Raw genomic sequence first — 288,358 nt, 5'->3', positions numbered from 1 at the left:
GAAACTTGCCTCGCCATTAAGAATACGAACTGCTGACTTTACATGATGCATTGGGGCATCTATTTTACGACCATTGCCACTAGAGTGACCCAAATCGGCAGGCTCGTCAACTCTGTTCAAATCAAGATCAAGCCAACCAGAGGAGTGATAAGGTGCAGAACCCACCAATTCACATTTCAAATCACGGTTGTTTGAAAGGTCTGGTGCAGAGTCTGTACCAGGAAGATCCTCAAGGACTTTCTCATCAGATACATTCAAATCAATATCCAAGGGGGGACGACTCTGTTTGCCAATAGTAGCATCAGGAATGGAAGTGTTACTTGTACCCAGAGGCATATCTAGACTTTTTCTGGGTTCAGCTGGCCGAAATGCACTCGTAGCTGCAGATCCCTTCCAACCAAGTGCCCCTTTAGTCCTTAGAAGGTCATTTGGGGGAACAAAGGGCACTTAGCAGCAGCAGCAACAGTAATTGAAGCAGGAAGGCTGCTTGAAACAGAAGAAACAGGGAAAGCCAACGAGCTAATTAATTCGACAGGAGCTGAGCATCCAACCACTTTCAATTTATTTGGTTCCATAGATTTCCCCTCCTCTGCATTAAAATCTTTATTCAAGTCAAATTCTACTTTTGCATCTGTATCTGCAACACCTATACGAGGAGTTTCAGTAGTAACTGATGTGTCTTCCGCTTCATCTGTTTCTACACCAGTCACCTTAGATCCCCTTGGCCTCTTAGGTTGCTCTGTTTCCGGAGATGCCTTACAAGGAGATGGTCCACCAGGTGGTTCGTGACACTCACTACATTCCTTCTTGTCCTGCATGTGCTCACCTTTCTGGGCAGTGACAACTGAAACCAACACATATTCAATTTCATTACCAGTTTAACGAGGAAAAAAATTAAAAATGCAAAATGTATGTTTAAAAAAAAATAAACAAATGCATAGGTGCCTATTTATATGTAAATTTAAGCCTCTAAAATGAAAAGTACTAAGACAAATAAACAAAGAAGAATTACCTTCCGACTCAGGTTTTTTACTGGCATGACTCAATGCATCAATCTCAACATCCATCTCGGGCTTGGCTTCATCAACATTTTCCAAAGTGATATCTTTAGTAGGACAAGGAGGCAATGTTTCTTTGTATGTCTCTTTGACCGACAACTTCTGATGAGCCTGTGAACCTCTCTCCAAACCTTTGGTTGCAATTTTCTTGTTATCAACACCAACTTCAATTGAAGGTACAGATGAAGATCCTTCAACCACTTTCTCCACTTCTACAACTGGATCAATGACCTCTTCATTCACCACAGAAGCACTCCCTTTTGTTTAGCATCCACACTGCAATCATCATCCACTCCGACAGACTTTTTCTCCATATGCTCTTTGGAATCTCTAATATCAGTAGTTTTCTCCATACTGTGTGCAGAGGGCATACTGACTAAAGCCACCATTATAACTTCCTTTAATTTACCATTTTCAAGGCATTGGTCCGCAATCTGTGGCAAAGCAATACTTGATGAAGTTAAATGCTCTTTCAGTTCTCCAAAACTTTCCAGAGCAGAACCAGTCTTGCTGTCAGCATTTTTTGCCCAAGAATTACCAGCAGCAACACCCTGCTTTTGATATTGATCATCTGCACCCTCAGCAGGCTGATTTTGATTTTGAACAATCTCATCCCCTGAATGAGGTTTTAATTTTGTATTATTTCCCGTGGAAGAATGCTCAATAAGAGGGGTATTTCTTAGCGGAGAATCAATAGTCAAAGCAAAATTTGACTTAGAGAAGTCCCCAGTGGCCACACTAGCAAGCAAATTCATTCCAGAATCATCTCCAACTGGTATGCACTCGCTTGCTTTGGAGTACTTGACACTATCAATTAAAGCATTTATGGAGCTAAAAGAAGCCTCTTGCACTTTCCCTGATTTAAGATCATTTCCAGATGAAGAGGAAGCAGTTTTTGTGACATCAGCTGCTTTCCTAGAATCTTCTCCATTCCTACAGTCCTCTTCAGCAGGAAAAGCTGCAGGTGAACCATTTCCCTCGTCAGACCCAGTCAGCACATCTTTGAAGTCATTGCTCTGCCAAGATTCAGTATTCACATCGCTGATAACATTTGCTCGATAACTGTCACTTTTCTCTTTCATATTATGATCTAATTGCTCATGTTTCTCTGAAAGCACAGGAGAAGAAGCTCGACTATTCATGACTGAATGATCTTCAAGAGATCCTCCACTGGCACTTTGTGCAGGACTTCTACCTCTATTTAGGATCTTAAGAGTAAACCTATGACTATTACTCTCAACCATAGGTGGCTCCAACGCCTTTTCACATGTTAAACCTGACTGTGATATTTTTTCTGAAGCAGGATTTCTGTGCAAATGAGAATTTTTGCTTGATCCAGCTTCCCTTTGAACCCCTGGTGTCCCTAGGAAACCATTAATGGATTTCCGGTGACGCGAAGAACTACCTGAGATCTTAGCCACTGTTCCTGAACCAGCTGGAGAACTTCTTGCATCCTCCTTTCCAGAAACCCCCCCAGTCTTCCCATGATCACTAGAACAAGACTGACTATTATTGTGGGACTGACTTGAACTGCTGCTTTTCTCATCCCTTGTGATTGCATGAGGGTCAGTGGTGCCACCAACAGTAGCATTTCGTGCCTCCGCATCTTTTAAGTTTGTACTGGCAGAAGCAGGAGATGTTGCTGCCTTCATAGGTCCTGGTGATGCAGAAGCAGGCTTAGTTGTGGTCTCCCCTTGAGCAATCTTAACTGAACAAGTTTTGGAGGCAGAAAGTTGGATTACTGAAGTCTTCATGGCAACCTCAGATGGTCCACAGTGCTTGCTTCCACCATGAGAAACCTCAGAAAGACGAGCTCTAGCGGACCAGGGAACAGCCTGATTTGAACCAGACTTAGCATCCATCTCAGCCTCAACTCGTTTTTTCCATGTATCAACTAAACTCCTTGCTTTCTTCTGTATTTCTATATTCTTATGACTTCGTAAATGATTCACAGATTTGCCAATGTTACACATTTGCAGAGCTGTAAGATTTACAGGGAGCTTATCAAGAGCTCGGAGTAAGGTTAAAAGAAATCATCGACTGATTTCTCATCCTTGGATCCGCTACCATCACCAATCTTCCCTTTTTGGACCTCCTGAAGCCATTCATCAAAAACAGGTAACCCTTGAAGCTGAACAAAATGACTAAGGCAGTCAAACTTATCTGTAGCTGCTATCACACAAGCAAGCATTGACCGGCTGACCAAATCTATTTTCTTCTCATTTCTCTCACATAACATGAGCTGAACCAACTTCTCAACTCCCAAGAAATCTTCTAGTCCCCCCTTTTCAGTAATTTTTCCAATCTCAGATTTTAAATTAACTTCTGGTCTACTATGACCAGAATCCCCATCATCCATTTTACTAGTGTGTTCCCTTTTGACGGGCTCAAAGCCTTGATCACCTTGCTCCCTCTTTTTCCCTTACCATGAGAGGGAAATGAGGAAGCACTATTTTTTTATACTATCTGAAACAGGTTTTAACTGTAATGTTGATGAAGGACCATTTATCGGCTTTGGAGAACGGCCACCCTGCTGCACTGTTGTGTGCATCTCTAAATGCGTCTTATACAATAGTTGATCTACTTCTTGTCGTTCCTAATAATAATAAATAAATAAAAATGAAAATATCGACTAAAGAATTTGACAGTAACCTTGATCAGTTGGCCACCATAAACACTTGTTTGTAATGCCATAAACTCGCCGACACACAAATGAGCAAATCCTTGTTTACAAGGATGGAGTAACGAGGCAGCGGGAATCTCATCCTCGTGAAAGGAATAAAAGTTTTCGTTTGGCACAGCTTCCAAGAGGATGCCTTTGCCAAGCTTTACTTCAGCAGGTCGATAAAGCCAATTCACGCACAAATTTAATTTGTTTTCTTTATCAGAAGTTAGACAACGAATTATTCCAATGAAGGGTGGAGAATCTCGGGGTGGTTTGAAGAGAGCACAGTCACCAACACTGATCCTGCGTCCATCCTATCAGAAGCAAAACAGGCAATGTCTGTAAAGTACTGAATTATCCATGTTTGCAAATTTTATCAGTGAGAAACAAAAGGAATTTAAAATGAAAAAGAAATGCAAGTCATTCCACCACTCAGATATGTTGTGATTCCAATAACATAGCTTTATTAGATAAGAACGACTTCTGAGATTCATATGTATGGAAAAAGATGCATATAACACCCATAGAGCATTAACGGTCAACTTCTAAACAAATTCGTTTCTTAGCAGTAAATTTACAATCAGATGGTGCAAAGCTTCAACAGATTTTAAACCATAATTTCAGTACCATTACATAAAATTGATCAATTAATAAAATAGATTAGATCTATGAGGTACATGTATTAATCAAATCAAATAAAAGAATTTTGTTCTGTTCTGATGAGCCAATTACCTTGAAACAATTCATTGCATTGATATTTATCAAATCCAATATCGATAAGCCCTTTTACCCTCTACACGTTAAGTAAATTAGAATTATCATTCCTGAGAGCTACTAGCCACTATGAGTCTACTGCATATACTTATATATATAAATAGTATATAAATAGATCTTATCCGGCTACTAATTCAATCAGTAATTGAATCGAACACCCTTTTAACTCAGTGGTAGAGTAAAGCCATGGTAAGGCGTAAGTCATCGGTTCATATCCGATAAGGGACCTTTGACTATAAGCAGAAAGGAGTTACAGCAATTCATGTATGCTCCAAGCTTACCATACTTGTATTTAGAACCATAAAGGAAAATTTGACTATTCTCATATTGGGTGTTCAATATTATATCATACTCACCTCAGTGATTTCTGGGTTATTTTAAGATGCTCCTTAACTGGTTCCATTGACAAAATGCTAATACATTTCTATAGACCAATTTTTCGTCCTATCATATGCTAGAAATAAGATATGACTCTTAATTACATACATTTCCTCATGATTTTACCAAGAAAACACCAGGCATAACAAAAATCATATATCTTCTCACTCGTATGCATGTAGGTTAACACCATGAGTATGAAACAGGACTTGCATATTTCAAGTTAAGAATCACATATTGCATTTATTGCATCCAAAACCATAAATAGAAGCATGACATAAAATGCTTATAGTATGCTTCAAGATAAAGATTTTGAAGTATTTATTGTTACTTGTAGTATTTAAGAAAGTAAAACTCATTGCATAGGTTGATCCACCACATTAACACTAAACACTTTCTTCTTTGCATACTAATAATTTCCCAATTCTCCATCACTGATAAATGACAAACTATTTCCTAATGGACAAAATTACTTCATGATCAAAGATGTTTAAAATATGGGCAACATTTCACATATTTTGAATAATAACCTCGTAATTATTTCTCTGCCTCCAAATGATGAACCAGAACTAGTTCCTTACTGACAAGTTCAAGATTCAAGCTGTTCTAACTTCAGAATTTTTCCCTATGTTATGAAGAACAGTAACGCTGGTGATTACTTCTCCTTATCACTCCGGCAAACTCCCATAATTCAGCACATATACATTGATCTATGGCGTATTTAATATATCTATCATCTCCCAAACACTTCTTCTGTCCGGAAATTCCTTCAGATTGGATAAAGAAGAAACACCCCATTGCATGCTAAGCAACTACTCCTGAAGTCCACGATTATAAATTTCAGCCAAATCAATGGAAGCACCATATCATCTGTAGAATAGTTTGTAGTGTATGGAAAGATAACTAAACCATTCTGGTATTACACGCAAAGATTTTTTTTAAATGTAAATTGGCCCAAGGAAACATACTCTTCTCAATCATTATTCAAATTATAATGTAGTGCACCGCTTCCCACAACTGGAACACTTTGTGGACGAAGAAAAATTAAACCAAAAGTTCTTACGCTTTCACCTCAGCCAATCAATCCACTCAAAGATGAAAAGTTAAATGCCTTCCTACTAATCAATGGTCCAGCTAATCCAAAGCAAAGGCAACAAAATCCAAGAAAATCAGGAGTAAATCGACACTTTCCACCATCTGTTAAACCGCCATCTAAAAATTCCCAAAAGGGCAAAAGTGAACCACTTACTTCATTTCCTCCAAATCAATTAAACAAAGCATCTCTTATCAGATCACCCGACGGAACAAAACAACAAGCAAACAAAGAGAAAAACCTAGAAAATAAAGAAACCATGATAGAATCAAATGAAATTAATCAAAGCTTAAGAAAATGTTTTAAAAATGTATACCTTTGAAAAGAAATCAACGGTAGATGAAGAAGAAGAAGAAGAGAGAAGCACCACCATCACCACTCAGAACAGCCGTTGCAAGTGTAGGGATTGTCCACATGTGCCGTACCTTTTTCCTCTCCTCACCTCCTCCCTGTCCATGCATAGCCGTGCATTTTCCCCTTCAAGTGCCATCAACCCCCCTCCTTACTTCTATCTTCAATTTCCTCCCCTTTCTTTCACCAATTCCGAACCCTAGATCCGCCCAAAAACCTACCTTTCACCGTGTCCTAAAAATCCCTCTAAATCAAACCCTAATTTTTCTGCATATCAAATCCAAAACCCTAATTCCCTTCGATCACGATTCTCCTGTTGACCTTATCTAATTCAATCTCAGATCCATCCACCACGTTCGATTTCGTAAGCCACCTTTCCATCTATAGAAGAATAAAAAAGATGACTAAAAATTAAAGAGATGAAATTGAAAGAAAAAATGATCGATTTTTAGAGGGGATAGATTAAAAAAAGGGACAGAGACAGGCAGACAGAGACAGGCAGATTGAGAGAGAGAGAGGGAGGGAGCAAAAGGAATGTGTACTTGGATACATGGTAGGACAGAGCGGGACAATGGAGGCGGGCAGTTCGGGCAAGAACTTAACACGGGGCAAGGTAGAGTCACAGTGCTGTGAGAGAAATGAAATGATACAATTTAAGACTATGAAAATTCGTAATTGAAAATGCCAAAAAAAAATTAATATTTTCCGTTGAATGAACTTAAAATATTAATATTTTAAATTTTTTTTGTTGAAATAAAAAATGTAATATTTTTTTTGTTACTAACCAAAAATATTAATTACATTTTAGGTTACACAAATGTTAAAAAATTAACATTTTATATTACGATTAATTGAAAATGTTAAGATTTTTTTAATATTTTTGGGTGTGCATTTTTTTAGTCTTAAATTAGTTTGTCGTTTTTTAAACATTCCTAATAAAATGGCCTATATAAGATTCTGAATATGAAAATTGCAAGCATTTTAATATCACTTCAATAGATTTTAAATTTGAGGCCTTATAAATATAGATAATAAGATTATCTATCAAAATCATGTAAGCAACAAAAATCGACCCAAATTAATAATAACAAATTTTAGAAGAACTAGATGGACAATCAAAAAGATTTTAGAAGTGTGTGCAAACCCTTTGACTTTTTCTCGTGTTTTTGTAAAGATTTTTAACAAAAGATAATATTAAAGTTTGAATTATTATCTCATGCACGGATTAGTGGTGAAAATTATTTTATAAATGAGATTTTAATATTAATATATATTTTATTTAAGAATTAATTTTATAAATTTTAAATTTTAAAATATAGTATTTAAATTTATCATTTAAATTTAAAGAACATTATTTGAATTATTTAAATATTAAATGATATTCAAATAGATGTATCTATAAAATATTTTTAAAAGAATTATGTTAATATTAGAAAGATTGATCTTCAAAATAATAAATAAATTATTTAAGGAGAATTTTGTCTATTTGTAGGATAAACAAATAAAGAAAGTAAGATTCAAATAAAAATAAATTATTTTATGGACAATATAATCTAAAATATTAGGAATTATTTATTACCAATAAAATAAATACGAATAATATTATTATCAATTTTTACAAATGTATCATTATAGTAAGAAAATATTTGCAAATGAAACATGAGAAGTTGAAAAAGAATATTACCCAACAAAGAACAATCCCTTCACATAAGAGCACCATTAGTATGTTAATTTGGCTTCTAAAGCAACCCATGTGGGTATGGAGGGTGACGTTTAGATGAATTTACGAAAGGATATGCAGGTTTTCACTTGATGGAGAGTAAGGTTGTCTCCTGGATTGTTCCAACCCACAAATATATTACCCAAAAAAAAAACAAGGAAGTGATGTAAATGGGTTATGTTATGTTTCTAACAAACAAACAAAACTGATTTTTTGGGGTAAAATTGGTAGCAAAGGTAGTGGTTCTTTGCAGTGTCGAGCAATACCGGGAGGAGAGTTGAATGGCATTTTTAATGGGAACAATAGAGGTGATTCGTCTCTTTCTAAATAAAGTAACAGCTCAGTTTCTGAATCAATTTAATTGGTCTGTTGTAAATTTCCCTTTCTTGTCCTTTTTCATAGCAGTTTGTGAACAATTCATAGCTTCGGTACAGCTTTTATAGCAGGATGTTTGATGATGTACAGGATCTGATTAGATAAGTTTGTTGTTGTTGCGCCCCCCTGTCCTACGTAATATTGAGTTTTCTTCACCTTTTTCTTCTCTTTTCTATCAGTAGATTGTGTAATTACACAGGAAATCAGAATCATCATCAAGTAGGAATTTGATAACATGCATGGTGGATCAGTGAAATATGTATTTTAAATCGATCATGTTTGATCTTTAAAGATTGAGGCACAACTGCTTTGTGTTTAAGTGTAGCATTGGGCCAAGGAATGAGACACGAGTGCATTAAAGATTGAACAGAGTTTGATTTCGGCAATAAGAGAGAAACTCACCAGATAACTGTCAGCATAATTCTTTCGTATCCAACTATCCACAAACTAGCGAGGCCGGCTACTTTGCTGCCGGATCTAGCTCTAGTGCCTGATCATAGTACCGGTTGGCAGGGGAGGAACATAGGCTGGACTAGAGGGGGTCATGGCTCCTCCAAAATTTTAAAAATTTAAATTTTGACCCTTAAATTTTTAAAAAATTTCAATTTGACTCCTTCAAAATTTTTAGAAATTCAAATTAAATTTTATTTTTTAAAATGTTCTGAATTAAATCCTCTCACATAGTTTTTAAAAATTCTCATTAAGCCTCTAAAATTTTCAAAAATTATAGTTAGACCCAATTTTTTAGAAAAAAATTTAAACAAAACCCTTCAAAAAATTAAAAATCTTAATTTAAACCTCTAATTTTTAAAGATTTTAAGTTACCCCAAACTCTATCACCAAATTTCGCCCCTGCCGCTTGTCAAGATGGAGGTCAAATAGAAGTCCTCGGCCATGCTCATGCATGTATCCCAAGTTGAACATGGCTTGAGCGTTTGATTGGGATTTTGCAATTATGTTCGCTTCAGATGCACGCTCATAATTCCTCACAGTTCCCTGAGAGAAAAAAATAATAGTTACAGAAAACCTCAGCCGTGTAATAAGAAAGCAACATACTCAAAAAAAAGATTATGCCAAAACTAGACAAAGCCTTCTTCTATTGAGACTAAAGATACATACTCGGCCATAGTAATATGCATCCCCAATAAGTAATGCAGCATGTTCGATACCCTGCTCGGAAGCTTGCCATCACAAAGACTGAGCACAAGAGGAATGCTTTGCCCACGTCGCCTTTTAGGTATGATTCAAGTGCCCACCTAGAGAGGGAACTCCATTGTCCACGTTCGGCAACTAGTTTGAATAAAGCAGTAGCCTGGGAAAGGGGAAAAACTTTAATTATGTACACTGATTTATCTCTCTAGACATCAGTATCATTCATAATTACAAAGTGATTCACGTTACGATTCACAGAATAAACATAAGTACAGGCGAGTTAAAATTATTGCAACTTATTTTCTACAAAAATTATAATTTCAGATTTTTTTCTACAGTGGTCAGAGATCTGTTTTCTTTTTCCCTTTAGGACTGAGAAAAGAGGAGCATGGGTAGAAATGAAAGAAGAAGTCCGAATATTTCATTAAGTGGTTTAGAAGATATCAAGATCTAATCCTATGTGTAGGGATGCAAGCAAATACAAGTCAACAACAGCCAATTAGCTGATGGAACGAAAAAATTAACGTCACCTATTACAGGATAAAGGTACCATTATTCAGCTTAAGCGATTAAATAATTGTCTGCTATGTATGACATTTCTTGGCATGACATGTAACTACATGTTAGGCAGCAAAAACAAAGTTCTAAGAGAATGGAACTGTAAGTATAAAACATAATATTTACCATAGGAAGATCTTTTCAAGCCCAGCACTAGTATGAAACATCTTAGCCAACTAATAAAACACCTTTGGTTGACCTGCATTAGCTGCCTCGATAAAACATTTACAAGTAATCTTCACATCCTTCTTCACTTCAATCCCTTTAAGGTACATTACTCCCAAGTTATAGTACCCACCAGCATCATCATTATCAGCAGCCTTCTCAAAGTACCCTTTCGCCTGCACAAAGGAAAGAATCGGTTTCTCAAACAACTCTGCCCTTAAAAATACAAAGCACAACCATACAACATCCAGATAGAGTTTTTCCTTCTTTTTTTGGGGGGAGGGTTCTTAAAGGTTTTTTTTTTTAAGAAGGAAAAAGATAAATCCATTAAATTGCCAGTAACCTCGATCTTACTAAAAGAATAGACCACACCTAGCAGCAGCCATGGAAATGACAAATTGGTCTTACATTCAAAATCATGTATATCCAATCCTTGAATAACTAACTATCCTCAATCTTAGTTACAACAACTTAAAAACCTGAAGCATGCAACTTTCAACCAACAGATAATGATCCCTCCAGATTACTAATAGATGAAAGAGCAACATAAAATAGAAAGAATCGAGTAAAAAGATAAAATGAAAAACTTCAAAACATTCAATAAAGTGAAAAACTAAAAACCAGAGCCACCATAGAGCTAAACAGCTTTGAGTAGAAAGATAATTCTATTGAACTAAAACTTTCAAAAATGTGAAGACTGGTGCTGAAACATAGGTCAGGAACCTGTAATCTGAAAGCAATGCCTATATCAAAGCACCAGAACAAGTAAAAAGACAAAGCGAGGTGATATAGCAACATACGAGATAACAAGACAAATGGAAAAATTAGTGGAAGTCAAGAGAAAATGAACATACATTGGTGTAGTTCTTCTCCACACCGTGCCCTTTAACATATAAATAACCCATCCCATTGATCAGATGCAAGTGGAAGCCACTCAAGAGCCTTGGTGTAATTCCATTCCACTCCAGCTCCTCTAGCATAAATCTCACGAAGAAGTTCAAGAGACCTTTGTCCACAGCTTTCGAAAACCACATCAAAGCCTTAACATGATCATGGCACAACCCTCTCAACCCAAAATAGTAGAAAAGACCCATTTTGTACATAGCACCACCATTCCCATTCTGTGCTTGATATTCCAGTATCTGAAAATCTTCAGTCTTCCCCTCGACTTCTTTAAGCTTCCTCGTTCTCCTCTGCCCCAGTGTGTGTCCTAATGGGTTCCGTTACCTGTGAATCTTTAGATATCAACTGTTAACCGCTATTTCTGCCAATTCAGCATATAGATTAACAGATTTTTCATGCATCGGAAAATAAAAAAAATAAAATCAAATGTTTATTATTATTATTTTACTATTTTATTTCTCAGATTACATTTTGTCTAACAAGCGAAATAAGCTACGATTGGTAATATTCTTTTTCCATCGTACAAAAAATATTAATATTTTTTTGTATTAATTTTTTTGCAAACCAAAAGCATTAAATTCTATATAAGACAAAGCATTAAAATAAATAAAATTGTGTAAACAAAGTTTATACCGTTTATGTATTAGATAAATTTTATTTTCTAAACTAATAAACAAGTAATTATTATTTTTTTTAAATAAAGGTTTTCTTTTTTATGATTTCATATTTATTATTAATGTCTTTGATAATAATACTTATTGAACTAGTAAATTCATAGAATTTTACATTGACTAAACCAAGCAACCGAAAAATTCACGTGCAACTTATGAATTAATTACAAAATTCTTCAAGTTTTTTTAGATAAACCTGTCGCACACCTTATTTTGGTGGATAATTCTCTTAGTAAAAATTTTATGTACATACAAAATCTTAAACTCAAATCATAATTAAACGATATCAAACTATTTACTATTCGACCCACCGCCCTAAATTCCAACCCCAACTATATTTAGGTCCAGCATTCAATCCTTGAGGAAGTGTAAAGTTGAAATCATTTATCTTGGTGCCTTCGATACAAAGCAAAGTTTCATTCATATGTCTTTCGCTTTCAGATTTTTATCTTTATAAACCCCTCCATCCCACCCACTCTCCTACGCAAACTAAGACACCCAATGAATGTTCAAACCAGCAAAATGCTGCACTTCAAGCACTTGTTCACATCCGTTCTTCTTTTCGTCTTGATTTTTGCATCCTCGTCAACCACCGGGGTTGTTGGTTCAGTTACTCAACGCGATCACGGTGAAAAATCACATCGGATGAATCATGGAAGCTTTCGAGGCCCTAGGAAACACCTTCTCAACCCAGCTGTTGAGCATCCACTTCAGCTTCCCAAGTTGACCGTATAGTTACTTTCTCTTATGTATTATAACTTTGATCACTATAAGTGAGTGTTTATCTGCTTATGTTTGTATGTCTCCGTTACTATAATTATGATAGAATTTAATTCAAAGAGGGTTCTTTCTATTCATCAATCTGTTCAGGTTTTTTCATTGCCGCTTTGAATAAATTGGGAAAGTTCTCATTTATATCTTGATGTAGATATAAGAAATTATAGTGGATATGCCTTTACATGGCAGTTGAAGACTATTGAAACCAGGCCAGGTTGCTTTAGTTTCTATCTGTAAATTGCTACATATTTCCCTCTTTTCTATATATTTCGTTTTCGAATTTCACTTGATGGCATTACCTCAGCATCATTACTCCTCCCCTTGGTGCATCAAACTCGTTCATCTTCAACATCAACTTGAATCTACAGCAAAAGATGCACAAGTTCTTTCCACAATTTAACATAAACATGGTTTATGTGAAACATTAAAGAATTCATAGGGATCCTTCCCCCCAGCTGTAATGAATAAATTCTCTTGATGTAAAAACCATCACTAACCATTAGTAGACCCTTGGGGCAGGATATATACGAAGCATCCCCCAGCTATTGGAAGCTTTAGTGCAAAAGGAAGGAAGCTACAAGTAGCTCCTAGTCTTAATTTTGTCCCAATTAATTTTTAAAAAATACTCATAAATCTTTCTTAAAAAATAATTAATATTATTATAAAAAAATTATTTTTATGAAATAAAATAATAAAAATGTCTTTATTTAAAAATTAAACACTGTCATTTAATTTATATACAAATATTTTACCACTACAATCATTGAATAAACTTTTCTAAATATTCTTTTTATGTTTCCTTCCGCCAATATCATTAATGTAACAAAATCTATTACAATTATTTATTCTCGACAACAAGAAAAGCAATAATCTATTACATATGCTTTGATAAACTGAGAAAAAAACTCAAAAATATGAAAGATTCAGTACTCATAATGATACATTTTGATTTCAGGTTCACAAAATTTAAGGAAAATATCAAAATCATCTTCGAAATGAATTCTGATTTTTATTCATCCTACATTTTTTATAATATAAAATATAAATATTATGTATATAGAGTAGTAAATGTAACTTTAAACCAATATATAGAAAATATTTTTGTAAAAAAACTCTAAGAACCAATAAAAACAATCAAGTCGAAGTGATCGTAAAAAATTAGAACACTGCTGTATTTTTTTTTCTATACTATTTTGCAATATATAGTAGATCCATTGAAAATCTTGAGATTGGGTTTTTCAAGTTTACTGAAGCAAATGATTCAAAAACCCATTATTTTACTTTGCTTTCAAAATGAGAAGTGGAAAGAATATGCAATAAAATAATACCCTCTCTAATCTCTCTATCTCTCTAAATCTGTTCTTTATTTATTATTTAAAATTTATTATTGATAAAAATATATACTTTTTATAAAATTTAATTATTTAAAATAATTATGATTAAAGTTCAATTTTTTTACTTTTAAAAAATTAATAAAAGATAAATTTAATGAGACGGAGATAGTAATAAAAGAGAGAGCAGCAGAATTAATCCATGATGCATGAGGTAAAAGTGGGTCAAAATTTATTACGTAAGAGAGCAGTTTTCCCTTGTTGCCAACACAATGGATCATGGCAGTGTAACACTAAGTAGTAATGCTATAAGAATAGAAACAATATTGTTATCTCCTTTGGGAAGTGTTGGCTCCCTCGTGTTATATGATGCTGTATTTGAGTAATTTTTTGGATACACCATGCTCTCAGTCTATCAACTAACACATTGCAGATGTTTCCATTTCAAAAATTCCATGGTTCACCACTCGCCTCAAACCATGTTTTGCTGCTTTCCCCTGCCGTTTCTCACTTCTTATCCCTTTATACAAGGCGGGTTCTTTGCCTGCTGCAAAATGTAAGACAAATGGAAGATAAGCCAAATTACACAATTATATGTAAATGTGAAAAGAAAATTAGCACCAACAATATCGAAAAAGATGGCTACTACCTAAATATGCTTGTAGTGGTAAAAAATGGGACCCCTTGAGCCATATGTTTAACATTACTTGTCAATTACGGAAGGGATATCAGCCTTGCCCAAGTAAACCAACTGCATCTCCTCTTTCCAGATCTATATAAGCATAACATGTTATGGAGTTAAGGAAAATATGTTTTCACATACATCTCTATTCAAGTTATTCTGCCTAGCAAATTACAGTTAAGCCCCTACCGTGTCACGAAATTCCAGCCGGATATGAGGTACATTTGTCTTGTGTATATCATTTCCATCAGGACCTCTCTTGTAATACTCCTTTCCGATCCAGTGCGACTGAAAAACAAATTTATACAACTAATTTTAGTTCACGTCAATCATTTCAAAGCAAGGTCTATCGAAGTGGAAACCTGGAACAATTCCCTAATCAAAGCCAAATACTAGCAAAAATATACGAAATAATTAAAGAGAAGGTAGTGACACTATATCACTGCCCTTCCCAACCATCAGATTCTCTTCCATACAATAAAAGAGCATTTTACCTTCAAAGCATGAGAAAAACCTGACTGGTAGACTGAATTACGGGCAATCTCACATAGATCACATGAACTCAGCTTCCACACCTGCAAGTCAATGGTTTTTAATTTCATTTAACCATAGATAAAAGTATATTGTGTAGATGATTGCGTAGAGATAGAGATTACAGAAGCAGCTATGCTATACTCTTCCACCAAAGGTTCCTTTGTTAAGTGTATTTGAAGTGGATCATCCGTAGAAAGGGAAATGTTTAGACCCCGTAAGAAAAACATTGGAAAAGGGTTCCGATGGTAGTCTAAAAATAAGGAATTGTTGCTCAGAGGAGACATAGCCAATCCAATCTGGTGACCAATATGTCATGAAAACAAATTAGAAATCTGTGATTATTGATTTACTACATTATTTTTTTAAGTTTCCTTTTGCTCTTACCTGTGCCAAATAATAAAGATACTGTAGCACAGGAGATTTTTTCAAATTGATTCCATGTGCAATATTATCAGCAGTTAGAAATGTTGCCGCAAGGTGGTCAATATCACCAGCCTGAAAACACAATAAATATGAGAAGTACATAAAAATGAAACTTTCATGATAAGTTAACATATAACTTCCATTACGTACCTCCCCAGAATGTGGACGGAATTTGATGGTTGGCATGCCCTTGGACTCACGAAGCTGTACAAATCATGCCACAAAAGTAAGCGCATTTATAAACCAAAGCAAAGTGGTTGCACCTAGAGCTGATTTAAAGGAGAAAGCAGGTACTAAAAACAAAAGTTCATTTATTTTATTTATTCGAGATTGATAATTTGAAAATATTTCAAATCTAGTGGAGATGAACCAGTATCAACTTATATAATGCCTACCTTGTTTAAGGTGTAGAGGTTTGCATAGCAATAATATGCATAGTAGGAGAATGCAGGATTAAATACATTAGTCCATTGATCTGGTGTTGGCATGTGTTTTGTGGGGCGTCTTTCAGGCTTGCTTTCGTCATCTACCAAATCCAACCCTACAACCTAAATTGCAAACAAGAAGAATATGTCACCTCACACCACAAACTAAGAACGAAATCCAAACAAAACCGTTGTAAACCCCCACCCCACTCCCAAATAGGAGTGAATCTAACCTGTTTCAAGAAAACATGTAATTGAGGATGTGAATCTGGATCCACAGTAGCCTCAAATAGGGGAATAAAGATGTTGTCAAGGAGGGTCTGGAAGGATGTAACGATCCCCATCTCCTTGTACACATTGTAAAGTCGAGGAATCTGAAGCAAAAATAGCAAATGTCACATAATCAAGGAATAAGTACTTTCTAGCCAACATTCAGCAATTTTCTTTTGTCCAACCAGCAGCATCATATTCTATGAAGGTTACAATTCCCATATATAACTGACCTTTTTACATAAGATTCACAAGGTATATCACAAAAGAAGCTAGTAACCATGTATTGAGACATCAAAGAGATTATTAGCACCTGAATTAACCAAACAACGTTCTCACTGTACAATTCATTGTTAACAATCCAACTAGCCAGTTGATCCCACTCACTTTGCTTCCTTCCGTATATTGATATCCTGTATTCAGCCATCTGCAACAAAAAATTGAACATCATCAAAACAAAAAAAATCCAGGGAGCATTTTTTTGGTTCATTGAATACCAATAACTCCTCAAAGAATGAAATAAAACATATTAAGAAAACTTATAAAAGAATAACCGTCCTTATAATGGTATTACTCAAGTGCTCTGAACTTCTATAACCAAGTATGAAAAGGCAAAGCAGAACTTATCTCAGGGGAAAAAATGTATTTGTCAACTGGAATTATGGTATACCTGGTATTTGCTTGCAGCAAGATCAGAAAACACCTGCTTTGTCAGCTCACCAAGGAATCGACCTGCAAAGTTGCGCAGTAATTTCACAATAAAAATCACCAGGAAGAAAACATTCTTTCAGATCAATAATCAATTAGAAACACAAACATGGAGTCAAGATTATAACAAAGAATCGCAGAAGCACCTTATAGTGTATAATGCACAGATATGACGAAAAGACACTGATGATTTATTCAAATAAATAATGGCAGGACTGATTCAGAACCACATCTGAATTTTAGTACATGGGAACACAATTTCCAAGGCAAGCAATTCCATAGAGAACTTGACATGGTACTGTTATGTCCTTGACTTCTTCACCCGGCAGTAATTGCTCAACTGAATCAGTTGAGCAAGGTCCTACCGTATATAAGAGAGGCTGCTTTTGGGTATGAAATAGGTAGATGATCTTAACTATTAATTTCATAACAGAAGCAAGAGAGGTAGATGAAAGGTATGCCAGTTTCATTCTAGCTTTTGCTTATCGGGGGTATTGGCAGAATTGGATTCGAATCCCATAGGTGGATCAGAGTCTCATAATTTCTAACTCCTCTGTCTACCCCTACCTGTAGGTATCCTGAGTTTCGGTGCAAGAGTGCACAAGTAGCATAACATGGCCAGGGCTGTCCATGCTACAACAAACTCTAGTTGTTTCATCGATCACTTATGATATTTTGAAATAGATAATTCCTGGAGTTATAAATAAAATCAAGGAAATAAACAAGATATACCTTGGATAAGATTATCCTGCTTGAGGAAAATTTCCCTGAGCCTACTTTGACCACAAGGATTATACTTGAGGTTAAATTTATCAAAACGATGGAAGGTACTCTTGTCTGCATGAACATCAAGCAGATCCACATTTAAATCATACCTGCTCAAACAAAAGTAAAATATATATATATATATAATTAGTTGCATATTCTCTTCCTTTTTTGAGCATTAAAATGGGTGAAAGAAGGTCATTACCCAGTTAAATCCAAGCTCTCAAAAACTTCTTTCAGGGTTAAATACGTCCCATCTCGAAATATTACAACCTGAACAAAAGAGAACAAAGTAAACACTATTTTTGGCCAAAAAAATGCTTCTTCACATGCACCACTTTCATAAATCTTTTCCACAATTTCAGGCTATTCCTGATTTATGTAGTTATAGTTGGTTGATCACACGATTAACTTGCATTTGATTTTCATATAAGAGAGAGAATAAAAAAGGGTCACATTTTTCAAGAAGAGTGGCACAACACACAAGCACATTTACATAACACCAAAGGAGCCCTTGGTAAGTATAGAGGCTAACTTATAGTGTAAATGCATTAACTTGAAAAGAACTCAGTTTTAAAAAGACATTTAGCAATTAAGGATCCCAATCAAAACCCGCCAGAGGAAATCAACAAGGATGAAAGTTACCTCATCTGGTTCCTTCCTCAACTTGGACTTTATAAACCTCAAAAGGTGTTTCTGGTTCATGCACGCTGAGTGATGAACATGAGTATCAACTTTCCTAACATTATAGAAGTCCCTATGAGGAGCACTTTTCTGAGCAAGAAATTCTCTATCCGAATTAAGCATCAAATGAAGATTGAATTTCTGAATGAAATCAAAATGAAAAAGAATTTTAATGATCAAAATGGGAAATTACAAAATTAGCATGCACTTCATAAGCAGGGAGAAACATTTACTTGTTCTAGAAGATTTAGTCGGTGATGACATAAAGTTCTAATATTCCCAGCCGCTATAACTCTAAGTATGTGATGCAAATCGGTGAAAAAGGCTGTCGCATCAGCTACAGGAAAGAGCTCTTCTTTTGCTGAAATAAGACAGATGAAAAATGCTTAAGGGAGTAGCTCAGATCATACAAGTAAGAAATTTCATATCGGGTATCTTGATACTTACAGTCTTTATTTGCGTAAACATGTATCACTCCATCTTGCATCTCAAAATAATGCTGCAAAAAACGATATGCATCTTTACAACCCTAAGGAAGAATGAGGTCAAATGCAAGTAACTTGTGGTGCAGAATTAGGGATTGCAAGTATAAACTTACTTCAGATTTTCCCTCAGAAGCATAAAAAAAGGGTGCTGGATTAGGTCTTGGTGTACTTGGGTCTGATATAATTTCTTTCTCCCAAGGAGCAACAGCCTCCTTGAATACATATCTTTTACGCATTTCAAGGCATTCTTGCAGAACTACATAGACCTCAACTTCATCCGGTGACGGTACCTCTGGTTTAAGTAAAAGATGAAAAAAAATATTTAAAAGAAATCAGCAAATTGTGCTTATAGAATCTAATGTCAGAACCTTAAAATAGGAACTTGCAACCTTTTTAAAACAAGGGAATGGCATATATACCATCTTAGACTATTATCAAGCACACTAAAGAACCTTTTTAGTAGCTTGTATCTTAATTCTTATAAAAGAAAGATAATCACGTTTGATTAAATTGTACAGGAATGGATTTTAGGAATACTTTGAATATAAGAAATTTTCTTCAAATAAATCGATAAAGATAGAAGGTGTTGAAAACTTTGAATGCACACACAATTTAAGTATTAGGACACATAAAATGGTAAAAGTTGTATATGAAGAAAAGTTAAAAATTATATCACCTAAAAACATAATGTTGCACACATTAGAGAGTCAATACCAGAAGGGGAAATTCTAAGTCGTTGAAAAGTCTCGTGCTCTGGCTCTTTTCTTAGGATATCAGCTACAATAGGATCAGGCTGAACACCATGGAGGTCACCTGATACACTATGAGATCGAATCATGCTTGAAGGAGCTATCTGAATTGTCTCTCCATTGGTATTAATGTGGTCTGACACATTTGGGCCCTGCATGAGAATTTTCCATTACTCAAGAGTTTGATCAAGTTTCCAACAAACCATAAAAGCATAGCAGAAGCAAGCACAACAAAAAAAGGAAACAAATATATATATACTCACAGCATTTCCATTAGTATGCAGATAGGTAATGTCAATCTTAGAATTGTCAGTCATATTATCTTCATCCTCTGAACCTTCCATGCTCTCAAGGGCACTTGCACTGACAGCAGGGGACTTGGGAGAAGTAGGTTGGATAACACTTCCAGGCCTCTTAGGTGTAGTTGCATGGCCACCAGACTTCCCTGAAGCCAAAACAATTATTGCATCTAATCAAAAAACACGATGACACAGGGAAACATAAAAAAAGGTTTGAAAGAAAAAAGAACCCAAGACAATCATTTTCTTTTCAGCATCTTTCTCCTGAGAGGAAGTCGGTTAAAATTGCCAGGAGAGGCAACCAACAATCTCAAATAAAAAAAATTAAAAGAACTCGATAGTTTTTATACCATTTTCTACAAAAGATAACGGCCTTCAAATATCTTGATTGCAGTTTTGTCAGGTTCCAGCAGGTCAGAAAATTTTGGAGTAAGATTCTCTAGAGAACAAGGCTAACCTTCCTCGTAACTAGTTCCGTACAAAAAAGCACCACTAAAGCTAGCCTTTTCAAGTTGTTATCTTTTCTTTTCATTTTAAACTGTAACCTGATTGCCCATTTTCTCTTCACTTAAGCTAACAAAAACAGCAACTTGTTTTCCAATTGATATCATAATAAGTTCCGTCTCTTTTCATAAAACAATAATTAAAGAGAAATATATAAAGAAAACACGTCTCCAATAATTTAATTCTGTAATGCGCAAAATTTTATTTAACAAAGTAACAAGATATTTACTTCCATACATATTATTCAATAAATTATCAAATCTCCATTTCAAATCCCACGTTTACCTTCCGGAAGCATATGGGGTTTCGGAAACCCGGGGGGAATCCCGTCAGCATGGATAGTGCCGTTGCGTTTCTCTTCTCCGTCAATCCCGCCGGATATCATCGAAACATCAGGCAAAGACGATGAACCAAGGCAGTAATATCCGCCCCCCTTCTGGCGCGAGTTGCGGTGGCCCCGCCGTTTCTTGGAGTGCAGCGGCGACTCACCCTCCGAGGCATCCTCCGTCTCCCTCTCAACCGTCTTTGCAAACTCCAGAAACTGGTTTAGGGTTTTCCTGTGCATATAATACGCCGACACGGCCACCAGAGAAGCTCCAACCAGAGCCGCCATCGCAAGATGGACTGTGTACGTTTCCATTTAGAACTCTCTATAAATCTTTCTCTCACACACGCTCGTTTTTTCTGTTTGTTCAAACTTTCTAAATCCACGGCCAAAGAGAGGAAAGAAAACAGAGGGAAATATGAAATAAGAAACCGAAAAGCCCTAGTGAAACTCCCAACACTCAGGTGCATGAGGAGAACGGAGAGAGAAGCTTTGGTTTATGGGGGACAGATGTTAGGCTTATTCCACTATTTATAGGGCAAAACTAGGAAAAGAAGAAAAGAGATACCCACGATAAAAGTAAAGGGTTAAATAATTGATTGGTACAATAACTATAATCCATTTCTGAATGTTAATACATTTTCTTAATTTCGTTTACATGGTTCTGTTAGTAGATTTGTTTAGTTCCATGATAGAATTATAACTCCAAAAAATTACTCATAAACGTTTTTAAAAGAATGATATTTGTATAAACATAATAATAAAGTCAAGATTTGATATGATGAGATGCTTGGAGGATACTCGGGATAGTGCAATGGGTGTAAGAGAAGATCGATACGTGGGAGAGGAATTTTGGCCTAATGGGAATAACACGTAGTTTAAATAAAATTATGAAAATAGCACCAAAAGATTATTAATTTCAAAAATAATATTCTTTTATTATGTAGGACAAAGACATGCTTAACCGGTAACGTCTTTATATTATGTGACAAAATATGTTAGAGTTTTGGTTTTTGATCGGTTGTTGAAGGAAGACACGGATTACTATTCACGCTCTCATTTAAATTTCTATCTAATATTTTCTATATTATTTTAATTATATTATAATAATTTAATTAATTTATATTAATTTTATTGAATAGATTGGTATTTAAGTGTTATTTTTATTTTTATTTTGTATTTGAATGAATTCATTTATTTCGTAACCTTTTTTTTGTAAGTGAAAGTTTAGATTTGAATTTGACCTTACAAGTTTAAATTTCTGAATCTCAACCACTATACCAACGCTTATTGGCATCTATTTCATAACTTTAATTCATTTAAATAATTTTTGTGTACATAATTCATATTTAAATCATTAATATTTTAAACAATTAGTTGCAAAATAATTGATAACTAAATTAATTTGTATCTATAAGTATCTACAAATTTATTTGGTAAATACCTGAAAGTACTATGTTATATAATATAGAAATATATTTTTTAAATTAAAATAGTTGAGATCGATATTTACAAAGAAAGTGAAAAAAATAAATCATCTCACTCACGGATGACCTCTACATGAATGGTTCTACAATACGTTCGTCGTCGATTATGCATCAGATGTCTTCATATCAGATGGTGTTCAACATGATCATCATTATCATCGTCGTCGATAATTTGGAAGATTGATTCATTGACGTGTCTGAATTGTAGGATGATGGATGATTATCTGTGAAGAATAATGATTGTGAAAGTAACCGGTCAACAATCTTATCGTCTAATGAAATCGGCAAAAATTCAAAAGATTGCATCGATGAATAGGAGATTAGTAACCGGAATGGATACGGTGAAGGAGCAATCCCAGTCAATATAGACCCACATGCAACATATGTCGGGTCTGATAATATAGGTGTACCAAACTCTTGGATTACACTCGACGAGGTTAAAACATCATGCATCAATGGGGCCAATGACAACAATTATGTAGACTAGGGGGTTCGGATGGTTCTGACGAGGATGAGTCGGAAGGGTTCTCTCTCCTCGAATTCCTTCTTCCTGATTAATTTAGGGTTGATGATTTGCATCGGTAGACATTTTTTCCTTTATTGATCTCTTGGGATCGGTTCGGTTTGGACAATAGATACTCCTTGCTATAACTCATAAATCATGACATATAATCTTCGAAAGCTGACATATTAGCTCTCTGAATTAGTTGTCGATCAAGTATAAAGGCATCTCATGATTCGCACATCACTAATCATTACGCGTATTTTTTTAGCCCAATTTGTGTTTGATTTACCTTAACTGTCGATTTCGCATATTTTGTCGAAGTTCATAATTCGTCTGCGTACTCAATAATCGTGTAAAAAGGACACAGTCACATACCATACGTACGATGTAGTAAAAAAATGGTGGGATACATGTCATACATTCTTGATTACAGTATGATATCTACTCAAACTACCAAAAAATAGATTTTCTTAGTATTCATAAATTAATAAAAGAATTTGTATTTATTATGATATTGATATGAAATTTATAAACATGTTCCTTTGTTTATGCTTTTTGCTCCATTGTTATTCGAATAAATTTAAATTCATTCAGAATATACTTATATCTCATATTAGTGAACTATATGTTGAAGAGAATAATTTTTTTGCATCGACACAAATGAAATTAAATTATTTAAGGACGAGAGAAAATAAAATTGAAATATTATTACGTGGAAGAAAAAAATGTTTGATACTACGCACATGATTGTAGAAGTATCGGGCACCTCTCAATAGTATTTTTGGTTGGATTGGTCTATTATACATTTCTCTAAAAAGAAATACTAAGACAATAGATCTCTAACTCTATGTGTCAGTTTCTTTGAAATCTTCTAAAGTGTTGCAACCATATTAGATGCACTTGATTCCGAGACTTATCACTTTTAGGATCTCGGTGAATTTTAAAATATGTGCTTGAGTGAATATATTTGTCTTCTTTTCTGAGTAGACATCCTCTAGTGTATAAAAAATTTGGTTTAACCATATCAAATGAGTTCGACCACCATTGTACTCTTCACGGGCCTTCTCAAACAAATTTTGACACATATCATGCCATTTTCCAGCACTCATATTTGTCAAAATATGACCATCAGTCGCGAGACCTAAATGTAGTGCAACATCTTTAAAATTGATTGTGCACTCCTCAAACAAAAAATGAGAGGTGTGCATCTCCAATCTCCATTTCTCTATGAGTGCCATTAATTAAATTATTGTTGAGTCTAGGTTGAAACCACTAATCAAATGGATATGTATAAAAAGCAATTTGGTCTAAGTATTCAATAACATCATCGAGGGAGGTCTTCTGTAACATCCCAAATCAGGGTCAGTGACTAAATTGCAAATTTTGTAAACTAGGTGCTCGATTTCGAAATAAGTTAAAAGTTCATGGATTTAATTGAAGAAAGTTGATGTTGGATTTAATGATTAAGTTTGGAAATATTAAGGGTACTATGGTAATTTTTCAGGGAAGATTTTTATTTCCCTTTATAAAGGGTAATAAGCACGTAGGAAGAAAAGTCCAGAGCATTCTTCAGTCTTCTTCTTCCTCCTCTCAACCGTGAAGCCTGGTACAAGGTAAGTGGTCTTTAGTTGGTTAATTATTTCGTTTTAAAGCTTGTTTTGATTCTTGGGATATTAAGAAAGATTAAGGAAAGCTTTAGGTGGCTTAAACCTCAAAGATTAACAAGTTATGAGAAATTAAGAAAAATGAGTTTTTAAGTGAATTTTTGATATGGAAAGAGATAATAGATTATGAAGTTGAATTTGACTTGTCAAGGGTTAAATTAAGAAGTATGAAGTGTTAGAATTGGAATTAGAACACATTGAAAATTTGGTATGATTTTTGAATCTCATATGAAAGATAGGATTTTGAGGTTTAAGATGAAATAAATGAATATAGATTGGTTTAAGTATGTGTACTAGAGTTAAGAATGAAAAGGGGATGATATATGAAGTGTTTAAGTGGAAATGAAGTAATTTTCGGGTTGAAAATATGATTTCTGGGCAAGGGGAATCGGTACCCATTCAAGGGGAACCGATACCCCTTCAAACGACAAAATTTCCAGAATGTCATGAGGGAATCGATACCCCTCAGTAGGGAACCGATTCCCCCTAAAGGAAAATGGGAATATTGGTTTAATAAGTTCGTTTAAGTTGCTAATGTCTAATTAAAAGGTGTAGGTATCTAATGATTACCTCGAAATGTACATTTATGTAGATTCTACGCATAAAGAAATTCCGGAACGTTTGGCAAGTAAGATCGATCAAGGGAAAGATAAGAGATTGGAATTGACTAGTGAGGCCATGTGAGTGCATATTCAATAGTATACGATGTGCGATGGGAATAAGACTTGCGATGAGTCTATTTCCTAAAGTGTTACACATGAATTCATGATTAAAGGCATGAGTGGAATATGCATGTATGTATGCTTGATTATATGGATTGATCTGTTCTTTTATGTGTTAGATGATAAAGTATAAGTAATTACATAAGAAAGATTATGAATTATATGAGATATAAACTATGTGATCATAGTAAAATATAATTATTACTATATGATAAGTGAAATAAGCTGGATAATATTGATCTATAGGATGAAGTGAGAATAGTACACTAACTAGGAGATTTGAACATAAATGATAAGATGAACATATAAGATAAGCTAGATGGGAAAGATTTATATGTTTAAATAAAACTATAACACATGGGTTGTATGATAGAAAATTATGAAGTTATATGAGAAGATTATAGGAGTTATATGAAATTGAATTAAGTAAACAGATTAGATCATATATAGAGAAATAATAGAAGTGAGATATGTTTATAAGTCTGCCCTAGATGAATATGAATACGAAACATAAGAGTGCTATATGATTTATATTAGGATAATCTTGAGGATATATATATATATATAGATAGATATGAAATGAAATGAAATGAGTTATATGAATACACAATTATGTGATGAAATGGTGGATTACCTGAACATGTGAATATATATATATATATGTCTAAGAGAATGCATAAGATTAAGATATAAGCAATGTGACTATAAGTGTATGTGCTCTAAGTGATATGACTTATAGATATTTCTATTATAATGTTACATGATATGTTATGTATGTTAAAGGAATTATGTGATGGTATAAGAATTGATATGAAATATATATGTGAAAACAAGTATATGTTATGAGACAAAACCTATGATTATAAGCTACGTGAAAGTGTTCCTATCTGTTATATGAAGTATATGATCATATGTGAACAAGATATGATGAGTATGTGTACATGAATAAATGTGGTTGGGTGAGAAATGATAGAAATTATATGAAAATATATATAGGTGAATTAGCTTTATAATTAGGTAACTATAGGAAATCATAACTATGAATTATGTGATGTGAAAGTAATCTATGTGATTATATGTTATATGAATACAAGAACATGAGATATGTGACATGTGAATTATATGGAAATGATCTACGTGTAAGTGAACTACGTGACTATGTGATAATATGAAAAGAAGCTATGTGATAAGTGATATGTGAAAGTGAATTACAAGTTATGTGAATATTTGAAATGAAATAAATGATAACGCCCATGTTATGTGTCATGAGAGCTAGGGGTATAGTTGGTATGCCAAGAGTCGAGGGTCTACGCGGTTCTTCGAGACATATGTATATTCTTTGGAACATGTGTGAAGTCTAGAAAGACACATACTTGATCCCTAGCATATGTATATGATTCTTAAAGAATTCTATGTGGTCCTTATGGACATTATTATATGGCACTACGGTGCAATTCTACGCGGTTCTTCGGGACATATGTATATTCTTTGGAACATGTGTGAAGTCTGGAAAGACACATACTTGATCCCTAGCATATGCATATGATTCTTAAAGAATTCTACGTGGTCCTTATGGACATCATTATATGGCACTACGGTGCAATTCTACGGGGCACTTCAGTGCATTTATACGAGCTGTGGTGACAGCATAGTGCACAACCTCTATAGACTCACATATCGATAGTTCTCACATATGTACATGGGCTAATCCAGAGATATGAACAAATATAAGTTAGTGGTATGATAAATGCTATAGAAATGATATGATGTGTGTATAGTGTTTGATTGAAAAAGTATGTGATTATATGATAAACTGTTAATGATGAATTATGTGTATGTATGTATTTACTGCAATTAATCTGATATGATTTTATACGATATGAAAAATGCATGGAATTGCTATAACATGATAGAACAGAACATGCATGTATCAATATATGTTTTAAAGTGCATTATAAGTTGTTATGCCTCACTAAGTCTTCGATTTAGCATGTGATTGTTTCACACGTAGGTTTCGAGAAGAGTAAGGAGTGATGCGGAGCAAGACAGGTCAGCTTTCCTTACCAAAAGATCAGATCAGAAATATTTGACAAAGTATGTAATTGGGTTATGTATAAAGTGTTGGCATGTAATAAGTCATTAAGTACGAGCACTCTGATAAAGTCTTTATTTTGATTTAAATAAAGTTTTAAATTTCCCGGGATTTTTCTTAAGAGTCAAGGTTTGAAAAGTCAATGTGACACTTCGAACTCGTATCCGGGTCGGATACGGGTTGGGGGTGTTACATTTAATGGTATCTGAGCTAAGGTTTAGCCGATTCTCGGCATAAACCAAAGTCCAAAGTGTCATAAAAGGTGTACATGCCAACATAGATTGAAAAATTTCTGATCTGATAGTGTAAGGAATACGTTGTCTTGCTAATAAAATAAGAATAGTTTAATACAGTAGAAATACGATCGTGATAATTTCGAAGTAAGTGAAAGGTGATATTCCTGATTGTGATAGTTATTCACTTGCCCTGGCCAGGCAGGATGAAGAGCGGACACCTCAGGAAATGCCTAGTAAGATCAAAAGTTGATTTCAGAAAGCTGAAATCATATCTGATTAATGATAGAAAATTTTCATCGTTTGGAATCGGAAAAACGATGTAGAGTAGTTTTGCTATTATGTGAATAAGATAGAAGATGGTGAACGGGTGTCACCATAAGAATGTTAAAAAGATCTAATGACGTGATGATTACGTATAGAAGAACTCAATGATAAGTGCATCAGTGACAAGCGTATAAGATGTATAAGTCAGAGCTTATGAGTTTGAAATGAAGTGATAATATTGCGCATAAACAAGAGTATGTTTATGATAAGGGTTTGTAGTTAAGATGGAAAGAGTTAGCATTGGCTAACTAGAGTATGTGATAAAAATGTACTAGAATTATAAGATTATAAGATATTGTCAGGATATGATAACTAGATCTGCAATGGATCTGGATACAGTTGCATAATTGGATCATAGTAATGTGGTATAGTAAAGGAAAAGGAAGTAAGAATTTGTATATTTAAATAAAGCTGAGGATTGATAAGAAGAGTTTGAGAATATGTATATCGATGATCAGATTATAAGACACAGGAAGTCAGAATGTTGAGTTTGAGCAAAAGAAATTTCAGGATATATGAGAATAGAGGTGAAATTGATAAGTTGAGTAAGTGAATTTTTAAGATAATTTCGATTTGAAAGGATGTATGTGTTTGGTTGATTAGGGTTTGTACCCTAGATTGAACATATATTATTGACTAGCTGTCAGAGTAAAAGTGATAGAGTTATAAGATTGAAGGAAAAGATAAAGTTGAGTTAATTGATTATGATGTGAATTTGAATATGGTTGTATATTCTGAGCAGATAGCTATGATGTAGAAACTGAGATAAGTATTTGCATGGAACCTTCAGAAAGAAAAATACAAGTATAAGAATGAAGTTATGTATAAGAAATGGGTTATTAAAGTAATGAGGATGCAATGAAGATTGGTACATAAAGATGAGTATAAGTAATAAGACAAGAGTATGTGAACATGAAAGGAAATATATGATTTATGTATAAGGAATAAGGAATAAAGAAATGAAAGGGATTGATTTAAAGGATCAGATACGATAAATATGGAAGTACAGAGGACAATTTTGATATAGAAATAAGACAAGTGTGCAAGGTGATGTGAAAATATTGTTTGACTCCTTAAAGTATATGTTTAATCACATTGAAGAAGATTTAAAGTTGTGTTTTGGTCAAATGATGACGAAATACAAGTTTGGTATGGTTATAAGGTAATTAAAGATTGATAAAGAATTTGATTGATTAAGGATTTTGAGTGATAAGAACTGATGCTATTGGTTATATGATAAGTAACATGATAAGGATGTATAAAGGAAAAAGGTAGTTGAAGAACTAAGAGAAAGAAAGATTAAGTAAAGGAAACAACATGAGAACATTAACAGACATGTTTTATCAATGTGTGTAGTGGAAATTCGAGGACGAATTTTCTTTAAAGGAGGGGAGATTTGTAACATCCCAAATCAGGGTCAGTGACTAAATTGCAAATTTTGTAAACTAGGTGCTCGATTTCGAAATAAGTTAAAAGTTCATGGATTTAATTGAAGAAAGTTGATGTTGGATTTAATGATTAAGTTTGGAAATATTAAGGGTACTATGGTAATTTTTCAGGGAAGATTTTTATTTCCCTTTATAAAGGGTAATAAGCACGTAGGAAGAAAAGTCCAGAGCATTCTTCAGTCTTCTTCTTCCTCCTCTCAACCGTGAAGCCTGGTACAAGGTAAGTGGGTCTTTAGTTGGTTAATTCTTTCGTTTTAAAACTTGTTTTGATTCTTGGGATATTAAGAAAGATTAAGGAAAGCTTTAGGTGGCTTAAACCTCAAAGATTAACAAGTTATGAGAAATTAAGAAAAATGAGTTTTTAAGTGAATTTTTGATATGGAAGGAGATAATAGATTATGAAGTTGAATTTGACTTGTCAAGGGTTAAATTAAGAAGTATGAAGTGTTAGAATTGGAATTAGAACACATTGAAAATTTGGTATGATTTTTGAATCTCATATGGAAGATAGGATTTGAGGTTTAAGATGAAATAAATGAATATAGATTGGTTTAAGTATGTGTACTAGAGTTAAGAATGAAAAGGGGATGATATATGAAGTGTTTAAGTGGAAATGAAGTAATTTTCGGGTTGAAAATATGATTTCTGGGCAAGGGGAATCGGTACCCATTCAAGGGGAACTGATACCCCTTCAAACGACAAAATTTCCAGAATGTCATGAGGGAATCGATACCCCTCAGTAGGGAACCGATTCCCCCTAAAGGAAAATGGGAATATTGGTTTAATAAGTTCGTTTAAGTTGCTAATATCTAATTAAAAGGTGTAGGTATCTAATGATTACCTCGAAATGTACATTTATGTAGATTCTACGCATAAAGAAATTCCGGAACGTTTGGCAAGTAAGATCGATCAAGGGAAAGATAAGAGATTGGAATTGACTAGTGAGGCCAGGTGAGTGCATATTCAATAGTATACGATGTGCGATGGGAATAAGACTTGCGATGAGTCTATTTCCTAAAGTGTTACACATGAATTCATGATTAAAGGCATGAGTGGAATATGCATGTATGTATGCTTGATTATATGGATTGATCTGTTCTTTTATGTGTTAGATGATAAAGTATAAGTAATTACATAAGAAAGGTTATGAATTATATGAGATATAAACTATGTGATCATAATAAAATATAATTATTACTATATGATAAGTGAAATAAGCTGGATAATATTGATCTATAGGATGAAGTGAGAATAGTACACTAACTAGGAGATTTGAACATAAATGATAAGATGAACATATAAGATAAGCTAGATGGGAAAGATTTATATGTTTAAATAAAACTATAACACATAGGTTGTATGATAGAAAATTATGAAGTTATATGAGAAGATTATAGGAGTTATATGAAATTGAATTAAGTAAACAGATTAGATCATATATAGAGAAATAATAGAAGTGAGATATGTTTATAAGTCTGCCCTAGATGAATATGAATACGAAACATAAGAGTGCTATATGATTTATATTAGGATAATCTTGAGGATATATATATATATATATATATATATGAAATGAAATGAAATGAGTTATATGAATACACAATTATGTGATGAAATGGTGGATTACCTGAACATGTGAATATATATATATATGTCTAAGAGAAGGCATAAGATTAAGATATAAGCAATGTGACTATAAGTGTATGTGCTCTAAGTGATATGACTTATAGATATTTCTATTATAATGTTACATGATATGTTATGTATGTTAAAGGAATTATGTGATGGTATAAGAATTGATATGAAATATATGTGAAAACAAGTATATGTTATGAGACAAAACCTATGATTATAAGCTACGTGAAAGTGTTCCTATCTGTTATATGAAGTATATGATCATATGTGAACAAGATATGATGAGTATGTGTACATGAATAAATGTGGTTGGGTGAGAAATGATAGAAATTATATGAAAACATGTATAGGTGAATTAGCTTTATAATTAGGTAACTATAGGAAATCATAACTATGAATTATGTGATGTGAAAGTAATCTATGTGATTATATGTTATATGAATACAAGAACATGAGATATGTGACATGTGAATTATATGGAAATGATCTACGTGTAAGTGAACTACGTGACTATGTGATAATATGAAAAGAAGCTATGTGATAAGTGATATGTGAAAGTGAATTACAAGTTATGTGAATATTTGAAATGAAATAAATGATAACGCCCATGTTATGTGTCATGAGAGCTAGGGGTATAGTTGGCATGCCAAGAGTCGAGGGTCTACGCGGTTCTTCGAGACATATGTATATTCTTTGGAACATGTGTGAAGTCTAGAAAGACACATACTTGATCCCTAGCATATGTATATGATTCTTAAAGAATTCTATGTGGTCCTTATGGACATTATTATATGGCACTACGGTGCAATTCTACGCGGTTCTTCGGGACATATGTATATTCTTTGGAACATGTGTGAAGTCTGGAAAGACACATACTTGATCCCTAGCATATGTATATGATTCTTAAAGAATTCTACGTGGTCCTTATGGACATCATTATATGGCACTGCGGTGCAATTCTACGGGGCACTTCGGTGCATTTATACGAGCTGTGGTGACAGCATAGTGCACAACCTCTATAGACTCACATATCGATAGTTCTCACATATGTACATGGGCTAATCCAGAGATATGAACAAATATAAGTTAGTGGTATGATAAATGCTATAGAAATGATATGATGTTGTGTGTGTATAGTGTTTGATTGAAAAAGTATGTGATTATATGATAAACTGTTAATGATGAATTATGTGTATGTATGTATTTACTGCAATTAATCTGATATGATTTTATACGATATGAAAAATGCATGGAATTGCTATAACATGATAGAACAGAACATGCATGTATCAATATATGTTTTAAAGTGCATTATAAGTTGTTATGCCTCACTAAGTCTTCGACTTAGCATGTGATTGTTTCACACGTAGGTTTCGAGAAGAGTAAGGAGTGATGCGGAGCAAGACAGGTCAGTTTTCCTTACCAAAAGATCAGATCAGAAATATTTGACAAAGTATGTAATTGGGTTATGTATAAAGTGTTGGCATGTAATAAGTCATTAAGTACGAGCACTCTGATAAAGTCTTTATTTTGATTTAAATAAAGTTTTAAATTTCCCGGGATTTTTCTTAAGAGTCAAGGTTTGAAAAGTCAATGTGACACTTCGGACTCGTATCCGGGTCGGATACGGGTTGGGGGTGTTACATCTTCTCACATGATGAATAAATGAATCGATGATATGAATATTTTCCTATGAAATTTAAATGATTATATAAACTAGCCATTAAAAATATATTAAAAAATATAGTAATTGACAAAAACTGACAATAAAATTAATTTGTTTACAAATTGTGATAAATATGTTGAAATGTGTGTTGCATTTAATCGTTCATCTTCGTTTTTGTACTGTCAAATAATAATTAAAATAAATAATACGGTACACTATGCATTCATTACCTAAACTATCAGTTTGATCCGTTTTAGTACATAAACTTTTAATTATTTTCAAAATCATACCTAAAGTTTACTTTTTTGTTTCATTTTAGTACCCGTCGTTAAGTTTTGAAAAAAAATGAACGGATACTAAAATGAAACAAAAAGTAAATTTTAGGTATGATTTTGAAAAAAATTAAAAATTTAGGTACTAAAATAAATCAAAACTAATAATTTAAGTACTAAATTTGTAATTTCCCCTAAATAATATATTAATTTGACTAATATAATGAATAAATTAAAAATAATTAAATAATTCTAAAAAAGTAATAATTAAAAACTTATGGTTTTTGATGCATTAAGATCTATATTAAATAGCAAGTGTAGAGCATACACTAAAAGATTAATCAGAGTAAAATATTTATTTTTAGAATAAAAATATATTAATATTATAATAACTAAAACAAACAATATATTAACTATACGAATGTGATAAAATAAATGGAACATTATAAAATAATTGTACCAAAAAATAATTAAAAATTCATAATTTTATGCACCAATATCTATATTAAATGTCAAGTACATACCCCATATCAAAAAATTATTAGAACTAAAATAATAATAATTAAAATTAAAAATACGAAAAAAATAAAAAAAATATACCAATAAGAAAATAGTGCTATGGTACACCTTGCCATGTAGGGTAAAGAGGTTATCACCTTGAATGGCCTTTGATAAGATATGACCAACTAAATGCGATTTTATCTTATGTGATCGAAAAGTGTGTCATTTTTAAGTCAATGTTGTTTAGTATTATTTTCGTAATTTTATTTAAAATGAGTATTATTCTTATTAATTAATTAAAATTTTAATAAAAATAAGAAAAATTAAATTTAAAAAATAACTCAAAACTAATTTTATTATTATATTTTTTAATAGAATTTTATTATTATAATTTTTAGTCAGAAATTTTATTATTATACTTAAATAAATAACGATTTAAAATATATTAAACATCAATGTCAAGTATCGACTTATCGTAACGAGAACTAATAAACACATTAAAAACGATAAATTATATATTTATATATATATATATATATATAATTGAGAGGAAACAAATATATGATATTGAATAAATGTGTATAATTTATATGCTATCCAGATATTTAACACAGAAAAAAGAACAGCAACAATTGCCAATGGCCAATAAGGGCAGAATCACATTATCTGTTTTTCTTGATCTTTTCGTACCCAACGTTTGTGGGGCAGTTATTTTTTTAGGGTAAACTATGTATTTAGTCATCTAACTATTATTTTAATTCCGTTTTAATCACCAAACTATTTTAAAAAATCATTCATAAAGTTACATTTTGGTCACCTACCATTAAACAATAAATGATGATGCTAATGTGTCACCATAAGTTAAAGATATTTCACTATTAAAAAAATAAAAATATCACATCAGTAGTTCTGTTTAATTTTTAATAGCATGTGACCAAAACGGAAGCAAAACGTAACGCTAGGTATGATTTTGAAAAAATAATAATTAAGTGACCAAAACGGAATCGAAGTGATAGTTGGGTGACTAAATACTTAGTTTACCCTTATTGTTAAAGTATTAATCCATGTTGATGGCCACAAATTATTATTATCGTCAATCTAATCCGAAACCAACTTTAATTTATTTTAATAAAATAACAAGTTTAACGTTTTTAATTTAATTCTTACTTAAAATGCATTGCTAATAAAAAGAGTTAATAATTGAAAAACAAAAATTATATGTTTGATTCAATAACAGTGATGGTGGTGGTAAAATAAATTATGATGATAAAATAATTATAATTATTATGGTGTGTTTATATGAAAATTTTTAGTAAAAATGGTTGTTTTGTTTGAATAAATAATTATTTTTAAAATATTTAGATTATTACATTTTTTAATTTAAAAAATAATTATAAAAATCAATAACACTAAAAGCAAATAATATAAAAATATATAATATGGATCTTTTTTGTTGTTGATAAAAATATCAAGTTACACAGTTCGTAAAATTTTACTCTTTCTGCAACTCAGGCAATAGCTCCTGGCATCTGGGTGAAGAAATGCAGCCCTGGTGTAAGTTCCCATGCGTGCTTAATCAAGCAGTTGCACATTACAGTCTCTGGGTTATATGTTCCAACTTTACCGTCCAATCCTTGTCCAGAAGGTTGTCAATGTGTGGCAGCAGAGTGAGGTGTCTCCCTTCCCTCGAGTCAGCTTGTATGATGTCTACAGCTTCTCTGCAGTCCCATTTTAGCATCACTTTCCTTATTCTGATCGCCCAAGCATGTCGGAGTCCTTTAGCCCTACAACTCAACTTCAACGGTGGAGCATATTCCTATCCTCTTCGCAAAGCCTAGCTTCCGATCAACCCAAGATCCCTATAACTCTTTAAAAAAATTCGCTTAATACATTTTTTAGTGCCTATTATACCTAAAAATATGATTTGGTGCATAAATAATTTTTTTTATATATAAAAATATGTGTTTAACGTTTTTTACATTATAATTTTAAGTGTCTATCATTATATTTTTTTATTTTTTTAATAATAAAAAAATATTTAAAATCAACCCCGCGTCGTCCCTCCACCTTCGACGGTGAAGGGTCACCACTGGACGAATTTTGTTCGGAGTAGGATGAGGAACTTAATGGTGGTAACCATGTAACGTACGGACGATTGTAGCCGTCGAAATCGCCAAAAAACAACAACGAAAAACCTAGAAATCCGACGACACTTCGCGGTGTTTTTCATTACGATTGACAGTTTCACGGTGGGTGGGGGATAGGTTTTGTCCAAGACAGCAAGGCGGTTTTGATGATGTCAACAGTGACGACCACATACCAACGATAACCGATCGGCAATGAAAGATATAAATTTTGAGATTTTTTTTGGGGGGGTTTCAATAAAAATTATAATATTATTTTTTAAATAAAATAAATTTTGAAATTTTATATACGTGACACATATCAATAACGGTAAAATTTAATGATTGTTGCGGTCTATATACCTAAAAGTATAACGATAAAAATGTTAGTCACCTATTTTTAGTGAAAAAATTTTTATACACTAAATCGTATTTTAAGGTATATTTTAGGCACTAAAATGTGTATTAAGTCTTTAATTTTTTTGTAGAGTACACTAAATATCATTGAAATATACTGAAATTACTATTTAATTAATAAACTTTCAAAATTTATAAAATAATCTTAAAATATATCAAATAGTCACTAAAATATTATAATAATTGTAACATTTTAATAAATACTAATTTTCTTTTTATATTAATTTGATAAAATTTAACGATTATTTTATAATAATTTGATAGATTTAATAATTGTTTTATAATAATTTTAATAATTTTAATTACTATTTTATAATTTAGAAAATTCAATGGTCAAAACAATTAATTGAGGATGGTTTAGTGATATTTTGTAATTTTTGTCTTTTAAACTAAAACTTTCGGATCTCCGCCACATCACTGCCAGAGGGTCGTACCTGTCAACTAAAACAGCATTTCCGGCACACACGACTTCACTTTCGATTTCTTTGTAGTCTTGAAACTAGGGCACCCTCATTTCTATACAGCTCCCGATTCAAGTAAACGACGTTACGCAGCTTTTCTGGTTTGCTAATTTTAATTGCTTGTTTAATCTCTTTGCGAAATTGTTTACTCGGGTTTTTTTTCCTTTCTTAGTGAATTAGATATTTTGATGGATTGTTTCTCTTTTTTATTTTACCTTTAGGGCACTTTAATGTTGAACAATGTTCCTGAAGAAATTGTCTTGAACTGTGATGCTGTTCCGGTTGACATAGAAAACGAGAGAAATGATGTTAATGTCGGGGAGCCTGCCTCTGGGGCGGCCACCACTTGTTTAACCCAAACTTTAACTGAAGGAGTGGTTGATGGAAGGGTTAGGGAATTTGGGAAGGATATTGTGTTGACTGATGGGGTTGATGAGTTTGGGAAAGAAAGCAAAATTGAGAGTGTGAAAAGTAAAGGATGATTTGGAAGCTGATATTGGGTCTTGTGGTGAAGAGTTCGATGACAGAGGTAGTGCTGGGTTGTGTTCGGCTGGGATTTCTTTGTTGGAGGTTCATGGAGGATTGAGCGGCAAGAAATTAGTGGAAGCTGAGCAAATGGCTGTCGGGTCTTCTGGGGGGGTAACCAAAGACCTTAATGTTAACGCCTCTCCTTGCGAGGACTCATTGATAGAGGGGACTAGTGTCCGCTCGAACTCAGTTTCTGATAAGATTTTTCAATCTGGTGATGGGAAGCCTCTTTCTTCAGCTGATCAAAACTCTTTGCCTTGTGATGACCAGAAAATGAGTTCAAAGGAAGGATCTTCCGATGGATTAGAAAGTTTTGATGTGGAAATTGGAACACCCGATGATACCAAAAAAAATCAAACTACCGTGATCCAAGGTGAAAGGGATTTGCAGAATGCAGAAAACTTGAATCAATCTACAAGCTCCTCTGAGGATGGATCATCTGATGTCAATGTAAAATCTGAATTTTGCGTCTCTGATTTAGTCTCGGGTAAAGTACAGAGTCATCCATGGTGGCCGGGTCAGATATTTGATAGTTCAGCTGCTACAGTGAAGGCAAAGAAGTATTTGAAAAAGGAAAGTTATTTGATTGCATACTATGGTGATCAGACATTTGCTTGAAATGAGGCATCTTGGATCAAGCCCTTTAGGTCGCATTTTTCACATATGGAAAAGCAGAACAATATGAAAGAGTTTCACCATGCTGTGGATTGCGCTTTGGATGAGGTTTCTAGACGGGTAGAGTTTGGTCTGGTCTGTTCATGCATTTCCAAGGAAGCTTATTCCCAGATTAAAACTGAGAATTGTTAATGCTGGGATCCGGGAGGAATCTAGCAGTCGAGATGGTGGGGATAGGTTTTCAAGTGCTTCTTCCGTTGACCCCTTGGAACTTTTTGAAAATATGAAAACATTGGCTCTTTCACCTTCTTATACCGACATTGATAGACTGCAATTCACAATATCACAGGCACAATTGTTAGCATTCCATCGCTGGAAGGGTTACTCTAAGCTACCCGAGTTTCAAAATCTTTGTGGATTGTTGGAGACTGATGCTGAAATCTTTCTGTCCGAGGAAGTGAAGGAATATAGCAAGCTGATTGAAAATGTTCCTAGTGTCAAAGTTGACAAAAGGGTGTACTCTGAAGAAGAGAAGCCAGAGAACCACGATGGCTCTTCTTGTAAACAAAAGAAAAACCATGCAGTTTCTGGGGAAAAAGAAGAAGAGAAAAGTTGTCAGAGTTTATAGCCGAAAGGCGCTTGAGTTTGCAAAATGTTAAAAGGAAATTGAATAAAAAAGGCGATGATATGTTAATGCCTTCATCCCCTGTTAAAAAGCTAAAGGCTGTTGACCCTGTGCGTGATGACATGGCAGTGAAACAGAACAAGAGTAATGTTCCAGCAGCGTCTGTTGATGAGCCTCCACAGTCTAAGCAAACTTTCAGAGTTGGAGCTAGCATTCTTAGGGTTGCAATTCAACTGAATTGTTAAATCTTTTCGTCGCCATTACTAAAGCATTCGGTTGGGAAATCTCCAAAGGCTGCAGTTGATAATAAAAGTAGAGGAAAATCTTCTTCTGCTAAATTAAGAGGAAAGAAGGTTTCTCAAACAGGTATTTCCTCTCCTGATGATATGCTCTAACAGCTTCGCTTGGCTGCCACAGATCCCTTGAAAGGGTACAATTTCTTATCCTCCATAGTTTTTTTCTTTACTGAGTTGAGGAATTCACTTGCTATGGATCTTAACAACTCTGAAATGTCTGAACAATCTTTGGAACAAGGAACTGATGCCATAATGGAGGAGAAATCAACCAAATTCACCTCAATCAAAGACTCGTCTTCTTCTGAAAGGATAATCCAACGCCTTCCTGAAGAGCTGTTAACAGTTGACAAGAAGGACCAAACCACAGAGAAGGGTCTTTTGGTTGTTGAATCACAGTTAGGTGCTAAAGCATCTGCCAATGTGAATTCTGAACATAAACATGCGGCCGTAGATGAAAATCTTGGAATGGAAGCTGAGAAGCAGATAGCAGAGGATCAATCTCCAACTTCTCTGATTCTGAAATTTTCAGACATAGATTCATCTCCATCAGTGGAAGAACTGAATAAGGTATTTAGCCTCTATGGTCCTTTGGTTACACAAGGGACTGAAGTGTTCAAAAAGAGCATCCAGGCCAAGGTAGTTTTTAAAAGACGAACAGATGCAGGAACAGCTTTCAGCAGTTTTGGAAAATACAGCATATTCAGACCATCACTCGATAGTTACCGCCTCAAGCGATTGGCTTCTGCACCAACTAAAGCTTTGCAAGGTGGTCGTAAGAAGAGGAAAGTGTTGGATGAAACATGTGGAGATTAAAACGCTACTTTTGATGCCCAGAGGTTAGGTTAGGTATTCACAGAGATATGTTTGAACTTGTAAATGCTTTTGTTTTATGAGGTTATTATACATGCAGGTTGTATTAGGTGAAAATGAAGGGGGTCAAACAGTGGGCATAGCTATCAAATTCCTAGTGAAAGTGGGTTAATTTATATGACTGACTGTGCACTTTCCTCATTTTTATTTGCAGATTCAAGTTTCGATAGTTATACATTCTTCTTTTCAGATTTGGAACGAGATTAGTCAGCTCAACCCACCATGAAATAACTTCAGCTGTATAAAGCCCAATCCTTTGTGAAATTAATCAAACTTTTTACACTCTTTAATCAAATTATTGTCTCTTGAAACTTCAAGAGCTTTTGAAAATACGAAACAAAAACATGGCGAATTTCGGTATATAATTTTGAGGGGGTCAACTGCTAAATCTATATATAATTTTGGCACATAGAAGAAGTATAAACCCCAAAAAAACGTATAAAAGAAAGAGAAATCTTTAACTTATAATTTCTTGGAAAAATAAAAATATCATAAGAAAATTAAAACGTATTGTCACCATAACACTGTTATCGGGAATAAGTTTGAACATTGCTTAGAATTGGTCGATGCATTGCTGAAGATTATTCTTTAGAGGGGTGTTTTGGAAGAGGTGGAGAATCTGTTTGACGAGAAATCGTGTTAAGGTGGAGATTGTTAGAGTTGTGATCTAATTTCTTTTTGGATCAGGCCATGAATTTATTGTAGTTCGGATCAATTTAAATCCGTTTGTTACTATAATTCTTCTTCCGTTCCGTCTTTATGTTTATCAAAATAAATAAATTCAATTAGAATAAAGTTTCTTCCTATACAAGTTTCCTTTTGTTTTATATCCATATAAGTAGGAAGTAGGGAATAGAGTTTTTTATACGAGAGTGTAAACAGTTGTAAAAAAACCTCGTTTTTAGTGAAATTTTCTTCTACTCTACCAATAGTTTTTATCTTTTGAATTTTTCACATAAATCTTAATGTTCTTTGTTTTTCTTTTAGATCGTGATTGTTTAATTGTCATTAATTGTTTCAATAATTACAACAAAAACTTTAAAGAATATCAGAACAAATTCAATACGGTCATTAGAAATTCAAAATATTCATCATTTAACTTTGTTACAGGTTACATTGGAGGGTGAGAGTGTAAGTAATGAGAAATATGAAGGATTTTATTAAAATTTTATTATTTGCAATTTTTTAAAAATATAATTTTAAAAATAAATTATAAATTTTCATATGTTTTTTTAAAAATATTATGATTTATAAAAAATAAATTACTTTTAAAATATTAAAAAAAGTATTAAAATAAAATTTTAATTATAATTGATGGACCAAATAAAATTAAAAGCTAAAGATGTTACTATCAACTATTGGATTGATTTAATATCAAATTAGGTTAATCTTTTAATAAAATGGAGTCTTCTTGTCATCGAATTAGTTTGAAATGGAGTTGAAGTGGACAATGAGGAACCGAATATAGTTAGTAGGGATTTAATTGATAAAATATTAAAATGTTAAAGGTTGATTTTTAAAAATTAGGATCATATTAAAATAAAATGTAAAAATTAAAGGTTAAATCTAATATTTTATATATTTTATCGACATCATTTATAATTAATTTTTAAATAAAAATGATCAATTTTTTTAAGTTACGTGATTATTTTATAATTTTTTATAAAAATTAAAAAAGATATTGCGTACATAATTTTAGGGGTAAGCAAAACTTGATTCGAAAAATTGATTTTTTTTATTTCGAGTCAGCCCAAATTATCGATTTAATTTTCGAGTTCGAGTTGAGTTGAAATTTGTAAATTTTGAGTTACTTGAAAAATAAAAAAATTGGCTGACTATTTTGATAGTTTTGCGATTTAGTTTTTAATTTCCTTATTCTTTCAATTCTTCTTTCATTTTAAGTTCATTTTTCACCAAATTTAAACCAAATGCTTCTAAACCATAGTAGAATACCTATGTAATTTCAATTCCTCTTTTTTAATAATAATTTTTAATTTTTCAATTTAGTCCCTCAACTTTTCATGATTTTCTTATTTCTTCAATTCATTTTTCATTTTAAGTTCATTTTTATCAAATTTGAACTACATGCTCCTATTGACTATAGTTTTTTTTCAAATTTTTTCTTCCCATCAATTTTTTGACTCTTTTATACTCTTATCAATATTTTACCCTCGAAATATATTCTTGCAATAAACTATTGTAAATATATTTTATAATTTTAGATTGTATTTAATATATTAAATAACATTATAATATGAAAATAATATAATATTATGGTCAGAGAAAATCGAAAAATTAAAATCAATCCTTATAATAATACTATAAATAATTATAATAAAATTTGTATAAAAACTCGAATAACTCGACTCGACTTAAAAAATTGCAAGTTAAGTTCGAGTCACAAAATATGACTCGTCAACTCAAATAACTCAAAAATTTTTTACTCGACTTGACTCGATCGAATGCTCACCTTTACACATCTCATCCTACGTTTGTCCATCTAATTCAACAACGTAAACACAAAAATATAATTTGTTATTACTTGAACCCAGATCACAAATTAAAAACGAACATCTTGATTCAATTTTCAGCTATTTAGATCTCAACCAAGATCTAAATAGTGGTCTGATCCGTAATAGTGTTCATTATATATCAATAGCGGTGACATCCGAAATTGTTATTATATGATCGTGATACGTATAATCACTGTAAAAATATATATTATGTCTGTAATCGCGATAAACCTAAAATAATCAAAAACGTGATCGTACTCACAATCACAATTTAAATATCTTATCCCAATGTTTACGCAGAAGAAAAAAATATAAGAATTTTATCTTAATGCACAAAATAAAAGGATCTGGACCCTCCAGCAAATCAAAATGTCATTATCCGTTGGATGATATCTGAGTGGGTGTAACGAACGAGTAACCGAATCGTAATCCCAAAAATAGGCAAGAAAACAAAACGGAAAATCCAATGTCTAAATCACCTGATCACCCCCACTATAACGGTCCCTTTTTTCGCCTCGGAATTATTTTTTCTTTTCATTTCCTTTTATTTAATTTCTTCTTCAAATTCAAACACATTTCACTTCTCTTTTTGTTTTTCTCAATTCAATTCAACTATTTTACATAACAAACACATTTAGCTTCATTCCCCCTCCCCCGATTTGGTGTTATTTTGGGTCCTAAATGGATGATTTCGGGATGCCAAGCGATTTCGATTTCAAGGGGCTGAGCCTCATCGACGTCTCTTCCGAAGATGACTGCCTCATCGGTTTTCCTTTCTTCGATTCTATAAGCCCTCATTCTTCAGGTTTCTCATTATTTTATGATTCCATTCACATTTCATCGGAAAAGTACACTGTTCGTTGTTCTAATAATCATGTTTTAGAATTACAGTGATCGCAGGTTTCTTCCTTCAATTTACGAATAATTAGCTCCAGAAAATCATTGATGTTAAGCTCATTTTCATGTTCCGTTGGCTTCTCTAACTGTTCTTTTATACCAATTGTTTCCAATAATGCTTCAAATTAAACAATTTGATCATTTTTATTTTTATTTTCTGAAAGCAATTTCTCATTGGAATTTGCTGTTTTTTCGCAAATTTCTCATTAACATACATAATACGGGGACTATTTTTCGAATTTCAACTAACAAAAGATGATAATCCTCGTTTGTTTTTGCATGTTAAATATGAAAATCCCGTTTTGTTGTTGCAAAACCTTTTTTGTCCTGTCTCTTAACAAATTGGATTTTGTGTGCTGTTCAGGGAAGGGAACTGAAAACAAAACTACTAGGTTTAGTTTGGATCCCGGCAATGTAGAAATCTCATCAGGCTTTCTTGAAGAAGCTGGAGAGTTAGAGGAACCACCAGGTTCTTTGGAACATGACAAGAGAAAAAATAGAAAAAATAATTTACGCAAAAATTTTACATGGGATAACGCTTTCTTTGCTAGTGCAGGTACAATGCTATCAATTTTATATACACTTAGCAAGTTATGGTTTCAAATTATTTGTTTTGATATGTTTTTGCATGATGTTTTTAGATTTTTTTTCTATGTATTTTCTATTGAAAATCCATTTTCGTTCTCCTAGAATTTTATAAATCCATCATTTTCTAAAATTTTAGAGGCTCTCCCCGTACCATAAAATTTTCGTTCCTGTTTTTAGGTTTTCTCGAGTCAGAGGACTGGTCTAGCATGGTAGGAGGCAATGAGAATGGTGAAATACATATATTGCCTGGGATTCAAGAGGACGTAAACGGATATTTTGAATCATTAATGACTTTGGAATTGTTGGATGGTGAAACTCTGACATTGGAAGATCCCGGAGCTGATTTGTTTGAGGATATAAGAGCTTCAATCCAGGAATTTAGCAAAACTCCCAACACTGCAAATTCTAGTGTCAGAAAGGTATTAACACTCAAAATAAGTAAATCGACAAATGTCTGCCACTAGAAATTCATTACTGGTAACTTTGTTGTGTTTGTCTGCTGACATATTTTCTCGAGTTATTTCTGTTGAAGCACAAAGCGGCCCCAAAAAAGCTAAACATTGGTCTGCAAGAAGCTGGGAAAACATCAAAGCAGGTTTCTGTCTGACCGCAAAAATTAACTTTTCTAGTTGAGATAGAAATAATTTTATTGAACAGAATGTTCTAAATTCTAAGAGGTTAGGCTGGATTGTGTTGTTAGATTCACTGCAAAATCTTATTTGTTTTTTCCTCTAACTGGCCTGTATAGTCTGTTACTAGAAGTGGAGAACCAACTTCATCTCTTCATAACCTGCCAAAGGGACTAATAAGCCGGGTAGGTTCCATTCCCACTATACCAACCAGGTCCAGAAGGCTTTCCTTGGGTGATAAGATTGTTAAAATGGGAAAGGATGCAAGAAGTGTGACTGGTAATTCAAACAACTAAATGTTTAGATCAGCTTGGTCGAAGTAGGAGTTCTTGCCATGTTTTCTGTTTCATTAACACTGTTTATTTTAATTGTTAGGTAGAGGGACCACTTTGTCAAAGACTCCTGCTTTGGGCAGTTCAAGATTTATTGTGCCTAGGTCACTATCTTCCAAATCTTCTTGCTCGTCCCCAGCCTCCAGCGCAACGGAGCTGATAAATTATTGTACCTTGCTTGAAAGTTGTGCCAGTATTTTATCGGAGAGAATTGAAAAGCCTTCATTGAATTCGATTAAACAAAAAAATGACCCCAGAAAAGTTCACCCTTCCTCTGGCTACAGTATCAGCAAGCCCTACAAAAATGTACCGAAAGGTAAAAATCAAGCAGGCAGCTCGAAGCTCTCTTCCAGTATATCTCCTGCTAACTCTACCACTGTAGAGTCCTCAGAGTCCGTAGCATCAATCTCTGCTGCTAATCAAAGGTCTAACAGCGTAAAAGCTAGCATGGTACTGGCTTCCACAAGGGACTCGCTACAAATTGTGATGCCTACCAAGATCTGGATTCTAAGAACCATCCTATAGGCCAGTGTTCAGTGGAAGCTGGTGTTGAGGTTACTGGTGTGCTTGATGGAAGTGTAAAAAAAGTTTCAGCAGAAACTAGTGGTCCCCTGCATTCTGCTTCGATGAAACTCTCAGGCCTTCGATTGTCATCACCAAAAACTGGCTTTGATGGGGTTAATCCTTATTTTCATATAATTGCTGTCTTTAACCTTTTTTAAGAATAAGCAAACAGAGATTTCCATATGAGAACCTTCAGCAGGAAAGAAGATAGAACCTGTCTAAGTCTATTCTATAATGAAAATCTAAATGAAAAAAGTAATTGCCTCCTTTTATTCTGTTTAGCTCAAATTTGCTTTGATGACGAATGCAGGTAAGATCATCAGGTCGCAGTACAAATATGAATATGTTGTCTTATTCCGGTGTACCTGGTGGCTCTCCTAAAAGTGGAGCAAAATGCACCAGTCCTACTGGAAGCTCAAATAGTGCAAAGATAGGAAAGCTTCAACGTGTTCGAACCTTTACTGCTATCCAGAGCCCCGACTTTGATGTTAAGCAAACTTCCTCCCTTGTAAGATCTATACCTTCCTTGTCTAATCAAAAGCCTTCAAATGCTGCAACAAAGGTATTGAGTGCTCCAAGAAACAACCCCAAAAGCAGCACTGTCACATTTCCAACACTTCAGAATAAATCATCTCCTAGAGCTTTTAGAGAAAGTGACTTAGAGGACCAGGGCGTGGGTGGTCGCATAAAGGATACCAAGATTGTTCCTCTTGATGGAGTACTTCAAACTGCTGATAATTTAACTTCCATGACCATGGAAAAAGCTGCTGAAAAAGGGTCAGACAGTGGACCATACTGTAAGACTCGTACTCTTTCCCTTCATAACACCAACCAGGAAGAGGCTCCTGTCAAAAACAGTGGCATTATGGAAGTGGATATAAATTCAGACACTCATAAAGAATGCATTTCTGATTATCATTTTGCTCATGGCCAAAAGGAGCTTATGAATAGTTTGTCAAACCCCACTGCGTGCTGCCCAGTGTCATCTGAAATTACTTATGGCTTGAGGAAACCTTTCTCGGTCAAGGATTCGTTTTACAATATTGATGCACCACTTGAAGGTTTATCAGGAACAGCACCGGTGGTAGACAAGACAACCGTATTACAGATCCCGGAGAGCGCTGTGCCTGAGAACAGCTAAGTGGAAAAATCTTGTGCAGGTTTTTCAAGGTACCTTGGTATGGATCTCTCCCAATTTTTCTTGTTGGGAAGTTTGTAGACAAAAAGTGTTGTAGATTCTATGTTACACCCTTGTAGGCTCATCAGAATTTTATACTCTTATCCATCAATGAGGGTTCCGGACTCGAATTACACCATGCTGGAATCCGAGTTTCTAAGTTTGAGTAGGTAGTGTCTTGCGGAATGCGTCTCATAGTTTTTTTTTTTCTCTTTCTTTATTCTTTTATTAAGTTTGGCTCATGAATTATAGATTGGTGCCCAAATCCTGAAAATGCACTACAAGCAAATTTGTATTTTATAGTACATTTTATGCCAAGTTTGCATAACATGATTTTATGTATATATATATATATATATAAAGTTTAAATATTTGTAATTTAATAACTTAACTTTAAAGATCGATTTTTTCCGTCACACCCCTGTTATCTCCCTAACAAAATATTTTGGTGACATGTTATTTTTTTTATTAATTTCTGAGTTGCCACGTATACTCTTACTAATATTTTAGTAATATTATTATTTGAATGTTTTCTCATTAAATTAGACATTTCATTGGCCACCCTCTCTCGACAGTAACCTCTATCAATGTTTCTCCGCCAATAACACCAAAATAAATCTCTCAAACTCAAAACCAACATCCCTAAATCAATAACAACTCAATTGAACCTCACCATCACCGGATATCATTTCACTCTTCTCACTCTCTCGATCACCTCTAATTGACCATGATTGAACCCCTCACATGTCTGAGAACCATTTCAATCCTTCGCTGTCAAACCAAACACAACCCCCAACATTATCTTACCACCGTTAACCGTTATAAAACTCAATATCCATGAACTAATACATGTTGACTAAACTAAGACCCCACAAATCATGAATCAAATATAATATCATAGTCATTAACGACAATGAAAGAAAAAAGAATATTCTATTTTATTCACCGGTTAATCAATATTTTGTGATAAAAGGGTGAAATTTTCATAGTCAAAGAAAAAAAAGGAAAAATAAAAAAAAAAGAGTACCACCGATCATGTTTTGGATTCATAGAGCTCCGACAAATTACACAACAAATCGAGTGGCGAAAAGATTAGCAACAATGAAAAGACTACTATATATTAATTTGACGTTGAAATAATAGTGTAGGAAAATTGTAACCCCCAGACCGATGGGGGTAGCCCGATCCGATCCGGGAAGTCACATTAGGGCCACCGGAGCGACCCACTATAAAAATAGCGGAAAATTAAAAACTTTTTATCAGAACATGTAAACTTATAAAAATCAGTTTTCACTATTTAAAAATAAAACAGATTTCCAAACTCGTATATAAATCAAAATACAATTACATGCCCCCTAATCACATGTACCATACTCTGCAACAACGCCGAACGAACTCCCTTACTGAAGTCAATAGATGCACTGGTACAATTCTTTTAACCTGAAAAGGTGAGTAATAGAGTGAGCTTTGGAAAGCTCAGTAATACAGAACTACCAGAAGATGCTGATGAACATGCAGATACAGATAAACGTATTTTTCCTTATTGATTCCGATATTCACAGATTTCTTTGGCTGAGCTGAGGTTCATTGATATCGCAGGTAGTGACAGATAATATTCATTTCAGATAGAAATATTTCGGATGTCTAGGTTCAGGAGATCAGAACAGGTTTTCTAGTGTGTTCCCAAAAACTATGTAACTTTTCAGATCTTTTTAAAACACATATATATATACCCCCATCCGTCACGAACAAAATGTATAGGTTCCCCAGAACCATACAACCCCGTCACGAACAGTAAGGCCCTGAGCACAAAGCCGAGGAGCCTCCAAGTAATCTTCCTCCAACATTACCCCCCCAGTAAAACATGTTCCGTCCATAAACGGATATATCAAAAATCAAAACATAATTCAAGTCAAGTATCATATCAGAATCCATATCATGTATCAGATTAGAATCCATGTCAATATCAGATCAGAATCCAGGTCAAGTATCATAACAGAATTCAAATTTGAAATCAGATAAAATATTCATGTAATTAGGGAACACACCAGAGTTTACAGGTATTATTTAGAGGTACTGTATCAGGCAGAGAAACACAATTCTTCAGTATGTCGATAGAATGTTGGAATTTAGAATCACTATTGGAAGAGTTCATTAACTGACAGAATCATCAGTTATTCAGAATGTGAATTATCAAGATATTATTTTATTCGAACAGTTTTCAGAAGCTGTACGTAATTAGAAGGGTATTCAGAATCCTTTACATCCATGTCAATTGATTGGATAATCGAACAACTTGAGAACGAAGATTCAGAACCTCAACAATCTATGTTGACTGATCAGTTCATTTTCCTTCTAGGGTATTTACTCTTTAATACACAAATTCTTGTCCGCAGACCATTTTCGGAATCATCGCTGAATAAATCTTCCAATGTTTTTATTTCATTTCCACGCTTCCACAATATCATAAAATGATGACGTACTTGATTAATTTGTCATAACCCATTGTAATTGTACACTACGTAAACTCATCAGAATTTCCAGACTTATCCAAATCACTTATTAAATCCTCAGTCATTGAGGTTACCTAGTTCATTTAGCAGTCATGTCCATTCCATTACTTCAGGATTTTCCAGAGTAATTCAAACGTTCCTGAATTTCAGATACATGTTGTACTTCCATTCCATTCAATTTGGTCTTCGTGGTTGATTTTGTCGAACAAACATCCAATTCTTAGTACTGAATACGATCTAGAGCTGAGCTGAATACTTCCAAAATTTATCATCGAGCCAAACTTGAGAAGACGAACACATGTTCTAGTAATATCTATGTCATTCAGGTATTGACATAGCTTTAGGGTTGATCTATTCACTTAAATTGTTTTCCATTACCTTTAAAGGTAGTTCAATACCTATGCTTACTTGGATTCCTTAATTAATCCAAGACATTTACTTAATTTAGGCCATAAGGGTATTTTGGTAATTTTGATGTTCAGTTTTATTCCATTCATTTCAGAACTCGAGGATATTCAATAATTCCTAAGCTTGGTGATATTCTTGGGTCATTTCCATTACAGGGGTATTTTGGTCATTTTACAGATCTACGGTATTTCAATCTTTCCTTCCATCCGATCTTATTATTTAATTCAATCTTATCATTTACTTCAGTCCTTTCGAACAATTCTGACAACAGAATACCCCCGATAAATTACTCTTCCAGTATTTACTCATTATTCGAATATTTTCAGGTCAAGTGCCTTCTCAGATTTTACAAACGGAATATCAGGAATTTTCCTGCACTAAGTCAGGATCTTAACAATTAAATCCGCACTTAATCGAGTTAAGTACGAATCCTCTAAGTATTTTCTCATTCAGAGTCAACTAAGACTATTCTACCTCTTAAGGGTATTTCCGTAATTTCTTAACAAGATAATTTCGATATTAGCTCTTAACGAAATAATATAATTTCCAAATAAAACCAACATTTCTTATGCACATCAATATTTTTATCAGATCAATATGTCTATAAAATCCTCTTATCTAACTTTCATATTCAAATCTTGTCTTTTATAACACAAGGGTATTTCGTAATTTTACCCTACCGGACTATTCTCATAATTTCTCATCCAAATACCTTTAACATTTAACCTTTGATGAAATAAATTGTAATTTACAAATCCATGTCTGATTTCTTTATCACTATTCACAAACTTGTAATTTAATTCTAACAATCTTTCAATCTCTTATATTAGACATTCGATCTGTATTCAGTTACAGAATTTCTACCACATTCATATCGAGTGAATAAATTATTCAAACTCCACAAAAGTGACCAACATTATCTTATTCATGCATTTACCAATATCAACATGTTCCATAAAGCATAAAGAGGTAGTAAAGTATTACCTCGATTTCCGTGCAATACTGATCGACCATAAAAATTCCATTCGAACACCTTTGATCTTTAATTCAACTTCCAATATTTCCTCGGATCCATATAAACAGAAATTATATCAGAAAAGGAGCTTAATTACGATAAACGGATCGAATCGGGTGATAAATCAGTGAAAGACGGCTTACCGGGTTCGAATTTGGCGAAACAGACTTCGGATTCGGATTCAGGACGTCGAAAGCATAAAATATGACTTTTCGGAAATTTGGAATTTTCGGTCAAAATCAAAGTCAACGGGTTTGACCGGAAATTTCGAGGCCTTCGGGTTCGAATTTCGAAAAACGGACAGCGGAATCAGATTTGGAACGTCGAAAAATGTCAGGATAGGTATACTCGGTCGAAGTCAAAGGTCGTTTAATGCCCGATCAAAGCCGGTCAAAGTTTTGGTCAACAGTGGTCAACGTCGGTCAACAGTCAACGGTCAACGGGTCGGGTCGGGTCAATGGGTTGGGTAAACGGGTCGGGTCGGGTCAACGGGTCGGGTCGGGTTGTGACCGGTCAAACCGGTCAATTATTGACGAAAACCGGTCAAAACCGGTCATTTAGACTATCCCCACTCGCAGTGGCGGCGCGTGGGGTGCGTGGGCACTGTTCCGGCAGCGTTAAATTCACAGAAAAATTTCTAAAAATTATTTTGAGCGATTTCGAGATACTTACAAAGCTCGGTTCACAATTTTGAACGGCGGAGAGCTCGATTTCAACGAATCGGAAACTTTGACCGCTTCACCTCCTCACGCGTCGCCGTGGACGGAGACCAAGGATGACACCGGCAAACTCGAAACGATGCAACGAACACGATGGTGCGGGAGGTGTCGTAAACGGATGATCCGATCGTCGTGAATCGATGAAAAACCAACTAAAACCGAGTTATTACCGACGATACTTCCGACTGAAATTCACGACGAACGGTGATGATTCACGACGAAAGGTTTGAGGGGTTTTGTTCCTCGGTTGACAACGAACACGATGGTGGTTTTGGCTCGTCGTTTGGAGGTCGGACGACGAGTAGATCGGAGTTCGAAGTAGGGAGAACGGGAGAGGAAAACTGGAAAATTTTCCAGAAACATACGGGAGTCTGGGGTTTATAACATCTCATAATTAAAAATGGCTAAACCAAGAGTTTAGCCACTGAACTTCCTGCACTTCTTAAAACGGTATGCCATCTTTGAAATCTTACAATTTAATCCCCAAATTTCTTCCAAATACCAATTAAATTCACCATTTTATAATTTCTTAAATTTAGCCCCTAAATTGGGGTGTTACAAAAATGATCAGAAACAAAGAAAACCAAAGAGTTTCATCCTAGATCCGTCAAAATTTTTTTAATGAAAATGACGTCAGATTCTTGTTCGAGATATAAAAGAGTATGTAAGGGAAAAAAAGGTTTTAACAATTACCATCAATGACTAACCCGAAAAATGACGTAATGATCGACGGTGCCAATCGATCAGATTTTTAAATATATATATATATATATGAAAATGATTTATTTTTAAAATTTAAAATTATATTTTTTTGAAATTTTTTCCTTCATCAAAAATTTTTTATAACCAAATATTTATTAATCGTGGTTGTATTTGTAAAACTAAAATTTATAATTTTTGAGATCTAAAAAATTGAATTTTCAAATATTGTAATTCTTTTTTATCAAACGATGTGATTTAAGCGCTTGACTTTTGTTTAAGAAGTTAAACCCAATTTTAAAAAATACATTCAAAAAAATTATAGTATCAATTTAATAAGAAAAATATATCCAAACTTAAATAAAAGTAATCGAAACAATCTTTAACTTTTAATAATGTATCAAGTAATTTATATAGTACAAATTCAATATTTATAATATGACACGTACTAAAAATAATATTTAATTTATTTATATCCATTTTGTTTTCAATTCAATGAACATAATAAAAATTATTTTAAATGAAATTAATAGTAAAATACATTTTTATTTACAATTAAAGAGTCAAATGAGATAATTTATTTTTATTTAGCATGTCACGTCACATCTTTAATGATAGATAATGACGTTGTGTATATTTATAACAAAATCTAAAGTTTAATATCTATTATATAATTTTTGAAAGTTTGGCATCTAAAAAGTTCATTTTTGATATAATTCAATGGTGAATATCAATATTTGACATAAATTTTAAATTTTTTCACATAATTGGACTCAAATTTGGGTCTTAAAGTTCTCAGACCTCAATCTTATTGTTAAGTCAATGTCTTATTAATAATTTGATATATTTTAATAAACTGATTAATTATTTTTTAAATTATTATATTATTTCCAACATTTGATTGCTTTAAATTGATAATTTTTAATAAAAATATTAATTTCATTTGCAGTATTTGCTACCAATAATATCTAACAAAGACAATCTATAATTTTAGTGTGTATGCATAAATTTCGAAGATGATATCTAATACAATTGTGATTTTTGGGAAAGATTTGTTTACTAATTTAAGCACGTAATGGGTTTCTTAAATATCAGGGGCAGTTTGATTTTCTTCTCATCATGCCAATCTCTTCAATATCTCCGTTTTCTCTTTCTCTGCAACTCAAAGCATATGGATAAAGAGCAAGAAGCGATGCAATTCGTTGGGTGCTTTGGCATCTTCGATGAATCCTACAAAGTCATCATTGCATGGAGAAAAATCTTCGGCAAGATCACTTTATCTTTAATCCTTCCTTTTTCATTCATCTACCTTGTTCACATGGAAGTATTGGATCTCTTCTTCAGGAAAATCATGTACAACGAAATAGAACTCTACCGTACTCAATGGGGCACTCCCAAATATGAGAAATTAGCCGACCTTATCTCCGATGAGTGGGCTTACTTTTGGCTTTTCAAAGCTGCCTACTTCACTCTCTATTTCATCCTTTCGCTTCTTTCGACTGCTGCCGTCGTTTACACCGTCGCATGCATATATACAGATCGGGAACTCACCTTCAGCAAAGTCATCGGCGTCGTTCCCAAGGTCTGGAAGCGGCTGATGGTTACTTTCTTATGCATTTTAGTCGCCATATTTTTCTACCACCTTTTAACATGGGCCGTTTTGTTTGTTTTCGTCGTTTTAATCGGAGGAAGCGATTCGGGTTTGCCGGTGTCGATTATTTTAGCCGTTTTGTACTTACTGGGGCTTTTGTATTTGACCGTAATCTGGCACTTGGCTAGCGTCGTCTCCGTTTTAGAAGAGGCCTACGGTTTCAACGCGATGGTGAAGGGCAAAAACCTAATAAAGGGAATATATTGGTGGCGGTTTTCATTTTTCTGATACTGGGAATCGCCGCCTCCGCCCTCCAGTGTGCATTTCAGACGCTGGTGTTGCAGGGAAGTGACTCCGGCATGAGTACTAGGGTTGTTATGCGATGATTTGTTTGTTTGCATTCCATGTTGACTCTCTTTGATTAGTTATCCAGCCAGTGATTTACTTTGTCTGCAAATCTTACCACCATGAAACATCGATAGATCTGCCTTGTCGAACCACCTGGACGTTTACCTAGGAGTATGTTCCTTTAAAGGCCAAGGATGTCCAGTTAGAGCAATATCACGTTTGATAAATGGTTGAGTGCTTATAAATTGTAAAAGTTTGTCTTCAAATTTATAGCTGTAATTTTGACATGTGGTGTATTTTCACCTAATCCACATTGGTGATTATAATATGAAATCAATTTTAATTCATTCCATAACTCAAAAAATAATAACACCATCGTTACCATCATCAAATCTGCCTCCATTAACTTTTCCGAACTAAAATACCTTATCTTAAATACTAAATCAATTGACAACAAATACACCCTATAACACAGTTGCTTGAACTCGTAACCTTTAGAGATAACAACATTCTCTTTTAACACGGGGTCTACTTCATGGATTCTCAAATCAAAATATTTACAGAATTGAGAATATTTTTGGAAAATGATCAATCTAATATTTTAAAGGAAAGAAGCTGAATGTGTCAGCAGTTGCCGTAATAATGGCCATGAGTAGAAGTGTGCGTTGTTGCAGCATGGAATGTGATTATTTATATGTAATGAATCCTGTAGGGTAAAATGAATGATCTCAAGGAGAATTTTGTTGGTTGAAGGAAGTGATTGAGACATGGTGGTTGGATAAATCCTTGTGTCTAGTTACAGGTTCTCTTGTAGATATGCCTAACAATTAAAACAATAGCAGTTAAATCGTTGGGTAATCTCCTATTCTGGAACTGTTATAGCAATATAGCTTGGAACATATGTAATGTGGTAACACAAAACAAAGACTTTTTCCTTTTGGCCCTATGGCCGGCTTTTGCTTTTGTTTTTGGGCGGTTGTAGCCATCTGTCTTCCTGTTCTTTTTTATTTCTTCTTATGTCCGTATTGAGCATCTCCATAACACACAACTCTGTTTCTAATTCGTTCATTTGGTGGTTTAAGGCATTTAGATTATGATATCATCGGAGATAACCGAAGAGCAAGATGAAGAGAATCCTTATTCCATCAACTCGGAAGCTCAAAAACAAAGGATCAGATGGATAATCCAGCATCAGAAATCCCTGTATCGGTCTTCATCAGAATCGTCTTCGAGTTCCTCGGTTTCTTCTTCTCGACGAAGCAGCAGTTTACTAGAATTGATGAAAAGTGGAAGCACATCTTGAAGAGATTATCGAAATGGAACACACCAGTTTATTAACTCATTTCCAGGATTACAGTGGCTCACCAGTTCTAAAATCTATACCATTATGGGGAAGTGATACAGATGGTGAAGTAGAAGATCCATGGACATCAATTAAGCGGATTGGATCGTTAAATAACTTCGAAACCGGTAGCCTAACCGGTTTCGATTCGGATGATAGTTTTAAGGAGAAAGAATCTAGTAGATTCAACAATAGGAAAATAAGAAATAGTAAACAGAGATTGACCAGGAAAAAGTCATACAGGAAGCTGCCAGGATTTAGATTGAGACTGAGATTCAAAAGACTTAGGATTATGATTTGTGGTAGATTGTTCTAATTTCACTCCATTCACATTTGCAGTCAAAAAGCAATGATTTACAGATAAATTACATTTACAGTATATGTTTCGAATAAGCTGTATAGTTTCAAGAAGTGTATGCCTGTTTACATAGAACACAGTGCTCTGATATTATCTTCCCATAACACTTGCCTCTTCAATCATTAATTTGCTACTTTGCTTGTTCCATAGATGAACTCCATAACTCTTCTCATTTAGCTGATGCAGCTTAGCTTCGATCCATTTCGAATCAGTCTGGTTCTTCGGCATCTTAAACAGTTTCCCTATCTTAATCCAATCAACAGGATAAAAGGCCATAGGTGGCAAGATAGTGAAATTGTAACCCGGTCTGCCTTCAACTCTGTGAACTACCCTGGAAACCATATAGGGTCCATTATGTCCCCATTGTTACCATCAAATGTTAAAGCAAATTCCTCAATGAACTTGAAGAGTAGAGGATGGTTCATATCGAATACCAGCACAGCGTTGTTCAATCTCGTCCAGTTCTTCGACGTCGAATCGACGCTTTGAGCTCCTATAGTGTTCTTCAACGCTTTGAAACTCTTCACCACTATGAAATCGGTATCCAAGTAAACGCCTCCGTACTTGTACAAGACCGCAAGTCTCATTAAATTGGATAGATTCTGAGCCAGTGGGATCACACCGGATCCTTTTACCACTCTGGATGTTATCGAACCAAGCTTCGGCCGTGTGTTCTTGAGCAAAAACGGCAAGTCCGGTGTCACAGCCCGAACTTTGAAGCCTCGATCGAGTAGTGGTTTAAGGACCAAGTAACCCTGGGGAGAGTCCATGGTTCTCGATAGAATCATCAAGCAACCATTGGGATGGGATTTGAAAACACTTCCCACGGCTAAGATTTCTCTTCTACCAAAAGACTCTACACTTGAAATCCATGTCATGAAGAATTGCAGCTCGCAGTCGCGGTTAAAGAACTCCAGGACTCGACCGTGGAACTTCTCCGTCAACTCGTCTGACCAGAAAAATATCGGATTCCGGAGTTTTCTCCGGATTCTCCCTGAATTTGATCTTCACTATTAGCTTCAACAATCATATTCCTTTGTGGGAATAGTCAACGATATAGGAAGAACACCCGAATTCATTCTTCTCATAAACTTCTTATTCTGCATCAATTCGGAATCTTCTTTTCAGTGAAAGCATCCGATTGCAGCGACACGTTAGAGACCATACTGTACGCAACCTGAAGAACGAGAAGGGAGAACAAGATATAGAGATTATAGGCGATTTGACCCGGCTAACTAGCCGTACCAAAGATTTCATGATAAACTATTCTATAATTGGCATGGTGTTGAACTGCTGAAGCTTGAAGGGTTGAGTTTTGAGAAGCAAAACGAATTTAGAGCTGAAGAAATGAAGCTTTCGTGGCGGTCAGAGCAAAGAATGGTTTTAAAGTAATAAAACAGGGTCAGAAACACGTCCAAGGCCTTCTATCCAGTAACATATAAATATGAAAAACTACGAGTTTCCTTGGTTGGTGGGCTGGCTTTTGTTTTCCCTTTTGTCAAAATTTTATCATTAGCTATTATACTATATAAAAGTTATGAATTCAATCCATACATTTTAATTTGATTCACTTTACTTTTTATATATTTAAAATTTTAAATTTTGATTTTAACTCGAATAACATCGTAATTACATGACTAAATTAAAAAGAATTAAGATGATCAAACTGAAGAATAAAGTTTAAATGAATCAAATTGTATTCTTTATCATGCTTAATAAACCATCTTATAAATAAATCAAATTTTAAACAGAAAATATCAAGAAATTTTATTAAACATCACTGCTCACACAAAACAAGCATTTAAGAGGGTCAAGGTCGATTTAATCTTCTCCATCTTGTCAAATAATAATAAAGAATATTAAATGAGAAATATTAAAATACTACATCAACATCGCTTTTAATTTGTTAATGATGGGAAACTAAAAAATAAAAAATATAATGTTAAGTGTGATTTGAAAATAATAATAATAAATGACGAAAACAAAAATAAAACAATAGATGATGACTAAATAGATAATTATCTTTTTTAAGTATATGTGGAATTCATAATTTTGAACCATGAGTAGAAGGGGACTCTGAGCAAGTGTCTCTCCTACCCATACTCAACTACGGGTATGTCTATTGAATGACTTCAGTTGCGTCTGTAAAGTGAATACTTTGTCAATGAATAATAAAGATTTTAAATAGATTTTATATATTAATCACTTCTATTATTAAATAAAATAAAATTTAAATCTATAACTTGTGAAAAATGAAATGGTGAACATAATTCAGTTTAAAATTTCATGGTTATATTTTAATAGTGATTGAAATTTTAAATTTTAAAAAGGATAAGATTAAATCTGTAACTCTTTTATAGTATAGGAATATAGAAGAATTGACCTCTTGTTTTCTTTAAAATGATTTATTATTGGTCTACGGCTGTCGTGGTTATCCACCCGGGTTTGATTGAATATATTTTTCTAGTCATAATTGGCGAGTGTTTGAGCAGCCGCCGCCGCTGGGTTGATTCTTGGAACTTTCTGCATCAGTTAGGATGAATTGTTGTTATTTTTTAGATTTCGAGTTTGAGTATAGTAAATATTAAAGTATAAACATTAAATATCAATGGATTTAGAATAATTTTAAATAAATATTATCTTATTACCCGAAAACAGGTCAATTGCCACCATCGTTTTTCTTAAAAATCTTAAATTAATGTATATTTTTTATATTTTCATCGATAATATATTTTAATTTTTTTTTTTTAATTTTTATAAATAAATCCTTTTAAAAAATTTTGTGAATTCGTTTTTTTAACATTAAATCTTATATTCGTCATAACTGGTACATAGATGTTTGTTTTCATGTCCCTTTTAAAGCAAAATGGAAAATAAACGCTACAAGTGGATGAGGTTTTAAAGGAAGGAATGAGGCTATGGCTATAATCCTACGAAAAAGCCAATTATCATGTCATCACAAACTTTTAGTTTTAACCACATTTTGGGACCAAACAATTTGATTCCATCAAATATCCACAATCCAAAAACATAAATAAATGTTTCAAATAACTTTTTATAATATAAAGTTTTAATTATTAATTTTATTTTCTTTTGACGATATTAAATTCATTTGAAAAAAAATTGTGATAAACCATAATTGATTAAACTCAATAATGTTCTCCCTAAAAGCCTTAGGTTCGAGTAGTTGTGTTGTAAGTTGTATGTTATCAATAATTAAAAAAATTATAAACATAGGAAAACTCTCTTTCCCTCTTTTCTAACTTCCTCTCATCTACATTATTCATCTTTCTACTCTTGCCTTTTTTTAATAAATCACTTGCTAACGACTGTCTTTACACCTGTAACGACTCTCCACCCGAATAAGAAGGGGTGAACTACTAACTACTAATGCAATCTATTTATTCCCATAAAAAATATTGCAGTGAGTGTGAAGTATCCTATCAAAAAAAACTCAGTCACGATGAATCCCTTAAATCAGTCATTTATTGAACCTATCTAATCTGAAGAGTTGCATCAAAACACCAACGACCTAGCAAATGATAAATCCTTCTGACTTTTCGTAACACCTTTGATTACACTTGTAAGCATTTTGTCCAACCAAAATATCAGTAAAAATTTAATTTGATGAGCAAAACTCACAGACACAACCTCTAATCACTGGCATTGAGGAGGCCCACCAACAAGGACAGGTATTGCTTTCAATACTCAAATAGATGAAGCACTCCTCCTTAGTAACCTAAGATGCATAGAGGGAACGTCTTGACAACAGAAGCACGACACGCGAAGGGAGGAGGGTTTTGATACAATACTGTTTCTTCCCATACGATATTTTTTTACCATATATCAGATCAATTTTTAATTTATATGAATTGTTTTAATTAATAAACCATGTTGATCGATAATTAACTAATAATTTAAATTTTTAAAAAAATATTTTAGTCTAAAATAAACGTACAAATATTTTAAAATGTAAAAAATAAAATTATTATTTATATAATAGATAACGGTTATTATGATATTGTATCAAATATATATGATTTAATTGATTCTTTTGAGGTGAATAAAATTCGATTTGACTTGAAAATTTATTTTTTTAACTTTGAGTTATTTGAACCTAGTTATTCGATTCAACTTGAATTATCGAGTTGGTTTAAGTTCAACTCATGTTGAGATTTGAAATTTTTGAGTCACTCGGAAAACTAAAAAAATTGGTAGAGTATTTTTACAGTTTTGCGATTAATTTAGTCCCTAATTTCCTTATTCATTCAATTCATCATTCATTTTAAGTCCACTTTTTTATCAAATTTGTTCCACAATGTCCTAAACCATCGTAGAATACATACATACTTCCAATTTCACTTTTCAATAATTTTTTATATTTTTCAATTTAGTCCCTAGATTTAACATGATTTCCTTATTTATTCGATTCATCACTCATTTTAAGTCTGTTTTGACTAAATTTGAACCACATGCTCTCATACCACTATAGAATACGTATATAACTTTAATTCAGTTTTTACTAAAAATGTACTTTTTTTTATTTATCCTTAATTTTTTATTTTACTCAATTTAATCTTTTAACTTTAATTGTTTTCATATTCTTTCCCCATCAATTTATTGACTAGTTTATGGTTTCATCAATACTTTAGCCTTAAACATTATTCAAAATATATTATAAATATATTTTATAATTTTAAATTGTATTTAATTATTAAGTAACATTATAATGTAAAGAATATAGATATTTTATATGGTTAGAAAAGTCCTAAAATTTGAAGCAATCCGTACTTTTAATGTTATAAATAATTATACTTAAATTTGTATAAAAATTTAAACAATTCAACTCGATTCGACTTAAATTTTATAAATTCAACTCAATTTAAAAAAAATAAATTAATTTTGAGTTATAAAACTTGAATACTTCAAAATTTTTCTCACCCTATTCTCCCAAAAGTACATTTAAAGATTGAATGGATTGGGGACAGTGTTAAAAGCCGAAAGCTTTATCGGCTGAACCCTGAAACAAACAACTTTCCAAAAATGGAGCTGCTCCTGTAAGCTTTCATCATTAGTTGGAGATCCAAAATAGCTGTCGCTTTTTTCTATATGTATGGGGTAAGGGGAGGTAAGATAGTAGGCTACCCCCAACACCAGGTTGAGAGCAGCTTTCGTAAGAGACATCTGAATTATGAAATATCCTCCGTGGGACTCGATCCCACGACCTAAAGGTTAAAAACCTTGTACTCTACCAACTGAGCTGTATGATCATTTCTAGTTGGAGATCCAAAGTTACTAGTAAAACTATATAATAATGACGAGACATACTTATGTCACCGCCCATTTTCCAATCCAACGGTCTCGGATCAAAACACAGAGGCTTGAGATTCTGACAAAAAACTCGCTTTCAACTCTACTCTAACCTGATTAAGTGTCTAAACGCCACGTGGAAGATGATGCTATTAGTGTAGTACTATTTGCGGCACTGATTTCTATGAACCGCAACTACAGAATGCTTCTTGTGCAGAGATACATAGAGGGAGAGATACTGTTGGGAAAGATGAAAACTTTACCAAGTTCTTGTTCCAAGGCCACCATTGACAAGCATAAAGATGTAGGGTTTTCTTGTTCCTTCAAGGATCTTTCTTTTAATAGAGCTGAATTATGCTTATACCCTGCAAAAGATGTTAGAATCCGGTTCTTGCATTTGCTCTCTCTGCAACACAGCCGTCTTCAGCCTATTCTTTCATCTTCTTCTCCGTCACCAGACTCACCGGCATGTACCCTTTATCCCTGTTTTGTTTTTCCTCCTATCATTTATTGAAACTCATACAGCTTTTTTTATGTTTTTCTTTGTCTGGTTCTTGATTGGTTTTGCTTTCTGGAGACTGTAATTCTTGCTGTTGATTCTAAGCTCAGTTTCAAATGGAAATTTTCCTTTATGCAGGTGGGCTTGGAGAATATTGAAACTCAACCTGAACAAGAAAGTAAGATCTTTTTAGCCCTTTTAACTATTTCTTTCTCCCCCCCCCCTGAAATTCTGAGTCTCATCCCAAATCCTCTGGTGCACAGTTCCATCAAAGACTGTTAATGTAAAGTTCCAGTTGCATAAAGAGTGCTCCTTTGGAGAGCATTTTTTCATAGTAGGGGATCATCCTATGTTAGGGTTATGGGATCCTGAAAGTGCTCTACCACTGACTTGGTCAGAAGGACATGTTTGGACAGCAGAGCTGGTAGGGACGAACTTTATGCAGAATGTGAATTGTTTTTTCTTCTGAAACTTGCAAAGGCTATGTATTGATGAGATTTGTAATTTTGAACTTGCTCAGTACATGCCAGTTGGAGTATCTATCCAAAATTCCTTCTCAAAACATGCACCGGTAACCTTTTATGGCAACCGGACCCTGATCGGGTTTTCGAATCCCGTGAAACCGATAATACTATTATCGTTTGTGAGGACTGGGAAAAAGCTGAAAATCAGAAAGTCTTAGAGGAAGAGCCAATAGTTAACGAAGATGGACCTCTTCTTGATTCTGAGATGGCAATTGTTGTAGAAAACTTGACACCTCCAGAGGAAGAACTAATCCCCGAGGCAAATCCCAGCTCACCTGGAAAGGAGCAATTACAAGCATTGTCCAAGGAATCAGTCACCGGCGATGGTAATAGTTCACTAGAGAAGCCCTTGGCTATCGTTGCAGAGAATATTAGTTACCCAACAGAATACTTTATAGCAAATGCAGATAATGGAGTGCTTGGTTCGAATAAACCTAACTACCCCTATGATGAGGCTTTGGATGTTTCGAATATGAATGCTTTGGTAGCAGAAGACCTTGGAGATAATGAAAGAGTAGAAACTGCCGATGCCAAGGGAAATTTAGTAGTAGCATATGAAGGTAAACCTATCCTAGCGCCTGGCTTGAGTCCAGTAGAAACAATGTCAGCTGAGGAATCAATAGTGAGTGAAGATGTGAAGAATTGTACAACCGTGCATCAATTGGAGTTGATGAAGCTTTAAATCACAGATTGTTGAGGTAATCCCTGATGAGTGTATTGCTCTGCCTTCTCTTTTTTTCCTTGACATCTTTTCTATTCCTGTTAAGAACTTTCATGTTACTTCAATATCAGTATCTGGTTACATCTTTTCTATTGTATCTTAATGCCCAACGTGACAATATTCAGCTAGAAGAAAAGCAAGAACCCGAAGATACACCACAGGAAGAAGAAACAACTGCAGTAATCGAGGATGACGGGGAACAGATCAACCAACATATTCAGGAGCCCCTAGTAGCCGAAGAAGAGGAGCAGCTCAACCAACATATTCAGGATCCCCTAGTAGCTGAAGAAGAACAACCCGATCCGGAGTCTTTTCGAAGCAACGTGTTGCAAAGTGAAGTCCAATGGGGTCGAAACGCGTTGCAGAAGCTTCTCAATGGTTTAAGATTTCGATAGCTCATTTACTCTAAATTAGATCTTATAGTCTTTTAAGGATGAATGCTCATTGCCATGCTTCAATTCTGTTAAATGAGAGGATTAGGCTACTGGTACTGCATTAGTGCTGTTAGTATGTACATACAAATATTGCTTCCTTTTATTCTGTTAGGTTCTTGTGTATTCCACCATGTGAAACAACCAGAATTTTGTACTATTCGTTTATGGTGTGTGCTGTATTAAAAATAGTAAGGGTTAATTCAAGTAGCAATCAATTGATATCGTTTAAGCAAGTTGCGACACGGGTCGGTCCAAATTATTCAGGGTTTTTCCTCCAAATTATTCAGGGTTTGGCCAGGAGGGCAACCAAAAGAAAATAATAGCAGTAGCTAACAAGACTTGCATAGATATTTCACAAGCAATCAATCTTTGGAAGATTGGTATCATTCTAGTATCATTTGCAGAGGTTCTCTAACAGAAATTTTCCACATTAAGAGGCCAAAAATCACACGAGGTGAAGCGAATGTACAATTAAAACATTTGGTCATATGGCAATCTGCCAAATTGAAGTGCTAAGCAATCAAGCATTTTCGGCATCACTGCCACTAACCAGAGCTTCATGGCTCACCATGTAGTTGCTTCCATCAGGACCCAACACCTTAAACCTGCTCCACAGTTCAAAAAAGGAAAAATACATTTGAGAAGATGTAGCTATTGTTATATGCAACCAGAAGAGGCAGTGAAGATGGGACCTCTCAAGAATGAATTTTCCCTCCTTGTACTTCTGAGTCTTTTCATGTGCAGACTCCTAGAATCAATCACTCACAATTCACAATAGCAAAACGGAAAGATGCTCTACTGAATTAACTCGTGGAACTATGCCTCGAAAGAAATCAAACCAGCAAAAACTCCAAAAATTGCAAAACTATTTCTTACGTATTTCCATCCCACAATTGAGCCACACCCCACACAGAATATATCAACGACGGTGTTCATTCCAGTCATCATCATACGGTCTTCTTTCTCTCCTACTGAGATATCCACACTGTTATGGATTAAGAAAGAAAATAAGTAAATTGAAGCATTCATATCTGCATTTCTGCAGGATACATATAAGTAATGAGGCATGCCCCAAGACTCCTAATTCCATCATAAACATTTCGCATTTACGTATTCCATGGTTTTTCTTGCAACAATTAGCACACTTCACTTATAGTCTAGAGGTTAGACAAACAATAAGCAGAATGAAGGGCCGTGACAGAAAAGGAATGACCAATGTATTGATTCTTGGCTGTCTCTCTGTCTGTACATTGTCTAGAATACCACGTACCAACTGATTGGTTCAAATTGTTTACCTTTTAGGGGACGGTTGGTTCACAGAACATAACATTAACACTGATAATAAAATTCTTGGAATGTAGTATTACTTGACATGAATGTTACATGAACTTATTAGTTTGTTTGAAGTAACGTAAGATTACTGTGTTTGGTTAAGGAGCATAAGATCACCTGAATGCATATTTTACCAAATTATCATTATGATATATTTTCAATTAAATTGAAAATTGCTTCAATTCTTTCACTTCCTATTACCCGAATCGTCGAGGAATTGCAATTATAGCCAGTCCTGTGTTCTCTTTAGTACAAGATTACATCTTTCATGTTATTTTTTAACAATAAATTTTCAAAAAAAAGTAGTTTTTCTATTATTTTTATTTTATATATTTTTCTTCTATAAAGTTTTTGCACAAATAATCTTCATATGATATTAATTATAACGTATATTAAATTTAGAGTTTGAACAAAACCAAAGAAATCCAAGATAGCTTGTAAATTTACCCCATCAATCATATTCATCAAAAAATGGAATCAAGGTTGAATAAGTGAATATGTTATATGAAAGAGGATGATCTGTAATGAAAAAATAACATTATTTAAGTGATATTTTAGTCCAACAGAGTTGGAATTGTGCAATACCTAAGAAATTGGTGTCATTCCTGAAGAATAAAACACTACTGTTGGTAATGAGATATTACCACCTTGTGAGAATCTTTTTTTGAAAAAAATATTATTCGATAATAATCTTTTCCGTGAACCAGAAATTGCCTTGGTGTGTATTTAGTAGAAAATAAGATGATCTTATTCATTTTCCTTTTTTGTGAAAATAAACACAATTCCTTATAAATACATACCTTCAGTACAGATTGCAACAAACAGAGAATTATATATAATAATTAGCTTAACAAAAACATGAACAAACATAACTGCTTATAAGAGAAGAATATTTATAGACAGCACTCTGCAGAGAAAAAAATGGCTTTATCGAGCATGCAACAAAGAAACACTTACACCTTATCAAAGAGATAAGCCTTTCCATGCCTGCAACGGAAAGACTGAAACACAGGTAAAGGATGAGGTTAGTATGTGCCTGTATTGCTGAAAGATACCTGATATAATGCAGGGAACAATGAGAACGCATGGTTTAGATGAAGAGAAAAGACAGAAAATCCATCTAGATTCAAGTAAGGAAAGATCTATTGATGAAAACTTGGTACAAATCAGATATTTCTATCTACATTTAAGGATGAGGTAATTCTAAATGTATCCAAAATTTAACGTGATAGCCTGATCTACAACCTGCTATTCTACTGCTTCCTTTTGTCTGGATATTCAACTAATACCCACAATTGCAAAACAAAAAGGAATCACATTGAATGTTATGGTGCAACATGTTCATCCCCAGGAAAAAACTTAGAAATCCAAAAATCAAAACTGAAGATGAATCAGTCTATTAGAGTTAAATCCCTATTATTATTTTGATGATATTTGGTTCGTCTATCACAAGATTTATCAATTTCCCATAACCCAAACAAAACTTCAGAAAAGGAACCCAGGATCAAATGTAACCCACAAAACAACAATGTAGAAAATGAAGGCGTGAAACATGGAAAGAAACATGGGGAAAGATCAAAAGATCTCATTAGCAATTTAAAAGAGAGAACCTTAGAAATGATGTCATCGAGGAGAGCCAGATGGGTATGGCAGTGCTTGCAGCTATAAACGTTTCATTCAAGAGTAATCATGAACACCCTTCCCATTCTTTCTTTAATCAAACTATCAATCTTTCCACTGAACCTTCGGAAAGAAATCAAATAAATTAATTAAAAAAACAAGATAAATGTGAGGAAACAACAACAGGATCAAGAAAGAAATCAATCAAGGAACAGTAATGGCGGTCGTGCATTACATACATATTACATAGAGGATTAAATCGAAAATAATTATGTAAGAATACCACTTTTTTATATAGGTTAAAACTTATGGTCACTGATATTTGGATTAGTATTCGTTTTACCATTGATATTTGAAAAGTCACAAACCGATCACTAAAATTATTGTTTATTACAAAATTATTACTTGATGTTAACAATCATTATTATAGTAATGAAATGTTGACGTCGTTAAACCAACTGACTTAGTATTTTTAACCAATCGTTTGTTGAGTTTAATCGACCGTTTGACTACTTCTTTTACAACATCCTCTTTATTTTAATATTATCTCTATTTTTATTATTAATTACACTTTAACCTAAGCTGAGAATGATGCTATTGGGATAAAAAGCTACAGTTATACACTAAAATCAAACACAAAAATTGGAGCTAATTCATCAAAGAGGCTAGAAATTGCATATCAACATAAGCCCAAGAAAAAGCTTCAAAGCTTTCTCCAATGACCAATTCTAGACTCCATTTAAAGACCAACAAAACCCTGTGTATGATTCTGAACCAAAGCTTTCTCCAATGACCAATTCTAGACTCCATTTAAAGACCAACAAAACCCTGTGTATGATTCTGAACCAAAAAGGATAGATATCAGCTAAAATGAAAACACTCGAGTAGACACTATTTGTGCATTGCGTATCCATATGCAGGCCACATGTTCGTTGTTTTGTCTGAAAGGAAAAAATATATTATGTATATCAGCTAAAATGAAACACTCTCGAGAGACACTATTTGTGCATGCGTATCCATATGCAGGCCACATGTTCGTTGTTTTGTCTGAAAGGAAAAAAAATATATTATGTATCACCCAGCACGGTCTGACATTCTCAATTCTCTAACCCCCGTGTCCGAAATCCATATCCCACCCATCTATGCCATTTATCTATTACATTTTTCATAATATAAAGAAAAAAGGCGAGTAGACACTCTCTGTGCATTGCGTATCCATATGCATGCCACATGTTCGTTGTTTTGTCTGAAAGGAGAAAAAATGTATTATGGATCACCCAACACGGTCTGACATTCTCAATTCTCTCACCCCCGTGTCCGAAATCCATATCCCACCCATCTATGCCATTTATCTAATCCTATTACCTTTTTCATATAATATAAAGAAAAAAGGCGAGTAGACACTCCCTGTGCATTGCGTATCCATATGCATGTCACATGTTCGTTGTTTTGTCTGAAAGGAAAAAAAATGTATTATGGATCACCCAACACGGTCTGACATTCTCAATTCTCTCACCCCCGTGTCCGAAATTCATATCCCACCCATCTATGCCATTTATCTAATCCTATTACCTTTTTCATATAATATAAAGAAAAAAGGCGAGTAGACACTCTCTGTGCATTGCGTATCCATATGCATGCCACATGTTCGTTGTTTTGTCTGAAAGGAAAAAATGTTATGGATCACCCAACACGGTCTGACATTCTCAATTCTCTAACCCCCGTGTCCGAAATCCATATCCCACCCATCTATGCCATTTATCTAATCCTATTACATTTTTCATATAATATAAAGAAAAAAGGCGAGTAGACACTCTCTGTGCATTGCGTATCCATATGCATGCCCCATGTTCGTTGTTTTGTCTGAAAGGAGGAGAAAAAATATTATGATCACCCAACACGGTCTGACATTCTCAATTCTCTCACCCCGGTCCGAAATCCATATCCCACCCATCTATGCCATTTATCTAATCCTTTACCTTTTTCATAATATAAAGAAAAAAGGCGAGTAGACACTCCCTGTGCATTGCGTATCCATATGCATGTCACATGTTCGTTGTTTTGTCTGAAAGGAAAAAAAATGTATTATGGATCACCCAACACGGTCTGACATTCTCAATTCTCTCACCCCCGTGTCCGAAATTCATATCCCACCCATCTATGCCATTTATCTAATCCTATTACCTTTTTCATATAATATAAAGAAAAAAGGCGAGTAGACACTCTCTGTGCATTGCGTATCCATATGCATGCCACATGTTCGTTGTTTTGTCTGAAAGGAAAAAAATGTATTATGGATCACCCAACACGGTCTGACATTCTCAATTCTCTCACCCCCGTGTCCGAAATCCATATCCCACCCATCTATGCCATTTATCTAATCCTATTACCTTTTTCATATAATATAAAGAAAAAAGGCGAAACAAAAAGGAAGCCAATAGAATATAGATGATCTAGAACCAAAAAATAATAATAATGTTGGCGAAAGAATCGGGTGGTTCGACTTTGGATCTTCTCGAGGAAGTGTTTCAAGTATTATCCTCTGATCCTTTCGATCAACTCGATGTAGCCCGTAATAACCTCCATTGCTCTCTCCACGTGCGTTTCTTCAAACGAAGCCGAGTCTTCTTCTCTTAAACATCAGCTCGCCGAGAAAGATCAACACATCGTCGATTTGTGTTCGTAGATCGATGCCCTCAAGTCTTCTTTGCCCTCGAGATTTTTCTTTGATTGGACAATTTTTTAACTTAATTTTGTAAATAAAATCACTAGCATATTATCCCATTTGAGAATGATGTTTGAGTAGCCATGATCAGCAGCAATATCCCATTTTAGAATGATGTTTCAGTAGCTTTGCTTAGCAGCAAATCACTAACGGTTTAGAAGAAGAGTCAAACAGCTGGTCAAATATGCTGACTCAACTAGTTTAACGTGTCATGTCAACATTCCGTTACTGTAGTAACGCTTCGTTGACGGCTATTAACGTCGAAGATCATTTTATAACAAAATATAATGTTAATGATCGATTTGTGACTTTTTAAACATTAGTGATAAAAATGAACATTTACCTAAACATTAGTGACCATTGGAGTAGTTTACCCTTTTATATACAAAAAAAGTAATTTTTTTTTATTTTGATTTAAGTTTATAAAGTTTTTTTATCAAAATAAATACTTAAAATTATTATATATTTTATTTAAGTATTAAAATTTTTTAGTTAATATAATGTGTCGATTTAAGATTAAAAAATGGTATATTTCAAGTGTTTATTTTGATATAAAATACTTTAGGTATCAAGATTAAAAAAAATGAGATACTTTAAGAATTTTTTTTGAACAATCCCTATATAGGGAAAGAAGGATATTAATTGAGACTTTTAACCACCTAATTTAAAAATTGTCTACTTTTAAGTTTTAACTACCTATTTTTGAAATATGACTTACATATGTATATGTAAATGTATAATATATTTTTTTTTATCACATTTTCAATTACAAACCGGTCACAAAATGCGTTAATCTCACAAGAATTTGATTATATAATGCATATGGTTTCGTTACCTAAATATGAGGTATTAATGTCAGGCTGAACAAAATATTTTGAACGTTTTTTAGTATCAGTATTGCACATATGATATCGATACTCCTTAGAAGGATTTAAGATCATAGTTCCTAAATAGGTATTAGGACTATTATCAATAATGTATTTATATAATATCATTATCATATTGTCATATCCATGTTAAATTGAATTTTGAAGTGCCAATTCGATTAAATCTTAATCGTGTTCTATGTTGAGACCTTTCCAATTCAATCTCTTTCGTTTAGGGACCTTTACCATGCACAAATTTTGAAGTAACTCAAGCTGACATTTCAGATTTTAATTTTTTAGATGTCTTTTACGAGTTTTCATTTAACCTTCATTTTATTATTAGTTTTTCTCTCCTTTTGCTTCTCACTTCTTTTATACCTAAAACACTTTTTCGGGATTTTCACCTTAGATATATTAAAGTGTCTTTTCTCAAAGCGTTCTTTCGGATTTTCAACTCGGTTCCTCCTTTTTTTTAACCATTCAAGTGAAATATTTCTTGGCGGCATTTAAATTTATTAGATTAGATAAATTAGATACATCTATCTTGTTCATATCAATGCTCATCCAAAAAAAAAAACTTTCTTCACGACGTAAGATTCTTCTTAATTTGACATTCATTTTCCTTGAAAATCTTTATAGATAAGTAATATCTTTTTCAACACTATATATCTCATGAAATTTTCTTGAACAAACTTTCTTTTCGTGTGCTTGCATCATTCGTTTTTGGTACATCTCACCATGAAAAATGACTTTCAACTTATTTTCTTCAATTAGATCTAATTTGTCATATCGATCCCGCATCCATTCTTCCTCATCCATCTTTACTTTTAATAAACCTGAAGTGATATCTCTACTTCAGTAGATAGTTTAGCTTCCATTTTGTATACTAAAGAAAAATGGTGTTACTCAAGTTAAAGTCCGTGTTAAAACTCGACAGGAAAACAAAACAAAATGTAGCTTATCATGCCACCTTTAATTTATTTAATTTGTTGCTAATATTATAACTTTGTTGGTCGTGGTTTAGAATTAAACCTTAAGCCATATTCCATCACATGTAATTTGATTATGGTTTAAATTGAAATTTAAGCAAGAATTTTCTATTATTCTTGTTTTGATACTCTTTCTCGCATTCACTTATTTCGGTTAAGTTAGGATGAAGTGATATAACTGAGAAATTATTTTATGAATCTTGTTTACCATTTTAACCATGATCCTCATCCAATTAAATGAGTACATGTCAAATTTATTTTCCACATCATATTTCCTTATAAATTAAAATTTTCAAATCATTATCTTTTTATTTATTCTATCTTCTCCTTCTCCAATCTTAAAGCATCAAATCTCAATATTTTGCTATGCACTTCCTTTGATTCACTATTATAATCGAGTTTTAAAAGTAATATAAAATTTTAAATTCAAGTTTATAGTTTTTTTCCTTGTTTTCTATTAAAGTTAATGACCTTTTTGTTAGTTAAGAAAAAAATTGAAAAATGTAAAAAGATACGATAAAAACAGAAAATTCAAAAGGAAATTAAGAATCTATATTGATTTTAAATCTCGATTACAATGGTGAATTAAATAAAAAGCAAATCAAAAATAAATATGAAGATTTGATGTTTCAAAATTGGGGAAGAAGAGGATGAGATAGGAAAGAAGATAATGATTTGGAAATTTTAATTCGGAAATATGATGTTGAGAATAAATGTGATGTGTACTCATTTAATTGGATAGAGACCATGGATGAGGTGGTGAATAAGGTTCATCAAATAATTTCTCGATATAGCTAATTTCATACTCCTTCCGTCTTATAATTTGTGTCTTATATTGGCTATGCATATAATTTTAGGAGATATATTTGATTAACATAAAAGACAAATTTATCCTCAATAAGTGATTGATAGATTTATTTTAATATGTGTAAAAAAGTATGACATACAAGGGTTAAAAAATATAAGTGTTGTCGTTTGTTAACTTTTTTAATATAATATTTTTAATGATACAATTTTAAAAATCAAAAGATACATATTTTATGGGACGAAGAGGGTAACATTTTTTACTGCATGAGGTTTAGAGATTTGTTTTTGTCTTTTGAGATCATGATTTTGAGCATTACATAAATAAAAGTATAAGCGTTCATTATCAAAAGATTAAAAGCATTTAAACTTAGTAAAATTCTATAACGCTAGCCGGCGTAGATGAGCACTGTTAACGACGAACACTATTAAATTAATTTATAAAACTTTAAATTATAAAGTACTAAACTTACTAATATAAATTAGTTAAAAATCTAAATGTAAGTTAATTAAAATATAATATTTATAAAACATTAGTTTTTATGATCTTATTTTAATTATCATTAGATTAAATGTTAATTTAGAAAATTTATAAACCCTAATTTATTTTTATAGCTCTAAAGTCACTATCGTCGCCACCGTCGTTGCTGTCACCGTTCTATCGTCATTGTTATCGCCATCGTCGTTGTTATCGCCAATACCGTCGTCACCATTAGTATCATCTTGCGCAGTCGATTTAGTCTTTGTCGTTCGCCGGTGGTGAAAGATGATATCGATGGGAAGGGAACTTCAAAACTATAAAAATGAGTTAGAGTTTATAAATTTCTCAAATTAATATGTGATCTAATTATAATTACAATAAAATTATAAAATCTAATATTTTATAATTATTGTATTTTAATTAAATTACTTTTAGATTTTTAATTAATTTATAATCATACATTTAATATTTTATAGTTTAACATATTATAAATTAATTGAATGATGTTCATCATTTTCATATGTGATTGTTGAACGTGCTATCATTGTACTTAACCTTAAAATCCCCTACTTATAAAAAAGATATAGCGTTGTTTGCTGAAATTGTGGAAATGTTACAATTTTTTACAACATAGAAGCACTACATTCAGCAAAATCTAGGAAAGCAAAGGGATGGATGTGTTACTAAGAAGTGAAGGTGTCGATAATGGTAGTGTGAAGAGGGTCACTCAAGTGAGTAGCCCAGTTGTTGAGAGGACCTTTGCCGGTGACAGCGGCTTGGACAGCGAAACCAAGGAAAGCAACCATGGCAAGGCGAGCATGCTTGATCTCAGCCAATTGAAGAGTGGCCTTCTTCTCCGGGTCTGCGGCCAAGCCAAGTGGGTCAAAGAAGCTTCCTCCTGGGTACAGCCTCTTCTCAGGGTCCAGCTCTGCGTTCCTTTGGAACTCGATGTATCCTATCACCAACACTTCAATCCAAATCAATGTTGTCATCGAGAATGGAAGGGGTTGTCCCAGGTAAGATGATCCCTCAACCAGCTCAACCTGAAATAATCAGCACATTTTTAAGCTCAAATCTCAAACTCATCTTAATTATTGCGAATAAGTTTTTTAAGTGAACGAACTTTGCCGGCGTCTTGCCAAGTGACTCCGGTAAGCCACTCGACGGTGAGGGCACCAAGAGTAGCCAGCATGGCCCACCTGCCATGGATCAGCTCACACTCGCGGAACCTCTGGAGTCCGAAAACCTCGCTGTAGGGCTGGAACGGTGTTGCCTTTACGTCGGCGATCTCTGTTCTTGTCCCGATGATCTCACCGGCCGAGTTCTTAGCCAGGTTCTGGTCCAAAGAATCCCAAATCGTTGTAAGTACTCGCGGGTTTTCCCAACCCGAATGGGTCGAATCCGTAGTCACCGACCAAGGTTCCGTCAAGCCAATCGGGTGCTACGGCTCCCGGGTACCACAGAGGGCGATCGAGGTTGGCGCCTTTGACTTTGTGACTTCTTGGCAGCCTTTTTGCCTCCGAAACCGAATCTGGAAACGACTCTCCCCAAGCCTGAGTATACATCGGGGAGGCGGGTGCCTATGAAGGAGGATGTAGCGGCGGCAGAGGCGGCCATTGGTAGACTCGAAGGAAGGTGAAGTTAAAGTGAATGTGTGGGAGGTTAAGTTCTGATAATAAAGGGGAGTGGGTAATGAAAAGGCTTGGAGATTTTATCCGTGAGGGAAGATGTAGAACGTCGGATGAAGATGGCGTATCTATCTGACGGATGAAAAAGTAGATGCCTTATCTCCGCCTTATCTGTTTGTGGGGTCCGCAGATTTGATCGCTTTGCTGTTTCGCCATGACATGTGGAACTGTCGCTTATATGGCTAATATATCCTAGCAACCTTTTCTGTTATTTTATCTCATAAGACTATTATTTTGTGGTTTATGTTGCTACACAAAATCTATCGCTTCCTATCCCATGAAGATATTATACCCTTTTGCCGAGGACTAATGCTTAGGGATTTCACTCTTCGAAATTAATTTAATTGAATTAGCTCGGTTCAACAGTCGGCTATCGAATTAGAAGATTGACAGTAAAACAATTATCTACCTGGAGCATACTAGTGAAACACAACTTATTTCAAGAATTTATGAATGAAGACTTGACTACTAGGCTTGACCGTAATACTCGAAAACAAGCTTACTATCCAATCGAATCAGAAGATTGAGGCCTTCCATTTGGAGCGATTCATTGGTTCTTATGGACATAACGAAATGCTTTGATTTTTTAATGCAAATTTTGTAACTGATGAGAGCATATTACAACAAAGCAAAAGACTACAACAGGAAGGCGCACACGCTTTTACAGTGCAAGATGCATGGAAGAATGGACGGATTGTCGTGAACAAGTCACAGCATTGGAAGCCTCCAACAGAAGAATGGACCGAGTTAAATACGGATGGCGCGCGAAAACATACAACGGGGTTGACCACTTAAGGCGGATCTTTACTTGATCATCACGGAGATTGGATAGGTGGGTTCATAAAAGCTATCAGCAGATGCTCGACATTGGACGTAGAGTTATGGAGAATATTTGAAGACTTACATATGGCCTGGGACTTGGGAGCGCGAAGAATATTTGTGGAAACCGATAGTAGAGAAACACTTGCTGTTGTTCGAGAACCAGAATTAAAGGGTGCATCGTCAATGTTGCTGCATAAAAGGGATATTGTAAAACGAGATTGGCGTGTACAAGTCTTCTATATTCCCCGTGAATGCAATCAAGTAGCGGATACAATGGCTAAGCTTGCAAAATATCAACCATTTGGGATATAGCAATTGAAATATTGTCATTAAGTTAGTGCTTGAAAATAATAACGGTGCCAATAGATATCATTAAAATATGATTTTATGATATCTCAATTAGTAAGTTAACGTCCAACTCAGAAAGTCGTCAATTTTTTAACGAAAAATAACGAGTTTGGAATATATGAATAGTCTATTGACTATTTTGTAACTTTTAATAGTCGATAGACTCAACAAAACACCACCCTAAATCGAGAGACCATTTTATAACTTTATGATACGGGACTTAACAAAGCAGTGCACTATAGTCGATGGCTATTTGTGTACTTTACCCAAAAAAAATACATCCTACAAATGATTAATGTATAAAAATCTTATTGGCCTAATAAAGCCGCCTAAATCTATAGGCCAACGAAGCCCAGAAGTGTTCAAGCTAAATGACTTAGCTTAATGGACCACATAAGCCCGTATCAAATAAAATCTGGCAAGGAAAAACCAAGCCGACGACTGCCTTCTTAGCTTTCTTGGTCTTCGTTTTCACCGAGATTTCTCTCTTTTTACAGTACATTGTTCGGCTTGAACCTAGAAAGGGGGAAAAGGAAGAATGGACATTGCGCTCTTTTCCCCGTCTTCACTTTTTGCCGAAGACGAAGATATTTCTATCGGTATTCCTTTTTCTTGTTATATTTCCTGCTATTTTCATTTTACTTTGATGGCTTTACATAAAAATAACTCTTCACCCCTTCTTTTTCCCCTTTCAGATGAGAAAGCTTCAGATGTCCAACAGAGCTTTGTGGAGAGGAGACACCAGTTTCCTGGCATGGTAAGTTTCTTCTTTTCTTTTAAAATATATTTCTCATCCGTTTCATAGTTTTGCTTTAGCCAATGGACTTTCAGTTGTAAAATGTTCTTCCAATAATACTTTGCATTCTTTTCGTCTATCTGGAGATGCCCAATCTTAGAGAAAAAACCATCCCTTTTGCTTTCAGATGAGCGATCATTGTGAAATGGGTGAGAGTCTTTTAATAGATACTACCTTGGATTTGTACCCCAAATTTATCAAAAAAAAGTAGATAGGCACACTTCATGATTAAGTTTCAACTTTTTTTGGGGAAAATTGGATAAAAACTGTTTTTTTTTTCAAAAATAGGATTTTCTCATTGATCTCATTAAATATGAAATTATATGAGTGCTGACGGATAGTAAGCCCTAATGAGATGGTTATTTTGTAGAGGTAGCTCATAGTATGATGTTTGATAAGTGTTGTAGGAAAAGTATAACTATGAACTTGATAAGAAGTAAATTTGGTGATTATTTGACCGAGCTTCATAGAGCTTAACTGTAATTGTTTCTTGAGTCTCCTCGTGTCACATTGGGATTTATTCAATTTTACTACTTCCGTAGCAGACTCCTGATACCTTATCAGAAACTATAGCTCTTAGCATTAGTGCAAACCATTTTTTCTGTGGCAATGTAGTGAAAACTTATATTTGAGTACTTGTTTTTTAGAATTCGCCCAAGTTCACTTATTTATTTTTTCCTTTATATCATTATATGCATTTTTGGCTTGTGTGCAGGAGTTGCTTATTCGAGAATTTTCCTTTCACCAGTTGAATGCTAACTTACTCTGGCCAGGTACGTTTGCTTTTGCAGAATGGCTAGTTCAACATCAATCATGGATAGAAGGTCGTCGTTGCCTTGAACTTGGAAGGTAATACCTTCAGCTGCCAGAGAGAAAAAAATAATACAATTGTATGAGAGTGCTCGAAAAATAACAATTCCTCGAAAAATAATTTTGAGTATACATCGAATCAATGATGGGGAAGGTTGATTACAAGTGCAGTTTCCAGGATGTTTCCACTATACATGTTTTTGATCATGAAAACACAAAACTCCTAGGAGATATAATATAGCTTTTGGATTATTCGAAGAATTAATCTGATTAATTCAAGTTTAGAGAAATGTTGTCTCAGATGATCAAGTTAGTTTAGATTTAGATTTAGGTTTCAGAAGATAAGATTTAATCACTTTCTAAAAATATATATGTAAACAAACAATTAATGAGGTGGTGATTGAAAACTTATAATACTATATTAGATGATAACCTTGAACCACCTGTTATTATCTTTTGTCCTACCTTTATGGTACATCTTTTTCTATTTTGTTGACACCCTCATTTTATTGTTTATTCTTTGTTTTAGTCCATCTATATAGTCCGTACTCGTTTATTTAATTATCGGTGTTGTATACTCAAGAGTCTGTTTATCATTAGTGTTAGTTTAATATTGAGCCGAGCTGATTTTCAGTTGTTAATTCTGTCTATAAGTTGCTGTTCTGATGCGTGTTTTCTGAATAGTTTCCACATTAAGCCGCAGCTTTATCTGCAAATTCACTCAACTTTAGAATTGCAAGCACAAGTTGCTTTCTTTTGAACTTTTCTAGTTATGTACATTATATATTTTCTTTGCATTGCTTCAAGAGAGCCCAAATCTCTTTTTTAATTTGTTCTGTTTCTTGAATAAGAATCAATCAACTTAATTCTTCATTTGAATTTTTTATGATATTTTTCCTGATCTTGAATCTTTCATCATTGTCAGTGGCACTGGTGCTTTGGCTATTTTTCTCCAAAAGTCGTTTAATCTTGACATAACATCATCAGATTATGATGATCAGGAAATTGAAGAGAACATAGCTCTTAATTGTCAGACAAATGGAATTACACCTGTTCTTCCTCACATAAGGCGTCAGTTCCCTTTAGCCATTGTGATTATCAATTCTTAGTAACCTAACGTTCATAAATTTAAAGTGCTAAGGAGAAATAATATGAAGCACTAATTTCATGGACTATTGTTTAAGTTAAAGTGTCAATGTTTTTCAGATTCATGGGGAGACACCTTTCCAACTGCAGAACCTGACTGGGACCTCATCATAGCAAGTGATATCCTATTGTGTGAGCTTCTTATTTGGCTTCTTCAATTTTTACTTTTTATGCTTGAAGAAAAGCATATGCATAAATAAATTTGTGATTTCATTTTTTTAATTAATATTGTTGTACAGTAATATGTACATGCATTATAAAATTGTAAATTTTTTGTTAGAATTTTGAGCAACTATGATTTTTTAATGATGTAAACAGTTATGAAAGCTGAAGCTTCAAGATGCTATTTTTTTTGATAAATCTGGAATGAATATAAGGTAATATATGTTCAAAGACTTTCAATTCTTTGACAATGAACTCTCATACTCCATACAAGGTGCTTGAGCCCGTGACCTCAAGGGATAACAACAAATCCCTTAACCATCTAGGTTGCTTGGTTCGTGTTGAAGATACTATTATTATTTTTGGTTAAAGGGGATGATTTTTCACAAGATGTTAGCACTAAGATCAAACTTTGGAGTGGATTAGAGTAATTTGTTGTTTTAGATTTAAATTTGCTTCCTTCCGAGTGTTACTGAATGCTCTGATGCGCAGTGGAGTGAGATCTAAGGAATCATAAACTTTAGATTCAAAGTTCATACTATCTTTTGTGATTAAATCTCCATCATTTTTAGAAACAAAGAATGCCTAACATGTTAGATCCATTTTCCACCCTCTTGCAGATGTCAAACAGTACCCTAACTTGATAAAGTCTCTCTCGTTTCTCCTAAAGTCTTACAAGCCAAAAGATGACAAAACTATTCCTGTGGGAAATGATCAGAGTAGTGGTAATGTGCTAATGAAACAAATATGTATATGTGTATATATATATATAAATATAGGAAAAGAGTTGAGGACCTTATAAAAGAAAAAAATCCGTCATTAGTCATTATTTGCTTATCGATCTCTTCATCCTGGTGCCAGGAATGTGCATGGGGTTGCCTGCACCAGCATTTCTAATGAGCTGGAGACGCAGAATTGGTAAGGAAGATGAATCACTCTTCTTCACTGGTTGTGAGAATGCCGGTCTTCAAGTGGAGCATATCGGATCCCGTGTGTATTGCATCAAAACCAAGAAAGTAGTCACAACCACGGAGTGTGTTGATGATTGAAGCAGGTATGCAATTTAAGAATGGTTGTTTCTTGGTTTCGTTCTAAACCAGGTCCAAGATCTTGTTAATTAAAGTTGCAGATAGATGAGAATTCGTTCATTTAAAAAGGATTTTTTTTAATGCAAGATGTTGATGATTCTCTTGTGACAACACCTTCTGTCATAGTGGTGCTATTGTGGATTTATTGTTTTCAGGTCTGAGAATTTTATTAATTGTATAATTATTTTTTTATAGAAACAGTTAATTTTATTAAAAATAAAAAATATTCAAATTATAATGAAGGTTTACAACTACAATTGTAAACTAAACATATATTTAAAAATATTTTTCTAAATACAAGAAAACTAGCCATTTAGGATTACACAAGGATTATACAAGGAAAATGCTAAAAAATCTAACTAAATAAACTCGAACAAAAGGTAGATTCAAATAGATATGATCGTTTCAACAAATAAATCATAAATGGGGATAGAGTTATTAAAAGACTATCGATAAATTATAAATCAAAATCGAGTTACGTGAAAATACTATTCATAAAGGTAAATTACACATAATTTGATGGTTTAAAGTATGAGAAATCAACATGATAATAAATAAACGTTATCTTAATCAGTTGTGGTTATATCAAATATAATTTTAAAAAAGAAGGATACACGAAAAAAAATAAAAAAATAGAAAAAGACGTAGCATAAAGGCAGGACAAAAGATAATAATAGGTGGCTCAAGGTTATCATCTAATGTAGTATTATAAGTTTTCAATCACCACCTCATTAATTGTTTGTTTGCATAAATATTTTTAGAAAGTGATTAAATCTCGTCTTCCGAAACCTTCTACATGTGGTTTCAGACAGGTTTGTTAAATGATTCAACAGCGTCTCTGAGCATTTCTGAAGATGTAACTATTTTCCATCCCATATCTAAATCTAAACTAACTTGATCATCTGAGACACATTTCTCTAAACTTGAATTAATCAGATTAATTCTTCGAATAATCCAAAAGCTATATTATATCATCATCATCTAGGAGTTGTGTGTTGTCATGATCAAAAACATGTATAGTGGAAACATCCTGGAAACTGCGCTTGTAATCAACCTTCCCCATCATTGATTCCATGTATACTCGATTATTTTTCGAGGAATTGTTGTTATTTCTTAAGATCTCGAGTTCGAACACTATGAATATTAAAAGTATGAACGTTTAATATTAAAAAGTTATTTTTAAACAAATATTATCTTATATTTACTCTAACTAAATTTCAGCGACTTATTATCAAGAAATAACTAGTTTCGGTGCACAAATAATTCTGTTTTTTTTTTCCAATAGAGAAGAAAAAAAAGAAATTAAACAAATTCACTACATTGATATCATGAAAAGTAGGAAAATCTTGGACATGAGCCTTGATTTCTTAAACCTTGGACATGGACCTTGATTTCTTAGTAGCATTATTATGGACCCATGGATAAATCGAAGGGTTGATCGGGATGGTCGTCCTTAAAAATTTTAAGTTATCATATATTTTATATTTTTTTATATTTTATATTGATAATATGTTTCCATCCTTCTAAAATTTTGGAAGTTTGTTCTCTTGACATAAAATTATGTGTCAATCTCTGTACGAAACAGCGGAGACCTCTATTATTTGCATGAAACAATGCTACAATTTGAATGTGATGGAGAGGAAACTTCCGGGAAGTTGTACCTGGCTATTAGCACATGCTTGTGGGGGCAATATCTTTGGGAATATTAATGAAGACAATAAGATTTCAGTGATGATTTTCTGCCCCTATTGGCTTCATACCTCTTGCCTATAACCAACGGGTATTTGCACCAAAATCAACTTGATAATGAAATTTTCATCATCATCTCCTACAAAAATAGTTTCATGAAACATGCCATTGCTCTTCGAATCCCTTCAACAAGCAAAACCAATTAGTTTTAACTTGAATTTTAGATTTTGATTCAATCTAATTTGATTATATAAAAAACTAATTTGAACTGAAGCAATCATACCCAAAAATAAGAACTAATTGCACCACATGTCCCCCAAACTATAACCTTCATTTCAAATTGGTCTTTAAACTTTTAAATATTTTAATTTCATCCTCAAACTATGACTCTCATTTTAAATTAGTCCTTAAACTTTTGAATATCCCAATTCATCCCCAAATTCATGCAAATATAACTAGTTTCAACCATAATTTAACCTATATTTGGTTTTTAAAACATATAATAATATAACTTGGCCTAACAATTTTATTAAACATGGATGTGATTAGTATATATATATAATTTGGGATGAAATTGGAATGTTTGAAAAGTTTGGGATCAATTTGAAAATGAATACCATAGTTTGGGGATGGAATTGAAATGTTCAAAAGTTTAAGGACTAATTTAGAATGATAGTCATAGTCTAAGATTAAAATTAAAATATTTAAAAGTTTAGAGACCAATTTAAAATGAGGGTGAATTAACTCCCCAAAATAGTAATACAAACTTAAACAATCAGACCTAAATCTTTATGCAAATATAGGGTTTTGAGTCGTTTTGTCAAATTCGTACCTTACACTTAAATCTCCTCCATAATTAACTGCTCCATAACTGAAGTTAGCTCCACTTATCCTCAAAAAATTATTAATAGGATGAATATAAAAATGTGTCCAAACTATACACTCTTTCCTATTTAGGTGTCTAAATTATTTTTTGGTCAATTCAGGTCCCTTACATTTTCAACATTACATTTTTAGGTGTCTGGATCGTGATTGTCGTTAAATTATGTCGTTAGATGACACGTGCCGAGGCAATTAAAAATGTAATGTTAGAAACGTTATGCATCTAAATTGACCAAAAAAATTAGTCACCTAAATGAAAAAAAGTAATGTTTAAACAATTATCTTGATATTAATTAATAATAAAAATTCCATGCAAAATGAAAAAGATAATATTAATGCATTATACCTACCAACGCCCACCAACTTTATGAAAAATAAAATAAAATAACAAATAATGGTAATGAATTATACATGAACAGATGTTGTTTTTTTCCTTTGCTTTTCGAAAAATAATTGTGGAAGCAACCCTACCCGACGGAGAGCATTTTGAGGAGTAAAACATTGCATTTCAAAACCTTTTAGTGTTAGAATTGAAGAAGATTATTCTTTTATTTTTATAGCTGGAGGAAAGGATTTTCGGTTGATTTTTTTCTTTAACGTGGAAACTTCTTTCCACCTTCCATACTTGACATTTAGTTGAAATATAAAGTTGATAATATATATATATATATATACACGAACGAAATTAGTTTAAGTGGTAAGCAATTTGATATCGCTTAAGCAAGTCTCGAGTTCGAGTCTTTGTGTATGTGGAAAATCCCCGCTGAAAGACTCACCCTTTAGATCCAAGTGTGCGACACAGACTAGTCCAGATTAATCAGAGCGAAGCCCTGGAAACTGAAAGGGCGAAAAAAACATACATGACTACAAGACACAAAAAATATTAATTAAAACACGATATAAAAATATCTTCAGTTATGAATTTATAAAGTAATTTTAATGATGAAGGGTGATACGTTTGAAGTAATTTGGATTTAAACAATATTTTCTATAAAATTGTATCAGACTAAAATATTGAACATATATTACTATAAGACCACATTAAAATAGTAAAAGGAAAACCAATTTTATCAAAAGGAACGTATATAATAATTTGAAATTAATTAATTCTTAATAAACCCAAAAATGATTTTTTTTGGTGATTTTTAAAGAGGTTTTTGTTACAGATTTATAGGTTAGTTTATATTATATTTAATGTAATATATCGTGTTTTCTAATTTAGTAATATTAGATTTACATATGTACCGCTCTGTACTGATTAATAAAATACAAATCTTGACTTGGAAAAAGATTACATTGATCAAATCATACCTTATATGAGAAAATATTTAAAAAAAAATAAATTACATGAAACAACCACACCTTAGATATAAAAGAACTGAAAGGACACATTGTATGAGAACTGAGCACCAGGCTAAATGATTCATATAAAATTCTCTTACCTCTCCATTAATAATTGTAAGTATATGTCGTATAACTAATTAAAAAAGGCATAAAGATAAGTTTGGCCATTAACATTTATAAGTTTTGTCATATTAGCTTCATATTTTTTTCTTCTTTTTATGTTAAACTGGACTGTCACTCTTTAAAAAGAATCGAATTGTTAGTTTTTTTTAATTGAAATATTAACATAAAAGTTAATTTTTTTAATGTTATTGATATGGCATCTCTATAACAGTCTATATATACTTTATACACTAATTGATTATATATATATATATATATTTATTATTTTATTAAATAAAAATATTCCATGTAATACCAAAATAATAATAAATAATATATAGTGACCAAAATAGAAGCAATTTGAAAGTTCAGTGAGTAAAGTAGAAAAAATTGAAAGTACAATGAGTGAACTATGAGAGAGAGTAAAGTTCAATGAGTAAATTTGTAATTTACCTTTTTTTATACCTTAAAAAAATAACCTAACACTTGGGATGTGTTTTGTTTAACATAACGTAATATTACCTATCGGAATAAGATTCTCAAAATATAACATTATCTGACAAATTATTGAGAATATTGCATTACATTGATTTATATGATAGGGATGTAAGATTATAGTACTTAGTTGAGATATTATAAAATTACTTAGAAGTAAATTTATCAATTTGTTTTTGTGATATATTTTCTTTATAACAACATAAACTTATAATATTAAAATAGAAATATTTATATAAAATTCATAGAAATATTTTTGTTATACAATCTAAATTTCAAATATATATATATATATATATATTAACATATTATAATATAAAAATATACCCCTAACGTTTGATTAAATAGCAAATTTAACACCTCCCGTTTTATTTTGTGACAAAAAGTCCTCTCTATGGATGTAAACTATTAGATAGGAAAAAATTAACGCTCTAAAATATGACATTTTCACTATGAAATGAAACATTAATGGTAAAAAATGCTAAAAAAAGTTAACACTCTAAAATATGGGTCTTTTACAATTAAAACTTTCTTCGATCAGACTTTCACCTCCTAAACTGCAACCCAAGATATTATCTCAAGAATCGAAGACTAGAGATGGATTCATCAACACGATCCCAATCGAAAAAAGATTAACGAGACACCATTGTTTCAAGCAAACTTGTCTGCTTCAATGGCCACCTTACAACTTTATGTTATCTTAAAGGTGGTAGCCGATAGAGTAGAGATGATAAAAACATCAAAAAACAACGAGATAAGTGGATCATTATTCTCCTTAACTTCATCAACATGGTGTCGATTCTCATTACAACAACCGTGACTGGTGTTGTTGCTGCAACCGACAACGGTGGCAGCACTTTATCACCTTCCACAATTTCACTATAATTAAATTTGGTAATAAAAATTTTGATTGCGTTGTTGTGGTACCTTTGCTGGTTTTAAAAAACCATGAACACAAAGCATAGAACCTAAAGTATGGTAAGTCAATTCATTTTTTTCTTACTATTTCACCCCAAATAATAACTTGAAACATTATTACAGATTTTAAATTCTTACGAGCTAATCTTGCTTGCAAATAAGTCGCTAATAAGTAATTGTTTCATTTAACAAACTATTCAAACGTTTCTACATGATAATGGTAATATTAAATTTTTTTAGGTAACCATGAAAGGCTGCTTGAATATGAGTTGATGCTTGTTCAAAAATATATCTATGAATAGCTATTATTTAACGAGTCTAACTCACAAACATGTTACTTAGAAAATGAAATGAATAGCTTAGACCGGTGTAAGTTTTTCCCTTTTGTTGAATTTCCCTCTTTATTTAACTCTTCTCCGGGTAAGCTTCATTCTCCTTAACTTTTTTCTTTTGTTGAATTTTGTCTGACTTCATTTTAATATAATTACATTGTTTTTTTTGTTTATGATAACAAAATCTTTGATATGTTTCAATCCATTAATTAGAATTATTTATCTATATAAGTTAAAGTGATTTACGCTATGTTTGGTGAATAATTAATTCATCTATTGGCTTTAAGTTGAGCGGATTATTAATGGGGTGTTCTAACACTGAAGTAAGTCAATGTTGATAGTTTAGTAAATGAAATGACTAACTTATACCGGTGTAAGTCAGTATTGTCAGTTAAATATGTTAAAACCGAATAATACTCACCCTTACTAATGTATTTGGTGTGATCTGAATCCATGTAGTTGTGGGGTGCTAGAGATGAATTCATCAATACGATCCCAATCGGAAAAAAGGTTAATGAGACACCATTGTTTCAGGCAAACTCATCTAAAGTATTCTTAAAGGTGGTAGTCGGCACATTATAGATGATAAAAAAGTCAAAGAACAATGAAATAACTAGAACGCCCTTCTCTTTAATTCCATTAACATTGTGTCGATTCTCACTACAACAACCATGGTCGGTGTTGTTGTTGCAAGTGGCGACGGTGGCGGCTCTAGGTTTCTCATTTGGGTTTGAAATTGGCATCCACTGTTATGCTCGTATCGGCCACTGAGATGTTGATGAACAAGATTCAACCCAACTATACACTTTCAAAAAACATTACCATCATTGTATGTGATAAAAATGCCATAATCACCAAAATTAGAATAATTTGATCAATGATTAATGAAGACACTAAAAGAGCTTTGATGAAATGTTTCAATACTTCGAAGAACAATTATGATATCCACAAGTGAAAGGAAAAAAAGTTGGTGAGCAAAATAAAACTTTAGGAATAGTTGAATGACTAAATATAAAATTTATCTTTGATATTTTTAACGAAGATAATGATTTAGGATAAACGAAGCAACGATTTATATTTTAGACACTAAAACATCCTGAAAAGTAAATTAAATAATAACATGATAAAAATATCATACTTTAAGGGATAATGATATATTTAAATAAAAAAAAGAAAAAAAGCGGTGTGTCGTTTACTAAGCTAAGGCGGAGGCGAAAATTAATTCAAAACCATTATCCATGAAGTAATTTTTTTTAAAGTTCTACCGTATGACAACCTTAATATATAACTAAGTAAAAACGTTATCGAAAATATTATTATTTTTTAACATTTCCGGTAAAAAATTACTTAAAACATTATTATTTTTATCGAAAATGTTATTATTAGGCGCTTTATCGGGTTTTATAATATATTTAATAAAGAGTTATCTAAAATATTATTTTTTTTTATAAAAATAATAATATTTTAGATAATTTTTTTTACCATAAATATTAAAAAAAATAATATTTTTAATAACATATTTCTTTAATGATATATTAAGCTCCCCACGTTAAAGATTTTTTTCCCTCACGAAATTTCGAGGAATGCTAGTCAGTACGGAATATGCACGATCATCTTCTTCCATAAACATAAATATGACTGCATAATTAAATGTCTCATTCATGTGAAAAGAATATACAACAATATTGGAACATGTAAAAGCTTTACATAGCTCGAAAGATCAACTCAAACTTGACGTTAACATATACCTACTACTAGGGTAGGTACAACTTGTTTACAGTCAAAGCCACACAATATATTTTCTGCTTCTGGAGAATCTATATCTTTTTTTTTTGTATGGCTCTTAAAAATCTTTTACGTGGCTCCTATTTTCCCTTCTTTTTGAAGTAAAGGTTACGACTTTGACTAGTCGTTAAACGATGACTCATCATCCCTATATATTTATTTTCCACTATTATAAGAAGATATTTTGTTAAAAATTATAAAATAATTATATAATTACTTATATATTATAAATTCATTTTTTTATTAAAAATATGAACAATTGTTTGATCTGAATATTAATATCTTGACTGAAATATAATAAAATCTCATTTCAGAACTATTTGAGTTGTATTTTATGGATCAATTATCAGTTTATATTATATTATAAAATCAATGCTTACAATATTATACTGTCGAGCTAGTGTTTAAAAGCAATGGTGGTACTAGTAAACATCATTAAAATATAATTTTATCATCTCTCAGTCAGCAGGTTAAAATCGAGTTCAGATAATCGTCAATTTTATAACGAAAAGGGATGAGTTTGAAACATATGACTAGTCGAGTGATAATTTTATAATTTTTAATAGTTGAAGGACTTAACAAAGCATCATTTTATAGTTGGGACCATTTGTACTTTACCCTTGTTTTTACTACATTATATTAAATATAAACTCAAACTATAATTAATATTTTAATTTAATTTTATTATAATTCTAGTGATGGATGATTACTTGATAAATGAATTTCTTTAATAAATAAATATTTATTTTTAGTAAAAAGTTGATGGAATTAGTAACCAAATATTTTGACTATGTGAATATGGGGTAAGTCTTAACATTTGGAATAATGAAGGAAAATTAGTGTAGTCTCTGTAATTTTTGAGTTTATCTTACAAAGATAATTTTTTAAGTATATTGGAAGAATAATTGGGATACATAAAATATAATATATTTATACATTTTATGTCTATAGTAAATTATTATTTTCATATAAATATAGATAAACTGAAATACATTAAATTTCATTTTTTATGAATATCTTATTTTATAACATTTATTTATGTATATATTTCTAATACACGAGTTTAAAAAAATTTGGATTTACTTTCATTAGTGCATCAAGGGAAGTGCAATTTTGTTTGCATATGATAAGAACAGGTTAATATCATAACATCACCTACTACTACTAATTATTACCACGTCCATACAAAATCATACAACACAATACATACATATATATATATATACTCCAATTATGCAGTTGAAACATTCCTTTTTCATAATTATCTTTAAGAAACTTCCTGGAAGCTACATGGAGTGTCGTGTATTTATAACAGTGACAATCTGACACTTGAACTCGTCCAAATAGAATTCAAGTCTTTAATTGCTTTTTGTCACGGTCCTCCATTTCATTTTTGTCGTCGGGTATCCGAGTGTGGCAAGATGGCTTCCCTTCAAGAACCATGGCTATTGGAGAACGGCAACCTGAAGGGTTGTAGCAAGGAGATTCGCCATGGAAGAACTGCACATAACATGTCGTCTTCCTCCTTGAGGAAAAAGTCTGATTTGACCCTTGTTTCCAAGGTTCGATATGTTATGCTTCGTCAGTTCCTCACCAATCTTCAAGAGGTCATTTTGGGGACTAAACTCTCGATTCTTTTCCTTGCCATTCCATTGGCCATTCTTGCTGAGTGCCATGGCTTTGGAAGAGTGAGTTTCTTTCTTCCTCTTTTCTTTTTTTCCATCGTTTTATGAAAGGTTGGTGAAGATTAATTGGGGATTAACTCATCCACTTGAAAACAGTGTTTATATCTGTTTTCTGACATTTATGAATTTTCCTGTAAAATAATCAACAGCCCTGGATTTTTGCATTGAGTTTACTTGGACTTACACCATTGGCTGAACGAGTCAGCTTCCTCACCGAGTAAGCTATATTCATATTAATATCTGCTTCATCCATCCTTAATCTCTAGAATTCATTTTGACTAACCATAGTTCCTTTTTGTGTACTTGCAGGCAAATTGCTTTTTACACTGGTCCAACAGGTAAATTATCAATAATAAAATGTACACACACATATATATTTTTCTCCATGACTGGCTAATCATTATTTAAATTTTGCAGTGGGAGGGCTGTTGAATGCAACCTGTGGCAATGCTACCGAGCTGATCATAGCAATATTTGCACTAAGCCAACATAAAATAGATGTGGTCAAGTATTCCCTGTTGGGTTCTGTCCTATCCAACCTGCTCTTGGTTCTTGGGACCTGTCTCTTCTGTGGCGGTATTGCCAACCTCAGAAGGGAACAAAAATATGATAGAGTATGTGTTAAATTTCAACAGGCAGTATCTTACCTAACATATCTTCAAAATTTTGTTTAATGTGGCTAATTTGGGTGTTAAACACTGTTGAATTTCGACAGAGACAAGCCGATGTGAACTCTCTCCTTCTTTTGCTTGCATTATTGTGCCATTCGTTGCCGTTGTTGTTCCGAATGAGTGGGGCATCGGCCGCTCTCACAGCCGACCCTACACTGCAATTGTCAAGGGCGAGCAGCATTGTGATGTTGATTGCATACATTTCTTACCTGGTGTTCCAACTATTCACACATCGGCAATTGTTTGAAGCCCAACAGGAATTGGAAGAGGACGGATTATCAGAGGAAGAGCCAGTGATCGGATTTTGGAGTGGATTTTTATGGCTAGTTGGAATGACAGCTGTCATTTCTCTCCTCTCTGAATATGTTGTGGAAACAATTGAGGTAACCCTTTTGGTTGATTATGAATTTATGATCATTTATTAAAGTCAGCTTATTGGAAATTAATCCACTAAATTCCAGGATGCCTCGGATTCATGGGGGATTTCTGTTAGTTTCATCAGCATTATTCTGCTACCAATTGTTGGAAATGCAGCAGAACATGCAGGAGCTATCATTTTTGCCTTCAAAAACAAGCTGGTTAGTAAATATACATCTCTGTGAACATCTGCAACTGTTTTATCAATAAAGCAAATATGGTGACACATTTTAAACATTGCAGGATATTTCTTTAGGTGTTGCATTAGGGTCTGCAACGCAGATTTCCATGTTTGTGGTACGAAACTATAATAACTGAACCCTTCATTGTCGTTTAGTAATAAATTTTGGACACTAGTGGTTTTAAAAACTCGACATTTCAATGTTGTTGACTGATCAGGTCCCACTTTGCATTATCGTGGCTTGGATTATGGGTATTGAGATGGATCTTAACTTCAATCTCCTTGAAACCGGCTCACTCGCGCTATCCATCATCGCTGTTGCCTTCACTTTACAGGTAAATAACAACAATATCATCTCTCATTTCAACCATGCCTATAACATTTGAGTTTAGTCTAACAACTTGTATTATAAAATTTGTAGGATGGGACTTCACACTACATGAAAGGACTGGTTCTTCTACTGCTCTACATTGTTATCGGGGCTTGTTTTTTCGTGTCGAAAACACCCCTCAGCAAGGGTATCGACACAGTCGTTGGAGCTTGATGATGTTGTGAACCATGATCAGCCGGAGATTTGATGCATTTGTTATTCTTTTCATATATGGGGGCTGCCTGAAAGCTGAGAAATTCGCAGATTACTACTCCGCATGTAGTTGTTATGTTGTTGAGATGGATGGTATGTTATATTAGGTATTTTGGTTAAAGATGGGGCATACCGTAGAAGCTTAATGAAGACAGGCTACAATTACTACACAGCAGCACATTGTTCTGGTCTGTCTGTGTGTTGATTTCTTTGTTTTTCTAAATTATGGGCGTATGTATGTATTAGAAGTGGCGAATGAAGTTTTCTCATGGGGTTTGTTTTTGTTTCTCTTGTAATTCATGCAGTTATCAAAATAAAATGAAAATCCTTGTTGTTTCTCATTTGGCTTATGATTAAAATTCTCCACTCGTATTCGTATACACACATATATAGTGATTTAAGAGGGCCAACGGTTGATGATTTAGGGACAGTAACAAACGCAAAATTTTACGTTAGAAGGTCGAATTTATAAAATTTTAGATGGGATAAAAACATATTATCAATAGAAAATATAAACAAAGAAAAACTAAAATATATGAGAATTTGAAAATTTTATGACAAAAATCGTCCCATCCGCTCTTTCAATCCATGAGCCTGAAGTAAATATTTGTAGCTAATTCCCTGCAGGTAATTATGGGTAATGGGTCTGCTGCAAATGCATTTGTAGACCATATGGTTTTATGGTGAAGATGATGGTATTCATTAGGGGGACTATGAGCCTGCCCACAAAATACATCATTGATTTCATTATTGTAGTCTTGCTCCTCTTTGTGCGTGGTGCTCTCTTTGTATCTGTGTAAATATTATGTTTTGTCTTTCTTTTACAGTGTGATTATCCAACTTTTGTTAGCTAGATGTCTAACATTATCGTTAGGGGTGTAAATGAACCGAGTTTGAACAAACAATGTTATGTTCGTATTCGTTTGTTTATTTTTTAAGGTGTTTGTATTCGTGTTCCTTTAAACTTTTAATATTTTTGTTGTTTATTTATTTTTCACAAAACATATTCTTTTATTTTTTTATGAAACTATACTGGAGTATGGTTACAACGGTGTATTAATCACTTTCTTATTATTTTCATGAAATTATCTACAAATTTTTAAATTTATTGTCCAGAAAAATATTCTGTACAGACTTCACAAATTCGTTCTTAAACTTTATTAATACCATCGAAACATATTTGCACTCAAAGCAACTAATATACAAGCATTCAACACTCAAAGCATCACATTTAAAATATGCAAAAAAACACATCAAAGTATGAAATATGTTACCTTGGAGTCTTAAAACACAAGGACACTTTTTAACTTAGTCTTCCACAAGCTTTTCCTTTCCTTTATCACTTTGGAGGTCTCTCCACTCTCCTTTATCACCTGAATCTTAGGGGAAATAAATGGTGAGAAAAATCACCTCTCAACCCTTCGTCTCTCTCACGGCAATCAAGGGAAGAATCTTTATTCATTGTTTTCCTTTTTTGTTTCTGTTCACAATTGTAATTTCTGATTATTTTTTTTCAAACCGTAGGTTTTTTTGTACTTGTCCCCAGATGGGAAAAAACGATTACTTAACCCCTAAAGCAATCGCAAATCGAATCAAAGCCAAGGTCTTCAGAAGCTGCGATGATACTGTCAAATGTGCCAAAAGCAATGCCGAGACGAAAACGGATTCAAATGCCACTGCATGAGTGGATCTCACCAATGCCACTGCTGTTTACAATGAGTTTATTAATGACCGGCATCACGTCCATATGAACTCGACCCAGTGGGGTACATTAAGGAGGAACGGGAAATGCAAGATCGAAGAGACGCCCAAATGTTGGTTTATTACCCATACTGATAGAGATTCAGATACTCTCTTCAAGGAGAGAATGAAGAACAAAAGAATTAAGTTGGATATGGAAGAGAAGCTTGAGAGGGAAATTCATAAACAAATTGAGAAAGCTGAGCGCTTAAAAACTCCTCGGGAAGCCAAGGAGAATGAGAAAAAGGGTGTACTCAAAGAGTGAAATTTAGATAGAGGAATGAAAATACGGTTTTCTTTAGGAAGAGCAAGTGCTGCAAAAGCGGAAAAAGGTGGGAGTTGTAGGCATCTTTGTCCCCTGGGTTGAATTCCAAAGATGATAGACATGTTTCTTCACCAGTTTTACTTGGTGGGTTGCTGTAATATGGGATATTAGTTTTGTTTAGGTTTAACTTCCTTGGTGATCTTAAAATAAGTCTTTTAATGTAGATGGAAAAGTTTCCTTTAGACCTTTTAATAACTCTTTTTCACAGCTTCAGCTTTGATCAATCAATTTTTCATATTCAATTTATGGTTTTTCTAAGGGTTGGTGCATCAAGATCCGGTGATAGTTCACAGTCTTTCTGTTCTCTTCTTGTCGGATATTATATTATCTTTGCTTCCTTTTGTTTTGGGTTTTTCTCATTTTACTCTTTTCTTTCTCAATCTAAAAATCGAAACTTTCCTGTTAAAACTGTTGTTTTTCCTCTTGATAGTTTCGTTTTTTGCTTTTAAATCTCGACGAGGAGTTCAAAACAGCAATACCCACAGCCTTAGATCTAAAAAAAAAAAATCAAACAAACTCTTTGTTTGATTTCAAACTTTGTTGGGGGTTCTGCTCACCATTTTTAAAGCTTTTTGGTGAAGCACCAAGCGGTATATGGTTACCTCATAAATTTCTGATCTTGATTCCTTCGTTTCATCTGTTTGGCTCACTGGATTTTTCAGAAAATTTGTAAAAAGCTTACAATCTTTCCTCTCTCTCCTCCTTATTAGTTTTGCACTGTTCTTCAATTCCGTGTTTGGATCCGTTTTCACTTTCTCTCTTCCTTTGAATTTCCGTGTTTGATCTCTCTTCGTTGAATTCACCAAGCAGATTTCATACCTTTGTGAAAATTAGGGTTTCGATCTGTTTTTGGTTTTCAATTTTGATTCAGATTTACGCTCTAATCTGAATTTCATTGTCTGATGAGTTGCTATATAAGTTCAATCTTCATCACGTTTGCTTGATCTATATCAGATTTGGGGTTAAATCCAAGCTTGCGTGTTTTAGTGTGTTTGGTTTAGTACAGAAGTCAGATAAATTTCCTTTATCCGAACTTTCTCCCGATATTCGTTGGAGTTGTTTGTGCCTTTTGCTTTTTGCAAGTGAACGTTACCGACAACCAAATTAAAGTTCCACAGCATAACCTTCGTCGGAAAATAATCTCGTCGAAAAATAACAACTACTTTCTACTTGTTGGTCAAGTACATATAGTGGTCGACCAGATATTTAAACGTGCTATGCTAGTGTTTTACGCAATTTACCTATAATTATTAATAAACTTACTTATTATCATTATTAACCAAATTACTAGCAATAAACTTAGTATTCAATTCAATTTTTTCAAAAAAAAAGTTTTGAAATTGACAGTAAATATTAGAACGTATTTTATAAATTAACAATCAATATTTTTCTTTTTTCTCCCATTTTAACACTAGGCTTTTATCAATTAAATATATTCATAAATATTAACCCCGCATAATAATAAAAAACAATATTATTTTATTTTCATAGTTACTCATAGCTTCGGCTATAGATGATTACTTGAGGTCATGTCATTCTTTTAGATCCCATAGGGCGTATAGGGGGGGGCTCGATAGAGTGGTGTAAAGGAGACTAGACTTAGAGTTTGTACGTTGAATGTATGCACATTAAATACTAGGTTGCTGGAGCTGACCGACGTACTAAGTAATAGGAAAATAGATTTTGCATGTATTCAAGAGACTAGGTGGAAAGGGGCTCGCGCCAGATAGTGTAACAGGTACAAGTTGTGGTATTCAGGCGTAGATAACGCTAGAAATGGGGTGGGTATCTTGGTATCCTCTATGCTCAAGGAAAATGTAGTTGAAGTTTGTAGATACCGTGATAGGATCATGATGATTAAGATTATTATAGAAGCGGAAGTGGTGAATATCCTTTCAGTGTACGCCCCACACGTTGGCCTAGGGAAGGGGGAAAAACGTTGCTTTTGGGATTCGTTAGATGATGTACTTAGGAGCATTCTGGAGGACCAAAGAGTTTTCATAGGGGGAGACTTCAATGGCCATATAGGTAGTGAAATCGACGGGTATGACGGTGTTCATGGGAGTTTCAGTTTTGGTAGTAGGAACGAAGAGGGGCATACGTTGCTTGAATTTGCTACTACACATGATATGGTGGTCACTAACTATTTCTTTAGCAAGAGAGATGTGAACTTGATTACGTTCTATAGCGGGGTTCGAAATAGGGATCGATGAGCTTGCATTGACTGTAAGGTGTTCCCTGAAGAGGCATGTGCATCACAACACAAATTGCTGGTTTTGGTGTTCCGCGTACGCAACGAGGGGAGTACTCATAGGAGGGCTAAACTAGGTAAACCTAGGATCCTTTGGAAGAACTTACGTGGAGCGACAACTGATGACTTTAGGAGTAAGGTTTGTCTCATACAGGTTTTGGAACTACAAACTCAAATAATACAGATATATTATGGAAGAATATGGCAAATTCCATCAGAGAGGTGGGCAAAAACATGATTGGATTGTCGACAGGGAAGGTCAAGGAACATAAATAATAGTGGTGGTGGAACGACGAAGTCCAAACTAAGGTGAAGACAAAGCAAACTTGCTTCAAGGAGTTGCTACAAAATGCAATGATGACGAAGAAATATCGAGAGCTAAACAAATATACAATGAGGCAAAGCGGGAAGCCAAGAAAACAGTGGCTAAAGCAAAAGATAAGGCATATGAGGAAATGTACAAGATATTAGACACCAAGGAAGGGCAAAACGACATATTTAGGCTTGCAAAATCCAGGGAGAATAGGAAAAAGGATCTAGGTAACATTAGGTTTATTAATGACCACAATGGTGTTCTTTTAGTGAAAGATCATGATATTAAGAGGGCTTGGGGTAGTTACTTCTTTGGCTTATTTAATAACGGTGCCTCTCCTTGTAGAGATAGTAATGTTGATGGGTCAGCCGACCATCATATTACGGCCAATGACTGCCCTACAAGTAGGATTGGGATTGAGGAAGTCAAAATAACCCTTAGAAAGATGGGGAGGGACAAAGTTGTCGGTCCATATCAAATTCCTATCACTGTGTGGTTGACCTTAGGAGAAGAGGGAGTTAAGTGGTTGACCAACGTCTTTAATATTATTTTAGAGACTGCCATGACGCTAGAGGAGTGGAGAGAGTCGACGGTGATACCAATCTATAAGAATAAAGGAGATCCCCAACGTTGTGGTAACTACAGAGGTATTAAACTACTCAGTCATACCATGGAGCTTTGGGAAAGGGTGATAGAGGCTATGTTGAGACGGGTTACTAGGATTTCGGAAAACCAATTTGGCTTTATGCCAGACAGGTCTACTACTACGGAGGCGATTCATCTACTTCGACGGCTTATGGAGAAATATAGGGAAAAAAGAGAGATCTTCACATGACATTCATTGACCTTGAGAAGACGTATAATATCGTACCCCGCGATACGATCTGAAAGACCTTGGAAACGAGACGGATCCAAACTACTTATATCCGGGTGATTCGTGATATGTACTGTAGATCTACTACATACGTCAAGACTACAGTTGGCGACACCGAGGCATTCCCGGTGGAAATCAGACTCCACCAGGGGTAAGCTCTTAGCCCTTATATCTTCGCCTTGATTATGGACGACATCTATTGTGCGACACCAGACGGTGTTCCATGGTGTATGCTTTTCGTTGACGACATTGTCCTAGTTGCTGAAACAAAAAATGAGCTGAATAGTAGACTGGCTACCTAGAAGACTGCTTTGGAAGAAAAAGGTCTAAGAATCAATATTGAATAGACAGAGTATTTATGTTCAAACTTCAGTGGGAACCAAAATGATGAAGATGTAGAAGTTTGCATTGAAGGACACGTTCTCCCCTCAAAGGATTGTTTCAAGTACTTAGGGTCTATGATACATAAAGATGGGGGTGTAGATGATGACGTTACACACGTATAAAGGCGGGATGGCTAAAGTGAAGGGCTGCCACTGGAGTTTTGTGTGACAAGAAGGTGCCTCTAAAACTTAAGGGAAAATTTTATAAAATGACAATAAGACCAGCGCTGTTGTATGGATCAGAATGTTGGACAATCAAGAAGGATCACGTAAGAAGGATGCAGGTCGCAGAAATGAGAATGCTTCGATGGATATGTGGTAGGACTTTGTGGGACATGACACCAAACTCTGCAATTAGGATGTCCTTGGGGGTGATGCATGTATCCAAAAAATTGAGGGAGGGAAGACTACTGTGGTTTGGGCATGTCCTTAGGCGACAACCATCGGATGCGGTCAGGAGGGTAGAGTCGATTACAACCGACGGTGCCAGAAGGAGATGACGACCAAGGAGGAAGTGAGTAGACTGCTTGAGATCTGATTTGAAGGATTTAGCCCTTACCGAAGACATGACCTATGACAGGAAAGTATGGAGACTTAAGACTAGGGTAGCCGAGTAATGTGGGCCACAACCATAGGGTGTAGTATCTCTGTCTTCTTTTTTAATGCTTTTGTAGTAATTTCCATGACTTCTACTTTTTATTCGTTTATGTCATTGGAATTTATGAAGGCTTAGAACTAGGGTAGCGGAGTAGTGTTGCCTTAGTTTAGGATTTAACCCATTTGACTTTATACCTTCTCGTAGCTTGCTATCGCTGACTACTGTGTATCATTCTCTTCATGTTTCTTCTTTTTAAAATTAGACGGGACTTACGTTTTCTGTCTATATGCAGAGATTTTTACGCATGGATTTATTTGCAGGAATTACTTCCCATTACAGATGCGCATATGAAGACTGCATATGAAGTCTGTTCAACTATGTATTTATTTATTTATGCATGCATTGTATTTTTATCTTTATTTTTAATTTTCTGACTGTCGGAGGTCTTCCACGGAAGCTGCTCTCTACCTGACGTTGGGGGCAGCCTACTATCCTACCTCTCCCTTACCCCATTGCATAGGAATAGGGTTTTTGTTGTTGTTCCTTGGTGATCTTAGGAGTCGAGGATATTTGATTTGTGAAATGAAAGACCATCAATTTCCAATTCTTGTGTCTGCATTATATGAAAAAAAAATTCCACCTCCAACGTAATATGGATGCTTACATGATTTTTGAGAATTATTGTTGTAATTGTTGGTTAGGTTGTTCCTTGTTTGTGGGAGTATTTCGGCATGTTAGCATGGTTGGTCTTTGATTACTAGAGTCTTAGCTTCTATTGCCTTGATGCTTTTGTTGTGTTGTGTGAGATGCTTTCTTATTTCTCTATTGTAAGTTAGTTAACTGGGATGATAGTGGAAAATGGTTCTTACATGAGGCATGAGTTAAGATTTTGATCGGGTGGATGTATGTTGAAAGTAGTAGTGGTAGTTTAAAATCGATGAGATAGACTTCTTAATAGTGGATGTGCAAGTCTCGTTGATTATTTTTAAAATAAAGAACACCCTTTAATAAATTTTTAAAAATAAAATTAATCAATGTTCAATAAAAATGATCATACTTTGATTTTAGATAGAATTTAATCTTTAAAATCAATGTTCAATAAAAAAGATCATACTTTGATTTTAGATAGAATTTGATCTTTAAAAATGTATCTTTGAAAAACTTTTAGGTGTTCGATCAACTTATCCCAAAAATCGATGGATTCCAAATTAAATTAATCAAAAATCATTTTAAAAAAAGTCGTAATTAGAAAATTGTTTTAAAAATAAGTCGCAATTAAATTTTCTTTTAAAGAAGAACCATTAAGGAAAAAATGTTAGGACAAGGAGAGAGCAAAAATTACTTTAGGTGTTATATTTTGTATTTTTATTTTATTATAAAGGCTTAATTAACCAAACACGCCTTTGTGCAATTATTTGAAAGATGTAAATAACCAATTACGTCTTCGTATAAAGCAGGAACAGACACAATATCTTACGAAAATGACTTATCTTCCTATAGTTTAGTTGATATTATGATTTAATGGCAGTCCACATTGGCTACTGTTTAGAATTTCACAGCAAATTTGATTCTCCATATGCGATTTGACAATCTTTGGTTATGGTATTAGAAAATTGCAGACTTAAGAGCAGACGACACTAATATTATGCATTTGCAGATCGTTCTCTATTTGTAATTTTCTTTACAGTTTTTCAGACAGGAGTTGGACATTCAAGTATTTTCACTTACATACAATTCAATTACTGGTTTCATTATTACTTTGACAAGTCTCCAAGTCTAATTTGTGTCTTCCAGTTGCTTTTACAGAGCAAAAAACAGCCACCAGGAAAGTTGTGGCAAGGCCTCCAAGGATCACACCGCCCCGACTATAGATTTTTCTGAGGAATGATGAGGCTTTTGTAGGTGAATGGCATCTCCTTCAACCGTCACGTTTTTGCCTTTGTTTGGTTCATTAATGTCATCTGCAGAGTGTGGTGCTTGGAATGGGCTTGAAACTGGTGCATTGCCAATATTCTTCGCTAATAGGTGATTTCCAAGTTTCCTTATTTTTGGATGGTGTTGGAGATCAGCTGAACCAGATGTTTGAGCATTTTCACTAGCCATGGCCAAAAAAGCATTCACCAAGACCAAGTAAAGAAGAAGAAACCGAGCCATTTTCGAATCGAATTCGATGATGGGTTTGGGTAGAGTGTATCTATATATAGATGCAGAAGAAAGTGGTGTACAAGCTGTTGGTTTTTGGAAAAAGTCCCACATTGGTTGTGTATAAGGAGGAGGGGAAATTCTTTTGTTATAAATAAAGCCCTCCTCCTCCTTAGTTAATCATCCCACAAATATAAGCATTCTTCTATTTTAAAGGCTATTTGTATTCTTTCTCTCTTTGTAATATTTCCTCTATTAGTGAAATATTTTGGTGTTCTCTTTTATGTCTATTTAATAGCTATTGTCGGTATAGTTGTTAATTATGTCCTATTAAAATTACTTGTCTTGTAGTTCTGTCTAAGGAAACTGGGTTTTAAGAGGGACCATTGTGACCCCTCCTCTTTCCTGGGAATCTACCTTGGGGTGATTTTTAGTACAATTGTTTTCACACTAGTCACCTAGATAATAGTTTGGAAGGTGAATCTGTTATTGGTGGAAATTAACCCGAATTACATAACAATTGATATCAGAGCTCTTGGTTTATTTTAGTATGCTCTGTGGTTGCGGCTTAGGCTGATCTTCCACATCAGAAAAATTTCCTTGGGATAATTGACATTCCGCATTGGCAGCTATTAAATAGAATTTGTAGCAGAAATGGCGACGCTTCTTCATCTTCAATTTTGGCAATTAAATAGAATTTGTAGCAGAAATGGCAGACGCTTCTTCATCTTCAATTTTGGCAAGAAATACTGTGACAAATGTTAGATTGCAGTGAAGATTTTGATGGCACGGTCATTTCGGCATGTGGCAAAGCGAGGTTCTAGATGCCCTATTTCAGCAGGGTCTAGACATTGCTATTGAAGGAGAGAAACCAGATGATGTTGAGGAGAAAGAATGGAAGAGGATCAATAGAATGACATGTGGTACTATTCGATCGTGTCTTTCTAGAGAGCAGAAGTATGCATTTTCTAAGGAAACTTCTGCAAGTAAATTGTGGAAGGCACTGGAGGAGAAATTTTTGAAGAAAAGCGGTCAGAACAAACTCTACATGAAAAAGATATTGTTCCGCTTCAACTATGTACCAGGTACCACTATGAATGATCACATTACTAGCTTTAATCAGCTGGTGACTGATCTGATGAATATGGACGTGACTTTGAAGACGAAGATCTGGCTCTGATGTTGATGGGATCACTTCCTGATAAGTTTGAGTATCTTGAAACTACTCTACTTCATGGGAAGGTTGATGTGTACCACTATGAATGATCACATTACTAGCTTTAATCAGCTGGTGACTGATCTGATGAATATGGACGTGACTTTGAAGACGAGATCTGGCTCTGATGTGATGGGATCACTTCCTGATAAGTTTGAGTATCTTGAAACTACTTACTTCATGGGAAGGTTGATGTGTCTCTCAGTGAAGTAACTGCTGCCTGTATAGTTATGAATTGAGAAAGAAAGACAAACAAGAAAACAAAGTGTCGAAGCAGAAGCTTGTTGTTAGAGGCCGTTCCAAGAGTCAGAATAAAGGAAGCAGAGGGAGATCGAAGTCAAAGTCCAGATTGAGCAAAGATGAATGTGCCTTTGTCGAGAAAAGGGCACTGGAAGAAAGAATGTCTCAGGCTAAAGAATAAAGGCAAACCTGAAAGGGGGAAGGCTGTCTCAGAATCAAATGTGGTCGTATGATGATGGAGATTCAATTTCGCATTCGCTGATACGCCATCAACCAGTTGTTCCAGTTCATGGCTGTTAGATTCAGCTGTAGCCACCATATGACCCCCAATAGAGAATGGTTCTTTGATTTTAAAGAACTAAAAGGTGGAATTGTCTACACAGCAAATAATTCCCTCTTGACACTTGGATTGGTTCAATTCGCTTGAGGAATCAGGATGGTTCAATCAGAACCTTAACAGGTGTCCATTATAAGATTTAATGAGAATCTCATCTCTATGGGAACCTTAGAGTCAAAAGGTTTAGAAGTGAGGGCAAAAGATGTGATTATGAGGATTATCTCTGGTGCACTGGTGATAATGAAGGGATCCGAAAAAGAAACAATGTGTATTACTTTCTGGGTAGTATAATGTTGGGACAGCAGCAGTGGCAGCTTCTACTGATGAACAGGAGTCAAAGCAACCAGGTTATGGCATATGCGCTTGGGGCATGTTGGTGAAAAATCCTTGAAATTACTGATAGATCAAGGATTATTGAAGGGTGCTCGGCTTGTAAATTAGCTTTTTGTGAGCATTGCATCAAAGGGAAGAAGACGAGGTGAAATTTGGAACAGCAATCCATGATACTAAAGGTATTTGGATTAGTTCATTCAGATGGGGGTCTTCCAAGACACTTCATTGGGAGGAACAATTATGTCACCTTTGTTGATGATTTTTCCCGGAGAGTTTGGGTGTATCCAATGAAGACAAGGATGAGGTGCTAGGATTTTTCTTAAATGGAAAAAGATGATGGAGACTCAAACAGGCAAAAAAAATCAAACGTCTCCGTACAAACAATGGTGGAGAGTACAAAAATGATCCATTTCTGAAAGTCTGTGAAGAGGAAGGTATTGTTAGGCACTTCACTGTCAGAGGTACACCACAACAGAATGGGGTAGCAGAGCGTATGAACCGGACATTAGTGGAGAAGGTCCGGTGTATGTTGTCTAATGCTGGGTTAGGCAAAGAATTTTGGGCTGAGGCTTTGGTCTATGCTTGTCACCTTGTCAACCGCTTACCATCGACTGCTATTGGTGGTAAAACACCATTAGAGAAATGGTTTGGAGTACCTGCTACAGATTATGATTCCTTACATGTGTTTGGTTCCACTGCATACTACCATGTTAAGGAGTCAAAGCTGGATCCAAGAGCAAAGAAGGCGATCTTTATGGGGATCACCTCTGGTGTGAAAGGCTATCGTCTTTGGTGTCCAGAAACAAAGAAAATAATCTTCAGCAGGGATGTTACCTTTGATGAATCTACCATGTTGAGAAATGTGACTTCAGAAAAATTGGAGCAGACAGAAGGAACTCCCAAACAGGTGGAGTTTGAAGGAAGCAAATTTGTCCCAACCAGTAAAGAAACTGATGTTGACTCTCCTATGGTAGAAGAAGAGTCAGATGAAGAGTCAGATGAAGAAGAGGTTCAGACCCAAGAACCTCCACAGCAACATGAATCAATTGCACTCAGAAAGGGAAAGAGGATCATTAGACAACCTGCTCGTTATGCTGATATGGTCTCTTTTGCATCACCAATTGCAATTGATGACGTTCCTGCCACTTTTAATGAAGCAGTTCAAAGTTCAGAACATAAAAAGTGGAGGATCGCCATGAATGAAGAAATGCAATCCCTTCAAAAGAATCAGACGTGGAAACTAGCTAGTCTTCCGAAGGGAAAGAAGGCAATTGGGTGCAAGTGGGTATATACAAATAAAGATGGATTTCCTGACAAGAATAACATCCGCTACAAAGCAAGATTGGTGGTTAAAGGCTACGCTCAAACGGAGGGAGTTGATTATAATGAAGTATTTTCTCCAGTTGTAAAACATTCCTCCATCAGAATTTTGTTGGCTTGGTAGCACAGTTGGATTTGGAACTAGTTCAGATGGATGTAAAAACTGCATTTTTACATGGAGACTTGGATGAGGAAATCTACATGACTCAGCCAGATGGATTCAAAGTTTCTGAAAAAGAAGAGATGGTGTGCAAATTAGAAAAATCGTTGTACAGATTGAAGCAATCTCCAAGGCAGTGGTACAAGCGATTTGACAAGTTTATGATAGGGCAGAAGTATACAAGAAGCAAATATGATCATTGTGTGTATTTATGCGAGCTAGAAGACGGATCCTATATATATCTTCTTCTTTATGTTGATGATATGCTGATAGCTTCCAGGAGTCAGACAGAAATTGCGAAACTAAAGACTCAATTGAACAGGGAGTTTGAGATGAAGGATCTTGGTGAAGCGAAGAAGATTCTAGGCATGGAGATATCAAGGGATAAGAAATTGGGGAGGCTTTGTTTGTCTCAGAAAGAATATCTGAGGAAGGTACTAAAACGTTTTGGCATAAATGAGATGTCAAAACCAGTTAGTACACCTCTTGCTCCTCATTTCAAGCTCGGTGCATCCATGTCACCTAAGGATGATGCAGAACGGGAATATATGTCAAAGATTCCGTATGCAAGTGCTGTTGGTAGCTTGATGTATGCAATGGTGTGTACGAGACCCGATATTTCACAGGCAATTGGGGTTGTGAGCAGGTATATGCATGATCCTGGAAAGGAGCATTGGCAAGCTGTGAAATGGATTCTGCGGTATATTCTGAACACCGTAGATGTTGGTTTGGTCTTTCAGCAGGACAAACAAGATGGTCAGTATGTAGTTGGGTATTGTGATTCAGACTATGCAGGTGATTTGGACAAGCGTCGATCAACTACTGGTATGTGTTTACATTTGCAAAGGCACCAGTCAGTTGGAAGTCCACCTTACAGTCAACAGTGACTTTGTCTACTACAGAGCAGAGTATATGGCAGTTACAGAGGTTGTGAAGGAGGCAATTTGGCTTCAAGGGTTGCTTGGTGAATTGGGAATGTAACAAAAGCACATCAAAGTGTACTGTGACAGTCAGAGTGCTATTCATTTAGCAAAGAACCAGGTTTACCATGCAAGGACGAAGCACATCGATGTTCGATATCACTTTGTACGAGAGATTCTAGAAGAAGGTGGAGTCATAATCCAGAAGATTCGGACCACTGAGAATCCTGCTGATATGTTGACAAAAGTGGTAACTGCGGTCAAGTTTAAACATTGTTTAGACTTGGTCAATATTGTTACAAATTAAAAGATTGTTTTTTAGAGATGTGTGTGGAATTTGCCAAGGTGGAGATTTGTTGGTTTTTGGTAAAAGTCCCACATTGGTTGTGTATAAGGAGGAGGGGAAATTCTTTTGTTATAAATAAAGCCCTCCTCCTCCTTAGTTAATCATCCCACAAATATAAGTCTTCTTCTATTTTAAAGGTTATTTGTATTCTTTCTCTCTTTGTAATATTTCCTCTATTAGTGAAATATTTTGGTGTTCTCTTTTATGTCTATTTAATAGCTATTGTCGGGTATAGTTGTTAATTATTGTCCTATTAAAATTACTTGTCTTGGTAGTTCTGTCTAAGGAAAGTGGGTTTTAAGAGGGACCATTGTGACCCCTCCTCTTTCCTGGGAATCTACCATGGGGTGATTTTTAATACAATCGTTTTCACACTAGTCACCTAGATAATAGTTTGGAAGGTGAATCTGTTATTGGTGGAAATTAACCCGAATTACACAACACAAGCATCCTTTCTAAACATCGAATTTGATGGAAGTTTCCCACTGTTGGATTCCAATCATAATTTATTCCAATTTCTTAATCTGTTTTAATGAAGTTGTCTGTCGAGTGGGGGATACACGTCCATGCATTAGAATATTAGAAATACAACTAAGAATTTGATCAAGGGAGCAAGATCTTTGATATGTTTATGTGAAAAGTTTGTTAACCTCTATGATTACATTAATCATACAGACAATTAGGGTGCATGATTACGATTAAGTGTAAATTAATATCCTTGGATAAAGAGAGATACTTTGTCTGATGATGTTCTTCAAATGCTGGCACAACATTATATTCTAACTCAATTCAGGCAATATCCTGAAGGTGCCTTTCATTACATAGGAAGCATTGAGAAGCAAATCTATGTCTGGAAACAATAGGGGTAGATTTCCAACACAATCTTAAATTTACATGTGTTAAGCGTTACCACAAGAAGTTTTGCCTAGGGCAGGCTTAACACAAATCAACCAAACCAGAATACAATAATAAGGAAGTTGCGACAAATATATGATCATTAATTTCACCCTTGGAACTTGTAGCCTAAAGTAGCGGTGGGATGCTCCAAGAACTTGAGACATTAGGTGTTTGAAAGGAAACAGCTGTGGTTGAAACCATCTTGGAGACAGACAAAATATTCAGAGCAGAGTTATAATTGAGTATCAGGAAGGGTCCGTCAGTTTGCTGTCTGGTATGAGCATTAGGTTGCTGAACCGATATTTGGTGGAGACCCTTTGTCAGTTAATGCGGCAAGAACAGGGGTGTTTGCACATGCAGGATGCAAATCCCAGTCCCTCGCTAATAAGAAACAACTAATTAATCTAAAAAAGTAGAAGACCTTAAAAAAATGTTCAACCCTGCACCGGCCAGGAATCAAACCCGGACCTGTACCGAGGCAGGGTACTAACCACTAGACCACTGGTGCTTGCGTTTAAGCAACAAATATGTGACACAGAGATGTACTAGTCCTTTAGACAGCTATTTCGATGATGTATTTTTAGTTATTAGATTATGGAGAGATGGGATGGAGCAGCTTCAGATTTATTGCAGGTCACTTTCTCTTCATATCATAGGCTACCACTTGCTAGTTTACGTGGTATGATAAAAAATTTAGAAATTCTGATTCTGCACTCTATCAAAAACTTTGTTGATTTATATCATAACGGTGCTATTATGGGCTGGGAAGGTCGTTCGGATGAGCATGTGATATTACCTCTTAAGGTCACTTAGGTGTTTGTGATATATTTTCGTCACAAGACATCACGCCTAAGTGATTAAGATAACTGTGATAATTTGTGTACTTTGAAAGTTGTGTTTTTTAGGTTCACTCTAAGTGGAGAGTGATTGCAACATGTTCTATGAGATAAAAAACAATAGAAAGAAAAGAGTTCTCTTCTGTTACCATGTCACTTTCCCACAATAACACTCAACTCATTACACAACTAATCTGAACAAACACAAGCGCATGCAGATGCTAAATCCGAAAGGTGAAGGCCCATGGATCATCTAATCGGCACCAAATAAGTTTTGCAAAAAGGTTTGATTCTAAAATATAACTCAACTGTTAGGACTTAAGAAGCAGGGATAAATCTATGGATAATCGCTCTCTGGAAAGTTAAATCTATCATATATTTTAGATTTTTTTCTTCGTATTATTTTATTAAAAATTTAATTTCATCTTTAAAATTTTATAAATTTATCTCATCTTAAAATTTTAGAAGTTCACCTATTCACCTTTCGTAACGTGTCCACACTTTATTCCTCAATTTGATAAATTCCGACTTCCATTTTGCTAGAGCTGACCAAGGTTAGGCTAATTGTATGACAGAGCTATTCCACGGAGATTAAAAAAAAAGATACATACAAATTTATGTGGATTGTTCGTACTTTAGGTAAGTCGAGGTTAGACTAGGTAAGTGTACATTTTGAAATTTAAATTATTTTTAATAATTATTTATTATATTGATTATGTATTTATGTTTACTTTAAATTTTTATTTATGTTCGCCAATATAAAAATTATATAATTAATATATATATATATATATACCTTGAAAAATTATGGATAAAGTATATAAATGGTTCCTTAATTATAGAATATTATTTTGTTGAGTCTCTTTAATATTAAAAGTTATAAAATTATCCCCTGACTATAAAGTGTTGCTTTGTTAAGTCCTTCGACTATTAAAAGTTACAAAATAGTCACATGACTATTCATATGTTACAAAATCATTATTTTTCGTTAAAAAATTGGCGACCATTTGAGTTGGGCGTTAATATGCTCACCAGGATATGATAAAATATGATCTCAGAATCGTTTGAATTATATTTTGTGGATCAAGTCTCTGTTTACATAATGTCGTTGAGCTAGTGCTTGAAAACAACTACATTGCCAGTAGACATCATTAAAATATGTTTTTCATAGCTTAGTCAGTAAGTTAACGTTCAACTCAGATGACCGTCAATTTTTAACAGAAAATGATGAGTTTGGAATATATGAATAGTCAAGTGACAATATTTAACTTTTAATAATCGAGAGACTCACCAAAGTAGCGCCCTATCGTTAAGAGATTGTTTTATAACTTTTATTAGTTGGAGATTCAACAAAACAACATCTTATAGTGAGAGATCATTTATGTACTTTATCCAAAAAAAAATATATATGATCGGTGGTCGGACCCTAAAGCACCAATAGTTTGTGACTTTTAAACGTCAGTTTCACACTCTCAACAATCACTCAAGTCAACCCTTTGGCTCTCCTTGACCAGTTTAGTGCCACCGTCATGATTCGGTGACTTCCATAGTGGTATTTATCAGATTGCTGTAGTCTATAGCAGATTGTAATAATTATTTGATCACTATGTTAATGCCCCTAATTGAAAATGCACAGGTGGGATTATAATCATGATTTCCCACTTTCAGGGTTAAGTGTGGTCAAAATCTTGTAGAGTTCCTTACTACTAATGGCTGCATTGAGGTACCGTTCAATGAACGATAACGAAAGGTTCAATGAATACTTCAAACTTCTTATTGCAATTGATGGCCGCTTTTCAATTACGATCGACTCTTGTACTCGCTCCCTACTATTTTATTGTTATTATTATTATTATTATTTATTAATAGAAGATAAATCAATAAACTGGATTGATTCAAATGATAATCAATTTAATATCGTTAAAGTCTTGAGTTTAAAATCTTTTGTATGCAACAGACAAATTCGCGTAGGAGACTCACCCACGCTAAAATCAGGTGTACAACATAACTCGATTCAAATTAGTTAACCCAAAACCCTGAAGAATCGAGAGGGCAACCAAAAGAATGAAATAAAAGATAAATTAAAAAATTAAGTTATTTTAGTCTTTTCTTTTATAAAAATGACTTTATTAGAAGACTAGACCTTAAAATATACTTTGATTCCTTGATCCATTTTCAGAATTCTTTATTTGTGCGAAGTAGTATTTAAACTATCATTGTTTATATTTCATCCTAAAAAATATAGGACTTGATAAGAATACGTTATGCATCACATTTCTATCAGACGATATTTAGGTTTTTGAGTAAAGAAAATTATTTGGTTCACAAAGTTTGTAAAATTTTGATTCTACATAAATGCATATTTAAATGTCATTTAATAACGTTGGATAACCTTAAATTCAAATATTTAAACTTTTAAACTCTAAGTCTAAATTTAAGATCATGAAACCTATAACTATAAATCCTAAATACGATGAATGACAACAATAAGATCCCGCCCGTAATATATATATATATATATATATATATATATATATATATATATATATATATATATATATATATATATATATATATATATATATATTTGGTCAGTGTATGAGATAATGATTATTGGATAAATCGGAAATAAATTGATAGCTTAAGTACCACTTTTGGCCAAAAGAAACTTTAAGGATCAACCTTGTAACTGGGTACAGTTCAAGGGCTAATATTCTAATAAAAGCATAAAAATATACTTTTTAAGGATTACCTTAGCTTTAATGATTTTTTTTCGTTAAGAAAAAGAATTTTATTTAATAATAAAAATAATACTAAAGATACCAACATAAAGGGGAAACAATAGAATTGCTTGGTTAATTTATTTAACTTATGTTCGAAAATGTAAAAATTCAAAAATAGAAGTTGGGAGAGGAGTTTTAAGAGTCGAATTTCTCTCTTTAGTTTCTCGTAATTATTACGAAGTAATTAGGGTAGTAAATGAGACGAGATAGACCGTGAGCTATTGAGATTGATTCGGTTAATGCACATTCAATTTTCAAATTGAATGGACTCGACTTGAATTCTTAACAAGTTGAAACGAGCTACTTGATACCCGACTCGAAAAGTTCATGAGCAATTCGAAAAAGTAATATATTAAATTTTTAGATTTTTTATATTAAATTATCAGTACTATTAACATTTATATATTGTTATTTAAAAAAATACAATATGAGGTTTTCATGCACTTAAAGTTCAAGTTCGAGCTCGAGCTCGAGTTTGATATTCAATCAAGCTAAGTCTTAGAATATTTCAAGATCAAGTCGAGCTTCAATCTTTGATTTCGAGACGAGCTCGACAATTTAAAACTTTTGAGTTTTCTAGTCGAGTCGAGCTTAATTTTACACTTTTGAGACGGGCTCAATAATACTCGAGCTCACTTGATTCGTTTACAGCCCTATAAGCAATGTAGATCTCGAAGGAATTCTGAAGAACATGTATCATTTAGAAAATGTCGCTTTTATTTGAAAGAAAAGGAAAGACTAAAGTAATATATCAGCCTCGAAACCGCAAATAAAAGGGTCATGAACGTTTCTACGAAGAATACGATAAAGATTAATCGGAATCGAAAATTTAAAAGACAAAATCTAAAAGATCATTGGATTAATACTATTGTACAATATTCACAAATGAAATGAAATGGCATCCTTTGATATTGCATGAACGGTGTTTGTTGTGATTAAAGGCAATTCCCATATCTTATTTGATATTCCATTTTAGTGATCATGATGATTTAATAGGAAACAACAGCTAGAAAATTTAGAAAATTACGATAGCCAATCTTCGTTTCTTTGGAGGAATGAGTTAATGGCATCACATGTCCTCAAAGTATGACCCTCCTTACAAATTGGTTCCTAAACTTTTAAATATTTCAATTTCATCCTTAAACTATGATTCTCATTCTAATTTAGTCCTCAAACTTTTAAACATTTCAATTACATCCTCAAACTATGACCTTCATTCTAAATTGTTCCCCAAACTTTTTTATCATTCCAATTTCATCCCAAACTATGCATATATACTAATCATATCCCTTGATAATAAAATCGTTAGGACAAGTTATATTATTATATGTTTGAAAAAAAAAATTTAGGTTAAACTATGGTCAAAGGCGGAACTAGGATGAAATTATGGAAGGGGCCAAGTTGCTTATCTTTGAAACTAACAAGGTTCTAAAAGGTAATTAAACCACAAAAAATAGAGGATTGGGGCTTGATTTCACTAATTTTAAAAATGAAATGTCCTAAAAGGTAATTAAACTAGAAAAGTTAGGGGCAAGACTTAATTTCATTTAACATTAAAACTGATAATGCCTTAAAAATAATTAAACCATAAAATTTTAGGAGGGGTCAAGACTTAATTTTAATGGTTTCAAAACTTTCAAGGGTTTAAAATACAATTAAACCATAAAAGTTGAGTTGGCCCATGTACCCCTTCCGCCTCCATGTGGTTCCGCCACTGACTCGTTGAAATTAATTACATATTTGGATAAATTTGGGGATGAAATTAGAATATTCAAAAGTTTAGGGACTGATTTAGAAAGAGGATTATAGTTTAGGAACGAAATTAGAATTTTTAAAAATTTAAAGACTAATTTAGAATGAGAGTCGCGGCTTAGGAGTAAAATTGAAATATTCAAAAATTTAAGAACCAATTTAAAATAAAAATTATAATTTGAGGATGATGCAATTAACTTGGAGGAAATCTGCCAAACAAATCTTTTTGAAAGAATCATAAGATATAGATTCTTCCATTAACCTACTCCACTTGTAAAAATTAAATCACATATATAATGTCGCATGTTTATGGCATGCTATTAATAATCAGCTACAGGTGTAATTGTAAAAAAATCTAATACAAAATTATTTCTTAAAGGATCAACATAAATTTTATGTTTGAGGTATAAACTTACAAATTTATATTAAAAAAATTAAAGTGTGTGAAATTAAAAAAAATACAGACGATCTAAAATTATATTATTATTAAAAATATCTAAATAATATCTAAATAATATGAGAATTTAAAATTTTCAAGATACGACAACGTTCCAACATTCGTCAACTCATCCATTCCATGTATTCCCTACCAACACCCACACAACCCACAAGCACAATGAGAAATGGTGGTATACATTTTTAGTGAAAATAAAATTAGAATGATACACAATTAAGAGAGATTAAAAAACAAAAATATGGAATAAAAAACATTATATATAATTTATATGTATATGTAGTAGGGAGAATATAAAAAAATTTAAAAAATAATATTTTCTTTTTATTCATTTTTTGGTATAGTTAAAAAAACGAGATGGAGAAATATTAAACTTTCAAAAATACATAATTTTGGATTGATTCACATTTATCAGTTTTCTCTCTAAATTGAAGTATGTTTAATTTTACATGTAACGATGAAAATGATCATCCCTCTCATTTCCCCCCACCAAGTGCATTCAAAATTTATTTTCTTTCCATTCGTTCCATCCTTTCATTTTCCACTTAATCAAACAAAGACAAAGACCTTGTTTAGCAAAGGAAAAAATAGAATGATGAAAAAGGTGATAATTGAGATTGACAACGTTGAAGCATTTCGGTTATTAACTCGGCTACCACAAGGAGCATTAACGCCGACTATTTATAATTGTCTTTCCTCCCACCTCTCTCTTTACTTTTTCACTGAAGGTACAATTCCTCTTTTATTTTTATTTTTGTTAATGGCTATCGCTTCTTGTTTTAAGGTAGCTTTCTTGGATATTATGAAGCACGGGAGTTACCGACACAAATTATTAAATGGATTACTAAACTTGTATTACTTCTATAGATTATTAAATGGAGTAATATCCCAACTATATGTAATGTAATGTAATAAATAAACAAATAAAATGTATGATTGATTGCATGTAACTCCCTCATACCAATGCATGTGACCCTACTGATCCAGGGTGTTAGATTAGGGCCACTGGAACGACCCACCATAAAAATATCAAAAAAATTAAACTTTTTGTTAAAAAGCTTAAAATCATAAAACAATTTATAAATACAAAAGTAAAATTTATCAATATTCAGAAATAAAACAGATATCTGATATAAAAACAAAATACAAGCTACATGCCCCTTAATCACATGCACCGTACTCCGCAAGCAACGCCGGTGAAACTCCCCCACTGACGTCGATAGTTGTACTGGTTCAATTCTCTTAACCTAAAAAGGTGAGTAACAGAGTGAGCTATGGAAAGCTCAGTAATACAAAACTACCAAATGATGCTGAAGAACATGTAGATAACAGATAAGCATATATTTCCTTATTAGTTCAGACATTTACAAACTTTTAGGCTGAGCTGAGGTCCCACTGATATCGATCATAATAGGTTGTCTAGTGTATTCCCACAAAACTAGTGAAAATGTACAGACCATTTTTAAAACAGTAGCAGTTTAAAATGTATCTTTAAAAACCATAGTAAAACCCTCCAACCGAATGACATATGCAGTTCCCCATAACTGCATAACCTAAGGGAGCACTTGGGGCCATACCCAAGAAATATCTCGAGGTCGCGGAGCCTACCCAAGGGTCGTCTTAGGTCCATAAGGAATTACCAGTCAGTGCTGAACCTATAAAAGGAATTACTAGCAGAGACTAAACCTGCCAGAGATAGGAATTACCAGTCGGTGTAGAACCTATACAAGGAATTACCAGCATTGACTGAACTTGCCAGAGTCTTCATATAGATCCCAGAGTACCCCAAATAAAACATTTTCAGTCAGTAAACAGAGATATCAGAAATCAGAGCAGAGATCAGAACAAAAATAAGAGAAAACATCCATATGATCAGGAAACACACTAGAAGTTCCAGATATTATTCGGAGATACTGAATAATCTTATCGGGAAGAGAAACACGGATCTTCAGTATACCGATAGAATGCCGAAAATTAAAATCACTATTGAAAGAGTTCATTAGCTGACGGGATCATCAATTATTCAGAATGTGATTTAACAGACTCATATAGTATTGGAACATTTTTCAGAGGCACTAAATAATCAGAAAGGTATTCAGAATTCTTTGCATCTCAATTACTTATGTTTTCAGATATGACCAGAGTGATTCCATTATTCAGGAAAATCAAAAGCATTTTAGGTATTAGATTCTTGGAGGATTCAAGTGATTTGAGCTGATAAGGGAAAAATGAAGATTCAGGGCATTTACGATTTGTGTCGACCTATCAGAATATTGAGTCAACCCTAATTGTACAAGTCCCATCAATGATACCTGTCAACCGGTCAAATCGTTGCACTTCCAGAGTATTCACTTTTTAATTTAAACATTTTCTTGTCAAAATGATCATCTTAGAATGATAGCGAAAATGATCCTAGGGACGATACATCATGTAAGTTCGTCAGCGATTACAAGCTTATCAAGTCACTCACTTAACCCTAGATCATCGAGGGTACTTCGGTCATATAATATAGTTATTTTGGTATTCTATGTTGATTTGTTCATTTCAGAGTTAAGGGTATTAGTTATTTTAGGGCTTAGACATGCTTCGAATCATATTATACTTCAGGGGCATTCCAAATAAATCAGAAGTTTAATAGGTGATTCCAAGATTCCAATAGATCATGATATAAGTTCTCAGGTCGTCCCCATTACCATAGTCATCCATATTGTTTTTTACTCTTTAAGGGTACTATCGTTATTTCATTCAATTCTGTCAGTGGCATTACTTCGGTTAACTTAGGCTTGAAAGTATTCCAGTTCATTTAAAGTTCAGAGTACTTTGCTCATTTGCTCACTTGACGTTAATTTCACCACTAGGGGAAGTCTTGGTCCTTTTTCAGTACAAGGGCATTTTTGTAATTTTATCACATGATGTTAGTTTTGGTAATTTCATTCCAAATATTTCCAACATTTAACCTTAAACGAGATTAATAAGAATTTACGTGTTATGAGATTTATTGATTTACTGATTAAACCATTGAACTGAAGTTTATTCTCGATCAGTCTACCCATTTATTTGTTATAGTCGTCTGAGTACAATGTTCCATCTTTATTCCAAATTTAATTTGAGTCCAATGATAATTAACTACATCTCATGGATCAATTATATATATTCATGCATGTACCAATTATTAATGGGTTCCGAAAAGCATACACAAGGTAATAGAGTATTACCTTAATTTTTGTGACATATCGATCAACCCTTTAAACTCCATTTGATCACTCTCGAACTTGAATTCAACGTCCAATAATTCCTCGAATACAAAGCAACCAAATTTACGTCAGAAACTGAACTTAATTTAGAAACCATATTGAATCCGAAGGTAAATCTCCGAAAAAACGGCTTACCATATGCAAATTTGGAAAAACGGACTTCAAATTCGAACTTAGGACGTCGAAAAACATAAAATAGGGCTTTTCAGAAATTTTGACTTTTTCGGACAAAGTCAACAGTCAGACCAGTCAAAGTCAACGGGTCGAGTCAAAGAGGTTCAGGTCGGGCAGACAGATCGGTTCAGTTCAAACCGGGTTGATCGTTTAGGCCAGTCCAAACCGACTGGACCGATTCTAGAAGGATCCAGAGCTGGGGACAAGCCCCACACGCGTGCGACGGCGCGTGCGGCGACAACAGGGGTCGGTGAGGTTGGCCAATTACTCCACTAACATCTACACACCATTCAAACCAAAATCAAACCAAAACATCAACCAAAATCTAAATAAAATTAACCAAACTATAAACCCGAAACTTACCCACGGTCGCCGGCGAGAACGACGACAGTGCGGTGACCCACGGGTCAGGTTTTACGCGAACAGACTGATGAACCCATTGTGACGACGGTGAGGCGAGGCGATCACCGGATCAGCCAAAATCGAAGCTAAATCGTGCGGCGGCGGGAGATGGTTTCGACGATGATTCACGGTGGAAGAGAACATTTCACGGCGAGATACAATGGGGGTTTTGGTCGTCAGTCAACGATGAGTCGAACGGGGGTAGCAGTGGGCCGAATGGTGACCGGATGGCGTGGCTTGGGGAGGCCGACGAGGTTCGATCGAGGGAAAAAGTTTTAGGGATTTATTTTTGAGATTTGGGGAGAAATTGGGAATTTCGCTAGGGGAGGGGTATATTTTTCAATGCTCCATAAAAATGGTATAATTCGAGTTTAAGTCCCTGAATTTTCCACAGATTTCAAACAGAGCTGAAACTTTTAAAGTTTTACAATTTAATCCTCAATTTTTCCCTTATTACTACTTTAATTCGATACTTTAAAATTAGTTAATATTTAGCCTCTAAATTGGTTGTGACATTGCATGCCAAAAGTTCAACATGGTAACATCCCCACCACCACCCTTTGCTTTCAATGAAACAAATTCAAGAAAAGGAAAACCCCACCTACGAATGTCCTCGAGCTTGCTACTTTTGGTCTTGTGAAAATACATATTTGTTTGACGGATTTTTTTTGAATTCCACATGTTTGATATTATTTTCCGAAGAAATTTTATTTCTTGATAATTCAAATAATATTATTGATCTATAAAAAAATATCAAGGATGGGTTGAAGGAGGAATGCATGAGAGCAGTTGATTTCTTTAAAAATTTCAAATTATAATATATTTTAGATATTTTATTTATATTTTATATTAATAATTTATTTTTATCCCTTATAATTTTATAAATTTATCTTCTCTTTAAAACTTTAAAATTCATCACTCTTAACATAGAATCTTAATCATACATATCTTATATTTTTAAGACAGTTTCAAATTCTATCAAGTATAAATCCTTATTTTTTATAATTAATTTTTCTCTTTATACATCTAGGACATTCTTCTCTTGACGACCCAAAAATAATACCAGATTATTATGATCTATAAAAATTTCTCAACAATTTTACAATAGATTGATACCGGCCTCCTTTTTTTCTAAAATATTTTAAACTTTGAAATTTCAATTAGGATAATGATTAATTAGAGAGTGCTCAGACCACCATAAAATTAAAATAAGATTAATGGCACTTGATGATGAAGATCAGCCACTCACACCCATTTGACTTTAGATTAAATTATGTTTAATTATATAATGGCCATCCATAGTGATAAATTTTAACAACATAATTTGAAGGTTATTTAGAAATTTTAGAAATTTATGAGGTTTAAAATTAATTTAAAAATAAAAATAAAAGTAAGAGTCACACACTTGGTTTTGGGGGCGAATATCCCACTAGAGATTTTCTACATACACAAAGACTCAAACTCAAGACTTTGTTTAAACAATATTAAGTTGCTTACCACTTGAACCAACTCCTAATGGTAATATAATATATATTTTTAAAAATTTATAAAATGATCAAATTAAAATTTTAAATTTTTAAAAAATTATATAAATAATAACATTCCGAAATTTAGAATAATGTGTCTCATCTTTTCAACTCATTCTCAATGGAATTATATTTCGTTTGTGAATTTTCAGGTCAAGTGTTTCATTTTTTATTATTTGGGTTTCCTTTTTCAGCCTAGTTAATGATTCCAGATATAGATAACATCGTTAGAGCAGCATTTTAGGTGGCATAACACGTTAAACACGTTTGATTGAATGGTTTCTTAAATTATAATTAAAACTAGCATTAATATATTAATAATTGAAATATATTAAAAATCATATTATAATAACCCTAAAAAATCAAAAATCAAAAATCATAAAATTTAAACCAAAATCAAATCCTAAAACAAACCATGTATAATTATTGCAAGCTTTACATAATTCTTTATATGAAAATGTTTATTATGGTTTAAGACATTTATCACTTGTTATATGAAAATATATATTGTTAAAGACATTTATCCTCGTAATTTGATGTAAAATACATTTAGTCGAATATATTTTAAAAAGTATATATTTATTCTTATATTTGAATAAACTAAAATTATATAAAGATGTTATACCTCCTTAGATGATCTCTAGAAATCATCAAGTCTATATAAGTCATAAACCTCCGAATAGACCTTTCGATTTACCAGAATTTCAAGGAACTTATAGTCTTCAAGCTAATTACAATGCACAAACAAAACAAAATACATGACATGCCCACATGATTTACCAGAATAAAACCTAAAATTTGACAGAAGATCTACTTAATCTATCGACCTACGAGTAGTCATGATGACCATATGTCTAACACCTTCGGCTAGGGTCACTAAATATCTCTCAGCCACCTCTTGACTTCTCCTTTTAGACCCTCAATTTCCATTATACTTTATCTTTCTCACAAAGAAACACTGTTAATAAAAGGAGTAAATTAAAATGTTATTCCTAAAGTACATTGAGTTTACAAAAAGGTCCATAATTAATATTTTATATACATTTTAGGGATTAAAAAAAATAAACTATTTTTATTAACTTGCCATGTCATTAACCTAACGTCATTTAAGGTCCCAGAGACCAAAACTTAATAAAACGATTATGTAAGTGACCACATATTATGAATTTTAAAATCAGTTAGGAAAGGTGGACAAATCATAAACAAATGTGATCAATCATATAGTTAATTCGAGTATATTTTTAATTGTAATCAATATATTAATAAATCATATATTAATATTATAATATATATATATATGATAACAATATAATCTTGAACTTACCAAAAATATTATTTCTGATTATGACAAAGTTATTTAATTTCAAGAACACATCAAGTAATCTTAACGATAAAAATATAAATATAAAAAAATTACATCGTTATTTAACTAGGGTTATAATTCAAACACTAAACAAAAATAAAATTATGTTTCTAGTTTAAAATACTTTTATAGAATGATCTTATTCATTCATAGCTTTATACAATTTAGGTTTAATAACTGTTTTGGTCCCTTCACTGCAGTTAAATTATCAGTTGGTCTATAATTTTTTTTATTCATGCAACATGTAATGAAAATAAAAGAAGTAAATTAAGTATAATTACAGTTTTAAAACAAAATAAATTTTAAACATGTCTTTTTACTTGTAGTTTTTCTTGTATTTTTATGATTTATTTAAATTTTTTATATTATTCAAAATCTTAGTACACGTAAAAACTTATGATAGGACCACGTAATATTTTTATAAAGAGATGACAAAATAATAATATAAGGACTAAATTAATTTTTTATATAAAACTAATAATTAACTATATTATAAGGGCCAAAACATATATTAAGCCTATACTTTATGTATGTACATTACATCTGTAATTTAGTACAAACCTTATTTAAATATATTCCTTATATGCTTGAACCAAACGACTTCAGATTTAGTGACATGAGCGTTCAATGTCAAATAGTTAGGAGTTAACTTTAAACAAATATTGTCTTGTAATTACTCAAGACTAGTAAAAAAAAAATCCTTATATATACACTTATCGCTCAAAAATAAGTGTCAAAAGTATACTTAAAGTTAATTTTAGTTGTATAAATATTTTCCCTCAAAGTAGGTATTTAACGTTTCTAACATTACTATTTTAGGTGTCTACGTTGCAACGACAAGGGATTGACCCACATTATAGGTGGGAGGGGCAAAGTCCCCCAAACTTTCATGGTCTAATTATCTCTTGAGCCATTGGTAGTTTTGGAATCATTGCAATTAAGTCCTTGCCCCTCCCAAAATTTTTTGGTGTAATTGTTTCTTAGGACACTGTCAATTTTAAAATTAAAGGAATTAAGCCTTAATCCTAAATTTGTCTTGTTTAATTACATTTTAAGACATTTGAATTTTAAAATCAATGAAATTAAACTTTTAATCTCATAATTTTTATAGTTTAATTACTTCTAAAGACTCTTTAGTTTTAATGTTAAACAATTTGTCTCCTCATAGTTCAATCATGACTTCGCCCTCGATAACAACTATTAAAAAGATCGTTATTTGACATGTTTCGTATTAATATTTTAAAAAAATTATTTAAGAATATTATTTTAAATAAAAAATCCTATCACCCGTAACCCCTTCCCCCTTTTGAAGGCCGCCTCCCCCGCGTTCAATCCCCCATGAAATCATAGAAACCCCTCCCCCTTGAATCCTCCATGAATTTCCACGTGAACTCAAGTCTGTAACCCCCTCCCCGTCGTTAGGAGTGCTGGGAAACTCTTCCGTCTATATGGTATTTTTAATTTAGAGTTAAAGATTTATTATATTCAGGAGTCTAGGATAATGATAAGGACGATGATCGATGTATAAGCTATGACATGTGAGCGGTTGTTGACGAAATTCGATGACGACTGGACATTAGATTTGAAATTGATAATTTTAAGGTATGGATTTTTTGTTATTTTTTTAAATTAGGTATTTTTTTAAAACACTATCATTTTTAAGTTTTTTTAAAAATAAAATTTTAAAAATTATGAACGTGACATGTGACATATAATAGTATTTTTTATTTTTGTGTGTTCATTGCCTTATGTCATCCTATTTTCATTAATTATAATTGTTTGTTGTTTGTTGAGCGAAAAAATCGATATTTCTTAATGAGTGTTACGACGTAGACACTTAAAAGAGTAACGTTAAAAACATTAGACACTTACTTTAAACGATAAATAATTTAAACATCTAAAATTAACTAAGTGTATAGTTTGAGTACTTATTTTTACATTAAACATTATTATTATTATTATTTTTAATGTGAGAATATTGAATATTATGGTAAAGAGAAAAGGGTATAATTAAACTATTAGCTCCACCACACAAAAAAGTTCTTTCTCATTTTAAACAAAAAAGAGAAAGAAAAGAATGTATTCCACTTCTATTCTAGCAAGGTATCTACTTTGAAGTGGCTAAAAAATAGTTGTCAAGAAAACACAAACTAGATAAATCATTGGCAATTTCACTAAACATGTTATCTTTTAAAAAAATAAAGATTATTTAATTATTTAAAAATATCTAGACAAAACATTTAACACAACATAATATAAAATATACAAAATATATCATGTAGCGTATAATATATAATATAAACATATATTTATTTGGATTGAGTTCCAGTTAAAATTTTCTCAATCTTTGAAAGCGTTTATCAATTTTTAAGTATGTTCGTCTTCTGTTCAGTCTTTAATAGTCATATCATGACGTATAGCTTGATCTTTTTACGCATCATATTGTGAAACAAGGAAAACCTAAATCACAAAAGAAAAAGAAAAACATAACATAAGAAAACCTAACACTTAAATCAAACCTTAATTCTTAAAAGAAAAAGAAAAAACAAAAGCATAAAACATAAAACATAAATCACAAAACCCTGAAGTCCTAAATTATACCTTACACTCAAAAGTATTAAAAACTAAAACCATAAATCACAAAATCCTAAATCACTACATCCAAGTGGATGTAAAAAAATCTTTGAAAGTTGTTTTTCCTTAGTCATGCCTAGGCATGAGCATGGGTCGGGTTTCGGTCAATTCGACTCGACCCAAAAATTTTACATCCTGCACTCGACCCGACTCGAGAAATATATACTATCTACCCGATTCGAGTCCGACCCGATTTTTTGAGATAAAATCTGAACCCGGATATCACCCGACCCGACCCGAAATAATAAAAAAATATTATTTTTATTCAATAATAATAGTTATTTAATTGAAAAAATTAATATATGGAGGGTATTATTGTAATTATTCATAAATATATAAGGTAAAATTATATTTTTGTGGTAATATATTTTTCACCATAAACTCGAATCCGACCCGAACATCACTTTTAAAAAACTAGACCCGAACCTAATTTTTTTTTAAAAACTGATCTAATCGGATCGGATCGAACTAGAACCGTTGAGTTCGGGTCTCATCAGAAGAAAAATGTTTTCCCATTTTCCGTTGGGTTGGTTGGTTTTAATAAGTATTTATCCTCTTATTTTTTACATGCCAAAACAAAGAATATTTCCCTATAAAAAGAGGTCCAAGGCATAGCTTTTCTTCCACAAATTGTATCCTCTCCTTCACTAGAAACAATCAGACAAACATAAACATAGTATCATTTGGAAATTTCTATATATATTATTGCTTTGCTTTTACTTTTTCTTTGGCTAGAGTCGAGGAAGTTGATAATGGATCAGAGAAAAGGAAAAGAGATGAGAGATATTGCAGTTCGTGATGATGAAGAGAAATGGGTTTATGATTCTTCTGTTGATCATAAAGGAAGACTCCCACTCCGAACTTCTACTGGTGCTTGGAAAGCTTCCCTATTTATCATCAGTAAGATACGTATTTGATTCTTTTAATACACAAATTTGGTTTCCATGAGAACGCTTTCACGAATTTCTTTTTATCTTTCTTCTTTCATTTAGCTGTTGTTGCATGCTAAGCTAGTGATCACTTCATTTTGATTGAAAGGGTCAAAGAATTAATTACAAGTTAGTTGGTTGGTTGGTTCCTATATGAACTATATAAGCCATTATTTACATTGGCATATCAGTACTAGTAAGAAATTCCATATCGATATCAATAGCTTCATGTTATTTTTCATTTCGTGTAGTATTGCGATTTATCGAATATAATCTTTTTAATTCTATCCTTCAATGATGTTATAACAATGGGTTTATATTGATTGTTTGATTCTTGTGTGTGGGGTTCAGCAATCGAGTTCAGTGAGAGGCTGACTTACTTTGGGATAGCAACCAGTTTAATCATTTACCTCACCAAAGTGATTCACCAAGATCTCAAAACAGCGGCCAGGAGCGTCAACTACTGGGCTGGGGTCACAACGTTGATGCCACTCTTTGGTGGCTTCATTGCTGATGCTTACTTGGGCCGGTTTTATACGGTTCTTTCCTCTTCCGTCGTCTACCTGCTGGTAAAATCTTGTTCCTTGTCGAATTCGGATTTAACTTGGTTGATTCTTGTTCGGAAAATTTCCCTTATTCTAGTCTTTATTGGTAATAAACAGGGTTTGGTTCTCTTGACAATGTCCTGGTTTGTACCGAGCTTAAAGGCATGCGATGGTGATGTGTGTGCTGAGCCGAGGAAGGCTCATGAAGTGGCCTTCTTCCTTGCCATATACTTGATCTCCATCGGGACCGGTGGCCATAAACCTTCATTGGAAAGCTTTGGAGCTGACCAGTTCGACGACCATCACCCCGAAGAGAGAAAGAAGAAGATGTCCTTCTTCAACTGGTGGAACTCTGGTCTCTGCTTCGGACTCTTATTGGGGGTCACTGTCATTGTTTACGTTCAAGACCATATCAATTGGGGCACTGCGGATATTTTTCTGACCATAGTGATGGCATCGTCTCTGTTAATCTTCATCATCGGAAGGCCGTATTATCGTTATAGGAAGGCAGCAGGAAGCCCCTTAACACCTATGTTGCAGGTTCTCGTAGCTGCCATTTCTAAAAGAAAACTGTCTTACCCTTCCAATCCTGCAGAATTGTATGAAATTCCCAAGTCACAGATGACACAGGGGAGGATTTTGTGCCACACTGAGAAACTGAAGTAAGCAAAACTTTGGGTTGTATGTTAACTTTTAATTGCTATTATAATTAATGATGACGTGCCTTTCAGGTTCCTTGACAGAGCTGCCATTGTTGAGAACAAGGAAAATTCGTTTGAGAAACAGGATCCTTGGAGACTTGCAACGGTGACCAAGGTTGAGGAGATGAAGCTTGTTATCAACATGATTCCCATATGGTTGACAACTTTGCCGTTTGGAATCTGTGTAGCCCAAGCTGCCACATTCTTCATCAAACAAGGTGTCATTATGAACCGCAAGATGGGCGATTTCGTGATCCCACCGGCCTCAATCTATTCTCTAGCTGCCATTGGAATGATAATATCGGTAACTATATATGACAAGGTCCTCGTACCGGTATTAAGGAAAGTGACCGGAAACGAACGAGGCATCAAGATTCTCCAGAGGATTGGCATTGGAATGCTTTTCTCGGTCGCTACGATGATTGTTGCAGCACTGGTGGAGAAAAAGAGATTAACTGCTGTTAAAAATGACCCGGTTAATGGCTCCCTCTCCATGAGTGTATTCTGGTTAGCACCACAATTCATCATCATCGGTGCAGGAGACGGGTTCGCCCTGGTCGGCTTACAAGAGTATTTCTACGACCAGGTCCCTGATTCCATGAGGAGCTTAGGCATTGCATTCTACCTTAGCGTGATCGGAGCTGCTAATTTCCTTAGCAGCATGCTAATAACACTCGTCGATCACGTCACCGAGAAAGGAGGGGAAAGCTGGTTCGGCAAAGACTTGAATAGCAGCCGCTTAGACAATTTTTACTGGTTATTGGCAATCATGACGATGGGGAATTTGTTCGTCTTCGTCTTCGTGGCGAATTGGTACACTTACAAGAATGTCCAGAGGGTGGCTGTAGCAAATTGCAATGAAGATGAAGATGGTGCTGGATCGATGGCTTGACTTCTATAACTCATTGGTCTTCACATAAATAAAAATAGTTGGTGCTTTTGTTTAGTGTTTCCTAGTCTTCAATTAAAGCAAGTTATGAGATTGTAGCATATTAGTAAAGCTGAATCTGTTGCTTCTATCTGCGTCTTATATGTTCCTATTAGTATATCACCTTGCATCCATGAAGTGTTTGACAAAAAAAAAAAAAATCTATTTTGATCGCCTGTATACTCGATTCCAACAATTTATAAACTTAATCGAACTTTTTATTTTTGTTTTGAGCTAATTGCATCATATGTCCCCATACTATAATTCTTATTTTAAATTGATCATTAAACTTTTGAATATTCTAATTTCATCCCCAAACTATGACTATCATTCTGAATTAATCCTTAAACTTTTGAACATTTTAATTTCATCACTAAACTATGACCCTCTTTCTAAATTATTCCCCAAACTTTTTGAACATTCAAATTTCATCACAAATTCATCCAAACATGTAAATCCTAATTTAACCTAAATTTTATTTATTTTTCAAACATATAACAATATAACTTGGCCTACCGGTTTAACAACAAGGGATGTGATTAGTATATATGTATAGTTTGGGATGAAATTGGATCGTTCAAAAAGTTTGAGGACTAATTTAGAATGAAGGTCATAGTTTGGGGATGGAACTGAAATGTTCAAAAGTTTAAGGACTAAGTGAGAATGATAGTCATAGTTTGATGATGAAATTTGAATATTTAAAAGTTTAGGGACAAAAAATGGTGGGCATACTTTGAGGACATATAATACAATTAACTCTTTTATTCTTTTAAAACATATTAAAATATTACAATGTAAAAATTGTTCGAACTCATTCCTCAAGTACAATCTAACTTTTTTATTTATAATATTTTTTATAATACTAAATTTTATATATAAAAATTTAAAATTTATATATGAAATAAGCTTAAGAACATAAATAATATAGACAAATTGAACTCGTATAATATAATTCTGTTTAAATTGAGCTTAATTTATATAAAAATTATTACCCAAGCTCGAACGGAATTTTTAGTTACCTGATCAAACTGGAGATCCCAACTGCTGCAGTTGGTGGAGAAACAAACGATTACATTTCTCACTCTGCAGATGAAATTGTTGCACAAACAATTTCGAATAAATGAGTTAAGGTCTGCCCTAAAAGCAAAAGGTGTCGCTCACAATACGAATACTCGGCTTAGAACATTTTCTTGATGGAGCACTTCAGTTTCCATACAAATTTTAATTTTATTGGTCACTAGAGTTGCTCTAATGTTGCGCAATAAGACTATCGGATAGAGTAAAATTGTAACTGATAATTTGAGAAAATAAAAATGAAGATAAAGAAGACACAAATTTTATGTGGAAAACCCCTAAATAATATAGGTAAAAATCACGGACAAAGGTAGAAAATAGGAATTACAAATTCTCTCGATCTAACAAGGAGAAAACAATGACAATTCTCTCTTGATAAAAAGGAGAAAACAATTCTCAAGAAAACTCTCTAATTTCTCTAGTATTGGGAGAAAACTAGAATGATTTGGGATGATTTTGAAGCTAAATGAGTTAGAGTATTTATAGTTGAAGCTTAAGGACTAATCTTATAAATACCCTAAAGTACATTGACTAATTGAGAAATTTTACCATCTCATTTTTTCAACAATTTCGGTTGCCAACTTGTTGCACCGAAAATCACCGAAAGTTTGGCCAACTTTCGGTGCCACCAATTTTCAACAATCTCCCACTTGAAGATTTGATTGGAACAATCTTATCTTCACATCATTCTTTCTACCTTGTACCATCATGTTTCTTACGTCTCTGACAGGCCACAAGAGGATCGACACCAAGTAAATTTATCAGCATTGATCGTCTTCGTCATGAAATCCGCTATATTGTCTTTGGTATGGATTTTCTGCATATCTACCGTACCTTCTTCCACCTTTTCACGAATGAAATGATACTAAACTCTTATGTGCTTTGTCCTTGAATGAAATGTTGGATCCTTGCTAGATGTAAGACTCTTTGACAGTCACAAAACATAGAGACATACTCTTGATTGTGCCCAAGCTCCTCCAATAACATCTTCAACCAAATTGTTCTATATTGGCTTGTGTAGCTGCTACATATTCTGCCTCTGTTGTGGATGTAGCCACATCTGACTGTAATTTTGAAACCCAACTTACAGCTCCACCAGCAACTTTGAACACACATCCTGTAGTAGATTTGATTTTATCCAAATCTCCTGCATAGTCAGAATCGACATACCCATTGATAAGTAAGTTTGATCCTCTATAACATAATGCAACATTTGAGGCCCCTTTGATGTATCTCAGGATCCTCTTTGTTGTATTCTAATGCTCTTTTCCTAGATTCGCCATGTATCGACTAACCACTCATATTGCTTGTGCAATGTCTGATCTTGTGCATATCATAGCGAATATTAAACTTCCCACTGCCGATGCATACGGTACTTGAGACATCTCTATAATCTCTTCTTCACTGCTAGGACTCATACTGGAGGATAATTTGAAGTTAATAGGAAGAGGGGTAGAAATTGGCTTACAATCTTGCATGTTGAATCGTGACAAGATCTTCTTCAAATAATTCTTTTGTGAAAGCCAAATCTTCCTATTATTTCTGTCTCGGTGAATTTGCACCCCTAGAATCTTGTTTGCTGATCCCAAGTCCTTCATTTCAAATTCCCTAGCCAGTTGTGCCTTCAATTCTTCAATATGATCTTTGTTGGGTCCTGCAACCAACATGTCATCCACATACAACAACAATATAACAAAATCGTTATCACCAAACCTCTTGAAATAAACATAAGGGTTTGCATTAAGTCTGTTGTATCCAAGGCACGTAATGAATGAATCAAATCTCTTATACCAACACCTCGGCAACTGCTTTAGACAGTACAGAGATTTGTTCAACATGCAAACCAGGTTCTTCTTTTCTTTTTCTTCAAAACCTTCAGGCTGGAGCATGTAAATTTCTTCTTCAAGATTTCCATAAAGAAAAACTGTTTTAACATCTAGTTGCTCTATATGTAAGTTCAATGTAGCACACATTGCCAAGACTACTCGAACTGTTGTTAGTCGAACCACAGGAGAAAAGATTTCATTGAAATCAATGCATTATTTTTTAGCATATCCTTTGACCACCAATCTTACACGATACCTCTCAACTTGATCGTTACCATTTCACTTGATTTTAAAGACCCATTTGTTACCAATTGGCTTCCTTCCTTGTGGTAGTGACATAAGGTCCCATGTATTATTTTTATGAAGGGCTTCAATTTCTTCTTGCATCGCCATCATCCACAGTGAAACATCTGAGCTGTTTATTGCCTCCTGGAATGTTGATGCCTCACCGTCCTCTGTTAAACGGTAGTATGCAATATTTCCTTCTATAACATAATATGAGTGCCAATTGGGACGTCTTTTCACACGATATGATTGAGATGAGTTATTGGAGCTTCAGAACTCTCTGGTTCTTGTTCATCATGTGTTGGTTCTGCTTCAGAAGAATCTCCTTGTTCAAACTCCTTTTCTACATGTATCTGTGTAGTCATTGACTTTTCAGCGCTATCATCGTCTTCTTTTCTTTGTAGTGTATCTTCTACAAAGATAACATCTCTGCTGATGATCACTTTGCGGATAGTGAGATCCCACAAGCGATACCCCTTTACACCATCAACATACCCCAAGAATTTTTATTTTCATGATTTTGGATCAAACTTTGAAATTTCTTGGGAGTTATACATCACATACACAATACTTCCAAATACATGGAGGTTTGAATAATCAGTTGGTTTACCAGTCCACATCTCCATTGGTGTCTTCAGCTCTATTGCAGTTGATGGAGCTCGATTCACCAAATAACAGGCGGTATTGACTGCTTCTGCCCAAAATGATTTTTCTAGGCTTGGAGCCCTCAACATTGCTCTTGTTCTTTCTAACAATGTTCTGTTCATCCGCTCTGCCACTCCATTTTGTTGAGGAGTGTTCGCCACTATGAACTGTCTTTTGATGCATTCTTTCCTGCAAAAGTCATCAAATTCTTCATTTGTGTATTCTCCTCAATTATCTGTTATGAAACACTTGATCTTATTTTCAGAATCAAGTTCCACCCGCGCTTTGAAGTTTTCGAAAGTTAAAAACACGTCTGACTTCTTCTTAATAGGGTACACCCAACATCTCCTAGAGTAGTCATCAATAAATGAGACAAAGTACTCTGCTCCACCTAGGGATGTAACTGGTGCTTGCTATATATCAGAATGAACCAATTCTAGAACACTTTTGCCTCTAGAATTTGACATGTTGAATTTCAACCGGTCCTGCTTACTTGTTATACAATGCTCACACAAAGTAAGTGATACATTTGTTAAGCCTAGAAGTAGCTTTTGCTCCACAAGAACTTTCATTCCTTGTTCTGACATGTGTCCAAGTTTCTAATGCCATAGCATTGCAGAATCTGAACTACATGAGGCAACAGAGGCTTCTGGTTCTAGCAAAGTCTCTCCCTTCAGCATGTACAAGTTTGCTGCTATTTTTTCACCTTTCATCACCACAAGCGCTCCACAGAACACCTTCATGATTCCTTTATGTGTTTTAGTTTTTCTTGCATTATTATCCAACAATCCATAGGATAATTAATTTTTTTCAGGCCTTTCACGTGCCGCACATCTCGAACAACTTTAATTGTTCCATCATACATCTTCAATTTGATGGTTCCAACGCCAACGATCTCTAAGGCATGATCATTACAACTATACACAGATCCTCCTGAGACAAGTTCATAATGATGAAACCATCCTCTTCTTGAGGTCATGTGATATGTTGCTCCCGAATCAATGAGCCTTATATCTGTAAATCTCGTTCTACCTTCCACGGTGGTTGACGCTTCACAACATAGAGAATCTCCATCATCTGAAGTGTTTGTGGTATTGCCTTTTGGATTGGAGTTTTTACCTAGACTCCAACAACCATTCTTTCCACAGCTGTAGCACTTTAAATTCTTTTTGCTTCTCGACTTTGATCTACCATGTTTGTGACTGTTGTTTTATCCATGTTCTGTTGATCTTCATCTCATCGTTGTCAACGCTTCTGCTTATTGCAAATTTACTTGTCTGTCTTCCTTGCTCTTGCGCCGATTTTCTTCTTGTAGAACAACAGTTGCAATGTCATCGAAGACTAGACTAGTGACATTAGTATTTGTCAAGTTGATGATGAGTTGATCGTACGAATCAAGTAGACTTTGAAGTAGAAGTTCAACACGTTCTTGGTCTCCTATTGTACAGCTTAAGGATGTAAGATGAAAAAATAAAGTGTTCAAAGTGTTCAAGTGCTTCATCACTGAAGCAGATTCTGGCATCCGGAGAGTGTACAATTTCCTCTTAAGGAAAATTTTGTTGTGCAACGATGTGGCCTCGTACAATTTGGTGAGATGATCTAATATCTCCTTAGTTGTCTTCTTCTCTTCGATGCTTGACAATACTTCATCTGCTAATGCTAGATAAAAGTTTGTCATAGCATTCCCATCCATTTCGATCAATTTGTTGTTATATGTGAAATCTACCAGCCTTTCACTGATAGTTGCTAGACAACCGTCTTTCCTCATGATGGCCTTCATCTTCAATTTCCACAATGAGAAATTTCTCCTATTGAACTTTTCAATATCAAATTTCGTTGCCATAGCTTCTATTACGGATAGCTCCCACTATTTCACTATCGTGAATAGTTCTCTGGAACCTTCAATGAATGTGTAATACCTTCTTACTTTCTTATGTTGGATGATCCACCTTTTGGTGGTAACCACAAGGACAATAAGTAGATATTACACACTCAAATATGGCTCTGATGCAAATTGTTGCAGAATACGGCTATCGGATAGAGCAAAATCGCAACTGATAATTTGAGAAAATAAAAATAAAGATAAATAAGATATAAATTTTATGTGGAAAACCCCTAAATAATATAGGATAAAAACCACGGACAAAGGTAGATAAATTTCACTATGAGAAAATAAGAATTACAACTTCTCTCAATCTAACAAGGAGAAAACAATCACAATTCTCTCTTGATAAAAAGGATAGAACAATTTTCAAGAAAACTCTCTAATTTCTCTAGTATTGAGAGAAAGCTAGAATGATTTTGGATGATTTTAAAGCTAAATGGGTTAGGGTATTTATAGTTGAAGCTTAAGGAATAATATTGTAAATACCCTAAAGTACAAAGACTAATTGAGAAATTTTACCATCCCATTTTTCAACAATTTTAGTTGCCAACTTGTTGCACCGAAAATCACTGAAAGTTTAGCCAACTTTCGGTGCCACCAATTTTCAACATCTAATTCGTGAGTTTCAAAGCATTTTCTCATAAAATAGTGGCCAAATCCAGACTCGAGACATTGAGATGAGATTCTCATAAACTCTAGGTCTCATTTAACACCAACAACGGTGGCAAACACAGTGACTACTGATGAAGATGATAAAAGCCAACCAAACGGCCAGCCATATAAATGGAAGGGAGAGCTTTTCTCTCTCTAAAATTTCGTAGAGAGAAGTTAAAATGGATTAAAAATAGATTCTTTATTTGGGTTTGATACATGCAACTAATCTATCCATGTGTCCGACCCGCTCCATCTAAGATCCATGCATTTTTATGGTTTTGGAAAAATCATGTCCACAGTCCTTCCAAGTTTGTTTAGAAATTCATTCTAGTCTTTTTCTTCTTCTTTTTTAATTGTGCTTTTGGTTATTTTAATTTTGTTTTTTTAATTTATATTTATCTTTAATTTAGTCATATTCCTTTTACACCCTTTTTTTAATTTGTTTTACATTATAATCTTATTTTTATTTTCAAGCATGACTCTTTTGTTCAAACGTATAAAAGTTACAATGTTACTCTTTTTAAATCTTTCAATAAATCAATGTTAGATGTTTGTATTTCTAGTCAATTGGGAAAAAGCCATTGGTTACCGTTTGTTAATTCTTCTACTACCTATTCAAAGCCTTTCGAACCTGATTTTATTGATTTGTAGGGGCTATCACATATTGCTTCGAATGGTTTTTGCTATTATGTTTTGTTTGTTGATGCTTACACTAATTATACTTGGTTGTATTTGTTGAAAACCAAGGATCAATCGGTAACAATATTTTCATTATTTTAAAAGATAGTTCGTACTCAGTTTGAGACTGATATTAAAGATGTTCGAAGTGATTGAAGAAGTGAATATAGAAGTTTGTTTGTTATGTTAATTCATGCAGGAATTCAACATCGAGTTACTTGTCCTTATATGTCTTAGCAGAATGGTGTTGTTAAGCACAAACATAAGCACATTGTTCAAATGGTCTTAACGTTACCAGCTTGAGCCTCTCTGCAATTAAAGTTTTGGTCATTTGTCATTGTTGCAGTTGTTCATCTCATTAATAGACTTCCACCAAGGTATTCAATGAGCGGTTTGCGTTTGATAAGTTGTATGGGAAGAAGCCATCCAATGATCATTTATGTATATTCGATTACTCGTCCATTTCAGACACATAAGATGGATTTTCAGTCTCAATTGTGTACCTTCCTCGGATATAATGTATGGCATTGTGGCTACATATGTCCAACGTTAGATGGGCATATAAATGTTATGCATGCTCCAAAAACCATGACGATATACAACACAAGGATCATAATGGTGCACTCTTCAAAACTATGATTATAATGATTCAGGAAACAAGGTCTATGATCACAATGGATCGACAAAGAAGAATACCAACATATGTCCATATGTGCTTAAAAGAGATTGGATCAAAAATTCGTAGTTGTACCTTCCAATTGATTCACACGCACAAGCCTTGGAAAGGAAGATTAAAACAGAAATAGACTTTAGACGACTTTTTTAATGGGATCTGGGTATTTTTGGTTGACATGTCTTCTGGAAAAACAACTGAATGTTTCTTAGTTTTTCAAAGCCTCTTGAAACGCATCAATCCAATGTTGGGAACTCAAGATATGACCACTTTAACGAAGGCATCGCATGCATAAATTTCTATACGAGATTAATACATGAATTTGTAAATATTACTAATTTTTAATACTTTTATTGATTATTTGTACTATAAATTAATATAAAAATGATGCATTATTTTTTAGGATTAGATTTATTATTTTATTAGAAATTAAGATAGAGTCAAAATATTATCTTTGATTTATTATTATTTTATTTACTAATTGCTTAAGACCTTGTCCTATATAAATTACAAAGGAGACTCTATTCACCATAGTAAATCAACTTTTCCTTAATTAATAAATATAATGTGGGTATATTTTTACAAGTGTTAATTGCCTTTTTTCTTTAGAGCTTTCTTGATTGCGGAGTTCTGTAAGTTCAACATAAGAGAGATCTTCACACTTCGAATTATCTTTCCATTATGGTTTGGAGGGCCGATTAGAATCTATTATAGCGTTTCCTAGTTAATTATGACTAGAATGGTGCTTAGGACAACTTTATATCATCATCAATATCATTTTCATCATCAAAATCACGCCAGAATCAATCCATCATCCCCTTCACGTCACCATCGAATATATATCAATGAGGATTTTTCCTATTCATTTTTATAATGTTCTACTTATTTATTCCTTTATATTTTTACATATTCTTTACTTACAATTTATTACATTTCCAAGTCATTTTCTTTAGCGTAGACTTGATCGAGTCTAGAATCCTAGGCTTCATTTCTTCAACTAAGAGTGATATTCAACAATCCGTTGTCATCTCCTATTAATATGTTTCTGATCAACATGTTATCTTTGATGATTTTGTCTTTCCTTTTGCAGATGCTCCATCCTCGATTGGTCATTATGGGGCAACATTCCTATTCGCTCTTCATTGTTCATGAACTACGTAGTAACAGTGCTGCACAAGGATCTTCTTCAAGATCTTCAATACCGAGGTTGAGTGATAGTCATGAGGAAGCTGTGGAATTGAATTCTAATCGTGGAATAAATTACACTTTTGAGACACACAGTGTCTCTCAATACTCTTTTACTAGGCGTGAGGAACCTTAGAGGAGGGTGTTCAGTCTGATGTCACGAGGTGGCTGCTCTTATAAAAAATTCTAGTAGTGGTATGTTGCAATTTTCTATGAATGCTATCTCATTAAATCAACTTTTACCCGAACAAGGGTGTGTGCGTTTCACTCTTAATAATGAGGCAGTAACTTCTCATAATTTCCATTTGTTAAGAGTGTTATTAGTTTGTTATAATTTGTTATTAGCTTGTTATTAGTTTGTTATGTTGGTTACTTGAGCTATATAAGCCATACTTTTGTATTAGATTGTGAGCATAGTATTTCCACTGTTTTTAATAAAGAGTTTCTTCTATCATCTCTTCCTCTTATCGTTTCCTTCCTCATTTGTTAACTCTCAGTCTCCATGACTACATTCTCATATGATATCATTTGCTAAAAGATCCTGACGACGTTTTTCTCTTCCGCCGTTGCGCCAACGATTGAGTTCCTTTACTGTTATTTTCGATCTCCCATCAAAATTCGTTTTCAAAGTTCAACAAATTCCTTTTCGCTCAAAATCTGAAACCATGAGCTACGCTGCAGCAACTATCAAAGGAGGCCGAGGCAAGCCGAAGTCAAAGGTCATTTTTTGGTCTAGTAAAGCCGGACTCCAATTCCCCGTCGGTCGTGTGGCTCGTTTCCTTAAGCAAGGATAATACGCCCAGTGTGTCGGATCTGGTTTTTCCAGCTTATCTCTCTGTCGTACTCAAATATCTCACCGCCGAGGTTCTGGAATTGGCTGGAAACGCGGCAAGGGACAACAATAAGAACAGAATAATCTCGAGGCATATTCAGTTGGCGGTGAGTAACGATGAAGAATTTTCGTAGTGACCTTTATTTGTTTAGTTAGGTTTCGTGCTTCTGTAGTTTAGTATGTTGACTTTGTTATCTTGCTGCTCTTGAAAGTTTGTATTTTGTTACGACATGGTTCTATCTGCTTGGATTTTTTATTGAAGTCCGGATACTATGCTGGTTGGTTCTTTGTGTGGTGAGTATATTGCAATTTTGTGTTATATGCGCCTCCAATGTGTTTGGCTAAATGCTTCAATGATATTATTGTTCTGTTATGTGTTACACTGCTGGTTGGAAACAAATGTTGACTGGTTCAAAGTCGATAAAGCCACAGATAAAATTGCACTGCATCCAAAGTCTCAAGTTCAGTCTGAAGCAGGGAAACAAACTTCCATTTGTCCTTGTGATTAATCTTGAGATTCTTGCAAAATCGAACTATAGTTTGGTCATCTACTATGCTGCTGACCGGCTTGTGAATAACGATTCTTTACTCGAAAAGTTTTTGGATGGAACGGATGCGTTTCGTGATTTAAGATTTAAACTGATACCAAGCATTGTTGAGGGGTATTGGATGGTCAAGCATGCAGTTGGAACAAAAGCCTTCTTACTTGGGAAAGTTGTTTCGTGCAAATATTTCAGGCAAGACAATTTCCTGGAGATTGACGTGGACATTGGATCATCATCAGTAGCAAGAAGTGTTGTTGGCCTTGTCCTTGGATATGTCACAAGATTAGTAGTAGATCTTGCAATACTAATAGAGGCAAACGAAGGGGCAGAACTGCCAAATTACACTCTAGGCAGTGTTCGACTGAATCGTGTGAGGACAAATTCTTTGTAAGTTGATGTTGAATGTCGGACATTGATACAACATTGCTTTGCTCAGCTATTGACATTTTGGTTTCTACATTCACTGTTATTTCTTCTCCAAAGTTTGACATGGAACTTTGAGGCTTAACAACCAAGTTACCATAGAAGAAAATCTATGGGGAGGGTTAAGTGTTTAACAGCCTTGCCTTTCTTAACCAGACAAAATAGGATGTTTTCTTGCCCAAGAGAGGCTTCAGATTGCATCTAGGAGCTCGTAGCTTAACTGTCTTGCTTCCAACAAAAACAAAGTCCCAATAAGTGAAGAGGAAGAACAGTGAAGATGAAAAAATAATTCTTGAAAAGCAGAAGAATAAAAGCCGAGGAAAGTTGAAGAAATAAGATGTTTTTTAGGTGAAAGAGAATTTATCCGGTAAATTGTTCATCAAGACGGCAAGACGGTTGAATTCCAACTTATTAAGTTTGCATTCTTTGTTTGATCAACTCTCTAATAGCAAGTTCATTTTTTGAAGAAAATTGAAAGGTTGAAAAGTAGAGTGAATGTTAAGAGTGTTATGGTTTGTTATTAGCTTGTTATTAGTTTGTTATTAGTTTGTTATGTTAGTTACTTGGGATATATAAGCCATACTTTTGTATTAGATTGTAAGCATAGTATTTCCCACTGTTTTTAATATGATGCCCCGGAGTAAAATGGGGGTGCTTAAACTAAAGACGTTTGCTGCACTCACATGTCCTCGGTGAAGGAGGTTGTTATAGACGTTGTTAAGAAATCACACGTGGGAGCTGCTTCAGTTACCTGAAAGACATACGGTCGTTGGTTGCAAACAGTTGTTCAAAGTCAAGAGTAATTTTGACGATTTCGTTGCTCGCTATAAAGCTTTTTTGTTTGCTAAAAGCTTCTGACAAGTATTGGGGCCAGATTTTTATGATACATTTAGCCCAGTTATGAACGCATCGACGATAAATTGCATTCTCTCCCTTGATGTTTCAAATGGGTGGCCCGTGCACCAAATTGATGTGAATAATGCCTTCCTTAATGGCAAGCTAAGTGAGGAAGTATTCATAACGCAACCACATGGTTTTGAGCAATTTGCAGCTGATGGTATACGTCTTGTCTACAAACTAAAGAAGGCCTTGTATGGGCTACGTTAGGCACCGCGAATGTGGTTTACGAAGCTTCACCAATCGTTGTTTACTATTGGTTTCAAAGGGTCTACTGGTGGTGCTTCTTTGTTTGTTCGACATAATAATAAAGAGATTATTTATGTCTCGATGTATATTGATGACATTATTGTCACTGGTACATCATCGACAGTCATACATTAAAGATGTTGTTCGGCTATTGGGTATAAAATTCTCGCTTAAAGACCTTGGTGAACTAAGCTGGTGCTGCGTTAACGGAAGTTCATTAAAGAGTTGCTGAAAAAACTAAGATGAGTAGGGCTAAACCAATGATTTAAATAGCGGTCTGCGACCGCGATAGCGCCTGTGATATAGCGGTAGCGGTGCTCTTTGCGACCGTTATTATATGATTGCGACACCCTCAATCACCGCAATAGCGCCACTATACCCGCAATCACGGTAAACATGACTCGATCGAAAACGTGACCACGATCACAATTTAAATCCCTAGATTAAACTAACGCCTACCCCCATGGTTTTGTCATCCAAACTTACACATAATGCGGTAAAACTCTTGAAGATCCTCACATGTATAGAAGTGTTATGAGGCGGGGGTGGAGGGGGCCTTGTTATATCTAAGTCACACAAGGCCTGATGTGGCATTTAGTGTCAATCGGGTTGCGCAATATATTCATCAACTATGTGAGGTGCATTAGGTGGGCGTTAAACAAATTTACGCTATTTGAACAGTATTCTTGATTATGGTTTGGTGTGTAATGCCTCCAACGCTACACTTAGCATGGTTGCCTTTGCGATGCCAACTAGGCAAGTAAAAGTTTATTTCTCGATCTTCGAGGAAGGCCGAATATCGCATGATTATGGATGTGTTAGAAATCAAACTTGATTTCTAGAAAGTTGAAAAAGTCAAAAATTACAGCCGTTCAATGAGGAGAATTCTAGCATGACAGCAAAGCAAAAAAATACTTGAAAAAATTGAGTTGGTAGTAGCTTGTGGAACAATTGAGAAATGCTTAATTATTAAGAGAAGTGAGGAAACAAAACAAAGTAAAAAAAAGACGCAAAAGTGGCAGCTTCTAAAGGTTTCAATTAGTCGATTTAATTAGCTTATAAATATATGCAATGTATGAGATGAATACAAGTGAAAGAAAAATAATAATGAGTGAAAGATTAGAAAAGCTAGAGAGAATTGAGTAAAGCTTCACAAAACTTAGAATAGCGAGGTTATGTTTGTAAACTAGCCACAACTAGTGTTGTAGTGTTGTAATATTGAGGTAACGTCGTTGTAACGTATTTTGTCTCGTATCATTAATAGTTCGAGTTATAAATTATTGAGTGCCCATCTACACTTCCAACAAAATGTAGTTTTAGAAGTTGTTTGATTGAGAACTGTCGAAACCGTCTTTCTGTTGGGCCCCGGAATTGGGCTTCGACTTGAATGAAATGGATTGGGAGTCTCCACCGACCATTTTAAAACGAATTTAGGTGGGTCGGACACCATCTTACCTGATCTGTGTTGTTCCAGAAACGTGTCGAGTTCGGGAGTCGGTTACGGTCAAGGAAGGGTTAACACCCTTGAACCGCCCTTTCGGTACCACTTAATTTGTCGATTGTCTTTATTCGCGAAAATTTAAATTGAAATTGAAATTTAAAATATTCGATTCGAATTAATTACCTTTGATCGATTGGAATTATTCTATAAAAAAAGTAAAAAAAATAAAAAAACAATAAATAAATAAATAAATAAGGAATAAGGAATAAAAATAAATAAATGATAAATTAAGAGAAAATAATAAATAAATAAATAAATAAAAAAGGGAAGAATTTTAAAAAAAATATTGAAAAAAAGAAATTATTAGAAAATTAAAAAAATGATCAAAACGCAAAAGATAAAAAAGAGGTGGTCAAATCAAAAGAAGGAAAAAAAACAGTGACCAAATTAAAACATGCAAAAAATGCCTAGGCCATTTTTGAATGAAACATAAATTGGTGGCTAAAACGTGAACATATTAAACTCGGAGCCATAATTGAAATGTTGAAAATTACATTCAGTGACTAATCCATAACAAATAAAACTTATAGTGACCGAGGATACAATTTGATCACACAAAAAGGAACCCCTTTCCAAAACGACATCGCATGGGGGTATTTATATGCCAAAACGGCCTTCCAAGGCCTCGCTCCTCTCATTTTTCAGATTTCTATTCTCTCTCTTTAAATGAGAGAATAAAATTTTCTCTCATCTCTCTCCTCAGCTCTCTCGCTTGAGGGGTGGTCGGCCCCCGTCTAATGCCACCGACCGTCGCTGCCGGACGCTACTAAACCCGAATCACTCAAAACACTCCTCTACACCATGTAAACCCAAAACCGGAGCCAAAATCCCACAAAGTAGCCCCAAAAAACGTAGATCTACACCCAAAGACCCGATTTTTACCTTCGACGGCGTGTCTTCTTGGCTTCCCGGGTGCTCTTCGGTTGTGTTCGACTGTATTGTTTCTTTTTTTTTTTTTACGTTTGTGGTGCTACTTTATTTGTATTTACTTGGGGCTTGGCTTTGGTTCGACATTTGATGTTGTGTTTTGGTGTTGGTATTGTGATGATGGTTTATGGTTTGGCTTTGATGATTCCGTGTGTTTGTTGGCCGATGTTCCCTCAATATACTGTTGTTGTTTTTATGTGGCTCACTGTGATGGCTGTTAATGTTTGGTTTCTTGCGTTGATGGCCTTGTTTGTTCTCGGGTTCGATCCACTGTGGGTTCTTTGTAGTCGTGATGGTTGTTCCCCTGGTCACTGTGGTGGTGGGGTATTTATACCCACCACCAGTCGGAAAGCTCGCGTTGTTGGTGATTGTTGGCGTTCATGCTTCTGTAACCTCCTATGTGGCGCTATGACATGCTAATGTGAAACCCTAACTTGTTTGGTTCTCGGTTACAGGCTGGGTCAGGCCCAACTATCTCCAAACCGGGACTTATTGGACTCAAAAATGGACCTGGACAATAAAATGAAAATAAAATTAATAAAAAATAATTAACAACGATAATAATAATAATATTGCTATATATAAAATATTTTCCAAAAACTATATAATATATATTTTCAAAAGTATTTTAAAATTATATATTATTTATTTTAAAAAATGTTTTCAAAATTATATAATTTTCAAAAATGTTTTCAAAATTATATAGTTTTCAAAAATGTTTTTAAAACTATATATTGTAAGTTTTCAAAATGATTTCAAAACTATATAATATATATATGTTTTTCAAAATATTTTTTAAAAACTATATATATTTTCAAAATGTTTAAAAATTATATAATATATATTTTCAAAAATGTTTTAAAAATTATATAATATATATATTTTTAAAAATGTTTTAAAAACTATATATTATATTTATTTTCAAAATATTTTAAAAACTATATAATATATAAATGTTTTCAAACATGTTTTCAAAACTATATATTATATGTATGTTTTTAAAAATGTTTTTAAACTATATATATATATATATGTATATATAAAAAATAGGACGAAAATGAGTGTCTCCAAGAACGTTACTGACAAAATTAGGAATACAACAGGCTGAAGTAACAGTTGTATGGTGTGATAACACCAATGCCATAGCAATGAGCGCCAATTCTGTATTTTATGCATGTTCCAAGCACTTTGAGTTAGATATGCATCTTGTGAGGAGAAAGTTATTAATGGTTCGCTTCGTGTTAACTATGTTCCAGCTTCTTACCAGACTGTTGGTGGACTCACTAAACCCTTGTCGAAGACGTTCTTGTCATTTCGTCAGCGAGTCAAAGTAGCTGAAGGAGGTGAAAACGAGAGAAGTAGGGAGAATGTTGAAGGTTAGACTACCAAGCAATTTGTTGCAGCTTACATCATTTGTAGTTAGGCTGTTAATGAGAGGTTGAGGTTGTTACAGCTGTTAGGTCAATTGATGTAAGCCCACGTGTATTTTGTGATAGTTGAGCTAGTTTCTATAAAAGACTACTCAATTCTTAATAAGAGTGATATACAAGTTTACCGAGTCTAATTCTTAATCTGCTTCTTTCTTATCTCTAAAGAACTGTTAACCCTAGTTCTTTAACAGGTTCGATCCTTGTGAAGAGAAAACAACCCAAATTTTTAACTAATAAAATGAATTCATTTTGATCTGTTTTTAGTATCAAAACAACCGAACCAAAACAACGTATTTTTGGTGCGATAGCCACGTAGGCAACCGTTAGTCATGTCATTGTCTCGTTACTGACTTAAGGATTGAATAACATAATTGATGTAAAACTAAATTTCAGTGCTATAATTGGAAAAACTGAAAATTTAATGGTATAAACGAGTCAATGGACAAAATTCAATGGTATCTGGTGTAATTTAACCTTATTAATTATTAATGATAGAAATTAAAAAAAAAAGTTGTGATTAGAATGCATTAGAAGCATTTAAAAACATCTCTAGATTGGAGTCATTGTTTTATACTATTTTGGTTGTCAGTGATTGGAGGGTGTGGCATGAACACAGAGGACCACTAGATGTATACATATCAGAGACATGACATTCTAGCCAAGTGTTTGGGCGAAGTTGTTAGCATAGGATGCATGCAGGTGGAAAGTAGGCATGGAATTTATTCTCAACTCAGAAGTTGCTTTGCTTCTTTTTGCACATTAGAAATGAACATGATCTATCGCTAGATGATTGATGGACTGTTTATGACATCAGAAATGATCATAATATTCTCCAAGGGAAGGAAAATTCAACGAAGAAACCAAAGACCTTGATGCCATTGCTAATGAGCCGACGAGGGGTCTAAGAATGTCTTGGATTGAAAGTAATATCATTCTCTCATCCAAATTGAGAATGAAATATGTTGTGTTATCCTCAAATGCATCAACAATCAGCGAGCCACTTGCTGTGCTTCTCTGCAAAGTTGGTAATATCATTTCATTCAAGGATCTATTACATTTGATCCGGTTATTATTTCATTTAAGGATCTATTACATTTGATCAGGCTATTGCACACGCAGAAACAACCTTGGGTACAGTTCCTTTCCATTTCTCTCTCTCTTTTATGAGATGATAATGAAGAAGAATGATATCAAATAAAAAACCGATGTGTTTTCCTATGTAACTCTACGTAATAGAATCTCACACAAGTAAAGTATGAGAAACATGTGGGTGATACTATTTGAGTTGAAGCAGAAGATAAATTTGCCCCCCAAGACGTTGAACTTGCAGATGTGAAACCAAATGTTGCAACATTTGATCCAACAATGCCCTAACTTTATGGATGGCTTACGGCATACCAAGTATTTGTTTATTTTTGCTTGTTTTGATGCTTGATGACTTTGATGATGCATCTGGATGGAGGGAGTTCCAATTGTTACAAGTCACATTCTTATTATTGTTAGAATGTTGGCAAACTTGACATGCAATTTATTTTGTTATTTGGTGTTTATTTTTATTTTAATAATATCAAAAATATAAGTTTCTCACTTAAGTTGCATATCATAAATCACTATTATAACATTTGTTATAATATTCATCAGGAACAATCTCGAAACCAGAGTTTTTCAGGTAGCATTAAATTTTCTAAAAGTTTCAGAGAGGAGTTAATAAACAACCAACAAGAAGGGAACAATAGTGTATTGATGATAAATAAACTGCTTGTTTAAGGAGGATTGAAATGCATCACTCAGATATTTTAATAGCCAGACTAGTCACTGATGTGGACAGTAAGGTGCCTTTCAATCGCCAAGAGAAGAGAATATGCTACAACACATAAATGCCGATGGAGACCATGAAACCAGATACTACACGTAAATGTTCGATAGAGAAAGCTAAAGAAACCAAATTAGGAGCTGTGTTCATAAAGCTAAAGATTCTTCAATTGGAAATGGAAGCTTCAAGCAGACTAAAATTACTCTATTTTCCTGTTTCATTGTGATAGGTTTTGGGAAAAAGAAATTAGCCATGGAAGTCTCTTGGTCATGAGGAAGAGCAGTCAAGATCAGTACTCCATCATTGTCTATGTAAAGTAAGGCCATCATTGGTTTTAGAAGAACAGAATCAAACCATGATTCCATTTAGAGCACCTTATCCTCCCCTCTTTATTCTTAGTCCCCACTTTTATGGAATAAATCTTCATGTTAACCTTTATGATCTTCCATTATAAATTTTGTGTATTTCATGCATGAATTCCTCAAACCTCTGCTTGTGTTCTTCCCTTCCTTAAACCTAAACAGTTCATATATATTTGCAGATTTCATATTGGTAAGGACTGGGTAATCTGCATCCTGAGGTTTATATCAACATATTTGTTTCATTGTTGAATGTAGTCCTTTGGGGTGCAGATTACCTCTTCCTCACTGGCAATACACAGTACTGAAATATACCACTGTAGTTTTCTCATATATATATATATATAAATGTATATGCATTCATTCTGTTTATGATGGTGAATTAATGATTCTTTAGTAAAAGCAATATCGATTCATCTGTTTTATATAACTGTACACACATTCATCTGTTATTTGAAGCTCAAAGCCAGAGAATCTTGATATTAAAATACGTACCCTGATTAGACATCATATAACAGGTTAAAATCGTCGAATCTGAAATGTTTTCAGAAAGGAGCATGAAAATATATAGAGCACGTGTACTTTGCATTATGCATAACATATATGTTTCCGAGCAATTAAGGAAGACCAAAAAAAAAAAACAACCGAAATTAAAATTGAATAGTTCCTTTCCTTTCTTTCACCTATGGGGTCTATGTAATATGTAGAAATCATAACAGCTAAAGGTTAACAAACTGAAATGGAATTGACTTATGAACCTGCTAGATACTCTTTGACCAGAAATCGAAAAACTGTAAAATAAAATTACAGGCGAAAGGAAAAGAAGTTCCTTGCGATTCAAAATTTCACTTTGAAGCCTCTTGAAAGCTTGAAAGAAACACCCAAGAAGAAAAAACAGATTTCAGAAACTTCCCAGAGGGTAAGAGAAAAACCCATTCTTCTTCTTCTTCAACAAAGAAACCGACAAAACACATAGACCCATATGTTTAACCTCTTTGTTATTTCTTTATCAGCCTTTTGTTCACCTTGGCCTCATAAGGAAGACGCTTAGTTCTTGCCCTGAACATTCATCTGGGTTAACAAGGTGAAACGACTCATAATCAGAGTTGCCAATAACATGCTCATAATTAGCTCTCATGTACATGATCTCCTCGGAATCAGACGACCCGAAACCGGCCGGTATCATCCCCGCTCCAACTGTTGTAGATTGCATGGTCTTTAACATAAGTCGGTTATGGTGGCTGGCTTTTCTTTTCGTCGCGAATCCTATTTTTCGACCATTACAGTGCATGGTCCAAATGGGGACCAAGTGGAGAGGACAGGAGTTGAGTTCGGATAGGTCGCACTCGAGGGCAATACGGACGATTCCAGAGCTCATTTCTTGGACGAGTTGTTGAGTTGGGATGGAGAGTTCAAGGAGGAGAGAGGGTTTTGTGGAGAGACGGTCGTGTTGGATGCAAAACCAGACATGACCTTTGCGTTGGCCGAAGATGGTGCCTATCACCATGGACCTGGAAGGGCGCGAGAAGGCTGGCAAAGACGGTTCGAGTTCCATTGTTGTGGTGGAATCTTGAGAGTCTCTGTCTTCTTTTGTATCGGTGTCGAGGTGGTCGTCTCGGAGGGAGGTGCTTAGGCGTTTCTTGATGGGAGTAGCGGTGGTGGTGGTGGGTGTGGTGGAGGAGGAGGAGGAGGCGGTTGTGGGCGTGAGACAAGGGAGGAGTCGACGGAGGACGTCGATCTTGGCCATGGGTTTCTTGGAGAAAAACAAATGAGTCAGAGAGATTTTGTTGCAGAGGTAGTACGTATCACATATTCAAGCATATAAATACGCGGGAAATGGACAGAGCCGTTAGAATTAGCTATTTGCCCTTCGTTGGTGACAAGTGCATGTGTCCCACGCGCTGAAACATGATATTTTTTTTAATTAGTACGGAGGGATTATAGAGTAGTAATTTTAAATTTTATTTTAATAATTATATATATATATATATATATATATATATATATATATCTTATAGACGTAGATGTTTAAATTTATCATGTCAAGTTAAATTAGTGTATGCCAAGATAATTGACTTAATATTAATCTTAGTCGAGCCGAAGCCTTTCGATGAGTAATATGCAGTATAATCATCGATATTTGATCTATTGATCGACTAATCAGATCGAATACTGTAGCAGCAAGAGCAACTCTCTTAACCCAGTTTGTTTCATTCGCAAATGTCAAGATTTGAATCATTAACCTTGCTTAAGGGATCTAGTGCCTCATACAACTAGATCTACCAATTGTTGGTTCCTCTTTATTTTGGGTAAACTGTGACCACTCAATTATGGTCAAAAATCATTTTGACCACTAATATTTCGATTTGATCAATCAAACCATCCAACTATTTAAATATTTCAATCAAGCCACCTGGCGTTAAAATTTAACGGAGTATGTGACGTGGTCGTTAAAAAATTTCAGTATAATTACTCAATTGGTCCTTGTAACTTATATATTCTTCCAATTTGGTCTTAATTTTAATAAATTAAAATAAATTTAACTATCAAATAAGGAGGTGCCATGTGTCATTGGGATACATGTCATGAAATTAGTCATCATTCGATTGGATGACTAAATTTATTGTAATTTAATTTAAATTTAATAGACTTATTTTCCACCAATCTGAGGAATATTAAGAGCCAAACCTAAACTAAGAGGAATTGAACCCAGGTGTCATGACAAGTGTCACTATTTGACACAAGGCACCTCTTGATTATATGGTTAAATTTATTTTAATTTATTAAGATTATGAACAAATTAAAAGAATATATGAGTTACATGGACCAATTGTGTAATTATTCCAAAATATTTTAACGACCATATCACCTACTCCGTTAAATTTTAACACCAGGTGGCTTAATTGAAGTATTTAAATAGTTTGGTGATCTGATTGATCAAATCGAAATATCGGTGGTCAAAATGATTTTTGATCATAGTTGAGTGGTCACCCGTGTAGTTTACCCCTTTATTTTCTAGTTTTCATGTTTATTTTATATTGGAGCATATTAAATTAAATATAGAAGGAATAAATACATGATTTTAAATTATAAAATATAAATATATACGTAAGATTTTAAATTACTTTACAAATATATATATATATATATATATATATATATATATGATCGATAGATATATGTGATCACAATACGTGCAAGTGCACACCTGTCGACTGCATAATAGTGATAGTCTTTCAGTTAAGGATGTCGAACTTACAGGGAACAAAGTCAATGAATTTAGGGGATGTTTGTTTATTTCATAATGATTAAGCGTTGAATTATTCAAATGCTGAATGATTTAGAGGCTCTGTATGAATTAGCGTTGAATGTGACATGATGTTTGATAATGGCTCTGAATCATTCAGAATGTACTTCTGTGTTGAATCATTCAGCACTATTTTGCTAAATCAGTCAGCACTGAATCATTCAGAGGTGAGAAACAAACAGTCTGAATGTTGAACGGTCTAATTCAGAGCCAAACAAACATCCCCTTACTATTTTAGATTCAGAACTGTAAAAGAGAAAAGAGATAAAAATTGATTAAGTTGAGTGTGGATATAAATAGAGAAAATAACCTCAGTGACCGAAAATGTCTTATAATATACGATTTTAACAAACTTTTTTTTGGATTTGCCAAAATGACCAACAAATTCGCAACGCGAACTCCAATTTCGCAACCCAGTTTCCAATTTCGCAACGCGAATATGTAAATCGCATTGCGATTTTCCAAATTCGCGTTGTGATTTTCCAAATTTGCAACGCGAATATGTAAATCGCAACGCAGAAGTTAAATTCACAACGCCATAGTCAAATTCGCAACACAAAAGTCAAATTCGCAACGCATAATTTCAAATTCGCAACGCGAAACACAATATTAATTTCGTAACACAAATGTAAACAGTATTATTGCAAATCATAACCTAAAACCCTAAATCACATCTCAGTCCCATCTTTATCTCTCACTCTCTACGGCGACATCCGTCCCCATCTCCGATGAAATCCGTCCCCATCTCCGGTGAAATCCGTCTATCTCCATCTCTCGGAGCAACCCTCACAACCATTCACGGTCAGAAATAGAAAATCAACCACCGAGGGTTAGTTTTTTAATCTCTTATTTTTATTTTGAAATTTTTGTATTATTATTAGATTTTTCTTACATTGATGATAAATTTATTGGTAATTTCAATATATATAAAGATTAACCATTTCACTGAGATTGCTTAGTAAATTCATTCGGTTGCTGCCAATACTGCTAAACTGTTTAGTCTTTAACCCTGTGAAGTTAGTATTTGTCTTTGTTTTTTTTTGTTGAAGAAATGCAATTCATTCAAGTTTCAATTTGCAGAAAATAGTTTTTGAAACTTAAATTCGCAACGCGAAAATGAAAATCGCGTCGCAACGCGATTTTAGTTTCGCGTTGCGAATTTAAGTTTTAGAAACTACTCTTATTTTGCAAATTGAAACTTGAATGAATTGCATTACTTCAACAAAAAGACTAAACAAAGACAAATATTAACTTCACAGTGTTGCTAATTTAAGTTTCAAGAATAAACTACTACTCTTTATGTTATCCTTGAACCTGCACTAAACCTATATGTTATCCTTTTAAATGTTTATATAAGTGCTTACTTCTGGAATGTTATTTGATGCATTTTGTGAAATATGATGGAATAATGACAACATGTTAATATCGTGCTAGTTTGAAACATATTTGGCTTTGTTTTCATTGTTTAATATCATGTCTGTTTATAGTGTATAATTTATAGTTTTTGGTATATCTAACTTGGTATGTTTATTGTTTTTGTAGAAATTTTTTTCTGCTGCATTAACCTTAAGGAATAAATTAAGCATAGCCACTAAAATTGCGTCGACACTTACACCTCTACAAAGAAAATTGTTTGAGGATACTTGCTTCGGGCCATGGCTGAAAGTACAACATACGGGTGTAGATGCTATGTTGACACATTTGTTTCTTCAGACCATGACTAACGATCTACCCGAGAGGATACAACATAGCTGATGTAGAAACAGTTGCATATTTAAAATCTCGAATGCGGTCTATTTGGTTCTCAAACATTTAAAGCATCAGAAGCATTTCAGACTTATGATTTGGGTGGTACTCGGAAGCATTTCGGACTTATTATTTTTGTTATTATTACAAGTTGTAGCCCTCAATTATTGGGATTTTTAGTTGCCATTTGTTGCATTTCTCGTATACCACCCAGATCATACGCCCGAAACATTTTTGACGCTTTAACTGTTTGAGAACCAAATGCATCACCATTGAGATTTTAAATCTGCAGCTGCTTCTACATCAAGTATGTTTAGCTAAGATAGTTTTGGTTTAGGGTTAAACTACCTCAGTGAGCTGACTGAAATGGATAATATCCGAAAGTCATTCTTCGGATATCCAATCTTCCTGCTTGTTAACAAAAAATTACGATGGTCGGGATTTCCCTCGCGTTTAAAGTTGAAAAAAAAACAATGGAAATTAGGAATAATCAATGATAACATGAATATTGGCTAAGTTATTTCATTGAGTAAGTTGTTTGGATGGAACAAAGGCTTGGGCTAATATTTATAGTGGAGCCGAAATTTATATTGAAATTCAAACTCAAATTGAAATTGAAATTCAAACTCCAATTACATATGAAATGAATTTGAAATGCAGTGTTAAATTGAACATGGAAATTGCATAATTGATTCATACTGTTCAAGTAACATGCTTTATGAACCATCAAGCTAAAAGACAATATTGATTGAGTTCAAAGCTGAGTTGTGAGTTAATGGGGTTGTCACACTTGTCACTTGGTTGGAATAAAGTACTCACATGGAAGAGATAGATTGTTTTGTTATGCACAACCCATCTCATCTGAATGAAAATATACATACAATATAATCAAACCAAAACATACATACACAACAAATTTATACATAACAATGTTCAAATAATGTACCCACAAAAACGAAATTAATCAGATGAAAAAGGGTTACCCATAACAATGTTCAAATTCGCAACGTGAAAGGTGAATTCGCAACGCGAAATAAGAGTTGCGATAGTCAAATTCGCAATGCTTATTTCGCATTCGCAATGCAAAAGTCAAATTCGCGTCGCGATTTTCGGTTTGCGATTTCACGTTGCGAATTTGATTTTCGCGTTGCGAATTTGACTTTCGCAACGCTTATTTCGCGTTGCAAATTTGACTTTCGCGTTGATCGCAACATACAACATCAAGTTATATACAACATCAAACACATTTCAAGCTATAAATACAAGCTAAGGACACTTGAAGAAGCAAGAGAACAACTATCCAAGCAATCAAACACAAGAGAAAATCCCAACATGATAACAACTGAACATATCATAGCAATGTTCAAACTCAAGTTACTAATAAATGTCTAACTGAAAATGTATGCATTCAAACATAAAATACACATAATACAACGTTTGCATTTAAAAATCACCTAAGTTAATAAGTCCCAAAAGGTGAAGCCGGTTGTGATTGCGATTTTGATTTCCTTTTGCTTGGCACCATATGAGCTTTGGATTTTGATGAAGATCCATTTTTTGGTAGAGGAAAAGATGATTTTGATGACACTGGTGATCCACAGGTCAACCTTGTATGACCACTTTCCTTGCACCGACTACATGTCGATATCTTCTTCTCTTCACCCTTAGACGGTATACGATCGTGAGTTTTTGGTCGGCCAGGTAGCCTGTTGTCCATGACTGGTGGCAAAACTATTTGTAAGTCATCTAGTATGTCCCACTCAGAAGGATGTGAACATGGGTAGACAATCTCGGTATAAGTCTGTCGATATACTTTTTGTAGTGTAGCAATCCATAGCGTATGCACTTGAATCATCTTGGTTTAGATGAAGAGCAACTTTTAGAACATGGCCACACGGATAACCAGATGTTTTCCATTTCTTACAACTACACGTCTTTACATTTAGATCGACAAGCCCATTTAAGTTATTATTCAACACTTCAAACAAAGTGTTTGAACATGGTTTAACTCTCCATGACGTTGACTTCACAACACGTTTCGTTATCTTTTTTCAGTCCATGGTGTAACACGACGTTCCAATGTTCCTGTAAATTTAAATAAATAATACTAAGTAAAATATATGATAAGTTACGAATTTAAAGAAATAATACCTGCATGGTTTCTTTTCTTGTAGTACCACTGTTGAATAGAGGCTCGAAAAAACTCCATTAACATAGTAATGGGTAATTTCCGAGAATGACGACTTAGAGCGTTGATTGATTCTGCACTATTAGACGTCATGAAACCATATCTTGCTCCAAGTTGATGTACTCTTGACCATCTTTCAAACCCGACATCCTCTAGTGTTTGAACACATTGAGGCAAAACACGTCTTAAACAATTTATATGCTTATTAAAATCCACTTCCCGACAAGCTTTTACAGCCTTCCAGTATGTCCATTTGTGATTTTTTATACCAACAGACCTTGATTTTAGATTTCTGTACAAATGAACACCACAAAGTCCATGAAAAGCATCTGGGAAATACCTTCTAACAGCGTTGTCAATTGAGTTTGCCCTATCAGATATGATTGTCAGATTGCTAATAAGACCTATGCAATCCCTAAGATGCCCATAAACCATATCCATGAATCAGAGGTTTCAGATTTGCCAACCCCCGTAAGTTATTGATAGTATCTCATTGTTAGCATCCATGGCTACTGCTAATAAGTTTACTCCAAGGTATCGACCTTTCAAATGTGCTCTGTCAACTATAATAATTAGGCGCATGCAAGTAATAAACGAACGAATCTACAAAATCATATACACAAGAAATATAATCATTTAAATGTGAAATGCATGCAACTAACAAAAATGAGTCAACAAAATTATAATTATTTACTAACCGCAGCACCAATGGCAATAAACATCAACTCAAAGCGTCCATCTCTATCTGTTTTGATATGAGTTACAGACCTAGGATTTTTCAGCTTTAAATTGTGACAATAAGCCGGTAGTTGGGCAAACGATGCTTCTGGCGACCCCCTTAACAATTCCAAAGCATAACATTTGGCTCTCCAAGCTTGAGAATATGAGATACTAATCTTGAACCGAGCATTCATGTCAGTCATAATTTCATGTCCCCGATATACCATTCCATTCAAAAACATTAACTCAGCCAGTAAACCACCCAACACCTTTTTGTTTGCCTGTCTATGGTGAGGAAAAACTTGGGTTCTTGAACATGTATGTTTATCAATAAAAGTCCTAACTTGAAACATTTCGCAATCTTTTATCTTCTTTGCAATCACACGCCACGTACAGTTTTTGTCAATCATACACTTTGTTTCGAAACGATCTTTACTTGATTTGTTAACTTTTAGTTGATAGCCATCTTCCACACATTTCGTATACAAAGCTATCTTCAAGTCTTCATTTGTATCAAAACAATCATCTTTCTTGATACGAATAACTTTTGTGTAACAATCAACTGCTATCTTTACCAACTCTTCTTCCGGGTATCTGAAGTAATTCTGGCATATTCCAGTTATACTCCCGTGGCATATTCCAGTTATACTCCCATGGCCTTTTCTTCTTTTTCTTTTCTCCGATAAGATAGCCTAAATCCACTTAGAGGCTCTAAATTCAATTTCTTTGCAACACGTAACATTAGAGTTTCATAAGTTAACTTTTTTAATGACAGTTTTAGTTGAAGATTCATGGGTAAAGACACATATTGTAAAACACCATGAACATTCTCCCATGACCCTCCAAAACACAAATCTATCCAAACATTATCAACATTAGATGATTTCTTTCTACAAATTGTAAATTAATTTATTAAATAAATGAGCTATAAACTAGATATCATCACTAACTTAGAGAAAAACATACCTTTATTAAGTTGATAGTTGATAATTTGGGAGAGAAATCATTGAAAAATTATATAGAAATAAAATTATGTAAAAACAAATTAGAGATGGGGAAGGATGTCGTTGGATATAGGAACGGATGTCGCCGGAGAGAGTGATAGATGGAGATGGAATGAGTTGCGATTTAGGGATTTAGGTTATGAATTGTTGTTGCTGCTGCGTTGTTATATACCCAAAACATTTGTGTTGCGAAACTAAAACCTATTGCGAAATTAAATTCGTGTTGCGAATTCGAAAATATAGTTACGAATTTGAAATTTAATTGTGAATTTGAAATTCAGTTGCGAATTTGAAATTCCGCGTTGTGAATTTGACTTTTGTGTTGCGAATTTGATTATCGCATTGCGAATTTGACTTCTGTGTTGCGATTTACATATTCGCGTTGCGAAACTGGGTTACGAAATTGGAGTTCGCGTTGCGAATTTGTTGTTCATTTTGTCAAATCCAAAAAAAGTTGGTTAAAATCGTAATTATAAGGCATTTTCGATCACTGAGGTTATTTTCTCATATAAATATTGCACTAAAAAATATTTATCATTAGACAACAAAACTTGCAAACATATAACATAAATAATAAATTAAGTTTTGAGTTTTGAGTGTCGGTTTAAACTGTCGTTGTGGCCGTCGATGGGTAGTGTCATTGCCTTGGGAAGGTTGGCCGAGAGCACCCAGGCTACTACTGGTTACTAGAGATAGATGGATACTCTAGGGGTCATGGGGTTGCCGGAAGGGGATTGATGTGGGTGGATTTGTAACTGTTTGGTTTGAATCGGATGAATGAGGTTTTGGGGTTCCAAACCCTAGAGGGTTCCAACTTGCTAGGACACCCACTTCAAAATGTTTATTATAAAGACACTACTACAATAATAATAATGATAATGATTATGATAATAACAATAATATTTAGGTATTTCGATTAAAACCGAACACATTCAATATAAAATATCTGAAATCCATAAAATCATTATATATATATATATATATATATTACGTACATAAAATAAATCATTGGGATTCATAGTATGATATTTTTAAAATAATCACGAGACATTTATTTGATATATCGTACTTCGTAAAGACCTATATATATAAGTATCAATGAATCCACTTAAACAATAAATCGAGCAAATACATATACATATAATAATAATTTATTTAAAACTCAACCCGATACTCAAAATGACATCTGGGATAATGCCTCAGTGTTCGAAATCCTTGAGAGATAGTCCATAGAATAGTTTGTAATAATATTTGATAACATGTTTGAAAAATCAAATTTCATAGAAAAACAATCAAATATATCCAACAATAAAAAAATCATTTGTTGCTAAATGAAATAATCATTAATCGAGAAAGTCATATTCGACTGGTGGGATTCGAGTTTTAAAACTCGAGGTGTTACAGGTTGACATCCATATTTGTATAATCTGACAGCTTATTAACAAACACGATGTTCTTAAGCCTAATGCCAACTGTAATAGGATCGATATAAAAATCCATCAGACAACATGATGGGGGACTCTTTCTCTTTATCTGCTTTCTCACCCACATTATTCATCTCTTCCTTCTTACCTTCATTCCTTATCTTAATATAGATCAACTAGGTTCACGGTCGAGTCTCCACCGGATATGATACTCTATCTAAATCAAAAAGGATGAACCATCAATGACCGACGAGGCTAACTTGTTTCCATCAACATTTATGAACTATGGTGTATTCATCAATATAAATAAACTTTTCTACTATTTACTTGTCAACTGCTTCTTGTACGTGGATTGTGTGTAGGGGTGAATGTAGAATTTTTATCTTAGGGGCAAACTTATAAAATTTCAGGGACAAAGTCATATAATTAATAGAAAATGCACAAAAAAATCTAAAATATAAGAGAATTTAAAAATTTTAAGGGGACAATCCTCCCAATCCGTATTGAAAATTAAATGTCAAATTTGGTGGCTTTGGTGGTTATAGAATTCTTTGGTCAGAAATGGCAAATGGGGAATGGCAAATGGGCATCTAATTCTAGTCCAAAATAACTGCAAATTTTATTGATTTTTGTATGGTAAAATTGCTAAAATTAGTCATTGTACTTTAAGGTATTTATAATATTAGTCCTTAACCTTTAACTATAAATACCCTATCTTATTTAGCTTCAAAACCATCCCAAAGCATTCTAGCTTTCTTCCAATACTAGAGAGAATTTAGAGAGTTTCTTGAGAGTTGTTTTCTCCTTTTTATCAAGAGAGAATTATCATTGTTTTCTACTTGATATATCAAGAGAAGTTGTAATTCATATTTTCTCATAGTGAAATTCTTCTATCGTTATCCGTGGTTTTTACCCTATATTATTTAGGGGTTTTCCACGTAAATTTTGTGTCTCTTTTATCTTCATTTTTATTTTCTCAAATTATCAGTTGCGATTTTGCTCTATCCGATAGCCGTCTTCCGCAACAATTGGTATCAGAGCCAGTATTTGAGTATGTAATATCTGCTTATTATCTTTGTGGTTACCACCAAAAGGTGGATCCTCCAACATAAGAAAGTAAGAAGTTATTACCCATTCTTTGAAGGTTCCAGAGAACAATTCACGATAGTGAAATAGTGGGAGCTATCCGTAAAAGAAGCTATGGCAACGAAATTTGATATTGAAAAATTCAATGGGAGAAATTTCTCATTGTGGAAATTGAATATGAAGGTCATCCTGAGGAAAGACGATTGTCTAGCAGCTATCAGTGAAAGGCCGGTGGATTTCACAGATGACAACAAATGGATCGAAATAGACTGGAATGCTATGGGAAACTTTCATCTAGCATTAGCAGATGAAGTATTGTCAAGCATCGAGGAGAAGAAGACAACTAAGGAGATATGTGATCATCTCACCAAATTGTATGATGCCACATCACTGCACAATAAAATTTTCCTTAAGAGGAAATTGTACACTCTCCGGATGCCAGAATATACTTCAGTGACGGAGCTCTTAAACACGTTGAACACTTTATTTTCTCAACTTACATCCTCAAGTTGTAAAATATGAGAACAAGAACGTGTTGAACTTCTAATTCAAAGTTTACCATATTCGTATGATCAACTCATCATCAACTTGACAAATAGTAATGTCACCAGTCTAGTCTTCGATGACGTTGCAGCTGTTGTTCTTCAAGAAGAAAATCAGCACAAGAACAATGAAGACAAACAAGTAAATATGCAACAAGCAGAAGCATTAACAACGATGACAACGATGAGAGGGAGATCAACAGAACGTGGCCAAAGCAACAGTCACAAATATGATAGATCGAAGTCGAGAAGCAAGAAGAATTTAAAGTGTTACAACTGTGGAAAGAAGGGTCATTTGAAGAAGGATTGTTGGAGTTTAAATAAAAATTCCAATCCACAAGGCAATACCGCAAACACTTCAGATGATGGAGATGCTCTATGTTGTGAAGCGTCAACCACTGTGGAAGGTAGAAAAAGATTTGCAGATATATGGCTCATTGGTTCAGGAGAAACATATCACATGACCTCATGAAGAGAATGGTTTCATCATTATGAACCTGTCTCAGGAGGATCTGTGTACAGTTGCAATGATCATGCCTTAGAGATCATTTGCGTGGGAACCATCAAATTAAAGATGTATGATGGAACAATTAAAGTTGTTCGAGATGTGTGGCACGTGAAAAGCCTGAAGAAAAATTTATTATCCTACGGATTGTTAGATAATAATGCAAGCAAGATTGAAACATGGAAATGAATCATTAAGGTGTTATGTAGAGCGCTTGTGGTGCTGAAAGGTGAAAAAATAGCTGCAAACTTGTACATGCTGAAGGGAGAGACTTTGGTAGAAGCAGAAGCCTCTGTTGCCTCATGTAGTTCAGATTCGGCAATTCTATGGCATCAGAAACTTGGACAAATGTCAGAACAAGGAATGAAAGTCCTTGTGGAGCAAAAGCTACTTCCAGGCTTAACAAAGGTATCACTTATCTTGTGTGAGCATTGCATAACAAGTAAGCAACACCGGTTGAAATTCAACATGTCAAATTCTAAAGGTAAAAGTGTTCTAGAATTGGTTCAGTCTGACGTATGGCAAGCACCGGTTACATCTCTAGGCGGAGCAAAATACTTTGTCTCATTTGTTGATGACTACTCTAGGAGATGCTGGGTGTACCCTATTAAGAAGAATTCAGATGTGTTTTCAACTTTCAAAAACTTCAAAGCGTGGGTGGAACTTGATTCTAGAAATAAGATCAAGTGTTTCAGAACAGATAATGGAGGAGAATACACAAGCGAAGAATTTGATGACTTTTGCATGAAAGAAGGCATTAAAAGACAATTTACTGTGGCGAACACTCCTCAACAAAATGGAGTGGTAGAGAGGATGAACAGAACCTTGTTAGAAAGAACAAGAGCAATGTTGAGTGATGCAGGCCTAGAAAAATCATTATGGGAAGAAGCAGTCAATACCGCTTGTTATTTGGTGAATCGAGCTCCATCAACTGCAATAGAGCTGAAGACACCAATAGAGATGTGGAATGGTAAACCAGTTGATTATTCAAACCTCCATGTATTTGGAAGTATAGTGTACATGATGTACAACTCCCAAGAAATTTCAAAGTTGGATCCAAAATCCAGGAAATGCAAATTCTTGGAGTATGTTGATGGAGTAAAGGGGTATCGCTTGTGGGATCCCACTGCCCGCAAAGTGATCATCAGCAGGGATGTTATCTTTGTTATAGAATGTAATATTGTATACTGCCTTTTAACAGAGAACGGTGAGCCATCAACATACCAGGAGGTAATAAACAGCTCAGATGCTTCACTGTGGATGATGGCGATGTAAGAAGAAATCGAAGCCCTTCATAAAAATAATACATGGGACCTTGTGCCACTACCACAAGGAAGGAAGCCAATTGGTAACAAATGGGTCTTCAAAATCAAGCAAAATGGTGACGATCAAGTAGAGAGGTATCGTGTAAGACTGGTGGTCAAAGGATATGCTCAAAAAAGAAGGTATTTATTTCAATGAAATATTTTCTCCTGTGGTTTGACTAACAACAGTTCGAGTAGTTTGGCAATGTGTGCTACATTGAATTTACATCTAGAGCAGCTAGATGTTAAAACAGCTTTTTTTCATAGAAATCTTGAAGAAGAAATTTACATGCTCCAGCCTGAAGGTTTTGAAGAAAAAGAAAAGAAGAACTTGGTTTGTAGGTTGAACAAATCTCTGTACGGTCTAAAGCAGGCGCCGAGGTGTTGGTATAAGAGATTGATTCCTTCATTATGTGCCTTGGATACAACAGACTTAATGCAGACCCTTGTGCTTATTTCAAGAGGTCTGGTGATAACGATTTTGTTATATTGTTGTTGTATGTGGATGACATGTTGGTTGCAGGACCCAACAAAGATCATATTGAAGAATTGAAGGCACAACTAGCTAGGGGAATTTGAAATGAAGACTTGGGATCAGCAAAACAAGATTCTAGGGATGCAAATTCACCGAGACAGAATAATAGGAAGATTTGGCTTTCACAAAAGAATTACTTGAAGAATATCTTGTCAAGATTCATCATGCAAGATTGTAAGCCAATTTTACCCCTCTTCCTATTAACTTCAAATTATCCTCCAATAGTCCTTAAAGAAGAGATGAAGGAGATGTCTCGAGTACCGTATGCATCAGCAGTGGGAAGGTTAATGTTCGCTATGATATGCACAAGACCAGACATTGCACAAGCAGTGGGAGTGGTTAGTCGGTACATGGCGAATCCAGGTAAAGAGCATTCGAATACAGTAAAGAGGATCCTGAGATACATCAAAGGGACCTCAAATATTGCATTATGTTACGGAGGATCAAACTTACTAATCAATGGGTATGAAGATTCTGACTATACAGGGATTTTGATAAAATCAAATCTACTACATGATATGTGTTCAAAGTTGCTGGTGGAGCTGTAAGCTGGGTTTCAAAATTACAATCAGTTGTGGCTACATCCACAACAGAGGCAGAATATGTAGCTACACAAGCCAGTAAAGAAGCAATTTGGTTGAAGATGCTATGAGGAGCTTGGGCATAATCAAGAGTATGTCTCTCTGTTTTGTGACAGTCAAAGCGCCTTGTATCTAGCAAGGAATCATTTCATTCAAGGACAAAACACATACGAGTTCAGTACCATTTCATTCGTGAAAAGGTGGAAGAATAGACAGTAGATATGTAGAATATCCATACCAAAGACAACATAGCAGATTTCATGACGAAGGCGACCAACGCTGATAAATTTACTTGGTGTCGATCCTCTTGTGGCCTGTCAGAGACGTAAGCAACATGAAGGTACAAGGTAGAAAGAATGGTGTGAAGATATGATTGTTCCAATCAAATCTTCAAGTGGGAGATTATTGAAAATCAAATGTCAAATTTAGTGGCTTTGGTGGTTGCAGAATTCTTTGGTCAAAAATGGCAAATAGGGAATGGCAAATGGGCGGCTAATTCTAGTCCAAAATATTGCAAATTTATTGATTTTTGTATGGTAAAATTGCTAAAATTAGTCATTGTACTTTAGGGTATTTACAAGATTAGTCCTTAAGCTTCAACTATAAATACCCTATCCCATTTAGCTTCAAAATCATCCCAAAGCATTCTAGCTTTCTTCCAATACTAGAGAGAATTTAGAGAGTTTCTTGAGAGTTGTTTTCTCCTTTTTATCAAGAGAGAATTATCATTGTTTTCTCTTTGGTAGATCAAGAGAAGTTGTAATTCCTATTTTTTCATAGTGAAATTCTTCTATCGTTGTCCGTGATTTTTACCCTATATTATTTAGGGGTTTTCCACATAAATTTTGTTTCTCTTTTATCTTCATTTTTATTTTCTCAAATTATAAGTTGCAATTTTGCTCTATCCGATAGCCGTCTTCCGCAACAATCCGCCCCTTGGTTCATCCTTGGTTATGTGGTTTAAATACAGAGATTGTTCTGAAGATTATAAACTCCTACACTTTTTGTTGTAAGGTTGCATCAGCTGCGCTGCCGTTGATCGGTTGATATTTCTACAAAATAATCTGTGAGGCTGCATTGAGGTTAAAGGCTGCTAATCTTTTGTACATAGTTGAGAAGATCTAAATTGTGAGGACCTCTTTGGTACCGTAAAGCATACCATTTCTATTTTTAGTCTATATCGGAGTGACCATGGAGGATTTCTTTATTGGCACCCCTCTCTTTGGTGCCGTATTTGTTAATGTGAGCCTAAAGCTAAGTTTATATTTAGAAAGAACGTTATGGTCGATACATGCGCACTAATTAACCCTTGTTCGGGGAGATCTGATATTTGTAAAGCAAGCAGTGCTTTTAGTTGTCTTTTTATTTGTTTTTAGGTCTTTCTTTTGCCCATTGCTTTAACTCTGAACATGATAACCATCGACATAAAAGTTGAGCTGGATAGCTGCATGTGGTTTTACAAGGACATAAAAGTTGGGTTAAATTCACAGGCTGGTCCACGTTATATTGGCTTCTTTTCAGACTGAATCCATGTGATATGCTTTTCCAGGCTTAATCCATTGCGACCAACGAATCCTTATTTTGCACACAAAACATCCAACTGGTGAAGACAAGACGAAAAGCAAGAAATTGGTGAGTGTGAAGTTATGAGAAGAAGAAACAAACAACAGCTATGGAGCATTACCTGAATTGGGTTCAAGCTTTAGCATACGCTTGGGGTTTCATGTTATTGGTTGGTCTCGTTTGCTGTTTCCTAAGCACATTCACACCAACACTGTGACACTAACGGCGGTTGTTCTTGTGACGACGGACATGCCGGTGTTTGATACTGCTTTCTCTTCATCTTCCTTTGTATAGGACATTAATTGATTTCGGATTTTCCTTGTTTTTGTGTCTTTTAGTTCTCGTGATTCTTTTAATATGCAGAGCTAAATCGTGCTTTAGAATTTCGTTTCTTTTGCTTCTAAAACATTCAGGACTTTGAGTTGAGTTGCAGAGTCAAAACTGCTGAATTCAGATCAGAGGAAAAAACGTGCATCTTTATTGACAAAAACGGTGAAATGGGCCGGCTTATGTATCATACACAGAAAATTAGTTATTATTTTAGACTAAACTACTTCAATGACCATTTAATAATGAGATTAGTGTTAATATAAGTATCATTTTTAAAATTTTATCAATATGACCACATATTTATTTAATTGGTATCATTTAAGCCACATTCCGTTAAAATCTAACAGAGGAATGATGTGGCAATTACCAAAATTTTGTGTAATTACACATTGATCCTAGGATAGAAATGGGTGCTCAAGCCATTAAGCCATCTCCTTCATTTGGTTAGTGATTACACCAACATTTATTTATCTCATAATATTGTTAATGATATAAAAATAAAAATATTCAAACTAAATATTTTTATTTAAAAAAGTTTAATATTTTATTTTTTAAAAATTAAATTAAATAATTTTTATATTTTTAAACAAAATTTATGGAAGAAGTCATATAATATAAAAATATTTTTCTGTTTTAAGCATGTTTTAAATTTATTTTTAAATGTATTTAAAAACTATAGTATTTACTTTTTGTTTTTGTTTTTTAAATATTTTTAGATTTAGTTTATAAAAACTCTTAGATGATATTTCCTCTCTTCTATAGGTTGTAAGTTCATTATCCATTATGAGCAAAATTCACCTTTCCATTCCCTGTAGGTCGAAATTATTCAAGGGAAATAAATAATATCATATAACATCAATGGTTAGGTGAGTGTCGTCTTCTCTAGAGATCCTGAGTTCGAGCAACTACGTTTATAGAACGTGTACGCATATATATAATTATTTTCCCCCGTTGTTCTATATTTTGGGTCATGTACCGTAGCTCCGATCTCCTGCATCTCCAAGTCCGGGGATTATAAACCTGAAAGCATGGGAACAACAGCCATCAAATAAACAATCAATAAAGCCAACTCCGGTGGAAAGGCAGAGCTTACCCTTTCTCATTGACTGTAGGATCAATAATTCCAGTATACACATGAAGCCTGAAAATCACAAAATCTTGTGAAAGAATTTTAAATGCTATATTTTATAGGCTAAATATTAAGATTAATATATATTGTATTTAATGTATAATATTATTCTATATGTTATAAGATATTTATACTTGTATATATACGAGTAATGTTGGTGAATAAAATACATGAAGGTATTATATTCTTAACAATTTACATGGTATCAAATGCCCTAAACTAAATTTTAAGAAATTTTTTCCTTGTTCATCACTATTTTCCCCCTGGGATGATTGGGGTGTAGGGTATTGTTGAAATTCAAAAGGGCAGTTTTGGAGGCTCCACGTTTGACACCACCAGCACAGGGAGGTCCATCGTGAGTCGTTCGACCAGATTACAAAATTTGATTGACAGATTCCCAGCACGTGAGCCACACACGCTGCTATAAGTGGTCACCAGTATCAAATGCCCTAAACTAAATTTTAAGAAATTTTTTCCTTGTTCATCACTATTTCCCCCTGGGATGATTGGGGTGTAGGGTATTGTTGAAATTCAAAAGGGCAGTTTTGGAGGCTCCACGTTTGACACCACCAGCACAGGGAGGTCCATCGTGAGTCGTTCGACCAGATTACAAAATTTGATTGACAGATTCCCAGCACGTGAGCCACACACGCTGCTATAAGTGGTCACCACTTCTTTATGCGTCGACGAGTGAGAGCACGTGAAAAGGTATTTCGATGTTGTTTTCTTCCTCCGTTGTTCACCTTCTTATTTCAACCAACCCATGTCATTGGTTCCTTCTTCCGGTTTTTTTAAATGAAAAGTTATTCCGGTGTCATTTTCTTCTGCAGTTGTCGCCTTCTGATTCCGACCACACCCTTGTCATTGGTCTTGTTTCTCCTGTTGGCATTGTTGGCTACAGGATTCGGTTATTCTTGTCCTCTGTTTGGATACATATTAAGTCTCAATTTGGGTACTAGTTTTAGTATTGTTGGCTACCTCATTTGAGGTGTTCTAGCCTAGTTCGATACTGTTGGACCACCACTCTTACACATCCCTTCATTAATCATTTGATCCAAGTCTATTGTAACTATCTTTTAATTGATATCTATTAGTGAACTATCTTCTATTAGAACATGGTCTTAGTTACTTGTTGGTAAATGAACCTGTTATTGGAACATGGTTACATACAACCTGATGGCTCGATTGAAAGCTACGTTGTTGCTAAAAGTTCTTATAAAGTGGATTATCATGAAACTTTCCCTTCAACTACTAAATTGCTTATGTCATAGTATTATCTCCCTGCAACAACTTTTGGTAACCTTTACATCAACTAACATAGAATGTGTTCATTAATGGTGATCTTCAAGGCTGCATATGGGCGCAATGACCTAGTTTTTTGTGTGAAAAAATCTCTATTTGACTTGAAGCAAAATCTCAAGCTTGGTTAGAAAGTTCGGTTAGGCTATTGGGAAATTCAAGAAGCACAAGAGCAAATCAGTCATTCTACTTGATAAAAAAATTGTACACGTGACTAGAAGAATTTCATCTTTCAAGTCTTCTCCGTGCTTAATTTCATACCAAAGATTTGAGAATGTTAAAAGACTTATTGGGTTGAAGCTAACAAGAGTAAGAATGAAATCTTTATATCCCAAAGAAAGTATGTGTTTGATTTACTATCAGTCAGAAAAATTTAGTGTTGAACCATTTAATTCTCTAATAGTTCCCAATATATAATGGACAAAAACGGTGATAATTGCAATCTTGAACGGTAGTCAAGAAAATAGAGTGCTAACCCATGTAAATTCTCTAATAGTTCCCAATATACAATGGACCAAAAAAAGTGAATTATTTGCAAATCCTGAAAGCCACGTAAGCCATTGAAAAGTTATATCATCTTACCATAACATGTCATGATATTGCTAATTCGGTAAGAGTATTGAGTTAATGTATGTATCACTAACTGTCGATCATTGAAAGACAGCAGTGCAAGTTCTTCATTACTTGAAAAGTTTTGAACATAAAATCCTATATGACAATCATGGTCATATTAGGATCAAATGTTTTCAGACTGGAATTGGACAAAATGTAACGAAGATAGGAAATTTATTTCAGGATATTGTGCTTTTGTGGAATGAAACCTAATTTCATGGAAGAATAAGAAACATATTGTGGTATCATGATCTAGTTATAAGTTGAATATAGAACTATGGTCAAGTTTGTGGTGAAATCATTGGATATATCACTCAATGAAGTGAGAATTATGTTTTCATTACCTGAAAAACTATGGTGTGATAATCAAATTACGTTTCACATTGCTTCTAATCCAATTTTTCATAAACGAACAAAACACCTTGAGGTTGATTGTCATTTCATTCACAAAAAGATCCAACAAGATTTGATTACTACCGACTATGCAAAACGTAGAGGACTAATGGTGCGTTTGGTTCACGGAATGTAAGATTACCAATGGGAATATAAGATTACCAGTGGGAATGTAAGATTACCAGTGGGAATGTAAGATTACCAGTGAGAATGTAAGATTACCAGGAATAGGATTACTGAGAATGTTACATTACTGTGTTTGGTTTGTTTGGAAGTAATATATGATTACAGTGTTTGGTTGAAGGAATATGAGATTACTGGAATGTATTTTTTACCAAATTGTCCTTGTGTTATATGTGTTAACAAGTGGAATTATAAATTTAAATTAAAATATTCAATAAAAAGCATAAAAAATATATACTTATATTATTTAAATTTATATACTTTTAATAAAATTTATATATAATTATTTTTAAAATTTAAAAGATAAATAGGTAGAATAAAGAGTAATATATCATGTATTATTTTAATATAAAAATATTATTTTACATTAATTATCTAAAAATATATTAAATTTACATCATGATTTAACTAAATAAGCATATGAAGATTTTAATAGATGAATCATTTTACTCCTAAAGATTACAAAGCTAAATTTATAATTTAAACATTTTTTTAAAATCAGAACAAAAGCTAAAATTTATATTTATTCATTCAATAATTTCATCATTTTATTTTGAAGTTCTTGATTGAGGTTATTATTATTCTCCCTTAGAGTGGTCTTCATTGTTGTTTAAAATATGTTCTAGTTTGTGGTGTTGCAGAGTGGATTTGAAATTCTCGAAGATTGATGTACAATTCGAAAATTTGACTGTTGAATTTTTTGTCCATGTTTGGAGCAGAACATTAACAACCATTCCCAATTTAATTTTTAACATTGTCGATGTAACAATTAATCCCTTTTTTAAAAGCACATATAATGCTTCTATTTCTTGTTCATCCCATTCCAGGAATGCTCTGCCATCCCATTATAGTAAAACAATTTAAACCAGGCTTACATGGAATAAGAATCAACCTAGTATAAAAAATGAAAATTGAGAAGTAAATAGGTGTTCGGAACATAATTAAGTAAAAGTGCAAACTGAAGGATAAGAGATAAGCTTACGTTCTTTGTTTAGCTTACAGGACAAAAAATAAGTATAACATTAACCATAAAAAACAACAACAATGTTCAGACTTACAAAAGATAATAACCATGACATTCTAAACTTAATCATATATGTTGGCTATATTATATACACAAAAAATTCTCCAAGTCAATAGCTTCACATATACCTAGTGAAGCTAGACAAAAAAGTTGGGACCATATTCTAAAGTCAAAATCAAAAAAGATCGACATACAATCTCCATCATTTGCAGTTGTAAAATAAGAATTGTATCTGCAGGCCATTGAAACCACATTGCCAGTTGCCAAGGTTATATCCCAGAACAGAAGTATATTTCCAAGGAATGACTTACTGCCCCTAACAGCAGAAAAATTCAGGATGAACTACCTTGACATGTCAATTTTTTGGCACTTTCCAAAATCCAGCCAGAAGCAGAACAACATACTTCTTCCACTTGCAGCAGCAAATTTGCCAAGTATTTGCAAATTCAACCATTCGCCCCTGTTTGGAATGACCATTCAAAGATCAAATCATTCAATCTACATTCAATTTTTGTATAGCTTGAAAATGATGGGGGGAAAATTATTTGGAAGACAAATTTTAACAATGGCAAAAAGATACAGTTAGTTCACAATTGAATTTCAAATGGCATTGTGATCCCTCAGTCAGGACAATCAGAAATGACCCAGCACTCGATCTAAAAGTAGTCATTCATTGCTTCAAGAAGGTATTGAAAGAAAAGAATCCATTAGCATAGGACACCAATCCAGGCACTTAACTATATAAATTCAGAATTTTATAATGGGGTTCCCTGTATCGAACTGACTAATCATTTAGTTAACACAGTTGCTTTCTAATAACAATCAAATAAAAATTAACAAGCAGTTTACAAGTAAATTCAATGGTTGTTATCCTTCTAGTTCAGTTTTAAGTAGTAAAACGGCCTTAAATCGATGATGAGTATTCAATGTTAACCGTCTCAGAAGGTCATGGCAGCAGAACATACTTGCAATAGGAAAATATAATCGAATCATTCTAACTATAATTGAAGCAATACCATAACAACCAGAGACCGCTGTTGGAGAAGAGTGAGATGACTGAAAGACGATTCGTAAGCTGAAGATCAGAAAGGACGTACTCAAGTTCTAATATATTAGTCCAAGCTTACTATAACAAACAATATGAAAGGGGAGTAAAGTGAGCACCTTCGAGAGGAATAGCAAGGTCGCCGCAAGGAATAGGGTATAAGCATCGTTTCCAATGCAGGGAAGCACAAAGGGATCATCTAAGTATCCAATTCTCTCAGCTTTCATTGATGCTGCTAATAAATCCACTGCTAGCTGCCCCACATTCCAATCGACAGCGCCGGCTAAAACCCAAAAAACAAAAAAAAGTTCAATTTTTTAATTGAAAACAAGAACAAGTACCCTAAGGTAAGGAACTGAGGGAGGGGGGAGGACAAACGCTGAACGAACCAGAAGCAAAGTAGACAAACCTAACAACAGATTAGCAGATAGAGCTAGAGCACCACAGAAGAAGTTCGTTGGAGCAGTAATGGACAGATCTTCGCAACTCTTGCCAAATCGAAGAAGAAGAAATTTTGTTTCAGCTAGAACCAAGCTAACGGGAAGAAGGGTAATTTAGCCAACAGGACGGGAATAAACAAATACCTAAGGGAGATGTGGTATTTGGATTCCCAGTTAAACAGAACAAAAAAACCACTGTTGGTATTTAGTTTTTACCCTCACTTGGGAATATGACCTATCCAATCATGGGTATCTTAATCCGGGAAAAAAATTCCTCCTAGGAATGAAGAAATCCGTGAACCAAACGGGCTGTAAAAGATTTCACAAAGGCTCTTAATGAGGTCAGTATTGATTACCTATATAGCAAGCCAAGCATGATTAATTTATATGCTCCAACTTGAGGGAGAGTATTACATATTTAGAGACTAAATATTTGGGTTAATGTATGAAATAAATTAACATACTATAAGACCTTCATATACTTGTATATATATTTATAATGTTAATACCAAAATTTTCTATAAATGGATTTTTATATTCAGACTTTAATTACCCGGGGAATTTCTCGCTCAACTTTTGAAGGGCTGGAGGAGCTGCCAGAGCTGATATCTATAATACAACAGCTCAATTCATTAGTAAAGTGGCATAAATAAATGTATAAAGAAAACGACTAATAAAAATAGAAAAAACATAAACAATTTAATCATATCTGATCGAGAGTTTTCACAATCTATATAAGCTTGCAATGTGGGCAATTTAATAACTTAGGCTCCAATGCAAACAGAGGCTCAACCTAAAAGAATAGAGTAAAGGTTTTTGCTAGTCTAAGAATCATGATCTTCCAATATCTTTTATGTATCGGAAGAATAAGAGAATAGAAGAAACAAATCTAAGCATTTCAACCTGAATCAACGAGAATTTGATATCATAAACTAAATGCATATTTACAATGTACACAATACTTAACAAAGTGGATCAACTGAAATAATTCATGAATCAAGTATTCCAAAGAGCTGCAAAAATGTAAATTCAACTTGAAATTGAAAGGATTCTTTCAATTTATTTACCACTTTCACTTGCTTGTTTTGAATTCCACGTTCCTTTAAGAGGTTAAGTGCAGCCACAATTGTGCCACCTAAAATTTTTAACAAGAAAATTACCAGAAGTAAAGCAATCACTTAAAACACAATGGACACATTTGTGATAATTTGCTATGAAATGCTACAACGATAATGGTTATATTATCCCAACTTCGAATACATAAATCAATGATAATTTTTTCTTTTGTTTTCTTCATTTGAATCTTGAAATAAGTGGGAAAATGACAGAATAGATTTATAGTTATACAAGATAGACATGAAAAAAAATTTCTAGAAGTGAGACAAAGATTGGAACCTGTTGCCAACATAGGATCTACCAAAAACACTGGTGATCCTTCAGGAAATTTTTCAGGCAACCTACAAAGAACATTAATATATGTTACATGCACACCCCAAATCGAAATTTAGCACCCAACAAAAAATTAAGCCAGCAGCAAAGTAGAAGGGTAGAACAAACTGATCATACTAAAATGCTATAGTATACTTCAACTAGAAAGCATAGTTCCAATAGATCATGCTTCAAAACACTAAGGGTTAGATCCAGATAATACCAAGAGAACTGGAGTTCTTACTTGTTTAGATAAACAGTTGGCAAAAGTGTGTCTTCGTTTCTGCTTGCCCCTACATTCATATAACCGCAACAAACCATAACAACTAGGTTGGTTGAGCGCATATAGAATGTGAGGGATAAAAGTTAGTCTTGAACAACGATTTTGCAGCATCTTAACCTAAATGATATGTTTTTGTAGCTGGCAAAATGGATGATGCGTGTTCAGCCAGAGCAAGACCAGCTCTCAAGATTGGAACAATCTGAGAAACTAAAAGAAAAAGGTATTAGATACCGACTTAACACAAATTTCTGCTCGATGAAATTCATAGACATCATGAATAAAAAACCTGGAGAGAAAACTAAACGCCACAGGTTCCCTTGGATCTATAAATTCAACTGAAGCAATAGCCATTGGCGATTGAATCTCCCCTGTTACAGTAGGCTGGCAGCAGAAAACCCAAAGATATATAACTTCCAAATGATAAACGCATTCAAAATGCCAATAAAATGTAGAATGAAGATAAAACAAAGAGATTTTTTCCCAAAACAGAAAGGAAATGCATTCACGCTATAATAACTTACCAACCAATCCCTTGAAGCTTCGTACATAAGTAGCCTTCCCAACTCAGCCATAGCATTTCCTGATAACAACAAAGAACAAAGACTGATATAAAGATCTTATCATATCATATAAATACTTAATAAGATAAAAGTTTGCAACTGACCCAGATGATTAAAAGCTAAAAGGAATCAAAATTCAAGGTAAATTCGAAAAGCACTCACTGAAAACGGGGCAAGGAGTTTGCTCATTTCTCAAAACCGAAATCCAATGCTTAATTAACGGATGTGGAGGCACAAACACCTATAAGAAAACAAAATAAACCAAACTCAAAAAAGTAAACTATGTCGTTTTCTACGGAACAAGAAACAAAACAAAATGAGAAAACCGACAAGCATCCTATCCTCTGAAATAGACTTCTCTTCGGTGGCCATGTGATAATTCGCCGTCACGAAACCCATCCGTCGCCTCCGCGGCCACCCAGAAGTCAATAAAGAAAGCTTTTAAAGAAGAAGAAAAAAAGGAGATATCAGTGGAGATCTTGATGAATAACGCATTTTTTTTGTCATGTTACCAAAATCAAGATTAGAAATAGAGGGCGGGGACTGAAAACTAAGATGGAATAAAATTAGGAAAGCACCTTGGAGTGGAGTTTAAAAGGAGGAAAGAGAGTAGGGTTTTTGAATGAGTGAGATGGGGGCACGAAAAGCGGCGTATCGGAGGCAGAACACCGGAGACTAACATTAACACGGCAAGCCATGCATCCGATGATTTCGATCTCCTCCACCCAAATTGGCAATGTTTATGTTCTCAAGTGTAACTGGAACTGACTTTTACGTTTGCTTTTTGCTAGATAAGACTCCTCCCTAGTTTTTTGTCCTTTTTTGGCTCACTGTTGCCCTTCTTCTCTAAATTCAAGGCGGGTATCTAATTTCAAGAGTTTTAGGTTTTAGTCCAACGCGCATAATCAAACGATCTCATAATTTAAAAATTATTGTTTTCACGTGATATCTTAGCTTCAAATATATTACATTATATTCATTGTTAAATAATTAATATTCCTTTAACATATTACATTATATTTATTCTAAACTAGTAAAAAAATTTAATCCAATAAACTTGCTCATAGCTTTTTTTAAAAGAAACGTTACACATTATGATAAAATTGAGGATTAATAGACAAAATGTCATATTGTATGAATACTTATATAGATATCTATTATAATTAAAATATATATATTAAAAGGATTTTGATATATTTTATTATTAAGATTTTAATATACATAACATGTTATAAGTACTTAAAGAATTGATAAATGTTGATGTCGAACTATACGACTTGTTTTAAGTCGACTTTTTATGTTTTCTTTTTCTTTTTCTTCCTCTCCTAATTTGAACAATCTAGACTACTGCTAGCACGTCGGCCATCACCGTCAGAGTCTAGTGACTCTTAAAATTTCACACCGAACACATCTTATCATTTTGAACATAAATTTGGTGTCCATTTAATCGAAAAATATCTCAAACTCTATATATAGTGTTAATACCACTACCAACGTATGCAACCATGTTCCTTCTTTCACTATTCGCATTGATACAAATGCAGAATGAAAATTTTCTCTCCCTTTTCGCTTTTCAATTCAGATCTTCATGAAACCAAACCAAAAGTTGCCTAAATCAAGTAGTTCTGATATGTACCCTTTCACCATCCGAGTGAATGAAAATAGATCAGTCAGCAAGTATTTTGAGAGGAATTATCCGTCTTGTGATATATTCTGGCCCCACGTGGAAAGGTTCTGGAAAGATGGGTGTTTGTGGTTCCTTTCGCTACGGATGGGAATTCACCTTTGAAGAGAGTGAAGGCATGAAAGAGATCACTGCAAAAAGAAAGAGGCTTTGGTTTATGTTTCCGAGTGGACCGAGTAAGATTATGTTTCGAGCAATGCAGTGATCATTTTCTTTTTGTACTTTGTCTTATCTGATGAAGTTTAAATACATGTGGTTGAATGAGCAAAAGAAGTAGGCTGGTGTTTCTCCTGAATCTTCTATGTAAGAGTTCCTCCACATTACCATCTTCTTCTCATTCGATGATACTTGAATACAAGGAGACATGCCTTCTTAGACATTCCAAATGAAGAAGAAATGGCTTAGAAAACCGTCTATTATAATCCACGTGCTAGTGAAATTTATTTGTGTTGTGTTTCATTATGCAACTATTCATAAAAAAACAGCAGTGTTTCTTCAAGACATTTTTTATCACTACGCAAGATACAACATTTGGGAATAATTGAAATATATCCCGAAATTAAAATCATTAATGTTGTATTTGAATAAATTCGGAAATTATCCGAATAAATAGTCATGTTTCATTATGCAGCTATTTATAAAAATAGTGGTGTTTTTCATGCTTGTTATCCTATTAACTTGGGATGAGTTTTTCTATTTTCCTTACACAATTCATAAGTATCCTACTTTGAGTATCAATTTCTCATTTATCACTTAATGTTTTGAGCATATGAAATACTGTTGTAAAGGTCTTATGGAGTAGAATATGAATAAAAAAAAATTCATCATTCGAATCTCTACTTTTACTTAGAAAATATGACTCAAAATTTCTAATTTATCATATTTTTCCAAAAAAAAAGTAATAAAAAATATCACGTGATCACAATGTTAAGAGAGGAAAAGATCGAGTTGCCAAAAAAAAATTAATGTTCAAAGTTGAGTGCTTCAAAACGTTGTGTTTGGAGCCTTGTTACTGTGAACCAGCTCATAAGAGATTGGTGTCTCAGTTGCTTCCCCTTTTTTTCCTTTCATCAACTTTTCCCTTTGTCCACGACTCAGTAACTTAAAGCAGTTAAAAAAGATGTACAATTCCAGAAGAATATAATACAAACACACATGCTAACTAATCAATACTGGAACTTTCCCCTGCATTGTCTTCTGTTTAGAGAAAGTAAAGCAAAAACATAATAGAATCTAAATCATCTCATATTTCACCATCCCACAGTTCTTCAAGGCTCTTGTAAGGACTACAAGTTGGATGTACTGCGGATTCCCCTCGCAGGAGTCTTTGCTGCAAAAGAGAATCGAGAATTCTTTAGTATGCGCTCATGTTTGTCCATGTGATGATCCAATTTTTTCTCTTTTTTTCCAGCAAAATAGAAACATGAGATGAAGGCATGTTTACCTGATGGATGCCCGAGATTTTCACAAAGAGCTCCGGAGGTATGGACCAATCAAACAGGCTCAAGTTTTGCTTGATCCTAGACTCGTTCACACTTTTCGGAAGGACACTGTGACCGCTATGAATACCCCATCGCAAAGCAATTTGTGCCGGAGACTTGTTAAGTTTTTCAGCAATTTCAACCAAAATTGGTTCCTTCAAGACTTCTCCTTTAATCCAAGACCCTGGAGATCCTAGAGGGGAAAATGCCGGCAGAAACATTCAAATTCATAAGATTCAAATGCAAAGAATCTGTGTATATAACACGAATAACACAACTGAAATGAAATCAATTCCGCCTTATACCGATAGATGAACATCGGTGGACTTGCACAACTCGTGTAGCCCAGGCTGCTGCCAAACAGGGTGGCATTCGACTTGATTGACAGCAGGAGGAACTTTGGCATACTTCAGCAAATCCTGCAACTTCTTAGTCGAGAAGTTGCTGACTCCAATGGCTCGAGCCTTACCGGATGTATACAAGCTCTCCATTGCAGCCCATGTCTCGGGAAGACAAGGGGGAGCCATGTTTTCAGGATCCCATCCCCTCGTACCAGGCTTTGTACGAAATGGCCAATGCATCTATATGTTATGAATGTCACGTTTTAGGAGCATTTCAAGCAATATACAATGTGAAAATTGAGCTAAAACAGCAGATTCTCATTGATGACTTCAGCGCTAAACATACAAGATAGAGATCGACATAGTCAAGTTGTAGATCTTCCAGAGTTCTTGTCAATGCTTAGGGGACGTCTTCAGGTAAATGATCGCAACACCTTTTCAAATTATAGGAAATAAAAAATGGAATCGAATTCACAAATTGGAAGCAGATTCTTAAACATTTTAACATAAATCAGCGTTTTACCATAGCTTTGATGTGATGAAGATTTCATTGCGCTTCACCACTCCAGAGGAAAACAGTCCCCCCAATGCAACCCCAATCTACATTCTCAAGTTAAATCTGTAAACAAATTGGTAAATCATAAAAAAGGGAAATCTTTACCTCTTTTTGGTTATCATAAATATGGGCACAGTCGATGTGTCGATAACCGGCCTGCACCAAAAAACCCTCCATTAATATGAAAAGCTGGAAAAAAGAAGAAGAAGAAGCAATAATTGAAGATAAAAGAACCTTGACTGCAGTAATCACAACTTCACCAACAACACCGGGAGAAGTTTTCCAGGTTCCCAAACCAACAGAGGGCAGCTTAGCTCCAGTGTTGAGTTGAAAATGAAAAGGGCCATGCCCAGTTTCCATATCCATTTTTCCGCGACGGTGATTAACTGCAACTATTTTATTGCAATGCAATTGAAAATTTTAGACGATTTCGATGATTATTATAATACCTCTGGCGGGCACAGGATCACGATTCTTTAGCTTTAGACCCGGGAACTCGTGGTTCAGTTTAACCCGGTTTGGTAAATGTCAACGTCTTATACCCTTCTTTTGACCCTATAGTTAAATTATCAGTTTAGTATCTGTAATTTTTCTGGCTTAATTACTGGACTAATCGTTTTTCTTTTATATTTATACACTTTTACTCATTAATTGTAAAAAGTTAACTTTCAATCATCTAGGTTATCGATTTATTAAATTTTGGTCACTTATATTATTATTTGGTGCATTTTTGTCGCGGATACGTTAACTCTTGTTAGTTTGATAATATGGAAAATTAATCAAAAGGGGTTAATTTTTAATTTGATCCTCAAATTTTAGATATAATACTAATTTGACAAAGGTCATGCAGAATGGCAGTTGCTTCGACAGCAAAAGCAGATGGAATGGAAGGGCAGAGTCATCGAGATGGTTATAGCACAAAAGCCTCATCGTCTCGGGACAATGGCTCTTGTTATGGCCCTTCTATTAGCGGAGACATAGCTATCGTCAACTTTCACTTTCCAATGAACTTCTTGTTCTGGAAGGTTTTGTTGCACCCGAGTTGTAAGGAGAGCTCATTCATAACAATATCGACAAACAAAGGTAATGATTTCTTGGAACCTTTGTCTAATGTCTTCATGATGTTTATTCCTTGCTGTCCGTAGAGCCCAAATGAGGATCAAAATTTTTGTTCTACGGGCCCCTGTAACATGATCAAAAAGCCACTTAAGCCAGTCAAGAAAAGGAATGGTTGAGACTGAAGAAGGCCAGGAAAATAGCAAAACAGACCAACAATTAGAAGCTAAAATGCAATCTCTAATAATATGAGTAGTGTCTTCGATTATTGAACTATAGTTCTGACAATACCGATCATTAGCAATTCGCTTTGCGTATAGATTACTCTTTGTTCTAACATAGTTCATGAGGAATCTCCACACTTGTATTTTCCCTTTTTCAGGCTTTTCGGTTTGCCAGAGTGCTTTAAAAACTGATTTGTCATTTGGATGCACAGTTATAGAATCTAACAATAGTTTGTAACCACTTCTCACTGTATAAGTCCCTGTGTGTTCTCCACTCCATACTAGCAAAAGGAATTTCTAAAATCGCTTGAACCTCGGCAGTAGAAAATAACGCTTTAAGTAAATCTTCATTTAATCTTTCCCCTCCTGGTTGAATCAACTCTGTGACCTTTCTAACTTGGTTTGTTTGGAGTAGATTGAATCTTGATAAGAGAGGTCCCCGGCAACCAAAAATCATTCCATATATCAATGGATGTTCTAGAACCCACCCTCCATTTAAGACCTATTTTAAGCAGTCCTTGAGTGCTCCATATACAACGCCAGATTTGGGATGAACAAGACCCGAGTTTCAAATTGGAGTTAGGATAGTATTTAGCTTTAAGGACCCTTGCAACTAAAGAGGAAAGATTCGGAATGAGTCTCTAATCTTGCTTTGCTAATAAAGTGATACTGAATTTCGCTAGATCCCGGAAGCCGAGTCCCTAAACTTCTTCAAGCAAGCATAAATTCGACAATTTACACCAATGTATCTCCTTTTTAACATCGTCTTTTTGCCACCACAAGCGAGAGGTAATAGACTCAAGCTCATAACATAGAGTTTTAGAAAATAAAAAAACAACTCGTAGCGTATAAAGGTAAAGCTTGTAAAACTGACTTTATAAAAATTGCTTTATCTCATTGTGACAAAGCCCGGAGCTCCAACTTTGCGATCTTTTCTCAAAATGACTCCTCAAATCAGCAAAAACCTTCTTTTTGTTTCTTCCAATTAACGTGGGGGACCAAGGTATTTTTCCAGGTAGGATGTATTTGAGACCGCCAGAATGCTACTGGCATTGGCTTTATTTTCTTCTAAAACATTCGATCCAAAAAACAAGCCAGACTTTTTGTAGTTAATTTGTTGTCCAGAACTACGAGCATAACACTGGAGGATTTCTTTCAATTTAGAAGCACCGATTGTTGTAAAGTCACCAAAAAGCAGGCTATCATCTGTAAAGAAAATAAATGTGTGATGCTTGATGCATATCGGTTGATTCGTACTCCACTGAACTCTTTTCTGCCAGCATCTTGGCAAAGAAGCTAAGATAATCCCTCACTGCAAATCAAGAATAGAGAAGGGCTAAGGGGATCTCCTTGCCTTAACCAACGAGAAGGATAAAATTTCTCCTTTACTTCCCCATTGGTAATGACTGAGTAAGGCACCAAAGAAGTGCATCGAATAATACAATTTATTACTGAACGTCAAAGCCCATTTGAGAAGAATACCTTCAGGAGAAGCTCACTCAACACGATCATAAGCTTTTCTCATGTCAAGTTCGAGAACAAAGTGGCCGTGTATTCTAGTTTGGTGATGTTGAAGACAATGAAGGATATCGTATGCTATTATAATATTGTCTGTGATAAGGCAATTAGGAATAAAAGCACTCTGAGCAATGTCGATACATTGGGAAAGGACCTTCTGAAGTGTGATGGTCACCATATTGGACACTATCTTGAATAAATCGTTGCACAAACTAGTAGGCCTGAAGTAGATATATTTGTGGGAGAATCTACTTTCGGTATTAAAACGACGTGGGTATGATTAATTGCTTCAAGGGAATATTCTCCTCTTAGTAAATTTATGCAATAATTTGATATTTAAATCCTTCAAGTGTTACTGTTACTAATTGAAACTTATGGACTTCTTATTTCATTATCATTTAGAAGGGTAGACAATAAATACCTCATAAATAATATGTGCACTATAATATCCAAGATTTAGTAACATCCAGGTAGACAAAAACACCGAAATTTATTTGCATGTCGACATCGATTTCGAACATCTTTCGGTTCAGATTTCACCATCCCAGAGTTCTTCAAGGGTCTTGTATGCACCAGAAGTAGGGTGTACAAATTCACGGCCTCTAATTAGCTTCTCCTGCAATGGGGAGTTCACATGATTCAAATACTTATCTGAATTGGGATATCTTGTATAAACACAACATATGCTATCATGATAAGTATCAGAAAATGAAGGTTTATAGGGAGCACAAACATGAACCAGTCTGCAGTAACTATACACATGTAAGAGAAACAACGAAAGGGAGCGAAGCAATGATAATGACGACATGAAGTTAACACTTGCCTGTTCTATTTCAGAAAACTTGGCAAACAAATCTTCATGGATAGACCAGCTAAAAATATCGAGATTTTCCTTCATCCTTGACTCGTTATAGCTCTTAGGCACAATGCTATGGCCCATTTGGAGTCCCCAACGGAGAGCCACCTGTGACGGAGATTTCCCCAATTGCGCTGCAACCATCTTGAGAACCGGGTTTTCCTGGACCTTTACCCTTCTATTATTTCCACCTTGGCTACCTAGTGGTGAATATCCCTGAGATCAAAGAAATTAACATCCGTTACCAATACAATCATCTTGTTCAGTTTATTCAAATTGGTTAGAATTCAAAAAACATGAGAAAAATATGTTGTTTTTAAATCTGCAAACTCACAGACAAGTGAATTCCCTTGGATCGACAATATTCATGCAGCTTTAGCTGCTGCCATACAGGGTGAAGTTCCACTTGATTGACAGCAGGAACTAGGCGTGCTACTTTCAGTAGATCTCCGAGCTTCTTTGTACTGAAATTACTAACACCGATAGCCCGAGCCTTACCAGAATCGCATAGTGCCTCCATTGCACTCCAGGTACTGGATATGTCGGGTTGAGTTAAGTTTTCAGGAGTAACACCAACTGAACCTTTTTTCAAACTGACTGGCCAGTGTATCTTCACAAATTCATCACAATTAGCAACAAATATAATGATGCCAAAATATATAACTTCAGCTATCTGACACTTAACCAAAGAGGAACAAAGAACATCAACTTTAACAAATCATCACCATATCTTAAAATTTCAAATGAAGTAGACAAAGAAGCGTTTTTTGTGTTATAAATACCAGATAGAGATCGACATAGTCAAGCAGCAAATCTTCCAAAGTTTTATTTAAAGCCTCTGGAACATCTTCAGGTAAGTGATGAGTGCCCCTGATCATCATTTCATATGTAGCTTAGATAGGGAAAAAACTAAAAAAAATTAGTCCAGCACTCCAAATCAAGAAAATGAACATTCAAGTAAAACTTTATTACTAAGTTCTTCAGATAAGACTAAATAAAAGGAGGAAATAAGGGGAAAGGAAAAACCAGAGCTTGGAGGTGATAAATAAGTCTTCACGCTTCACAACGCCGTTATCAAATAACTCCTTCAAAGCAAAACCAACCTGTATGCACCAGATAAAACACAAGTTGTATTGGGAAATTCTTAAGTTTAACGTTGAGAGTAGGGTGAATTTATTAAATCACGACTGAGAAATAAGATAAATAAATCACCTCCTTCTCGTTACCATAGAGAGAAGCGCAATCAATGTGCCTATACCCAGCCTGAATCCAACAGAGATAACAGTAAAAAGCAGATGGGATTCAAATCAAAATACAAACAAAAGAACACCCAAACGAGGGGGAAAAAAGAATATACCTTGATGGCAGTAGCGAGAGTGTTTCCAGCAACATTGTAAGTGCCGAAGCCAATGGAGGGGATCTTAGCTCCTGTGTTTAGTTCAAAGAATCTGATTTCATCAGCCATTTTCTTCCAACTATTTCAGCGAAAACAAACAAGAGAGCAACCGGAACCAGCACTTAATAGACTATAAATGGCCTGTCGTTAGTATTGGGCCGTCCCTCGTCGGTATTTACGAATTTTGAAGTAAAATTAAAAAAATCAGCCGGCTGCGGATAGTTGGTTACAGCATTTTAAGACTCCACTATTATATAATATTTCCTATTTTTAGAAAGGGTAAACTACTCAAATGGTCACTAATATTTGTGTAAGTTTTCGTTTTCAACACTAATGTTTCAAAAGTCACAAATTGATTACTAATATAATCGTTTGTTACAAATTGGTCACTCGCCGTTAACAAGTGGAAAAAACATGGACCATTAACAGCCGTCAACAGGCTTATTTGGATGGTATAATTACACAAATAGTCTATGTTATTTATATTATTTTAATTTGATCTTAGTTTTAATAAATTTACCTACAAATCAACAAGTGCATTCATGACACATATCATCATTTGATTGAAAGACTAAATTTATTTTAATTTATTTTTAATTTAATAAATTTATTTCTACCAACCATTGAAAGAAAATAAAGCAACAAAGACACAAGTGGAGGGATTCGAACATAGAACCCTTGAGTGAAATAATACAAGCCAAACCATTGAGTCAAGACAAACATTTGATATATTTTACCTTATGGTATATATTTTTTTAAATTTAAAATAAGAGTAATATATATATATATATATTAATAGTAAAATATTTAAATATATTTTAAGTTAAGATATTTAAAAAATATATTTTTAAGTGATGATAAAGATAAAATATATATTTTTACATTAGAATACAAACAAAATATATTTAATAAATTAAGACAAAAATAAAAATATTTAATAAGTTAAAACAAAAATAAAGATAATTTTAAAATTTAATATATATAACATATTATTAATTTTGAGTAAAGCATTTACATACTAAGATACAAGATATATACCATTTGTTGTCCAAAATGTATTAAATGGTTACCTTGGCTCAATGGTTTGGCTTGCATTATTTCACTCAAGGGTCTTACGTTCAAATCCTCTTACTTGCTTCTTTGTTGTTTTATTTTCTTCCAACCAGAGGGTGACACGTGTCACCCTCTGATTATTAGAAATAAATCTATTAAATTAAAAATAAATTAAATTAAATTTAGTCTTCCAATCAAATGATGAAAGGTGTGTAACCAATGACACATAGCACCTCCTGATCGTAGATATATTTATTTTAATTTATTAAATTAGGATAAAATTAAAAGAACATATAAATAGCATGGACTATTTGTGTAATTATACCATCTAGGTAAGCCTGTTAACGGTTGTTAACGGACTACGTGTGTTTTCCGTCACGCATGTTAACGGCGAGTGACAAATTTATAACAAACGATAAAGTTAGTGATCGATTTGTGACTTTTGAAACATCAGTGGTGAAAACGAAAACTTACTCAAACATTAGTGACCATTTGAGTAGTTTACTCTTTTAGAAATTAGAAAGAAGGTTGTGTTTTTTTTTTCTAATCTAAATATTACATCTCTTCAATTGCTATGGAGCTTTGGTCTTGTACGTCTAAATGTTTATGCTTTGAGGAAAAAGAGAGAGATGTTGAATCTCTAGTGAGCCTATTTATTGTAGGTGATTGGGTATACATCTTTTCTCTGAGAATTCCTTCTAATCTTCTTTAGTCCCTAAATGGATTTATCAGCACTGATGCAAGTCAGTTTTTTTAAACAAAAATTACCTGCTATAGTGCTATTTGACATTTTTCATATCTCAAATTAGTTGTAACTTATTCTCACTTTAGTCCCTTGATACTCTTTAACCCTTGCTGAATATGCAGGTTACAGCTATGTGATCATTGGCAGCCGCAAGTTCATCAGCAGGGGTTATAGTCCTATATGCAAGACAGCAAGAGACTTGGACTTATGCAGGGTTCAAAGTCATCTCCCATGCAATCAATTTGAAATACCAATAATTTTAGCATTCAACACATGGATTTTGGTTGTTATGTCATCTCAAGTCATGTTCTGGACCTTAGTCTATTCTAAAGGATCCGAGTAGCATATGCCTACAGTATAGTACATCTCCCATTTAACATGTAAATGCTTCTTTTGTTGATGATCATCTAAGAAACCTTACTATTTTCAAGGGCTGTTATCGTCCTAAAGAAATCATCGATGGGACTTGATTTCTTGAACCCATGTGGCTCTGGTCCTATGTTTGATTCTGTTAACATGCTCTTTAGAATGTTGCAGTCAAAAGACTACCGTGGTTCATTGCTCAAACATATATGGTGTCTTGCTGTGGTCTTCACTGCAGTGTAGAATTGTGGGATTGAACCCTCGTATAGTTGAATTTTATCATGTTATGCAAAATATGTTCAAACTTGAAAGCTCATGTTATATTTTAAATTTAAGTTTGAAAGATCAATTGTTTGATGAGCTATGGATTTAGTTTTACGTTCACAATTGAGTGGAGGCTGCTATAGCATTTATTTCTAGGGATGTTCCCTTCTCGGTTTTGATCGAATTACTGATCGAAACGAATTAATTCGGTTAAACAGTCTCATCAAAAAGAATCTGGCATGCTGATATACATCATCTGTACCATGCATGATTAAAAGAATCTCAAGATCCAATGCACAATTTGTGTTTTCCCATACAATTTTCCTTTTTTGTGAAGAGAAAACAAACTTCAACGAACCAGACAGGCAGATTCATTATGAACATGTTGATTCATAATCTGTTATTTGAGATGGCGACCCTTTTCTTTTTTCCCTGGGAATTCGAATGCACGCGTGCTTAAAGTGTCCTGGAATTGCATAGATGCATTGCGATCTCCTGTTTAACTTGAAGTGGTGGATTTCAATGCCAAAAAACAAGGGTGTTGTTGCTCTTTTCTTTTCCTTTTTGGTCCCAAAAGGAATATGCAGGAAACTTTTATGTCATGTAAGGAATAAAGATGGTTTGCTGCAAATGCTGAACAAAATGGTGAAAAGGGACAAGACGCCAGTTATAACACTTGTGAATTATTATGTTGGTAATAGTGCATGAAACCCAAACCAAGGGGACTCACTGCTATTATTGTTTACATAAACAAACCCTTCTAGTTTTAATTTAGTTTCATCTTGCCCTTCTCAATTTCTATTGTTTATACTTTACTCCCCTTGAGTTGATATCCTAACCAAGGGCGGAATTGGGATGAAATTATGAGAGGGGCCAAGTTGCTTATCTTTAAACTAACAAGGTTTTAAAAGGTAATTAAACCACAAAAAAGGATTGGGATTTAATTTCACTAATTTTAAATTGTCATGTCCTAAAAAATAATTAAACCAGAAAAGGTAGAGGCAAAACTTAATTTTATTTAACTTTAAAATTGATAATGTCTAAAAATATAATTAAATTAAAAAAATAGGAAGACCGAACATAATTTTAATGGTTTCAAAACTTTTAAAGACTTAAAATACAATTAAACTATAAAAATTGGAGTGAGTCATATCCTCCTTCCCCACCCAAGTGATTCCGCACTTATCCTAACTTCATCCTGCTGACTTAGGTATTACCCAACACAACTACATTAACACCTGCCAATAACTGCTTGAATTTTTATAATGGCTGATCAAAACTTTTGTGATAGATAATAAAGATTAAATGATACAAAATAAGAAGAAATAAGATAAAAATATATAAATTTACATGAAAATTTTACGATAAAAATTATGGGTAAAAAGTAAAAGATTTAGTCTACGATAAATAGCAAGAGAATTATATGATAGTACACTTATTTTTGGGACCCTAAATACATATATAAAATTGTACGGATAAAATAATCTTCAATTTAAATCGAATGTCTATTCAAAAGCCATTTAAAGATTCATATCAACTGGAGCCGTTTGCTTTCAGTGGTCTTCCCAATTATTCCTTCAATGTATATTCCAAACCTGAGTTGTTAAGTATTTTTCTTAAAAATAAGTTGTCACCATACTCTGGGCGCACGATTAGGATTTCTCTGGGTACACGTTAGTAGAGCTAACGAAAATCTAAAAATCCCCGTCGAGTCTCCGATTTTCTTCTCCGTTCATCTCGTTGTGTCCTCAGTGGTTGTTCCAGCTGCTTTTTGACTACTCCTATCGAGAGTTCCATGGATTGGAGGAAACTCTTTGGATGTGCTGCGGGGCAAAATCTGGATTTTTTCCCGCCTAGGGTTAGCGATGGGGTTACAACCGTCCATACCCCTCCAGAAGTTTATAAAACGGGTATCTCTGAATGGAGGCTTTCGCTTGTTGGGCAGTTCCTCGGTGCTGCTCCAAACTTCGCGGCTATGCAACGCATCGTGGATACTCTGTGGAAGAAAGCTATGGCAGGAAGCACTGTTCAGGTTAGTTTTGCGGGAAATAACATGTATGTTTTCTCTTTTTATACTGAATCAGCAAGAGATTAGGTCCTTGAGAATTGACCATGACACATTCTAAATAAACCGTTAATTCTTAGAAAATGAGAGCCTAATTTGACAAGATTAAATTTTGATCTCTCTAAGATTCTGATTTGGGTTCATTTGTGTAATGTCCCACTTGAATTATTTTCTAGGGCAGGCTTGAGTTATATTGCTAGTGCCATAGGAACCCCAATTTCCATGGACACTATAACTACTGCTAAAACACACCTAGAATTTGCTAAAATCTGCATTGAACTATAAGTAAACCAGGACATTCCCAAATATATTGAGGTCATTCTTAGAGATGGGAACTCCACTTCTGTTGTTGTTGAAGTACCTTGGCTCCCTGCTCGATGCAAACACTGCAATGTCTTTGGTCACTCTGAGAAAAATTGTGTTGTACTAAAAAATCCAGCTCCGGTTAAAAAGCAAATCTGGAAAATGAAGGATGATATTACCCCGATTACCCCGATTACAGTAGCTGAAAATGTTGTTTGTGGTATTGAGGTTTTATAGGAAAAAGAATCGCAAGTCTCTAATGATACCGATGGAGTTAACATGAAACCTACTGATTCATTGGGTATGACTAATAATCCTGCCTCTGTGAGTAATGAACCCAACGAAGATAAAGAAACTACTAACTCTGAAATTGTAGATGTTCTTCCTGATGGTAAAATTGTCTCTAAACCTACTGTTTCTAAAAAGGATAGGGGAAGACCTGAAAAAGAATAAATCTAAAGCTGATATTTCAGGATCAAAAAACAGATTTGAAATTCTTAGTAATGTTGATGATATTCCCACTGCTCCTGAAGGCCAGCAAAGAAAGATTAGAGCAGTTTCCTTAGGAGTTTCCAGTATTGTTAATGAGCTCAAACTAAAGAAAAAAAGACAAGCTTAACAATGCTGAAGTGGGTGGTAGTGGAGGTTCCCTTGACATATCTTCCCAATGATCATAGGTTTTTGGAATGTTAGAGGGTTCAATTGCCCTCTCAAACAAGAGATTGTTATAAGAAGAGCAAACCAGAACAAGATTGATTTTTTTGTCTGTTGGAGACTAGAGTAAAAGCTGATAAGTCTGTAAATATACTAGGTAGAAAATTTGAAAACTGGAATGTTTGCACCAATTATGATTTTGGCATAAATGGTAGGATTTGGATCTTATGGAGGAAAGGCATTGAGTTTTATATTTTTCATGTTTCTGAGCAGAGCATCACTGTTAAAGGTACTCACTTTGGTAGACCCATTATCATTACTGCTATTTATGGCAGCAATGATGGCAGAGTTAGGAAGCTTCTTTGGCAGCAACTTCAAGATTTAGATAGAACTTATGGTCATCTTCCTTGAGTTCTTGGAGGAGACTTCAATGTAATCCTTAATTCAAATGAGAGGTCTGACTATGAAATCCTTGGTCCTTATATTTCTCCTGATATGAGAGATTTTAAGGATATCCTTTCTGACCTTGACCTTTTCGATCACCCTTATTTTGGCCCTTCTTTTACTTGGAGCAACAAATAACAAAATTCATACCTTGCAAAGAAGCTGGATAGAGTTCTTATTAACCAAAATTGGGTGAATTCCTTTTATTCTTCACATGTAGAGTTCCTGGCTCCCTGCACTTCTGATCACTATCTTGCTATTTTGTGGCTTCACAAAGAGGTACATGCTAATCGTACAAAGCCCTTTAAATTTTTTAATTTTTGGACCCAACACCCAAACTTCTTAAATGTTGTCTCTCAATCCTGGAAATGTCCTGCTGCTGGTAATCCTATGCAAATCCTTTTTACCAAATTGAAATGACTGAAAGTTCACCTTAAGGATCTGAACCTTACATGTTATAGTAATCTTTCTGATCGGGTAAAACAAAAGAGAACTGAATTAGAGCAGCAAAAACTAAAGATGCTTAGAGGTGAGGCTGTTATTGAGGATGAGCTTCTTTTGCAAACTGAATTAAAGATAATGGAAGATGCTGAAGCTATGTTTTTAAAACAAAAAGCCAAAGTCCAATGGCTAAAAGATGGTGATAAGTGAACTAAGTTTTTTCACTCTGTTGTTGCTTTTAAGAAGAAAAGAGACACCATTAGAGTTCTAGTGGATGACCAAGAGAACAGATTAGAGACCTTTGATGAAATGTCCTCTGAGGTGATTAAATTCTTCTCTAACCTGATTGGCACCTCTGATCCTTGTGTAAAGGCTCCTGATCCTCTTTTTCTTCAAGACCTACTCCATTATTCCTTGCCCTCTAATTCCTCTGTTGATCTTATTAAGGATGTCTCTTGTGAAGAAATTAAAGAAGCATTCTTTAGTCAAGGGAAAGATAAAACACCTGGACCAGATGGGTTCACTCCTCTTTTCTTCAAAAAGTCCTGGCCTATTATTGCTGAAGATATTAATGCTGCCATTAAACAATTCTTCCATGAATCTTTTTTACACCCTGCCTTTAACGCCACTGCCATCACATTGGTTCCCAAAATTCAGAATCCAAGTAAGGTCAAAAACTTCAGACCTATTTCCTACTGTTCGGTGGTTTACAAGGTGATATCAAAAATTCTGGTCAGCAGACTTACCAGACTAATTCCTGACCTTATCACTCTTAACCAAACTGCTTTTGTTAAGGGCAGAAATATTGTTGATAATACTCTTTTGGCTCAGGAATTAGTTAGAGGTTACAGTATAAAATCTATCTCCCCTAGATGCTCTTTGAAAATTGAACTTCACAAAGCCTTTGACTCCTTAAATTGGGACTTTATCATTGTTGTTTTAAAGGCACTAGGTCTTCCCAATGCTTTCATTACTTGGATTGAAATCTGTTTTTCCACTGCCAAATTCTCTATTTCCTTCAACGGGAGCTTGATTGGCTACTTCAAAGGTGCAAGAGGTGTTAGGCAAGGGGACCCTCTATCCCCTTTCCTTTTTTTCCTCTCAATGAATGTTCTCTCAAGACTCCTTAACTTGGCTGCTGCAAAAGGTACTTTTGGTTACCATCCTAAATGCAAAAGAATTGGGCTTACCCATATCTCTTTTGCTGATGACCTTTTAATTTTCTGCAAAGGCTTTGTGAATTCTATTATTGGTGTTACTTCTGTCTTGGACTTATTTTATGAAATGTCTGGCCTGAGATTAAATGCTTCTAAATATGAACTGTTTCCTACAGGTGTTCCCATTGCTGATCTTGAGGAAATTAAGTTGTTTACTGGTTTTAATCTTAGTAGCCTCCCTGTTCGATACCTTGGTATTCCCTTGGTCACTAGAAATATTTCTGAAAAGGGTTGCACTTCCCTCATTTATAATATCAAGACTAGGCTCTATTTCTGGTATGGTAGAATGCTAAGTTATGCAGGCAGATTGAAATTAGTTCGAGCGGTGTTATTTAGCATTGCAAACTACTGGTGCCTGTAATTGCTCCTTCCATCCTCGGTCATTAAAAAGATTGAACAGCTCTGTTCAAGATTTTTCTGGAAAGGGGCTGACAAATCAACAGCTGGAGCAAGAGTGAGTTGGCAAAAAATATGTTTACCTAAGTCTGAAGATGGTCTCGGTCTTAAAGACTTAAAGACCTAGAATAAAGCAAACATGATGCTGCTCATTAAAAGCATCCTGGAAGGCGATGGATCTTTGTGGGTGGCATGGCTTCGAAGCTATGTTTTCAATGCTACTGGTTTTTGGACTACTGAAATCAAGCCATCCATGAGCTGGAGTTTAAGGCAACTTTTAAAAATGAGAACCGAAGCCTTCCCTATTTTACTGGCTGGAACGAAGAAAACTAGTGACATTTGGAATGAGCTTAGAGTGAAGAATACCAAAGTTCCATGGAAAAATCTCTTATGGTTCCCTCTCCACATCCCAAAGCACAGTTTAATTGCTTGGATGGTCTTCCTTGATAAGCTGCCTACAAAGGAAAGACTACATCAAATGAGACTTATCAATGACTGCACGTGTAATTTATGTGGTGCTGTTATGGAAAACTGAAATCATTTGTTCTTTGATTGCCTAACTGCTGCTTCTCTATGGGCATCAATCTTCTCTCTTACTGGTATGAATGGTTTACATAATCACCTCTTGTCATGGAATGATTTCTTAGCTTGGGCCTTTATGTTTTGGAAAGGTAAATCGCTGATCACTTATATCTTGAATATTGCTTCCACCGCTCTAATCTACATCCTATGAGAGGAAAGAAACAAAAAGATCTTCAAAGATGAATCTAGGACTTTTGAAGAACTGCTACAAACTATTAAGGAAATAGTTGGTTTGCAACTAAGGGATAGAAACCTTAATAGATTTGATAGTGTAAATATTACTTTATGTAGAAATTGGGTATTGGTTGATTGCTGTTTATTTTTGTATGTAGGGCAATCCCAGTATTCTGAACACTGATTTTTTATAGCAGGTTTTTACTATTTGGGTAATAAAAATCAAATTATCCAAAAAAATCTAAATTTCATATTAATTATTTATTTTATTGATAGTGTCTATTTTGACATTTTATGTACTTATCTTATACCAAAATTTTATATCATTAATATATGTATTTATTTAAATAAAAAATCTAAACCCGTCGCACCTGCATGGACAGATGGCGAAGCACAGCGAAATAATGCATTTTTGCTCCAGTTGCCTTGATTTGCACTCCACCACGTTACTTTTAACTTTATCACAATCGGTCCCCTTTCCCAAACTCTGGACCTAAAAATAAAAAATGTGTCTTTTATTTCTGGTTTCATGATTTTTAAGATTCATGTACATTCAAATGATGGGTTGCTGCATGCAATATGGCGTCAAAATATCCATGGATTGCGTTGAAACAACTTATCATTGTTGTTTGTTAAGTACAAAACATGAGCTAGGGAAAAAAACAAAATTTTAAAATTTCATAGGATGAATTTATAAAAATTTAAAGAATGAATATATATTATTAATTAAAAATATAAAAGATATATTTAAAATATATAATAATTTAAGAATTTTAAGAGAGAATTATTTTCGTCTGTTTCCTTGGATCTATTCGTAACGAAAATATCTAATTTATTAATAATCATAATCCTCAAAAGGGATGTTGCATGTTTCTTAAATGACAAGGCAGTGTGATGGAATTAGCTTGGTTATTAATGGCAATCCTTATCCCTTAACCCTAAATATGAGAAAATAAAGGAATTCGTAAAATCTATTTTTAATAGTCTGTTTAGGGAAGAAACTATGTATAGCGTTGGAGGTTATTGTCTTCTAATTTTTAATAGAGTCTGTTTAGGGATGAAACTATATAGTGTTGGGGGTTATTGTCTTCTAGTTTATTTCATTAGAAAAAATATAAAGATAAATACTTATTTAGATTTCTAAATTTAAATTATTTTATTTTTTATTTATTATTAATTATATCCAATCTCCTTGAATTAGAATCTTAACTCTGTCCATGAGACTGCTGCTACTCAACTGAGGTTGTTGGAGTGTTTTTCACTTCTTGACTTCAAAATTTGTTTTGTTTCATTTTTAAAAGGAGGCAATTTTAATATATAGTAAAAAAATGTTATAAGTTTTGTTTTTATTTAAATAATAAAATCAGTAAAAAAATTATCAAAAACATTATTATTTTTATCGATTTTATTATTATTAGAGATGCTATCGATTTTATTATTTTTTTTAATCATTTTATTATTGTTAGACATTTTATCGAAAATGTTAAAAATATAGTGAAAAACTGGTTTTTTCAATTAATACCAAACACGTGTTACTTGGCACTCATCTGTTGTCAACCGCCATCCCAACACCCTTTCTTTAAAGAGTTTTATTGTACGGCCATTTAATTTAAAATTAAAAAATAATGATTTTTAGATATGATTGAAAATATAATAAAAGTTATAATATTTTAAATTAATTGGTTGAACTTAAATTATTACAAAGAAGATAATATTTTCAATAATGTTAAAAAATAACATTTTAGATTATACTAAACTTAAAATATTATAATTTTATCAATTTTTATTTATACCTAAAATTATTATTTTTTATCCTTAAATTAAACTATCCCTCTTTATACTTTCCCCGTTTCTTTCTCTTCACTTTGCCGGCCGTTTTTTTTATTATTATTAATGCGTGTCGCAATATATTTTTATCGAAGCCGTTGCTTACTTTATTTCTACTTATATGGATAAACAAAAAGCGGATTTTGTTATCAGCAATTTTTTTAGATAAATAATTAATGTTAATGATGTAGATTTTAATTTTGTTAAAAATTACTTTACTAATTAAAGTAAATGTTTTAACTTGGATACGTTTAAAAATTATTGTCTAATTTGATTTACTTATAATACAGTTATAGTTAAGGAGAAATATATGATTTATATTAGGAGTAAATTTTTAAAATTTTAGAATGTATTAAACTTATAAAATTTTAGAGATGAAAAATATTTAACAACAGAAATTAAAAATAATAATAAAATAAATTATAATTTAAAAATTTCAGGGACAATTGCTCGATCTGTCTTGTTTAGTCCATCCCTAATTATAGTGTGTTTGAGCTAGGGCTGTAAATAAGACGAGACAGATCGTGACCTACTCGAGCTCGATTTGATAAAAGCTTGATAGATACTCAACTTGAATAGATTAGATTCGATTTCTTAATGAGCCGAAACGAGCTACTTTATACTCGACTAAAAAAAATAATATATTAAAGTTTAGTTTTTGAAATTAAATTATTAACATTTATGTGTTGATTTTTTTTAAATACAATATAAGATTTCAATGTAATTAAGGTTTAGATTCGAGTTTGAGCTTCAACCTAGTTAAATTTAAGTTTTTTTTTATTTCGAGTTTTTTAGCTTCAATTCATGGTTTTGAGTTCGATTCGAGTTTGGAAATTTTAGGCTCGTGAGCTTTCGAGACGAGTCGAGTTTTATTTTAAAGCTTTCGAGCTGAACTCCACAATACTCGAGCTCGACTCGACTTGTTTACAACCCTAGTTTGAGCAATCATCATAATTATGGGTTTTATTGAATTGAGTGTAGTTAAAGATTCCAATTATACTCTTCATTTCTTAAAAGAGAGTGAAAATTAGTGTAATTATAAGTCTGGTTATATTTTTTATTTTATAATTGTTTATTATGTAATTACAATTTATACTATCAAACATGGTATAAATAATTAAAAAATAATTATGCTATGTCAGTTAAACATGTATAGTGAATTAATTTTTTTATAATTACACTCACGTATACTTATTAAATGGTAATTATATTTTCATATATTATACAGTAGTGTTAAAAAAACATATAAATTAAATACTTCTTTGTTCCATTAAATTACTATGGAGAGGAAAAAATAATTAAATAGAAATTAAATTGTGTGATTCAAGTCGAATTCATAACTATAACTAATAAATTAATAATTAAAGATGAGGCATAGTGGACCGTAAGGCCACCATTGCCCTTTGCATTAGAATTTATAATAATTCAATGAATATATGACATTGTATGTATTTGACACTGCTTTTTATAATTTTATATATAACAGCATCTAAACAGGTATTAGAAAATAAATAAATAAATAAATTGAAGTGGTTGTTACTTTTCTTTCAACTCATATTATTAAACATTATTATTGTAATGAGTTTTATTCAATATTATTAATAATAATAACATCACAATCATGTTTTACTTTTGATTTTTATAATTTTGTTGAGGTATGCAAATTAAGCACGTCTTTATATTATTATTATTATTATTATTAGAAAGTCAACTTAACCTACAAATTAAATTTCCATGTCTTTGTACTATATAAAACATAATTTATTTGTCAAATTTCATTTTATATGAGGTTAGGAAAATCTCTGACCGTCATTCTAATTAATGACATGCATGTATATTGAAAGTCAAATTATTTTTAAGAATTTCCGTATATTAATAATATCGAATTAGTTATTAGTCAAGTGGTTAATTTGTTAGCTTAACAATCTTACTGTCTAAGAAAGAGAAATAGTCAACTTTGTCGGTCCAATCCAAACAAAGTTAGCAACAACAACATTATTATTGAGGCAAAATTCTGTGAGTTCAGTAATGCCATCATTTCTTCATTCATGCGTAATTGTTTTCTTGAAATTTAAAATTATTATTTATTTTAAATTTTATGTATTTTTTATTAAAAATATGTTTTCGTCTCTTAAAATTTTATAAATTTATTTATTTTTAAAATTTTAAAGATTCATCATCTAATATAAAATCATACGCCTGTCTATGTGCATACATTATATCAATGAAAGTAGTTTTTTGAAATAATTTAATAGTACCGTTTTTTAAATTAACACGAATCTCTTAAAATTATATTAAAATATTTTTTGAATAGTTTAGACGATTATAAAATAATATATGTTCAAAACTTTTTAACAAATTAATATTGTGCACACCCTACAGACGAATTTACTTAAATCCAGAATCTCTAGAAAAAATAATTCATATACTCACACCAATCACTATTATTTGTCGTGGATGTCATTAACCAAATCTCCACCGATGACATAGCCACCTGATGACACAATCACTGTTATTAGTCTTTGAAATCGTTTCGGTCACCGTTACCAAATGTTAATTTTGTGTAAAGGGAGACGGGAGAGAGTGCTATGGGTGAGAGAGAGAGAGAGAGGGAGGGGACGAGGGTGTAGATTTTTTTTTGATTTTTTTTATAAATATAATAATTTATTTTTAAATTTTTTAAAATAAAATCTTCAAAAATATTTAAATATGACATATGTTAATTAACGAGATTTTTTAACAACTGTTATGATCATGACAATTAAAATGATAACGTTTATAACATTAGACACTTAAATTGACCGAAAAATAGTTTAGACACATAAATAAAAAATGGTATAATTTGAACACTTATAAAATATAAAGTCTTTTATTTTACTAATTATTTTTCAAATAAAATTTAAGTCTAATCATAAATAAAATCTTATTTATTATACCTACTCTAATATTTATTATTAATTATTAATATATATAATTAGGGTATAATTTTTGTTTTATATTTTTTTATATAAAATCATAATCAATATCCTATCTCTCAGCTCAAAATTCAGTAATCAAAATAATTTTAATCAATATGTTACAGCAGAAGGACTGCCTGGAGTGGTTTCTTCTGTTCTAATAAAAAAAAAAGTATTTATATTTTCGTAATCTTGTTATGTAGTATTACATTGTATAATCTTATTTTCTTCAATCATAATTTTATATTCATATAAAATCTGACTTTTGACACCACTTTATTTATTTATTTTTAAATTTATTCATTATGTGACCGGTCACCGGCGGCGCGAACAATTAATCTACTATAATAAGCAGAGCATTGAAGTCGTTTAGGTACTATAGAGGAGTGCAGTGCATTGCCGTGCTGTGGAAAACCCACTCTTTCTGTCTCTTACCTTTGTTTTTACAGTTTTGATTAAGATCGCCCTAAAGCAAATATAATGGAATCCAACGAATTTGAACATCTCTTTCTTCTTTGAACTGTCCCAAAGATCCTTCTTTTTCATCGTTTCTGGATACCCAACGCTCTCGACTTGTTTCAGCTTCCAGTTATTTTTAAAGTTTTCAAGCTCCAACTTCTGCTTATGAAGTTTGGGTTTTTAATGGACCTTTCATTTGAAGTTGCAAAAATGGAGATGGGTTCGGCGTTTTATGTTGTTTAATTGTTTGTAGTGAGAGAAACCACTTGTTTCTTTGGTTAAAAATAAGAGTGTTTTCTGTGTGATTTTAAAGCGAGATGGTGTTTTTGCTGCTTTGTTCAATGGGGCCACCGATCAAACGAAGGGCTGGATTGAGAATAAAACAGGCGGGTCGAGGATCATACCGTGGCAGCTAGAGGAGGGCTAAAATTGAGTGATTTAAGTGTGGTGTGAGTATTTGGTTTTAGAGTGCAACAGAAATCTGTGGTTTTTTCTTTTAGTTGAAGAACAATGGCGAATTCTTCTTTAAGGCAGTTTTTGAAGAGTTTTTGCACCAATTCACCTTGGAAATATGCTGTGCTTTGGAAGCTTAGGCACAGGAGCCCCTTGTAAGTTTCTCTTTTGAGTTTAGTTGAAAGAGATCATGTAATAGTATTAATGTTTGCTAAACTTAAGTTCAATTTGTTTCCATGTCTTGATGTAGATATCTTGGCTGAATTCTTTTTGAAATACTACTATTTTTGGGCATAAACTGCTCGTGTTGGTATTTTTTAATGGCAAATGATCTGATAACATATGCTCTGAAACTAGAAACCTGATGAACTTTTGGTATTCTTCATGCTAGTAGAATTACTCGTATGATTAATGCATCTGTAATTTTGGACTATACTTGTTTTCTTCTTCTTTTAAATAACGAAAGTTTCCGTTTAGAATGATGTCATGAGTCTCGTGTTGATTTCAGGGTTTTGACCTGGGAGGATGGGTATTGTGTATATCCAATACCAAGAGAATCTGTGGAAAATATCTCAACTGATGTTTATCCCAACAGTGAGATTATCCCATCACACTTTGAAATGAACATCCCTCATGGTCGTTTTGGAGGATACCCAATTGGCCTGTTGGTGGCTCGTATGTCGCATCTTAAGTATGCATGGGGAGAGGGGTAAAATTTGGATCTCAACTTTTAATGTTTGCTGTAGTGTTCATTTCTTGTGATACGATTAACAGTTTTGTTTTACTTTGGGGGTTATTAAAGTTTCCTTGATTGTGGCTCTTCCTGAAGGAAAGCTTTGCTTCAGGAAATTTATCATGCAGGGCCTCTGGCTCTCATGCTACCGTTATCTCATATTTATGATCATGCACCTACATCTGTCTCTGTTTCTTGGAAAGATTTACCGAGCCAAACTTTGCTCTTACAAGTTGATTCTTTGGTGATTGAAACAAATATTGATTTTGCATCTCTACATTGAACAGGTTTGTTGGTAAAGTAGCATATACGGGGAAGCATTGCTGGATTTCCTATGACAATATTTTCACTGGCAAAGCTGACTTGAAGTTAGCTCCTGAGGTAAGTTTCTATTAATGATGTATGATACATTTAAGATGGTTGAGTTCTGCAAAATGATGGATAACACATACTTGAACTTACAAATATTGTATTTTTTAATTGCTAGTGGCCGGAGGAATGGTTACTTCAGTTTGCATCAGGAATCAAGGTGATATAATCCTGAACTGCACCTTACTAGCCAGAGACTGAACAGAATAGTACATTAGGGGGCCAAATTGCCAAACTTCAAACTTGACAGAGACCTAGGAAGTGTTTAAACCAAACAAAATGGGGGTTAGGGCCTAATTTGTCTAATTTCAAACTTCACTAGAACCTAATAATTATTTAAACAAAAAATGGGGAGCTTATGGTTAACTTGGCTAGTTTCAAAATTAATAGGGACCTAAGAAGTAATTAAATCAGAAAAAATTGGGGGGGGGGGAAGGCTTAATTAACTAGCTTCAGAACTATTGGGACTGAAAAAGCAATTACACTCCATTTATACCTTTAAAATGGATGTTATGTTGATAATTTGTGATGTTCCTACAGACAATTGTGCTGGTATCTGTGCTTCAACATGGAGTTCTGCAGCTTGGTTCGTCGGAGATGGTTTGTATCGGTTTTTTGTTTTCCTTCTGAATTTGTCTTATTGGCTATGATAATGTCCATGTCTCTCTCAGTTGTACACTTGTAGTCACCTTAACTATATACAAGATCACCAGGATGGTTTCAAGCTCATGATCTCTGAAAGTTGTTATTGAGAGTTGAGATCCATATGAATAGCAAGAGCATTAATCAGTGGTGCTCGGATAGGAGATAACTTATTTTCCTTACCCCACCACAACTACTAATCGACAATCTGTACGATGTTCCATATTATATCCTTGCTTTTAAACTGATACATGTCTTAATGTGAGTGAATTTTTGCGCGTCTTAATGTGAGTGTGAATTTTTGTGCGGAAATTGTCGGGTGATTAGATTGAAGTAATGCAGGTGTTGCACTTGTAATATAACTTTAACACACTTGGATTTGTTTCTCTGTACATCAACAGGTTGCTGAAGATTTGTCTATTCCTGCTTACATCAAAGATAAATTTGCCTGCAAGAACATTCACACCCAGTTAACATATTCAGTAATTTTAAGTCCGTTCGAGAAGTTAGAAGTCTCTTCAAGTGAATTAATCAGCCCGCTGAACTCTGAAGATTCAAAGGCTGTTGACAGTGTTGAGCCCAACAAGCTGTTAGCTTTAGATCAGATTGTTCCGCTGTTAAGTTTTCCGAATGAACTACTGGTGCCTGAAATACATTTACCGGAGACTCTAGAAAATGCCAGTGACAGTAGGATTAGAGTCCAACCAGTTAGCCTTTGTGAATTACCATCGCCGCTAAGCCAATCTGTAAGTGTCGACCAGCTTGCAATAACCGAGAGTGAACTGTTCGGTTTGTATTGCCTTAAGGAGGAATTGCAAGCTTATCCTGAATGTAATGTTTACAGAGCCGGAGAGTGTGGAGAAATCTTAGATGAAGTTACAAACTCTTACCCTGCTTGCTATTTTCTCGAACCATCTTTTGGAGACTATGAGATTGATAATGCCGGTTTCCTTAATTTTCCCAAAGAACGTGAATTGCACAAAGCACTTGGACCAGTTTTTGAAAGACAGGGAAATCAATATTTGTTGGAGTCATCGTTTTTGAGTGAGGATGCATTTAGAGATGACATTGATGCAAAAGGAGGCGATGCAGGCTATCTGTTGCAAGCTGTGGTTGGCCATGTATATGATGGCTCTGTTGATATTGCTAATAAATCCACTAGCATAATGACATCTACCGGACAACTTCCGGTGCCCTCTAGACCTCAAAGTGTAAAGACTGATTCATATTCATCAAGCAGACTCATGTCTGCAGTTACTGGTGGGGTGAAAAGCAATCCTTGTTCTAAAATTTCAGCTTCTTTCAAGAGTTCAGTAAGAACGATAACTGATTATGAGAATCCGGCAAATGATGACCATTACACACAATCTAGAAAAGGGAAAAAACAGTCCACTGTCAGAAAGAAAAGGGCTAGACCTGGCGATAACCCAAGGCCAAGGGATAGACAGATGATACAGGAACGGCTTAAGGAGCTTCGAGAACTTGTTCCAAATGGTCCTAAGGTCGGTACTTCCTCAAGTTATTATCTGTTTTTGCTTCTCACTTGTCACTCACATTCTCCATCTGTACTTTTTTACGCTTATCGAAATAATCGATATACTTTTCTGATGAGTTCAGTATAGCATTGATGCTCTTCTGGACCAAACCGTTAAACACATGTTGTATTTGAGGAGTGTGACCAAACAAGCTGAGAAATTGAGGCAATGGGTGGATCGTGAGGTATGTAAAATCCTTGTTAGTAAAATTTAAATTTAACAGTTGCATCTGTGGAAATGTAAAATTTAAACGATCGTTAGATTTCTCCAACTTTGAGAGCCATGGAGTAAATGTGAAATTGTTATGTAGTTCCAATGTAGCATGAACTTATGATGATATGAAGTTGAAAGGCAATAAGAATTTCGAATTTACAGGTATCTGATCTCAAGAATATGAGGTTGTCTGTAACCAAAGATGGTTACCAAAACGGAACAAGCTGGGCTTTTGAGATTGGAGATGAAAGGAAAGTATGTCCCATCGTTGTTAAAGATCTTGCTTATCCAGGCCACTTACTCATAGAGGTCAGTTCTTCGTGGCATACACAACGAAAAATTATTTAATAAAAGAAGAAAATATTAAACTAATAACAAATTTATCAACTACGTCCACTGCAGATGATTTGTAATGAGCATGGTCTGTTTCTAGATATTGCTCAGGTGATCCAAAGCTTTAACTTAACAATCTTAAAGGGTGTTATGGGGAGCTGTTCAAACAATACATGGGCTCATTTCATTGTTGAGGTACCAATCATTTCAGATAACTTTCATGTTTTCCGACGGAAACAATGTTTACAATGTCGTATATCCGAGACAATTTAAACTTCTTGCAGGCTTCTAGTGGCTTCCACAGACTGGATATTTTCTGGCCTTTGATGAAGCTTTTACAGCGTCAAAGAAATCCTATCTCGAGGAATATTTAATGGTGAAAAACCATCTATAGGAACCTCTGGAGTGTAGCGATCGATCATATCACTAAGACCAAGCTGCATGCGAAAAGTTCAACATTTGTGCACGGCATGTCTGGTAGCTCGGTGGATAACCAACCCGAGCAACAGTGTAGGCTTTCTTGTGGCCATCGGGTGTATATATGACCTATGACTATGGTAAGCCCTTGTTCAGAGCTTAAGTTGATCTCTAGGATGTGAATTATTTGTGTTGTCTTCTTTGTTGTTTCTCTAATCTACTCCGAGTACTGTTTGTTGTTGCTAAGTCACGAGTTCGTGCTTTGTTGAAAGAATAAATTACAGTTCCTCTCTCAGCTTTGCTTAATCTTATATTTATCTTCAATCATCTGCCATTACATTTATAGAAGCCTTATAAAAGGAGAACAAATGATAAGAACTTATCACCCAATAATACCCTAAATGTTCCAGTTAAACACAATCCATAACTGTTCATTCAACCCCATTAGTTTTTGCGCAAAGTTTGTCTAATACATGCAAGTAGCATCATGATACAGATTTCAAGGATTGAATAAATTAAAGCTGAAGTTTTGAAATGGCCAACAGCCACCTGCTGTATACCCTCCATCCACACAAATAACCTGTCCAGTGATGTATGAGGCAGCTGGAAGGCAAAGGAATGCCACCATCGAAATCTCTTCTGGTTCGCTATCCTCGGCATTGCCGTTCCACCTATTAGCCTAAGGAACTCCACAACATATGCAGCGTCTGCCTCCTGGAACAGAAACGAATCGAATCTTAAAGGTCTTAAAAAACATGTCTATGCTTACTTATTGAGGTGGAGGTAATTTACTGGTTTCGTAATAGATGTTCTAACAGCCCACGGCGAAACCGTATTTATCCGAATGTTATCCTTTGCCCACTCACATGCTAAGCTCTTTGTAATTTGGTTAATTGCACCTTTGGACGCCGAATAAGCTGATAACCGAGGCAGAGCCATTGAACCAGCTACAGAGGAGATGAACACAATACTTCCATTTCCTGATGCTTTCAGGAAAGGATGTGCGAGCTGAGAAAGATGATAAGGAGCCTCGACGTTGGTAATCATTACAGTTGTGTAGTCTTCCAGAGTTTGTTCCTCGCAAGGCTTGATTATAGTGGTTCCTGCATTATTGACCTGCGGAGAAAATTCGTTTCAATCACTTATTGACATGGAAGGAAAAATGTTACTAGGATTCGGATATGAGTAGAGACGGCAGTAAAATATTCTGGATCCGTCACTGTCTTCAGATACAAGTGTTATTATGGGTATATTGGTACGATTATGTTTTCTCTAAGACTTTTGTGTGTTTACATCAAAGAATCATAATAAGGAAGGGTGGATGACAAGCTTAACAAAATGAGTGAACAAGTAGTCCATGAGTGCAAAATTAAGAACTAAGGACAAAATGAGTGAACAGTAGTCCATGAGTGCAAAATTAAGAACTAAGGACAAACCTGGGTGGTTAGAGATAAAACATATTCTTAGAACTGAAAAAAGATGAAGAAAATATTACGAGGATGCTGAGTTTGCCATCAAAAACAGATGAGGACAGTCTCCATAAGCTTCTCTCTTTGCTCTCTGCAAGAAAGGTCAAACCGAACCAGTCACTTAAACCCTTACTCTGCCATTCTTGTAACTTTTCATTAAGCTCTGTATGATTCCTGGAACATGTATGAACTACTGCCCCAAGTGTTGCTAGTTCTCCCACAGTTGCATATCTGACAGACCATTGAACCGTCTATTCATGAAAGGAACCTATAAAGAGGTAACAAAACAAGAAGATGGATAGAAATGGAGGTGGTCGAACCCTATGCCTCTTGTTCCACCAGTGACAAGGGCAGTCATGCCGTAGAGACCACCTTGATTCTTAAAACCTGCTTCTTTTCAGCCATGTTAAACCAACCACTGTAACTCTTTGTTTTTTTGAATGAAGTGAAAACACTAACCACTTCCGGTTTTAATGGTATAACCTGAAACGTGGATAAAATAGTTAATAAGAAATGCTCATTGGCTATTGTCAACCAAAACAAAGAAAATTAAGAATCCAGAAAAAGACAAACCAAAACGTCGAAAAAATCTACCAGCTATGTAAACTGGGTTTCAAATTTTTCTCCTGGAAATCTAGTCTCTGACTTCCCCATTTTAACTTGATCCAGGGCAGGATTGAAGCCAAAAAGACTCGACTGTTACAAATGCTATAAGAATCTTTGACAATGGCTGAAAAATCTCAAACCCCATTTACCATGATTTGATTCTTTCATTAAAAAAAAAAAAGCATTGCGAGGACCTATAAAAAGTAACCTACACTCTCATTTTTGGTGTAGAAAATTTTCAAAAAGTAGTACGGTTGTTGGAGTGAAATTTGGAGGTGAACATATAATGCCAATCCCACACAAATTAATTTCTTTGACTTCGATAAAATAAAAAACTACTTTTAGGTGGATGAAAAGTGTCGTTGTATAATGTAGAGACGTACGAGAAAAAAAGCAGATGGATACTTAGAGAAATTTGAACTTTTAGAGCACGCTTTTCGGTTCTAGACACTACAAGCTTTTGTTTTTGTATTATAAATTTACGATGAGTCGGGAACATCAGCATGCCCCAAAACGTGACTGTTTTTTGTCCAAATGTCTAATGTAAAGTTAGCAGGTCTATCCAAAACATTAGCTTAGAAAGTAGAAAAACATGTCTATGTCTGATTGTTGCTTTTTCTACTGATTTAAGATTTTATGCTTAAAAAATTATGATTTCTTATACAACGATAACGGTGAGTATAAACGATTGTATAGTAAAAAGAGATAAAATTAAGATTTTAGAATTCATATAAAAAATTCTAATAAAAAAACTATACGCATAGAAAGATAAATTCGCTATTTTAGAAAAAGAGAGAACTAGATTATTGTAACTATGTGCGATGTGAGATTAATCAACTCACTTTAACTCTAAGTCTAGCCTATATTTATAGGGATAAGTTTTAATACAAAGGAAACTTGCATAAAGACTATTCAAGTTGAGTTTCCCATTATTAGTCAAAATCAAATTGGATTCAACAAATCCACTCTATTTTCTCTATTTTATTTGTTTACTATGCGAGTGACATCGAACTATTCGGGTCGAATCTAATGAAATTTGAATCAACAACTATAATAATCTCCAACTTTACATGAATTCTCGATGAAGAAGCTCTCTACCTCTTCTATAAAATCACTTAAAAGATATTTTTCAATAATTAACATCGACCAAATCAAACGGTATTCAAACTTAACTATAGAAAGTGACTTAATCAATATATCTATAGGGTTGACATGAATGCTAATTTGATCACAATAATGTTATCAAGAGAAATAATATCGTATACAAAATGTTATCAAACATTAATGTATCCCGTCCTTTCATGAAACATTTGATTATTTGTAAGTAAACGACACTCTAACTATAAAAAAAAATAATGTATTGATCTAAAGCTCTTCGTTGAGTTCACCAAAAAGTCTATTAAATCAAATTGATTCTTTACAAGCCTCGGTAATTGTCTTGTACTTGGTTTAAGTAATTGATAAAATAATTGTAGTCTGCTAAGTGACTTTGCAACTAATGTAGCCTCCAATATTAAAGAAGTTCCCCGTGATAGATCTTTATCAAGATTTCATGCAAATTAAAATTAACGAACCCAATGAATCCATCTTAAATTATTCCAAAGTGTAAACAAACATAAATAGTACCTTGTAAGTATCTCAAGATCCACCGAATTTTTTAGTGTTCTTTATATGATACTTACCGTTCTGATTATATATGATAAGTCTGGACTAAGGCATACATGAGAGATCCCATTGGATTATAATATATAACCTGTGATATGTATTCCTATAAATCACTTAAAAAGATATTTTCAATAATTAACATCGACCAAATTCAAACGGTATCAAACTTAACTATAGAAAGTGACTTAATCAATATATCTGTAGGGTTGACATGAATGCTAATTTGATCACAATAATGTATCAAGAGAAATAATATCGTATACAAAATGTTATCAAACATTAATGTATCCCGTCCTTTCATGAAACATTTGATTATTTGTAAGTAAAACGACACTCTAACTATAAAAAAAATAAGTATTGATCTAAAGCTCTTCGTTGAGTTCACCAAAAAGTCTATTAAATCAAATTGATTCTTTACAAGCCTCGGTAATTGTCTTGTACTTAGTTTAAGTAATTGATAAATAATTGTAGTCTGCTAATGACTTTGCAACTAATAATGTAGCCTCCAATATTAAAGAAGTTCCCCGTGATAGATCTTATCAAGATTTCATGCAAATTAAAATTAACGAACCCATGAATCCATCTTAAATTATTCCAAAGTGTAAACAAACATAATAGTACCTTGTAAGTATCTCAAGATCCACCGAATTACCTTTTAGTGTTCTTTATATGATACTTACCGTTCTGATTATATATGATAAGTCTGGATAAGGCATACATGAGAGATCCCATTGGATTATAATATAACCTGTATTCAATTTCATCATCTAATTATGGAGACAAGATTGATGAAAGTATGAAGTGCGCTGCTAATGAAGTATCAATAGGTTTAGTACTCTGCATATTACACTTGCAAAGGACTTTCTCTATATACTATTTCTGACTTAGATGCAACTGACATGCTTTTCTATTTCTAAAATTCCAATCTCGAGTATCTTCTTTATTGTCTCAAATTCATTATTAATTTCTCCTTATTTTGGATGCTATCATTATGTAATCAATATAAAGGAAAAAGAAAAATCCATACAATGTCTAGAAAAAAAAAAAAAAAACAGGCTACTAGTCAATCCTTAAGTATCAATCAGAACCTAAAGATTAGAGGGATCTGAAAAGATTGAAATTTTCCATCTCTTCTCGCCAATGATTAAGCCTCTATGCCAAAGCAAATTTGAAGCAAGTTGAATCGATTGAAAAGATCTTGATACTTTCAGCCTTCTTTCGGGTCACAAGGCGAAGAAAACTAAGACCAAAATCTGGTTCTATCCTAATACTAATCCAGGACGAGCCTCGTTATAAGCTCCCGAGTTAGATTTCACCAAAAATTGGGTAATTACTCGGAATTCTTGTTAGACACATGCCCTCCGCCGAAGCATCCTCGAAAAAATTAATAAAAAGCTTAAGGGCTGAACTTCTCTTACCCCTCTTTTTCCGGCCAAGACACTTTAACTAAATCTGTTCTTGCTTCTATCCCTTCCTATTTCATGCCAACTGCATGCTCCCCAGCCATATCTGTGAAAAAAATGAAAACTGATTCGTTGCTTCATTTGGTGTTCAAAATATGCGCTAGTAAGTTGGGACACTCTCTGCCAACCATTATCCCGAGGTGGCCTTGGCTTTCGGAATATTTATCTCCATAACAAAGCGTTCATGATAAAATTTTGCAACGCTTTTGTTCAACGAATGGTCCCCTTTGGATTAAACTGCTTCGAGAAAAGTATAATGTTTCTGATCTTGTGCCGGAATCACTCGCACCAACTGTTCACCTTTTTGGAGAGCACTTGCTAATATTTGGCCAACCTTCAGAGGACGCCTAGCTTGGTCGGTGGGGATGGTCCAATGACTCAGTTTTGGCAGGACACTCGGATCCTGGATTCGGAGACACTTTGACAATGGGTTAATGCAGGTGTTACCATCGAGGATGATCTCCTTATTCAAGATGTAACTTCGATTGATTGCTCTTGGAATTGGAACCTCCTCCATCATTTGTTAACTCCGGTTGTGCTCCCGTCTCTACAGTGTTCACTCGCCTAAACCAAAATGGTAGTGATACTTGCTTCCGGAATGATTCAACAAAATGTCTATTCTCCATCGAAAGCGCATATGCCAGTCTCAATAAAGATCAACGGAACGCTCGCCATCCTATATGGAACCAAATTTGGAAGCTTGCTGTTCCCGAACGAGTAAGATGCTTCATTTGGCTCGCCTCTCATAACAAGCTTCTTTCAAGTGAAACTCGTTGCACACGAGGTTTATCGCATGATGCCTCATGTTCGTACAGTGGTCGTTGCACACGAGGTTATCGCATGATGCCTCATGTTCGTACAGTGGTTCCTCCTTGGAATCCATGTTACATATCCTGCGTGATTGCCTAATACAACAAGCCTTTGGTCGTTCCTTCTCCAAGGCCATCACCAGCCCAAGTTCTATAACTATCAACTGGACGAATGGCTTATTATCAACCTGAATTACAACAAGGTCAGTCCCTTATCAGATACTCCTTGGAATATTTTGTTTGCTTCGACTATATGGAAGTTTTGGAAACAGCGCAATTCCTCCATCTTTTGCGACAAGCTCATCCCCAACAATCTCATGATCGATACTTGCACCTCCTGGGCGAAAGCCTACTACAATAACCCAAAAGTTGTTTCATCAACTAAGGAGGTTAGAGTGAAGTATTTTCAATGGCAGCCCCACCATGGATGGATCAGCATCAACATCGATGGAGCTATTTCTTAAAACGGTAACATTGGGTCAGCAGGTGGTATCCTCCGAGATCACCATGAAAACTTCATCTTAGGCTTCAGCAAATATCTTGGTATCACAACGGTCCTTCAAGCTGAATTATGGGGAATTTATGAAGGTCTCAAGTTTGTATGGGTTCAAGGTTTCGAAAAAGTTTTGATCCAAACGATAGCGCTGATGTTTACAATCTAGTATCTACTGATATCTCCGATAGTCCATTTTCTCTAGTTCGAGCTATTGCTGCCACTATCAATAAAGCTTGACTAGTGGATATCGTCCTCATCCGTCGTGAGGCTAACAAAGCTGCAGACAATCGCTAAAGCCTCTATATCTCTGCTGACCTTAATGATCTACGCAGTTGTTCCAGATTTCTTGCGTAATGTTCTCCATAGAGATCTACATGCCCCCTTATGGCCGATTAATCTCTTCATGATGTAAAGGTCATCTCTTAATTATTAAAAAAATAATATTAATAAAATTCACGGTTGAAATATTAATTTAGTGAAAAAAAATCACAAAAATCTTCATTATTATTTGATTTAATGTAAAATAAGTGTTCAAACTATATCAAAAGTTAACTTTAGGTCTCTAAAGAATTTTTTAAAAATAAGTGATTAATGTTTTTCACATTATACTTTTAGGAGTCAAATGTTTGGACGTTACACTTTAAATGGTTACGTTGTAACATTAATTAAAAAACATGTTAAATGACACATGTTACTATTTGAAAATTTAATTTAATAAAAATTTTATTAAAAAAAACATATTTTTAAGAAAGCCTCGTCCCCTCTACGTCATCTCCTTCCTTGTGCACTCCCTCCTAGCCCCAGCTCCCTTTGCTCCCTCTTCTTAATACCAATTAAAACTACCCATTAAATTTAGGGTTAGGATTTAAGATCCTATCCATTAAATGAAGGGTTAGATATTTAAGGGTTATGTATTTAGAGATTTGGGATGATGACAAAAGCGATGGCTGGTCAATGAGTTGGTGGTAACGAAGGCGGTGGCTCCGACCACGGCTATAAATGGAGTTTAAAATTAGATATTTAAGTTTAGGTTTTTTTTTTAATTTTAAAGAAACTGATTTTTTAAATAATAATTTTTAATTTTTTAAAAATAAAAATTTCAAAAATAATAGTGACAAGTGTCAGATACAATATTTAATGGTCGATACAATCCAAACACTTAAAAATAAACGTTATAAATATTAGACACATAAAAGTGTAACGAAAAAAATATTAGATATTTTTTTAACGAAAAAATTTACACTTAAAATTAAATTTAGATATAGTTTAAACAATATTTTTATATTGACTTTATGTTTTAAAAAAAAAGTTCAATTACTTATTTTACAGTAAATCAATAAATCTTAGAACTTTGTGGGAACCAACCTATCCAGGAAACCACAAGATTCTTGAGTTCAGACGTGGCCTTATCCAAATCTAAATCCATACTAGACACATGCTTAGATACAACACCTGCTATCCACAATCTAATACCTCGTTTTTATTTATCTGCCGATATAAGCTTGCCCCCATTTCCTTGCCAACCTACAGCAGCCAATGAATCTATTCACAATGGCATCCCTGCATCTTGCAAACTATGTACACAACAAATCTGAAACAGTCACAACTCCAGGGAGTCCACTGTCTTCCCGTTATGCCGTGGCAGCGCCCTCAGATCAACTGTTCTGTCGAGGACCAACATCAAGAACCAAAAGAGATCTCTAACTGTAGTGGCAGTTGGGGATGTTTCAGCTGATGGTACCAACTATCTAATCGCCGGTGCAGCCGTTGTTGCTCTGGTTGGAAACTGCCTTCCCAATCCTATTCTCCGCAAGGACACGTACTTAACCTATCTTATTCCTCCTTAAACTCCAGCTCTTTATTATTGTGTATGGAAACTTCATGTTTGTGGAAACTATGTTGTGTTTTTGTTTTGGTAGATGTCCTGAATGTGATGGCGCTGGTTTGTTCGTAAAGCTGGAGTTACGTGAGGGCAAATACTGCAAGAAAGGACCAGGCTCAAATCGTTGTGCTCGTTGTAATGGCCTTGGCAAATTGAACCAAATTGACAAATGAAATGCCTTTGGCAGCCTTGTCTGTTTTCTGAATTTAATCCAAATGTCTGGTGTAAAGTCTAAAGATCCCATCTTTATACTAAATTCTCTCTATGCTTCATTTTGTATGTTGAGGATTTGATGTTTAATCAATTTTTAGATTATTTTTCTTCCTCTTTTATAGTCCAGGAAAAAGGGTTAGTTTCATTATAACATCTCTCCATTTGGTAAACTACACCAAATACCACCAAATCTATGTATCGTTATACTATTGAACTTTCAAATTTTCCCAATTATAGCATTTAATTTTAATTTTCGTTTCAATTATACCACTGAATCGTTAAATCATTAACAATCGATTAAAACATCATTTTGGTGAGGTGTCGATGTCAACCACATTGGTAGCCATTAACCACAACATCATGCTATTAACGATTTAACAGTTCAGTATAATAGAGTTGAATATCAAAATTCAGTATTAATTGACAAAATTAAAAGTTCAATGATATAATGATACAGTGCCTAAAGTTAAGTGGTATATGATGTAGTTTACCCTCTCGATTTTTATATTCTTGCAAATCTGTCGTGAAAATCCTTAAAATAAATTTTCATCTCAAAACTCTAAACTTTTCATAATAGCTGAATAGGTCCCATAGCTTTAACAATTAATTTTCAACTTCAATCAAGTATAGAATGATAAACATCTAATCTTTCATAACCCATCATCAATTCAATTGAAATTCTTAAACCCCAAATTCTATCTCCTACAATTTATAACGTATACTAATCAAACCCATAAACTAATTGTATCAAAGTGTAGAGAATTTATTGGAAAACAAAATTGAATTTCATGTCTAAACCTTAAATCCAACACAAAAAACTTGAAAATCAAATTTAGAACTTGCTTATATTTTCTTGCGAGTTCACGACAACAAAAGCAAAGTTGACAAATCTCTTGAAATTCATTTTCTTTTAATTCAGTCTTTTTTACTATTAATACTTAAAATGAATTTAAAATTTATTTGAATGCAAAATGACCATTTTTCCATTAAGGTCCAGTGTCCTACTTGTAATTTTTTTCATCCAAAGGCTGAATTATATCAATGAGTATGTAGTTTACAACTTTGCCCTTATAAGTTTTCAAAATATCAATCTTGTTCTTTTTAATCTAATGATTAATATTAACATGGAAATCATCTTAAATCAAATGGTCCTTATTAAATCATACCATTCTTAAACATAGGAAATGAATTCTTTTCCCTTGCTCTATTATCTAGCAAAATTTTCTAAATTTTCGATTCATTATCTAGCAAAATTTCTAAATTTCGATTCAATGTGATTACTTGAAATTTTCCTGAACTTTAACATTTATAGCTTTCAATACGATTTTCGTACAAAAAACCACATAATATCGAAACCTCATTGGGTAATTTATTCATTATGAGATAAAATTATTTTCAGGAGAAATATAATTTTAGTCTCTAAACTTTTCACAAGTTAACACTTTAGCCACCAAACCTTTATTTTATTCGTTTGGTCACTAATCATATTTTGGGTATTACAGGTTAAAAAAATATTCTTGGTGTTACTTATGCAATTGATGAACATGGCGAGTTCATCAAGAACATCACCAATGACAAGAGAGCTATTGTCATTGCATTCAAATCAATCAGCTCAAAACTTTTACCAGCATTCTCGGTAGTAGGACAACACTTTGACTATGGTAGTTTACCAAGGCCCCCTGAAGTTGTTGAGCCCCGAATATTAGGATATTGATGCCCAGATGACCCAATCCTAGCACCCAGCTAGTGATGGGCATCGGTCAGATGGATCAGATTTTCGATCAATTGATCCAACTTAAAAAATACACTCTCCACCCAAAATTGATCCGATCCAAAAAATATACATCATTCACCTGATCCGAATTCAATCTGATTTTTTGAATAAAATTCAAACTTACTTAACCCAACCTGAATAATATATTTATTAAAAATAGGGATTTAATTGAAAAAAATAATATAGAGAGACATTATTGCAACTATCCCTAAATATAAAGGTAAAATTAAATATTTTTTTCAAATCGAATATTTTTACCCAAAATCCGAATCTGACCCAACTCGTACACAATCTCTAAAAAAAAAATCCAACGCAACCTCATCTCAATTTTTTTTAAAAAAATCGACATGATCTGGTAGGATTGGGTTTTAGAGATTATGTTTGGGTCCCATGCCCATCTATACCCAGCCAAGGACAAGATAGACAAGAAGAAAAGGAAAAAAGAAGCACAAGGCAACCACATCAGCTATAAACGAAGACCACTGAATTCGATTTCTTTTCGAGCTTAAATTTTATTTGCATGCATTTCATTTCTTCTTTATCATTACATATTTATTGTCATTGCATTTTATTACTACATTTGTCATTGCATGAGGAATATGCAATCTTTAAGTGTGGGGATACACTGAAAACTGATGAATACCTTATCTTAGAATGTGTAAAATAGAAATTTGTAGTAAATTTGAAGGCTAATAGGGAGGAAAAAGGAAAATTCTACGTTTGATGCATATTATTGAATGAGTACTCAGTGAATAAGTTAGAGTAAAGTATTCATTACATTACCAGATTTAAAGATAAACGAAGTTAGGGAGTCCTAATCGAAAATGCCATTTAAAAAAACAAAGTATGATAAAGAAGCAAATTAAGATAAGTTGGAGTAGGCTTGATTTTGGAGTTCACTTCAAGAAGGTAGAGGGCTCCGCATAGCTTAGCAATACCAATTACCTTTCCGAGTTCGAATCTTGAAATTTTAAAAAGAAAATAATTAAATTGGGTATGACAATGCAAATCAATAGACAATTTGCTAACATAAAAAATGTTGCAGGCGAGATTGGGAACATAGAGAACATAATATTCAGATTTATCCTGATGGAGCCACTTCCTGCAATATTAAACAAAGAACCATCCACAGTTCGAACATGAGATGAAGACTCTACAGCTTTAAAATAGTGAAACAACTTGAGATCTCTTACCATGTGGTCACTAGACCCGGAATCCACAATCCACGTACTAAATTGACTTTTATTAGCCAATTGAACAAAGAAAATACTACCTTCAGATACCGTGCACGTTTGTTTTGAGCCAAGAGAGGTGTTAAACTGGCCAATTTACAACCTAATATGACAAATTTTGAAGAATATATACATGATGGTTTATGTGTTACGATAAGGGATATCTACTGTCCAAAAGAGACAAAGCATGATTGATTCATTAGTGAAGGGGAAAATATCCATCGATACAATACCATCATCCCTAGTTAATCAAAAAAAGAAAAAATCGAAAAAATGAGTGTCATTTCTATAATTAATTAATTTTAAGTATTATTTCGTTAAATATACTTAAAATGTATTATTTAAATAATTTTACATATATATATTAAAAAAGTATGTTAACGTGACTCCACATACAATAGACATGGACTAATAAATAATCCACGTGTGGCATAGTGATAAGCTCATGTGACAACATATAGGACAGAGGGAAAAAACTTAGAAAACCAAAAATCAATGTAAATCAATTCAAAGTTCATATAAAAATAATCTTATCTTATCTCAATGATTAAAAAAGTATTATTATTTTTAAAGTTTATAAATTCGAACACTAATGATTTGAAGAATAATTAGACATTATTCGTTGTTAAATGATTAAGAATATTTATAAAAAAAAATATTACTTTTTGTAATCAACTTACCTCTATAACGGCAGACTCATCCCTATCTTATTATATTCAATAGATTTTACTTGAGAGAAATATCATTTAGAAAATTTTAACCTTTAAGATAATCTTCAAATATTAATCTTTTAGATAATCTTTAATAACCGATTCAAATACTCTCTCAGGAATGTAAGTAGTAATTATTAATAATTTGGTATGATATCTTGAATTTTTATCAATTAAGGGTGGGTTCTAATATTATTTACATCCCTACTTATCATCAAATCAAGGCTTGGACGAGAAAACAAGAGCATTTACTGTCTACTTTTTTCTTGTTGAATGGTAAGGGGATATTTTCCATTTTCTTGACGTTGACAAGACAATGTTGAGTACAGAAATCTTGGGAGAAGCAGCACGTTGTAATGGAGTAAACATTTATGTATTTATTTTCATTTTTTCCCCTTGTTGGTGAGTGAGATATGAAAGTGAAACCCAAATCCCAAGATGGGGCAATGGGTTTGCCATAAGCAGAGTGTCGGACCCTCCAAAGTCCAAACCCACGATCCTGTGTTTGCAAACAATTCAGCACAGCATGTGCAAGGGAATTGGATTCACATCTTCAAGAATCTGCTCTAATGCACGTGAATGTTAAATGATTTAATCCTTTTGGACTGCATTCCATTGCATAGCGGTGCATTAACTGCACCCATTGACGTCCCTTTGATTTTCTTACACATTCTCCAGTTCAATAACAGGATTCATGTTCCTTGCTCTCTTATTGTCAACAAGTTCGTTTTTAGTTACATGTCCCTGTCTGTATTTTAGTTGTATATGATTCAAATGTTAGACTTCACATATTTCATCAAAATCATGAATTGCATCATCATATCTTCTCCAAGTTGTAAGCCATTAAGAATAATTCACACCCACCCTTTTACTTGGAAAAACATTGCTGAAGACTCACTTACAAAAAATTAGATGTAGGACCTAAATGAGTTCAAATTAACAAAAAGAAACTGGAGGAAAAAGAAACCCACTAAACTATGCAGTGAAACACAAGCCACAAATACACTGCAACGAGATATAGGCTATTGATAAGAAGTAGGTCCTAAATTTATGAACTACAGTACAAATTGTCGATTTTTCAAAATGTAAAAAAAATTATGTCCATATGTCTGTGTGTGAGCAGAAAAATTCTAATATTTTGTTTTCTATATAAAAAAATGAAATATTGAATATTGTGTATGGTGGGTAAAATTATTGCCAAATATTTTCTTTTTTTAAGAAAAAAGAGTATGTCTTGTTAAGAATTCTTTCGTATTTAATTTGAGTTAAATTAAAATCAAAATAACAAAAAGAAGAAACGAAAGCAGGAAAAATACAATCTGAGATTACATCCGACCTTGAAAACTCATAATATACCATCGATATACATATAATAAGAGGTGAAATTGCTGAATAATAATTATTATAAAATAAATACTTTAGTATTGATAAGTAAAAATAATAAAAATAAACAAAAATTAAATTATAAATCATTACTATTTTAATGATGATTAATAAATTGAATGATGATACATATTTATAACAATTTTTCTCTTGATTTTAAAGTTTTATTTTGAATAATATGGATTGACCTGTGTCGCACACCTGTTTTTAAGGGTGTTCAGATCCAATCCGATCCAAAAAATAACCGAAAATCGATCCAAAAAACTGAAAACCGAAAAAAACCGAAACCGATTTAGTATGTTTTTTTTTAAAAAAAAACTCGATTGGTTCGGTTCGGTTCGGTTCGGTTTCGGTTTGAAAATCTGAAACGATCCAAACCGAACCGAACCGATAAAATATAATAGTTAATTTACAAGTTTAAAACAAACCTGTCCATAGCTCAGTGGTAGAGCATCTGACTGCAGATCAAGAGATTACCAATTCGATCCTGGTTGGGCTCCTAGTTTTTAATTTTTTTTCCTTTTGCTTTCTTTGATAATACAAACATTGGGTGTTTCGTTCCTTTTCCCTTCTCCATCTTTTCATATTTAATTTTATGCATCAATATTGGTATTGTAATAATATGTTTGTTTAGAGAGTGTATGCTATCATATTATAATATATAAAGTCATTCTGTAATCATATCTATATAAATAGAAATCTTTTTTTTCATTTCAAATGGCAAGTTTTGGTTATAACAATGAAACCATGAAAAGGGAATTGGAATCAAATCAAGAAAATTTAGGTAACCCTATTTTTCTTTCGACTTCAATCTTAAAATTGGGGGAAGCTAAACGATAGTACAATGAGGAAAGGTTTTTGCCAAACCGAACCGCACAAATCCAAATCGAATTAAACTACACTTAATTGGATCGGATCGGATCGGATTTTTTTTAGAAACATCCAAACCGATCCAAACCGCAAACATTTATACTTTCGGATCGGATGAATTTTTAGCAAAAAACCGATACAAACCGACCGCGAACACCCCTACCTGTTTTGATGAACGAGTCTCTCAACAGGGATTTTTTGCATACACAAGGATTCAAATTAAATACCTTACTTAAGCGATATCAATGTGCTTACCACTTGAACTAAATTATTTTTAATTATTTAATAAATATAATTGTAAAAATACATTTAAAGATTTCAAAATATCAATATTAAACCAATATGTAGTTTTACTTATTTACATAAAAAGAATAAAATAAATTAAGACTATAAGACACTGTTTTGTTGAGACATTGATGATTAAAAGTTATAAAATAATTCATCGATTATAAGATGTTATTTTGTTGAGTCTCTTGACTAATAAAAGTTACAAAATGATCATTCAACTATTCATATGCTTCAAATTTATCCATTTCCATTAGAAAATTGACGGTCGTCTGATGTGAATGTTAATCTACTTATTAGGATATGATAAAACTCAATCATAGAACAGTTTGAGTTGTATAATCGTTTGACATTCTGAATCATATTTTATTATATACCGGTCACCAGGTTAATGTTCAATTCAGATTATTGTTAAATTTTTAACTAAAAAAAAGTTTAAAACATATAAATAATCAAATATCATTTTATAATTTTTAATAATTAAAAAACTCTTCAAAATTATATATTATAATTAAAAAAAATATTTTAAATTAAAAAATTAATAAAAGAATATCTTATAATCGATCCTACTTTAACCTAAAACAATAACATAGACAGTGGTAAAACATACATAATAATTGAGCGAAGATAATGACATACACAATTTTTTTTTAATAAGATGTGTGCTTTTTCGCCTAAAAAGAATCTGAAGTAGAAAGTAGATGTTGAGTGGGGAGTGAGGTACTTTAATATACAGTTAAAATAAAATGTTATCGATTTTATTATTATTTTAAATAATAAATTTAATAAAAAATAATTAAAAATATTATTATTTTTATTTATTATAATTATTGATATAAATAAACTCGATAAAAAATTTTGATAAAAAAATATTTTAGATAGTATTTTATTAAAAATATTATTTTTTTTATCATGATTATTTATATCAATAATTGATAATATTAATAAAATCGATCAATATAATAATATTTTAAATCATTTTTATTATTTAAAATAATAACAAAACCAATAATATTTTCTTAACCATATATGATACTGAGGCACCGTAGAACTTCATGGCGAATTCTTTGCGAGTTGACACATCAAATAACATAAAAAAAAAAAACAGAAATGTCTCTGGTCGAAAACATTGCGAACGGCACCGTCTCGATAGCTTATGAAGATATTTTTGAAGCGAACAGACAGAAAAGAAGCTTCTTTAACTCTCTGACCATTGTTCCAAGTTTCAAATATATCAGTCGCACTCCAAGTTATTGATTCCAGAAGAAGAAAAACCATTTTCTTTGTCACCAAAATCTTCACCTCAATGTTCCATTTCTGACAGATAAATTGAAAAGAAACAAACTAATCATGAATTCTTGCATTTTCTTGGATTCAAACTCGAACCCATCTCTCAAAAGCCTCTCTTTATCATCACTATACCTTCAAATTCTCTTATTTTTTCTTATTCAGATTCATTTCTGTTTTTCTTCTTCACCTAAATCTCTCGTCTTCCCCCTTAAAACCCAAACCCTGAGATCTCCGAACAAGCTTCAGTTTCAGCACAACGTTAGCCTTATTGTGTCTTTATCAGTAGGCACTCCACCACAAAATGTCTCCATGGTTCTCGACACTGGAAGCGAGCTCTCTTGGCTCCGTTGCAACCAAACCACCCGGAAAAACCAACCGGACCCGACAATGTTCTACCCCAATCAATCAACCTCGTACAAACCAATCCCTTGTTTCTCCCCCACATGCACAAATAAAACCCGAGATTTCCCGATCCCAGCTTCATGCGACTCCCACAACCTTTGCCACGCCACTCTTTGCTACGCTGACTCTTCTTCTTCCGATGGAAATCTCGCCTCCGATATCTTCCATCTCGGGTCATCCGACAATATCTCGGGCCTTGTTTTCGGTTGCATGGACTCCATTTTCAGTTCCAACTCCGACCAAGACTCCAAAACCACCGGGTTAATGGGCATGAACCGTGGCTCCCTCTCTTTTGTTTCCCAAATGGGATTCCCCAAGTTCTCGTATTGCATCTCGGGTTCCGATCTCTCCGGTCTCCTCTTACTCGGCGACTCCAACCTAACGTGGCTTGCACCGTTAAACTACACGCCGTTAATCCAAATCTCCCAACCGTTGCCGTATTTCGATCGGGTCGCTTACACAGTTCAGCTTGAAGGCATCAAAGTATCGGGTAAGCTATTACCGATTCCGAAGTCCGTTCTAGTCCCAGATCATACCGGGGCAGGTCAAACCATGGTTGACTCGGGTACTCAATTCACTTTCTTATTGGGACCCGTTTACAACACTTTAAGAGGGGAGTTTTTGAATCAAACAAGCGGTGTTTTAAGGGTTTTAGAGGATCCCAACTTTATTTTCCAGGGGGCAATGGATTTGTGCTACAGGGTGCCGTCGGGTCAAGGCAGGCTGCCGGATCTGCCGTCAGTGGGTTTGGTATTTGCCGGGGCGGAAATGGTGGTGTCGGGTGATCGGGTTTTATACAAGGTTCCGGGTGAAATAAGGGGGAGTGATACGGTATGGTGCATGAGTTTTGGGAATTCTGATTTATTGGGTGTGGAGGCATACGTGATTGGTCATCATCATCAACAAAACGTGTGGATGGAATTTGATCTTGAGAGATCAAGGATCGGATTGGCTCAGGTGCGCTGTGATATGGCTAGGCAGAGATTGGGTGTTGGCCTATAGGGACCAATCAAAGCCCTATAATATGTGTGATCTGACGGCACCAAGCAACCGATGGAATTTCTTCCAATTTGTAACTCCGAGTTTTATAACTAAAAGATCCCACTCATGTGTATAAGCCTCTATTATAACTATATTTATTATAAAGATCCAAATCCAAACAATTTATTTTGTTGGTGGACAAAATATTGGGATTTATTGAGTTGGGTAGAATTTTAAATATGGTTGAAATTATTGAGTTGGGTAGAGTTTTAAATATTTATTTTATGGTGATATCATTATATAATTTAAATTTAAAATATGGTGAAATTAATCTAAATGATTAGTCTACTTACGTTTGAGTGCCATGCATTTCATTTCATTTCAGAGTCTTGTTGAAATTAACCTTTATGTGGAAATTTTAAAAAATAAAAATAGATATATCATGTTACATTAGTTTTGCCATTAAGTTTTTAGCGATAGGGTATCAAATTAAAATTTAAATTAAATGTTAAATATGATTTTGAAAAAAAATAAATTTTAGGTATTAAACGTGTAGTTTATCTCTTTTAATATTTATTTAACAAGAATAATTTAGTTAATGGTATGTTTTGATAAGTTGCATTAGTTGTGTACTTCGGTTTATAATGTTCATTGTAAAATATTTGTATTTGGGAGGATTTAAGTATAATCTAAAAAGGCATTATCAACCCTTGGAGTGCTATATTATTTAGATATTACCTTGCCTTGAAAAAATTAGCTAAATTAGTTGACCCTTATTCCCATATGTAATGGGGGTAAGGGAGAGGTAAGATAGTAGGCTGCCCCCAACGCCAGGTTGAGAGAAGTTTCCGTGAAAGACCTCCAAATTATGAAATGCCCTCCATGTGACTCGATTCTCACAACCTCAAGGTTAAGAACCTTACTCTCTACCAACGAGTTAGATGGTCAAACCACACCCTCACTGTCGTGGAAGCTGATGCAGTGTATGTCAAATCCTTCAAAATGAATATCGTACTTATCACTCACATTCGGGCTAGGGATACTCCCTTACTTGAAAAACCAAACATGTCAAGGGCCCAACAACACTAGACCTGCACCTGCAGTTACAATGTCTCATTTGTGCAACCAAATATTGCTCTTCTCCAAGCTCATTTTTTTAATAAATCAAAGGGTGTTTACACCACCAACTTCCCAGTTAACCCACCTTTCAAGTTTAACTACACCGGCACACTACCGAAGAACATCGCGCATGAGCAGCTACACCAAGGTGGTGGCACTACCTTTCAACACTAGCATGGAGTTAGTGTTGCAGGATACTAGCATCCTTGGTGCACAAAGCCACCCTTTACATCTTGATGGGTTCAATTTCTTTGTTTTGGCTCAAGGTGTTGTGAACTTCGACCCCAAAAACGATCCTGCCAGGTTCGATCTTATCGAGCCCGCCGAGAAGAACAAGGTTGGTGTGCCATCTGGTGGGTGGGTCGCCATTTGGACCCTATACTCAGTGGACCCTTTATGAACTTTACTCAAAAAATAAAAACAACTTAATGAAACAAATATAATTTAAAACAAATAATTTATTATTCCTTTTATTTATGAACCGCAAATCGATAAGTGTGTTTTCGTGAGCCTTTCATGAATTAACGGAACACTAAGCCGAAGATTGTTACCCAAGCTATCTACTAACTAAAAACCCATGTCCTCAATAATTTGTCTTGCTTAGTGTTGTGAGAGAAGAAAACTTATTGTTCACAGTTTACTCTTGTAAAATTGACATTACTTTGTATGTGTGTAGTCCTAATAGGTAGGAGGATCAATTTATACTCATCAACCTTTTTTTAATAATCTCGGGTGATTATAAGAATGCATATGTTCATAATTTTTCTTAATCATTGACAACGTAAACACACTCTACAGACGTAGATGCTCGAATCTAGGAATTGTAGTGAGAGTAACACTTCCTTTAACCACTAAACACTTAACATGTTCATATTTATCAACTTCTAGTAAACTACGTCCATCAAGTAATGAAATGAATGTATAAAATTTAATTTGTTATTAAAGTATGTATAAACATAGTCTTTATACACTAGTTTGATAATTTTAGTACTTTAACTTTTTATAAGTTAAAAATTTAATCATGACTCAAATAGTATTAGAAAATATGATTAAATTATATGGTTTTAAACTATCAAATTCACAAATAAAAATTAGATTTATAATAAATATATAATATAAAAACTAATGACATAATTTAATTTAATAAAATTTATGGTTATTATCTATATTATGATTAAAATTTTAAAATGTAAAAAATAAAAAAATAAATTAAAATATAAGACTTAAATTTATAACTTATATATATAATACATATATTATATTAATTTTAAAATTTAACTAAAAAATAGCTTAATTTTAGATTTGATGATACTTCATAAAATTTAGGGTAAAATCTTAGGTGCAAACCTCTAACAATTAAAATAGAAGAATATATCAAACGATATCAGGGATAAAAAAAAGGGTTGTTCTTCTAAGAGATTATGAGCTCGAGGAATTGTGTTTGTAAAGTGTGTGATATGACTGATTTTTTTTTAAATTAGTACTACCTTATAAGTATGGATTACTAAAAAAATCGACCTTGTAAACATTAATTGAAGGGGTCACTCCTCTCTTTTGCCCTAACATGGTTTTGTAGGATAGATTTTCCACCAATGGGACAGCTGAAATTGTTCCATTTTTCTCCACACGTGAATTTTGACCATGGTTGGGGTCCTCTATAATGTAGATGGTCCCACGTTATAATGGGTTGACTTTTGTTTTTTACTTAGATTTGATCTCTTACCACACAATCCGCTCCTGCATTCCGCTTGCTGCCGGAATTTATATACTCGTCGGTCCTATTAAATTTATCTATTCTTGATTTTAAAATTATCTTATTTAAAATATTTTATTAGAAAAGTCGATAAATAATAATATTTGTATTTCATTTTTTACCCTTATATATCTTACATTTTTACACCTATAAAAATAAATCTGTCAAATCTATCAATCACATTTTGAGGATAATTTTGTTATTTCTCTCATTTTATATGATTTGTCATATGATCAAATTTATCTTCTAAAATATATATTTTATGAAAATAAAATTAACGAGACAGAGGAAATAATAGTTTTGTTTCTTTAGCATTTGTTACATCAAATTATAAATCCCATACTTTTTATATTTTTTTTTTCTAATTTATATCTGAGATTTGTGATTATTTCTTCCTACATTTGAAGAATTTTGAATCTGCGTGTAGTGTGCTCAACACTTGTTGGTATTGGTCACCGTGTGTTTTAATGCAATGGTATCAATAGAGATAAGAACGTTTACAAATATGTAATGTTTTTATTAAATTTGAATCTAAATCTTTTAATTTAAATTAAATTTTGGATTAATTTACCATCCACATTAAACCTAAAAAATATTGCACAAATTATGTAATTGATTTTTCCTTGTAATGAGAGTTATTAAACTAATTTGAGATTAATTTAAATTAGTGTGCTCTTCCTTTATTCTTAGCCATCACGTATGAAGATCAGATGAATTCATGTAACCCACTTGGGAGTGTCCACGCATATTTGGCCAAAGTATCTGCTACCTTGTTTCCTTCCATTGGAATATATTGTAGAGTGAGTTGTTTTCCTTTCTTTTTAGATTAATTCTACGGTCTCATTGCTATCAATTTCAATTATAACTTGTCTTTCTCTAAGCTTTCGTGTACTCTAAAGTACCTGGTATGTTCCTCGAAGTTCCGCTTCTAGGATTATGTAGATATCCACTTTCCTTCCGTTGTCTAAGGTTATATATCGACTCAATTTCAGTTATGAAGAAAGTTTTTAATGAGTTCTTTCCTTTATTTGAATTTTGCTGCCTTGTTTCCTTCAATGGGAATATGTTATAGCAGAATGAGTTGTCTTCCTTTGTTTAGTTCTTTCTGGATTGTACATATACCCACTTTCCTTTCATTGTCTAAGATTGTATATTAACTCGATTTCAGTTATGAAAAAAGTTTTTACTGAATTATTTTTTTAAAGAAAAATATTTAAACATCCAAATTTAATAAGTAATATTGGCATGCCTAATAGAAGGGCTAAACCTAAGCTCAGTCTGACAAGTCAAAACCATTTTTGTCTTAACGTTCAAAGGTGAGGGTCTGCAGCTTGACGATCTGCCGTGGGTTTCACAAAGTCAAAGCCGAATACCTACAAAACTTTCCTCACTCTGAAGCAACGGCTCACAGATCCTCTCGTGTTGAAGATAAACTCTTGTGTATATTATATTAATCTTATGTTCGGCTTTATTTATATGAAACCGGACCAACTAGATATTGTCCCCCATTCAAAGGATTACGTTTCCATTGTCTGTTTCTGCTAAATGCAAGTCAGAGATCTGTCCTTTGCATTATGGATCTACTCTTTCAACATGTTGGATGCTTATGATTTCATCAATCTTTTTTATGATTTTTTGGTGCTTTTTGTTTTCTAGTTCTGGTTTCAAGATCTTAACTCAATTGTTTAGCCACTTTCTCTAATTATGTAAGTTTTCCAAACAATGTATTGCAAAAGATACTCATTTGATCAAATTAGTACCCAAAATCGAGTAAGCATTTTCATTGATTAATCAAGCTGCTCATCTTTATTTTTTTATATTCTCTTAGGTCATAGGTTGCAAACCCACTAGGAACACTCTAATTCATTCCCTTAGAGTCTCATTTCCTCTCTCCTCTAGGTATGATTATGATTAGATTTAGAATTTGTCAAAAATGTTTAGCACCCCAAACCCATTGAATAACCTTATTGATAAAATGAAAATTTGATTTTATGAGATTCTCATTTACTGTGTGTGTGTTGTCAATGAATTAAGAAAATTCTTGAATAAATATTATCTTATAATCACCTTTTACTATTAAAAAAATTAATACCCATGATTATGAATATAAGGCTTATCTATAAATTTCATTTCTTTATAAAATTTTAGAATAGTTTCTCTACTTCAATTTGTCAAAACTTAATCTTTTACTTTACGAAAGCTCATAAGTTTTATTATGTGACACTATTAAATCTTATCATTAAATTGTTGACTTAAAAATCAATAGTTCAACTAACTTATTAGTTAATTCAAATTTTTGTGTTTACCAACTGAATTAACTTGTTTGTTTTCATGAAGTAAGGGATCAAATTTTGATAAAAATAATGTAGAAGGACTAATTTTTCAATTTTCGTAAAAGAGAGGATGGAATTCAGAAATAGTCCCTAAATACAAATTTTATTTAGTGGTTGACACTTGCTGAATTAACCAAAAGTTATAGTAAGTCTTAGCAGAAGTCAACATATACATATATATATATATACACACACACACAAGTCTTGTCAACTTATCTTCATCTGCTCCATCACTTTCTTCTTCTTGTAAAAGCTAAGGTTTTTTTTTTCTTTTCGTTCATCTCACTGACTCACTAGCTAGTTCAATCAACGCAAGTCTTAATTTAGTTGTCACTGAAAGTGCGTAATGTGATGGAAAAAGATGAGAAGGATGATTGGTTCGATCATGGCCTCGAAGATGAACTAGTGAGAGAGCTTCTTGATGATGAGTCTCCTTTCTTTGTCATTCAACCCAAATCGAAAATTTCAGAAGAAGATGCCACTCAGCCACTCATCTATCCAGGGCCCAGGATTGAAGATATCCAGAATGGTTTATCAGTGAAAACATGGAACGGTCAATCTCAACCACAACACCGGACCAGGTAATTTATTTGGTTTTCTTTTGATATTGGGTGAACATTGAACAATCCATCTTCATTTGCAGAGTTAATTCAATGCTGGAAAGAGGTTTGCCTAAGATAGAAAATACATATACTCTGAAGGTCAAAGAAGGTGGCAATGGCATGGTAGATGATGGATATAAATGGAGGAAATACGGGCAAAAATTGATCAAAAACAGCCCAAACCCAAAGTATGTACAAATATAATTGCTTGAATCTATGACCTCTAAAAAAAATAATACTTCCATTAACGACTAACAATTTTCAATCGGTTCTCATTAATCTTTTGAAATATTTATTTGCATTGGTTTTGGAACAGGAGCTATTACAAGTGCAGGAACCTCAGATGCAGTGCAAAGAAGCAGGTGGAGAGGTCAAAAGATGAGCCAGATACCCTCATCATCACCTATGAAGGATTTCACCTACACTTTGCCTACCCATATTTCCCTCTCCTGCTTTTCAGAAGCTGAATCTTCACAAGCAAAAGACACCCTAGAAATTACTACACTCCCAAGCTCCATTGAGATGAGTTCGGAAGCAGGGTTTAGCCAACAAGGGTTACTGGAAGATCTGGTGCCTTGGATGATAAGGAATCCATCACATAACAATAACATTGCATCCATTTCTTCTTCTTGTTCGTCTTCTAATTCTCCCCCTGCTTCACCTTCTCACTGTCTTGGTCTCCCCATGTTTTGATATAATAAGCATCAACTCTAGCATTAGGTGAATATTGTGCGTACTTGGTAGAAGAAAATAAACCCAAGTAATCTTATACCAAGTCTCCATTATTGTACTCCTTTTTTTCTTCTAAATATCATATTTTTTTCTTCTTAATAAAAAAATTATTTTCATTCTTCTTCTTAATAAAAAAAGTATTTTCATTCTTGATAATTTTTTATAATTTAATTCGCTAATAATACATAAAATTATAAATCCTAAATTTGAGCAGTTGGTCTGTAGAGTATATACGTTATCAATGATTAATAAAAATTATGAACAAATTCTACCTTGTAATCACTTTAAAATATTAAAAAATGATAAATTTGATTAACCTTAAACAGTTGTAAATTTATTTAAAGAATTGGAATAAACACACTTTAAATATATAATCATCTTAAAAATTCAAAAAACCACTTAAAGTAATAACTCCAAGAAAAAAAATATTTTTTTCCAAAAATAAATAAAAACGCCATTAAAACTCAAAAAGCATAATTTATTAAAAGCAGTAATGTTAATAATGTGTCTAAACTCCAAGTAGAACGCTATGACATACAAATATTATAGGATAAGTGATAGTGATGAAATGGAGAGATGAGATCATAAGATGTTTAGATTGCATGCTATTTCTAGCTCATACGACTTTGTGGGTCACTAAGTGCTGCAATGGCTGTCTCGATCTGCATCTTTAACCCATCTTTCTCCTTTTCATCAGCCTGCATATCATTAATCAGACGACCAGCCTATCCATTTTAATCAAACATATATTGAGAGAGAGAGAGAGAGAGAGAGAATATAGTGGAGTTACCTCAATAAACAGAGTGTTCAACACCAGTGTCCCGGGAAGAGCGGTGATGTTCGCTGTAATAATCTTGAGGTTAAATGATTCGAAAAGTTGACAGAGTTTAACTATGGTGTCCGCACGTTTACTGCACGTAATGCTCACCAGCAGAGTGTTGTCTCCCATGGGCGTCACTTTGAGCTGCAAAAGTTTCCGAACAAAGTTAAAGAAATAAAGACAAGATGCAAAACTAATCAATGGAACAGGAAGAGAAGTCAGTGTTGATCACTTGAAGAAGTTGAATAGGGGAAGATGTTGGATTGAAAATGTTGGTGTTGTGGGATCTTAGTAGCAGAGGCAGTTGCTGGCGCACCTTTGTCTCTGGATTATTGTTCTCCATTTCCATGACCTCGGCTTGGATTCCGGCTAGCTGCTCTTGCAGTTGTTTGATGTAGTCGATGGCATCCTTGATTATAGAAGCCTTGTCCATCTAGAAGGAAAGGAGAGAGGTGAATGCATGTATGTGTATGTTGAGTTGATGAATTATTAATATGGAGTAGCTCACCTTGCTGATATTTGGAACTACTGCTCTGAGAGCAAACAGGCGTTGGTTAAGCTGCTTCCGCCTGTTTCTTTCGGAAACGATGTTCCTAGAGGCGGCTGAGGAGGGTGCTCCGTCGGGAGAACTAGAATCATAGTACCCATCGATTGTCCAAATGCATGCATGCAAACAAATTAATTTCCCTTTTCTTGCCAAAAGCAAAGTTGTAGCTTGAGTAGGTACCCGTATTCTTGATTTTCAAGGAAATATTGAGTCTCCCAATAGTGTTTGTACTCATCACCATGATTCTCCATATTCTCCATCCAAAGCATTTACTTGAAATAAAGAATGGAAACCAAAGTTGTATATATAATGGAAGCAAGGGAGAGGTTGTCGTTGCCATTGCCAATGGCATGTTTAAATTAATTTGATGGTCGTTTAAACTGGACTTTAATATGTTGATTGATATATGATAAAATCATATTTTAATTATGTTTACTGACACCACTATTTTTTTCAAGCACTGACTCGATAGTACAATGTTTCAAATAATGACTTAATGATATAATGTAAACGAAGATTTGATTTTTAAAATACACCTAAAACGATTTAAAGATTAGATTTTATTAAATCTAATCAAATTAACGTCCAACTTAGAAAAATATCAATTTGTTCACGAAGAAAGACGAGTTTAGAATATAGAAATAGTCGGTTGATCATTTTGTAATTTTTAACAATAAGAGGACTCAACAAAACAACATCATATAATTAATAGATCATTTTATAATTTTTAATAGTGGGGAGACTCAACAAAATAAATCTCTATAATAGAACTTTATCCAAAAAAAAGTTGGTAGAGCATAAGGTTATTAATCTTGAGGTCGTGAGATTGAGTCTTATGGAGGGCATTTCATAATTGGGAAGTATTTTACGAAAGCTACTCTCAATCTAGTATTAGAGGCAACCTACTATCTTACCTTCTCTTATCCCATCACATATGGTAACGAGGACATCTATTTATTTTTTAAAGAAACAGATAAGAAAAACCAAAATAACATTATTAAAAACAATTCCTACAGCTCAACAATATCTTTAACGGCAACTACCAAAAAGCTTTAATTTATTCCTCCTCCCCTTTGTCCAATTTTGCTAGCCTTACCGGCGGTCGGATACAACTGAATAGCCGACCCTTCTCTGTCAATGGCTACGTTTACACGTGTTCCATTGGTCTTTTCCACCAGCACGCTTCCACCAGCTACTGCTTCATCGAAGCCTTTAAATCGTCACTGTCATAAATGCAATTGCGTGGCATCGGCATCACCTTTAACAAGAAAAGTTCCAGAGTGTTCTTCTCTCTCTTTTCTTAACACCCGCTCTTCTTTTTCATCCCAAATTCCTTCTCTCTCAGCGAGACAAAACAAGGGTTTCAGGAGAACAGCAGCGGTTTTAGCTTCCATGGCTGATTTGAGCACTGTGCTTGTCACTGGAGCCGGTGGCAGAACAGGTTTTTCCTTTGTTCCCCAGCTTTTACCTTTCGCTTTTTAATTGTTAAAAAGGGTTAATTTTTGTTGTTGATTTTGATGCAATTTGCTTTGAAATACCTATTTAGGGATTTACATGAGATGTTAAGAGGAGTTCTGTTAATGGGGGAATTGAGATTTGGGTTTTTTCTTTCTTTCAAGTTAACGAGTATCGATGTTTATTTTAGATTCCTAATTCCATATAGTTTCTTGCATTTTTAAGGATTATTTGTGTCTTTTCAGTAGGCTGTTGTGGTGGTAATGTTTTTCAATTGAAGATTGGGTGTTGATGCCCCGGTATTGACATGAATTTATTGGTGGGACTTTGGCAGGTCAGATAGTTTACAAGAAACTGAAAGAGGGGTCTGACCAGTTTGTGGCAAGAGGATTGGTTAGAACTCCAGAAAGCAAGGAGACAATCGGTGGAGCAGATGATGTCTTTGTTGGCGATATAAGGGATTCTGCCACTCTGGTTCCTGCTATGCAAGGAGTCGATGCTCTCGTAATTCTTACAAGTGCTGTTCCGAAAATGAAACCCGGGTTTGATCCGACAAAAGGAGAAAGGCCTGAGTTCTATTTTGAAGATGGAGCATACCCTGAGCAAGTAAGCCCCATTTTCCTCTTATAGTTCTGGGATTTTACTCGCTTCCGATTGTTCTTCACTCGACTGATGTAAGGTTATCTATCTTGTTTCTTAGGTTGACTGGATTGGTCAGAAAAATCAAATAGATGTTGGTAAGTTCTTGGTCTAGATTGATACTAGATCTTCAGTCTACATGCCCAGTTTTCACTTGAGCAAACCATATAATGAAAACCTGCATTTCAAATGGGCAGCTAAGGAGGCTGGCGTGAAGCAAATCGTGTTGGTTGGGTCAATGGGTGGAACAAACCCTAACCATCCCTTGAACAGCTTGGGCAATGGGAACATTTTGGTTAGCCTCACCCGCTTTTGATAGGGGCCTTTGCTCCGGAGTTTGATAGAATAATCAGTATTATTGAATTATTTGGTTTCTACTTTTCTGTTTCTCAGGTCTGGAAGAGAAAGGCCGAGCAATATTTGGCTGATTCCGGTGTTCCATACACAATTATCAGGTAGATGAATGTACGCCATTTTATAGCATCAACATTCCTTGTATTCCCATCTCTGTTCTACAAGAGGAAATGTCTCTGAACTTTAAAATGTTTGTTAACTCCGTATAACTTTACTACCGACATTGAGCCTTTTTTGCCGAGTCAGGGCTGGAGGGCTGCAAGATAGAGAAGGTGGTATCAGAGAACTACTAGTCGGGAAGGATGATGAACTTCTTCAGACTGAAACGAAAACAATTGCCAGGCCTGATGTTGCTGAAGTTTGCATTCAGGTATTGCCTTTGTCATATTGGCATTCCGAATTGAAAACATTTTCACCCTCACCATTGGCATCAGATTGCTGTTTTCATGCATCTTACCCGTTTCCTTCTCAAACAGGCACTGAAATTCGAGGATGCAAAATTTAAGGCGTTTGATTTAGCCTCAAAACCTGAGGGAGTCGGCACCCCAACCAAGGACTTCAAGGCTCTTTTTTCCCAGATAACTACTCGTTTCTAATTCTCGAGGGCCATGAGGTTTTCTCTACAAGATATGTTATGCTTTTCAAGAACATTTTCAATCTAAATAATCATCAGTATCTGGAACTTCTAAAACCATGCCTTGATCAGCAGAAAGGACTACAAACAACTCTCAGCTGTCTACTAAGGTACCCTTTGCAAAACTTAGCTGAACTGTTAAGATTTAAGATAACGGTGCAATGAAATTCTTTTTGTACGACATCGCTATGGAACTCGGTATTTCAGTAATATTTGAACTCAGGAATGTATCCTCCTTTCGTATATGGAACACTATAGTGATTGCCCCTTCTTTTCTTCTCATCTACTTTTCCATCCGGTCTGGCCAGCCAGCTAGGCTCTCGTTTCTTACTTCGATTTGCTTTGAAAACCATAGGATGAAACAATGTTGTTGGGGTATAACTTGCAAATATTATTACATACAGCATCTAAGCATGCATTGTTTTATTCAACAAATCATGTAAATGGACTCGAACTATATCCAACAAAGCCGGTATTTCGGTTTCAGATCAACTTTGAATGTGAGCATACTACATAGTTATCATTTACAGAAGATATCACTATATATCATATTTACAAGACTGACCAGAGATCAAGTCGAAACTCAGACACCTGATTCAAGTTGCTGCGTAGCCTGCTGTTTGGACCAATAGGCATGGACAGCAAGTACACGGTCCAAAAGCTCTTGTGGTAAAGGTTCTCCCCTCCTTTGCTGAGGGGAGATTCTTGCTGTATGGATCAATGTCTTCCACTTATCCTATAACATGAATCCGGTTCCGTAAGGGTTACATGGAAGCTTTAGAAGATCCAAACATATAGTTTATATGAAAACAAAAACAAAAGAAACATGTTGCTGTTCTAAAGATGTTCAGCCATGAAAGGTTTAGTTGGGAATTGACAATAATGAACATCCAAACTGAAGAAGAAACAGAAATGGACCATTCACCTTCAAATCAACATACGTACGATGCTTAGCATTGTCAAAAGCGCGTACTTTGACCTCACGCCACCTACAAAATTTAGAACAAGCTTAGGAACCGAAGCATTAGAGTCCGCAATAAAACATTTTTTGGCGAAAGGAGTAACCTTCCGGTTCCTAGTTTCTCGACTGCCTGGACCAATGCTTCTACTTCTGAAACAGAGAAGGGCCTTCTAATGCGCCGCTGGACAAACTCATGGCGTCTAGCTCTGTGATGAACTGGAACCAAAGTCAATGCCTCCACACTAATGGCCGATATCGATAGTACAGATTGAGAACTCGGAATATTAGAATTAGTTGATATGTTGGGAATTAGATGCAGGTCACTTTCAGCACTATGATTGCAACCAATCAATGGGGGAACAAGGGAGACACCAGCAGTCCCCGGTTCTAGTGTAAAAAACGTTGCATGCCTTGAAGACGGATAATTTATTAACAATTTTGAAAAGAAAGCTAGAATAAAAGCCACAGAAATGAAGACAACGAGAAGCAGTTAGCTCCCTTCTAAGCTTAACAAAATACCAAATACTTACCTTGTTATCCTCCGCTCTCCCAGGCACGGAGGAGGTATAATCTTCATGTTTCTAGGCTCCAACAAAAACCCCAAATTACGATGCTTGCCATCTCGAGAAATACCAGTCTGAAGTAGAGTTTTTCCGTCGCCTCTAACCTTCTTTCCTTGAAGAAGGATGCTGACACGTAAGCCATCTCCGAGTACAGTAGTCACTGCCTCCGTGACTGTCCTCTAAACAAAACCACTAGACATTAGCACTATGTAGGTATAGAACCAGTATACTTGACCTCATCAGAATGAGGTCATACATTATTTCTTAAGACATTAAAGCAAACAAAAGCAGTGTCTATTAGTAAGGATACTGCATACTTTTAGTGAACCAACAGTAGCAGTCGTAGGAATCTCAACTAAGAGCTCTGGAACCGTAAAGGATTTAATCCGGATCTTCACTGAATAAACCCGGCAAAGAAAAGAAGAAAGGTTAAATACTGGATGGATAACATGACCATATGATCAGATACTAAAACATTGCATTAAAGATCTTCATACCATTACGTTCTCGGGACACAAGATGATTACGAGGGCTTGCGATTGAGGATCCCACTCTAATGGCTGCATGTAAGAGCTCTGGTTATTCAGCAAAAACTGAATAGATCCCTGAAGCCTAAGGGCAGAAAATGAACAAGAAACTAAAGCTGGCAGCCATATTGAACCTGCACTAGAGTTGTCACCATCGCTTCTCTTGTTAGCGGAATTGAATCTGTCATCAAGCTGAAAGCCTCTATCCGACCCAGAGAACGGGAGGTGATTGAAGAAGCATCTTCTCTCGAAAGGAGAGATCCTCTTTGATCTTCGATGACCATAACTAGTCCTCCCATCATGGGAAAGCATTCTTCTTTTCCCATCTGAAAATATCAGGAAATGACATTGAATCGACAAGGCAAATTTTTGAAGTTAAAAGAACGGATACAGGAATGAATGCCTAGTGTATCATGAGCAACAACTTATTTTACTTGACTTTATCATGACATCTTAGCACAATCCATTATCAATATACAGAATGGTCATATACCATTTCTAATGGAAGCCCCACCATTCAAATTCGAAGATACTCTCCAATATCGGGAAGAAGACAGGTTCTTAATTCCTCGATCTGCAATGTTCGATGGCACCCTAAAGGCCTTCAATGTGGTTGCTGCCTGACTGCAACCAAAGTAATTCTTTTCATCATCTCTATTGATCATCTCTATAGCATTAGAATGCCTAGAAGGATCAAAAGTTAACCAATCCTTGAACATGTATGCCTTGCTGTCTGAACAGAAAAAACTGGAAGGTTTGCGGTCCCTTTCCAACACATCCAAACTGCCTGTAAGTGGAAGAGTTTCACTTTTTACAGTTTGAATGATTGAAAGCTCACCTCCGGCATCCTTTAGTTTCCCTTCGAAAAATTCCGGAGATACAAGAGAAGGAATGCCCACTGCAGCAGAAAGGTTAGCATTTCTACCACTGACATTAGCCAACTGATCAAAGCTCTTTAAATTCGAACAGGCTTTCAAATTAAACCGGTCCGGAGCACAGGAAAACTTATTCAATGTATAGATTTGTCGGTAATTGATCGACGTTTTCTCATCACAAGTTTCCTGATCAGAAAGGTTGAACTTCGAAGATTGCCTCTCACCCTCTTGTTCCTGCAACAGTTCACCGGCTACACTAACCAGAATTTCAAAAGCACGTTTCTGATTCTTCCCACTTTTCTTCTTAATTGGTACTCTAACCTAAAACCAGTAGTAAGCAATGACAATATCAAAACTACCATTTTCAAAATAAAAAAACACAGTACATAGACGATCTCAGAACGTGAGCATTTCATTACCCTTGCTGATCTAGAAGCTCGAGGGAACACAGGCACCTGGTAGCCGATGAAACCGTATTCTGATCTTGTTTGCGGCACCATGTCTTAGGCATTCATTGAAAAAAAAGAATTCAGTAAGCAAAACTAACAGGAAGACTAGATTCTGCAAATGAGACATAGATACATCAATACAGCATATGGTTTGGTCACCTATATAGCAATGCATATGGAACGAAGGAAATTAAACTGAATCGGCTCCGAGTCATATAGTTAATGAAACCAAAGACATCCCTTATCTGCAACTCTAAAAAGATCAATACAGAATTTGCAAGGTTGAAGAGGAAGACAACAACACTAAAAGGAAAAGCACCTTTAAAGAAGGGTGTTTTTTTGTTTGATCAACATAAAACCATCCAACCTTTTCCTTCCTGTCAAACCCACACACACAAAAAACTGTGTGCATTTATAATGTGTTTTAAATGGAAAAACCGGTGAGTTTACCGGTGACTGAAGGTGAAGCAAAAACTAGTTTGGACCAGTTCCTCCGTTTTGGTTGATCCACTGCTGTCTGTATCAGTTCTATCGCTCACACGTGGAAGTCTGTCCTTCCGTTTTGGTTAATCTTAATCTCCTTCACATAAATCCTCCTTTGGTAATTTTGGATAATATAAAACTGATCCTCTTTTTGGACAAACTTTGCCATAAAAGCCGTGACAAACATTTGACATCACCTTGTCAATTTCTCTCCCACCTTCTTGTGCCTTTTTCCCAACTCGGACAATTTATATTCCAATCATGTTAATCATATTCCAAAATCACATTAGATTTTTTAAAGATCTCTTTATAATATAAGATTTTTACTTTATTATTTTACACTTCTTTATTTATTTATTTATTTTTACTTTTACTTTTTTAGCACGTGACGAAATAAATTTTAGTAGGAAATACCATTAGAATAACACACAAGATAGAATGACCATACAGAAAACAATTGAGAACAAAATAATAATACAAAAAAGCAACTAAAAAAATAGTCATGATACAAATAATTACACTAAAATACAAAGAATAGTGAGAAATTAAGCATATTTATAACAATACTATACAGATTTTATAATTTAAATTGGATACATTCATCGTACATTTCTCACATCATATAATCAAGATTATCAAATATTTTCATAAAAGAAAAACACACAATACCAACTAATATCATATAATACTCCATCTGTTCCACTAAATATTCCTTATTACATTTTAAAAGCTATAATTTTTAAACTTTAATCATAATTATTTTAAATATTTAAATTTTATAAAATATCTATTTAAAAATTACTTGATTGAAAGTTTTTAAAATATATATTTATATTTTTATCAATAATAAAATTTTAAATAATAATGAGTCAAAATTAGAAAAATTGAACAAAAAATAGTCAATAAGGGACAGATTTAACAAAAGAGAGGGAGCATGATTTAAGGATAAAAATACAAATAATTTTCTTGAAAACTATGGATCAAAAACTAATTAAATCATTTCTGGGAGTTGTAAATAAAACAGAGCTGAATTAATAACTATATGTAATTGTTCTATAATTGACACTAACCACAATACAAAACCAGTGTAAAAAGCATAGCAAAAATGTATCATACAGTCCAAAAGCAAGCATAAAAGTAAGGTTTTAGTTAGCAGCCAAATCTTCATACTGCCATGGGTTGAATTCAGTGGACTCAACGTCAATCTCCTCACTGCTACTCGAGCTATCTATCGCAGCCCGGTATTCGTCATACTTGCCATTGTATTGATAAACTTCCAAGTCACCCCAAGGTGTAGCAGCGACTTCGTTGGTGAAGTCGAACCATTTGGGTGTAAATTTATGGCCCTTCTCCTCCCTGTTTTTCTTTTCAGCTCGTTGTCTTTCCTCCAAACTGCACAACAGAAAGAAAGATCTTATAAGACATTATTATATAATATGAATTGATATGATCATAGTACATAGTGAAGCATAATAGACAAATAAAGACTATTCTGAATGAAATACACCACCATAAACTCTTTCACCTCCATTGAACAAAGTTATGCACAATCAGCAACACATTTATGTATACAGGTAAACAAAATTCCAAAATCCTTTTTTCTGCCCGCCGGAGGGGGGGGTTGGGAATAGAGAGAGATACCTGCTCTTTTCAAAACCAGCCTTAGAGAGGTCACCCTGCTCTAGTGCATATCTATCGGGTCGTAGACGAGAATCAGATGCTAATAGCTTCTTGGGAGCAGTCTCAAAGCTGTTAATCTTATGCGCAAAATATGTGTACTGGAATTTATCTTTTTTCGGAACATCAGCAAGTCTCCATGACTGCATAACAGCAACAGAGTAATGACAAGCAGCTTAGTACCAGGGGCATAAATCTTCTTCTTCCATTTTTTTTGGGTGTTTGTTAAAGCATCACATGTTATTACCACAAGTATATCAGTCCTGATTTTTTATTTTGAAATCAAAATAGTTATCATGCGATAGAGAAAATGTTATATCAAATAAAACTTTCAAAAAAGCATGAAAATTGCTACTGAACCATGTACCAGGGTTAACTTGTTCATTGTTAGAAGCAGCACTACCTATGTGGGAAGCTATTGGGAAAGGCATGATAAACAAGTGTAGTTTCACCGTTCTGACTGCAAACTTTGTTTCAAAAAGTCAAAATCAAACACTAGTGGGAAACACTCAGCATGTAATCTGCTTTCTGATTAAGACATTATGCTAATTTTTTGCAGGAAATACGAAAATTCCAGAATACAAGCATCAAGAAAACCCTGGGAGTGTTTAGGAGAAGAATAAAAGATGAAAACAACTCTGAGGTGCTGTAAAAGACTTACCTCCTTCAGTTCAGTGCCTGGAAGTGGTTCCCCTTCACTATCACAAGGTTGATAACTAATTGACTCATTCCATTTCCCGGTCATCAAAATCTTTGGCTCCTCAGCAGAGTTATATACATATCCATCAATTTCGTAACGACCAGCTCTGTGAACAATGAAAGAATAATGTTAAATTGTGAAATGAAACCCTTTGAAATCTTGATAAGCAGTCCTTTTTCTCGTCTCCAAATACAGAGAGGAAAAGACTTGGTAGCCGGAGCCTGCATATGCAGGAAAATAGTAATTACTTGGAATAAAACCATACCCAAACCAACCACATGGTTGAAAATATAGCACAGCTTTGTCGCCTGTTGTCAGGTTTGTCATGATCATCTCCCCTGGTGAGTCAACCCAAGTTCGTCCAAAAATTAAGTTGTTCACTTTTGTGGGAGGAGGCACCAAATCAAAAACTGTACCATCTCTTTTGAGGGTCACACGGGTTCTGCACACAATTATTTTAGGATCTATACATCAATACCAACACTGAACCTTAAAAATATGCTTAAGTTTACTTTCACTGATATCAAACATCATGAAAGGATAACCCAGCGAAGCCAATTTCATAAGATGAGAGGCTTCCTAAAGACAATGATTCCAAAGAAGATTAGATGGGAAAACAAAATAATTCAAGTTCATGTATGACAGCAATGCAATTAGTGACAGTTCATAATGCATATAAACAAGTTCTTCCCTCCCCATTGCAGTGTTCTTGTGTTGAAGAGCATATATATATTTTTTAAAAGGAGATGCTAATGCACACCAACTCAAGTATTCAAAATTTGTTGAACGTTTCAACCCGTGTTCAGTTCAAATACAAGTAGAATATTCTCCAGAAAAACAAAGAAGAGACCTTTACATGATAAGAATTAGAAGTTATTGTAAATTTCCACGAACTCCAAGATTAATGCCACGTCTATTAGCTTATAAAAACTGCTAATGATGTTATAAAACTAAAACAAGTTGCAATGAATAGGCCCTAAAAAGTTACAAAAGATAACATGTTTTACCTTCCAAGAGGATAGATATCAATTGAATTTCCCAGAAGCTTGGTTCTCACTTTAGACGAAATATCATAAATAAAATGCTCATTTTCAGCATGACCAGCACTCATTGGGGGATGATGACTAATCTGAAAGGGTAAAATGTCTAATAAATACCTTAAATAGCAGTCATTTAGAGAAATTACACGGAAAAAAGTGCCAAAAGTAAGAGCCCAAATAATTAACACGGGAGAAAAAAGAACAAAATCTTAGGTCTAAAAAAAACTCACCTGTTCAGCTAGAAAAGTAATGCCACCGTGATTAACCATTTCATAAGTCTCACCGAGTATGGGATTAAATGGCTTCCAGGTACGTTGAAAGGCATAATAGACAGATATAGCCCATGAAGCTGCAATTAGCTATCATTAGTCCTATTTAAAATCCGAGAGAAAGAGAAAGAGAAGTTGGAAAAAACCTTACTAGTGTACACTAATCGCATGTGAGGATCTTCGCATTCATCAGCTAGATCTAACAGGTATGAATACTCCATCAACTGTCACAGAATGAAATTGATAAATGAAAAGTCCAACTGACAGAAAATAACCAAACATAGCGAATAACTTTACAGCAATGGTTGGATATGAAAACACAAACCTCAGCCATTTTCTGCAACATTGACATTGGCTCAAAAATAAGTACGGGAAGTGTCACCATTGATGTAACATCAGACCCGATATACTTTTGCATCATTTTCCAGTAACTGTCCCTGTCCTGTTAAATAAAAGAAAGCAAATTGTAAATGCCCATGCAAGTTAATAAAATGCATCCTCATCAAGCTATCATATCAAGCCTATTTAAGCAATCCGTCACATATAATTTCATCATTTATGAGAAAGAAGCAAGCATTAAGCATGCTAATCGGTGGAAAAGATTAGCGTTTCTTTTACTATGTGTCACGTGCTGGGCAACATTCAAATATCTCATATGTTCCAGCAAAATCAGTTAGAACATGGAAGCCTAAGCACAATATAGAAGTTTGGCAGAGTAAGGATAATTGTCATTACAATATAACCCTGACAAGGGGTAATGATAATACTGCAACTTAAGCCATAAGTGACATTGCAGCCACTTGTTTCCAAATTGAAGCACCATTATTCAAAAGCATACGATAGAACCAGTCACCAAACTACTGGTTTTTCTTCCTTATTTTCTCCAATTAAGACGAAGACCTCGAAAATTAAGCATTACCTCCTGTTTCCATCTTCCCCTTCTTGCTTCTTCTTCGGCATCTTCAGTCCCACCTTCCGGATTAACAACTTCAAGCCCTTCATATCCCAATAAACTGTTCAAACAGGAAAACAACCGTGAATTCTCTTTGGGCTAAAAACCTTTGCTCAAAACATCCAAATCAGTTAGTTTCAGCTCAGCCCTCTAATCAGCTCTAAACAAAATCACAGATCTGGTACAAAAAAATTTCCTTTATAACAATTGCAATCGATAATAAATTCAATAATGAACTAAAAGTTATTTCCACATGGAGATCGAATCAATCAACTCAAATTCAAAAAGGAAAAAGGAAGATCCAAGAAAAAAAGAAACTAAATAAAAATAGAAATTAGAAGATGGATCTTATTACCCGTTGACCGATTTAGTCATGGCGCTACCAAAATTAGATATGCTGCTAGCGATGGACGCAAAGAAACCACCGCTTTGTTCCGGATCATTGGGCGCCATCTCTCCACTAATTTTTGTTTAAGAAAATCACAGCTGGGGTTCGAAGGGAAGACGAGAGAGGAAGAAGAGGAGAGGTTTTAAAAGAGGAATTTTGGATTTTGATAAGGTCTGATTAAGGAATAATCTTTTGTTTATTATTATAATGACGATGGAAACAGCGAAGACTAGCGAGGCAAAGACGCTAGTTGGCGGTTGTTTGTTTTAAAGTGAATATAGTTGGAGAAGTTCGGCCACGCGTTGATTTAGAGAGTGAGTGAAAATCTAATCGAGGCGGCCTTCGAAGTAGTAGTAACAAAATGGTTAGAACTCGAAACCGAGTGCAATGCGTCAGGAACAACCTATTTATTATGATAATAATCCGATTGTGGACCGAATAGATGTGATTATGAATCAAGGGAAAGTTTGAGGAATGGTATTAAGGGGTCTGTCAAGGAAATTACCTCGTTTGGGACATTCTAACGTTTACTGATATTATAAGTGGTAAGTTTCTTTAGTTATTTAAGTTAATAAAAGAAAAATAACGTCTACTAATGTTATAGTTGATAAGTTTCTTCAGATACTTAGGATAAAATGACTTGGTGTTGGGTCTCCACCATCTCCTCTCCTTGAGTTAGCATTTGGAGCTATCATGATGTAAGCGACTTTCTCTTAAGTCCATAAGGGACCTAGGTAAACACACATTGGAACCAAGTGGATGGTATAATGTCTCTCTAAGAAAATATATAGGGACAATTTAGGGTTTTTGAGTCTCATTTCACACTCTTGGTGTAACACCCCCAACCCGTATCCGACCCGGATACGAGTCCGAAGTGTCACATTGACTTTTCAAACCTTGACTCTTAAGAAAAATCCCGGGAAATTTAAAACTTTATTTAAAACAAAATACAGACTTTATCAGAGTGCTCGTACTTAATGACTTATTACATGCCAACACTTTATACATAACCAAAAAACATACTTTATCAAATATTTCTGATCTGATCTTTTGGTAAGGAAAACTGACCTGTCTTGCTCCGCATCACTCCTTACTCTTCTCGAAACCTACGTGTGAAACAATCACACGCTAAGTCGAAGACTTAGTGAGGCATAACAACTTATAATGCACTTTAAAAGCTATATTGATACATGCATGTTTTGTTCTATCATGTTACAGCAAGTTCATGCATGTTTCATATCGTATAAAATCATATCAGCTTAATTGCAATAAATACATGCATACACATAATTCATCATTAACAGTTTATCATATAATCACATACTATTTCAATCCAACACTATACACACACAACATCATATCATTTCTATAGCATTTATCATACCACTAACTTATATTTGTTCATATCTCTGGATTAGCCCATGTACATATGTGAGAACTATCGATATGTGAGTCTATAGAGGTTGTGCACTATGCTGTCACCACAGCTCGTATAAATGCACCGAAGTGCCCGTAGAATTGCACCGTAGTGCCCGTAGAATTGCACCGTAGTGCCCGTAGAATGATGTCCATAAGGACCACGTAGAATTCCTTAAGAATCATATACATATACTATGGATCAAGTATGTGTCTTTCAAGACTTCACACAGGTTCCAAAGGATATACATATGTCCTAAAGAACCGAATAAACCCTCGACTCTTGGCATGCCAACTATACCCCTAGCTCTCATGACACATAACATGGGCGTTATCATTTATTTCATTTCAAAAATACACATAAACTTGTAATTCGTTTTCACATATCACGTATCATATAGCTTTTTCATATGATCACATAGTCATGTAGTTCACTTACCCGTAGATCATTTCTCACCCAATCACCTTTATTCATATAAACATACTTATCATATCTTGTTCACATAAGATCATATACTTCATATAATATATCGAAACACCTAGAACACTTTCATGTAGCTTATAGTCATAAGTTTTGTCTCGTAACCTATACTTGTTTTCACATATCTATTTCCTATCAATTCTTATACCATCACATAATTCCTTTAACATACATAACATCATAACATTATAATAGAAATACTTATAAGTCATATCACTTAAAGCACATATACTTATAGTCACATTGCTTATATCTTAATCTTATGCCTTCTCTTAAACATATATATTCACATGTTCAGGAATTCACCATTTCATCACATAATTGGGTATTCATATAACTCATTTCATTTCATTTCATATCTATCTATATATATATATCCTCAAGATTATCCTAATATAAATCATATAGCACTCTTATATTTCGTATTCATCTAGGGCAGACTTATAAACATATCTCACTTCTATTATTTCTATATATAATCTAATCTGTTACTTAATTCAATTTCATATAGCTCTTATAATCTTCTCATATAACTTCACAAATTTCTATCATTCAACCCATGTGTTATAGTTTTATTTAAGTCTATGAATCTTTCCCATCTAGCTTATCTTATACGTTCATCTTATCATTTATGTTCAAATCCCCTAGTTGGTGTACTATTTTCACTTCATCCTATAGATCAATATTATCCAGTTTATTTCACTTATCATGTAAAAATATAATTATATTTTACTATGATCACATAGTTTATATCTCATACTTTGTTTTCTCATATTCACCTATATTATGTCATATGGCTCATATCTTTCTCATGCAGTCACATAGTTCAGTTTCACATATGTATATATATATATATACCTTATATAGCACATACTTCTCATAACATTACATTCAAAAGCATATCAACACATATATTCATGCATACCTACAATTCATGTCATTCATATACGTATAATCATATATTCATGCATTCTAACATAGGAAATAGACTTGTCGCAAGTCTTGTTTCCATTTAGCACCATCAACTAACTAATATGCACTCACCTGGCCTCACTAGCCAATTCCAATCTCTTATATTTCCCTTGATCGATCTTACTTGCCAAACGTTCCGGAATTTCTTTATGCGTAGAATCTACATAAATGTACATTTCGTGACAATCATTAGATACCTACACCTTCTAATTGGATACTAGCAACTTAAACGAACTTATTAAACCCATATTCCCAATTTTCCTTTAGGGGGAATCGGTTCCCCCCCTATGGGGGTATCGGTTCCCCCATGACATACTGGAAATTCTTGTTCGTTTGAAGGGGTATCGGTTCCCCTTGAATGGGTACCGATTCCCCTTGCCCAGAAATCATATTTTGAGCTCGAAAATCCTTCATTTTCAGCTCAACACATCATACTTCACTCCCTTTAATATTCCTAACTTTCATACACATACTTAAACTCATTTCTACTCCATAATCCCTTCTTTAAACTCAAAATTCTATCTTCCATATAAGATTCAAAAATCATACCAAATTTCCAATGTGTTCTAATTCCAATTCTAACACTTCCTACCTCTTAATTAGCTTCTTGACAAGTCAAAAATCTGATTTAAACATCAAAAACTCATCCATATCAAAATTTCATCTAAAAACTCATTTTCCAAATCATTATCTAAATCACTTATCTTGTTGCTTTAATGTCATATAAGCTTTCCTTTAGCTTATATAACATTCAAGCTTTCATTTCCAATCTTAACAATCAAAGAAACTACCAAGTTCAATTTCTTACCTATAATTGCAAGCCCACGTTTGGAGGAGGAAGAGAAGAAAGTAAGGAAGAATGAAGAAGAAATGGGAGGTTCTGGAACCTAAAATCACACGTGATTCTCATATATCCCCTTAAAATCTTATTTTAATTAAAATTTCCTTACAAATGACCATTTGGTCCCTACCTCCATCTCATATTTACTAACCATACTTTTCAACTATATAATTATTCTACTTTAATCACCAAATTCTAAAACTTTACAATTTGGTCACTAACCCGGTATTGCGGATGTTACAAATCTCCCCTCCTTAAAAAAAATTCGTCCTCGAATTTTTCACTGAACAACTTAGTAAGAACATATCTTCTAATGTTCTTATGTTGCTTCCTTTACTTAATCTTTCTTTCTCTTAGTTCTTCAACTACCTTTTTCCTTTATACATCCTTATCATGCTACTTATCATATAACCAATCGCATCAGTTCTTATCACTCAAAATCCTTAATCAATCAAATTCTTTATCAATCTTTAATTACCTTATAACCATACCAAACTTGTATTTCGTCATCATTTGACCAAAACACAACTTTAAATCTTTTTCAATGTGTCTATATCAAAAATTGTCCTCTGTACTTCCATAGTCATCGTATCTGATCCTTTAAATCAATCCCTTCCATTACTTTACTCCTTATTCCTTATACATAAATCATATATTTCCTTTCATATTCACATACTCTTGTCTTATCACTTATACTCATCTTTATGTACCAATCTCCATTGCATCCTCATTACTTTAATAACCCTTTTCTTATACATAACTTCATTCTTTATCATTCTTATACTTGTATTTTTCTTCCTGAAGATTCCATGCAAATACTTATCTCATTTTTTACATCCTAGCTATCTGCTCAGAATATACAATCATATTCAAATTCACATCATAATCAATTAACTCAACTTTACCTTTTTCCTTCAATCTTATTATTCTATCACTTTTACTCTAACAGCTAGTCAATAATATATGTTCAATCTAGGGTACAAACCCTAATCCACTAAACACATACATCCTGTCAAATCGAAATTATCTTAAAAAAAAATTCACTTACTCAACTTATCAATTTCACCTCTATTCTCTTATATCCCGAAATTTCTTTTATTCAAACTCAACATTCTGACTTCCTGTGTCCTATAATTTGATCATCGATATACACATTCTCAAACTCTTCTTATCAATCCTCAGCTTTACTTAAATATACAAATTCTTACTTCCTTTTCCTTTACTATACCTCATTATTATGATCCAAATATGCAACTGTATCCAGATCCATTGCAGATCTGGTTATCATATCCAGACAATATCTTATAATCTTATAATTCCAGTACATTTCTATCACATACTCTAGTTAGCCAATGCTAATTCTTTCCATCTTAACCGCAAACCCTTATCATAAACATACTCTTGTTTATGCGCAATATTATCACTTCGTTCCAAACTCATAAGCTCTGACATATACATCTTATACGCTTGTCACTGATGCACTTATCCTTGAGTTCTTCTATACGTAATCATCACGTCATTAGATCTTTTTAACATTCTTATGGTGTTAAAGGTAACACCCGTTCACCATATTCTATCTTATCACATAATAGCAAAACTACTCTAAATCATTTTTCCGATTCCAACCGATGAAAATTTTCTATCATCATTCAGATATGATTTTAGCTTTCTGAAATCAACTTTTGATCTTACTAGGCATTCCCTGAGGTGTCCGCTCTTCATCCTGCCTGGCCAGGGCAAGTGAATAGCTATCACCATCAGGAATATCACCTTTCACTTACTTCGAAATTATCACGATCGGATTTCTACTGTATTAAACTATTCTTATTTTATTAGCAAGACAACGTATTCCTTACACTATCAGATCAGAAATTTTTTTCAATCTATGTTGGCATGTACACCTTTTATGACCTTTTGGACTTCGGTTTATGCCGAGAATCGGCTAAACCATAGCTCTGATACCATTAAATGTAACACCCCCAACCCGTATCCGACCCGGATACGAGTCCGAAGTGTCACATTGACTTTTCAAACCTTGACTCTTAAGAAAAATCCCGGGAAATTTAAAACTTTATTTAAAACAAAATACAGACTTTATCAGAGTGCTCGTACTTAATGACTTATTACATGCCAACACTTTATACATAACCAAAAACATACTTTATCAAATATTCTGATCTGATCTTTTGGTAAGGAAAACTGACCTGTCTTGCTCCGCATCACTCCTTACTCTTCTCGAAACCTACGTGTGAAACAATCACACGCTAAGTCGAAGACTTAGTGAGGCATAACAACTTATAATGCACTTTAAAAGCTATATTGATACATGCATGTTTTGTTCTATCATGTTACAGCAAGTTCATGCATGTTTCATATCGTATAAAATCATATCAGCTTAATTGCAGTAAATACATGCATACACATAATTCATCATTAACAGTTTATCATATAATCACATACTATTTCAATCCAACACTATACACACACAACATCATATCATTTCTATAGCATTTATCATACCACTAACTTATATTTGTTCATATCTCTGGATTAGCCCATGTACATATGTGAGAACTATCGATATGTGAGTCTATAGAGGTTGTGCACTATGCTGTCACCACAGCTCGTATAAATGCACCGAAGTGCCCGTAGAATTGCACCGTAGTGCCCGTAGAATTGCACCGTAGTGCCCGTAGAATGATGTCCATAAGGACCACGTAGAATTCCTTAAGAATCATATACATATACTATGGATCAAGTATGTGTCTTTCAAGACTTCACACAGGTTCCAAAGGATATACATATGTCCTAAAGAACTGAATAAACCCTCGACTCTTGGCATGCCAACTATACCCTAGCTCTCATGACACATAACATGGGCGTTATCATTTATTTCATTTCAAAAATACACATAAACTTGTAATTCGTTTTCACATATCACGTATCATATAGCTTCTTTTCATATGATCACATAGTCACGTAGTTCACTTACCCGTAGATCATTTCTCACCCAATCACCTTTATTCATATAAACATACTTATCATATCTTGTTCACATAAGATCATATACTTCATATAATATATCGAAACACCTAGAACACTTTCATGTAGCTTATAGTCATAAGTTTTGTCTCGTAACCTATACTTGTTTTCACATATCTATTTCCTATCAATTCTTATACCATCACATAATTCCTTTAACATACATAACATATCATATAACATTATAATAGAAATACTTATAAGTCATATCACTTAAAGCACATATACTTATAGTCACATTGCTTTATCTTAATCTTATGCCTTCTCTTAAACATATATTCACATGTTCAGGAATTCACCATTTCATCACATAATTGGGTATTCATATAACTCATTTCATTTCATTTCATATCTATCTATATATATATCCTCAAGATTATCCTATAAATCATATAGCACTCTTATATTTCGTATTCATCTAGGGCAGACTTATAAACATATCTCACTTCTATTATTTCTATATATAATCTAATCTGTTACTTAATTCAATTTCATATAGCTCTTATAATCTTCTCATATAACTTCACAAATTTCTATCATTCAACCCATGTGTTATAGTTTTATTTAAATCTATGAATCTTTCCCATCTAGCTTATCTTATACGTTCATCTTATCATTTATGTTCAAATCCCCTAGTTGGTGTACTATTTTCACTTCATCCTATAGATCAATATTATCCAGTTTATTTCACTTATCATGTAAAAATATAATTATATTTTACTATGATCACATAGTTTATATCTCATACTTTGTTTTCTCATATTCACCTATATTATGTCATATGGCTCATATCTTTCTCATGCAGTCACATAGTTCAGTTTCACATATGTATATATATATATACCTTATATAGCACATACTTCTCATAACATTACATTCAAAGCATATCAACACATATATTCATGCATACCTACAATTCATGTCATATACGTATAATCATATATTCATGCATTCTAACATAGGAAATAGACTTGTCGCAAGTCTTGTTTCCATTTAGCACCATCAACTAACTAATATGCACTCACCTGGCCTCACTAGCCAATTCCAATCTCTTATCTTTCCCTTGATCGATCTTACTTGCCAAACGTTCCGGAATTTCTTTATGCGTAGAATCTACATAAATGTACATTTCGTGACAATCATTAGATACCTACACCTTCTAATTGGATACTAGCAACTTAAACGAACTTATTAAACCCATATTCCCAATTTTCCTTTAGGGGGAATCGGTTCCCCCCCTATGGGGGTATCGGTTCCCCCATGACATACTGGAAATTCTTGTTCGTTTGAAGGGGTATCGGTTCCCCTTGAATGGGTACCGATTCCCCTTGCCCAGAAATCATATTTTGAGCTCGAAAATCCTTCATTTTCAGCTCAACACATCATACTTCACTCCCTTTAATATTCCTAACTTTCATACACATACTTAAACTCATTTCTACTCCATAATCCCTTCTTTAAACTCAAAATTCTATCTTCCATATAAGATTCAAAAATCATACCAAATTTCCAATGTGTTCTAATTCCAATTCTAACACTTCCTACCTCTTAATTAGCTTCTTGACAAGTCAAAAATCTGATTTAAACATCAAAAACTCATCCATATCAAAATTTCATCTAAAAACTCATTTTCCAAATCATTATCTAAATCACTTATCTTGTTGCTTTAATGTCATATAAGCTTTCCTTTAGCTTATATAACATTCAAGCTTTCATTTCCAATCTTAACAATCAAAGAAACTACCAAGTTCAATTTCTTACCTATAATTGCAAGCCCACGTTTGGAGGAGGAAGAGAAGAAAGTAAGGAAGAATGAAGAAGAAATGGGAGGTTCTGGAACCTAAAATCACACGTGATTCTCATATATCCCCTTAAAATCTTATTTTAATTAAAATTTCCTTACAAATGACCATTTGGTCCCTACCTCCATCTCATATTTACTAACCATACTTTTCAACTATATAATTATTCTACTTTAATCACCAAATTCTAAAACTTTACAATTTGGTCACTAACCCGGTATTGCGGATGTTACACTTGGTTGAGGAATGGGGTTGGACTCTAGCATTCTATATGACATGCGGGATCTCCCTTCCAAAAGTACTTATGGCTTTGGATGTTATTTGTGGTTTGTGGACTAATATATGGCTTGTCTATTTGGATAGGTTGTTATGAGATCGACTAATGAATTGAGAAATGACTCTTGTCAATTATAACTTGGCTTTATGACGGGTTAATCTGAGGCACAAATCATTGTGGGAAATGCTGACTTATATGGAAATTGTCTCATTCAAGTGTCGCACGACGTAACGATAGGGTCAGGATGTTATGTCCATGAAAATTGGTATTAGAGCATAGAGGTGTGTGTTCTTATTTGATATGTAGTTATGGTAATTTGTATATAAAAGTGCAGGGGCGTTTCTTGATAGAATGATGTGTGATCTTGTGATAAAACATAGAGGTGCTAATTTGTAGATTAAAACACATAGGTGCTCAATCATTTTTTTAAAGCACAGAGGTGTTCAATCATTTCTTAAAGTACATAGGTGTTAATTTGTGGATTGAAGCACAAATGTGCTCAATCATTAATTCATGCACAGAGGTTCTTATGAATTTAGTATATCGGTGTTTGTTGATTGTTTTATGCAGTTGCACTTATTTCCCAATAGCACAATGGTGCTTATTGGATATTTTTACGCAGCGGTGCTATTTTTCCTAATAGCACAGCAGTGCTTATTGGTTGTTTTGTCCAAAGAAGCTTATTTCCCAATAGCACAGCGATGCTTATTGGTTGTTTTACGCAGTAGCGCTCATGTTACCATTAGCACAACGGTGCTTACTAGTTGTGTTAGCGTAGAGGTGCTTGTTTCCCAATTACACCGAGGTGCTTATTGATTATCATGCTCAATGGTGCTTATTTTTTCTCGACACATTGATGTCTATTGGTTGTTTTGAGCTACAATGTTCAACATTATATGATATATAAGTCCTTGTTGGCCATTTAGGTGTGGCAACACTTGTTTTTCTTTGAGCACAAAGGTACTTCTTTCTTTATTTTGACACACATTCAGGGTCGTGGCTGGGGCGGCGCGAACTGCGCGACCGCGCAGGACCCCAAAAAAGTTTATATATAGTGACGTTTTTTCAATAAACGCCACTATAGATGGACCTATTGCGACGTCTTTTTCAAAAAAAACGTCATTATTATTGTCATTTATTGATAAAACGCCATTATAGATAGATCTATAGCGGCGTTTGTCAAGAAAACGCCACTATTGTTTCCCCGAAATCGAATATATCTAGAAAATAGGGGCCTCTTTATAAGAATTTGTACATGGCCCCCGAAAACCCTGCCACGGTCCTGCACACATTAAGCTGAAACTGAGAAAAAGGAAGTGAATCGTGAGTCACCCTCGAAGGGGGATGGGGTAGGGATTGACAACATGGAATATTCAAAGATGGGTATGTGAGTAGTGTGATAAACTAACCCTCTAGTGCGTGATTTAAGAAAGGAACCTAAGTGTCAATGGTAGAAGGTGTATGTTGCCAACCCTTAGAGCTGTTGGAGCCTCATGTGCAAATTGGTAAATGGGATGTATGAGGAGTGGAATAGATCAAATCTTAATGGTGATGAAATAAGTGAGACTTTGTTCTTGGGAATTCTTTATGCAGCGTGCGACGGTGGTAGATCATACTAGCAATTTTAAAATGTGGATGTCCCAGTCTCGGATTGGAAGAAAATCCAAGGGAAGGTATATTTTCCCTTGTTATCTAGAATGCAATTCCATAAAAAAGATCGAGTCAGAGCAATAAATAAGTAATATAACTACTATTTGTGTTGCCAAAAGTATCTCAATAAAGAAGCATACCATCCTATTATTTCTAATGCGTATAAATTGAAATAACTCAGTTTAAGGAGGCCTCAAATTGAGTGACGAGTGGGCAATGTCATCTGAGTTTAGATAAAAGCAAGAGTGGAGGAGCCAATAAGATACTCTAAAGAGTAGTCGTATCAAAATAGATGAACCATTTTGGGGAATTTCATCAAATAATTATCAACCTAAATGATCATCCATCATTAAACAGGAGAATGAGCCAAGAACACTTAAGCACATCGGTATGATACATTTCATCAATATTTTACCTCTATTTTACCTTTAAGATGCTAATAAGATATGTTTTTCACTTTTATCTTGAGAATGATTTAATGAGATGGAAAAATATTGGGAAGTCCCAAGTTAAGGTGTATCACTATTAATGTGACAAATTAGCGGATATTTGTGTCAGTGACATTGCCTCTTATAAATCTATTATGGAAAGACCTTGAGAACTCCTTTACTTGGTGCTAGAAGATAGTCATGTGACAAAATTTAGTAAGGTTTGCTTTGATTCAACAAAATAATAATAAAGTTATTGAAGAGACCGTATAACACCTTCAACCTGACTCGGAAGACGAACGGAATCGAATATATCACATTAAATCACCAAAGTGATCCCACAACCACAAAACTATGTAGAACAAAATAGGTTATTACACTAATTTCATCCCTCTAAATACTGATTTATTTAATGATAATTTAAATAAAAGATTCACTTGATTTTTTTAATATAATTAACGACTAATACTATGTGAATCAAACAACTTTAGTGATGGGGGACTTGTTATCCCTTCATATCTCGAGTTAAAATTAATGATACGAATATTTATTATCAAATGATTGAAATTTTTTAAACAAATACTATATTATATTCTTTAAATTTATAAAAAAAAATACTATATAAAATAAGAATTGGGAAAGCTGCTGCTGCGGTGAATGAACGACTGAAAATGGAGCTGAGGAGGGATCCTATTTTTACGGTTAAATTTTAATAGCCATGCAACGGCCTCTATTGGCTTCGACTCGGCCTCATTTATTCACGCGGTAAAGGACGAATTTTGGTCCCACTTGTCACGAAATTGGGCCCTTTCCCCACACTTTGGGCTATTTTGGCTATGTTGGCTATGTTGGGCCACATTTGGTCTTGGAGGTTGATAGAATAGTGTAGATTATTCTAGAACACTCAAGACTTGTATATATTCTAGAAGCATTCTAGAGTCTTCCATGTTAGGTAGGAAATAATGGAGAATTCTAGAGAATCTCTCCCTACCGTAGGATCAAATCAATCTCCACCATCCATTGAGGAGGTGGGATGCTATAAATAGGTGTAGAATCCTCATTTGTAAATCATCCAAGAGTTGTAAGCATTCAAGCATTCAACAAGCTTTCTCTCTAAGTTCTTTCCTTTCTTCTTTGTTTCCTTGCCAATCCTTTCTCTAGCACGAGTTCGAGTGAGGCTGACTTAGCTATCGCAAGGGGCGAAAAGGAGCTAAGGCCGCACGAGGCTTATTGAGCGATTAAGTCCGTGACAGTTGGTATCAGAGACAGTAAAGGCGTCAATATCGTGCACGTGTATTGTAGGAATGGCCGGAAATTCGAACGAGTCAACTGTTGCTGAGGAACGTGGAAGAGAAGCTGCACCCAACAACAAGAATAAGAAGAGGGACCAAAGTAAGGCCCGCGAGAGCACTTCCATAGAACCGATGGTGGCAGAGTTTGGCGAGAAGCTGGAGAGGGTCCAGCACGACTTCAAGACGTTGGAGGACCATGTCTGGAGCAAGTTGACACACTCAAAGGAAATGCCGAAGAGACCAACAACGAGGTGGAAGCTCGGTTCATACAACTAGAGGATATGATCCAAGCCGTCCGTGAAAGCATCGAGGGGATGCGGGAGGACTTGACGCTCTGCAAGAGAGCCGCCGTTAGCGGGAGCGCTAACCATGTCTCCACCCCGAGGGTCGAGTGCCCCAAGCCGCAAGGGTTCAACGGGGCAAGAGACGCCAAGGAAGTCGAAAACTACCTATGGCGGATGGAGCAATACTTCGAGGGAATCGGCTTAACGACGAGGCCGCCAAGGTAAAGACCGCTGCCTTATATCTTTCCGATACTGCTATGTTATGGTGGCGTAGGAAACATGCCGACATTGAGCGAGGAGCTTGTCGGGTAGATACGTGGGATGAGTTCAAGAAAGAACTCAAGAAGCACTTCTATCCCGAGAATGTGGTCTACGAGGCTCGCAAGAAATTGCGGGAGTTGAAGCAACGGGGTATTATGCGGGACTATGTGAAAGAATTCACAACCCTTATGCTTCAAATTCCCAATATGTCCGAAGAAGATCTCTTGTTCTACTTCATTGACGGACTACAAGGATGGGCCAAGCAAGAGATGCACCGTCGGGACATTAAAACGGTTGATGAGGCCATTGCCATCGCCGAGTCACTCGTCGACTTCCAACCTACTCCCACACCAATGCAACGAAAAATAAAGATAAGTATCCAGCCAAAGGTGGGGGAGAACGGCGGGAGAATTACCAAGGCAACCGAGACCGAGATCACCGAAGGCCACAAGCTAAAGAGGGAGATCGTGATCGACGTCCGGGGCGAAGGGACTATGAAGAGAAGAAAAAGGCCTTCGTTCCCAAAGGAGGATGTTTCTTGTGTAAAGGACCGCACCCGATGAGTAGCTGTCCCAAACTTGGTTCATTGTCTGCCATCGTCGATCGTCAAGACACAGAGTCTCAAGCCGAGATGGGGTCACTCCAAGTTCTAAACGCCTTGAAGGCCAAGCCATTGACACCAACATCGAGTAATGGGCTCATGTATGTGGAAGCGGTGATCAACGAGAAGTCGACAAGAGCCATGGTGGACACGGGAGCTACCCACAATTTCGTGTCGAAAGACGAAGCCAACCGTCTGGGCCTAAATACACTGGGAGCACAGGATGGCTCAAGACGGTAAACACACAAGCTGTACCACTCCATGGCGTGGCACGAGGGGTCGAGCTACGCTTAGGCACTTGGAAGGGCCAAGTGAACTTTTCTGTCATTCCCATGGATGACTTTAAGGTCGTTTTGGGGTTAGACTTTCTCCGACAGGTAACCGCTATCCCTATGCCTTCCTTAGTTCTGTTTGTATCTTGGAGAAAGGATCTCCTTGCATGATCCCCACGGTCGAGGCACCGAAAGAGAAAGGTCGAGATGCCACACAACTCTCGGCCATACAACTTGGTAAAGGCATCAAGAAAGGGGACATTACTTACTTGGCCATGCTAAAGGAAGATGACGAGATCGAGAAAACGGATGACCTACCATTGATCATCCGTGAAGTCCTAGAGGAAAACAAGGACATGATGCCGCCCGAGTTACCAAATAAACTTCCCCCAAGGCGTGAGGTGGATCACAAGATCGAGTTGGAACCCGGTGCCAAGCCGCCTGCCCTGGCACCCTACCGAATGGCCCCACCCGAACTTGAGGAACTTCGAAGGCAACTCAAGGAGCTAGTCGATATGGGAATGATTCGACCTTCGAAGGCACCGTATGGCGCACCGGTACTCTTCCAAAAGAAGCACGATGGGTCATTGCGCATGTGCGTCGATTACCGGGCACTTAACAAGGTAACCATTAAAAATCGCTACCCGATCCCTTTGATTGCCGATTTATTTGACAGACTTGGAGGAGCCAAGGTGTACACAAAGATGGACTTGCAAAAAGGCTACTACCAAGTTCGAATAGCAGAAGGCGACGAGCCAAAGACCGCATGCATCACCCGATACGGATCGTTCGAGTGGTTGGTCATGCCCTTTGGTCTAACCAATGCACCGGCGACGTTTTGCACGCTCATGAACAAGCTCTTCCAACCGTACTTGGACCAGTTCATGGTGGTGTACTTGGACGATATCGTGGTATACAGTAACTCCATCAGAGAACATGTAGACCACTTGAGGATTGTGTTCAAGATACTTCGAGAAAACGAGCTGTATGTCAAGAAGGAAAGTGCACGTTTGCCACCGAGGAGGTACACTTCCTTGGACATGTAATCGGCCACGGGAAGCTATTAATGGATAGGAACAAAATCAAGGCCATAACCGAGTGGGAACCGCCGACCAAGGTAAGTGAGATGAGGTCCTTCCTTGGTCTAGTAAATTATTATCGCCGGTTTATACAGGGCTACTCAGCGCGAGCATCACCATTGACGGACCTACTCAAGAAGGGGAAGGCATGGGAGTGGTCCGAACAATGTCAAAAGGCCTTTGAGAACCTGAAGGCAGCAGTTAGCCAAGAACCTGTCTTGGCCTTACCCGACTTTACCATGCCGTTCGAGGTACATACCGATGCATCCGACTTCGCTATCGGGGGAGTATTAATGCAAGAGGGCACCCGATAGCATTTGAGAGCCGCAAGCTGAATGACACCGAGAGGCGGTACACGGTGCAAGAGAAGGAGATGACAGCCATCATCCATTGCTTACGGGTATGGAGACATTACTTACTCGGCGCACTTCACCATCAAGACCGACAACGTGGCGACGAGTTACTTTCAGACCCAGAAGAAGCTATCACCAAAGCAAGCTAGGTGGCAAGACTTCCTAGCCGAGTTCGACTACACGGGAATATAAGCCGGGCAAAGCCAACGTTGTAGCCGAGCCTTAAGTCGAAAGGCGGAGCTCGCCGCGATCTCTCTAGCCAAGGGAACCGTGTTGGAACGCATCAAGGAGGGCCTTGAGCAAGATCCAATGGCAAGAGAATTAGTAAAGCTGGCTAGCGATGGCAAAACCCAACGGTTTTGGGTAGAGGACGGTCTACTCTACACCAAGGGACGACGAATCTATGTTCCAAAGTGGGACAACTTAAGGCGAGATCTTGTCAAAGAGTGTCACGACACCAAGTGGGCTGGTCATCCGGGTCAAAAGCGCACTATGGCATTGCTAGAGACAGCATACTTTTGGCCCCATATGAAGGATAGCGTGGAGCTTTACGTAAAAGACTTGTCTGTGTGCCAACAAGACAAAGTGGAGAACCGACAACCGACGGGATTACTGGAACCTTTACCAGTTCCCCAAAGACCTTGGGGATGCAATCACCTTGGATTTCATTAGTGCACTACCCAAGTCCGAGGGATACGGTTCGATCATGGTCGTCGTGGACCGATTTTCTAAGTATGGGACTTTCATACCATGCCCCAAGGATTGCACTGCGGAGGAGGCCGCGCGAGCATTCTTCAAGAATGTCGTAAAGCATTGGGGCCTACCAAGGAGCATCATCAGTGATCGAGACCCTCGATTTACTGGACGCCTTTGGACGGAATTGTTCAAGCTCCTTGGCACCGAGTTAAATTTCTCCACAAGCTTTCACCCTCAAACTGATGGGCAGACGAACGGGTGAACTCCTTGTTGGAGTGTTATTGCGGCACTTTGTGAGTGCTAACCAGCGAGATTGGGCTAAATTGCTAGACGTTGCCCAATTCTCTTATAACTTGCAGCGAAGTGAAGCCACAGGCCGGAGTCCGTTCGAGCTTGCGACCGGACAACAACCGCTCACGCCGCACACATTGTCAATGCCACTTGACGAGGGTAAGAGTCCCGGGGCCGCCAAGATGGCTAAGTCATGGGAGGAGAACGCCGACATCGCCCGCGCATGTCTGGAGAAAGCACGAAAGAAGAGAAGAAATGGGCGGACGAGAAGAGGCGACATCGAGAGTTCTCCGTTGGAGACCTAGTCTTTGTGAAGCTTTTGCCACAACAATTCAAAGCCCCCGAAGCGTTCACAAAGGACTAATACGGAGATACGAGGGACCATTCCAAGTACTTGCCAAGGTGGGAAAGTGTCTTATCGCTTAGACTTGCCAAGTACACTAAGATTCATCCGGTCTTCCTAAGTATGCTCAAGCCATATCATGCCGACAAGGAAGACCCAAGCCGAGGGTATTCGCATCGAGCACCTCCCGTAGTAACCAAGTCTTATGACAAAGAGGTGGAAACGGTGCTCACAAGAAGGACGGTCCGCAAGAGAGGAGTCCCACCGCGTACCGAGTACTTAATCAAGTGGAAAGGGCTCCCAGAGTCCGAGGCAACATGGGGCTAGCTGAAGACTTGTGGCAGTTCGAAAGAACATCTCAAAGCGTACGAGCGACGAGGACGACGCCAGAATAGGGGGGAGAATGTCACGAAATTGGGCCCTTTCCCCACACTTTGGGCTATTTTGGCTATGTTGGCCACATTTGGTCTTGGGGTTGATAGAATAGTGTAGATTATTCTAGAACACTCAAGACTTGTATATATTCTAGAGCATTCTAGAGTCTTCCATGTTAGGTAGGAAATAATGGAGAATTCTAGAGAATCTCTCCCTACCGAGGATCAAATCAATCTCCACCATCCATGAGGAGGTGGGATGCTATAAATAGGTGTAGAATCTCCTTTTGTAAATCATCCAAGAGTTGTAAGCATTCAAGCATTCAACAAGCTTCTCTCTAAGTTCTTTTGTTTCCTTGCCAATCCTTTCTCTAGCACGAGTTCGAGTGAGGCTGACTTAGCTATCGCAAGGGGCGAAAGGAGCTAAGGCCGCACGAGCTTATTGAGCGATTAAGTCCGTGACACACTGCTCACCAGTTTACGCGGTTTTCCTTCCTTTCTACTTTTTTGTATCTGCGTTTATTTTGTTTCTTTTTTCATAATAGTATTTTATATTTTCTATATATATTTCTTCAAAAATATATATAAAATTTAAATATCCACATATATTATTTTATAATATAGTATGTCTAATTATTTTAAATAATCATATTTATACAATATAAACTACTTAATTAAAAATCGAAATATTCTTTATATTTATTAATAAAAAATTTTAAATAAAAATTAAAAGTTTTAATAGAAAGTAATATAAATAAGTTTAACGAGACAAAATAATATAAGAACCGTATCATTTTACACTGTTCGTCTAGAAATATAGTTAAAGGACGCATGTCCCGTTATTTTTTTTGGTCATCCTTCAATTCTTTAACTTCAAATTGAGGATGTCTCTTGTACGACAATCTTAATACGGTTGAAGAAAGATGTTATCGAAATGTTAATAATTTTTTTAATATTTTTGATAAACGTTACTTAAAACATTATTTTTACCGAAAATATTAATATTTGGCACTACTTAAAATTTAACATATTTGGTAAAACGTTACCTAAAATATTATTTTCTCTATCGGAAATGATAATATTGGACGCTACCTAAAATGATATTTTTTTTACCGAAATTAGATAACGAAATTAACATTTTTGATAAAAAAATATTTTAGGTAAGATTTACGTAAAATATTAAAAAATAAACATTTTTTATATGATCTTTCTTTAATCGTATATTAAGACTATCGTACACTAGAACTATTCATTCAAATAGAAGTAAGACGAAGAAAGAAAACATGAAGTGCCCATGAGTGAGGCACATCACATGGCATTCCAAATTTAGCCAACCCAAAGCCCAAGGCAAACATTTATTCAAGAAAAAATGGGAAATAGACCAACAAATGTGAAGTTTAAATAAGTTTCATATTGTGGATTCAATAAATTATAGGATAAAGTACATAATTGGTCTTCTACTATAAAATATATTAGTCTCATGACTATTGAAAACTTTAAAATGATTCCCTCGATTATAAATCGGTGTTTTGTTGAGTCTTTCGACTATTAAAAGTTACAAAATGATCAATGCATATTCATATGTTTCAAACTTGTCATTTTTCATTAAAAAAATTGATGACAATCTAAGCTAGTCGTTAATCTTTTGACTGAGATAATAATTGTTTAAAATTTTTGGATTAAATTTTATCATATCACAATTATAAGTTAATGCTCAACTCAATCTGTCGTCAAATTTTTAATAGAAAATGATTAATTTGAAACATATAAATAGTTAATAATATTTTATAACTTTTAATAATCGAATGACTAGATAAAGTAATATTCTAAGATCAATAGACTCTTTCATAAATTTTAGTAATCGATAAATTTAATAAAATAATATATTATAGTCAAGTATAATTTATGTACTTTACTATTAACTATATTAAAAAATTATGTAAAAATTAAATATATTCACATCCTCATTACTTTTTCAACAGTTTGTGATTCACCTTTTCAACAACAGTTAGCTCTCCCTCAATAGTACCCCCACCATCTTCCCGCTTTCCAGACGCCCCATAATCAACATTTATCTCTCTTTCTTTTCCCTTTTAAAGAAACAACACAACAATGGCTACTGTTACTCCTTCCTTGACTGTGCTCTGCTTTGCTTCATTGTTCTCCTTTTTCGCTGTGGTGAATGCAAGAATCCCTGGAGTTTATACTGGTGAAGCTTGGGAAAGTGCCCATGCTACTTTTTACGGCGGCAGTGCTTCTGGGACAATGGGTATTTCTCTATTTTGCGCTCTGCATTTTCAATTAGAATGTGACTGAGAATCTTGGTTACTTTTTGTTTAGGCGGTGCATGTGGGTATGGGAATCTGTACAGCCAAGGCTACGGCGTGAACACAGCAGCTCTAAGCACAGCAATTTTCAACAGTGGCCTTAGTTCGGTGCTTGCTTTGAGATTAAGCGCCAACGACCCCAGATGGTGTCATGCCGCAGCCCTTCCATTTTCATCACCGCCACTAACTTTTGCCCTCCTAACTATGCTCTCCCCAGCGACAATGGCGGCTGGTGCAACCCTCCACGCCCTCATTTTGACCTTGCCATGCCTATGTTCCTCAAAATCGCCGAGTACCGTGCCGGGATTGTCCCCGTCTCTTTCCGCAGGTGCGTTTGTAAAATCCGTCCTCTTCTTTACTTCATTATTTTATTTTCTAAGGAACCAAACAGTTTTTGTTCTTTATAGAGTGCCGTGCCGAAAGCGAGGGGGAATAAGATTCACCATTAACGGATTCCGTTACTTTAACCTGGTTTTGGTCACCAACGTTGCGGGTGCAGGGATGTATTGAAGGTGAGCATCAAAGGATCCAAATCCGGTTGGATGAGCATGAGCCGTAACTGGGGTCAGAACTGGCAATCCAACGCTGTTTTGGTGGGTCAACCACTCTCGTTTAGAGTCACGGGCAGTGACAGGCGAACTTCCACTTCCTGGAACGTGGCACCACCTAATTGGCAGTTCGGCCAAACCTTCACTGGAAAGAATTTCGCGTTTGAATCTCACAGCACTTACCCATTCTAAAGTAATTTTACTTTTAATCATTTCTTTAATTTACCTCTGTTTTTTCGCGTTTGAATCTCACAGCACTTACCATTCTAAAGTAATTTTATTTTAATCATTTCTTTAATTTACCTCTGTTTCCCCCTCTTCAAATTCCCTTTATTTTCTCGGGAAAATTATTAGTTGAAAGTAAGTGGGTAAAAAAATGGTGATAATTAGGAAAGTGAGTATAGTAAGCTATGTGTAGTAAATTTTGTTTTTTCACAGTGATCCTGGGTCAGTGTGTTGTTTGTCATGGAGCTGGTGCTTATAGTAAAATTCCAGCGAACGGTAAAAAAAGTTGTAAGGAGTGGTTGAAGCGGCTGCAAATCAAAGAAGACATGTATCCCGCCAGCCCTGGTCATATGTAGTAATTTTTATTTTACTATTATTTTCTTCTATGTTGTCTTGTTCATTTAGTTTTCTCATTTTTATTAAGATTTAATGATGAAATAATATTTAGGGTAAAATATACAAATGATCAATCTGAGTTGGACGTTAACCTGCTAAATAAAATATGCTAAAATATGATTCAGAATCTCAAATGACTATCACATCAATTAACATGTTAACGTCTAACTCAAATAACTGTAAACTTTTACTAAAATTGGCGAGTTTAGAGTATATGAATAGTCAGATAATCATTTTATAACTTTAATAGTCGATGATTAATAAATAACACTATATAATTAGATAATTATTTTATAATTTTAATAGTGAAAGATTTAACAAACAGTATCCTATAATCAGATTATATGTGTACTTTACCCTAATATCTATACGGTAGATGCTGATAATCGAATTCCCAAAGCAAATAAATTTTGACCCTTCTCTATCAATCTATGCCTATAATGCTAAGTGGGCAGCCGTAATTATGTGGTTTTTACATAAAATTATATACGACAAATATATCAAATATTTATAAACATAATTAATCAACTTTATTTTTTAAAATGAAATAAATAAAAGTTAATTTTTAACCAAATCGTACTAATACACTTGAATATAGGTAGGGCTTTGCATAAACTGTGTTGTCGGTTGATGGTGCAGAAGAGTGTGCTGCTAGTCTGGCACTATCTGCTGCTGCTGCTGCTGCTGCTGTCGTCTACTTGAGTTTTCTATTTATGTTTCGAGCTTCCAAGTCCCAGCGTTTTTTAAATTTATATACCGAAAAGAAGTTAGTTACTTAAATTAACATAATTCTTGATTAATCTTCAAAATGAAATATATGGTAACGTAAAGTGTAAAATACGTTTTGTCCGACATTTATGAAAGATGTATCCTACATGATGTCTGGATAATATAATATAATATCAAAGCCCATATCATCGTATTAGATGTTAAGATTAGACAAAATTCAATAATTCTTAGGTTTTGGTCTTTACGTAACAATCGAAAGCTCAAGATATAAGTTACTCTGACCAATCCTCAATCAAAATCTTATTGGAGGAATTGTATGCCACATTTAACATCCGGAAGTAATGCAAAAACACTCTCGTGCTCCTATCAGATACAATGCATGAAGATTATTTGCATAAACAATCATGTAGAAATGCATAAATATATCAAATTCATAGCTTGACATAATGTATTGGCATAATTATAAAGCACTCTTACAAAAGACATAAACCCAAATATACATCGAGAACAATATACTCGTTATTTGAATATAGAGAACTAAAAATTACAATATAACCACGTATCGTCTTGACGAGCAACATTCCTCTTCGATATCATGCCTCAATGACCCGATGACAATTTGGCCACTAAGTGTAAGTCGCATGATACAAAGAGACCATGTTAGCAGCTGAAGGTCCCGAGTTACTTGTAAATCTACGATCATACATTGTGTAAGCAACCGACAATGTAATAGCACATCTATGTTGCCCTCCATACCAGATGTGAAGTGTGTATAAAACTTGGTAGCCCTCGAACTCTCGCTCCCTTATACCAACAAACGTAGGCACAAGACATAAGTGGCCTCCACAAGCCCTCAATTGGAGGCTTAATACGTGAACTATAAATCACCTTCAATGTCTGATAATATCCTAAAAACTAAACGTTAGATGAAGTAATCTATATTTAAAGATCGAAATTAGTAATCATAAGTTTGGGTATCATAAATGTTAGGGATGTGAGGGTTCAGTGTTAAATGTTTGATAGTTATTTTTAAATAGATATACTATCATATTAATAATAACAAAAATAATATACCTAATTCAGAATCAAATAGGCATCCTTTTCATGGATATATGCTCTGGTTACTTGCTTGACAAAAAAATATTGAAGCAAAATGTCAATGTCCCTTTGACAATCCAAATGTTTTATGCCGTTCCTCAGCATCCTTGTGACTTTAAAAGATGCTTTCACTTAAGATAATTGATTTTCACATTCAGATGGCATCTCTTTCAATTTTCCCCATAAAATATCAGGCTTGTACGTATGCCTTTTTAGGTAAAATAGTAAGGCGGTGGGGATAGATCATGGTTTTGGATTCCAATATTCACAAAATCGCCAAAACTTTCTTCATTATGTCATTAAATATAAAAGAAATATGAAAAGAAAATGACGATTTTTGAAGAAAAAAATTGATTTTGTATTTATATTTCGGAAATTTTAAATGTGACTTATTAATATAAGATTTATAACTGAAAATCTTATCAAGAATATAATTTTTAAGTTAGATAGAGTAACATTTTCGATTGTAACTGAAAATATTATATTTTTTTATAACATTTTCGGTATAAACTCTAAACTTTCTGTAATATAACTTTTCGATTGCAATCGAAAATGTTATAAATTTGTATAACTATTTAGGTTAAATATAATAATAATTTAAGTTAAAAACCTTTTTAAATTAACCTTAAATTAGAGAGATATTTCTTTGAATTAGATTTTTTAGGATGTATTACCGGGAATGTCATTACCTCCGTTTCCTTAAGTATTGTTGGATTACTGGCGTTTTGGACTAAAATGCCCTTAATTTTTTTCTTCAAAAATATCATTATTCTGTCATTGAATAATAAAAATTCTACGAATGTTAAATTATAAATTTTTCCTTAAACTATTTAGATTACAAAAAAAATCTATAATTAAAATTTTATATGAAGTTAAGGGGTTAAAATAAAATTTTACCATTTCATTAAACCTTTTATATTTCAATTTTGTAAAAAAATTATATAAATTTTATGAATTTAATTTTTTTAAAGAAAATATATAAATATTTTCCAACTGTTAAAAAAACAAATATATAATAAGGACAATTTGATCAAATATACATTCCAATAATCTTTTATTTCTTTAACCAAACACGGTAATCTTACATTCCTGCTAAAACCAACCAAACACAAAATACAACATTCCCAGTAATCCTATTCTCTGGTAATTTTTTTTCACTGCTAATCTTACATTCCGTGAACCAAACGCACCCTTAGGTAGCGTTTGGTTGTATGGAATCCCTTGGAATTGGTGGGAATTGGAATCCAATTCCACCACTTTCCCATGTTTAGTTCAAGTTTTTCAAGGGAATTGGAATCCCTGATGGAATTCAATTCCATCAAATGAGGGAAAGTGAATTCCATAAAAAAATGGAGGGAATTGAAATTTGACCATAGTACCCTCATCAATTTTAGTAACTTATTCATATATTGAATAAAATATTTTTTTATTATTTCGGGTCGGGTCGGGTCGGATCGAATCGGGTGAAACTTTATTTTGGTCGGGTCGGGTTTTTATAAAGGTGATATTCGGGTCGGGTTCGGGTTTAGGGTGAAAAAACCGGACCGACCCGAAAATATATATAATTTAGGTCGGGTCGGATTAAGTCACTGTTTTTATTAAATAAAATAATTTTTTATTATTTCGGGTCGGGTTGGATTTCTAATTCATATATCGGGTCGGATGAAACTTTATTTTGTTCGGGTCGGGTTTTTTAAGTGTGATATTCGGGTCGAGTCGGGTCGGGTTTTTTTAAGTGTGATATTCAGGTTGGGTCGGGTTCAGGTTTAGGGTGAAAAAACCAGACCGACCCAAAAATATATATAATTCGGGTCGGGTCGGGTCGGATTAAGTCACTGTTTTTATTAAATAAAAATAAATTTTTATTATTTCGTGTCGGATCGTATTTCTAATTCATATTTGGGTCGGGTCGGGTCGGATGAAACTTTATTTTGTTCGGGTCGGGTCGGGTTTTTTAAGTGTGATATTTGGGTCGGGTCGAGTTCGGGTTTAGGGTAAAAAAACCGGACCGACCCAAAATATATAATTCGGGTCGGGTCAGATTAAGTCACTGTTTTTATTAAATAAAAATATTTTTTTATTATTTCGGGTCGGGTCGGGTCGGATTTCTAATTCATATATTCGAGTCGGGTAGGATGAAACTTTATTTTGTTCAGGTCGGGTCGTGTTAAGTGTGATATTCGGGTCAGGTCGGGTTCGGGTTTAGGGTGAAAAAAACCGGACCGACCCGAAAAATATATATAATTTTACCTTTTATATTTAGGAATAATTATGATAATACCCCTCTATATATAATTTTTTCAATTAAATCAATGTTTTTATTGAATAAAAATAATTTTTTATTATTTTGAGTCGTGTCGGTCGAGTTTCTAATTCATATTGAAAAAAATAGTTTTTAGTAACTAATTAACATACTTTGATTGGAATGTATCTAATATTGCTTTATCTTTTGGTAATTTATTAACATATTTTGATTTCGATGATTTTAACTTATAATGTTTATTAGCATGATTTTTATAATTTATTGAAATGAATAATTAATCAATAAAATGAAATTTTAATATTTTTAAATTTTTATAATATATTACTACATGTAAGTTGTAAAATAAACTAAAATAAAAAAAAAATAAGAAGGGAATTCTGTCATTTTACATTATTGAAATCAAATTCATCTGACATGTCTGCGAACCAAACAGAATATCCAATTTCATTTCTTGCCAACCAAACATAATATCCAATTCCATTTCCTGTCAACCAAACAGAATATTAAATTGGATTCCAATTCTTACATATTCCAATTCCTTCACATATTTCAATTCCCTCATAAACAATCTAGCGAACCAAACGCCATGTTAGGATTTTGAATTTGATTCTCTTGACAATGGCTGCCATTTATAGTCTTTACATAATCAACAAATCGGGAGGCTTGATCTTCTATAAGGTGTCATTTCTTCCAAATATTTTCTGTTTGTTTATCGAGAATATTTGGTAAATTTTTTTTCAGTTTTTAAAGGACTATGGATTAAAGGGACGCATGGATACGAATGATAGCTTGAGAGTAGGTTTATGGCATTCGATGCACGCGATCTCACAGCAGCTATCGCCTACCATGGTGGTACTGGAATTGAGCTACTTGAAGCTGATACATTCGATCTCAATTGTTTTCAATCTCTTATTGGTAAATTTTTTTTTGTTTTGTTATATCAATTATATTATCTTTATTAATGGGAAGTTTTGAATTGTCGAGGTAGAATTGGAAAAGACTGATTTGTAGATCTGATTTTCACACTAAAAGTTGTAGACTCACGTGCATGTTTTCTGAAACCATGATTTCATAGACAACCAAACATTATGTTCTCTACAATGTTGATTTTGCGAATATGTACTATGATTGACAGCGACAAAGTTCTTTGTGGTTAGTGAACCCGGGACACAGAACATGGAGGCTCTCTTGAAAGTTGTCTACGAGCTCTACACAGATTATGTTTTGAAGAATCCCTTCTATGAGATGGAGATGCCTATACGATGTGAACTCTTTGACATCAACCTCACACAGGCAATACAGAAAGATCGTATTTTGCTTTTGGGACGATGAGCTTTACTGGAACCTTAATCTCAACAAAATTTCACGATTCATCACCGTCACTGATTTTCATCTGCACACACCCAATGGAAGATTGCTGTCAAGTTTATATCAGCCTTTTGAATGGGATATATCGAACTCCCATGCTTAGCTCATTATTGCTATGTCATACACGACATATTATGAGTTGTTTTTCTGAATTAACAGTTAAAAAATTAATGAAAAATCCTGTTACAGGTATGTTCCCGGATTATTTGTTATTATTGTTTTCAATCTTTATATAGAAAGTTACAGCAGGGTACATATTATAATGTCATAGTGAATCATTTTATTGGAAGAGAAAACAGAGATGATTTCTCATGCTCGGCGGATTCCAATAAGAGTTTAGAAAGAAAATTTTGGCCTTAGTAAATAGCTTTGAGAAGACATACATCTCAAAATATCATATGGACCATAACAAACCAAAGATTCTTACAGTGTTTCAGATGAGCTTGGTTACACTGGTATACAAAGACCATATGCTAAGCTCAATATCATTTTATACAAACTTAAACATATGTCCTTCACTTTTTCTCAATCATTATAGTATGATACATAGCAAAATCCACATTATATTCACGCATGCTTTTAAATCAAGTTTGTGAATATCAGAGCTTGATTTAAGAAGTTTAACCAGGAAGACCTGCACACGACCATGCTTTTGTTTCCTGCCTAAATCCCAGAAACAATCCATATGGACGTTCAAATCAGGAAGAAAATTACAGCTGGTTTTCATCTAAACATGGAGCGGTGATGCGGAAGGCTTTGGGTAAGTGATTTGTTTACCATTGGAATTGTTGTGAGCATTTCCGCGGCATTCTTTCTGATTTCTTTTCAGCATCTCACCTGGCTCCTGAAGCTTCACGAGTGCTGTTACCACTTCATCCATGCTTGGCCTGCACTTGGGTTCTACAGCTAAGCACTGGAGTGCAAGGTTAGCAACCTCTTGGGCCCGGTTCAGCGAATACTGGCCTTGGAGACGAGTGTCAATTATGCGGAATATCCTCCGTTTGTTGGTCAGATAAGGTTTCGCCCAATCCACCAGATTGTGCTCTCCAGATGGCCTGTTATTGTCGATAGCTCGTCGGCCTGATAACATTTCTAGTAGAACAACTCCAAAGCTGTATATGTCACTCTTGGCAGTCAAATGACCTTTCCAATACCAAAATTCAAATTGATATCAACACTCAGTTTATCAAAAGAAGTGAGAACCAAGTAGATACATGTAGTGGCTGAGCAAAGAGTGTGAATTACCTGTGGCTAGATACTCTGGAGCAGCATATCCATAGGTTCCCATGACCCTAGTGGAAACATGGCTTCTGTCACCAGTTGGTCCATCCCTAGCTAACCGAAATCGGAGAGTTTTGCATTGTAATTCTGCAAACATTTAATCGAACAGCGGTATATCACATAAGCAAAAACTGATTCACCATGCTACAGAAATGTAAAGGGAAACATTAACCGAGTTACATACCGAATCAAGCAAGATATTAGAAGTTTTGTCGCGATATATGACTTGTGGTTTGGCATTGTGAAGGAAAGCAAGTCCTTTGGCAGCACCGAGAGCAACCTTCATCCGGATACCCCAAGATAGTGGCGGAACATGCGACCCCCCTGTTTCGAGATTGAATTAGGCAGTGAATGGAGGAGACACATGCTTTCACTACATATGAATTGAATGAATGTTTCAGCAATGTAAGGAAACCCACTCCTAAATAAATGATTCTCCATGCTACCCCGAGCCATGAACTCGTATACCAGAAGCCGGTGCTCGTCCTCTAAGCAGTAACCGATCAACTTTACAAGATTAGGGTGATGCAATTGTCCAAGATAGTTGATTTCGGCCTGTATACCAAAATATAAATTAAATCAACTAATACCATCCTAAGAGAATGTCCAGCCTTCACCCAAGATGCATTTATCAGATCATAATTTCACCAAATTTAAGATTACTACAACTGTGTGGACTATGTAACATATTAGATTGGTTTCTTGTCGGAATGCAAACATGGTAAGCCAAATTGATGATGTTAAAAGAAAAGGGAGAAAACACTAACCAACCATTCCTTGTGACCCTGAAATCCTTCTTGGTTGAGCCTTTAACAGCAATTATTATGCCAGTACCAGGCTTGGAAGGTTTGAGTGAATGTTCATCGATCCATCCTTGAAGACGGAACCGAATCCTCCTTCTCCTAGGACACTGTCTGGTCTGAAGTTTCTGGTGGCAGTCCCGAGCTCACTGAAAGTGAAGGTCTTTAAATTTGAAGACTGCAAAATCTCACCTTCACTCCGGGGAGTTTGTGGAATGGAAGCTGAAGACTCCTTGCTGCTTGAACGACTTAAATTGTTTCCATTTCTGCTGGCACTCCTCGAGTTAACTGCCGTTACACAATAGCTAATTTCACACAACTTATAAGATATCAAAAAAAACTCAAGCTTTTAAAGCTCCATACAGGATCCATGTTATAATTCGAGCTTGTGATAATCAAATTTTGATTTCAAGAATCGGAAACAAAGGCATGCAAGTTCATCCCGAATCAACAAAACAAAAAGAAGGAAAGCAAACATCATTGAACTCACCTGTGCTAAGACTGACAGACTTGATGCGATGGCTCAAGCAAGCTCCCATCAAACCAGAATAAAACCCAGATTTTTCTTTATTTCTTTCAAAATCCCCCCTTTTCCCTTTGTTTTCTCTTACAAAGGGCAATCTTCCCAAAATGAAACACAACCAGGAAAAAAGGGAAAACTGTTAAAGATGGTATCTTTCGTGCAGACCTTTTTTGGTTCAGTTTTTCAAAGGTTGGTTTGGCATGGGAAGATGAGAAAAGATCATCAAAGCCAACAAAGGCAAAAAGGGTTACTCTGCTATTGGATTTTGCTTGCTTTTTTTTTCCCTTCCCTTCCAGCCCTTTATGAGTAGCCCTTTTTAGACTTCAGCCAACCAAATATTGTAGGCTGTTGACTCGTTCTTCAGCTTTTGCTCAAGAAATCACAATGTGACCACCACAATAAATTATTAACCAATAAACTTTCTTTTTTTACATTTTTCAGTAACTCATAAGTCATAAGCCAAGAACACTTAAAAAAACCAGTAAAAACTTGCATGAAATCAAAATAAAAATCAAGGGGTTTAATTTAATAATCAAACTTGGTTAGTTGTATTGATGCCATTGATTAAAATTTTGCTCAATGATTTAGTCAAGTCAACCCTTTTCCCAACTCCTGTTAACAGCCTTTGTCTTCACCTGGGATTTACGTTAAAAAACAATTGTTGCTTTGTCAACGTGACGGATTCCATGCTTTTGATAGATGATTTGTGGTTTGTTTGCATGACTTCTCATCATTGTTTTTCAGTCAATTATTTTTACCATTCTTTAATCTGTTTAAGGATAAAGATACAATGATTCAGTCATCAACAAGCTTAGAATTCCTGTTTGTAGATTCTCACAGGAGTTGTTTTCTGTACATATTTAATAAACTTGTTATTTTTCTAATTAAAAATATTATGAATAAATAATTTTAAGAAGAATGGACAGATGCATGCAACCCTTTAGGATAAAACATTAGGATAATCAAATTATCTAAATTCAAAATAATATGCGGTGTATGAATGTTCAATGTTAAATTGTTATAGTTATCTTTGAACATATATTATCTTGTATCTATCCATATTAATAAAAAATAAAATATTATTAAATCAAAAATTTTAAGAATAAGAAAAAATAAATGTTGATTATTTTAAGTAAATATAAGATATTATATGTTCAAAAGACTCAATCATTTGCCAACGAAACCTATATAGTCATTGTGTTTAAACTTTCTATAAACATCTGTCTCTATGTGCATGCAACCACACAAAATGAAAAACACCACTTTCTCCAAACATGTCATTGCCCCCCCCCCCATATTTCTAATTCTTCAAGTTTTGTTTTTGTTTTTAATTGATTGCTAATTTTGGTAAACAATTCTAATTCTTCAAGTTTTTTTAACCTTTCATTAATATGTTAATTGACTGCTAATTGCTTGGTAAACAATTCCATTATTTATTGAAACATTTTGTGTATGTTTTGAGCATTAAATTTTATAATATTTTAATTTTAACATTAAATGTTTAATATTAATTTTTTGTTATTCGATCATTAAATTATTAATACTTGAATCACATTATAGTTTGTGTTGTTGATGATTTAAAGATTTAATGACATAAAAATCAATATAAAAAAATTAATATGTTTTATTAGGAAAATTGAATGTTAAAATTGAAGTACATTAAAATTTAATGATCGTTATAAAATTTAATAATAAATCGAATAATTTATCTTATTTTTAATAGAATAAATATATAATTATACTTATTTTATAATTCACATCGTGGTCGACCTTCCAATAACATTCCCAAAATTAATTAAGTAATTGACCGTTAGTTAATATATTCTAAGTAGACTTAATATTTTCAAATAAGGTTCATTTTAAATTATAGAAAATACATGATAATAAATATATTAAAAGGAATTGTTGATGTAAAAGGTTATATAAAAGTACAATTAATATTTTGTTCGAATATTGATTATACCATGCATAAACTATAGGTGATATCAATCTCAAGTCAATGACGGACCTAACCTAGTTTACACAAAAAAATTGTTTTATTAATCCTTTAATTATTATTCTAATTAATGTCGCTTATTTTTTTTAAAATATTGATGCTAAATATATTTTTCTCTGGGAAATTTTAGAATTACCGTTTTTTATACTCATCATTATTCAATCTATTGATCAACAAAATAATTTGTAAATGTCTCTTTTATTTTTTTTTTAAATTTAATTTTTTTTCTAGACTGATTTTCTAGTTTTTCTTTCAAAGTGCCGTTTTAAATGATGATCTAATGTTGCTTTCTCTCATTTTTTTATTTACATAATTTTCTTCTAATTTAGATCTAAATAAATGTATTTTTTTATTTCTTTGTTTCGCATATTTGAAATATTTATTTTTGTCCGCTATATGGCATGGTTGTTTGTCTATTTTTATGGCACAATTTTTATATCGTTATGATAGTTTGACATTTCGTATTGCATTCAACATGTCGCACCTCATGATCAGTAAAGATCAATAGTTTCATATAGCTAGATCCTTTTTGTCACAGTTTGTCAATGCATTCAGAACCATTCACGTAATATTTTGTGAGATTAGTTTTCTCAATCTTCACCCCTATATCAATATAACATCTAGGTTGGAATAGAGACGAGAGATTATTGATAATTGTTAGATTTTTTTTTAAAAAAAAAGAAGATAAAACATTTATTTAAGAAAATGTTTTAATCTTATTTTTCTTCATGCCTTTTAAATTTTCATGTTGAGCTTGTGTTGCCTTTGTTATATTGTCTTTTTATTTAATGAAAACTTTATTTTATTTGTTCCAACATAATTTTTATCATTTTATAAAATATTAAAAAAATAAAAAAATAAAATATGTTTTTGAATTCAAATTATTTCTTATTTGAGTCATTTTTAAAATCAAATTGGGTAAACTTATATATAAGATTTTTTTAGTATCAAACAAAATTAATTAAGTCTAATTCCAATTATAATTTCCAACGGTGGAAAAAAAGGGAGGCGTGTGAGATGGGAGTAGGTTTGTCAAGTCTTTGGCAAAAGGGACGTCAGATGCTTCCCTTTCACTTCTTCTTTTTATTTTCAATATTTATTCAAAAAGTATTAGTACAACAATCATTTTATCAAATATTTTTATATTAAATTTTTTAATGTATATAATTTGATAATATTCCATATTATTATCATTATTTTTTTACAGTCACGATTATTCAAGATTTTATCATGATTAATCTGGACCGATTCATCTTACACACACCTGATTTTGGTATGTGAGTCTCACAACAGGGATATTCTGCATACAACTAGTAAATAGTGAACACATCTGAAACTAGTAGATAATGATGACGAATAATTCTTCTTTTAGATAAATGAACGAATTTTAAACTTTTAGATTAGGGTGAACTCATGATACACAACTAACCCCTTCATTCATCGAAGTTTATGATGTGTCTGCAAAGCATATATATCCTTTTTCCTCGAGATTCAAGTAATTGTATTAGAGAAACACGTTTTTCATAGAAGATGGCTAGTCCTTTACTTAGATTATTTCACCAAGTTTATCTCAATACAAACCATCAGAATTCATGCTATGAAATAATTAAGAACTTTTAACAATTCAATCTCACAATAAATAATTAAGAGCATTTTTCTCAATTTAGGTATTTAATTTGTTTTTCCGGCCAATCCAGATGTTTAACGTTACAAACTTTACCGTTTTAAGTTATTTGGTCATAATGGTTGTTAAAATATTCTGTTAAGGGACATGTCACATTTATATAAATTTGAAAATTTTATTTAAAATTAAAAAAACTAAAAATATATTTTTAAAAAAATCAAATTTTTAGAAACCTTGAAAAACTCAAAACTTTGAAAACCCTAATTTCAATCCCTATACACACGAAGACCTTCATTTTTGTCACCGTTACCGTTGATCGAACCTATCCCCGATCGCACCTCCACATGACAACCAGTTACTCGACGAACAGCCAACCGAAAACCCTACTCGACAATAAACCTATCGATAAACCCGATGAACCAAACGGTTATGAATCGCGACACACGATGACTCCAATGTCCATATCGACTGCAAGGACGACGACACCGACAAGGGTGGCTTCAACGGTTTTGGTTAACAAGAGAGTTTTAATATTAGGGTTAGAGATTTTAAGGTAGATTTTAGGAATTTTTAGGGATTTGAGACTTTTTTTGTAATCTTAAAAAAATTAGATTTTTTAAATATAATATATTTAAGTTTTTTTAAATTTAAAATTACCTTAATATAACAATGTAACTTAACAGACATTTTAAAATTAATTACGGTCGAGACACTTAAAATAATAACGTTTGTAACATTAGACACTTAAATTGACCCAAAAAATTAGACACCTTAATTATAGTTTTAACACTTTTTTTATACTAAGTCTTTACATTTTAGAGGAGCTACAATTGGAGATACATTATTTGTGGATGTTTTCATAATAGAGTATGAGATTGCTACCCTCTATGTTTAGCTAATCTAATTTTATCTCCTTATCCTTTGATTGTCAGATGAACCGTTTCCATAATTCATAACGAAAGTTGTAATATATGATCGATTTATGTATCATCACAGTTGTAGACACTAATTTTTCTCCCAAAGCCAACATCTCAACCACCATAACTGCGAAACCCGGCGCACGACCAAGCAAAAAACACAGAAAAGATAAGTTAGTTTTTTAGTCCAACTAAGACTCTCAACAAACCGAAAATAAATTAGCATTTTTGAGTCAAAACAGGACTCTAACCAAACCTAAAATGGGGGTTTTCTAAGCCTATAAATTCATGCAAACGGAAGGGAGAAAGGGACGGAAATATAGAGTTTTCAAGGAAAATACAACGGGAGAAAATATAGAGTTTCAAGGAAATACAACGGGAGTTCATACTAGATTCATTCGAAGCAAAATTCAGAGCATTCAGGTAGATATTTCGAAAAAAGAAAAAGAACAGAGACAGAGAGTTTCTTTTTGATAAATCGAACAAAGAGAGAAAGCAAGAGAAAAAGAAAAAAGACCCATTTTGTTCGATGTTGTCGTTCATCGGAGTCACCACGTCTGAAACTCATCAAAGGTAACTTCGTTACCATTAACATTAGGTTTAGTTCTAGTCTTGTTTGAGGTTGAAAGTGGCCTTTGTTTTTATCATCTCTCAAGTGGAGAATGAGAGAGAAGGAAGAGCTTTGGGGGTTTTATTTTTTCGGGTGAGAGTGGAGAGAGTTTAGTGTTCTAGTCTTGTTACTTTAGGTTTTCTTTTTAAAGTTAAAATAAAACATAATGAATAAAGCACAAATTCATTTCACGTGGGCCTCAGGGTTTTATTTTCTCAAATATTTTGGTCTAAGAGGAAAGAGGTCATCCAAGAATTACATAATTTTATGTTTATCTATAATCTTTGCTTTATTTCAATTTGGTCACATTTGCATTGATTGTTTCTCTGAATTTTCAATTAATGCAATTTAGTCTTGTTTTGAACTCAAAAAGTTAATTTATTTAAAATTTAACTTTTTTTCCTTTTTTTTCTTTTGATTTCATTAATATTTTTAATTATTTTTACTTTTTTGTTGTCTTCGATTTTTTTCTTATTATTTTTTATTCTATTCTTATATATTTTTATTTTTTTCTTTCTTTGATTAATTGTCTTTTATTTTTTTTTCTTATTTTCAATTTATTATTTTTTTTGTTTAATCTTTCTTTTCTTTGATTGTTTTTCATTCTTTATTTTGATTTATTTTATATTTTATTTATTTTTTTTTCTTTGATTTATTTAATATTTATTATTATTATTATTATTTCTAACATTTTTTGACCTTTTTAGAATAAATTCCAACCGATCAAAGGTAAGTCATTCGAATCGAATGTTTTAAATTTCAATTTAAATTATAATTTTCGCAATTAAAGACAACTGACAAATTAATTGGTACCGAAAGGGCGGTTCAAGGGTTCTAATCCTTCCTTGGTCGTAACCGACTCCCGAAACCGACACTTTTCTGGTAAAGTGCAGATCATGTAAGATGGTGTCCGACCAACCTAAATTCGTTTTAAAATGGTCGGTGGCAACTCTAACCCATTTTTCACGTCGAAGCCCAATTCCGGGCCCAACCGAAAGACGGTTTCGACAGCTTGGCGACTCCGCTGGGGACATGTAAATGAGTCAGGAATTTTTGGTTGTCTTTTTATGCGAAAATAGTAAATTTTAATTTTAATTTATTTATTCGATTATTTACGCCCAATTCCGGGCCCAACCGAAAGACGTTTCGACAGCTTGGCGACTCCGCTGGGGACAGTAATGAGTCAGGAATTTTTGGTTGTCTTTTTATGCGAAAATGTAAAATTTATTTTAATTTATTTATTCGATTATTTACCTTTAATTATTTTCAAATAATAGTTGTACTGACATTTTTTTTCAATGATTTCATACTTTTGAAAAGTTTTTATCTCTAGCTCTATACCTGAGCTCCGAACCTTATTTAAGTGGGGTGAAAATGACGCATTCGTGTGAATTTATTCACCGCACAGGCCTAGCAAGTAGCCTTCGGGATTCATACCTATGTCTTCGTGTGAATTTATTCACCGCACAGACATAAGAGAATGTGTGCTCTCGAGTTTAACTTAGTCCACACAAGCTTGTAATGGGCTTAGGACTAAGGGTCTGGCAAGCCCAAGGGGGCACCAACAAGGAGAACTCGATTACCTTTTTAGAACCTAAACCGGAGAGTATAGGGAATTAGAGCCCCACCAAAACCTCATTCCAAACCCTAGGTTTTTTTCCTGCTTTACTTTCTATTCAAAGCATGCAACTAGAAAAATATGCTTAGATTTTGTTTTAAAATTAGCATGCGGGATAGATCATGTCTGGGTAATTAAAGCATGTGGGGTAGGATTTTTTTTTTTTTTACTGTTTTGATTTACCTCACTACTCTTTTTTATTTTTTTATTCTCTTTCATTTTGTTTTTCATCATTCGTATCATTTAAAGAGGTGTTGATCCACCAAAAACGTGTTGGTAAACATGAATAATCTGTATTAATGGACAAAGGGGTTGTAACACAAGATGAAAATACAGAGGACAATCTACAAGGCGACTATTGTGTCGCATTCAATCCATAAGACATGGTGCCCACAATTGAAGAGTGTATCACTCTGCTACATTATAATGACTCATAATGAACCGGTCTACATCAAGCACAATTAAGTCTATATTTGAAGAACTGATTGGCAGAGGTTGCAGGGGAAAGATGAAGGTTACTGATCTAGGAGTCCCTTCAAAGACAATAATGTCAAAACGATAGCTGAATTAGAGACCCTTGCTGACGAATTCAAGAAACAGACAAATAAACTTACATAGTTCTTATCAATGGAGGGCCAATGACATATTCGTTGGGAATATGTTCAACAAAGGATAAATGTCTGAGATGCGCCATTTGAGACTTCTTGGGCCAGTGTTCAACATTTGCACGGTTCGTCCAGAGAAGTCAGGACGGTTTGACAGGTTATTCAACCGGTGATAGACGAAGGCAGAAGACTAGTCAACATATCAGAAGTTGTCAGGATATTTTTGTCTCTTAAAAGATAAACATTTTTGTCTCCAATAAGGATTATTTCTAATAACAGACACATTTGTTAGGATCAATGCCTCGAACATTGCATGCATTATGCATTTAAACATATTTTGCATTTTGTTATTTTTTCTTTTCATTCGCATTAACTAACGGAAGAATGTCTAACCAGAAGGAACACATACTTGATACACCACCTCAAGCATAGACACACCCCATATGCATAACACCCGCCTGAAAAGAAAAATAGAAGCCAAATTGCTTAGATCGAGGAGAAATGTTGAAGCTCCAGAGGGAGTTGGAAGACAAGATAAACCAGAGTAATCTGAGTACTCTAGACACAATCATGAAAAATCAAGAGTCCTTGGTCGATCAAATTTTGGCCAAGTTGTATGGTCTACATCAAGCAAGTGCACTTGGGGCAGGTTCCCAGAGGGGGTAACTATATCACCTACACCACAAGTGGTTATCGCACCTGGAATCTTACCCTGAACTTCAAGGGGACTTATCCATTACAAAATTAAAAACCCCATCTACTGAAGAGATACAAACTACTATATTTAACCCTAAGAACAATCTAAGTTCTTACCATGTACCGGATTTGGACGAATAGGACAAAGCGAAGAAGATGAAGGAAAAAATCAAGCATTGGATGAGCAAATGAAGGTAGTTAAAGGAGACCATGACTACCATGGAGTCGACGCCGCGGAACTCATTCTAGTTCCACACTTAGTTCTTCATCTGAAATTCAAGTCCCCTGAATTCGAGAAGTTTGACGGGAACAGTTGCTCATCCGCTCACACTATATGTTCTACCAAAAGATGATAGGATGTGGAGGAAACAACCAACTCCTGATTCACTGCTTCCAGGAGAGTCTGTCGGCTCAGCCATCCGGTGGTACAACCAGCTAAGCCGATCAAATATCAAGACCTGGAAAGACCTGGCCAAGTCATTTTTGGAATAATACAAGCATGTCAATGACATAAGGCCAGATCGAGTTATGCTACAAAGCATGGAAAAGAAGCATAACGAGAGTTTCAGGCAATACACATAAAAATGGAGGGACTTGGTTGCAAGTTCATCACCGTTAGATGAAAAGGAAACCCGGAAGCTCTTCGTATAGACCCTGAAGGCTCCATACTTCGGGCACCTGGTTGCGATCACATCATGAAGCTTTTTAGACTTGGTTATGGTAGGAGAAATGATCAAGTCGGCCATAAGCAAGGCAAAATTAAAGATGGAGAGATTAACAAAATCAACCATGCCAGTAAAGGTGTTACAATCTTCAAACCGAAATCAACTGTAATTGTACCGTCAGGTACTTCTAAACAGATTCTAGAGAACCAATGAGGGAAATAGAACATTTTGACCCTATTCCCATGACCTACAAAGAGCTTTATCATTAACTTCTTGACACCCATGTGTCACCATACCCCGTGGAACCCATGAAGCCCTCATACCCCAAGTGGTATGATGAGAATGCTCATTGTGAATATCACGACGGCGTCCCAGGGCACACAATTGAGACTGTTATGCATTCAAGAGAGTCGTACAGAAGATGCACAACCAGAACTGGATCGACTTTAATAACTTGGGGGCATCCAAGTGAGGGAGATCATTTCGTCATTTGGCATTCTGTTTGAATTTTTATTTTCATTTTTTCTCAAGTTTTTGTAAGGACTTTTAAATAAATTTATGTTACTTTAAAGATGTTAAGCAAGGAATCACATTCACAAACTTGCAATTATTTTAATATCAACTGAATTAAGAAACTTTGTAAATGGTTCAAAGTTACAGATCTTTGACAAAGTAACATGATTTAAACAAGGACCTTGACCTTACTCAGAATATACCCTCAAACACCATACCCTGCTATTGCAATTAGCCAATATAACTTTTCCTTTCATAAGGTGCGGACAACATGGGGCATCCTTTTGCATATGACATTACTATGCTTTTTATTAAGACGGTCAGTGATGATAATGATCTTCACAGATGAATAGTCGAGTAGGTAAATCTAGTTTAGGTCAGTTGCTTGGAAATTGAACTCTAAAGATGAGATTCCTTGACTTTAAAAAATACCTAGACTATAACAGGTTCTTCTTGACAAACTTAAGAAATTGGATCCGTATACCCAGATTAAAATTATATATACAATAAAGCTTGAGTTGTCCCTCTAGAGCAATTGGTTAAACGCCTCGGATTTATGGATAATATTCAGCTAGCCTGATAAAGGTAATTATACTATACAATAAAGTTTGAGCTGTCCCTCAAAGGCAATGGTTAAACGCTCCGACTTTATGGATAATTTAGCTAACCTGATAAATGTATTTATAAATTAAGTTGTCCCTCTAGAGAAATTGGTTAAACGCCCCAGCTTTATGGATCCAGCTAGCCATTTAATGGCAAATTTAAATAAGGAGTTTCGGTAAAATGGACTAAGGGAGAAGGAACACCTGTTATAGTCAACTTCACACGAGCACTCAGGAATTTCATTTTAGACTGATATTTTTGCATTGTCTTTGTTAGAGGAGCCTACAAAGCTTGAACAATGGAAGATTTCAGAGAACAGAAATATAAATCTAGCAATTGATAATGCTAGTTGCGTCATTTTTTCCGTATCCAATTAAAATGTCGAGCCAAAGAAAAAGCTGTTGCAATAACCGAAAAATGACATTTTTTTGTTGGTTTAAACCTTAGGTCAACCTAAAGTCAACTCATCCACTTGAAAATTTATCAAAGAGGAATAACTCTGAAAGCATAAAAGCTATTGATTCCTTTGATATACTTTGAACTCATGTTTATAATTTGATTCAATTGCGAGCATGAATTAAGGAGCAATATTTTACAACATTTTTATCCTTTTCCCTCCTAAAACAAGAAAATGAGAAAAACATTTTCAAACAAAACAGTCTCAGATTTGAAAGGTCTGTAAAGCCAAAGCTTGAAAAGAGAATGGGGCACGATCGATTCTAAGGACCAGATTGGCAGACAAAGCGCGAGACTCCGTCTAAGAGATAACACATAATCCATTCATGTTGCATGCATTTTAGACATAATTAGGTGCATCACATTCATCATTTAGTATACATGATTTTTGTAGCTTTTAGAGTCAAGTTTCACTTCAGAATGTAGGATACTCGATTTGCAACGCCTTTAAAGAACGATGGTGGTTGCTTAACTCAGCGTGAGAAGCTACACCTTAACCGACTTGATATATCTATAGATCAATAATCAATTTCAGATAGGATCGAGAACCAATTCATAACAAATCCAATTCAGCTCAACTCAACAATGAGCAACATGTTTACAGTTAATGTCTTCAAGCCAGATTTCAATTTCACTATGAAAATATCCGGCTGGCAGAATTTATCAGTGGATTTTCCTGTGAAGGGGAGTCATTCAAAATCACATTACTTGGTTCAGACCCGCTCAGGGGAACCACCTGAAGAATTATGACTGGCTTAGACTCATGAAGGGAACCCATATTTTAAAGAAACTATTTGCAGCATAACTCAAGGCTATAAGGGTTATCTGCCAACAAAAGACTTTCGAGTTCGACTACGGTCAGCTCAAAGGCACATCATTTACAACATAACTTAAATCGAGAAGAGCTATCTTCCAACAAAAGACCTTTGAGTTCGACTATGCTCAGCTCCAAGGCATATCATTTGCAGCATAACTTAAGTCGAGAAGGGTTATCTGCCAACCAAAGACCTTCGAGTTCGACTACGCTCAGCTCCAAGGCACATCATTTGCAGCATAACTTAAATCGAGAAGGGCTATCTGCCAAAGACCCTCGAGTTCGATTATACTCAGCTTCGAGGGCACATCATTTACAGTATAACTCAAGTCTAGAAGGGTTATCTGTGACCTAAAGACTTTCGAGTTCGACTACGCTCAGCTCCAAGGCATATTATTGCAGCATAACTTAAGTCGAGAAGGGTTATCTGCCAACCAAAGACCTTCGAGTTCGACTACACTCAGCTCCAAGGCACATCATTTGCAGCATAGCTTAAATCGAGAAGGGCTATCTGCCAAAGACTCTCGAGTTCAATTACACTCAGCTTCGAGGGCACATAATTTGCAGCATAACTCAAGGCTAGAAGGGTTATCTGTCAAAAAAGACCTTCGAGTTCGACTACACTCAGCTCCAAGGCATATCATTTGCAGCATAACTTAAGTCGAGAAGGGTTATCTGTCAACCAAAGACCTTCGAGTTCGACTACGCTCAGCTCCAAGGCACATCATTTGCAGCATAGCTTAAGTCAAGAAGGTTATCTGCCAAAGCCCTCGAGTTCGATTAAACTCAGCGTCGAGGGCACATCATTTTCAACATAACTCAGGCTAAAAGGGTTATCTGTCAACAAAAGACCTTCGAGTTCGACTACGCTTAGCTCCAAGGTACATCATTTGCAGCATAGCTTAAGTCGAGAAGGGCTATCTGCCGACCAAATACCTTCGAGTTCGATTACACTTAGCTCAGAGGCAAATCAGATTTACAACATAACTCAAGGCAAGAAGGGTTATCTGTCAATAAATTTGTCGAGTTTGATTCCATTCAGCTCGATGACACCTCAATCAAACTACTGTCTGGTTGCAATCAAGGTTTTCAAGTCGAGAGGAAGACTCGGGTTAACCGTGCCTCAGTAATAAAAAATTGTTTCCTGGTAGCATAGCTTAAGTCGAAAAGCTTTCTGTCAACGAATACCCTTTGATTTCGATTCCATTCAGCTCGAGGGCCTGTCAACCACATGGTGGAGTCAAAGAACTATTTTCCAGTTGATTTTTTTTAAACCAAGGTCTTTAAACCGAGAAGAAGACCGAAATTGACTATAATTTGACAACGAAAAACCACATCCCGATTCAAATTCCGAACTACGGCTTCAATTCTAAATCATTTCGAGATGGACTCGACTTCGCAATGAAGGAGTCATCCGCAACTCAATTCGACAGGGAGTTATTATTTCAGAGTCAATTTTTAACTCCACCGAACGAAAATTAGTGTCATTTTATATTTGTCCTATTTTTTATTCCACAAAAGGACAAAGAGGGCAGCTGTAGAGCATTCAGGGAGATCATTCGAAAAAGAAAAGAACAGAGGTATAGAGTTTCTTTTTGATAAAATCGAACAAAGAGGGAGCAGAGAAAAGAAAAAAACCCTTTGTTCGCTGTTGTCGTTCATCGAAGCCACCTAGTCTGAAACTCATCGAAGGTAACTTCGTTACCATTAACGTTAGGTTTTAGTTCTAGTCTGTTTGGGTTGAAAGGGGCATTTGTTTTTATTATCTCTCAAGTGGAGAATGAAAGAGAATGAAGAGCTTTGGAGGTTCTATTTTTCGGCTGAGAGTGGATGAGAGGTTTGGTGTTATAGTCTTGTTACTTTAGGTTTTCTTTTTAAAGTTTAAACAACATAATGAATAAACACAGATTCATTTCACGTGGGCCTCAGGGTTGTATTTTCTCAAATATTTTGGTCTAAGGGAAAGAGGTCATCCAAGAGTTACATAATTTTATGTTTATCTACAATCTTTGCTTTATTTCAATTTGGTCACTTGTACATTGATTGTTTCTCTGAATTTTCAATTAATGCAATTTAGTCCTGTTTTGAACTCAAAAGTTAATTTATTTTAATTTGATATTTTTCCTTTATTTATATTTTCTTTAAAATTTAACTTTTTTTTCCTTTTTCTTTTGATTTCATTAATATTTTTAATTATTTTTTCCTTTTTTGTTGTCTTTGATTTTTTCTTATTTTTTCTTATTATATTCTTATTTATTTTATTTTTTTTTTCTTTCTTTGATTAATTGTTTTTTATTTATTTTTCTTATTTTCAATTTATTTAATTTTTTTTGTTTAATCTTTCTTTTCTTTGATTGTTTTTTCGTTCTTTCTTTTGATTTATTTTATTATTTGATTATTTTTCTTTGATTTATTTAATATTCATTTATTATTTTATTATTTTTGTCTAAATTTTTTTGACTTTTAGAATAAATTCCAACCGATCAAAGGTAAGTAAATCGAATCGAATGTTTTAAATTTCAATTTAATTATAATTTTCGCAATTAAAGACAACTAACAAATTAATTGGTACCGAAAGGGCGGTTCAAGGGTGCTAATCCTTCCTTGACCGTAACCGACTACCGAACACAACACTTTTCTGGTAAAATGCAGATTAGGTAAGACGGTGTCCGACCCACCTAAATTCGTTTTAAAATGGTCGGTGGCGACTCTAACCCATTTTTCACGTCGAAGCCCAATTCGGACCCAACCAAAGACGGTTCCGGCAACAGTATTTCTTGATTTCCATTTTTCTATTAAGATTTTCACATAAAACTTGGCGGTTGAACAAAAATATATTTAGAATTAAAGTGTTTTTATATGTGGAAGTACTTAGGAATTAGGGTTTCCAGTTATTTAATTCAGTTTTATGAATGTAATGATTAATTCTTACGTGTTTATGTTGTAAACTATTATTTTTGGATAAGTGAATTCCATTTATCCGGAAGCAGAAATCTGCCATAATACAACATAAATAAACCTCTTACCAATATTCATATACATTATTCCAGCAATTCTCAACCCATTTAACTTGTACAATACTTTTGATCCACTCTACAATATCATCGGAGCTCTCTTTCAAATTTTCGAGACAAACTTAAAAATAGGTGTTTATAGAATTAAAGTATATTCTATTGTTTTGAATAATTAAATTATATTATACTAATAAATCATAAAAATGATTAAATTTTGGAAAATACGTTCTTTCATTAGTTTGTTAAAAATACATTAAATACAATCAAAAGAGAATAAATATAAATGTGAGTATGATACAAGGCTTGATTTTGAATAATAAATAAAAAATACAGAATGATGTATTATGAGGTTATAGCAGCATTCTAACCAATCTTTAATTTTAGAACAAGAAACGATTTACCTTTAAGATGAGAGTATGTGAGAACGACGACATTATTACTGGACATGAACAAAGTGAGGAACTGAAACCATGTATTTGGAGTTAGGGTTTATGTTTTACGAAAAATATTACTTAAACTTGATTACTGAAAAAAGGGTTGTCTAACCTATTACAACCAGTGGGCTTATATAGCCCACACACTAACTGAAATGAAACACTCTGCGGAATATGACCTAATTACTTAACAATCTAGAAATAAACTAACTGCTAATGCCGACTTATTTCTAATTTTTTCCCGGTTTTCTTAGTTTTTTGATCTTCTTCAAATTATTGATTCTTGAGCAAGAAATAAAACATGGTGAGCTGATGCAAACATGGGCATTTGAACATTTAAATTGATTATCAAATCGGAATTTTTTTCATACTTTCAGTTTTGTTTCATCTTCACTGTTCTCTCCCCTTATTTTGACTTTTTGTGTTGGAAGCAACGTGGCTAAGCTAAGAGCTTTTGAGTGCAATCTGAAGTCTATTTTGGACAACAAATCACTCTATTTTATCTGGTTAAAAACTCTCAAGCCTTTCTAGATTATTTTTTGCCATGGATACTCGACTGTTAAATATTCTAGTTCCATGTTACACCTTGGAGAAGAAGCAATAAACGATGAACAACTAGAATACAATGAAGCTTGAAAGGTCCCTAGAAGACAACTTTTTTATTTTTGTTTTTGAAATAAGACGTACTTCTATAATATTAGCCGTTAATGGCATCATAAAGTAGCACAACGTCAATACAAGAAAATAAATCATAAGCAAAATATAAAGACGACAAAAGCGATCAAGCAAACTACGCTAAATTAGTGTGCTGCATTATTAGCAGATCGGTGAATGACGTGGATGTGAAGATGGCGATGATGGTGAAGCAATCGGTGAGCTTCAATAAGGTGGAATCCAACAATAAACTTATCGAGTTGCAACGAGGATAATTGGCGGATCACAGTTGCAGCATCACTCTCTGTAATCGCACGAGGATGTTGCAAATCATAGTTTTTCAAACACAGTTTGAACTTTTGGCTTTGGCAATTCCCTTGGTATTTAAGTGATGATGGAGTCCAAGGAGAAATGTAAATGTAGAACAAAGTACAACTTTTGGCTTTGGCAATTCTCTTGCTTTTTGGTTTGAACTTTTCAAACACGTACGTTGGACACAGTTTTGAACTTTTTTAGGTTTTTCTGCATCGGATCCTTCGCCAACAAGAGGTGGCTTTCAAGTATATCAATTTCAGCAACATTAGTTATTGTTATTAGATTCAATTGCATCATATATCCCTAAATTATAACTCCAATTTTAAATTGGTCCTTAAACTTTTAAATATTTTAATTTCATCCTCAAATTATGTCTCTCATTCTAAATTAGTCTTTAAACTTTGAAACATTCTAATTTCATCCCCAAACTATGAACCTATTTCTAAATTAGTTCTCAAACTTTGAAATTTCTAATTTCATCCCCAAATTCATCCAAATATGTAATTGTTTTCTACCAAAAATTAACCTAATTTTTGTTTTTCAAACATATTATAATATAACTTGGCCTAATGATTTTATTAACAATGGATGTGATTAGTATATACATATAGTTTGGGATGAAATTGAATTGTTCAAAAAATTTGGGGACCAATTTAGAGTAAAGGTCATAATTTGGGGATGAAATTGAAATATTTAAAAGTTTAAGGAATAATCTAGAATGATAATTGTAGTTTAGGAGTGGAATTGAAGTATTTAATAGTTTAAGGATCAATTTAAAAAAAATCAATTTAATTACCAGCTTTGAATTATTCATATTTTAGTCACTATGTTACTATGTTGTTAGTAATTAATGGCGCTATGACGTGATAACGATATCAAAACAAAATTATTTTAGAAAAGTTAAATATACATCAAAACAATATTATTTTGAAAAATATTCATCATTACATGAGTCTTATGTATCATTAACGAATCAAAATGTATCAAGTCATTAATGAATAAAATAAAAGTAATTGAAGTGAAATGTTGAGGTTCATAGATGGTGTATGTAATTCATACACATGAAAATTTCAGTCAAACATTCGGATTGAATAGGCTGGATCCATAGTTTATCTATATTGCAAGCTAACGACCACCTAACTTTGACTTTACATTATGGTTTACTCAATTTCGATGATCAATGTCTGTCTTTGTCCAATGTACGTGTATAAATCTAACTTTTCTCCCCCTCGTGTGGTATCAAAACATGTTGAATTAAAAAATGTTTGTACATTTAGGTCAACCCAAAAACTTAACTCATGGGATTTACTTCACCAACTCATAATTTTCGTTGGGATGCAAATTTGACTTTAATACTTTAGTAGGGCAAACTATAACCATCTGCGTGTGGATTCTTGATATGAAAATTGATTAGTTGGATTATAATGTTATAAGGTTTGGTGTTAGGCTTAGGGTTATGATGATTGTTCGTAGGTTGACAGGATAAATGAACATGTTTGTCTAACAGCAGATTTGACTCTAAAAGATTATGTGAACCTATCAAAAATCATGTCAAGTGATTGTGACTGATCGAAGGATATGAATCTTTGGAGAATACGATCAATGGAAAAATTCTTCCGGAAGTTATAATGAACGAAAGAGTGATAATGAGGGGGTGAAGATAACTGTTGAAACACGCACTCTCCTGGTACAGAATGATTGCATGCATGTCTAAAGCACATGGATCATGATTTTGCACCCATTGCCAACCTTCATCATCATGCATGCCCCATATAACCCCCATGCCTCGCACTCGCAATCAAATCTTACAAAAATGTCAAACTCCCTATTTTCTTTTTTTTTCTTCTTATTTTTCAACCCAAACCCCTCTTAGATTCTCCTTCTTCTGTAGTTTTTATTATATTTTTGCACTTTTAATAATATTATGGTCTTTCTATAAAAAATATAAAAATATAAAAAAACAAAAATACTAATTTGAACCATGAAAATCAAATTCAATAACCAAAATATGTATTAACCATTTTTAACATCGTAATAATCCCCTCTCCTAGTAAGGCCGCCATTTGGCACCCAAGCAAATACCCATTATACTATTTATATTTATTGACTCACATAATCAGAGATTAGTATTCGATGTAGAGGCAAAAAAATTTAAGTTATTTGAGTTTGAATGTCTTATTTTATAATTCAAACTTTATTTGATTTTTTTTTTCAAAGTTTATGAAGTTCAAGTTTCTTTTTAAATTTAATTATAAATATTTATAATATTATGATATTATTCAATTCCAGTCTAAATGATTTTCTACAATTATATATATATATATCTTCATATTTTTTGTATATGGTATACATGTCTTACAGAGTTGAGAAACTCACTCAAACTTAAAAATTAAATCACTAATTACTAAAAATTTTGAGTTATTCGAGCTCTATTTTATAATTACGAATTAAATTAAGTCGAATCAAATTAAAAATTCAATTTTTTAGTCGAATTTTGTTCACTTCTTCTCAAAGCAAATCAGAACACTAGTTATTTTTGGGGTTTCGAAAGGTAGGGGAAAGGTTGAGCTTTTTGTATTAGATGGAAGAAAATTGATGTCAACTACACCTAGATATGGTTAGTGAAGGACCAATTTTATTGTCACCAAGGGGGTTCCTTTAATCAGATTTGGCCATCATTAATTTTAAACAATATGTAACCCATTTTCAAATCCCAAACGTCGGCCAGTTTAGTCACCAAAAGTTCTATATGCAAATGAGATTCTTTGCAATTGAATTTTAAAATGGCAGTAAGAAAGAAAATGAACAAGAAAGGGTATTTCTCAAAGAGTATATATTTTGTGGTACTTGAAATTAATTTTATTATTCGATTTGGTACTTAAACTTTTCTTTGTTGAATTAAATATCTGAATTTTGTTTTAGGGTTCAATTTGATACCTAAACTTAACTTCCTGAACATTGATTAAAAATCTTAAGTACCAATCTGAAGAGAGAGAGAAAGTCTAGGTACCAATTTGAACCAAGGAGTCAAATTTAGGTACCTAATTGAATAAAAAAATAGATATCGAATTAAACCTTGAAAAGAAGTTTATATTCCTAATTGAATAGACAAAACATAGGTACAAAAAAATTTTTAGGCATGCTAACTTTGGACATAAGTGAAATGTGTCTTTTGAAAAAGTGACTCCATAGATATGTATATGTCACGGACCGTGAGCCAAGGGTCGGACTCATGCACACTTAGACACCCAAAGAGTTTCTTGCAACACATTGGAACCGATAAGTCCGCCAAAGTTGGACTATACTTGATGCCATCCAAAAGGGCAACCTTCAAGAAATTCAATTCATCAAGTATATGAAATCTAGTCGGATTAGGATCTAAGGACAAGAGACAGACTTTGAGTTAATATAGTTTGTGTTTTATTAGGACATCATCAATTGCAAGAGAACTCAAGTACAAAAAGAGGCTCTCATTACATTAATTGATATGATCAGTTATGAGCAAATAAGATGAATCTGAGCATCGTCGCAAATCTCTCTTTTCATCACAAGCCTTTTCTTATTCTGGTTTCACCTATTCAATCTGTTGTACCTTTTCTAAGCCGCGTAAGTGATTTTATGTTTTATTCATCTAGGTTGAAGGCTGACTTAGGAGTCTAACTCATGCTTTAGTGCCTAAGACTACACGGTTTGCTAGTTTCAAGTATAGTCCTATAACAAGTGATATCAGTAACACTCGAAAAATTTTCAAAGAACTAGATTGATAATTTCCTAGAATAGTTAGATGTATTACTAAAAATTCAAGTCAGTTCAGTAACATTTTGGCTACTGCAAGGAGTCTAAAGTGGAAATAAGGGAAGAGTTGAGTCTCTATGAAATAATTTATCCAAATAATTTATGGATAATTGCACAAGCAATGAAATATGAACTATTGGATTTTGATGGAAAATTTCATCTTTGTTATTGGCCATTGGATTGAGATATTAGAATTATTTTTAAAGAAAAATTAAGAGCTATTATATTATAATGAAAGAAGAAAAAGGTGAATAAAATTGTTCATCTTCTTCCCATACATTCTCTAAAGTAAGGGGTTTCATCATCATACTTTGTTTAATTTGAGAGGAGGAAAGAAGGGTTTAAAGGGGTTTTACACAAACCCTGGATCATCATCCGAGAGAAGAAGAATGCGTTCAAACATCCCAATCCAAAAAGAAGCTCAAAAGTAGAGCTTTATCTAACCTTTTTGGTATTTTCGTAAGATGGTGCCAAGGGAAGTGCTTTTATGATAATTGTTGCAAATTTATGATCAAAGGAGGGTTCTTGTAATACCTCAGAAGTTAGTTAGTGATCAAAACGACAAAAGTGAAAGTTTGAAGTTCAGGAATGAGGCTTATCTTTACCGAGTAACTAATTAATCGGAAAATCGATGATATATAACCGGTTCTATCAGCAATCCTGTTTTTAGGCCATTGTACTTGTAGGATGGAAAACGATGTCGTTTCGCCGCTAGGGAGACACCCATTCATTGAGATGGCAGCACCACATATATTACAGAACGAAACGCGTCGTTTCCATCCGTTCGTAAATAGTTTTGCAACGCCGGCCCTGGTCTTGGCACTGCACCCAATCTCGAGCTGAACTCAGCAATTGAAAAAACATAGCTTGCTTGTTTCATTTCTGGTACCCAAAGCTTAACAAATGGTAGAAAGATTTTTATCGCTGAAATAGTACTGGGATATATCTGATTTCTGCTAAGAGAAGAGAAGAGAAAAACATGGGTCGAAAAGTGACGGCGGCGATTGTGAGCCTTTGGGTAATTCCCGTATCCATCCTGGTAAATCGCATTGTTCCTGACCCTTACATGGTGAGACAACCAGTTCAAATTGATTCCTTCCTAATACTATCCAATGATATTGATGGTTACTAAAATAGTCGATTATGAGTCGATTACCCTATTTTAAATTTTTGGGCAGGATGAGATTTTCCACATACCTCAGGCTCAAAAATACTGCAATGGTGATTTCATGAGCTGGGATCCTATGATCACTACCCCACCTGGCCTGTAATGCTATCTTTCTTCTCTATTCTTCTCCTTTGTTTAGATGAAGCTTGAGATTTACTTTGTTGTAGTGTAAAAGGGTTGTTCATATGATATGGAAGATTTAAAAAAGTATTGGTTTTAAGTCTGGTCAAATTGGATCAAGTAAATTCGGCTTTTGTTCACTTTGAGTCGGATCTTTCGAGTTGGTGTTGGAAGGGGCAGATTGTTGCCCATTTACAATCAAATTAGATTAGGTTGGATTTGAGTTTAAGTTAATTGAGCTAGATTTTCAGCCTCGAACCAGAATTGACTGGTCTATAGCAAAGGGAGGAACTGCTTGCTTATTCAGTTAGATTATATTGATGTTGCGTTAAAAATTTCTTTTCCAATCTGGAAAGATGGGTTGTTGAACATATTGCTCAATTGTTGTAAATTTTATTAAACGCGATGTTTGAAATACTGTACAGGTACTATCTTTCACTTGTTCATGTTTCTGCTCTGTTTCCAATTAAGTATTTTCTACTACTGGCTTCATCGTTCCCAGAAGTTTGCTCCACTGTGGTTCTTCGCTCTGTAAATGGGGTCTTGGCAGTACTGTGCAGCATTCTTGTGTATGAGATAATAATCCACTTGAGGCCAGGTCTTGATGATAGAAAAGCGACTCTTTTTGCTACAGTTCTAACCCTGTATCCACTACACTGGTTCTTCACTTTTCTTTACTATACTGATGTTGCATCACTTACTGCTGTGCTCGCCATGTATCTTGCATGTATGAAGAAGAAATATCTATTCAGTGCTTTGGTAAATGACTCACCTTAAATATTTTTCTTATACCATCGATAAATAATAAAACTTTCACACACTGCCTGGGAACAAGATCAGTTAGCTATGTTTCACTTCGCATATGGGAAACTGAGTGTCTACTTAGGAACTTTCTATAAAAGGAAATCATATCAAATGGTTTTAGGATGGAATAGATTCACATCTATGATCTACCTTAATGTTTTCATATATTTCTTCTTTGTTGTTTCATTTAGAGTTTTACTCATTTCCACTTGTGTTCTTGCAGCTTGGGGCAACAGCAGTTGTTATTCGACAGACAAATATTGTATGGATGTTTTTTGTTGCCTGCTCCGAGGTCATTGATATAACTATGGCACATCAAAATGATAGTGTGGAAGTAGATGATTTAAAGGCATCAAACAAGGGTACCATTCTGTCAACCCTTGATACCGGTGTCCGTGTGAGTTCAAACTTGAGGAGAAGGAAGTCCAAGGGAAATGCAAAGGCTAGCAAACATTCTCCCTTCCAGAAAAACGCCTGTTCAACATCCCGAACGTCAGGTTCTTTTGACATCTTTGATCTTTCTTTTGTTAGTTAGTTAATTTGTAAAACCATGTAATTTAACCATTGTTCATAGGGATTAAGTTTGCAAGAGAAAAGGCCATTTTTGTTAATGTGATCTCCTTTTGGCTTTATAATGCAGGTCTGCTTCAAGAGATTCAAGCTATTGTTTTGACTTCATGGCGCATAAAGTGGGAGCTTTTGGTCTCCTTTAGCCCATTCTTTTTTGTACTGCTGGCATTTGTTGCTTTTCTCGTCTGGAATGGGAGTGTAGTTCTTGGTATCATTCATTTAACATGCTATTTGGTTCCTTTACCTCCCTTTTTGTCTTTCTTTTTACTCCGCCTGTTAATAATGCAGGTGCAAAAGAAGCTCATGTAGTTTCTCCACATTTTGCACAAATAATGTATTTTAGCCTTGTTTCTGCTATTTTGGCGGCTCCTCTGCATTTCACAATCAGTCATGCTCTAGATTTGTTTCAGTCATTCTGGAAGAACAGAATTCTTGGAATATCCATTCTATTATTGGCTTTGATTGCCAGTTTCCTTTCCGTACATTTTTTCAGGTTAGTTTACTCTTCTTTGTTGTAGGATGAAAAACTTGTACTCTTCCTTATTGTGGTTAATGGATTGTTGCAGCATTGCTCATCCTTATCTTCTTGCTGACAATCGGCATTATACCTTCTATCTTTGGAGGAAGATCATGAAATTTCATTGGTCAATGAAGTATCTTCTGGTGCCATTTTATGTTTATTCATGGTTCTCAATCTTCCGATTATTGGGTTAGTACAGTTCACTTTATATATTATTGAACTAAGCTTGTCCCTGTTTCTTCTGAGGTTGCAACATATCTTGCATTGGCAGATAAAACTCGGAGGAGGATTTGGATATTGGTGTATTTCGTTGCTACCTCTTCTGTTCTTATTCCTGCTCCTCTGATTGAGTTCAGATACTACACCATACCATTCTATTTTTTAATTCTTCACACCAATATTAACGACAGCCGAAGTTGGCTTCTGATAGGGATTCTATATACAATCCTCGACGCATTTACGATGACAATGTTCTTGTTTCGGCCATTCCAGTGGTACCATGAGCAAGGGGTCCAGAGGTTCATATGGTAGGTATGAAACACCAAAAGCTTAAACCGTGACGAGCATCACAGATTTAACTTATCTTAGTATTATTCTTCATTGGATCATGGAGAACTAACGCCCTTTAATTCATGTTTGGGCATCTAAATTTGACCGTGTTACTTGTAATTTTTACATTCATGTCAAGAAAATGGATATTTCATGTTTGATGCACACTTTGTAACCAAATGATGTTGGTGGTAATGTCATGAGATGTTAAAATGGCTTTAAGCCTTTAATCAGACGGCTTTGCCTTTCAGTTGTTGTAACAGTGAGTTCTGGAGTTTGAAGCTCCAACCGTGTCATGTTTGGCTGACTTGTTAAAAAGCTGCCAGAAATATGAGAGGTTAATTCCTTGCATTTAGGGTGACCAGAACCCTGAGCATTTTAACAAAAAAAGATTTACATTCATAAGAAGAGTGAGAAGAGGAAAACAAAAACCGATGGCTATTCCTACACCGGCGTGGTGATGTCACTTTCAAGCACAACATTAGGAATAAGACCATTAGTGTCAGTTTTTTTGACCAAAAGGTTAAAGGGCCCATTCGGATCATTAGGCGGGGTCGATCTGCTTTGGTGTGATCTGGTGGACTGTGGTGTTGGGGTTGAAGTCGGATCATGAGGTTGGTCATTGGGGGTCGAAATATTGGGGTCTGGGTTTTTGGAGAGAACCACGATTGTGTGCTTGGATTTGTCCAAGTTTGTCACACGACGCATAGTGGAGGTGGAGTAATTATCAAGCTCAGTAAAGGACTTGCGTGTAGCGGGCGGAGGAACTTTCGGGGAGCTTGTAGAGGCCTGATTTGTGATAATTAGTGGCTTGTGAATATGGACGGGGCATGCGCTTTGTTTGGACGCACATCGACGAGGACTTTGTCCTTGCTTTTTTGGTTTCAAGAGTTGTAGGTAAGTTATCAATAGTAGTGGGGGTATTTGGTTGGTTTGCATTTGCATGGTCAAGTCGGTGCTCTATTTCATTCTCAAAGATGGGTATGTATTGGGATCCCAAGATTGAGAACTCTTTATTACCCGTGTTGCGGTTTGCAACATTGTTTGAGTTACAACGTTGGCGACGCCGACAACCAACCATGGGCCAAAAGGATAGGTATCGGCTGAAGGTATGATGGTAGAGGGGGCTCATTTTCAAAGACAGAAGTAGTGCATGAGGTTTTGCATTAGTCGGAAAAAGCGTCCCCGACGACCACATTCCATTTGGTAGTCTAGTTTGATGAAAGGCCCGATACATTCTCCAATTTAAGTGATAAGGCTTCTTTTGTATAGGAGGACTAGTAGACCGGGGAAGTTGATTCATACAACAACGCAATTTGGATAGGGCTGCGAAGTGGGAAAATCAATTGTCCAAGGTTTTACGATTAAATAGTGACCGAAGATCATCTAGGGGCCATCAGATACTTCTCAGATGTAATCTGAACAGGTTTTGAAAGTGATCAGAAATTAATCATTTTCGATTTCCATTAGCTTAAAGGCTTGTGATAGTTTCCACAAATCATATAGTTTCGATCGTATGGTGTTATATCAGATTTTACGGTCAAGGAGTGTAACAACGATGGCTTGTACAAAGCTTTTGATCGCTAGATTTTGAACCATATTCGAAAAATCAATTGAACTCGTACCATTATTATAGGATCAAATAACATCACCTTCCAATAATGCGATTTCCTCCTCATCGCTGAAGGTATGTATCTTCCTTCAAGATTGGGGTTGAGACACCCCCATGAGAGTTTCCTTGTATGATAGTGGTTGTGTTGTAGGTGCGTTTAAAGTGGATAAACCCTTCATCGTCACTGCTTCCGTTGGATTATCGAGCATCTTTTATAGTGGTTAGATCAGCAATTAATAGTAAAATTAAACATAAACTAGTGAAGGGACTAAATTTTTTTAAAATAGTATAAGGACTCAATGTTGCAAATTAAAGTATAGGGACTAAATATTAATTTTTTAAATAGTAAAAAATCTTTTAACATACTTAAACCTAAAACAGAATAAATCTTCTAACAATGACAATTCAATTAAATGTGCTTTTAAATAATTTTATATTATATCAATCAAACAACAAAATCTTTCATTTCAAAAAACATAACCAAATATGTTAATGTTACATATCAAATAATATTCCAAGTAATTTTACATTCCAATAATCATATTAAATTTATATTTTATGAACTGCACACTCCTTAAATACCCAAATAGAAAAACTAAAACTGCAAGTGTCAAAATGAAAAGAAAAAAAAGTATAATATGGGAGCAAACATTGTATATAGGCCTTTAGTCTTGTGCCTTTTCTATTTATTTATAAGATTTATATTTATTTATAACATTGTAAAGACCAAGGCTCTTAACCTTGTTTTCCTACATGTTGTTACAAGTTTTGTTTTTCCTAATTTCCATTGTTTTCATGGTAGCTGAATGGCAAGTGGCTCTGCCAAATTCGTCGTTATTGCAAAGATAAACAAATCTTAGAACGATTTATATATTATACCGTTAAAAAAATTAAAGCACGGTAGAACGCAAGTCTCTTAATCGTTGGTTCAAGTCCCACGGTGGCCGTTTTCTTTCCCTGCCACTGTTAGCCACCTGCAACAGAAAAAGACAGGGTACAAAAGAAAGATCCTCGGAAGAAGTTGGCTTCTTCAGAGTGATTCAAGCCAAGCTTGCAGTTTTGCTTTCCATATCAACTTTATTCCTTGGATTCTCTCTAGCTTTTGAGATCAATAAGCAATGTTGAGACCTAGCCAAAACTCACTCAATAAATTTGTAATTTTTCTGAAACACAAGAAGCTATGTGCAGAAATGGACTTAAAGTTGAGCTTTCCCCGTCAAAACACTCGAACGCTAGAAACTAGGGCGTGCAAAAAGATATGATTTGTTAATCTAGTGATCCTATCAGGTTTTTTATTTTCTCTATATTATTAAAATTTATAAAACGATCATTTCACTATTTATATTTTAAATTCGTCTTTTTTTATTAAAAATTTAAAGATCGTATGAGTAGACGTTAACTTATTTATTGAGATATGATAAAATTATATTTTAATAATATCTACTGATATTACTGTTGTTTTCAGATACTGACTCGACATAATAATGTTTCAAGCACTAGTTAGATGATATAATATAAACGAGAGTCGATCTACAAAATACACTCAAAAATTTTAGGATCAAATTTTATCATATCTCAATTTACTGCTTAACATCTAACTCAGATGACCGCCATTTCTTTTGATAGAAAACAATGAGTTTAGAACATTAATTATCAAATGATCATTTTATCTTTTTAATAATCAGAAAACTCAACAAAGTAACACCCTATAGTCAATGATCATTTGTATACTTTATTATGTTTACTATCATCACTAAAATTATTAGATGATTATAAAATAATATATATTTATAATTTTTTTAATTTATTAAAAACGAACATATATCTTATAAATGTATCTTAATGGCATTCCCTTTTATAATAAATTATCCATACGATGCGTACATTATTCGAAGATTTAGTGTTGGCCACACTCCAATGTCAAAATATGGCCTCTATTTGACCGTTTCCCTTATTTTTCCTTTGCCTCTGAATAAGTAATCTTCCCTTCTTTTCCTCTCTTCCATCCTTCGTCTTGCACTTTCCCTCCCAAACCAAACTTTAAAACCTTATTCCAACCCAACCTCAACCCCTTTTTTTTGTTTTGTTTTGTGTTTTGTAAATGCGTCGAAATGGAGGGTCGAAGAATGGATCGCAAAAAAAACCATGACCATGAATTGGGATGCCCTACGAGATGATGACGATGAGTTCTTCGAACCTATCGACTTGCCGAACCAAAACTCCGATGAAGACGATGAAAATTTCGACAACTGTCACGTCTCCTTCCCTTCCACGGCTCCGCCCATTACGGAAGAGTTACCAACCATCGCCCCCACCCCAACCCCAGCGCCTGCCGACTATAATGTATGGATGGCGTCTCCTGGTTCCATTAAGAAAAGGAGACAAAAGCTTTTTCAAGGCATGGGCTTGAATTCCAACAAACAACTTCTTAGTCTCAGACGTATTGTTTCCATCAAGCCCCCCATCAAACCGGCTCCGGCTTCAATCCCCGCTCCTGCAACTGTTAAGACTACTGCTCCCCCCTGCAAAATCTGGAGCACCGACGACTGTTAAGAATACTGTTCGGCCCTGCAAAATCCGAATCCCCGTCGACTGTTAAGACTACTACTCCCACGACGGAACCTAAAACAACAACCGATGAAGAAGAGTCTTCTAAAAAGGAATTGCCTCACTCCCCGGTTTCTTTCGTGTTGGTACGATCCCGGTCGGAAGGTGAGATCGAGACTCGTTCCGCTTAAAAGCAAAGGAAACAAGAGAAGCTCGGCACCGTATCGAAGCAACGTCTAACGAGAACATATTAATTAATATCAACCCCATCTGCAAAATCATATGCCCTTGGAAACCTCAAAGCTTCTTCTCCTAGAAAATCGGAGAGTAGCCGTGGAAATAGAAAGAGCGGTCATTTAACCTCGATCGTCTCCAAACGTGGGTTCGAAGGGTTTTTCTTGATTAAGAATCTGGACACGGGGAAAGAGTTCATCGTCAACGAGTACGATCAAGACGGGAAGTGGAACAAGCTGAGTGATCTTCAAACAGGGAAGTTGACAATGGAGGAATTCGATAAATGCGTGGGGCATTCACCGGTGGTGGAGTTAATGCGTCGAGCAAATGACAGCAAGTCCAATTGGTATAACTCCAAGAGCTTGAAGATGAGCATGAACAAAGGTGCTGCCGTGTTGAAAAGCGTAAAAGGGGTGGCCAATTCCATGGCATTGAGGGGAGAGAAGGAAAGGGAGTTGGTGTTAGCCTTGGAACAAAATCAAAAGATTAATAACGCCAAGACTGGAAACGATCAATGGGTGAAAATTAGACAAACAGGGAAATCATATAAGGAACTGAATGCTTTACATTTATGTCAAGAGATTCAAGATCATGATGGACCAATTTGGGCCATCAAGTTCAACACTGACGCCAGGTATTTAGCCAGTGCCGGCGATGATAGAGTAATTCATGTGTGGGAAGTTCAAGAATGTGAGGTATTGTTGAACAATGAAGGAGGGCCAACACCGGGGAGTTCACCGGTTCATCCATCGCTCACAGTAGATCAAGATGCCAATAAAAAAAACCAAAACCGGCATCAGTTAAAAACAATCAAGTTCCTGATTATGTCCATAAGCCGGAAGTTGTGTTTTCGCTCTCAGACATACCAACCTGTTCGTTCAAAGGTCATTCCGAAGATGTTTTGGACTTGTCCTGGTCCAAATCAAGGTTCGATACGATTCTCACAAAATCCTTGCCGTTGGTATTTAGAAATGTGTAGATTTATATTGATGGATTTTGCAGCAACTACTTTCATCTTCAATGGACAAAACTGTGAGGCTGTGAGACCTGGAAACCAAAGGCTGTTTAAAGGTGTTTGCTCATAGTGATATTGGTAAGGTTACCTCAAAGTTCATGTTGATCTATCAAACCATACAATCTTACCAAGAGCTTTCCACAACTGGTTTTTCATTTGCAGTAACTTTCATTTATTTCAATCCAGTCGAGGACGATCATTTCATAAGCGGATCGCTTGATGCAAAAGTCCGAATTTGGAATGTATCGGAACGGATATTTGTCGATTGGACCGATATCAATGAAATGGTCACTGCTGCCTGCTACACTCCTGATGGCCAGGTCTTGTGATTATGCTTTTTTTTTTATTCTTGGAATTGCATAAACCGAGCAAAAACTCTTTTCTGAATTGTACTGAATGTTTTCATTATTGAAGGGTGCCTTTATCGGTTCACATAAGGGCAATTGTCGACTGTACAGTACTGAAGGTATATACAGTTTTAATCCCTTTGGTTCAAATTTTACTGTCCTACCATGAATTTGTTTTGTAATAACATTCTTACTTTAATTAATGAACTAGACTGCAAATTAAATCAGAAAGAACCGATTAACCTTCAAACCAAGAAGGCTAATGCTAAAAAGATCACTAGTTTCCAGGTAACCTTATAAACTACGTTGGATTTCATAAATATATACTGTCATTCATTTCCATGTTTTTTCAAGTTAGACTCACTTACAAACTGACATGCTTCTCAACAGTATTGTCCGACTAATCCATCTCAACTACTTGTTACTTCCGCGGATTCTCGAATCCGAATCTTGGAAGGTTCGGAAACGATTTATAGGTTCTGCGGTACGGCCACCGGAAATACTTAAATTTCCTTGTTCTTTTTAGTTTTAGTTTCGAACGTACTGCATATATGTTTATGGTTTTTGCAGGGTTCCGAAACACCAACAGTCAAATTGCAGCTTCGTTTACTCCAAATGGAAAATATGTGTTAACTATGAAAGGCCAGCCTCCAACATTGGGGAAGAGGAACTCCAGACGAGCACAACCCGGTGAAATACCACCATCAATGAAGAGAGCGTTCAACCAAACAACAAGAAAAGCTTACCACCACTTCCCAACAAGAAGAACAACGAGGAGAAACTCGCTACACCTTCGGAAGAACCTGCGCAAACTTGTTCTGTTGATATCGGGATCAGCGGGAGTCGACTTCTTCGACGTCGATAGGCAAAGGCGATTCACCATCCCTTTCATCTTCGTCGATACGAGCTGGTGATTCGCCTACTAACACGAACCCCATCCCCTCGAAATTGGAGGAGTCGGCTTCGTTGTCGTCTTCAGCACCATCGATTTGGTCTTGGTTCGATGTCGTCGGTGGTGGGGCCGGAAGCAACAGCT

The 288,358-nt window shown here is 34.4% G+C and overlaps 17 protein-coding genes, 1 long non-coding RNA gene and 11 pseudogenes across 31 annotated transcripts; 13 read left to right on the top strand and 16 right to left on the bottom strand.

Moving 5' to 3' along the window:
• Positions 1-6,768, bottom strand: part of LOC120146885 — an 8,246-nt pseudogene extending 1,478 nt beyond the window's left edge.
• LOC120146852 lies at positions 6,608-11,593 on the bottom strand (annotated as a pseudogene).
• Positions 11,594-14,361: 2,768 nt separating this feature from the next.
• Positions 14,362-21,333, bottom strand: LOC120146884 (AMP deaminase-like). 3 transcript variants are annotated; one of them, XM_039160363.1, is made up of 20 exons: positions 20,785-21,333; positions 19,960-20,141; positions 19,662-19,848; positions 19,061-19,239; positions 18,910-18,961; positions 18,696-18,823; positions 18,424-18,603; positions 17,984-18,051; positions 17,746-17,888; positions 16,976-17,037; positions 16,619-16,732; positions 16,269-16,409; positions 16,006-16,158; positions 15,761-15,814; positions 15,572-15,682; positions 15,310-15,483; positions 15,148-15,228; positions 14,843-14,941; positions 14,618-14,743; positions 14,362-14,518 (listed from the first exon to the last, which is right to left on the bottom strand). In XM_039160363.1, the coding sequence occupies exons 1-19, from the start codon at positions 21,137-21,139 to the stop codon at positions 14,675-14,677; spliced, it is 2,532 nt and encodes an 843-aa protein (XP_039016294.1). In that variant the 5' UTR covers positions 21,140-21,333; the 3' UTR covers positions 14,362-14,518; positions 14,618-14,674. The 3 variants fall into 3 exon arrangements, with proteins under 3 accessions (XP_039016294.1, XP_039016293.1, XP_039016295.1); XM_039160362.1 differs by having other exon boundaries at positions 14,621-14,743; XM_039160364.1 differs by having other exon boundaries at positions 14,362-14,515; positions 14,621-14,743.
• Positions 21,334-36,569: 15,236 nt separating this feature from the next.
• LOC120146824 (PWWP domain-containing protein 2A-like) lies at positions 36,570-39,431 on the top strand. Its single transcript, XM_039160320.1, has 2 exons — positions 36,570-37,048; positions 37,112-39,431. Exons 1-2 carry the CDS (start codon positions 36,993-36,995, stop codon positions 37,521-37,523), a joined length of 468 nt encoding a protein of 155 aa, XP_039016251.1. The 5' UTR covers positions 36,570-36,992; the 3' UTR covers positions 37,524-39,431.
• Positions 38,615-39,431, top strand: LOC120146823. Of its 2 annotated transcripts, none has more exons than XM_039160318.1 (2): positions 38,615-38,833; positions 38,879-39,431. In XM_039160318.1, the coding sequence occupies exons 1-2, from the start codon at positions 38,634-38,636 to the stop codon at positions 39,252-39,254; spliced, it is 576 nt and encodes a 191-aa protein (XP_039016249.1). In that variant the 5' UTR covers positions 38,615-38,633; the 3' UTR covers positions 39,255-39,431. The 2 variants fall into 2 exon arrangements, with proteins under 2 accessions (XP_039016249.1, XP_039016250.1); XM_039160319.1 differs by having other exon boundaries at positions 38,615-38,836; positions 38,882-39,431.
• A 15,450-nt stretch (positions 39,432-54,881) lies between these two features.
• LOC120146825 lies at positions 54,882-56,011 on the bottom strand (annotated as a pseudogene).
• A 287-nt stretch (positions 56,012-56,298) lies between these two features.
• LOC120146822 (protein N-terminal and lysine N-methyltransferase EFM7) lies at positions 56,299-78,255 on the top strand. Of its 2 annotated transcripts, none has more exons than XM_039160316.1 (9): positions 56,299-56,311; positions 67,724-67,732; positions 74,688-74,766; positions 74,863-74,924; positions 75,679-75,812; positions 76,699-76,844; positions 76,980-77,051; positions 77,702-77,806; positions 77,943-78,255. In XM_039160316.1, exons 3-9 carry the CDS (start codon positions 74,706-74,708, stop codon positions 78,128-78,130), a joined length of 768 nt encoding a protein of 255 aa, XP_039016247.1. In that variant the 5' UTR covers positions 56,299-56,311; positions 67,724-67,732; positions 74,688-74,705; the 3' UTR covers positions 78,131-78,255. The 2 variants fall into 2 exon arrangements, with proteins under 2 accessions (XP_039016247.1, XP_039016246.1); XM_039160315.1 differs by lacking the exon at positions 67,724-67,732 and adding an exon at positions 67,112-67,119 and having other exon boundaries at positions 56,305-56,311.
• LOC120146820 lies at positions 60,502-62,681 on the top strand (annotated as a pseudogene).
• LOC120146826 (protein yippee-like) lies at positions 62,984-65,621 on the bottom strand. Of its 3 annotated transcripts, XR_005518256.1 has the most exons (5): positions 65,435-65,621; positions 64,782-64,868; positions 63,369-63,477; positions 63,185-63,240; positions 62,984-63,097 (listed from the first exon to the last, which is right to left on the bottom strand). XR_005518256.1 is itself a non-coding variant. In XM_039160322.1 (4 exons), the coding sequence occupies exons 1-4, from the start codon at positions 65,449-65,451 to the stop codon at positions 63,013-63,015; spliced, it is 267 nt and encodes an 88-aa protein (XP_039016253.1). In that variant the 5' UTR covers positions 65,452-65,621; the 3' UTR covers positions 62,984-63,012. The 3 variants fall into 3 exon arrangements, 2 of the variants coding, with proteins under 2 accessions (XP_039016253.1, XP_039016252.1); XM_039160322.1 differs by lacking the exon at positions 64,782-64,868; XM_039160321.1 differs by lacking the exons at positions 64,782-64,868; positions 65,435-65,621 and having other exon boundaries at positions 63,369-63,775.
• LOC120146821 lies at positions 71,883-72,986 on the bottom strand (annotated as a pseudogene).
• Positions 78,256-82,603: 4,348 nt separating the features above from the next.
• LOC120146918 (vacuolar cation/proton exchanger 3-like) lies at positions 82,604-89,600 on the top strand. The gene is made up of 11 exons (XM_039160397.1): positions 82,604-82,608; positions 85,893-85,900; positions 87,119-87,404; positions 87,551-87,618; positions 87,711-87,739; positions 87,819-88,015; positions 88,117-88,455; positions 88,534-88,650; positions 88,733-88,786; positions 88,889-89,005; positions 89,092-89,600. Exons 3-11 carry the CDS (start codon positions 87,138-87,140, stop codon positions 89,212-89,214), a joined length of 1,311 nt encoding a protein of 436 aa, XP_039016328.1. The 5' UTR covers positions 82,604-82,608; positions 85,893-85,900; positions 87,119-87,137; the 3' UTR covers positions 89,215-89,600.
• Positions 89,601-119,461: 29,861 nt separating this feature from the next.
• LOC120146886 (protein NRT1/ PTR FAMILY 5.6-like) lies at positions 119,462-122,069 on the top strand. The gene is made up of 4 exons (XM_039160365.1): positions 119,462-119,726; positions 120,107-120,324; positions 120,418-120,962; positions 121,032-122,069. The coding sequence occupies exons 1-4, from the start codon at positions 119,579-119,581 to the stop codon at positions 121,891-121,893; spliced, it is 1,773 nt and encodes a 590-aa protein (XP_039016296.1). The 5' UTR covers positions 119,462-119,578; the 3' UTR covers positions 121,894-122,069.
• An 18,761-nt stretch (positions 122,070-140,830) lies between these two features.
• On the bottom strand, positions 140,831-141,563 carry LOC120146887 (protein MIZU-KUSSEI 1). The gene has a single exon (XM_039160366.1). The coding sequence runs from the start codon at positions 141,555-141,557 to the stop codon at positions 140,832-140,834; it is 726 nt and encodes a 241-aa protein (XP_039016297.1). The 5' UTR covers positions 141,558-141,563; the 3' UTR covers position 140,831.
• Positions 141,564-157,570: 16,007 nt separating this feature from the next.
• On the bottom strand, positions 157,571-165,807 carry LOC120146747 (uracil phosphoribosyltransferase-like). Of its 5 annotated transcripts, none has more exons than XR_005518248.1 (12): positions 165,372-165,525; positions 165,204-165,282; positions 165,003-165,061; positions 164,785-164,862; positions 164,599-164,680; positions 164,443-164,491; positions 164,166-164,227; positions 163,838-163,905; positions 163,280-163,379; positions 162,579-162,584; positions 157,739-157,823; positions 157,571-157,665 (listed from the first exon to the last, which is right to left on the bottom strand). XR_005518248.1 is itself a non-coding variant. In XM_039160244.1 (12 exons), exons 1-12 carry the CDS (start codon positions 165,737-165,739, stop codon positions 157,614-157,616), a joined length of 861 nt encoding a protein of 286 aa, XP_039016175.1. In that variant the 5' UTR covers positions 165,740-165,807; the 3' UTR covers positions 157,571-157,613. The 5 variants fall into 5 exon arrangements, 3 of the variants coding, with proteins under 3 accessions (XP_039016175.1, XP_039016173.1, XP_039016174.1); XR_005518249.1 differs by having other exon boundaries at positions 163,280-163,343; XM_039160244.1 differs by lacking the exon at positions 162,579-162,584 and adding an exon at positions 165,620-165,807 and having other exon boundaries at positions 157,739-157,786; positions 163,324-163,379; positions 165,372-165,479.
• LOC120146748 lies at positions 161,723-162,775 on the bottom strand. The gene is made up of 4 exons (XR_005518250.1): positions 162,720-162,775; positions 162,450-162,613; positions 162,302-162,360; positions 161,723-161,745 (listed from the first exon to the last, which is right to left on the bottom strand). It is a non-coding gene; the product is annotated as an uncharacterized LOC120146748 (long non-coding RNA).
• Positions 165,808-167,687: 1,880 nt separating the features above from the next.
• On the bottom strand, positions 167,688-169,500 carry LOC120146699 (annotated as a pseudogene).
• Positions 169,501-172,326: 2,826 nt separating this feature from the next.
• LOC120146790 (aldo-keto reductase family 4 member C8-like) lies at positions 172,327-174,301 on the bottom strand. Of its 2 annotated transcripts, none has more exons than XM_039160285.1 (7): positions 174,115-174,301; positions 173,970-174,020; positions 173,784-173,860; positions 173,540-173,627; positions 173,092-173,367; positions 172,729-172,973; positions 172,327-172,521 (listed from the first exon to the last, which is right to left on the bottom strand). In XM_039160285.1, the coding sequence occupies exons 1-7, from the start codon at positions 174,220-174,222 to the stop codon at positions 172,431-172,433; spliced, it is 936 nt and encodes a 311-aa protein (XP_039016216.1). In that variant the 5' UTR covers positions 174,223-174,301; the 3' UTR covers positions 172,327-172,430. The 2 variants fall into 2 exon arrangements, with proteins under 2 accessions (XP_039016216.1, XP_039016215.1); XM_039160284.1 differs by having other exon boundaries at positions 172,328-172,517; positions 172,725-172,973.
• A 13,710-nt stretch (positions 174,302-188,011) lies between these two features.
• On the top strand, positions 188,012-193,116 carry LOC120146827 (transcription factor EMB1444-like). The gene is made up of 10 exons (XM_039160323.1): positions 188,012-188,705; positions 189,059-189,259; positions 189,571-189,664; positions 189,771-189,812; positions 190,193-190,252; positions 190,696-191,796; positions 191,912-192,013; positions 192,205-192,351; positions 192,445-192,570; positions 192,660-193,116. Exons 1-10 carry the CDS (start codon positions 188,608-188,610, stop codon positions 192,747-192,749), a joined length of 2,061 nt encoding a protein of 686 aa, XP_039016254.1. The 5' UTR covers positions 188,012-188,607; the 3' UTR covers positions 192,750-193,116.
• On the bottom strand, positions 193,071-194,748 carry LOC120146829 (annotated as a pseudogene).
• A 14,178-nt stretch (positions 194,749-208,926) lies between these two features.
• Positions 208,927-210,477, top strand: LOC120146833 (aspartic proteinase PCS1-like). The gene has a single exon (XM_039160328.1). It carries the CDS (start codon positions 209,000-209,002, stop codon positions 210,341-210,343), a length of 1,344 nt encoding a protein of 447 aa, XP_039016259.1. The 5' UTR covers positions 208,927-208,999; the 3' UTR covers positions 210,344-210,477.
• A 5,378-nt stretch (positions 210,478-215,855) lies between these two features.
• On the top strand, positions 215,856-216,904 carry LOC120146896 (annotated as a pseudogene).
• A 544-nt stretch (positions 216,905-217,448) lies between these two features.
• LOC120146897 (transcription factor bHLH35-like) lies at positions 217,449-218,513 on the bottom strand. Its single transcript, XM_039160375.1, has 5 exons — positions 218,409-218,513; positions 218,190-218,373; positions 217,914-218,114; positions 217,652-217,825; positions 217,449-217,559 (listed from the first exon to the last, which is right to left on the bottom strand). Exons 1-5 carry the CDS (start codon positions 218,495-218,497, stop codon positions 217,473-217,475), a joined length of 735 nt encoding a protein of 244 aa, XP_039016306.1. The 5' UTR covers positions 218,498-218,513; the 3' UTR covers positions 217,449-217,472.
• Positions 218,514-219,297: 784 nt separating this feature from the next.
• On the top strand, positions 219,298-221,577 carry LOC120146894 (uncharacterized protein At5g02240-like). Its single transcript, XM_039160374.1, has 7 exons — positions 219,298-219,669; positions 220,018-220,289; positions 220,384-220,420; positions 220,520-220,617; positions 220,716-220,777; positions 220,923-221,046; positions 221,153-221,577. The coding sequence occupies exons 1-7, from the start codon at positions 219,366-219,368 to the stop codon at positions 221,270-221,272; spliced, it is 1,017 nt and encodes a 338-aa protein (XP_039016305.1). The 5' UTR covers positions 219,298-219,365; the 3' UTR covers positions 221,273-221,577.
• Positions 221,578-221,745: 168 nt separating this feature from the next.
• Positions 221,746-225,048, bottom strand: LOC120146892 (telomere repeat-binding protein 5-like). The gene is made up of 10 exons (XM_039160371.1): positions 225,005-225,048; positions 224,656-224,797; positions 223,855-224,557; positions 223,496-223,687; positions 223,332-223,394; positions 223,152-223,231; positions 222,802-223,013; positions 222,376-222,681; positions 222,236-222,299; positions 221,746-222,046 (listed from the first exon to the last, which is right to left on the bottom strand). The coding sequence occupies exons 2-10, from the start codon at positions 224,734-224,736 to the stop codon at positions 221,894-221,896; spliced, it is 1,854 nt and encodes a 617-aa protein (XP_039016302.1). The 5' UTR covers positions 224,737-224,797; positions 225,005-225,048; the 3' UTR covers positions 221,746-221,893.
• Positions 225,049-226,167: 1,119 nt separating this feature from the next.
• On the bottom strand, positions 226,168-230,367 carry LOC120146893 (oxysterol-binding protein-related protein 3A). 2 transcript variants are annotated; one of them, XM_039160372.1, is made up of 10 exons: positions 230,162-230,365; positions 229,774-229,867; positions 229,180-229,296; positions 229,006-229,078; positions 228,816-228,934; positions 228,553-228,674; positions 227,811-227,987; positions 227,507-227,651; positions 226,810-226,988; positions 226,168-226,560 (listed from the first exon to the last, which is right to left on the bottom strand). In XM_039160372.1, exons 1-10 carry the CDS (start codon positions 230,257-230,259, stop codon positions 226,314-226,316), a joined length of 1,371 nt encoding a protein of 456 aa, XP_039016303.1. In that variant the 5' UTR covers positions 230,260-230,365; the 3' UTR covers positions 226,168-226,313. The 2 variants fall into 2 exon arrangements, with proteins under 2 accessions (XP_039016303.1, XP_039016304.1); XM_039160373.1 differs by lacking the exons at positions 226,168-226,560; positions 226,810-226,988 and adding an exon at positions 227,279-227,305 and having other exon boundaries at positions 230,162-230,367.
• Positions 230,368-248,995: 18,628 nt separating this feature from the next.
• LOC120146895 lies at positions 248,996-250,056 on the top strand (annotated as a pseudogene).
• Positions 250,057-256,237: 6,181 nt separating this feature from the next.
• On the bottom strand, positions 256,238-258,818 carry LOC120146910 (annotated as a pseudogene).
• Positions 258,819-278,673: 19,855 nt separating this feature from the next.
• On the top strand, positions 278,674-281,764 carry LOC120146934 (dol-P-Glc:Glc(2)Man(9)GlcNAc(2)-PP-Dol alpha-1,2-glucosyltransferase). 2 transcript variants are annotated; one of them, XM_039160419.1, is made up of 9 exons: positions 278,674-278,905; positions 279,015-279,103; positions 279,550-279,883; positions 280,152-280,425; positions 280,569-280,706; positions 280,787-280,991; positions 281,065-281,207; positions 281,290-281,578; positions 281,678-281,764. In XM_039160419.1, the coding sequence occupies exons 1-8, from the start codon at positions 278,816-278,818 to the stop codon at positions 281,547-281,549; spliced, it is 1,533 nt and encodes a 510-aa protein (XP_039016350.1). In that variant the 5' UTR covers positions 278,674-278,815; the 3' UTR covers positions 281,550-281,578; positions 281,678-281,764. The 2 variants fall into 2 exon arrangements, with proteins under 2 accessions (XP_039016350.1, XP_039016349.1); XM_039160418.1 differs by having other exon boundaries at positions 281,290-281,743.
• A 3,560-nt stretch (positions 281,765-285,324) lies between these two features.
• LOC120146851 lies at positions 285,325-288,236 on the top strand (annotated as a pseudogene).
• The last annotated feature ends 122 nt before the right edge of the window (positions 288,237-288,358 follow it).

The sequence above is a fragment of the Hibiscus syriacus genome, unplaced genomic scaffold (genome assembly GCF_006381635.1).
Source record: "Hibiscus syriacus cultivar Baekdansim isolate YM2019G1 unplaced genomic scaffold, ASM638163v2 tig00110931_pilon, whole genome shotgun sequence".
Lineage (NCBI taxonomy): Eukaryota > Viridiplantae > Streptophyta > Magnoliopsida > Malvales > Malvaceae > Hibiscus > Hibiscus syriacus.
Note: the sequence above shows the minus strand (reverse complement) of the source record. Positions and strands in the feature narration are given on the sequence as shown.

Excerpts from the sequence above, each read along its gene's own strand:
- LOC120146884 (XM_039160363.1), bottom strand. The coding sequence starts at position 21,139 with ATGGAAACGTACACAGTCCATCTTGCGATGGCGGCTCTGGTTGGAGCT. Across the intron at positions 18,604-18,695 it reads GACTAAATCTTCTAGAACAA|AAATTCAATCTTCATTTGAT; the intron begins GTAAATGTTTCT and ends GATTTCATTCAG. Across the intron at positions 16,410-16,618 it reads ACGTTGTTTGGTTAATTCAG|ATTCCTCGACTTTACAATGT; the intron begins GTGCTAATAATC and ends TTTTTGCTTCAG.
- LOC120146824 (XM_039160320.1), top strand. The coding sequence starts at position 36,993 with ATGGCTGTCGGGTCTTCTGGGGGGGTAACCAAAGACCTTAATGTTAAC. Across the intron at positions 37,049-37,111 it reads CTTAATGTTAACGCCTCTCC|TCAATCTGGTGATGGGAAGC; the intron begins TTGCGAGGACTC and ends TGATAAGATTTT.
- LOC120146823 (XM_039160318.1), top strand. The coding sequence starts at position 38,634 with ATGGATCTTAACAACTCTGAAATGTCTGAACAATCTTTGGAACAAGGA. Across the intron at positions 38,834-38,878 it reads GGTCTTTTGGTTGTTGAATC|ACATGCGGCCGTAGATGAAA; the intron begins ACAGTTAGGTGC and ends TTCTGAACATAA.
- LOC120146826 (XM_039160321.1), bottom strand. The coding sequence starts at position 63,560 with ATGCCTCATTACTTATATGTATCCTGCAGAAATGCAGATATGAATGCT. Across the intron at positions 63,241-63,368 it reads CAATTGTGGGATGGAAATAC|GAGTCTGCACATGAAAAGAC; the intron begins GTAAGAAATAGT and ends GATTGATTCTAG. Across the intron at positions 63,098-63,184 it reads GGAAAATTCATTCTTGAGAG|GTTTAAGGTGTTGGGTCCTG; the intron begins GTCCCATCTTCA and ends ACTGTGGAGCAG.
- LOC120146822 (XM_039160316.1), top strand. The coding sequence starts at position 74,706 with ATGGACATTGCGCTCTTTTCCCCGTCTTCACTTTTTGCCGAAGACGAA. Across the intron at positions 75,813-76,698 it reads CGTTGCCTTGAACTTGGAAG|TGGCACTGGTGCTTTGGCTA; the intron begins GTAATACCTTCA and ends CATCATTGTCAG. Across the intron at positions 77,807-77,942 it reads GGGAAATGATCAGAGTAGTG|GAATGTGCATGGGGTTGCCT; the intron begins GTAATGTGCTAA and ends TCCTGGTGCCAG.
- LOC120146918 (XM_039160397.1), top strand. The coding sequence starts at position 87,138 with ATGGCTTCCCTTCAAGAACCATGGCTATTGGAGAACGGCAACCTGAAG. Across the intron at positions 87,740-87,818 it reads TTTTTACACTGGTCCAACAG|TGGGAGGGCTGTTGAATGCA; the intron begins GTAAATTATCAA and ends TAAATTTTGCAG. Across the intron at positions 88,787-88,888 it reads CGCAGATTTCCATGTTTGTG|GTCCCACTTTGCATTATCGT; the intron begins GTACGAAACTAT and ends TTGACTGATCAG.
- LOC120146886 (XM_039160365.1), top strand. The coding sequence starts at position 119,579 with ATGGATCAGAGAAAAGGAAAAGAGATGAGAGATATTGCAGTTCGTGAT. Across the intron at positions 119,727-120,106 it reads AGCTTCCCTATTTATCATCA|CAATCGAGTTCAGTGAGAGG; the intron begins GTAAGATACGTA and ends TGTGGGGTTCAG. Across the intron at positions 120,325-120,417 it reads CTTCCGTCGTCTACCTGCTG|GGTTTGGTTCTCTTGACAAT; the intron begins GTAAAATCTTGT and ends GGTAATAAACAG.
- LOC120146887 (XM_039160366.1), bottom strand. The coding sequence starts at position 141,557 with ATGGCCAAGATCGACGTCCTCCGTCGACTCCTCCCTTGTCTCACGCCC.
- LOC120146747 (XM_039160244.1), bottom strand. The coding sequence starts at position 165,739 with ATGGCTTGCCGTGTTAATGTTAGTCTCCGGTGTTCTGCCTCCGATACG. Across the intron at positions 164,681-164,784 it reads ATCCAAGGGAACCTGTGGCG|ATTGTTCCAATCTTGAGAGC; the intron begins TTTAGTTTTCTC and ends TTAGTTTCTCAG. Across the intron at positions 157,787-163,323 it reads TTGAGCGAGAAATTCCCCGG|GCTTCATGTGTATACTGGAA; the intron begins GTAATTAAAGTC and ends TGTGATTTTCAG.
- LOC120146790 (XM_039160285.1), bottom strand. The coding sequence starts at position 174,222 with ATGGCTGATGAAATCAGATTCTTTGAACTAAACACAGGAGCTAAGATC. Across the intron at positions 173,861-173,969 it reads TCTATGGTAACGAGAAGGAG|GTTGGTTTTGCTTTGAAGGA; the intron begins GTGATTTATTTA and ends TGGTGCATACAG. Across the intron at positions 172,974-173,091 it reads CCAAGGGAATTCACTTGTCT|GGATATTCACCACTAGGTAG; the intron begins GTGAGTTTGCAG and ends CTTTGATCTCAG.
- LOC120146827 (XM_039160323.1), top strand. The coding sequence starts at position 188,608 with ATGGCGAATTCTTCTTTAAGGCAGTTTTTGAAGAGTTTTTGCACCAAT. Across the intron at positions 189,665-189,770 it reads ACTTGAAGTTAGCTCCTGAG|TGGCCGGAGGAATGGTTACT; the intron begins GTAAGTTTCTAT and ends TTTAATTGCTAG. Across the intron at positions 192,014-192,204 it reads GGCAATGGGTGGATCGTGAG|GTATCTGATCTCAAGAATAT; the intron begins GTATGTAAAATC and ends TCGAATTTACAG.
- LOC120146833 (XM_039160328.1), top strand. The coding sequence starts at position 209,000 with ATGAATTCTTGCATTTTCTTGGATTCAAACTCGAACCCATCTCTCAAA.
- LOC120146897 (XM_039160375.1), bottom strand. The coding sequence starts at position 218,497 with ATGCTTTGGATGGAGAATATGGAGAATCATGGTGATGAGTACAAACAC. Across the intron at positions 218,374-218,408 it reads CTTGAAAATCAAGAATACGG|AAAAGGGAAATTAATTTGTT; the intron begins GTACCTACTCAA and ends GCTTTTGGCAAG. Across the intron at positions 217,560-217,651 it reads TGAACACTCTGTTTATTGAG|GCTGATGAAAAGGAGAAAGA; the intron begins GTAACTCCACTA and ends AATGATATGCAG.
- LOC120146894 (XM_039160374.1), top strand. The coding sequence starts at position 219,366 with ATGGCTACGTTTACACGTGTTCCATTGGTCTTTTCCACCAGCACGCTT. Across the intron at positions 219,670-220,017 it reads TGGAGCCGGTGGCAGAACAG|GTCAGATAGTTTACAAGAAA; the intron begins GTTTTTCCTTTG and ends GGACTTTGGCAG. Across the intron at positions 221,047-221,152 it reads TTGCTGAAGTTTGCATTCAG|GCACTGAAATTCGAGGATGC; the intron begins GTATTGCCTTTG and ends CTTCTCAAACAG.
- LOC120146892 (XM_039160371.1), bottom strand. The coding sequence starts at position 224,736 with ATGGTGCCGCAAACAAGATCAGAATACGGTTTCATCGGCTACCAGGTG. Across the intron at positions 223,014-223,151 it reads CTACTGTTGGTTCACTAAAA|AGGACAGTCACGGAGGCAGT; the intron begins GTATGCAGTATC and ends GGTTTTGTTTAG. Across the intron at positions 222,047-222,235 it reads GTACGTATGTTGATTTGAAG|GATAAGTGGAAGACATTGAT; the intron begins GTGAATGGTCCA and ends TTCATGTTATAG.
- LOC120146893 (XM_039160372.1), bottom strand. The coding sequence starts at position 230,259 with ATGGCGCCCAATGATCCGGAACAAAGCGGTGGTTTCTTTGCGTCCATC. Across the intron at positions 229,868-230,161 it reads ATGACTAAATCGGTCAACGG|TTTATTGGGATATGAAGGGC; the intron begins GTAATAAGATCC and ends CTGTTTGAACAG. Across the intron at positions 227,988-228,552 it reads GATATCTATCCTCTTGGAAG|AACCCGTGTGACCCTCAAAA; the intron begins GTAAAACATGTT and ends AATTGTGTGCAG.
- LOC120146934 (XM_039160419.1), top strand. The coding sequence starts at position 278,816 with ATGGGTCGAAAAGTGACGGCGGCGATTGTGAGCCTTTGGGTAATTCCC. Across the intron at positions 278,906-279,014 it reads TTGTTCCTGACCCTTACATG|GATGAGATTTTCCACATACC; the intron begins GTGAGACAACCA and ends ATTTTTGGGCAG. Across the intron at positions 279,104-279,549 it reads ATCACTACCCCACCTGGCCT|GTACTATCTTTCACTTGTTC; the intron begins GTAATGCTATCT and ends AATACTGTACAG.